The 239,098-nt window shown below is 26.3% G+C and overlaps 13 protein-coding genes across 16 annotated transcripts; 7 read left to right on the top strand and 6 right to left on the bottom strand.

Annotated features, from left to right (window-relative positions):
- Positions 1-1,464: 1,464 nt before the first annotated feature.
- Positions 1,465-4,621, bottom strand: LOC113553327 (rho-associated protein kinase 2-like). The gene is made up of 8 exons (XM_026956611.1): positions 3,938-4,621; positions 3,747-3,873; positions 3,172-3,627; positions 2,783-2,953; positions 2,462-2,676; positions 2,200-2,398; positions 1,907-2,056; positions 1,465-1,639 (listed from the first exon to the last, which is right to left on the bottom strand). Exons 1-8 carry the CDS (start codon positions 4,411-4,413, stop codon positions 1,598-1,600), a joined length of 1,836 nt encoding a protein of 611 aa, XP_026812412.1. The 5' UTR covers positions 4,414-4,621; the 3' UTR covers positions 1,465-1,597.
- LOC113553335 (eukaryotic translation initiation factor 4E type 2) lies at positions 4,615-7,518 on the top strand. Its single transcript, XM_026956623.1, has 5 exons — positions 4,615-4,772; positions 4,834-4,903; positions 6,780-7,022; positions 7,105-7,257; positions 7,321-7,518. Exons 1-5 carry the CDS (start codon positions 4,753-4,755, stop codon positions 7,483-7,485), a joined length of 651 nt encoding a protein of 216 aa, XP_026812424.1. The 5' UTR covers positions 4,615-4,752; the 3' UTR covers positions 7,486-7,518.
- A 316-nt stretch (positions 7,519-7,834) lies between these two features.
- LOC113549218 (motile sperm domain-containing protein 1-like) lies at positions 7,835-9,413 on the bottom strand. The gene is made up of 4 exons (XM_026950413.1): positions 9,107-9,413; positions 8,735-9,049; positions 8,119-8,259; positions 7,835-8,032 (listed from the first exon to the last, which is right to left on the bottom strand). Exons 1-4 carry the CDS (start codon positions 9,234-9,236, stop codon positions 7,998-8,000), a joined length of 621 nt encoding a protein of 206 aa, XP_026806214.1. The 5' UTR covers positions 9,237-9,413; the 3' UTR covers positions 7,835-7,997.
- A 3,894-nt stretch (positions 9,414-13,307) lies between these two features.
- LOC113547819 (ras-related GTP-binding protein A) lies at positions 13,308-14,710 on the top strand. The gene has a single exon (XM_026948336.1). It carries the CDS (start codon positions 13,634-13,636, stop codon positions 14,558-14,560), a length of 927 nt encoding a protein of 308 aa, XP_026804137.1. The 5' UTR covers positions 13,308-13,633; the 3' UTR covers positions 14,561-14,710.
- Positions 14,711-17,006: 2,296 nt separating this feature from the next.
- On the bottom strand, positions 17,007-22,172 carry LOC113548003 (nuA4 complex subunit EAF3 homolog). Its single transcript, XM_026948630.1, has 9 exons — positions 22,019-22,172; positions 20,858-21,059; positions 20,597-20,775; positions 19,264-20,528; positions 19,121-19,194; positions 18,958-19,063; positions 18,136-18,256; positions 17,436-17,520; positions 17,007-17,141 (listed from the first exon to the last, which is right to left on the bottom strand). Exons 1-9 carry the CDS (start codon positions 22,047-22,049, stop codon positions 17,081-17,083), a joined length of 2,124 nt encoding a protein of 707 aa, XP_026804431.1. The 5' UTR covers positions 22,050-22,172; the 3' UTR covers positions 17,007-17,080.
- A 991-nt stretch (positions 22,173-23,163) lies between these two features.
- LOC113560742 lies at positions 23,164-28,890 on the bottom strand. Its single transcript, XM_026966797.1, has 12 exons — positions 28,508-28,890; positions 27,256-27,428; positions 26,332-26,432; positions 26,091-26,231; positions 25,861-26,019; positions 25,671-25,802; positions 25,435-25,501; positions 24,285-24,349; positions 24,103-24,209; positions 23,887-24,007; positions 23,661-23,789; positions 23,164-23,362 (listed from the first exon to the last, which is right to left on the bottom strand). The coding sequence occupies exons 1-12, from the start codon at positions 28,745-28,747 to the stop codon at positions 23,229-23,231; spliced, it is 1,569 nt and encodes a 522-aa protein (XP_026822598.1). The 5' UTR covers positions 28,748-28,890; the 3' UTR covers positions 23,164-23,228.
- Positions 28,891-32,331: 3,441 nt separating this feature from the next.
- LOC113549493 (serine/arginine repetitive matrix protein 2) lies at positions 32,332-37,163 on the top strand. 4 transcript variants are annotated; one of them, XM_026950822.1, is made up of 8 exons: positions 32,332-32,563; positions 33,860-33,931; positions 33,998-34,109; positions 35,178-35,634; positions 35,710-35,867; positions 35,923-36,100; positions 36,167-36,414; positions 36,470-37,162. In XM_026950822.1, the coding sequence occupies exons 2-8, from the start codon at positions 33,868-33,870 to the stop codon at positions 36,684-36,686; spliced, it is 1,434 nt and encodes a 477-aa protein (XP_026806623.1). In that variant the 5' UTR covers positions 32,332-32,563; positions 33,860-33,867; the 3' UTR covers positions 36,687-37,162. The 4 variants fall into 4 exon arrangements, with proteins under 4 accessions (XP_026806623.1, XP_026806625.1, XP_026806621.1 ...); XM_026950824.1 differs by lacking the exon at positions 32,332-32,563 and adding an exon at positions 32,573-32,892 and having other exon boundaries at positions 36,470-37,163; XM_026950820.1 differs by lacking the exon at positions 32,332-32,563 and adding an exon at positions 33,428-33,717 and having other exon boundaries at positions 36,470-37,163.
- A 349-nt stretch (positions 37,164-37,512) lies between these two features.
- LOC113548596 (NADH-cytochrome b5 reductase-like) lies at positions 37,513-39,267 on the bottom strand. Its single transcript, XM_026949555.1, has one exon. The coding sequence runs from the start codon at positions 39,173-39,175 to the stop codon at positions 38,258-38,260; it is 918 nt and encodes a 305-aa protein (XP_026805356.1). The 5' UTR covers positions 39,176-39,267; the 3' UTR covers positions 37,513-38,257.
- Positions 39,268-43,470: 4,203 nt separating this feature from the next.
- On the top strand, positions 43,471-50,526 carry LOC113560629 (protein KBP homolog). Its single transcript, XM_026966620.1, has 7 exons — positions 43,471-43,618; positions 46,172-47,022; positions 47,281-47,402; positions 47,514-47,751; positions 47,853-48,107; positions 48,182-48,332; positions 49,286-50,526. Exons 2-7 carry the CDS (start codon positions 46,220-46,222, stop codon positions 49,430-49,432), a joined length of 1,716 nt encoding a protein of 571 aa, XP_026822421.1. The 5' UTR covers positions 43,471-43,618; positions 46,172-46,219; the 3' UTR covers positions 49,433-50,526.
- Positions 50,527-51,956: 1,430 nt separating this feature from the next.
- On the bottom strand, positions 51,957-53,091 carry LOC113548796 (TM2 domain-containing protein CG10795). Its single transcript, XM_026949866.1, has 3 exons — positions 52,610-53,091; positions 52,443-52,524; positions 51,957-52,373 (listed from the first exon to the last, which is right to left on the bottom strand). Exons 1-3 carry the CDS (start codon positions 52,821-52,823, stop codon positions 52,076-52,078), a joined length of 594 nt encoding a protein of 197 aa, XP_026805667.1. The 5' UTR covers positions 52,824-53,091; the 3' UTR covers positions 51,957-52,075.
- A 231-nt stretch (positions 53,092-53,322) lies between these two features.
- On the top strand, positions 53,323-54,925 carry LOC113548904. The gene is made up of 5 exons (XM_026950004.1): positions 53,323-53,478; positions 53,547-53,769; positions 53,829-53,916; positions 53,991-54,221; positions 54,307-54,925. The coding sequence occupies exons 2-5, from the start codon at positions 53,555-53,557 to the stop codon at positions 54,430-54,432; spliced, it is 660 nt and encodes a 219-aa protein (XP_026805805.1). The 5' UTR covers positions 53,323-53,478; positions 53,547-53,554; the 3' UTR covers positions 54,433-54,925.
- Positions 54,926-67,420: 12,495 nt separating this feature from the next.
- Positions 67,421-233,734, top strand: LOC113550695 (semaphorin-1A). Its single transcript, XM_026952695.1, has 18 exons — positions 67,421-67,625; positions 88,804-89,259; positions 177,995-178,091; positions 188,028-188,073; positions 199,195-199,257; positions 207,836-207,943; positions 208,028-208,115; positions 208,772-208,876; positions 209,044-209,132; positions 215,918-216,059; positions 222,811-223,159; positions 223,278-223,360; positions 224,418-224,640; positions 225,424-225,566; positions 226,778-226,906; positions 227,879-228,098; positions 232,180-232,417; positions 233,591-233,734. Exons 2-18 carry the CDS (start codon positions 89,148-89,150, stop codon positions 233,660-233,662), a joined length of 2,307 nt encoding a protein of 768 aa, XP_026808496.1. The 5' UTR covers positions 67,421-67,625; positions 88,804-89,147; the 3' UTR covers positions 233,663-233,734.
- LOC113556443 (ataxin-8-like) lies at positions 233,693-234,029 on the top strand (the record flags this gene model as incomplete). The annotated part of the gene is made up of 1 exon (XM_026961429.1): positions 233,693-234,029. A coding segment is annotated over one exon (309 nt), but the record flags the coding sequence as incomplete, so codon positions are not given.
- Between the last annotated feature and the right edge of the window lie 5,069 nt (positions 234,030-239,098).

The raw sequence follows: 239,098 nt of genomic DNA, 5'->3' as shown, positions 1-239,098 counted from the left end.
TAAAAAATGCAACTATAATTTTTCAGTCACACACGCTAATTTTCGTCACATCTCTGCAGCTCTGTCTAGTGTCTCTAACCAATATTACCGCATTAATGGTAGGAATTATATTTTGTTATAATCACAGTGTACGTTTTCAGGGTCTGGCAATAATTCAAATTTCAAAACGAACTTTCTTTGCCATTTTCAATGCGCAGATTCGTCAAATTGTTTTGTAGAAAGCACAATACCACGATCTATGGCTTATGGCTACTGTGGGAATATCCATCTATCTAGCTAATAAAATAGACAAAACGTATTAAGCATTTAGATATACTGTTTGCTAAACGGAAAAACGTAATTTCGCTTTGATGCTTCAATTACTGCAATTGAATATTAAATTTAACGTCTTGAGCATGCTTAACAAAATAAATATTTGCCGTTTACCACCACTGTTATTTAAAAATTATCACCCCTAAACTTACATTTTTAAATTTTAATCTATTTATAGTAATTTAAAATTGTAATTTTTTCGATAAGTAATTATAATAAAAATATTTTATGTTCAGTCAAAATTCCCGAAAAGTTGTGATTAAATTTAAAAATAATGAATGTGTTCAGGCACGTATACAAAAAAAAAATAGCAATACAAATTGTACCGCAACATAATAAAATTTTTTAATTGTTACTCGAAATTATTTCGTGTTTGTACGTAGTTAACTATAGGTACAATACTTATTACCTACACAAACATCAAACATATTCAATTAGAGTCAATATGATACTGAGTATTAAGCAGAGGCTAACAAGGCTTCTGCATCAGTCCTTGTTCTTTTGTTTTTTTTTTTTACAATATCTAGGCCTTTATGAATGGAATGAAATTAATTTCTGTGTCCCTACCTAAGAAAAAATAACCAAGGCTTCCTCCACCTTGTCTCTGTATCTAGTAATATGAGGCATAAAACATATTAATTAATAAAAATTACCTTTGAAGTGGATTATGACTAATATTTACTTCTAGAAATAATTCATTGTAATGTATTTTGGTTGTCGGGATATATTATGCAATATTTTATTAAGACTAAAATATTTAAAACTTGATAGTATTTGAAAAATAGTCATGTCTTTTGTTCAAAAAATGATTATTAGTATAAATTGTCTATATTTTTTATTAAATGTTTCATATTTTAAGAAGTTAATACTCTAAATAATAGAATATAAGTAGGTATATTGTATAAATACTCGCATTAAATTTTAAATTTTTACAACAAAATTAATAATACAGAAATATAGAATATACATTTAATTTTTAATGTACTTATAATAAATATAATTATAATATAATTGAACTTATTTTTACTAGTATTGAAAAATAATATTTAAATTTTGATTTTTTGATTGACAATAATAATAATACAAAAAAAAAATTATTATAAAATTTAAAAAAGTTATATAAAGTTACATAATATATCTATAAGCTATTACAATTGTATATATAAATTATATAATTGTATACATTAAAGTAAAGAATTTTTGAAGGAACAATAGGTGTATATACATATAGTTGGACATTTTATGCAGTACTCAAATAAACAATAGTTATAATACAATTAAATTTTTATTTTTGCGCCAAAGGATTTCCTGGATATTTATTTAAAAGCTGAAAAAATATTAAAATAGTTTATTGTTTATGAAATAATAAATATTATATACAGTAGAACCTCGATTAACCGTGCTCACTCTTCCAAAAATTTAAAAATAAGTATGGACTGTAGATGTATAACATATTGTATAAATTTCTAATTATAATTAAATAAAAAATTACATTATTATAAAAAGTTTCGATTAACCGTGGTTTTCATTTATCCGTGTGACCCCCTCCCCGCCATTAACCCGGATAATCGAGGTTCTACTATAGTTCACTTACAATTTCAATGTGTTTTCTTAACTCTGTTGGAGTCACTTGGTGTAATAAATGCTCTTGTTCAAAAAATGAAAAATCATCTTCTAATTTTGAAGATGAATTGCTATTATTATTAGAGTTTTTTTTTTGATATTTAATATCATTATTTAATTTCTGAAATATAAGAATTTAAATTATTTATTGTCCATTACTATTAAGAATATATATTAATACAAATTAAAATATATAAAATAATATGAAATGCATTAGAATTCAAGCAAGTACAATTAGCTATATTAAATTAGGTATTTGCTTACTGAATTTGATTGACTATCAATGTTTACATTTTTTACCACTCCCATTACACTTTTAACTAATTGTCGTTTTTCTTGAACTTCAGCTTCTAAACGTTTTTCTAGTGCGGAAATACATTCTAATTTATCCTTTATAAGTGCTTCAAAATGTTCCAACTCTTCTCTGTGTTTTGAATTTAGTTGTGCCTTTTCTTTTTCATACCTAAATATTAAATAATTTTTTAATTTATTTTTATTTTAAAAACAAATTGGAAGTTTTTCGAACCTTTCTTTATAGTTAATTATTTGGTTATTCATTTGAAGTTTTATCAATTTATTTTCCTCATTAGTAATTTGAACAATTCCATCTAATTTACGTTGATAATCAGATACTTTTTCTGCCAGCATAGCATCTAACTGTTTTTGATAAAAGCTTTTTAAATCATTTTTCACAGTTTTGATTTCTTCTCTTGCTGCATTAAGTTCCTCTGCAGTTTGTGCCTAGATAACAACATTTACAAATTTACAATAATAATAATATTTATTAATGAAAACATTTAAATATTTTTTTATTAAATCTTAATTACTATTAAGATAATCTATATACCTCAGTACTTTTCATTTGATCTACAATGTCTTCAATCCTACGCTTTTGATCTAAAAGCTGATCATATTTTAATGTTTTCTCACATAGTACTTTTTTTTCTTGATTTAATACTAATACTTCTTTCTCTAACTCGCTACACCTATTTATTGATCTATTGCATTTTTCACTTATCTAAAAAAATTAAACATTTGAATTTATAATTAATATTATTTTTAAATTATTACTGTAGAAATTGTTTAGTACATTATTATTTAACATATTGGTTAATAGATACAAAATTTTAAATTTTATTTAATTATATAATTTTATACAACTTATTAGTTATTGTGATTTAACTAGGCAATCTATTTTATGTCACATTAAGCAATTTTTACAGGATTTAAACTCACGCTTTTATTTTTTTCTTGTAATTTAACCAAATCATTTTGAAGTCTTTCATTTTCTTCATTTTTTTTTTCAATAGTTAGTTGTAATTGTTTTGTTTGTTCTTCTACATTTTGGCATTTAATTAATAACTCATTTAATTTTTTTTCAGCATTTTCTGTTCGAGCCTTGTAAGAATTACTTCGAGAAATAGCTTTAGCTGTATCATTCTTATAATGTTCAATTTTTTCCTTCATTGCTTCCAAAATTTCTTTTTTATTCTTGCGTTCAGATTGCAAATCTCTATTAATTTTTTCATTGATTGTACTATATGCTCTAACTTGACTTAAAATCATAGCAGACCGTGCAGCAAGATCATCAAGAAGATTATTTTTTTGGCAATCTACTTCTTTATATTCAACCATTCTTTTTTCATAATTTGTTAACTTTTCTTCTAAATCTATAACTTTTTTTTCTATATTCTATAACATTCAATACATACCAAAAAATTGTATTGTTAAATTATTTATTTTAATATTGTTACATCATTTTGTGTATTTTAAAATGTATAAGTAGAGAAAAAAAATATATATATATTTACTTGTCTACGATAAATTTCTTTTCCAAGTTTCAACCACAAATTTTCTTTTGAAACAGAATCCAATTTTTGGTAATCATTTAAAGCTGTAGTTACACGTGGGGTTACATTTTCCAAGTCGTCACATAAACTTAAAAAAAGAAATATATTAGGTATATAAATATAATAAAAAAAATAACAAATTAATTAAGTACCTCTGTAATTTGTTATCATCTAACCTATCGCAATCAGTTTCTTTAGTTTTAACAGGAGATCTTACATCTTTTTCTTGAAAACTCACATTACGCTGAGCATGACCATTACCTATATTTCTTAATAACTTATTATTGTATTCGTAAGTATTCACCATTTCATGCATCAGGGAATCAATCGAACTATAGTTTATTTTTCTTTCAGCATTTCGTTTAAGAGGTGAGGAAGCACTAAGAGGGCTGGACAGACCATTACTGATGTAGCTAGTTTCCATTTGTTCAATTTCATTAATTTGATGTGATAGAGTATCTAAATTTGTTACTAAATTGTCAATTACGCCTTTGAAACTATTTGAGCTGATCGACAACTCTTCAGTGACCGCGTCTTCAATAGTTTCACTATCTGAAGAGTGGACTTGAAAGAAATCAGACGGTAATGACACTAAGAAGTCAGTATTTTCACTACAAGAGTCGCTCATAATTGATTATTTTGTAGCGATAAGTCTATTGTCATAATTATTTAAAAATAGAACTTTCAAAGTACTGATATTTTGAAATCATTACATACAGATACAATCCTACAATAAAAATTCCATTAATTTACTTTTACTGTTACCGCTTATCATTGAATTTTTTTTTTATTGTTTACATCGCCACAACACACGATAAACTAAAAATCGAGCATTTCCGTGATAACGTGTTCAAACCATTGTGATTTGTGAAATGTGAATTTTGTGAATATTTGAGTTCCATATTATTTTGTAAATATTTGAAATAGTTGAATAAACCTTATTATTATAACATTTAATTAAAATATAATGGCTAGTAAATTTGAAGGGTTAGTATTATGATTAATATATTTGTTTTTAGTTATGAAAATGTAATATATTTAATTTTAGATCGAAAACTGTGAGTGAAGACGAGAACACTACATCCAAAGATATGACGCTTGCCGACAAATTAATTAATGTTAGTATAAATTGTTTATAATTATTTAATAATAGATTCATAATTTAAGTGAAATATTATTGAAACAATTTGAATTATAATTATTTTATTGAAATGATTTTAACACACATTTATACATCTGATTGTGCCAATAACATGTGTATTGAGTATGGTCAAAATATAGTAAATAAGCTTTAGTTAGTTAATTGGTGATACATATAGTTTTATTTATTTTCTTATGTTCAATAATGTAGTTCTTTACAATTCTACTATGTAGTCAGTATATTAAAGTTATTTCTTTTTTAACTTAATTGTGTTTAAGTTTACCGATCAATCAAAATAAAAAGTTAGATTTTCTTTATTTATGTAGGTAATTAATTATTTATGATATTAACATTTTTTACTTGTACTTGAAGTTAAATATATTAACGGTAAAAACACTAACAACTAATTAAGGTTTTTAAATAAATTGATAAGATATATAAAAAGTATATTACTAAAACATTAATTTGTTTTGTATTTAACTGGTCTTAGGTTTTAAATTAACATTTATCATATTTAATATTTTGAATATTGTTAAATAATAAAAAATGTACCCAGTTATAACCTAAAAAATAACTTGGTAAAAAATACTCATTAATGTTGTTGAATAATTGCGGTTGAATCAATTAATTATTTTTTAATTCAATTTTATATAACATTATTATAAATAATTAATAAATATATTTTTATCTTGATTTTTAAAACAATATTTTACTCAATAATTATGATAGTTAAGTATAGTTTCTAATAAATATTTATCTCTGGGTTCTTTAAATATCATGAACAAATATAACTGCATTTAAAGAAAATTATTTTTATTTTTAGTCATTGATTTAGAAAATTATTAGTAGTAAATTTAATAAGGTAAACATTTTAATTTGTGTTTTAGTTATTTATTTGAACTAATATTCTAAATAATTGATAGTATAGCAGGTGATGGAATTGAATATGATTTAAAATTGAATTTAACATAAAATTTTTATTTCTGTTTACTATTTATTAACTTAAGAAAATAACAATTTAAAAATAAGCTATAAATTATTAATTGCTGATAAAATAATATAAATGATAAATTTATGATTTTTTTATCATGAACCACTCATTATTTCAAAAAGTATTAATGTTTTTGAAAATATTTTTTACATAGTTTCAAGTTGTTAAAAAAACAACGTTTTTATTAAAAATTTATATTTTTTATCTTTATAATTTTTTAAGTTTTTTACCTTTTTGAATGATAACATAGTGTTTTAATTTCATATTCCAAAGCAGAATAATTTTCTGAGTATTTTGATACATAAAAATCGAATTTAGGGCGAGTAGTTTATGAATTATACGTATTTAAAGTTTAGACGAGTGGAGTGGTACAGGGTTACCCCTCAAAATGTTTGTCCACTACTCCGCTTGTCTAAACTTTAAATACGTATAATTCATAAACTACTCGCCCTAAATTCGATTTTTGTGTATCAAAATACTCAGAAAATTATTCTGCTTTGGAATATGAAATTAAAACTCTATGTTGTCATTCAAAAAAGTAAAAAACTTTAAAAAATGTAAGGATAAAATATATTTAAAAATATAATTTTTTAATAAAAACAGTCTTTTTAAAAGCTTGAAACTATGTAAAAAAATGTTTTCAAAAACATGAATACTTTTTAAAATAATAAGTGTTTTATGATAAAAGAATCACTCTGTATATAACTAAATTGTAGACTACATAAATTTTTTTTTTAATTAAAAAAATGATATTAATTTATTTAAAAAATGTTAGAATAGGTTTAGTGAAAAATAATATAAAAAAATATAACAATATTAATTTAAATTAATTTTATTTTAATATTTTTTAAATTCTGTTTAGATACCATTGTCAATACCTTCTGGCGATCATAAACTCCAACATCAATATTGGTTTTGGTTTAGTCGTAGATTCCCTGGTAAGCCCGGAAACACTCCTAGCTATGACCAAAATCTTAAATATCTAGCAAGGTTTGGTTCAGTTGAACAATTTTGGACAATATATAGCCATATGGTAAGGCCGTGTGCCTTGCAATCACACAGTGAATTCCATTTATTTAAAGTCGGAATCAAACCAATGTGGGAGGTAAAATATTGTTCACATTCATCTATTCATCAAACTAATGGATAAAACTTAAGGTAATTTTTTACTTGATTTTAATTTTTAGGATGAATCAAATGCCAGAGGTGGAAAATGGGTCTTGCGAATACGTAAAGGCCTAGCATCCAGGTGCTGGGAAAATCTCATTTTAGCAATGTTAGGAGAACAGTTTATGGTGGGTGACGAGATATGCGGAGCTGTTGTTTCATTGAGATTTCAAGTAAGTTAAACATATATATTTTTCAATGATTGTATCTACAATTATTACACTTGTTTTTTATAGGAAGATATAATATCGATTTGGAACAAGACTTCATACGATCAAGGGGCTACCAACAGAATAAGAGATACATTACGTCGAGTATTAAATTTGCCACCCAATACAATTCTAGAATACAAAACACATAATGAAAGTATCAAATCGGTATCTAGTGTTTATAAGATGTAAATTGCACTGAATAAAACTAACATGAATTATTCATAAAAAAATTCTTTATTGAAAAAAAGTTAATTAAATATTAATTATATATATAAAAAAAAAAAAATACAATTTATTATTTACAATATTTTTTTTTTCACAAAACCCAATTATCCAATGTTTGATAAGATATTTAAAAATATCCATAAAAAAATGGTGGCAGTGTTTATCCAAACAAAAATGTATAATAGTCTTAATATATTTATATACCAATTAATGAAAATTGTATGGCATTGAAATTTAAAATTCTTAAAGGTCAGTAATGAGTGATAATTTTTGAAACATAATACAGATCTTAAAACTATAATCAATAATAAAATATTTCAAGAAGTTTAAATGTATAGCAAGAACATAGTAGATTAATCTATTAAATAGCTTAGATTAATGTATAATAACTAATAATGGAAACATACATATTGAGTACAAAATAGTTTCAAACAATTGTTAACAAGCGGATTCTTAAGTAATCATATCCCTGTGCATTATTGATGTTGTAATATTGTTATCGTGGTCATACCTAAAATAATAAACATTATATTAATTGCAACAATGCACTATAATAGGGCTACTTAAATTCTAATTAGTTATAATATACATTCTTACCCAAAACAAAAGCTAACGCTAATTTTAAATTGAAAGAAATACGAAATTTCAGAATGTCTGAATCTTCAGATGACGGTAAGAGTAATCCACAAATACATACACCAGCCATTAATAGAGTTGTAAAATTTGGTCCAGGAGTATCTAAAATATATTTAAAAAGATGAAAAATTTTTTTTAATAATGTAATTTAACCATACTATATTATGATGTAGATATTAAATATTAATTTTATTATTGATGTTCTATATTTACCTTATTAACTAAAAAAAAGAATACTGATTTACAGAAATTTGAAAGGCAGGTATTGAACCCCAAAATAATTTTGAATAATAAATAGCCAATAGGGGACAGAAACCAAAAATAATTTACTTCTATTAATTTTTAAAAGTTAAAAATAAAATAATTTTATTACCTACATTTAAAAAATGATGAGTTGACTTAGAAGTTAAGAAGTCTCTAGCTGTACTGTTATATTTAAAAGTAATCATTTATCATAAAGTTGAAAAATAATATAAATTAAATTATTCATTTCTAAATTCCAATTAAGATTTGAATCATATTATACTAAAATATAAAGGATAATTATAATTTTTAATTTAAATTTAAAACAGCTTACTTGTATTGCAGTTTTGTCTTATTTCAGATTCATTATCAAAGTTATCAGTAGATATATCGCTTCTGAGTAATTGCTTAAAATTTTCAGGTGGTAACTCAAAATTGTCGGAAGACCTTACTAATATTGTTTCAACATCTTTGTGTCCAATGACTTTTTTGGTAGTATAATATTGCATTTGTATTCGGAATTTATCTCTGATATCGCAGAATGCTGGCGCAGGAGCATTGTGCCTGACAACTATATCCACTCGAGAACTGGCACTTATTGAACCTTCTGGTTCCACTACGGTATACTTTTTAGTGCAAGTACAAAAAACTGAACAAACAATATCATAAAAATACTAATAGATATAAAAACGGAGATTGAATTTACCTTTAAATCTGACAGGAAAGTCGTATGGATTAAATAGTGTAATTATTTGTCTGTGGGATGACTTGTCCTCCAAACTGAAAGTTAACGATTGGGGACTAACAAATACAGGGACTTTACATTCGGTCATCATGACTATTTATAACAATAAGCATCTCATATTTTGCATTGTATTGTGATTGTTAAAAAGGTATATATTACGTTCTAGCGTAAATAAACTATTAGTGATGTAATTTCAATGAAATTAATTAAATACGCAACTTTTGTTACTATCTATAGTACCTACAAAGCACAATGCTGAATGTACAAAACTAGAAACATTTGTTATTATTATCACTAATCTCTTATCATTTTATTTTACATAAGTTTTTTGTTACTTTATTATCAAATACATATTATTTATTTGTATTTCATCAACACCAAATGGTAAATATTGTAAACAAGGACACGCGGTTTTATTATTAAACATAAATCAATCATCAATGTACTATTTTAGTATTTTAAAATTTTAATTTTTATATTATTATATTGTGGCATCATCATGCTATGAATTATAATCGGTCATTTTAATTCATAATATTATATTAACCATAGGGACTTGAAACATTTCGCCTTTATGTTCCACTATTATTTATTTTCTAAACAATATACAGTACCTACATAAATTAATTATACAATCTATTTGAGATATTTTGACAGTTCAGTTTTCTGGCTTTTATAGTCTGGATTTGGACTATGGTTGTATAGTACTATAGTAGTTGCCGACTGTATCGTTGGTATAAATAGATAAAAGCTTACAATTAATCTAAATATTTAAAAAAATAACTTTTATTTATTTATATAAAATTTAATAATATAAATAGGTATGGAAAAGTTTTAAATCCCCACGAATAATATTTTCAAATTACAAAAAAATAATTAAATTACTAAAATTATAGACTAGATTCTATAATATTATTTAAACAATTAATTTCATCTAAATTTAAATTTAAAATGTTGGTTAAAAAAATAGTGTTTTTGTTATAAAGTGAAACTTCCAAATGCTCAAACTCCTAAATTGTATCCACTATTCAGAAGGGGAAAAAATAGTATATAATGTAAAATGAAACTATGAAAGCATGACACATGACACATGCAAGTAGGTACATCGTACATAATCTTAGTTTTAAATGTAATTAAAAAGTATGTAGATTTAATTGTATTTAAAAGTATTGATGAATGATGATCATTAATGTCCGTAAATATTTACTTACGTAAATAAATTATTGACCAGATCACCCAATTGATACTTATACTTATAGTGATCAGATGTACTCTTTTTTGACGTGTGTCATAGTGTTTTTAACAATAGTATCAAGTAGATGACATTGTACTCTTTTTTTAAAAAAAATTATTATAGGCTCATACGTGTTGATGTGTTTTTTATAATTTGATTATTAATTTATATTTTATGGTTCGACCTAAAGCATTCTTATTGGTTGGTACTTGGTAGCATGATTTAAGATATTCTAAATCGTAGATATATATTTAAGTTTTACACTTGGTATTTTTACCTTTAAAAAATAATTAATACTTAAGTTTAAGTTTACTTTAAATTCTTCAATATCAAAGTATTTTCATCATAAAGACATACATTAAATGAATTGACATTATAATTTAAAATAATTAGTTTTTACAATTGATAATAGGTAATAATAAAATAAATAGAGTAATCAGATGAAAAAAAAAACAATTTTTATAGAAGTAGATGACTTATGGAAATATAAGTAAAACGGGTAGAATAGTATACGCATTGGACAATTACGACAGAAAAGGAACTAAGTTTTAAAATGTACTTTTTTTAAAATTTTTATATCTGGTCACCATACTTATACTGTACAGCAGAGCAGTACTAAGTTAATTACCTTTTTTATGCTATATCCTATATACGCTCGACGCTCCAAAAGTATTTTAAATATATAATAAAAAATGATTTAATTTTTTTTGTATTATTGCCTATTGATTAAGACTTTAATAATAGAAGTAGGTAGTTATTTGTATAATTATGAAAAAATTAATTTTATCTAAGTATAATAAGATTTATCATTTATCAGTAGAATACTAGAATACATTTTCCACGAATCCACCCCATAGATGATGTACCCAATGGAGTTAGGAGTGTAATATTCTGGTATTCGTAGTATTTTTAATTTGTATTCAGTTTTCAGAGCATTATTTTATTATTGTTATCATTGTACTATCGTAGACAGTAGTATAATTAGTATATTATCGACCAAGTTGTATTCGTGATACTTTACATTCGGAGTAATATCATTTATTTTGTGGTAATATCACGGCTATAGATCTATAGCCATGGGTAATATGTTACACTTCGTGAAAAAAGCGGCACGATTTTTGACGGCACAAATTTAGTTAACATAAATACCGCCAGGCACCGCCACATTACTCGAAGGCCAGTCACATTTACTATTTTAATGCATTGAATATAAACTTTATAATAAAATATGAAATTTAATAATAATTAATAATATTTAATATTATTGTCTAAATTTCATAATTTATATGAAATATGATTATATCATACTAGCAAGTTGAAATAAAGAAAAATGTTATATATAGGCACCAATTCAATAAAATAAATATATAGACTTCCAAACTCCAGTCATAACAAACAGTATTTAAAATAAAAATCATCGTTTAATAAGTAAATTCACTAATTAAAAATTCCAAATAAATGTTTTGTATCAGGCTGTAAATCAGGATATCGTAGTGGAAGTGAATGAAAAATTAAAACATTGTGTCAAGCTCTAAAGGTACAAAGACCACAATAGGCACAAAAAAAATTATATGATTATTTTTAAATTTAAAGTATATAATTACTAAATAGTTCCACAATAATATATTATTAAATGGTAATTTATACTATGATAAATTATTTGTGCATACAATCATTTTAAGTAATTTTTAAAGTACTAATATTATTACTTTAAATATTATAATTTAAATTAAAAATTATTAATAATATTATATTATAGTATTAATTATATAATACTTTTATAACTCTTAGCTTAATTTAAGATAAACACTTAATTGATTCAATTTTTTTGAATTTATTAATTATAGTTATTATAAATAATAAATAACTATTATGTACCTAAATGTTAATTAAATTTTAAACTTTTGTAAAAATATATAATATACTAATTTTTCTTTATTATAATATTCCTATAACATATTTAAGTTTAAGTTCTATGTTTTTAAATTTTATCAACTGATTGGGATATAATTATAATTTTAATTAAATAACACACTTGTTTATGTTGGTAATAAATCTAGTTTATTATTTATACTTGCATAATTTGTAAAAAATACTACCCAAATCAGGACATAATTTATAAGTCACTTAGTTACAACACTCATAATTACATGAATAATAAACATTTATTTTAATATGTTATATACACATGAACATTGTACACAATTAAGACAAATGAAACATTTAAAATTTAAATTAAAAATAAATATATTATAAGTATATAAGTAAAATTAAAAAATACTCAAAGTATAATAATATTTTATACTTAAGGCCAAATGCACTTTGTGTGGAATAAAGGAAATTCAACTAGACAAAAAACAAAAAAAATTATCAGACCAGTCAAAGTTGTAACTACTTATTTAATATTACATGATAACTACTTACTTTTATGTATATTATTTTTTATATTATACATTATTGTAATATTGTAATATTATTTTAGAAATATTTAAATATTTATTAGTTGAGGGAGGTACCTTTCAATATAAGGTATAAGTATTGAATCAAAAGTAAATATAATAAAGTAAGAATATATATAAATTTACTTACTATAAATATATACTATATAAACATGTATAGGCACACGGGTATTTTTCATTTCAAGTACAAAATTTATTTATTTATTCATTAAGATTTAATGCATAATTGCATAGTGGCTATAACGCTATTTTTGAATAATTATTCAAACAACCGGCCTCCGAAGCTTGTGGCACTCTCTGTGGATATTATTTGAACTACAAAATTGCTATCGAAAAATAAGCCACTTTTTTTCTCCTGACCAAGCCGAGTGTTATCACCTTCTCTTCTCTACATCGTGGTTCGAAGTATATTATTGTGGTAGTAGTGGTTGTAGTAGTAGAGTAGTTGTTGCAACCTGTCGTAGTCTGTATATAGTAATATATATATTATATACATGCCAAAAGCTAATAAGCTATCAGTTTGAAAACAGTCGAAACACTGTTTGATTTAGAATTATATCTAGTGTTTTGATTTTCGACTTTCAAGTTATACATTTACGTATATTAATCGTAAAAACTAAGCTATTCGTACAATTATACTTGTCAAACATTTTTTAAACTGCCGGCATTTCGTCCGAATATTGTATACCGTTCTTACGACCCGGGAATCGGTTGAGCTAACGATATCAACGTCTCGGCCAACAAAAACATTGTTGTGTTTCGTGAAAATAGTTAGCAAGCGTCAAAGGCTCTAAAATGAAGAAAAAGGTGTTGTTGATGGGCAAGAGCGGTTCCGGGAAAACAAGCATGAGATCAATAATTTTTGCCAACTACATAGCCAAAGACACTAGTCGCTTGGGTGCGACTATTGATGTTGAACATTCCCATGTTAGATTTCTTGGGAACCTAGTTCTTAACTTATGGGATTGCGGAGGACAAGAAGCATTTATGGAAAACTATTTTGTCAGTCAACGAGAGAACATTTTTCGTAATGTAGAAGTACTCATTTATGTATTTGATGTGGAGAGTCGAGATGAGGAGCTGAAAAGAGATTTAAGGTACTATGAGACTTGCCTTAGTGCAATTTATGAAAATTCCCCGTCTGCTAAGGTATTTTGTCTAATACATAAAATGGACTTACTGCAAGAAGATCAACGAGACAAGATATTTTCAGACCGTGAAAATGAAATAATAAACATGTCCAAACCAGTTGATTGTTCTTGCTTCAAGACATCAATTTGGGATGAAACATTATATAGAGCTTGGTCTTCAATTGTATATAAATTGATACCTAATGTGAAAGAACTTGAGCAAAGTTTGACATTGTTTGCTGATCTAATGGATGGTGATGAAGTATTATTGTTTGAAAGGGCAACTTTCCTTGTTATTTCTCATTGTCAACGAAATCTACAACGTGATATTCATCGATTTGAAAAAGTTTCTAACATCATAAAACAATTTAAACTTAGTTGTAGCAAAGTAGCAGCTCAATTCCAAAGCATGGAAGTAAGAAATTCTAATTTTGCAGCTTTCATTGATGTATTTACTACAAATACATATATTATGGTTATCATGTCTGATCCACATATTCCTTCAGCTGCCACTTTATTAAACATAAAAAATGCTCGTAAACATTTTGAAAAATTAGAACGTTCAAGCCAATCTCAACAGAACAATAAATAGTTTCAATTGAATAAGCATAATTAGAAGACAAAGAAGTCTTAGTTTGACAAGAATATCAATTTGTGAATATTTAGTGTAGTATTTGTGTACTATTGTACACATATAATAAAATTACTATTTGATAAGTTATATTATTATATTTTGTTTGAATCCTGAGAATTATATTAATTTTTATATTTTCTCTCATAGTTATTATTGAATAATTATCATAAATTTATTTTTATTGAAACAGAATAAAATAAAAAAATATTTAAATATATGTAAATTATTTTTTTTTAAGATTTATTAATTTCTAATTTTTATTCAAATTAAAATGTTTACAAGTAAAAATATTTTTGTTTACTAAATGTCTAATTTATTAATTTATTACAAATTCATAATTTTTAGAAAACCCATAATTATATTTAAATTTGTTTTGGTACTTAAGTATAATAATTGTTGTACTTTACATATTATTTTAACTTTCTTTTTCAATTTTACTGAGCAAATTTTGAATTAGTAATTAACATAATATTTAACCAATTCCCTGGTTACAATATTTATATTCCATCTAAATAAAAATAAAAATGATGGAATACAATTTGGATTTAAATTACAATATTGAAGATTATAGAAAAAAAACCTGGTGTTACAGATAGAAAATCATTGCTTTTAATTTATTTAATAAATGTTAATAGATTTTATTATTGATTCAATATTATAATGGTGATAACTGATTATAATAGAATACAATTTTATAAAGTTTTAAAATCTTTACAATACAGATTGTTAAAAACTAGTTATTTGGATTCCAGTCCAAGGATAACCAAATACAATGAAACCTGTACATAACGAACAATTACAGGATCTTCAAAAATTTTTGTTGAATTCAGGCTTTGGTATTTTTTTTAGTCAAACTCACATGTGTATTTATTTAATGAAAATATTAAACTTTATAAAGAAAAATCAATGGTAAATTGGTAAATATTTAATACATATTACTTATAGCTTATAGGTCACGCATAATTAGACATACATTATGTATTTGTATGTAATCTTAATTATACCTAATTAACGTCATTGCTATTAGCAATATATGATTATGGAAGTGCTTGAATACTCGGTGGTAATTTGTCTCTCATTGTTGTGGCTGGCAACGCTATGACTTGTTGTACATAATGTACATAATACGTATGCAATTATATTTGAGTTAGAACTAAAATTGTGGTTCATTGTCAAGGTATCGAGAACCAGGGCTTGGGACTTAAGCATTTGCTTATTTTTAAGGATTGACTTAAAAATTTGAAAGTACTTTTTTTTGCTTATTACGACAATTTTTTAAAAAGATGTTTATTTCCAGTTTTTTAGATTATTTTTGCTTTTATGACCAGTTTTTCTACTTTTTATGGTTTTTTTCAGAAGATCCCTCGCAAAATCTATAAACATTAAGGCAAAATGTCTTAAAAGTGAAGTTTGATTTTATAAAGATTCTAAAAAGATTTATTTATTTATTTTTATTTTTAGTTAAAAACTTTTCCTAATCATTTTGTTTTAATGTTTTTAGTAGTCTGTATTTATATTTTTTTAAACACTGTTACAAATTAAATCTATTACCTATTTATTATATAAAAAGAAAGTTTTTTTTTTTTGATTAAACATTTTACTCAAATTTAAGTTTTTTAAATGCTTATAATGATGTTTATAAGCGCTTATTTTAATGATTTTAAGTGCTTTAAGTTCCGAGCCCTGGATATAACTATCCATTTCCACAATAAAAAGAATCTATTCTAGATAGGTTAAAATACACTGGAATGCCTATTTGTTTGCCAGAATATAATAATTTTGTTTGTTGAAAGAGGTGCCCATAATATATAGATATTCGTTAAATCAGGTTTCTTAGTATTTCCATTTTTATTTTGTACCTGTAATATCATGTTCCAAACTCAAGATAGATCACGCCAATTGTAATTTATCGATGAAATTAATTTTTTTTTTGACATATAGATAGATATATTTTTGGAATGGATACAACTTTTTTCTGACTAATAACCGATTTCATATAATGCTATTTATTGGAATCTATTCTATATCAATTGAATATTCATTGGCCATCATCCTCGGTGATATACAAAACCATATCTGATTACTCAATTTTCTTTGCAGAGAAAAATATCTAGTAACATGCTATTTATTACTAAAACTTTTTTTTTGTACAAGGATTGACAGACATGCTGAATATTTTACCATAATACAGTTTAAATAGGTAAACTATAAATACACAGTATTAAAAAATATAACTATATTTATTTGATATATTATAATTATTATCATAGTGAATACAATTAAAATTAAACAAATTATTGTTATTTGACTGTAAAAAAAAAAAAGGAAATGACTAAAATTATAAATTATTAATATAATTAATTTTAATTATATACATATTTAATGTATATAGTACACAAATTACGTTCTTAATTTATCAACTATTTAATTATTTTGTAATGTAATATTTTTTTCTTTAAATACATCGCAGTCAATTCTTTATTTATTATCAGTATATTCAACGTTTGAGAAATATTGATCAAAATTGATTTCAATAAATCTGAAAAAATAATTATTTATATAACTTAATATTAATATATTAATAAATTATTTTAAAGTATTGTTAAGACCGGACTGGGTCTAATAATAGCCATCAATGTGTAATCTGAATAATATTTGTATAAACTTAAACTATTGGGTATTATTTCTTAAAAATATTGTTTTACCAGAAAATGTCAGGCAAGTAAATATACAAAGTGCTTGGTGACAATATTTTAATATAAAATTTTGATTAACTAAATAGTTCAAATACTAAATTAATTTTTTTTTATTATATTTATAAATTAATACTTACTTCATAAAATCTTCAAACTTTTCAATAACATTAGCTATATCAGTCTCAATATAATTATAGGATGATACAATTTCAGGTAATAAAACTGAAAAACAAAATGCATATAATTACATAATTTAAGTAAAAATATGATATAACTCATCTAATATAGAAATATGAACAGTATAGCAGTAATGACCCTTAGTATATTTTTTTATCATTTTAATTATTTGTAGTGATTATTTTATTATATTTACTACATAAGACAACTTTTATCAAAATACTATTTAGGAAGAATGAAAAATATCCATTCATTATTATAATACTGTACCAGAGTTAAAAATAATGAAGATTGTGATGGTATATTGTATTGAAAGAATTAGTGAAAAACCTAAATTTAAATAGAGTTTATGAAATACATTTCTTTTAAGTGTTTGATGCCTAGAAAAATTCTAAAAAAACAGCAATATAAAACAATAAATTTGCACTTGTTATTATCATTTATTCCAGTTGAAATAGATGTTTATGATATCACAGTAAAGCAGAATATAGAAAAACTACTTATCTAAACACCAAGCAATTAATGATTTTTCAAAAAAAGGTGTATCATAAGTTCACCATCTTTTGTATAGAAAAATGAATTTATGTTGTCTATGCATGGCTATAATATATAAAATTATTTATTATTTTTAAAGTAAAATTATTATGGATTTATACAAACCAAATAATCGTAGTAGATATGTAGGTCCATACACCAAATGCCACATTTTTTGAGGATACAACATTTTACTAAAGTGGTATTCTTCACCAAAATTTGTATTGTCGTCTAAAAATTGTATTGCCTATGACATACACATAAATATAATCATTATTATAAAGTATAAGTATTATCACAACCACAAACAAATTTAATCAATATACTGCGGTTCATTTTGGTTGTGTGTATTGTAAATAATACATTTATTTGAAAGTAATATTGTTTCAAATATTGGCTCCATTCAAAATTTAAAATATTATATAGATTTGCTGCAATAGTTCTACATATTAATTTTGTTAAAACTATATATTTTTAATGTTTTATAGTAAATTATTAGATTGAAATTAGATGTAATTACATAAATATTTTAAAATAATAAATGGAATAACAGGGATAAATTATCTAATATTAAAAAATATATTTAGTTTTGAATAATAAAGAAATTATTTTAATGAACACTCAGAATTTTGGTATGAGCTATAATAAATATAATACATAAATCAGTTATATTCTAAAATAATAAATGTCTTACATTGTTACATTAATTATTTACACTATCTACAAAATATAAACATTTAATCTTTTTGATTTAAAATCAATTTATGTATATAAATATAATATTTGATATCTTGCATCATACTGATACCAAGAAATATTAAAAAACTATATCAACGTTTTTGGACCTTTCCTACAAGAAACATTTTAGTATGTTTTTTTAAAAAAGCACTTCTATGAAGCAATATTATTTGAATTTAAACTATGTATTTATTTGCATTTTTTTATTACCGTATTACGTATGTCCATTTCTTTCTCTGGCGGATACAATAATCGTGAATGTATAAGAACATTGAAATACTGTATTATCGTTGTACCAATATTGAACATTGACTCTCTAAAACAATAATAATGTTTATATTGGAAAAATGTAAATAAATAATTGTATAATTACATAGATTCAGGCAGTGAATTCATAAAATCTTGTACCAAATTTTCGATAGTGATTGTTTTTGAAAATTTTATTACCTAAAAACAAGCAAACAGTTAAACAAAAACAATTCAATTTGTATTCTACTAAATCAATATTAAATTTACTTTATTGTTTTTCACAATCATAAAATGATCAAAAGCAATTCTTCTTTTTATGATATCTGGTATATTGATTACTGGTATTATTTTTATTACTGGAGCTGGAACAGTAAATGTATCGTCTGTCTTTTCAGTATCTACAAGTTTTGAAAAAGCTTCAGTTAACTTCGATAAATAAGCTTTAGTTTCTTCATCATCTTCAGACTCTTCATCTGTTTCAATCTCTTCATCTGTATCAGTTTCTTCAAATTCTTCAGTTTCATCATATGCGTCAAGTTCCTCAGCTTCAAACTCTTCAGCTTCAAGATCTTCTTCTTCAGAACCTTCAATCGATTCAAATTCTTCCATATTTTCAGTTTCAGTTTCTTCAATGTCTTCAGTTCTTTCAACTGTTTCAGATCTTTCAATTTCTTTGATTGTTTCAATTCCTTCAACATCTTTAGATCCTTTACATGGTTCAACAAATTTAGTTTCTTCAAGTTCTTTAGTAGCTTTTTCAACTTCTTCAGGTACTTTAATTTCTTCATCTACTGTTTTAGTAGTTTCAACATCATCATCTTCTACTTCTTCTTCCTCCTCCTCCTCTTCTTCTCTTCCTACTTCTTCTTCTTCTTCTTCGGTATCTTTAACTTCTTTAGTAACTTCAATATCTTCATTTGCTTCATTTTTTTCAGTATCTAAAACTTCTTCGGATTTTTCAATTTCTTCGGTTACTTCATTAATTATTTTAGTTACTCCAACCTTTTTAGGATCGATTTCTTTTTTTGGAGTTTCATCTGTGTTGGGAGTGTCTTCTTTTATAGAAGTGTCATCTATGTTAGGAATGTTTTCATTTTTAGGAGTATCTTCTTTTTTAGGAGTGTATTCTTTCTTAGGAGTGTCGTCTTTCTTAGAAATGTCTTCTTTCTTAGGAGTGTCTTCTTTCTTAGGAGTGTCTTCTTTCTTAGGAGTATCTTCTTTCTTAGGGGTACATTCTTTTTTAAGAGTATCTTCTTTCTTAGGAGTGTCTTCTTTTTTAGGAGTGTGTACTTTTTTAGTCGAGTCTTCTTTTTTAACAACATCTTCTATTGTGGTGTTACTTTCTTTTTTGACATTGTCTTTTTCTTTAGCTACTTCTTTAGTTTCTTTAGTTACTTTGTTAATCACTTTATTTTCTCCAGTTGTTTCAGCTGATTCTGTTACTTCAGTTGTTTCAGTTACTACAGTTGTATCAACTGATTTTGTTGCATCAGTTTCTTCAGTTTTAAGAGTAATAATTTTAGGAGGACGGCCTAGTTAGAAAAAAAAAATTCTGTTAAATGTTCAGAATAAAGTAATTATTTAGTTAAAAATAAATTGCCTCGTTTCTTTGGTTTTGATTCTGTTGGTGATGGAACATTTACTATTTGATTTAATTCAGATGACATTTCTGAATATTTCCGTTTTTTTCCCTTGATTGGAGGCGTTACAACATTCCGTATTGTTTCTTCTTTAACTATAGTGATAGAACGTTTTGCTCCACTTTTTTTTGTATTTGAACTATGTATAAAATATGTAAAAATTGGAATTTTTAATAATAATTAAAATTTTAATATATTATTAGAAATTATTAATTTCTTACTGTATTTCTTTTAATGATGCCATTTTGTTCATATTGGCAGTATTGACAGTCAATACTCGATTGTCGTCTACCCATTCTTCCCATTTACTATTCCAGCCTTTGTAATGAATAAAATATTGTGCTTTACCATCATTTGCCTTCCTTCTTTTTAAACATTTCGCTTCATATAACATTGGTCCGTGATAACATAGTAAACTATCACCTATTAAAAAAATCATTGTTTATTTAATATTTAAGTAATTTATTAACATTTTATTCTTAATTTATTTGAATTCAGTACCTAATGACTATTACATTTACTCTAAATAATAATAACAAGTTTGTATTTAAAAAAAAGTTTAAAAAAAAAGTAAAAAGCATATTAAACTATTATAAATATTTAAAAACTAAAATATATATTACCAAAGAATATCAATTATAGTACTATTATTAACATTATAAACTTGTACCTACAATTCATAAGGATAAATTATATATTATACTCTGTATTATACTGTTATACAATATACAATCAAACAGTTTAAAATTCATGGTTTATGTAAATATACCAATAAACTGAATATTTAAATTACTTGTTAATCAATACTTAATACAAGTACAAATAAATTGTGCTAAAAACATTAGTCAATAATTCTTAAAAATTGAAAAATTGAAATACTAATATAAAACTTGCGTATATTTATAAAATTATACTAGAAGATAAGATACTAACTAAAACCAAATAGTTATTTATAACACTAACCAAAATGAAGTAAATTTAATAATAAGGTACAAAATATAATTTGGCATTAATTGTAGTAAACATATTAATAGGTAATCAAATTAATAGTTGATCATTATTAACTATTTATTCAAAAATACATTTTAAATTAAAATTTGTACTTGTTTAATATACTTCATGACACACTTGGACCTACCCTGTAACATAATATTATAGTGTGTCGCAGCCAAAATATTATAATATGTAACATAAATATAATCACACAAAAAGCAATATTATAAGATAAATAGTTTAAAAACATGTAGTGATTATCTCTTATACTTGAAGAATCAAGCATATTTAATGCTTACGTGCATTGACGGACTATACCGGCCGGATATTTTTTAATAGTCCGCCACCGGTTATGTATAATTTGTAAATACATATTTTCATCCACTTACTTTCTGCAAATCGGTAGTTATCTGCCGCCATTATTTGCTAAACGATTAAGTAACAACTAAATATAATTGTATAAGGTTTTAATAATAAAATGTAAAACAATATAGAAGATGCCGATTCAGAAATATAGATTTCTGTATTGTTTATTTACTTTATATTTATTATCATCGGAATTCAGATCAGCATCATAATATTTATGAATGATAACACTGATAACTGATTATCACGGCTTAAGATATCATTAATCGTGCTAATCAATTGATAGCACGCACGGGCGCAGTGCATCGCACGGATTACAGCTACGACTTTTATTAGGCATTACACGTGGATAATCTTGTTCAAAGATCATGATTTAAGATATCTTAAATCGTGTAAAAGATGTATTTTAGCCGTTTAGTTACAATGGTTACATAATAGTATGTTACTAATTACTATGTTAGGATGTATATAATTGTATGTTTTGCGTTCTCTAGTGTGTTAATATAGTTCGGGTAATTAACAAAATAACCGGTTTATAAACCATCACGGTTTAATACAATATACAAACCATAGTATAAGTATATACTTTATTCTTTCGTTATTTTGTTCTACTTTAAAAATATTTTATACATTGTATATATAGACATATAGTAATAATAATATACTTATAATAATAAGTAATAATATATACTAATTTCATAGACCGAGTGATCGTATGTCTGGCATATGCCAGATATTTTTTATATTTAAACCTCAACCTCTTTTGAAGAGAATTTTATGTGTTTTTTGTTATTTTTACAAAAATAAATTTGATCTAGATCAGTTTTAAATCCGGCGTTTTTTTTTTTTATGAGACACCGTCTATATACATTACAATACAGTAGTATAAATGTAATGAGTTCTATATTTTATAAGTGGTACTACCACACCTACTATGTTACCACGTATGTAGTTGGAAAGAATGGAATGAAATATATACCTACTTAATATTTACAAATTTTATTGATTTATTTGTCTTCTTTAAAACAACACTATAGTGTTTTAAAGCCAAATAATATTTCAGAACAGGAAATTAATATTATAAAAATCTAATACTTAACACAATATTATAGTAAATAATAATAGGTAAGTATGTATAAATATTAAATAAAATAGTGTTTCTTCTTAATTAAAAAAAAAATAATATATGTTCATAAATCACAATATGCGTTTCCAATTTTTGTTAATACACATTTATAAATACATGCCATTAATTAAAAAGTCTGCATCATGAGCGTATGATTGTTTACTTCCTTTTCGATGACGATTACGCATTACTCTTAATCGACAACCAATCACAATTATCATTATACTCGATGCAATAACACCTGAAATAATTGATGGATGTTAGAAAAATATAGATAAGCGATATAACTGATAACTGCAATAATTAATAAATAGGTAATGTACATTCTAGGTTTATCTTTGTATGATTTTGGATTGTGATTTTTTATTATTGATAGGTACCTAGTTATATATGATATAAATAGTTTGTAATTTTAAAGTTTAAATACTTAATTAGTTAAGCTGTTATGAAATTGTCGGTTTTAATTTTTACAGTTTATAATATGCTGAAATGATAAAAGTATTTATACATAATTTTTTTAAATAATATATTGTTGTTACCTAAAACAAGAGAAATGAATGCTCCATTTGGCATTATTGCATAACCATCATCGCTACTTTCAAAATACACTTCACGAACATTAGAGTCATCTGTCAGGGGTTGTACTAATTTTCGATGCAAATGAGAATCTAAAATAGTAAAACCGTATAACTAAGTTAAAACTGTTCACAGTTTGGATTAAGTATAGTTTCATTATCAACATTTTTAAAATAATGTTATATTAACCTGTTGTTGTTGATTGAGTAGAGGTTTCATTGATAATAAGTTTTTGAACTATTGGTTTTTCAGTTATTAACATTTCAGATTTTTTAACTTCTAATTGAATTGGCCTCTGATAATCAGAACCCTAAAATTACCAAAGTTATATTATTTTAATTTGTCAATTATAAAAAAAAGATAGTTAAGGTTTATACATGAATATATTTAATTATTTAAACTCACTAGTTGAGGGATGTTATTTGACTGATCCACGCCAAGCATAACCTTAGGTCTCAGTTCTTCGTAGAAATAATCTGGATTGTTTTGATTTTGATAATTAGTTTTATCACCTATAATATTCAAAATTTTTATTGCCTATTGAAAGCATAATTTTTAATTTTTAATAAAGCCATTAGATAAATTACCTGTGTTAAAATGATGGAATTCATGATTCATCCCTGATTCAATTTTATATACTCTAATCGGCATGCTAAAACAGATTTAAATTATTTAAAATCCTATTTTGAAATTACGTGTAAATGATAAATATATAGCTTCATATTAAATTATTTAAAACGAAAGTTTAATATAAAATATAAAATTGGATAAGCATATAATTAATATATTAACAGTATTGTTAGTAAAATTAAATGCATGAAACAATAAATTATTAGGTATCATACATTTTTTACAATTATTTTTCAACATAACTAATGCAACCTAATACACTAAAATTAATTCAGATAATTATTTCTCTCTATATATAATTGCGTGTACTTTTTCTAAAAGTATGGATGAGCACCAACATCTTTTTTATTATTTTTATCTATTTAAGTTTCTGAGCGAAGCAATGATTGAGCATTGATTTTTCAATGATGTGTGTATGTTTTTGTACCTCCATCGCTATTTTAGGAAATAAAAATAATTCGATTTTTCACTTTAGAGATGGTTTGTGGTAGAAAACTGAATTTAGTTAGTACTTTGGAGGTAGAAAATAAAAAAATTAATAACTAACTGGGAAGAACAAAAAAAAGTTACGGAATAACGGGAATTTGTATGCTTTTTATTTTAATAAATCATTTATCGTTTGCCATTCGGTTAAAAAACTTCAAAAATTAATACAAATTTCCCCATAAGTACTATAAAAATACACTGTCATAACATTATGTCGAAAGTTAAAATTTAGAAATTGCGAAATGTATCAAATTATTTTAAATTCATATAAATGTTATTTTAATATTTAAGATTTTAAAACTTTGTATAAGATTCTTTTTAAATTGTTCTATCTATATTTTGCTTCAATATTAATGTTTGATATTTTGTTGTAATTTCAAAAATTTCCAATGATACTTCATATTTTCAAATCATTGTTTTTAGCAAAAATTAATTCAACCAATTGTATTAATTAATTCATTATATTTATTATAAATTACTTTAATGAGTAATAACATATATAGGTTAACAGATCGTCTCTGTTCAGAATCGTTTTTCTTATGCAATGATATATCATTGAATTTAAATTTAACACATTCATTATAATGGCCATCTAAGTGCTCGCAATTTTTTTAATCTTACTTATTTTGTTGCCGATTATAGTCTGGTAAAATTCCTCCATTAACATGTGTGAATATTCGATTATTCCCTATAAAATTAATTAGAATAAATATTTTATCAAATTAATCAATATTGAATATACAGGGTGTATCAGAACTATTTAACAATTAAAGTAACATTTGTAATGGAAGTTTAATAAATAGTTTTGTTACACCTTATATGTATATATTATGTATATGTATATCAAATTATCAAACCGTAATTTTGGTGAACCATATCTTGACCTGTCCATTTGAGCCCTTCGCCTTCCCTTCCGTACTGAGAAGACGCCAAGTTATTGCCATAAGTAGGTTTATCTACTTTTACATTATTGTAGTTTACATTAGAACCTTGAAGAAAAATAATGTTAATTTTGATGTTGGAAATGCTTATATATTTCTAACTAACTAAATATCGGTTGTTGATTCTTCCATTGGTATTGTTGAATTGGTTGATTTACTTGTTGTCCCGTTATATCCATTGGTTTGTTCGGGATTGGTAATGTTTGTATGTAATTATTTCCTTGTGGCAATCCATAATTTACATCTTTCATGAGTACTTGTTTGCCTGTTTTTGTACAAATAAGTAAATTTTATGTTAAACTTTAAGTATACTTATTATTGATTCAGTAATTTTACTTGGAGTGGTCGGACAAGCCAGTTCAAGAGCTTCATCACTACCATCGCTGCATTGAGGTATTCCATCACAAGCATTGTAAATCGCAATACATTCGCTGGATGTTTTACATTCAAATTGATATCTGCTACACCTGGGTGTTCCTTTAACATAATTAAAAAAAAAAAAAGAATTTTTAAGTCATTGATCTAAAGTATAATTTGCATTTGTTTTTTAATCATATTAAAAAATGACTTATTTTACTTTCAGAATGTTTGTCTTGTGGAATAGTTATTTCTGTTTCTTTATTAATATTTGAGATTGGTATAACAGTTGTCGAAGATGTTGTAAATGAAGTTATTTTCCTAAATAATACAAAACAAAAATTATGTTAGATGTTTTCGGAATTGAGATTTATTATGCAATAGGTCAAAAACTCATGTGTTATAATTTATAAATGAATGCATACATGCATGCATTATGTTATTATAGTTTTTGTCAGTTCTAAAAATAAATTATTTACGACTTACGTTAAGAATACTTACATTGTATAGTCGATGTAAAAATCGGAATAATATTATAATTTATAATAGTCAATTCGTGATAAAAATTCTACGGCGATATAATTTTATTAAAATAAGGTGATAAAGTGTTAAGCACCAAATCAAAAATACAATTAATACAATTGTAAAGATTAATTTTTATTTTCACAGTGCAAGAGTGCAGTACTGCAATTTATCAATGACATACACAGTTATTTTCAAAGGAATGGGGGTTTACATTAAAAAAATATATACAAATTTATACATCAATACATTAAAATATTATATTTGTTAATAAAAATTTATTTTAATCATAGAACAATATCTAATTTAAAAATAGAATTTATATAATATTATAATTTTTTTAACTTTATTCATTTTTAGATATTTTTAGTAATTACATATGATGAAAAAAATACAATGGGAAGGGATAAACACTTCCCCGTGTATACGCTACTGCAGTTTATACATATATGATATATCTACCTATCTACTTATTGGTCATAATAATTGACCAAAATAGAAAATAAAAGATGTTGATAAATGTATACAATTTCATCGGTAGTCAATGAATATGGTGTATCATGATATTTGATAAGAGGCCATAAACACACTATCTTATAACTTCCTTTGTGTTTTTACTTACTTGAGTTGAATGAGTTCATGCTCATGTTCAATTTGCGTAAGCTTAATCTGATTTTCCAATTCTGCTGCATGTCTGGACAACATTAATGCACTGCTATAGTTCTTATGATTGGTGAATTTGCATTTAAAATCATCTGATGGTCCACATTCAAACAGGTAACATGTCCCAGGTGACTAAATAAAATCGAAATTCAAATAATAAATGTAACTATAAAATATTATTTAATCTTTAATGCTAAGAGTGCCCTCTCCTAAATGTACATATTAATATATTAATATCTGCTCGTTTATGGTCATATAGTAAATTTAGTATGATATATTGAATGTTAGATGCAGTCACTTTTGTGTATAGAGTAATAACTAATTATAAAAATAATTTTAAGAAATTAAAAATAATTAATTATAAGTTGATATTTTATTAGAATTGTTCAAAAATTAAGAGTACGATAGCAGATATTAGAAACAATGAGTAATGACGAGTGTTGAGTATATTATGTAATATTGTTATACGTATTATTGTATTAATTAATTAATTTATTCATATATTAAGAACATCATTTAGATTTAGCATTTTAGTATATTATCATCTATTTATAAGATATAAAATATACATAACTAGTAATTAAATACTCGCATTTATTTACTCAACATAGTGTAAAGATTAAAAAAACATCTCAATATTCAAATTTTGTTCACAACTAGTTTAAATGCTTATTTTTTTTTTTGCTTTTTTTTTTTTTAAGCCACGGTATTAACTATTAAAAACTAATTACTTATGTGTAGTACCTAGTACCTACTTATAGATTGAAAAAATTGTTTTATATTTATTTTTTAATTAGGTATAAATTAATGTTATTTCGGATTTTGATCGTAACTGACAGGTCTAAGTTACAATAAGCCCTCTTCCTCCAAAAAATTAAAATTAAATATAAAAATAATGACAAAATCATTTGACTAGTACTGCATTTTTATTAAGAGTAAAAACTTACATTAAAAAAAATACAATTGGCATTTAATTTTATAATAAATCCTACAAAATTGGAGTACTCAATACTCATTCTTTAAATTTGAGACAGTCCTTCTTTACAATGAGGGACGTCTGGTGGGTCACATTAGCACAATAGTCTGGACATTTTGGATTGTGGCCACGAGTCGTGACATTTTATCTTATATGTATTTATATAAGCAATTAGACATTAATTCATAATATTCATTAATAATTTAATAAATGATGAATTATTTTATAGTTTTACTTTTTCTTCAAACACGAATACGTCACATCGGGACGTTCGACAGCACAGTTCTAGACACTCGGCACGGTCGTGCTGTTCCACCGAGTCTATGAACTTTGCGCCCAGCTTTTTCGAGTCTTCCGTCCGGATAATCTTATCGTCATGCACTTCGAACCTGTTCACGCATCCAAACGGATCGACGGTGGCGGCCATCCCTGCGCACACCGCCGCACAAATGAACAGAAAACCGACAGGTGTCATACTATCTCGAATAAATAAAACTCGGCGTACGTCGCACTGTATTTTATTGTACAATATAATTTAATATTATGTTATGTGCGCGCACAACGTGCGTGAGCGTGGATGGTGCACAGCGAATAGCACTGCCGTCACCACCACTACGTTCTCGTATTACTTCTGTTGCCGATAGGTGGCGGATGTCTCGATCGATATACACACCATTTTGTACTCGACCTAATACCTATACTTACACACATAATATACATATTTATATATATACAAATAATAACAACACAATTCTAAATATTAGAAATACAAGTTAATTTTTTTTATCTCATTTTTAAGCAGCTATTTAAATTTTGATTTTTTTGGAAAATTTTGAAAACTAGCAAATCAATATATAATGTATAATTTATAAACACACAAATGGGATGAACATGGTTAAACAACCAACCAGTATTTATTTATTTGTATATTAAAATAAATTCCATTTTTATAATTATATGTACAAATTACAAATACAAATACATATATATAGATTATAGGTAGATATTAATTAGTATAAAAAGTAAAATTAATTATTAAGCACTTATAAAGCTGACATAAATTATTACAGAAACAAGACATGTTATTACCTAATTTTATTTCATCTTGTGTGGCACTATATAGTAAGTAATATACGAGTATTACGAAATTCACCCTCACCCAGCACGATATACGTTATATTTTATAGTAATTGTCAACTCTAATAAATATTTACTATATGGTTATAAACTTATAAGTTATTTGTTATAATCAGTGGTGAATCTAGGATTATTTTATAGGGGGGGGGTGCTAAGGTTATGGTATCGTATTCTGTATATTTCATTCTAAAGTAAAGACCTTTTTCAGTCCTCAAAATGAATATGCTTTAGTATTTTTTTTTTTTTAGAAATGTGAAAAATATATGTTGTGTAGAGCAGTGGTGGCCAACAGGTCAATGGCAACTCCATTTCGCATTTTTTTAAAGTTTTTATTTTTTGAAAATTTATGTATCTTCGTTTAGTTATAATATGTATACACAATACATAGTAATAATGATCACCTCTGGAACTATTTATCTAATAGCCAAGCGGTTTTTAAATTTATAAAACGCACTACAAAGTAGTTTTTAAATATAGATTTATTTAGACTTTAATACGGCTCTTTTTTTCGAAACAAAATAATATTATAATCATACACCATATCGATGACGCGGCGGGTTGTGTAGGCAATTTAGCTACACCTTTATTATCTGTTAATTTTTATAATATCATCACTGTGGGTTCCCAAAATAACTATACGATTTTTACCAAAATCAAACGTAAATATATTTGAAACAACATTAGGAATATTTTTAATTCTTAGTAATTGGGACTTATTTGCCGTATTATATCCATTTTGTCATATTGAATTCTCCTTTTTTCTGTTTAGGTATATTCAATTGTTTCGTATACGTTAAGTCTTAAGTTATGATTTATGAATTATGATATAGAAAAGTCACCTTTTAGACGGTCTATGGAAAAATCGTAAGTCGTTATAGTTTATATTAAGCCATTATTAGTTTTTTCTGATAAAGTTTATGAGTATTTAATAGCTTGAAAGCTAACCATTACTTTTATTATTTATTGTGACAATACAAAAACGATAAATTCTAAGTTTTTAATTTTCGATAAATCACCTCAACATTCATTGGTAATTATGATGCGATTTCCCAACCCATGTCAACCTATTATTTGATGGTACATTTTTGTTATATTATCATCAAAAACGCATATTTATGTACGTATTGTAAAACCTACGATATTTTATATTTCTTTATCCAGTTCAGTTTAACCGGGCCCTTGATTTTTTATTACATCATTAATATGCCTGTTCAGTTTTGCTTGACGCATGGAATACCACACATAATTTTGTAGTTTATCTATCCTTATTTACTCTACATAGATGTAGGGTTTATAAACACAATCGTGTCCTCAGTTTGTCACTACTATCAATAATACCATTGATTACTTTCTCTACATAAGCAAGTTTATAAGAAAATCCTTATACTGATGATTATAATTATTATATTAATTATTTACATATCATTTTTTTGTAGTAAAAATTAGTCCATTTCTCATAAGTAATTCATACTAAAATCATAAAATCTAACAGACACACACACTATACATGAAAGATAACAGCTGTGAATCAGGCTTAATACTAAAAGTTATACTAAATTATAGAGTTATAAAATCATAACTAAAGTACTAGTAGACTTTACCAGTTAAGTTGTTGAGTATATTCTTCCCCTAGGTCTTCCTGTTCCGGTCGCAAATCATAGACAAGGTTCTACAGACCTCAACATTGCCAGTGAAAATAACACGACTAAAGTGACTATACGAGTAGTTGCTCCCACAACTCAGTGCCAAAAACTCAGGGTCCTATATGAATCTCTTATAAGTTTATAAAATTGCCACATTGCCAGTTAAAGGCTGTGAGTCTCCGGAGCAGGGGCGCAATTTCAATGAAAAAACTGAGGAAGCTTCTCTAACTTTTTTTATAATGTTATCTTGAGGATATGGATGACTGTTACTATTAAAAATTAAAATATAAATTAACATGAAACAATTTTCAGGTGCTAATTTCAAAATTGGGGGTGCTATGCACACCCAAGCCTCCCTCAAATTGTGCTTATACTCCAAGGATATTCTGTTGTTAGACAGGTGCACGATGATAGATGGTATACACTATACGTAATATATACTTGATATACTTACCTAAGTTACAATACTGTTTTTTTTTAATTTGCTTAAGTCCGTGTGGGGTGTGGTAAAGTAAATTTGGTATGTTATAGTTTATTTTTAACTTCGATTTTACAGAATTCTTTTTGTGACTGTTAAACTAGTGATACTCGTATGGGGTGGGAAATGTAGAGGGCTTTGTCTCATATTGTTTATTTTAAAAATTGGTTTTCAGGACTTTAGTCCCTTGTAAGACTGAAACTATTACATTCTAAATTAGCGATATGGTTTTGTGGCGACGACGACGATGATGAATAATTTATTATAGTTATAATAATAATAATAATAAAATCACAGCCGCGTTATATTATTAGATCATACATTTTTGGTATTATCGTATTAGTTACCAATGCCTAGTGTAACTCGATCCCGGTGTTTGCAAGCTTCCTTCGACGCCCCGGAGTTGGCGATCTCGGGACTAAGTCGGAAGTGATTAGAAAATGTCCAGAAATTGGTCATCTGCAGAAAAACATCCTTTGCAAAGTCCTAGCCAGTTAAGTACTGTACTGGCTTGTACCCTCATTTGTCTGGTGCTTTTTTTGAATTAAAAAAAAAAAACGCATACCAAAAATGGTAATTGAGTGTCAAGTTGGGTAAGTATAGGTACTAACTACTAATATTATAATAATTATAATATTATAGTGATTCATTAGGTACAATATTAAAATATTAGACTTCAGCAGCTGATTATAGTCGGTAGTGGCAACACTGTAGAGTCTGTTGCACTCGTCTGAGACAGCCTGTAGTGCTATTCTAGGGTCGATGTTTTTATTTTTTTTTTTATTAATTATTGCTGGGTTTGTGTTTTTTTTTTATGTAGCTGCTGCCTATTACTGTTATGTAAATCATTATCGTTTCGAAGACGCTTTTAATGTGAAAAAAGCTCGGTCGGTTATACATCAATCACATTCCAATGGGATTGTGAATGTATTTTTCGAGTTCGATTGGTGTTCTCATCTGTTTGGTGTTGTGTGTGAAAAACTAAATTCGTAATATTAAAAGTAAAAAAGTGACACGTTCGTTGGTTCAATAAGTATGTATTTTGTTGGCAATCTGGAATGGCTGAAATGATTTTTATTTTTAATTTTTTTTCATGATCTACGTTCTAATGTTATTGTAATTAAAATAAAAAAAAATAAAATTACGTACTTGTTAAGAGCGTGCACGTAGAATGTTAAGTCATCCGATCCGTCGAGCTGTTCGCGAGCCGTTTCCGTCCGATTATTGTATAATGATTGCGCGACGCTATTACACTGTGCCTCCGACCGGCGCGTATTGCCGGGGGCCGTTCGTCGAATTAAAATCCGTTTGCCGTTCGGTCGTCGCGAATCTAGTGGATATTTCGCTTGCCGGAGCGTACGGGTAACTTCTCAATAATTCTCATTCGTATTATGTTCGACATGTTCTATGATTTTATATTAAGTTTATTTCAAAACTTAATTGCATATGTAATGCTGCTAGTAGTATATTATATATTTAAGCCTTAGCAAACCGTTTTGCTAATTTGTATCCAACCAATATATCTTAAAATGTATTCATTATCTGTTTGTTTTCTTTTACCTTTCTTGGATAATTATCCTAACTCAATGCTATAAACATAAGTAAATTGAATATTTTTAATTTTATGCAGAAATTTGTGAAATTATCTGTTACCTGTATTTATATAGGTATTCTTATCGCTATAAGATTTATGCCCAATTGTAATTTAGTAGACATTCCTAGTAGCCTATCATTTTCAATAATGTATATAATTAATTTTTAATTATAAATTCACTTGATTATAATAGTGTTTTAAAAAATATTCATACTCATATAATCAATTTATATTTTTCATGTTAAATACCTATTGCATAAATTTATTATTATAACTCATGAAAACATTTTTTTTTACACTTAAGGTTGTGTTGTTAGTATCAAATTAAACTGAAATAGTTTAAATATTGAGTTTATCAAAAGTAGGTACTACATATCATAAATAATGAAATGTAATCTAATTGATATTTTCTACTTATATAATATGTACCTAATAATTTGCTTTTAACCATTAAAAACAATAGTAACTGAGTACTAAACATCCTATTATATCGAAATCCATTGAATTCCTTTCGTTCGGTGTTTTCATTTATGAGTCGCGACTCATCATCTGGGCGTATATGAATCCAAGTAATTCTGACAGCTCGACTAATGGTATGAAGTACGTCAAAAATTGTTCAATTACATATAATCATATTATTTAATGGCCATGTTGTGTTACATATGATAATATATTGATAACATTTACTTATTGTTTTTAATGTTTTATAATATGGTATTATGTAATGTTTTATAGGATTGAACATGTCTAGAAATGAAAGGCATAGAGGTGATAAGAGAGCTTCATCAAGTCGTGCTAGATCTAAAGGTATTTTAAAATTTGTAAGGATTTTGAAATTTAAATACTTTACAATTGTGTTATATCTAACTCTAGAATCACCAAGAAGAGAATTGGAAAATGTTGTTAAGAGAGCTCGGAAAGATAGAGACCAAAGTCAATATTGGATTAACAAAGTCTTAGAAGCTGAAGAAAAAGATCCAAACAGGTATACTAAATCTTTTTATGATGTCTATATTATAAGTTTTAAATTATAATTATTAGATTAATGATGCATTTAAATTTTTATATTTAGTATATAATATAATATTTTACATATTTATATTATAAAGAATAAAGTAAAATTAGTTCAACTGTAAAGAATTATTTTTTTGACAAAATCTAGTTTTATACACATTTAATATTTAAGAATTTTTGATAATTTTACACTTAATATTACAAAAAACTGTCTACTTGAGTTTTTTTTATTTCATTAAGTGCTTTATTTCTAAAAAATCATTTAATTTTAATGATTTCAATGATTTGAAATCTAATTAGGTAATAATTATTAATTAATAATATATTATTTATTTTCATTTGCAACTCTTTAAAATTAATTTTCTTTATCTTAATGTTATATGTATTAGGTAGATATACATCAATAAATTTAATATCCATGTTGATTTCAGGATAATTTTATACAACACTTTTTCTTATTCCTTTAGCAGTTTTAACAAACAAGTTATCAAGAAAATAGAATTTTAATTTTGATTTTAACAAAAAAAATAAAAATCTATAGTAGTATTAAAGTTCATTAATTTTAAAATTGTCAAAGAGATTTTTATCAGTACAACACTATTTATACTCTGTCCAGCAAAAGAACGCGCCGCACTCCGACCAAAATCAGTTTTTCTGCGCATTCCCCAATGATACCCAGCCATAAGCAAACCAGTTTTGATAGCATGGTGACGCGGAGGGTTGCACAGAATCGGCGCGTTCTCTTGCTGGACAGACTAGTATTATATACTCTGCCCTAAAAAAGAATAAACCAGGTTTACATCAGGCGGCATACACTCCCACATAACAGCACAGGTAGAAAGGTAAAAAAGTATGCAGAACTAGTGTATTCTCTTTTAAAATGGAGTATGGTAATCGTGATATTTTTATTATTATAATAGTATTATGAGAGGTATTTTGTTTTTTAAATTAAATACTATATTATTTTATGTTTAATTTAGCTAGCGTTTAATATTATTTATATGCATATAACTTATTTAAGTATACATTTTTGTCATAGATGGAAACATTCTGGTTTTAAAGAAATGTATAGTGATCGAAGATCTAGATCAATCAGTAGGCGTTCATCTAGTAGCTTTTCTTCTAGTTGTTCCCGAACATCTATGCGTAGATCTCCTTCTCATAAGCGACGTAAACCACTTTCACGGTCTCCTGATTTAAGGAGATCACGTCGATCGTTATCACTTAGAAGAGGTTCTCCATTAAATAGACGCCGTTCACCATACCGAACAAGGAAGTCTCCTTTAACTTTACATTCTAGAAGAAGACGTAGGTCTACTTCAGAGTCACCAACAGCCAATGGTTCACGTATCAGGAGGTCTAGATCATTGAGTAGAAGACGTAGATCTCCTTTACTTGGTCGCAACCGTAGAATAGGAATAACATCACCACCTCCCAAAAGAAGAGGGTCTAAAAAACATGGTCTTAAACGTATTCGAACATCATCAGCTGAAGAGGTATATTTTTAATTTTATAAGAAAAGCTATTTTTTTTACTATATAAGACTATATAATTATTAATTAATAATTTAGGTACGTTCATCAAGTGTAAGTTCATGTTCAGATTCTCATTGTTCGGTATGTGAAGCTAGAATACCTGCTACTAGACGTGAACCACCACCAGAACCATTAGCTAGGCCAAAATCTCCAAAAATGTCCAGACCTGTTATTCCCATACATGAACGTTCTAGGTAATTAGTTACTTTTGTATTTTTTTGAGTTATTAATATTTTAATTTAATTTTAGATCAAGATCATTTTCAGTACCAAGGTACACACCTGTAGTAGAAGTAAGTTCTACTACTGGATTACCTAAGGCTGGTCCACTTCCAGAGCCTATAACTACTAAAACTAAACGTATCAAGAAAGTGAAATCGCACAAAAAGAAAAAATCACATAGATCAAAGTCTTCACAAATTGAAACTGTATACATATATTATTTTTATATTAAATTATATTTTATAGTTTTATATAATGTGTTAATCTTTTAGGCTGTTTTACATCAACCAACAATAAAGGTAGAATCAATGTCTGAAGAAGAATCTAGTGTTGGTGGTTCAGATATGCCTATGAGTTCTTCTTCTGGAGGTCAATTAACATTATCTGAACGTTTTAGTAAGATGGCTCAAATGGGTCGTGCCCATGAGTTACCTCAAAGGAGTCTTCGTGTAACAGCTGGTGACGATTTTAGAGTTGAAATCGGTTCACCTCCTCATCCATTTCCTACTCCAGCTTTAGGGTAAATATTAGAAAATCAAATTTAACTGTCAAAATTAATCATGCGTGTTTATTAGGTCATTACCAGAAGGTACATCTATTGAAGATGTTAAAGGTCGTTATGCTTATTATAAAGATCAAGGGTATCTAGGTGATCTTACATTAACTGATTATGTCAAGTGGGAAGAATGGTGGTACAAATACCAAGATTGGTTAGAAGCAGAACGTGCATATGATGCTCATTTGGATAGGTATAGAGACAGACGATATAGAGATGAGCCTCCTATATTCTGACATGAGAAAAACTCCATGCGTGGTCATCAGCAATATATGGAATCTGACGATGATATGTAATGAAATATAGTAATAACAATAATTGAAAATTATTAACAGTTAAACAAAGTTATCAATGAAAACTTGTGATCTGTGCATAGACAAATATATTAATTGTTGAAAAATAATGACTCATGAAATATCACATTTGATACCAACAAACCTATGAATTAAGCAGCTTTCCTTTTGGTGTGCTTATAAGTGTTTTTTACTATAAATATTTACCTAGATCATTAAGTAGGTAATCAAAATTGAGTTATAATAACATATATTAATTTCGTATAATTTTTGACAAAATCACAGCTTTTATGTAGTAGATATAATTTGAGTATTGTTATTACTTATTTGTAAACATGTAAATTACTCATAAAGTGAAATTGTTATGTAAAAGATAATGTGAAAAAAATTTAATGAGTAGAAAATATGTTTATCGTGTATAACAAAATATTTGAGTCACTTACTGATCATTTTAATTATTAAGTAAAACATTATTTATATATTTATATATATATATATATATATATATATATTATATATATTTTCTATATTATATTTTTAATTTTAGTGAAAACTAATACCCAGTTGAATTACTGTTGTTGTTAAATAAAATAATTTCTAATATAATATTTGAGATTTAATTTTTTTTTTTAATTCCCAAAATATAATTTGTTTACATTGATTATTTTGTTTTATTTATTGAAATAAAATATTATATTAATAAAAATGTCATGTTTTAATTTTATCTATTATAAAAAAAGAAAACTATAAATTCGGATGCATAATAATATGGTAAAAATATCAAATTTATATTTGTAATAAAATCAATGATAGTTGATTAGTCAAGATAAATGAACAAAAGCTATGATATTAATGTCAAATATCACCACTACCTATTAATTGTATAATGTCTTGTAGTCAACACTTGAATTACATACATGATAAATCGAGTAAATTTAAATAAATAAGAGTAAACTATCACTTTTATAGAATACATGGATTAGAACATCATGATTGTATTCAGTTTTTATTATTTCACAATTTGTTTTAAAGAAGCATTCAGTAAAATGGTGTTAAATTTAGGTTAACTTTTGGACCTTAGTATAAATATTTTTAGTAAAATGTTGGCTAACTTTTAAACTTGAGAGTATTAAGTAAAGCCTTAATTAGTTTATCTATACTTACTACTGAAATATTTTTATGCTCAAGTTATACTATACTGCACTGTTGTATAGTGAATAACAAATAATATTTTATTAAAATAATTGTGTATTGGGTACAGAAAAATGGTTCACCTACCACTTAGAGTAAATGATTGAACTATAAATTTTTTACTTAAAAGGGGAATGTTGATAAATTATCGTTTTGGTCATCAATGGTAAAAATATGTAAATAAATTATTCATGTTCTTTTAAAAAGTTTTTAAATATTAAATAACAATAGCTAAATTTTAACGATTTGTTTGAACAGATGAGCAATTTTATTGCCAATTTTCAAATTCTTATTTTGCTAGTAGGATACCTGATTATACAATATCAAGATACTTCAAAATTTTTGGTAGTATTATTTAATAATTGAATATTGTCTTGTTTAATATTGTAATTTACTAAGGAGTTGAAGACATATTGATTAAATTCATCATTTCCACAAATGAGCCATAACGTTCTCAAGTCGTGTTGCTTATCGATTATTTTAGCTATACAGTCTTGTGATATTCTTCCTTTTGTTATATTTTCATTGTACCAAAAGGATTTTGAACATTGTGACCAATCGTGTTCCCTCGTCAAATACAAATGTACTGCACAGTTCCAGTAAGCCGCTTGAACGGCCAGCTCCTTGCGCATCAGCACTCCGTCGAGAGTCTTACACGAGTAGTGCAGTCTCAGCAATACCTCACACTTATCATCGTCTAACACCGACCCAATTAGACCCACGAAGGCGGCCACACCGGTACCGCCGGCAAACATAACTATCGAATCGTATCCGTCATACCGTACGCCGCCGAAAGGCCCGCGCACCGTGACGACGTCGTCAACGGTCATTTCCGACAACCGCCCAGTAAACCGTCCACCTGGGTAGGCCTTGACAAGGACGTCAAACGAGCAATCGTCGTCGCCCAGGGCCACTGGTGTGTACGGTCTGCTGAGGCCGTCCGCTAGCCGGATGTGCACGTGCTGTGTGTACGCTATCGGCAGCCGGCCAACGGCCGTCGGTATGGCCGCGAACGTGTACGCGCGTACGTCGTCGGCCAGAGCCACTGTGGAAACGATCCTGTACGGCTTGTGCTTGGTGGCCGACAGCAAATCCCGCCGCAGCCGATCGCCTTCGCCGCCGGCCCGGAGCCGATGTCGCCACCGCGCGCACTCCCGGTCGTACACGTCGAACACGCATTCCGCGCATCCGTTACCGCAGCAGTCCGATTCGGACGGACGTTCCGGCGGCGGGTCGTACATGATGTGGCGTGAAAGGGGACGGGTGGCGAGTTTCAAACAGACGCAGGCAATGAACACGTCACGAGATACGAATGATCTTGAACATGAACTGATTAGATGTTGATCATTGAATTTTTCATGATCGAAAAAAACGAAAATCCAATATCAATATTATCATAATTTTTTTTACTATCTCTTCGCTGTTATCACTGAACACGCTATCAATAATTAAATGAAACCACAGACTATAATATAGTCTGTGATAAAACTACGGATCATTTTTAATAGATCACGATCGTATATTCAGTATTCACTATATTCGTATTTCGTATAATTAGGTTATTATTATTCGTACTTATTAGGTATTAGGAACTCCACACTTCTACAGCCGTGCCTTAGTATTATATTGTTCACATACATGTACCTATGAGTTATGACCTAAAAATAAAACTATAAAAAAAGTAATAGTGACTGCTTCTCACTTGTATTTATATAGTAAATGCAATATTTATTACCTTATAAATTAGAATATTTTAACTTTAAATTAAAAAATGTCTCAAAATCTCTACTAATACGTGTATACATAATCGACAATCGTATATTTTTCGTGATAAATTTACGTTTATGATATGTTGATTAATTGGTTAGTCAAATTTACGTCGAAAATAGGTAAGGATTTGCGTAAATTTTACGTCTGAGATCAGTTAGTCCACATTTTTTTTTACAAATTTATACAATTTGACCATCCACCCTACTACCATCAGTTTTTTTGCTATTTTTTTTTTTATTATTAAAAATTATAAATATTAATTTATTTTTTAAGGTATCTATAAGGTACGATAAAATAGACCATATTTTTAAAAAAAAATATTAACCATTATAAGATTATATAACAATATAACATGTGCCGAGTTGCACACAATAAATCTAATAATCCACCCACCCACCCGCATTATTTTCCTTGAGAACTGTCTCAAAAAATGACTGTAATATATTTACAGTCAAGTCAATACAATTTGTTTTTGGTATGTATTTCTTTTCATTTAGCTACATAAGGTACCGAGTTTATAAATAAAGAAATATTTTCGTTATTGCTTTTTCAAATTAAAACTATAATATTCGACATCATCATTGAAAATTTATCATAATATAAATAATTTTATCTAAAGATATTAAAAAAAATTAAATTAAAGATTTTTTTTGCATATTTTTTAGTTTTAAGGATATATTTCTACAAAATAATGGCACAAATGTATATTTTATAGTGCATATTTTGAGGGTTTATCGAACATATAAACCCGGGCTCTATATTATAATTAATAAATTCAAACGTATTACGTGCTCGTTGTTAAACTGCAGATCGGGAGTTCCCTCATCCTCGCTGATCATAACCGACGACATCGCAATTGCCATTGCTCTTCCACACCCTGACGCCCAACACGTATTACCTATTACCGTATTTTCTATTTATATGTTTTATGGTATAAAATCCTTAGCGAATATTGTTGAATGCATCATGCATCCAGGACCGTCCCGATGATTTGCGGTGCTCGGGACAGAGTAAAATTGTGGGGATTAAAATGTTTAAAATATCACTATTACGCGTCAGTTGCATTCATATACAGAGTGATTTTTAGATATTAAACACTTATTATTTTAAAAAGTGTTAGCTTTTTTCAATTATTTTTTTCAAAATTTTTAGTTTTATGCTTTTCTATAACTATACATACCATTTTAATTTTTTTCACCCTTATATTTAATAGTGAAATCATTATCAACTTTTGAATTTTAAATAGCAACCTATGTATACAATTTCGTAAAATGACATTAAATTGACGTTAAAATTATTATTTTTCATTTAACCGTGAGTTATAACTACTCAAAGTTGGGTGGTTTGAGGTTTTTTGGCGTTTGTTCTACAGATTGATGCTACAAGTACAAACGAGTTTATTAAATATGAGATATGAAACAAGAAATATTATAAAAACTGAAAACCACCCAACCTTGAAAAGCTATATTTTGCTAAAAAATTAATGAAAAATAATAATTTGAAAGTTAAAATTCATAAAAAAATAGGCCTATTAATAAGATACGTTTTAAATATAGGTTGACATTTGAAAATAAAAAGTTGATAGTGGTTTGGTAATTAAATAAAAGGGTGAAAAAAATAAAAATTTCATACAGTTTGAGAAAAGCATGAAACAAAATATTTTGAAAAATAAATGAATAAGTCAATACTTGACAAAATAATAAGTGTTTAATGATAAAAGAACTACCCTGTTTAACTCCCTAAATTTGAAACTCAAATGTGCGCAAATAGTTTTAACAAATATAATACCTTGCACTTACAGCAATATGAATGAGTAAATAAATTAATAACGCAACATGTCATATAATCAAACTTGACAAACTTAATATAATAAATAATAATATTGACAATATTACAATACAATAAATATAAAATATAGTAATAGGTACAATATAAAAATGTATTAAATATTAACTTTTCTACTTTTTAAATCCGCAAATTAATCAATAATATCATCATATTTAATTGGTCAGCAATTTTTTTGACTATAGAGATTATAGTTAAGTTGGTGATATTTTCTTTTACAATTTTACATCAAAAAAATTTTTTTTTTGCTCATCAATTTGACTTTTTATATTGTATCTATGAAAGTGGGGCCTGCCAATTGTGGTGAAAGCTGGGACAAGGGCCCCGCTCGCCTTGCCCTATGGGACGGCCCTGATGTATCGATGATGTATCGATAGATCGCGCATTTATGATACATTGTAGTCTACAATTTTACGTCGACAGTGACACTGTGTTAGTTTAGACTTAACTTTTACTGTACAAAAACGAAAATCTATTTAAAACAGGTAAAAATTTTCATAAAATATATTATTATAAGTGCCGGATTTACCTTTTAAGCCGCCCTAGGCTATTAGAACAATGCCGCCTCAAAATCATACAATCATTTTTTTTAAACCAATATGAGCTTCATATAAGTGTTATTTTAGTGCACAATTAAAAACTTGAAAAATTAGGTACTCGGTAAACTGGAGATTTAATTTTAAAATACAAATACAAAAGTCAAGACACACAGTAAAAACTTTCTTCGTGCCTTTTGTTGGACAAATGTGTCGATTAGATCGTCAAAATTTAGGGTTGTCAATATTTCAGCCTTAATGTTAAGAAGCATCAAACTATTTAATCGTGTTTCTGATGTCACCAACCTTAAACAATTTTTAATACATTTTAAACATGAAAAGCAACGCTCGGCACTGCAATTGAATAATCTGTACGAGATGTCTATGTTCGGAAAACAGATGTCAAATTATGATCACGTATGTGTTGGAGTAATTTTGACAGGGAAACTTTCTCAATACCTTTATTTTTGCAGTATAATTTAAAATGAATCAATTCATTTGCAAATGACGACTCTAAATTATTTGGAAAATAATTTCGTAAAACTTCAGGTTCTTCTCAGAGATCAGTTTCATCTAATAAAAGAGTAAAATAATTTTTGTCTGTTTATAGAGACGAAAAAAGAGAGAAAAATTGCCGCCCCAGGCTACAGCCTAGTTAGCCCAATGGTAAATCCGGCAATGATTATTATAGTTAGTGCTTTATAGTTTTACAAGTATTGAATACGCGCAAATTGCGAAGTGCTTAAGAACTATTATTAAACTATAATATTATTATTTCAAATAATAAATCGTAGATACCAAGGCCGGATTTAGACTTCTGATGCTCGGGGCAAATTTTTTTTTTTGAGATCCCTAGCAGTAAAAAAATTGAAAATACCCAATACCTAAAATGTTAAAGAAAAAAATTAAAATAAATATTTGATAAAATAATTTTTATTATAATAATAATTGATTATTGTACAAAAAGTAGTAAAAATTGCTCGTCTTAGGGGTAAACATGGAGTGAAATTGTTCTGTCTTCATTGACAGTTGTATACAACTAGGTTATAATTCATAAAACATTAGAGTTGACAAAAAGGTTTCTTCGATAGAGATCGTGTGGATGCGTTCTTTGTAAAATAAAACAATAATTAAGTAATATTATTTCAATTGTGTATAATACTATGTTTTGTTTTATTAGTAAGTACCTAATGCGCAACAACTAACTTTAGGTCGGAAGTAATCGGCGTAGATACAACAAAATATAAGTATATATTATGATAACTTATTACTTAAGAATACGATCAGCAAAACAAGTTGGCAACTCTCTTTGCATCGTGATATTGATATATACCTACCTAAGGTTTTCCCGGGAGTCGGGACGACCGAGTACCTATTGATTTTTCATTTACACGCACACAAACACACACGCCCACAATATTATTATACTGAGTTTTCCACGATCGGAACTGACTTCCACTCTGCGTTCCTTTTATCATCATATTCTTTTTAGACTTCGTTTATTTTTCATTCTCAGGCCCTAACACACGTCCGGTAAGTGAAGTATTGTTGTGTATTTGTATTTGTATAATAATGACCGTGTTTCGCATGTACACGAATATTACCTATATAATTATTATATTATAATATTGGCGATTCAAAAATGTACAGTATATCGATATTAATGTATATACATTTTCGAATAGCTACATTAATCATTCTCTGAAATGTGTGTGCGCATAACAATTTGTATAATGATGGTAACTACTAGATTAGTATCGTAACTACAAATTTCCTGAGAGGGGTCAATAATATATATATATATATATTTGTTTCGTACTCTTTGTATTATTGTTGAATATTAATTTTTGGATTTATACTCGATATTGAATGACATTTATCACTTGATAAGATTATTAAGTACGGGTCAAAAACAAGTGAGGAAGGGGACGGTAGACTCCAACTTTGCAGGTTGCGTCATAGTACTCGATTTCGATTGATTTTAGATACCGTTATATTAAGCCGGACTTAGTTAGAACACTTATGGTGTTTAAATCAATTAACAAATCATGGGCTTATGAAGTTATGAATGAAACACATTAAACACAATAATTATATAGATTTATCACTGAAGAAAGTTTTGTTATTAGATACTACAGGGACGGATTGGCAGAATTTTTCGGCCCTGGAAAATTATTTAGACCGGTCCTCTATATTATAATATCTTATATTATACATAAAAACAAAAATTAGGTACTAGTGTTTTTTTTTAAGGTAATAGGAGGCAACTCCCTACCCCATATACAATTTTAAAAATTACAATTTTGTTTACTGACTTTATTTTTATTTTTAATATTTATTAAAATAAAATGTGTATATACATAATATAGCAAAACAATTTAATATGAGTTCTTTATTAAGTAATGCATTTTTTTTTTTAACTCCAAAAAGCTATCCAAAACAAGAGCATCAGGTTTTTTTAAAGATTGTTAAATCTAATTAATTTTTATTTAATTTTTCTTATAATTCTAACATAAATATTTATATTTCAATAAATAAAATGTTGAGAAAAATAACATAAGCAATTTTAATAAACAATGTGTCATATAACCAGCGGTTCTTAACTATAGGGTCGCGACCCAATTTTGGGTCGCCAATAATTTTAAATGGGTCGGCTAAAATTTATACCGCCATTGAACATTATTTATAAAAAGGTCGCATGAAAAATTTGGTAAATATCTTGGATCGCCACTACACAAAGACTAAGGACCGCTGTTATAACATATGTTTTTATACAAGCACGTATAAAGGAGGGGGTTGGGGTTCAAGTGGTTCAACCTAATTTTTTTTTATCAAAAAATGTTTAGACCGGATCGGACCGGACTTAAAAAAAATATCCTTGGACTGGAACGGGCTTTTTATGAGCTTAGGGTGATTTTCGGGCCGGGCTTTAGAAAAAATCTGTAGGACCGGGTTGCGTTGTAAATTTATGGCCCTTGCAGATCTATTACTAGATATAGTATATCTTAGTCCGTGTCAGAAATATAATTATAATATGATAAATTAGTAAATAATAAATAATAATAAATGTAAAAAAAAATTTATGACAATTTATGACAAAATTAAAAACCGTTTGCAGTTATAGCATCCCTCAAGCACACTTGCCCACCGGGAAGTTTTCCGGTATCCAGTGTTGGGAAAGTTTCTTTTTAAATGGATCCAGTTCCGTTCCTTGTTCAGTTCCTAATATATGAACTCGTTCCAGATCCCCGTTTCTTATTCAAAGAAGGAGCTCACTCCAAATTCAGTTCCTCTATAATAGGAACTCATTCCAATTATCGTTCCACTTTTTTAACTTAACCAATCTAGCGGTTTTAGAATATTACCTTTTTATTTTTGATGTCAATAAATGAATGATAAAAATGATAAATGAATCTAAACAGGAACTGAGTACTAAACTATTGAATTAATATATAAAAATATAAAAATGTATAATAATTAATAATATAGATTTAATTTGTCTTTATTTTATCTGATTTTTAAAAACTAAATTAAATAAAAAATTAAGATAAAAAATTTATTTTTTAAAATTTCAAGAACTGTGATTTTTATTCACGTTCCTCAATATAAAGAATTCGTTCAAATTCTTTTTTCATTATTTTTGAAGAAAGCAGTTCCAAACTTCATTCCTACAAAAAGAACTCGTTCTAGGAATCCGTACCTTTTGGAACGAGTTCCTTCCCAACACTACCGTATCCCCATGGGCCAATCCGGCCTTGGGTACCTATAATATTTATGCGGTTTCTTAAACGGCATGATTTTTCTAAGGGGTTATGTGTAGGCAATTTGATGAACAATTATTAATTAAATAAAATAATATTTCAAATTCTTACTTGAGAAATCTGAAGAATATCGTTATTCGGAAAAAGTTAAATATTTTTATACTCATAACGTTGCGATTATGTATACTGATAAAGGACTTGACTATTTAATCATTTAGAATGAATACAAAACCAATTGAAAATTGTTTTTAGTTGTGGACTATAATTATTATGTGTGTCCGCTTATGGAATTGATATTTGATTGAATATTTTTAATTTTTTTTAGAATCTAAAATTACTACAAAGGTCATTAGAGAGTATTTATTGTGACAAAATGGCTCACTCCGACACGTATGGTTACTGTAATACGTCAGATCACTCCGAATTATTGGGTCTTTCAAATTTAACTCTCCAACCATACGAATCTAACCCAAATTTAAAAGAAAACCTAGAAGAAATGTATCACATGCTCGTCCTGCAGGTCAATTCATTAAACGGACCTGATGTAAAAAAATTTAGTTCACGTCTAGCGGCCGTGTGCTATCAGTTAGGACGAATATACTATGACACGGAAGATGATTCAGCAATGGCCGAGTCTATGTTTCTCAAAGCAAAAGACACTGTCGAAGATCACGAATCAGAAGCTGATAACATACTAAGCGTCATAAACTCCCTCAATATGTTGGGTTACATCAAGGAAAAGGATAATGATGATCACGAAGAAGCTTTACAATACTTACTGGAGGCACAGTATGTGTACCAAGAGTACAACGAGCAAAGGTGGGGATCGGCCACAACCGTCAATAAGCTGCTGCCTAATTGCCCAAAAAAACGCGCGTTGATCACGAACAAGAATCCTCTGATAAGTTCAAGACTATTTACGCTATTCTATATCATCGAGGTGTACAAGAACCGTGGCAATATCACCGACGCGCTTATGTGCACACATCTTACACTCAAGCTTCAACTGGAAAACAATCTGTTTCTACAAAGCCCATTAGATTGGGCCCTGTCTTCTGCTCTAATTGCAAATTTGCTTTGTCAACAGAATGCCTACCAACAGGCCAGACATCATTTGGCGGCAGCATCAACGTTCATGGAAAAGATTATACCCAAACAATACATCAATCTATACAAGTATGTATTTCTATAACTACTGAGTATATAAATACCTATGTGCTCAATGGTACCTAATTATAACAATAATAAATTATAATATTATGATTAAGATAATTAGCTATATTAATTATAAAAAGTATACATAGTTAATACTTTAGATGGATATTGGAGAGAAAAGAAAACGTTTAAAATGTATACCTATTTTCATTCGATGAGGTGCTTTGGATGATAATATTAATAATAATACATTTATATATATATAAAAAAATGTTTCAGTTCAGAAACATATAAACAATATTCAGCAGACATTTCGCGTTGTTGGGCCAGATACGGTTTGAGATTACTGAAGAAGTCCAAAACCAGATTGATGAAGCAGAAAACGCATAAACAACCGCCTAGTATGTATAAGCTCGCAGTTTTTAAAGGATAATTATTCATAATATAAGAATAATATTATATATTTATTATGTACTATGTAATAATATATGTTACGTGTTAACTGTTTTCAGTGATCTTTAATAATTTATTGTTCAAGAATTTCAACATGTGGAATGAAGAACGGGTGACACGGTACTACGTGAATAATTACGAGGATGCGCAATTGTTGGCTAATAGCATATTGATAAACCTTAATCGTACGAAAAAGTATTATACATTTGAAAAGTCTGCTAGTTATTATTCAGATCTATGTATGGACACATGCCTCACGTACAAACTATTGTCTTACTTCCAAGACAACCCAGACAAGTATAAAATTATATAAATTATGTTATCTATATCATATATGCATGTCGTTTATACGAATGTGTGCACTGGTTTTATAATATTGCGTTTATATAAATATATAGGATGGGAAAGCTTTTCAAAAAAGGAATTGTGGACTTAGAGTTAACAGTCAATAGACTCAACGAGGAGAATTGTATGAATATTTGCAGACGCATCTGGTATGAATTGGGAACAGTGTATAGCGATATGATGGATATCAAGTATGAGCGACACGTCAAGAATAAACTGGTACTCACAGAATACGCGATTAAAAAGATTAATCTGTACTCGAGCTCGTCTATTAAATATTATTTAAGATTCATCGAATCGTTTTACGTGTATGTATAATTTTTGGTGTTGTTATTTAATATTCAAATTATCGTTTTAACATTTGTTTTTTTTTGTATTTTAGGCAAAGAAAGTTACCAGAACATGTATGTGATCCATATGTGAAACCAGTGTTGTTAGCTCATTTGCATATGGCTAGATGTAATCACAAAAAGATTGTCAATCAAAAGAATGTTAAATTAGAGATTTTGTTTCAGTGTAAACAATACTACCAGGTATAACTAATTCATTACTTATGTCATTTTATTTTTGGGTGTTGTTGATATTACCTACAAGCATTTTCAATTTCCATTTGATTTTATTGTGTTGAATTCTCATTATTTGCCCTCAGCATTCATAGGTACCTAAACCTAATAGTCATTATGTTATGTTTAAAAACCTACTCAAATAAAAAAAAAAAATTTAACAATGTACCATATCATAATCTTAAATCTGAATAATATAAAAATAGTTAAAAAGTGTAACATTAAAAAAATATATATATTTTTATATTTATTTGTAAATATTATGTAAGTATTTACATTTTTAAAAATCAAATTTACAAATTTTTCAATAAAAAAATCTTGCAAAGAACGTCATTGAATTATGGTATAGATAGAATAAATTGCTTCAACATTGTTTTTAAATATTAACATATTTTTGTTAAATTTGCCTCTATGAACTTCATAATAACTAACAAGCAGTGAAAAGTAATGGACCTAGTGGTTAGTTTATAGTTAGGGGAACACCTATAAGCTTGTGTAAACAATTTTATGGCCACAGCAAATTGTTTTTTCAATATTTTATGCACCCTATTCTGACATAACTACAAGTAAAAGATTATTTTTGTTTGAGTTAATACTTATGTATTATAAAAATAAATTAGAAATTGTACATGTGTACAATTACATATGTCTTTCTTGAATTTTTATAATGCATAATGATATTAGAGTATCTTATTATGAAAACCAGAAAGATAATTTTTATTTAATATTACAAAATATACTCTAGGTTTAAATAGTTACCTCTACATTATGTTTAATACCTAGTTAATTTAAATATTTTGATTCAACAATTAGCAATTAAAGAAGCTATTTTTGTATAGTCACCTTTAATTTACAATTCTGGATTTTGGATGGTTTTTTTAATAATATACCAATACCTAACAGTTACCTATGTTTCATTATAGACTGTTGTGGATTACTGCCAGAGAGATCCTAGATTGGAATCAATGATTCCTGTCGAGTTGACTAGTTGTAGAGAATTATTGCTGTCAATTCCATCAAGGGTAGATCAACTACTCAAGACACAAGGCCCAGTAAGATATTACGTTTAATATTCTAAGCCAAATAATGAACTAAGTGACTATAATAATAAGATCTTTATTGTATCTAATATAAAAATGCCATTTCCCTACTCTCAAGCAGTCAATATTATGTAATTTTTTTATTATGTTTTGTTATTTTATATTTAAAAAATTTAAGATTTTATTTGATATAAATCTAAATATTTATTAAATTCTTGCAAAGATTGAGAAATTATTTAACCATTTAAGGAACAATAAATTTAACGCATTATAATAGTATTACTCATTATCAATTTTTACCTTTTTAAAAAATGTATATTGTTTGTTATATTGCTGTTTAATATAGTCTATGGCGTAGCTTTAAAAGTTGGGTTCAAGATTGAAATTTTCAGGAGGTTTCTCTTTATAGGGATTGTCATACTATATGGAGGGTGCTGTGAGAAATTTAAAGGTTTTATAATGATACTTTTGTAATAAGTAGGTACCTATTTATTAATTAGTGTCTTGATGTTTAAAAAAAAAATTACATCTTAACTCTTGTTATATACCTACGTTTAGTTTTGATTTGACTGATTTGAGTGATTAAAGATTTATAAATAAATTATACTGATTAATTTTAATGGTTGTTATTCAGCTATTTTTTATGAGTAATTAATTTTAATTTTAAAAGACTGTTAACATGATATAAAATAAAAACATATATTACAATATACAGGTAGGTATTACCGACTACCATACTACCTTTATTATTACTGCACCCTTCAGGCTCCAATTGCTCAATAGTTACGCCATGTAGACACAGCTCTTATTTACTGTTTTGTATTTATCATGACTTACTACCTTTACATGTGTTATTATATTTATGTTACATCCTTAATAAATTATATAAGCAGGTATTATGCTGTTGAAAAAACTTAGAATGTTTATTTAGGCTAAAATATTTATAAATTAATTGTAATATTTAAATATTAATTTAACTTTTTTTTTATTTGTATCTACGAACAATGCTTAACTTATACCTATCTACCTACTTATATTATTCGTATTTTTAGTAAGTAAAATTATTTGAATAATGTGCCCTAATGTGTGTTAGTAGTTATAATACTAAAATATTTATTATAATATTAACTGAGTTTTAAAATTTAAATTTTATATTATCTTAAGCATTTGGTAATTATAATTGTATGAGTATGACATATGATTCAATGAATTTTTTTTTATAGTTTTAATGTATTACAAAGAATAATTATGTAGACTAGTATTATTAAAGAAATTAAATAATATTTATTAAATCATTAAATAGGTGCATTGTAATTAATATTTTGAGACTATAAGTTAATAGTATTACTCTGTTCTTAAGTTTAAAATACAATATACAGACCTTATAATCCATAATACTTTATTAGGTATTATTAATATTGATTAAATATACCTACTTAATAGTTATATAATTTGATCAATAATATTATATCTTATAATGCATCTTGGCTTGTATGACTATTTTAACTAGTACCTATGTAATTGGACCCTTTGAAATTTGAAACAATACAAAACAATATATACTATTGTCTTTTACTTTATATTGTGATTTGTTGACTATAGTAACTGATAAAATAATACATAATAAATAATTTATTACGACCTAAATATTTACAATTGTATCAAGATGAACCTATAATTTAATTGGAGCATTTAATAAAATATATTTTTAACATCATATTTATCTCGTTTTTTATCAATACACAATTTAGATTTATTGTTATTTTTTATCCAGTCTATTATAAATTATAATATTGACATCAATAAATAGCTAGAGTTTTAAAATATTTTGTCCTTGTGGTACTGATAGTCAGTTAAAAATTATGACAGATCCTAATTATAAATTTTTTTTTGGAAAAAACCTGCAATTTTTTAGTAATAAAACTGGCTTTTATAAATATTTGCAAATTGTGAGAATTGATTGTATACATTTACGGTATTAAATAACTCGTAATGTATTGAAAAAAGTAAGTGATATTATACATTCTTATATTATGGTAACTATTATTTTAATATTTTCTTTATTTTAAAACATGTATGTTAGGGATATGTATAGGCGAAACTAGAAATTGTAAAAAGGTAGACCAAAATATCTTAAAACGTCTCTACTCCCTTATCAAAATATTAGCTATTCAAATTTGTTTATTTTTAAATGTTATAGAAGAATTATCTTATATTTATACAATTAATATCTAGGGCTTTAATTTTTGTATCACTATTTAATTAACTCAGATATAAGCATTTTTTTTTTTAATATTTTAAATATACTGCCAATATATTTAAACTTTATATTGAATTCCAAAATATATACTGATAATTATTAAATATCACAGCCTATTTGCAGTTTGGAAAACCGTGTCACCACAACAAAAATACAGCTTGTAAACTGAATAAAAACATACCGTACAAATTTCTCCAAAAACAAACATAATACATTATATTCTTTATATATTATTATGCTCATAAAAATGTTTTTATTTTAGATTTTATTTTTAAGGTAGTACTTGAAACAAACTAGGTAGCAAACATGATTTATTAAACAAAATAATTAATACATCTTATAACTTTATTGGTAATTATAGTAATAAAACTTAATCTGGATATAGTAGTTTTTATCTTATTTTTTATAACACTTTAAAGTTCATTATGATCAACAAACCAATCATCTTGTGGTTGTCTGTAAGTTTCGTTGTCCATGAGTATAAAGTTAATGCCAGGACCATAATAAGGAATGATATAATGTGATCCATCAGCAGGACGAACAATTTGTGTTGCAATAAGTACTACATCGACCAACTGGCCAATGAACATAAACCCTAGTGTGCATAATTTCAATAAACCAATTGCTGGATAACCTAAATAGAAACGGTCCACGCCAAACATGCCCAAAAAAATGGACAATAACAGTGTTGTGTCATAATGGTAACCATTGCTATAATACAAATTATAAGGTAATTTAGGTTAGATGATTGGTTGAGAATCTCAAATAATATAAACTTACGTCCATTTACATGGGAATTCTTTCCAAAATGTCGAGTTTTTAGTTTCTAAACAGACAATACCGTCACTTGCTTTACACCGAACTTAAAAAAAAAAATTAACAATAGTTTCAAAATTAAGTTTGATGACAACATTAAGCAATATTAAATGAGTTGAGTTATTTAAAACCTTGAGCAACATTGTCTTTAGTACATCCACGCAACTGTTGTGTTTCCGGGTCGATGAATTCATACCCGTCATCGGGGCACATGAATTGGCCCATTCGCAGATGTTTACATTCTGTTTCGTAGATTGCCGTTTTCCCGAGCCCTGTAGATGGCTGTGCAGAATGCACGCAGAATGTCAGTAGGACAATGATCAGAAGTGGGCAAACCAAGTTCATGGCATTCTTGATCGCGTCAGTTTCGGAGAAAATAATACTATATTACTATCAACTATCTATTACTAATAGTGCTTAGTAACTATAATTTTTATATTTAAATAATAAAAATTTACAAATCTTATCACAACTACTCTTATAATAATTTATAGTAAGTAAATGCTAATTAATTTAATATTGTTTTGTTGATTGTTAATCGTTATTCTGTGATACTGAATAGACTTGCAATACTAAAAAAGTAAAAATTAATGTTCAAAACATTAAAAACCAAAATCATAATTTTTTTTAAAAGTTGACGTTTATTCTTAGTTATCTTTATCTAAGACCGTGGTTTTGATTGTGCAATTTGTCCTGATAACATTTTACAATGTGACCAACATCAAAACAACAACTATATTGTATTAGTCTTTCATGAAATTTAATTTTAAACTTACAAATAACTATTATTATTTTCATTTTTCACTTATTTTACAGTTTCACATAATTATTATTACATAGCTACTATTAATTTTGAAATATAACATGAATAAAAAAAAAAAGTTACATTAGTCGGTATAAGTTTTACTATGAGATTCTACTAAATAGTTTCAATTTTCTTTATACTCAAAAATCAATAATTTAACTTGTGTACCCTCCTGCACAGCTGAGCACTGAAAGAGTGTGTGAATCAATCCCTCTGTACTCTGTGTTATTCACATCAATATATTTTGTTCATTGTTTGATTAGAAAACTTCATGATGTTGAGAAAATATTTTAATGGATCACTGTCGAATGATGTGCATGAATCAGTCAGAGATGTTTGGTTGAGAGCATTATTGGATCGTTACAGTGCACCAGATCGTAGATGTCACGGTTTGGATGATTTGAATGACTGTTTGCAACAATTTGAAACTGCCAGAAGCATAGTAAAAAATCCTAATGCAGTAATTTTAGCTATAATATTTCGATAGTAAGTAGGAACATTAAAGTTTCGGTTAAATATATAATATATTTATAAACATTTTTTAGTTTTGAATATGACCCTAAGTTAGCTGACTGCAGTGAGGACAATATAAATCATTTTCGAAGGTTCTCTGAAGAATCAAAACTTAATACGGTAAATGTTTGAATTTTGAATTTATATGTTTATATTTTTGATTTTAAAACATTTTCTATTTTTTTTCTATTTAGGATACAGTTTTGTGTGAAAATGTTATTTCATTATTAAAAGTTGGTGCAATTAATAGTACAGAAGAACATAAAACTGAAGGATGTTATGGAAGTGAGGATAAACATTACTTTTTGGATGTAGACATGGCCATCTTAGGTATGGGACCAGCTGATTATGAAAAATACACAAATCATGTTCGAGAAGAATATGCTTTCCTAGATGAAGAAACTTATAAAGAATTACGTATAAAAGTAAATTGAATTTACATTCTAGTACTGTTGACTGTTGTGCTGGTATACTTTTATTTTATTTGTAAATTTTGTTTTATGTTTACAGGTTCTTGAAAGTTTTTTACAAATTCCTAACATATATGCAACAAAGTTCTACAGAGATAAATATGAATCAGTGGCTAGGAATAATATCCAAAGAGAAATTAATTTCTTAAAATCTGTATCCATGTAAATATTTTATGTGTCTTTAACACAGATTTCTGTACTGTAATTTTAAACATATAAAACATGTTTTAAGTTATGAATATACTAGATGAGCAATCTATAAATACAAGAATATAAAATAATTGAAGTTTGCTCTTCATATTTTTGGGATAGATTTTTAGAAACATTCTCATCAGTAGCTTAGCCTGGATTTTTTTTGGTGGGTGGGGGGGAGGTTGCAGCTCCCTCAGCCTCCCTCATGGCTATGCTACTGATTTCCATAAATATTGCAAACTATTTATGTATATATTGATATACCGATGATATTTATATTGTATCCATGTAAATTTGCTAACCAAAAAAATGGTACAGTAAAATTAATTTGATGACATGAGTTGCTCATCTTGTAAAGTATAGAAGTCTGTGGTATTTTATAGGTTGATTTTATTTTCAAATATAATATATTTTCTTCATAAAATTGAATGTACCAGTCAGGGTGTATGTTTAAATTTATTGTTTTCCCTGAGTATACATATTATAAATGATAGAATTTTAAGTAATTATATTATTATATTAATAAAACAATAATTAGTGATATAGATGTTATTCTATTATAAATATTTTTTTTGTTGAAGAGTCTATTATTGTTAGTATTAAAAGTGTATTTTAAATTTCAAGTATTTAGTATATTTTGGAACTAGTAAATTTTTTAAACAAACTTTTAAGTCATAATTTTGTTCTTGTCTAATTTGTTACGTTTTTAAAATTTATAATTGATGAAATTCTGTCTTAACGTCTTAACATGTATTGGCCTAAAATGCTATTTAGTATTTTCTATTTTGTTTTTAAATTCTATGTATTAAATACTTAAAATTCAGTATTCACTTATTGGTTTGTCCTATTATTTTTTATATTTATCTAACTTATTATATTATTCCATAAAATGAATTATATTGCATTATTTTTCTGTTTGATAAAAGTATTAATTTTAAAACTCATATATTTTAAGAATATTTTTAATCTCATAAAATTAATTTATCATAATTATTGATAATTTTAAACTGATTTATTTATATGAAAAAATAATTTTAAAGGTTTTTATTTTTTAGTGTTCTGAATCTATGCGACTATATTTTATTCTGTTAAAATAATTTTAATAAAAATATTGTCTAATATATCTAAATTATTAAATGAATATTATGAATTATGAGTATGGGTGTGAGTAAATTATATGATATGTGTTAAAATGTATTAATTTAAATTTAAGTACCTACTTACCAAACTTAACACATAAATTTTAATTTATACATTAATAAATATTTATGAGGTTATAATTTTATCAGTAATTAAAATAAAAAATAGCATCAACATAATATTTTGAAGTTTATAAGTTAAATAAAACTATCTAACATTTATAAATTTTACTTTTGATATTTTTAAAAAGGCATTATATTGTAAGGTGAGGTATAAAAAATATATAACGTTTTTTGTTGGAGACCCAATTTTACTAAATTGTTTTCTAAAAGTTATCTGATTAGTGATTACTGATTAGCAATTAAGTACTATTATAGACACATATTTACTGATTCTTCTTATCCTTGTTTTCGTATTGTTTTTTTTTTTTAGACACTAAGAATGATAGCAAAAATAACAAAAATATAATTTAATATATAATAACAAAATTGTCTTAATTTTTAAGCTGCAGTGGAAATATGTATTTAGTTAGTACAATTGTAAACAGTAGAATCAAATTGTCAAGAATAAATAGTATTATTTCTTTTAGCCATATTCTTTAGATATTTAGAACTAAAATGTTTATATATGTATTAGACATTAGTACTTTTATTTGTGTGCTTGAATGTTCCATGCTTAGCAGAATAAATTATAATATTATGTACTAAGCAACCTGACTGTTATTATTATCGTATATAAATCACAAAAGATAATAACAGTACAGTAAACAATTAAAATAAATAAATATAAAAATAAAATACAATATATTTTATGTTTGCACAACAAATTATAATTAGTGTGCCCACTTTAACTAGTATTGAGCTTTCGTTGTTTATTATATTATTTTTTGTATTACACCATGGAACTTCCTCCTTGGGCAATCATTCGTAATATGTTTAATTGTTAATATTAGATGATTTCCACACCTTTCTTGTCATGTTGAGTGTTGTTCATTCCTGTATGAGAAATCATTCAGGGCTGGTCAGTTAAGTATTAAGTCACTAGGTATTCACTATTATCCAACTAGCACAATTCCAGTTTTTATTCACATGGCCTCAAGTTAGTTATAATGTAAAATCTCTGTGGGGTGGCCCGCGCGCTCACCGGATTTGAGCATTTGTGGTTTTGCTTGTGGGGCTACCTGAAGGAAAAGATTTTTAAAACATCGACCTCACGCCTTGGAAGACCTCAAAGAGCGAATTATTGAGGAAATTGGCGCTATACCACTATACCAGTCAAAATGTGTCAAAATGCGGCCAAAAACTACAAAAATCGCATTCATCACCTAACCTGCTGGTGGCCATCATCTTTCTGATGTCATTTTAAAAACTTAATACAAAAAACGGCATGATTTACTGAAGACAATTAAATAAATATAATTTTTGAAAGATGCGTGGTTTTTTTTTTAATAGCCTTTCAAAACTGCACTGTCTGTTTCGCCCCATTCTGTATGATGTTTATTTTACAATGCGTAGGTAGATAGTTAAATTGGTATTGGTTGTCTTAGACAATGTGTATTATACTTTTTATGGATTGTGTTTAGTAGCTAGTAGGTACAATATAATATGTACCATCTAATTTTGTGAATTATAATTTAATATGTTCATATCTAAATCAAGACGAATGGCATAAACATCCATCATGCAACGATTATAACTAAACACACAGGTACGTATACATAGTATAAGATGTATATAAGTGTAGTAACATTATTTATGAACTGTATAAGACTTGTATAAATAGGAAACAACAATATAACTGCAAAATTGAGATTACGTCTCGAGTATGGTCTTTGACATATTATTATATCAATATCACTAGGCACAACAACAATAAATTATACATTATGTCTACGCGTTATTCTAGATAGGTAATTGTTTTTTTGAATACCGAATCGTCGAAGTTAATTGTTTTTAATAGTCCAGAATTATCTGTACTCTATAATGTCTACATAGACATTTGTATTGTGTATTCGTTAAATTAATAGTTACACAAGTTATTCATTTGTTATATAATACTGTGTAGTATATGGTATAAGTAAATATATTTTTTTAACTCGAATAAAGTTAACTGACTTTTATGTGTAGAAAAAATATGTGTTGCGATCCCGGTCTTGGATATCATTTGAATAATGATTACTAGGCATCGAAAGATAATAGTCTTGGAGCTGACTTTATGATAGACAATAAAATAATTATACATAATTTCAAATTTAATTTTTAATAGACTATATAAGTTTATTTATTTTCAATAGTGAAGTCTGGAAGTGTCATATTATAATGAATAAAGATCTGAGAATCCAATCCACAGATAGGAGGTAGGTAAAATGTTCTCAATATGGTTAGTTTTGCTTCACGTATCTTTTTGGTTTGAGGTAATATATCTATTTCAGCGCCTATCGTAGTTCATAAATATGAATAATAATAAACCCGTAATAAGTTGTCCTCAACCATGTTTCTATTTAAATTTTTCTTTCTTTTTTATTAATATTTTAGTTATTGTTATTGACTAATATTTGAAACAATTTGGTTGGTACTCTTATTTGTATTAATAGAGCGGTGAAAACGAATTACCTATTTATTATTAAACACTGGCGCAAGTAGAAGAAGGGCGCAGGAGGGACTCAAGCTCTCTTTAAGTTCAAAATTGTAATCTGACCCTAAAATCCAAACTTCAATTGAATTTTAAATATTTTTAAACTTGTTATTTTACAACCTGGGTCCCATGTAAATAATATAATAACGAAAAAAAATACTGATTATATTTTTAACACAATGAGTAAATATAATGATTAATAAAAACATAATATTCTAATAATAACAACACCGAGATGTAGTAGGTATCTTGACTCTTTGGAGTTTTGCACCTAGTTACCCAAGTTTTGAAGATATTTATGTTTGAACGGAGTCTGGATGCTAGTCTAGATGCTTCTTAGATAAGAATATCTAATGTGTACATATTTAATAAATTGGATGACAAGTCATTTTACTCGAGGAATGTTGAGAAAAATTGGGAAGTAACCAGAGATTGAGTTTCCTTATCGAACTGATTATGTTCGGTTGAATAGATAAAAAGAATTGACCTATAGCCGTAGTGTAGCTAAATTGCCTATCTATAATGCCGCGTAATGTTTATATTGATATATATTTAAAAAAATAATATTTATTACGAGGAAGGTATTATAGAAATATATATAGAATATTGTGAATACAGAATATATTGCATTAAACATACCCAAGTAGCAGTGTATGACATAAGTATTGTGCATTGTATTTTATTATAAATATGTTAGCTTTTGAATCTGACTCTGGTAGAGAATAATAATTCATAGAAATAACTAAGCTTATTGATAGGGTACTATAAGAAAAAAATATTTACTTCTTCTGAGGAGTTATATTGTGAGAACTAATTCACATGTATGGGGTGATAGGGGAGAGAATGCTAATGTCTTCGTGTCTATCCTTAAGTTTAGCATTGCTGATCGATGTTCGATTAAATATAATATGCTCCACCAATAATATAAATATATAATTATGTATTATTTAGTGGACGTTATTTAAACGCCTGAGTGCGTGTCGGGAAACATTTAAAACGTATTCCTTTCGGCTTTAGGTACCCGAAATACAGTGTCCCCCATGTAGTCGATTTAAAATGAAAAAAAATGTACATATACCGTAGTGTATTGATATAAGGGTAGATATATTTCTTTATAGGCATTTTTTTTTATGCAGGAATTTGGCTCTATTTGTTATGCACATTCTTATATTTAATTTGGTTAGCTGATTGAAACTATGTAGGTTCTTCATAAAAATTATATATTTCTATTGTTAGATGTAAATGAATAAAACATGGTTAGTATGAAACAAACATATTTATAGCTATATTTATTGAATTATACATAATATGATATTGATATATAATTAATATGAATTCACAATAATATAATATAGAATAATAGAAATTTTAAATACCTCATTAATAGTACATAATATTATGTAATATATTATTATCTATACATTAAATATATTTATGTATATATATAGGTGAGACGTTTATAGAGTTAACATAATTATTCAAACATACTTTGTTATGAATCCTGATAAAATTCATTAAGTATAGCAAATATTTCCGATAAAAAATATTTCATTTACAATATCAATCATCAACTTGACACCTACCTAATTATCTCTAATATAAAAATTATGGCCTTGAAAAGTTTTTAAAATATATTAATAAAATTTAAAAAAGATGTAAAGTATCAGTTACGTGATCTTATATTTAAAAAATATATAGAATACTAAAAAAATGAATACGCATATATTTTCTTGCTAAATTCTGTACAAGAATTAACCAAATTATTTTACATTTATACTCTATATTAAATTAAAAAATATATATTTAAAATTATATAACTAATTGATAAAAAAAAACTTGTCAGATACTAGATACTTTTGTTAATAGATTTATATTTATAAATTATAGATCATTATAATAGTCGTAGAAAACATTTTCTACTTATTTAAAATAATATTGTTTTCTATAATAATGGATCTATATATATATATTTTTGAAGGTGGTTTCTGATAGGAAATCAAATCTGGTTGTTATTTCAGGGTGTAAGTAAAAAATTCTTAGTACTTTTTTTTTAATTAGAAAAACAAAAACCATTAAGTAAAAACGGGAATTTTTACGCTAAACCAGTTTTTGACAAATTGATATCTTAATTTTATAATAATAATTAAAAAACTAATAACCACAGAAATTTGAAAATTTCACCAAGTGTTTATATAATTATTTTATATCTATGGTAAAATAAAATTATAAAAATATTTCGACACCTTTTTAGTTAATTATAGACATTTAAATTAAAATTTTTTTTTATAACTGACGGTAAAAAAATGTTTGAAAATTTAATATAATATAGAGTTCCTAAAACTGGTTCATATCCTAATTAAAATATATCAAACATTTATAATCAAAATGGTTTTTATAAGTAATTAGAGTTAGATTAAAATTTATCAAAATCTTGAAAATTACAAATTATTTTATACTTATAAATTTATAAAAAAACTGTTTGTTTATAACTACGATTTAAAAATGTAATACATGGTTCTTTAAACGTTTTTCAACTTATATTATATAAAAATATCTACCATAATGTCAAATTAAATTTTTGTGGCCGTTTGAAGCTAAAATTTTAACGACATTGTATATTATCCATAATAACTATATTTCTCCTCATTGAACGATTTTATTTTTGGTCTAATTTAAAAACGAATAACTAACTTGCATTTTTCAGCAAATGTTTATAGTGTTTAATGTTTATGGTATAGTTTTAAAAATATTTTGAATTTTTGATACTTTTAAAAGTTATTTATAGATATGAGAATTTTTCGGTTTTTTTTTAGTTTTTCTTCTATAAAATGTCAATTTAAAAATATTCGATGAGTCAACATTTTTGAAACTACAAGTGTTTTGTAATAAAAATTTATAAAAATCTTCAATTTTTATATCTAAGGTTTAAAAATAAATGTAATATCATATTTCTTGTAATTATTATATACTTACTAAAGCAATAAAATCTAAAAAATATATAAAGGCAATTATTTTTTATAAACATTTTAAGTTCAAATTTGAAAAAAATTACTTATTTAAATTATGAATAACAATGTTAATTATTTTGTTATGAATTAAAAATATTATTCGTGGAAAACGTTTTACATATATTATATAGTATTATTAACTTTAATATTCGCAATAAAATGTTTAATTTATCTCAAGATATTATCTATTAATACTAAATAAACTAATTTTTACTGTTAGGTTAGATTTTAAGTTATATAAGTTGATACAATATGATATAAATATAATATATTATATATTATTAAAATAATTAAACATTAAAAATATAGTAAATGCGATATTTTCGAAAAAAATTTTATCAATAATTAAAAATAAATGACTTAAATAGCTTTATCAAAACAACATATTATAAAATTTACTTAGTAGTTAGTAACATAGGCTTAATGACGACAGACTTTTTTTACACAGAATTGTTTTCGCTTACAATAATATAATAATATCATTGAATTTAACACACCCACAACAGTGACCCATCCCACACCTAGTGTACTGGCTGTAGAGCGGTACCTCATTTGCCTACATTTTTATAATTACAACACAATTTGCTTTTAAAATGTATAGTATTATATAAAATATAAAAATGATATGCAGCTGATTCATGTCGGATAAATAATATTTCATTAGTTATTTCTATCACGTCGGAGTCATCTGCAGCAGTATTCAGTAATGTGTCAGGCGTTAGGTTTCATATACGATGTATCTCGGTTATTGTTATGTGGTGTGTAAATATAGTAAATGCCAAACACACAAAACATATTCGTATTCCGTGTCCGTGTGTTTAAAAAATATTCTGTGCCACAGGTCAGTATAATTTTTGAGTACCTACCTATATTATGTTTTATGTCAAAACGAAAATATTTTAATGTAAAATGTTTATAGATCTTATGTTATGTGTTACATATTTTTAAATTGATATTTATTTTGGTTCTTTATGATTTGGTCATTGGGACGGCAGGTCTGGGAGATATACGTCCGAGATTCTACAATAATAAATTGCCCAAACCGTCTATTATTCCGTTTTTTAAAAATTTAATTTACAAAGTTATTTGTAAAAATGATAAATATGTGTGATATATGAATATATTGTATAATAAAAATTGTTATATTAGTTAACATCATATAAAATATAAATTTAGTATGTATTATTCAATTTATTTACAGAAGTTTAAGTTAGGTACAAGTAAATTATATCCGCTTTAAGATCATCATTTTGGTCACTAGTGAGGTTACTGCAAATAGCCAATAGGTATATATTGTTTTAGTGTTTAAGAGGTTAGATTGACAATTATAGGATTACTGTTGACTATTGCATGTTTTATAGTTTTAAATAACATACATTTTTTTTATATTTATTATTTATAAAACTTCTTCTTAAATACAAGTTAGTAACTAAGATAGCTAACAAGGATGTCTCACCTGGGACTTCACTATAACTTGTTGTATTAATATTATATAGGTACTAAGAAAGGCGTCGTTCAGAGAAGTTTGAATAAAAGGGGCGTGGAGAGAGATGGCGTTGGTAATAATGGACGTTGAATAATAGCAGTTATAATAGCGATGTGTATTATGACATAGTATGTTTGGTGGAATACTGGAATGATCTTAAAATAAATGACGAGTACCTGCTATTTTGCTATTTTGAGAAAGCATATTAATTAAGAGAAATGAATGAAAAATGAACTATAGATCCTTCAGTTGCAACTAACAGCCAATTCAAAAATAAAAAAAGGCCCATACTTAATAACTATTATCCGTATTGTTATATTCTATCTATGTGTATACAGGTGATTGTTTTATTAAACAATGCTCATTATTTTAAAATATGTTAACGTTTTTGAAAAAATGTATAATTTATAGCCAAAATAAAATAACATTTTTTATTGTTCAAAATGACATATATTTTTTGTTTCATATTCTAAAGCAGAATATTTTTCAGAATATTTTGATAAATAGAAATCGAAATTCAGACGAGTAGTTTATGATTTATAAGCAGGGTAGGGATTTTATAGTATTTGCATGTTTTTTATGAAATGATTAAGAAATAGCAGAGTAATAAGCTTAAAATATGTTTTATGTTTCATAGAACTGAAACTGAACATTTTATTTTTGTTCATTTCGGGATTTTTTAGGTTTTAGTTTTTTTTATTTCTAGTTTTTTAGTTTTTTTTTATTTTTACTTGTTTTTTAATTAAATTAGTCATATTTAATGAAATATAATTTCAATAAACGTGTTTTTGACTTTTTTTTCTAATTTTACAAGGAAATAATGTAGATCCAACTAAACAGACGTACTGATATGACGCGAGTATTGGTGTTTATTATTTTGTATTATTTGGTTTTAATTTTAAACTTTTGTTATCTGTTGATTTTGATAAAGTTTTTTGTTATTTACGGCCGCAATATTGTTAAACAAGTGTTAAAAGTGTTGTATACAATATTAATTTTTAATACAAACATACAGTGTACACGTATTATACTATTGTTGTGTAGTTATGTTTTCGGTTGAACATTTTAAAATTCCTTAATTCTTTTGTTGTTTTCATTGTATATTTAGCGATATTTTAGGTTATAATACAGTGCATATTCCTTCAATTTTAAGTGATATAAAATCCCAACCCTGGTTATAAGTATTTAAAGTTTATGTGTGCGATGTGGTGTAATACGGGGATACCCGCAAAATGTTGGTATACTACTCTATTAAACTTTAAATACTTATAACTCATAAACTATTCGTCCTAATTTAGATTTTTATGTATAAAAATATATTATTCTTTTAAAAATTTTTTTGTTATATTTAGACAGGAAATTATTAAAAAAAAATATTTTAAAAAATTTGAATGGATTTTGAAATAATGAGTGTTTTCCGATAAAAGAATCACTTAGTATATTGTCTAAAATTTCAATTTACTACAGATGAACAGATGAATAAAATAATAGGAATTTTGGTTTGTTAGCAACGTTTATGATTTAATACATTTGAGTAAAATGAGTAATGACTAATATGATATTCAACAATAAAATAAAATATTTAATTGCTACAGCCTGCAATAAATATTTAGACAATAGACAGTAACGCGTAGGTAGTAATATAATATTATACGTATAAACATATTACGTAGATCAATCATTATTTAATCCTAATCAAACTATAATGTTAAAACGCATTGGCTATAGATAATTGACTAATTATATCAATACCTATGACGTTTTGTTTACTGAAGTCAACGCCAAACAATTTAGTGATTGGTGGATATTGAATACACCTTCCAATAGACTACTAGATGGTTCTATACCCAGTAGTGTAGGTATAACAACACATTTATTTATTTTCCTAGATATTTTAAAACAACTGAGTATCTATATCAAATGCATTTACAGCATTTTTCTTATTATCTGTTTCCTATTCTATTTCATCCATCGTTTTTATATTATGGATTAAATTATTATACATTTTTTTGTGTGAACGATGTACATAAATAATATACCGGGTTTTAATTAGTTACCAGTAACTGAGGGTTGGGTCACTAACTACCTGTTTATTTTGTTGTTAACTTTCATTAATATTGTCATTGACAAGTTTGAGCACATTTTGTATTTTTGTGTCTAAGCACAGGCGCAACTTCAATTTTTAATTGGCGAGTGGAACCTTAGTTCTCTACATAACCCTTTCATCACATATAATATTGTACTTCAAGTAAAAATTTGTCCATAAGTTGAACTTGATCAATATAATGACGGATCGCATAATGTTTAATAATTAGGTATAGGTAACCTACTTTATTGTTGTTATATGCTATTTAGTATTTACTAAACGAAGACCCTTAAATAATAAACAAACATTAACTGGTAGCTATAAGTCAAACAAATCTATGCATGTAATGTCAGTTGGCACCATATTGTTATCAACATATGATGGTATATTAGTATATATACCTGATATTTATCATCATATAACTCTGAGACCAAATAGTGGATATTTGTACTGTAAACTGTTTGTATAAATATAAAAGGCTATTTATTGAATTCGTAAAAATGTAATTTATGTTTAAAATAAAAAACTACTTCCATACAGAAATTTATTATTTATATAGAATTTATAACTGGGTTTGTATATACTTTTTCGAAGAGGCCTGAGGCTTATTAAAGTTCCTTCGAATTGTGCCTATGGTACTTATGGTACTAGGTGTACGTATCATAGGATGAGTTCATTAAGCAAAATCCGTATCAGTTGTATTATAATTAGGTATCAGTAAATAAATTGTAGTATTGTATGAATAATGGGCTAAATGTTACAGGAATACGAGTGTAACAGAAATAGCTGACAAATGTAATTTACTAACTTTATTTAATAAGTTTTGTTTTAATCCAAATTACATTAAAAAAAAATGATAATAACAATTATTTATTCATTATTCATATAATAATGTAGAATTTAATATTTTTTTAAAATTATTTAGAGTACAATGTAGACGTCATAATTATTAATATGTAATTTATATATTTTTAAAATATACATTTAAATTTAAACTGTTTTGTATATTTGTAGATTCTAAATTGTACTTGTAAATTAATTTATGTAAAACATGATACTTTTAAAAATAAATACTCAAAAAGGCAATTTATTTGTTAAATGGGATAAAGACGTCTTATTCTAGTCCATTAATGTGAATGTGCTTACACACAGCTCTAGAAATTTTAATCCAGTTATGTAGTAATATAGTAGCCGAATAATGAATAATAAAATTTATGCTTGTTTTTAAAGCTTACAGTTATTAATTATTTTATTGGTTGTTTTTATACATTTAATATTTTTTTTTACTACAACAACTTAAAAATGTAGTAAATAGTAATAGATATAATATATCGGCCGATGAATACATAAATGAATAATTATGTTGGTATATTGAAAGTCGAATTATAGTTAATAATTATTATTTTTTTAAATCCTATTTACATGCTATAAAAGCCTATCGCGGAAACAGGTATAAACAGTTTGTTTACATATTATGTTTAGTTTAGTATAATAAATTATCGGATAAATTAACTTACAAGCAAGTAGGTATATTTACTTTATAGTTTTGACTTTGTTATAATTTAACATTATTATATATATCTACTGCAAGATGTAGCCATGTGGGTGTCATATGACATCTGACATTTATGTTCATATTGCGTACAATACCTAACATATTTTCGGACATGCGCTCATTTTATTTCGCATGTCTTTATACTTTATCCAGACACTTAGATGTATTTAGACTATACAACCTATAGATAACACTCAAAAATATACGTCGTTGTAGTCGTATCGTGTTCTCATTTCCATCTGAATAATATATTCACAACACGTTAATTTCTTGAACTGTTGTTTTTTAAAAACATGTTCAAACAAACTGTATACATGTATAAGGGAAGTACAACGACGAGCTCTTGACTTTATTTTCCGCGTACAATAATAATATTCGAGCGTGGCCCGGCCGAACTCGCCTCGTCGCGTGACTAGCAACGCGCTTCCCATAAACGTCAAGAGTAGTATGAGTAGTATGACGATTATGATCACGCAATAATTTGGAAATAATAATGATGTATTATGCTATTATATATATTTTGGTATAATGGTCAGGTCTTTTTCTAAGGACTTTTCCCCATTCCCCAATAAGGTAATGTATATTTAGTCAGTATTCACTATGCAGGATGTCAATGTCTGATACTTTGATGGACAAGGAACGATATAAGTTATTTAATATGTAAAATAAACAAATGTTTATACTTATATTTATTGATTTTATACGTTATTTTGTAGAAGACGTGATCGCGAGAATGTTGGTATGCAGAATAATTCGCGATTAGTTTATTTTATTTCAACCGCAGTACCGCATATATATTTATATTCGTCAAGTCAACCATTGCACTCGATACTGCACTTTTGGTACACATTTCTCGTCGCCAACATCTGGCCTGAATAGCAATGTAATGCGCACGCGATGTGTGTGTGTATTTGATGTCGCGCACGGTTATTTGGTCGCACAGAAAATACCGTGCACGGGTCGGCACTGGGCGGTCGGCTGTGCCGCTAATCAATAATGTTGTGCCAATGATGGACACAGAATGGAACAGATGTGATGTAAATAAACGGCCGGCGTGTTTTGACGAGTTTTTGTGTCTACGGTCGTCGGTCGCGGTCGCCTCTGTCAGCTGCTGCTGCTGCTCCAGTCGTTTGCGTTGTTCGTCCCGTTTACCGTTCGTCCGTCCGTCGTATCGCCTGTGCCGACGCTCCACACCCGTATACTGATTAACGGTATCAACACCAGCGATAATCACAACAATAACAAAAATAACGTTATGGTGAGTGTAGCAGTTAAGTTGTATACCATGACCAGCCGATGTCTCGTTCTGGAACACGCGAGAGCCCGATGGGTTTTGTTGATTCGTTGATAATAATAATATTACAGTCGTCGCCGATTTAGGTGTTAAATAGTATTGTAGACTTGTAGTGTCGTTGTCGTCGTCTTATTGCGTGACAACAATATTATTTTAATGTTAATTGTCGTTGGGGTAATAGGGCAGATAACTTCAACCGTTTACATATTAAATATGTTGTTTTTCGTAATCGTAAAAAGAGCGCAGTTAGCAACAAATCTGTTTAATGTTACGGCACAGCCAAATCTGAAATTTTTTGTTGCATATTTTTGCATATTTAGGTTTATTTTTACTTTCTGAGACATGTAATTAAGGGGATTTTTTGCCTCTTGAGACATATTTCTTTTAATTGTGTTATTTTCGGACGTTTTCATTTGAATTGCGTTTATAAATACTATTTTCAGTTCTTACCATTTGATTACCATTTGAAAGCCTCACGCACTGCTGCAGTGACGGTGTGGCGGGTCGATTGAGTATTTAATGTACATAAGTACTGACTAAGGACTTAGTCGTGACTTATTTAACGTGTTTATTGTTATAGATTTAATTTATTATTATATTTATTAGTACGCCGTCGAAAAAAAAAAAAAACGTTAAAGTGCATAAAATCTCTGGGTTTATAGGTGCTTGCATATTTTATGTTTTTTCGAGGCTACGACAGGTCCTCTGCACTAATTATTGTTGTCTCCGTTGTCTTTGTGGACGGTTTGTTTCGACGGTCGTTACCTATACAATATTATTGTTACCAGAATTGTTACGATCTACGATGTTGTCGTCTTTAGATGGACATGTAAACGACGTAAAAACCAATGTCTAGACCGTATATTTTTTCCATCGTTTGTTTGGTTATCCAAATCCAACTGACATTTATTGTTTCAGTAACATATTATTAACATAACATGTTTACGGGATGTATATTCGACACCCGCCGATCGTCGGTTTGCTGTTTTTTGCAACATCAACAGTCGAGGGGGGTATATTATAATTGGTATTATTGTACCTTCACGCTGTGCACAAATGGCATGCTGAACGACTTTTAAATTTTAGGTGAAACAAAAAAATTAAGGATTCATCTACCCGAAATTTGAATTTTTATGTTCTATGGATTATTTTCTTTTCACATAATATGTATTTTACGCACTCACCCATTTTAGACTCGAGGCAATTGTCACAAAAATACATTCTTCAGTATGTCACTGGTGTATACAGTATTATACGATTAAATATAGGCAATAATTGCGACCGTACGACCAAAACGAATCGACCCCAGTGATCGGTTAATGGGATAATTTTGTTAAACTTCCAATGTAGATTTTTTTACTTTGGATGTTCGATTGGTTACCGTGTACATACCTATCTATATACTGTGTTTCCAGGTCTCTGCGGGCTTTCTGTATGAATTAATATTGGAACAATTTTCGTATTTTACATGGTAAAGGGTATAGTATTTGATTGCATAATATTCTTTGCACAAAGTATATTCATTCTGAAGCATTATGATAATGCATACATTGTATCAATAATGCATTGAAATTTTTATTTAGAATGACAACGTATCTTTATCCGGCATGGAAAGTGGATATCTGGATGTATTCTACAGAGACACCTGTGTATTTTCCTTCCGCTGTGTAGGTAATTTATTCAAAGTTTGCTGTCTACAAAGGGTTTTACTTGTGAACTCTATGAATAAATAATCGCATTTATAAACATTGTTGGTGTGCAACTTCCATCTAGTGCATCAAAAGGGACTAGAAAATTAGGAAGTAATATTTGGTTATTACTTATTTTATTAAAACGCAGACTGAATTATCTTGGTATTTTCAATAAAATATTCAAATAGGTAATTTTATTTATAAATTATGGTTTCGAGTTTAATAATTACGTGATAACTTTATAAACATTCTGTAACACTGAAATATAATATAGTTGGTGGAGAGGTTTTTAAAAACCGGTTTAAAAGACTGTCTTAATACATCATAAAGGGTGAGATACCTCCGCGTGTTTCTATAACGTATACATTATGACATCATGTTATAAAAATGTTTGAATGTTTCTGAACGTCGTAAGACATTATGATCCATAAAAAATTGTATCAAGTTTAAATATTAGTTGTTTAATGTCTGGTTTCCAAAGTTCATTGATTACGTTAGAATGTTTTTTTTTTGTTGTGCTTAACATTTATTTTTAGTTTATGGTTGTTTATAAGTGCTTAAGTAAATACTTTTCGAATATTTCTATTTTTTATTTGTTGCTATTTTATTTTGAAATCTATTCAAATAAAATTATTTTGTATTATTTACAAATTTTGAATTTATAATTGTGAAATTTTGGTATACTTGAAGTGTATTTATTTTTGCATGTTTAATTCACTGAATAATATATAATTATAACTTGTAATATTTTGTGATATGAAATTATGATTAATAACCATTATTAACATTGTTGTTTATACCTACAGAATACATATATTATGTAACAATATAAGATATTGTATTATACAGAAATCAATATTGTGTTATATTTACAATTAGATGGATTTCGAAAGTTTTAAAATGATTAGGTGGTTCATATTAAATAACAGTATAATATAATATTATTTACCTAGTTTATTTGTATAATCAGGAAGGTACAAATGTACAATGTTCAATTATACAATCAGTTGTATTTTTCGTCTTGTAAATTTTTATAATTAACATAAATACATATATATATATTATTATATAATATAAATACAAAAAAAATTAAATTTAAATTTGATTAAACTATTTTTTTATCAAATTTCAATATTATCGCCGAGAAAAATTTAAATTTCTTATTTTGTAGATATGGTACAAGTTTACAATGCATAAGAAAGTACTTAAGTAGATACATTATTTTTTGTTGCTGATAAATTGTGTTTATAAAGTTTAAGAGATATTGTACATAAAATTTTCCTTTTTTGTCGAGCACACTCGCAACATAGGAATTTAGACGTGTATTCTATCAAATTTATTGAATGATCTAATGAAGTAAAAATTATTCTCTAAACGGATTTGAACCTATCATTAAGTGTTCCTCAGATAAACTTTGCCACAATTTATTTATTTTTGGTTTTAATTTCTCCATAAATTAAAATATAACAATTTTTAAATTATATTTTAGATTCTGAATTGAGTGATGAATGTATTTTAATGTTTAGAATTTTTTAGAGATATAATTATCAATTTGATAAATTTGATAATTTTTTTAGTGTCTTTATTGCTTTACTAGATCAATCGGTCATAAGTTCGATGCAATAAACACGTGTCTTAATTTTCCTATTGGTCACGTTTGTGTTTATATAGACGGAAAATCACCATTCCCGTTTTCTTGAAACTACATAGAACAATTTGCTGGTGTGAGCACAGTGAGACGAGTTTTTAAAACTCCAAAGCTTCTGTTTCTTGATTGTAATTTTTATAGGTATACCACCTTTTTTCAGTTTTGAACCGACGATGCCGTGGGAACTGCTTTCGCATTGCTTCCACGGCGCATAGATATACCACCTATATGTAATAATAAAAAATGATAATATTTACTTCTATTAAATAATTTATAAGGCATTTTGGAATAAAAGTAAAGTAATTTATTATTAGATGTGTTGTTTGGTTAATAAGAAAATTTGTTAAATTTAATGATTAAATAAAAATGTTAGTAGTATATTTTATCTTTTAGTTTTTTAAATTACGTAAACATTAATTCAATTTTGAAAGAAAATAAGCCTTTATCAAAATATTTGCCTTTTGTTCACGTACATTTTATTTTTCTCAGACATTTGCATGGCGAATCAATTTATGTTTTTTTATTTTGTTAATAATTATCCAAATATTTTGGTATGAATAATCTTATTTAATATATTTATTAGTTAACTAATTATAGGTTGGTAAATAGTTTATTTTTATTTTTACTAATTAGGACTTAAAAGATATTTTATTTAATATAACTATATAATAATTAATAATTTATGAAATTCGAGCAATAAAGTTAGTAAATATTATTATTTTTTTCTGTTTATTAAGGTTTATAAATTAATATTATCAGCGTAGTGTGAATTTTTTCACATTATTGCTAAATAATAATACTATTATTATTTCAGATTCTCAATAATCGCAGTTGTTATTATCTTGTTGTTTCTGTCTCGTCTAGTCGTGTGTTATAAGTTTTTATATGATTACCCGTTTATACACTTCGCCACAATTTAAAGCCCTTCAGGGACGTTATTAGTTAACATACAATTGGTATACGGTTATTGTAATCAGATTAGAGTTCGTATTACTGGAGTACCAGGAACATCAACATATAATAAAGAGCCTATATGGTATTTTTTTTTTTTTTATAATGTAGGTTGTTTCACGGTTTTTTAAACTTTTTTAAGTGATGGGGTCTTTGGAAACTTTATACTTTATTACCCAACCATCTAGTAAAAGTCTGGAGTCTGGACATTATAAAAAGAACCTTGTAATGTGCAGTTTTCTCAACACATTAATATTTTAATATAGTGTATTGTATTATTTATTTATTTAAAAAAATGTATATTTATGAATATATTTTTAAGATAGAAGTTTCTTGTCACACTATAACTTGTAATTATGAAAATATAGTTTATTCAATAATCATTGTAGTTTTTATCAAAAAATTAACATTGTATGAAAAAATAAAAACAAATATGTATATATATTATGTAGTTGAAACTACGATTTTTATCAATTTAGGTAAATAATATACTTCGTTCATCATTGTACAATTCATTAATGTATTAGGAATTAGGATATATCCAGATATCCTAAACAGTTCAGTAATTTCATCAAAGACATAGTTTATAACATAAAATATAAAGATGAAACGAATAAGTGATTATCGTTTCAAATTTAAACGTTTTAAACTATAGACAGAAGTTAATAAAATGTGTTAACTATTAAGTTTATACGATATGTGTTCTAAATTTCTTAAACTCAATTTAGCTTTTCAATTTTAAATGATTCACTATCTTTATTGCTTTATGTATAAAATGATGTAATTTGCCTAAATTTTCAATGTCAAAGCTAATTTAATTATTTAAATTTAAGTTAATTATTGTTTATTGTTTGATTTAAAATAGGTTTACTGTATTTTAAATATAAATGCAGATAATATGATAATTGACAAAATATAACAGGACTTCTGGTTTTGATTTAACATAATTTAATGCTAATCTTCATTATTATGCGATTTATTTTTAATGGATATAATTATGACGTATATTATCATTGTCTAATGTTTAATCTATATTCGATGATATTATCTACTTAAAGGGCTGTATAGCCCATAAATATTTAGCAATTTAAAGTGGTAAGGTACTAGAGTAATATAGACTTCATTATCCAGTATTTAAGTGAATCTTTGGGAGGAACTAAATATGTAATAAAATATATATTTAAATCATGAACTTATATTTTCTATGGATTATACCTATGTATACGCTTCTAAATTAAAGTATAATAAAACGAATGAGAAAGTTATCGGCATTCGTTGTAATAATTTAATACGATAAAATATGCCTTATATTAGTGTTGAAATAAAAAATAACTTTCAAATAATTCAATTATTCATAAAACCATAAATAATAAATAATTTTTTAGCATTCGTTTAATTATTTATCTGTAGTTCAGTTGTGTTTCAGTATACGCATGTTATGTTTTCATTTCAACGTCTTATGGAGGTTTTATTTGATTAAAAAATATGCGTAAGATTGAAAGTTTGCGAAAAACGGTTTTTGTTGCGTATCCGACTAAATAATTTAACGATATCCATTGTACGCGTTTCCGGAGTAATTTTTATCATGATATTTTTCGTATAATTTAAAATGGTTAAAATAATAATTTTTTTTTATCGGACGCGCACACAGCTAGTGCGGTTACACGTGTGTACGCGCGTAAAAACAGCGTCCGTCGGGTGGCGCGGATAACAAAAGATGACTATGGCGCGATTGGTGGCGGAAGCGGGTTGGGTTAGTGGGTCGGTACACGTGAACTGGGGGTGGAGGGGTGGGGTAGGTTTTACTTTAAGCATGACATTATTATCCCTTGGCCACGGTTTTTTCGATTCGGATGTCGTTTAATATTCGTAAAACATTATTACGAAATGATTATATCGTTTGGAATTAAACGCGACGATAAAACCATGTCCGCGCGGCTTTCGCCCGGACCGACGACGTACGACGGTGGTGCTCTGCCCCGGTGTCCGACGTTATATTATTATTATACAAATTAAAACCGATTACAATACGTCGTTTAAATCGCTATGCGCCGTATACCGATTTATGGGCTTTAATGCGTATTCGTCGCCGCGCCCTAACCGTGATGTGTGTACGGGCGGCGCGGGCGGGCGGGCGGTCATGTCGGCAGCACGTGTCCGACCGAATGACGCATGCGCTCAGTGCGGGCTATTGATCCTCTCGGGCGCGCGCCGTCATCCTCTCCGCCCGTATTGCGGTCAACTCACCGGGGCGGCGGCGGTCACCCCACCCCTCACCCCGCGACAATTCCTGTATCACCCATTTCCGCGTCTCTCGCTCATTCGCTCTCTCGCTCTCTTCATCCGTTTCCTCTGCCGCTGCTGTTCCGTCGTCATCGTCGTTGTCGTCGTCGTCGTCGTGCCCACCGCTGCGGCTGTTCTGTCCGGCCGCCGCTGTTCTCGGCTGTTTGTTTCGGCGACTATTCGCCGCCGCACGTGTCGTCGTCGAATCCGCGCCGTCCAAACATCGCTGCGCCCACGACGACGGTGACGTTGTGTTGAAGACGGTTTGAAATACAAAAAAAAAAAAAAATATAAAAAATATATAGTGTAGATCGGTTATGAAATGCGTCCATGCCGATGACGAGTTGCCAGAATAAAAACTATACTATTTTTATTCAATTTTCTTTTGTAATAACGTAACATTAAACTGGTTAATGAACTGATATAAAAGAAAAAATATATATTTATTGCGTTTATTATGAAATTACTGCCTTATAAGCTATAGTGTCTCTCCGGTACTATATTATTTATTATTATTATATTTAATTATAAACTGTATATTTTATCATTCTTACATTGTTCGATATCTCAACATGAATCCTCGCACAATGTCTATATTGAGAATAATGTGTATACATAAAATATATTAAGAAATCACGATCTTCTGCTCGCTTTAATTATTCTCGTGGTGCTTGTCTATGATTTTCTTAGGTGTGAAGGTGCCTCTTAATATGCACGTGATTTTTTAGTTTTTAACTATACAACATTATAAGGTTTCTCGTTGTTTTTCGTAGCGAATAATTTTACTTATCATTTGTCAGCTTAGAGCTATTTATAGGTCATGCTTATTATTTGTTTTTCAATCGTTTAAACGTATTCAAACAATTATTATAGTTTCATACAGTTATTTTAGCCCTGATGTATCGGTGAGCGATTTTGAATTACAGATGGAATCTTTTTGGTTGAAGTGTTTGTTTTTTGAGATTGATAATAAGTTAAATCTTGGATATGAAGCCAATTTTTGTTGATTTCTTTTTGGATTATAGTAGAGTACATTTTAAAAATCTCGTCATTTTTTATTTTGTTGCTTAGTTCATGGACAAAATTAGTAAACAATAATATTAGTTATTAACGGGATTTGATATTTTTTGTATTAATATTGTAAGAATTTTTTATGTATATGTATATAGTTTGAAATACTTGTATAGCAAATTGCACAAATTAGTTTTTCAAGGATTTCAATAATTTTAGATATCGAGCGAAATGATGAGTATATTGGTATTTTATTTTATTTTTAAATAATGGTTTTAATAATTATATTTTCTGTGGACACGTCTCATAAGACAATAAAATAGCTTCAAAAGTGTTATGTAGCTATTTTATTACGGTAGCCTTTTTTTGATGTTATTTTTAAGAGGTAGTAGTTTTTTTAAATTTTTTTAGTTTTTTCCCCAAAGATTATCTATCAAAAGACGTAAACTGTGAAAAAAGTTTTAGTCATCTCAAAATTTGCGATCTTAATTGAAATCATAATCGTTTTTTTAATTTGATGATTTATCATTACTTTCAAAAATGTAAAGCGATGATAATTATAATACAAGAGACTTGTTATGAGCTTAGTGAAGCGAGACACATGCTCAATACATATGTATTCATCATTGAATCCTGCTTACCCTTTTTAATACATTAATATTTATGCAACTCGTGATGTTCATCTCGTCGATGCGTGTGTAAAATTTACATATTACATATATGTCGAATTTTTAATTTTCACATTATTTTTATTGTTCATCACATTATTTCTACGTGAACTTGTATAGAAGCATGATATATTATAATGTTATTGCACAAGCTTGTTGTGCTTACGTATTGTTTCATTATTATTATTACATCACCCATAAGCGTTTAAACATTTATACATATAAATAGCTAAAGGAAAATTTTAAATTTTGTCATCTCGTTAACAGCCTCTTCTTTTAACAACATATTTTTATAATTCTATAAATAAAAATTTTAAATGTTGCTCTTAGTGATCGCATATCTCACTGTAAAAGTCAAGTTTAAAAAAAAAGCTTTTCTGATCAGTTTTATTAAGAAAATTGTAATGTTTTGTTTGAATATTTTTATAATAATTGCGAAGTGTATATTACAATCTTATTGTAAAATTAAGGAAGTAGATACTTTACTTTGTTTAAAAGAGAATACCGCGCATGTCGACTAACAGTTACAGCTGTTCATTACCATGACTCCCTCCACATACACAAACACACGAGGTCGAAGTTGCCCTAAGAATCTATTTAAACTGTTACAGTTAGGTTAGGTTACCAAACGAAAACTGGATATTCTATTTTGGAATATAGTATTTTGTATATTTTATAGTTTATAGTAAAATTAAATTTAAACATTAGATGATTAAACGTAGATCATGTATAGCATACCTATTATAACACGATTATTAAACAATACAGTGGTTAATTTGAATTATATTATAGCTACATAGATATTTTAATACCAAATGATAAAATAGTTTCAAAATACTGAAGAATCAAAAATCATATTCAATTTAAATTTGGTATTACATTAAATAAAGTATTAACTTTTATCTATTTATTTGCAAACTTATATTTCAAAAAAAATTCAGTTTTTACTGTTAATATTTATTTTTCGAAGGATTGAAATTTATTATATTATAATGTAAGTTCTTCACAGTTTTTGCTAGAACTTTGATTATACACCTTTTATCAAATTACTTATTAATTTTCCAATAGAATTTATACTTTAAAGGTATATAAAAAAATCTCTTTATTTACTTATTTTTTCAAATACTCTCAAAATATGTCTTATAACTGATTTCAAATTTATTATAGTATAATTCATTACTATATGTATCATAACACCCTACCTACGAGTATAAGTAGCTCGCCATAAATTTTTTGCTATCCATTGTGAGTTTTCATTTGTTATAGTCACGTATAGTGGTCATAAGTTTATTTAATCATGTTTATAAATTGTTATTGAAGTTTCATGAAAACATTCTGTTTTATTTCTTTTTGTATATACCTAATATATATAATATATAATTTCAATCGTGTTCAGAATTTCCATTATTTTTTGTAAAATTTAATTAATTTTTACCACTAGTAAATTAATTAAGTAGATAAATAGTTTTTAAGGTAATATAATATCTATATCTATTTTTAAAATTCTTACAATACATTGTATAATTTTTGTGATAGTCGTTACATATTTTTATCAGATTATTTATTATTTATGTTCATACATTTTTGTAGAAAAGCAACTATAATGTCCAATTAATAATTATTATATTCTAATATTTATATGAGCCATATATAATCATGATTACTATATTAAAAATGATCTATAATATAATGTAGTTATGTAATTATCATTTTGATGTTGATCAATGAATAAATTCATCAATTCGTTTAATTTTGCGGATGAGAAATCTCTTGTAAAAGGCGTGTTTATGGATATTTTATCCGGTCTAAAGGGAGAGTCGTTTTCATAATAAGGGACGATGGTAAACACAGGTCATTGTTTCGTCACGACGTGTAAACATTGTAGGTAGGTACGTGTTTTTATTCAACATATGGTCCGGTGAGGTGGGTGGACATTATAATAAGCCCGATCATGGATAATAATGCTCTTTAGTTTGGTCGATTAAATCGTGTTGCACAATTATTTATCAGAAAACGGTTTTATTGGTGGTTTAAAACTAGATATTTATACTTTCCTACTGTAGTTTAAATTAGTATAGCATGTAAATACAAATTGAATACACCAGTATTGTGATACATTTTTCCTTAAGTAATAATCTATTGTATAGCGAATAAATAATGTATACTTTTTATGAATGTTATTTTTAAAAGGAAGTTATTGTGATTTTTTATAGTGTATACAAAACCAACTAGACCAATGAAATATGAAAAATTTAAAATCTCAGTAAATGTATGGATTTAAGTAATTATAAACATGTGTTACTTCGTATAGATATACAGCTTAGAGTACATTTTTAAATGTAATAATATATCTACTAGTACTACATAATTATAATATGTAGTTATGTGCGAAGTGAAACTAACACTCATCACCATGTGTTTGTAAATCCAGACAATATTTTTGCTACTATTTGTAATAAGTAATAACTATACGCTTTTATTATATGGTCAGATAAGAACTAGTCCGAAACTAATATTGGGTGTTTGCATGGCGTGTGTAAACTTGAATGAATAATTGTGTTGGAAGTTAAAAGAGCAAAAGTATTAGTACTGGATAATTAAAAAGTTTTCTTTTTTGTTCAAAACGCTGATAGCAGGTCTGTGCAAGCGGAATGGACGAAATATTTCATAAAACATTTTACACCATCATCCGGCTTTGCGGCGCGTATACTTTCTAACAAAAGTTTTGCAGTTCTAAACCTTGCCTTCCTACTTTTCAGTTGCCTTTATCAGTGAACAGAAAATACCGGCGAGACCTCTGAGCGTAGGCTAATTGGACGTGTTTAACCAAACTGCTATGGCATTATTAATGTGAACTGTGCCAAAGCTATAAAGTACATATGTGCATTACGCACAGAATTGTTGTTGACCAAAGTTTGAGAATCAAAGACACTTTCCCAATGTATTTGAAATTATAGCTATAACTTATAACGAATATTGGAATACGTATAAATTTAAAAATGTCAATATTGAAGTATCGGATAAAGTTTTTAAACTGAGTGATAACTAAATGTTGATAAGAATTGAGAATTTTTATTTTTAGAAGATTCTACTTTTTTACCTATTTTTATTTTTCACTTTAAGAATGTATTTAAAATTAAGATTTGTATAAGCTATTTTAGTAGTTATATAATATATATATATAATTAAATATAATTATTGGTATAATCATGTTTGTTGTGATTTATTGTCTTCATTATTATTATCATAAATAGTGTTAAAATCTAGCCTTTTATTTTATTTATTGTACGTGTCTTTAATGTCAATTTTATATACTACCTTGATCACTCGAATAGTATTTTTTCACAAATTCTTATTTTTGAATTGAGTATGTACAAACTTAAAAGAAGTTAAATTTATATAGGTACATTAACTATAAGTACAATGAAATTTATTTTGAAAAATATCTATGTAAAGCTGCAGTGAAATGAATAATATTCTTGGCAAATTGTGTGATAGGATCTTACATCTTCATTTTTAGTGTTAGTTCATCTAGTTACATTTATAGTAATATAAAGTATCACTAATTATTTGTTATATATACGTGGTAAGTGCTATCTGACAATTTTATTAAAGAAGAAAACAAAAATGTATATTAATTTAAGATTTATTTAATTGTTTTGGTTTTTTTTTACTTAACATTCTAAACTTAACTACTTAATTTGTATTAATTGTTCGGATAGGTGAATTTTTGATTCGGTAATATGCAATTTGTATAGTTGTCAAATAACCTTTAATGACTGTAATAAGAGTTTGATACTAATAGACAAATAAAACGAGATAATAACATTATTGTATGATCATGGATTATATTTTATTCAAAACAATTATCCGCGTTAAATCTAATGAGTCTTTTGTATATCACACGTGGATACAAGACGTATTTAATTGCTTTAACCTGAAACAAGTCATTTTGAGTTTTCAGAATAAGATTAAAATTTTTCAAAGAGACTTGAGAACAAACAATTTTAATTATTTTCCATAGTTAAAAAGAAATAGCAACAAAAATGAAATGTGAAAAGTATATCTTTCAACATAAGAATTTGAAGATCTATTTCAGGACTTTTAAGAAAATTCTTTTTTACAAAATATTTTTTAGTGAACGTTATTGAAAATGTATATATACAAGTATTACAGTAGATAAATAATATAGTAATTAATATTTAAGAACCATTGTAGTTGAAGGATTGAAATACTTCTAATAAAAAGTAAAAAATTCCTAGTATTTTTAATAATAATCGGGAATAACAAAAAAAAAAAAAAAAAAAAATATTAGGAAAAACTAAAATTTTTCTCGCAAAACTAGTTTTTAACAGTATAGATTTTTTTTTGATATTTTAATTTAAAAAAATTAATAACTATAAAGACTTAAATCGCTCACTGAATATTTATATTAATATTTTATAAACACCATGCATTTTTCAAAATATTTAGAACATTTTAGGCACTTATACATTTTTTTTATATTAATTGTAATTAATAATTTTCTAACTTTTTCAAATAGATAAATATTTCTTAAATTAATTCAAAATTTTACGTCTGATACGAGAATTGCAATTTCCTTACCCCTGCAATAAACAATAATTATTACTTATTGGATATACTTAAAAAAAATTGTATTTTCTTTATGAGATAATAATACATAATTTCGTCGATATCGTCTTTGACATTTTGTAGTTCACTCGTAATAAATGTAAGGACTCTTGGGATATTGTCAAGAACACCTCATTAAAAATATATCGTGATTTCTATATTTTACTTGAAATTCTTGGAATCATTAGTGTTTTAGAATTTGATATGAGTATACGTTAAAAATAATAAAAAAATTAAAGTCTAAACTAATAGATATAAAATAAAGTGGGATGTGTGATAACGAACAAAACCGATACTGAACGCCATTTAGAATGGTTAGGATTCGGAAAATATTTGTCCACAGACCATCATTATTATAAAAATGTATTTTTCATTAATATTTTCTCCTAATAAGATAGTATTATTGTGTAAGCAATTGCTACGCATACATTGATTGAAGTAAAAAAAAAAATATATATAAATATATATATTATACCTATTTAATATATTTTCAAATTGTATAGATGATATGTTTGAAGTATAGGTATTATAAATGGCTTTATAAATAAATTTTATTTTGTTGTAATTATAGGGCTGTAAATTTTTTTTAACTTATCGTAAAAGATAGTTTTCTTAATAGAAAATTATTTTTTTACATTTTTTCTTTTTTATTACATATTATACTGTATTTTTAGATATTTTAAATGCATTTTTTAAGGCTTTATAGTAAATTACATTCACAGCTTGAGTTAAATTAAATAATTTAAGCAATGATATTTTGAATAAAACTATTAATAAATATTTCTATGTATTATAAATTGTTATGCTCAATACAAGCCATTTGAATTGTATGATTTTAAGATTTGAATAACAAAATTGACGGGTCTTTAATAACTATATATTTATAGTTAAGGATATAAATGAATAGTTTACCTAGGTTATAAATGTGTGTGTATCCTAATATTTTACTTTTTATCCAATTTTTTTATGATTGGACTTTTTAATCCCTTGCCATTTCTAGTAAACGATCGAACAAGTGTGACATATATTATGTGTATATTATTATATATTATTTTTTTATGTTTTAAATTATAATTTATAATGCGTTGTACATTTTTGCTGTTTGCATATTGACGTGATTAATAATATTTTTCATTTATAAATGTATCCAAATTAAGCATACTTTTAGATAAGTGAATTCGTGGTTCAATGATTCAATTTCTTTTAGTTTTATTTTAAGAGTTTGGCTGATATGTTAAACATATTTTTATACTTCAATAGTTTTGTTTCTTTAACACATGGGTAATTTTTATATAAATTGTAAAAGTAAAATCATATTTTGATTTTATCATCTGTTCATCCAGTTCTATTGATTTTCATTTTCATTTACTGTTGACTATTATTTATTATATTATAAGTTTATGAACTATTTAAAATCTACTTAAATTATATTTAACAAACATTTTGTTTTTAATATAGTTCTATAAATTGTAATTTGTAATTTATTATAATAATACGTATAATATATGTATGTACTTCATTCATCATTGGCAGACCATTTGGTTGTTCATAACTAATGAAATAGGTAGTGTAGTAGAGGCTAAAAGGTTATTGAAGTTATGTTATGAATATATTATGATAAATGGTTTTTTTTAACCAAAGCTATGTTTTATATTTTTAAAGTTGAACAAATATTATCATGTATTAATAATTCAAAAATAAATTAATTTATAATAAATTATCAAGGAAAATAAAATGTATGATTGTATGTTTAATAGTTTGCGAATTTATATCGACATAAAGATTATTTATTGATCATAAATAAAGATTTATATATTTTTTTTTATGTTGTTAACTGATGAGTGATGATTCAGTTATTTTTTTAAAACAATATATTGTCTTTTGAGCTGTGACCTAATTATTATTAAAATAAATTAATATATTGTGTTTGACAGTTGTTATAAACTATAAATTTATTTCTGACTGAAGTATGTATTTATTATTCATAACTTCATGGCTTCATGGCTCGCATTATAGAAGGGTGCGTAGAAGGTAAAAATTGTAGGGGAAGATCACAAATAGAGTATATACAACAAATAATGAAGGACTAAAGGTGTAAATCTTATGAAGAGACAAAGAGATTAGTAAGTAACAGGGAAGAGTAGAGAATTGCTACAAACCAATCTCAGGATTGAATACAAAAGAGAGAACTTCATGGCTAAAACACGGTTTTGCTTATCAGGAGTGATTTCTATTAGTTTTTAAATTATGAATCAATATTTAGTTAAATTTAATGTTAACCTAACCTATAAAATTGTATAACATAAAATAATTTCAGAATAATTTTATAAAACTCATATATTGATCTAGAATGTGTGGCATATACAGAATTATTAATTTATATTATTTAGTATAAATAAAAAAGTTGATATGACAATATACACGTACCGGTGTGCATTCGTCACGCGTTGTTAGGTTAGAAACTATATAAGAAATACTCTATTCTGTCATATTCCCATTGTATTCAGCTTGGGTTATAATTAAAGTAAAATAACTTAGGTTTTATCAAATGAAAAGTAGATTTATAATAAAACTGTTATTCTAGTTTTTCCAATGGTTTAAAAGTTATTTCGTAATTTTAAAGCAAGAGGAAAAAAAATAACAAAAAAACTTTACAAATTAATAAAGTATGTACACAAAGTATTAATTCTCAAGCTTTGGTTTAATATAAAAAGTAAAAGTAAAAATATTAATATGATTATGTTTCTTATGGAGTTGTTTTTACTTAATTTTATTATATAACTCACTAAAATGGATTAAATGTCTGTGTGGTGCTTATTGTGTATCGTTCTCTTAAAAATGTAAAGAAACACTTATTTGGAGTCCATAAAAAGTTTGAAGTAAAAATTAATGGTTATAAGCTTTTAAGTTTAAATAATAATTGAAAGTTTATAATATCTTGACAAAAATCAATTAAAATTATTTATGTTTTTTCTACGTTTATATAACTATATTATATTAAATACCATGATAAATTATAATAATTGGAAATTTCATTGAATAATTTTTATTTGATCTAAAAGTAAAACATACCAATATTATAGTAATCTATATTTTATACTATTAAAAATCAAGTATACGGTCAATATTAATAAAAAATTTGAAATAATCCACGGAGACTTTAAATGATTGTAATGTCTACAGAATACTATGACTTAACTTAATATTCTTAAACATTTAATTAAAATCTGTTGCGTTAGAATTATATGGTTGTACTTTAACTAAAATATATAATAAAGAATACATTTATTCAAAACGGAAGAGTTATTTGACTGGATTTGTTTAGTTAAAAAAAAAAAAGAAAATAATATATGAACATGAGAATATTAAATTTGTAAATGACCAATATTGGGCACTAAACATAAAGTTATTAAAATATTTATTATAATATCGTTGCTAACATTTTTAATATAACCTAATTATTTATTATTTTTTATATGCATATTATTTATTACAATTTTGATTTCGTGATATTTTTAGTTATTAATTTTCTTATGTTTACTGTATTAACAGATTTTATGATGATTTTAACAGCAATCGTGACGATGATGAAGGTATATCCACATTCTAAATATAATGACTGTGTGTTAGTGTTTTTCTGCGCTTGAAAATGTCGAAATCGCACATTAAACTTTAAGAAAAACATTTGGGAACAACGATTTCTGGTTATGGGAGACTACTCTCCAGTCATCGTTACAACTTTAACACCCGTTGTTTGTTATTAAATAAGGATAGGAGGGATTGGAACTGAAGAGAAAAATCGTGGAAAGCAAGTAGTAATTTTTATCCATTACTTTTGACAATAAATGGTTTGTAGGTTTTTCTTTTTCTTTATAACTATAATATACTATATATTCGTAATAAAAAAACATGTCAGAAAGATGGAAGCGTAAACAATATTTTATAGTCAAATATACTAACACCGATAAGACCTTGTAATAAATTCGTTATTATCATATTTTATTTTGAAAATAATTGAAAATAATCTATTATGTATTCTTTGAAAAAATACAATTTAAACATGTAATAATTTTAATATAGTTGTTGTTACGGAACATAAAATATTTTTTGGAACAAAGTTCTTTTTAAATTATAAAAGCTATAGTTAAATAAATAAAGTAAATATTTATGTCCGTAGTTCAAACTACAAAAATAATGATTTATTGCTTTATTTATGGAATACAGATTATGAACAACATTTATCTGAATAGTCTATTTAGCTGTACTCTGTATTAAACACTTAAATTATGGCTATTTTCTGAATAGTTTTTTTGTTCTAAATTTATTTTTTCAAAAACTGGTGTTGTTGGATGGCTGATATCTTAATTTTTAATATTATTTTAACATTTATGGCGTAAAAATACTTTTTCTAATAATTTAAAGGTTTATTAAACTAACTTATATTTTAAGTTTGTTGTATACATTAGTTTTATTAAAATAAATAATTTCACGTGAAGGATAAATGATAATATTTTAAGAAATTACATTTGTTAAATGTATAGATTACTACACTATAACTATTAGGAGTTATTGTTGCTATCTAGTAGTTTAATTTTTTTAGTGGTAAAATGTTATTGTAATAAGGATAAAATACAGTAAATTTCTGTTACAACGAATACCAATACAACCAAAAATCCTGTTATAATGAAAGTCATAAAGACGTCCCCTGCCGAAATTCAGGTCTTATAAAGAGCTTATTCGAATTTTCGTTACAACGAAATTTCCGTTATAACGAAAAAAAATTCGGTCCCCTGGAGTTTCGTTGTAACAGGATTCTACTGTATTAGTTAATTTAATTTATTTGTTTGACATAATATGTGTTTATTTTTTATCAAAGTATTATTGAAACTTGCTTATATGAATTATATTGATAATATTGCAATTGGATGACGAAATATATATTTTTTTAATTTACCTTATAGATTCTGTGATGAGGTCTATATTATTATTCTATTGAATAGGTAATTATCTTTTTTTTATGAATATATTGATTAACCATATGGATATATAATGAATAGTTTATAAAATAAATTGTAAGATAATACATTTTTACAGGGAGAACTAAAGATAATTTATCATACCAATATTATTAACTACTCAAATATTTATTCCTAATTAGAAGTATTAACGTCATTTTTATAACTCGCTGAAAAATATTAAAAAGATTTACCGTAAATTTAAACACTAAAATATGCCTATTTTACAGTATAACAATTAATATTATTTATTTTTCAATAAATTTGATTTTTAATAAAAAATAAATTAAGATCAATCAATGGAAGTTTTCAAATTAAAAAGGTAGTTTATATAATATTAATAATTGATTTTATTTGGTTAATGGAGAATAACACTATTAATATCTTCCAATATATTTTTTAATTTTAACATTTTTTAACAGTCTTAATATATACTTATAAATGTGTTTGTTTTAAAAATGTATAATGTTTAGCAATAAATAAATAGCTATACCAGCTAATATTCATGTATGATTTTATTTAAGTAATGTTGCATTTTTTATTAATTGCCAAGTTGTTTATTTATATGAGTGCTATTGAATAATTATAATTAATAGTGAATTTACTGTATAAAATTAATAATGATAAATTCATGTGTCTTTAAATTGTTAAGTAAATTTTACTTATTGAGTTTTGTTTTCACATTTCGCAGGTCAAGATTTTTTTTTATGAACAATCTACATAAATAACTAATAAATAATAATTCTTTTAATGCAAGTCATATCTTAAAATGTAATTGATTAGGTATATTATATATATTTTTATTTATTTTTACAAAACATGAGTATTTTTATTACATAATAACTGTTATGTACAACGTAATTAAAGTTTTGATAATTGAAATTGTAGACGACTAGCGTCTATACTACTTTTTAAATGAGGTTTTACCCCAGACGACCATACCCTGCAGTATTATGAAAGATTATTAGATTTTTTTAAAGTTTATTACTTGACACATTTTTGTATTCAAACATTTTAAATTATGGAGTAATCTGTTTAATATTTAAATATTTCGATTTTTTTCCTTATTTGAAATACCATATCAAGTATTAAATATTGTATTTTAAATAGAAATTAAATTATTCAAAATGCTATATCTAAATATTTAAAAAAAAAATGTTAATGCACAAATAATTATATATTATTTGTTGATATATATTTAAAAATGAGCATTTAATATTGGGTTAATGTATGCATAATATAACCAAAAAAGTATTTGTGCATTAAAAACTATACAGGAAAAATAAAAAAACAAAATTCTAAAAGTTTTTATTTGCAGTCAATTATTTAATTATCTTGAAGTAAAAATTTTTGCTATATTTTATTAAATTTAATGTGAAGCCACTTTTTAACAATCAATTTTTTTTTAAATTTCAGCTAGTATAATACATTTTCTTATAATTTGTTACATTAATTTGATATACAAATTATAAAGATATGTTTAAAATAAAAATATAATTAATAAAAAGTTTCCAAAATGTTATGACGACTAGACACATACATGAAAATTAAAAAAAAATCGTATCTCGACTTTAATTATAAATAATTAATTGATTAAAATGTTAGTCTAATAGAATGACAATAGCATTATTTTTTTTTCTGAATTAAAAAAAATATTAATTAAAATGGCTTTTGATGTAAATTTCATGTTTACATTTTTTTGTTATTTGTTTAATCCTTTTTTCAAATTTATACCCAATTGTGAAATTTCTTTTTTTCAATTTATATTTTGTACCGAATTTCTAGTTTATAGCGAGACTATTCAAAAGTTCTGGAGCTTTTTACTTTCTTAACATTTTTTTTTTTGAAAAACAAAAATTAAAAAAAAAGACTATTATCAAAACTCCACTCCAATCGAAATCCAAAATGTGTAATAATAGAAAAACGAAAAAGTTTGTCTTTTTTCTGTTTTTTACTTTTTTGTAACAGGTGTTTTACTTCTAAATTTTAGAATTAACTCGTAAATCTAAAATTATGAGTTTACGTCATTGATACATATAAGTTTGTCAAAATGTTCTTTTTAGGTCAAACAGTTGTATAACTTTTTTGAAATCAATAAACATGGGATATACAATTGGATATTTTGAAATAGAAGTATTTCATACAAGTTTTATTTTTATATTAGATAACAATTAATCAATTTATTTTAAGATGTTTCTTCAATTGTTTGTTTTGTTTTTATTTAATATTGCCGTTTATAATAATATCTATAAAGTATAAGTCAATAATCATATAATAAACTTTTAAAATTTAATCAAAACTTTGTTGTGGGCATAAGAAGGAAAAATAAAGTACTTGATGTATTTTACGTGTAAGAAATTATATTGTTTAATTAAACAAGATATTTTTTATAAATTTGACAGGATATTAATTGATTGAATAGGATAAAAAATTTCTTTTGTGTAAACTGTTTATTCATTAAGTTAACTGTGTATACAACTTTACAAGCATTCATAAAATTCTTAAAATTATTTACTGTAAATAAAAATTAAGTGAATAGAGAATAAAGCTGACATTTTTGTATTTTTGCATTATTAATATTGATTTTTTTTGCATAAATATAGTTGAATAATTATTTTATTAATGTACGAATCACATTTATTTTTGTTCACAATTAGGTACTTAAATATATTTGTTAATTGTTGTAAGAACACAAAAACAAAATTATTTTATTTAAAAAAAATCTGTACTACAATAAAATCAATTGATTTAAATTTTTTTAAATGAATTGTTTTGGTGTCCAGTGTTCACACATCTATGTTTTAATTATATGTTATGAATCATTTAATTAATAACCGAAGGCCGGTACCTTGTATTATTATTTTTCTCTATCAACTTGATTATAAGTATATGTAAGACTGTGTTAAATCCTCTTTATCTATCGAAGTATAGAATATATATTTATATATAATAAGCAAATTTACATTGTAAAAATAAATAACAAAACTTTGTCGTATGATAGAAGGAAGCATTCAGTGACTACTTAAAGATACTAACTTAATATTTTATGTTGAATACTGATACGAGGATTACACTCAGTTATGGGTCATCAATATCTTATGGATTTGACAATTTGTGTTTAATTATTTAATTTAGCGATTAAGTTATAGTTAATTATTTAAATGCATTTACTGTACAACATTAGCTAGAATTGAATAATTTATTATTGTACATAACGTTAATACAATACATTTTGCTTTTCAGGTCCATGTGGTTGACAAAAGTGTGGAGCGCCGCCGCTGCCGTCGTCAGATGACCATGCGCCGGTCGGGTCGTTGTCTCGGGTTCGCATTGCGTCAGTGGTGCTGAGTCGAACCGCAGACGACAGTAACGCCGCAACCGTTTAATAACGTGTACGCGCGCTCTCTCGATCAAAATATTTAGTGAACGTCACCACGCCGATTGAATAGAGTATAACCGCTGTTATACCCAAGTGTGGATGACAAATACTCGTTGTCACGTAAAATTCGGCTACAAGGTTTCTAGTTTTTTTTTTAAACGTTTAATAAAAAATTAGTTCGATGTGAATCATTTCCGCGGACTATACAATGAAAGGAGCATTATTTGTCGCTGGTCTACTACTGATCAATGCGCAGTGGTGGGTACCCGCGAACGCAGGATGGCAAGAGAACGTGAGACCAAAAATATCGGCAGTTCGAAGTAAGTTTTATTTTCATTTTTTCCTTTTTGTCTCTCTGGGTTAGGGTTCAATTAACGGTTAATTCATCAGACCCACGAGGGATATGTTGCCCTTTTGGGGAGATGTAATTTCAGAAGGGGTGCTCTGTACTACAGGGGTTCCAATTTATAGTAGACTCGATGCGCAATGGGTGAATCGCACGAATCCTATATTTTTACTGAGGGGTAATATAAGTTTTAACCAGTGATTGATGAAATGACGAATCATTCGAATTTTTAAACCGAGAATATTGTGTAGTACCTACCTATATAAAATAGTCCTATATATTGGTAATATCGATTCGTAAAATGAGAATTATCTTGTTTTCATTGCGAGTATAATATATTGTAAAATATTGAAATATTACTTTGATCAGCTTATTAGATTTATATAAATTAAAAATTATTTATATTATAACTAATTTTTCTTCGATTTTCTTTTAAGTACGAGCATAAAATTATTGATTTTATTTGATTACATTTTATCTATTGAATATGTTACATATTAATAAGTAATGTATACAATACTGTGTTTAATATTGTATTCTATGATTGAAGAATTAATCTTTTTAAAGAAATTATCTTTAATAGATGATTTTAATAATTTGAATCTTTGATAAAATAATAAATTACTGGGTACTACAATCGGTCACTATTCGACGCTGATAATGAACTGTTTTTCAAAGAACATCTGTTCAGTTTAGATTATTTTGGGTCCTATAGTATTGATTATACTTACTGTTTCTACGTTATAAATATTTTTAACATTTTAATGATTCATTATTTTATTATTTCGTATCATCGATTGTAAACTTTTATTATATATGTTTTGTGTTTACATTCAATTATATATTTTTCTACAATCTACAAATTAATTTCCAACGTTTTCATTGTTTGTTTTATTTCTTAAACGTGTATTTTAATATTTTTTAGATTTAGTCTTATTATTTTTGAGTGTAATTTATACACATTTTTTTGATATTTATATATTTAATATGACGTATTTAAATTTATAAAAATGTATTCGTATAATCGTATGGCAGGTGATTTATGTTTTAATTTTAAGAATAATTGGTGATCTATTAGATTTTATAAATATTTCTCATCAGGTATCTATACATTTATTTTTAGTAGTAGTAAAGTTGATAAAGTGAGTTTTAGCTTTTGTATTATTATAGTTAATACATACACTGATTTCATAATATATTATATTATAAAATCAATGATACATATATATGAAATTTACGCCAAATGATGATATAATTATATAATATATTATGACATAGATTATGACTGTATACTGAAACATTGTATACTGTATACTGAATTCTGATAATTGTGTTATCAATGAAATAGAGTCTGAATTACACTGGCCAATGACGAGAAACATTGTAGTTTTTAGTAGCATTTTGTGGTAGATCACTTATATTAAATAGATAAATCACTACCCCTAAGTAGATCACCTGCTACATGGTTTTTTATGAAAACTATATTAATTTAAAGTTATTTGCTTTTATAATAGAATATTATTAAATACAATTTGGTAATTTATTAAAATTAAAATTTTTGTAGGTGTTAATTATAACCTTTGATTTAAATTTATAAGATTTTGAAATATTTGATAAATTATAGGCACCTTCTATTTAAGTTATTTTGAAATCATAAATATAGATTTAAATATATTAATAAAATAATAGTCATATTTATTTTAAATTCTAATTAAAAGAGAATAATAATTATTGGTTTACGTTAAAGGTGTTTTCAGGATGTAAATATATTATGTGATATAATTTTTAGTTGAGTGTGAATAGCATCCAATATGATAGTGATATAATTAGCCAAATTGTCTGAATCATTTTTAGATTTGTTAATAGGTTTAGGTATTTAATACATTTTTTTTTTGAAAATATGTAAAAAAACTTTGTATTCATTTGAATTGATTATTTTTTCATTGTTTAAATATTGTATTTTTTAGGTATGTAAAAAGTTGAATTGATCTAAAATGAATAGTTATTTGATCAAATATTTTAATACTTTTATTAAATACATTTTTTTAAATTATTATGTAATAATTATACCCCGGATTTTTGTTGTACGTTCTAATTAAAACATCGTATGGTTAATGGTTATAGATTCTAAAAATGTCAACCTAATATATATTTATGTATTAATATTAACTTTTTTGCTTCTCCTATAAATTACCAAAACTAAAATTTACTTTTATTATATTTTAGGGATTATTATTATGTCACAGATAAACCCATGTATACCAATTCAGTTGTTTAAATAAGTTTAGGTGACGTGTTTAGGCCTTATTTGAAAAAGTATATTAGGTAAAATATTAGGGATATATATTTTTATGTTTGTATGAATATTATTATTATTTTTTAAATTTTCAAACAATTCACATTTATTACAAATGATGTCGTTTGAATTGGTATAATATAGGTAAATATCTAGCTATCATTAGTTTATTTTTTCTTTTAACTATAAAACAAATAATATAATTTCCATTAGTTATTTCATAGTGTGTTACTTAACTTACTGATGACTGTAATTAAATTAATTATCATAATTATTTAAACCCTTAGGCGGCTATTCAAAATACTCGCTTAGACCCCAAGGGAGAATAAAGGGCTAAGTGGCTATGCAATTCTTACGCCAAAGTTTCCACTTTTAGAGTGCGAGGATAGATCTATTTAATTGCTTGCTGGTTTAGGAACGTAACGTGTGTATAACTAGGTCACTAGTATAATGGTCATCGTTTGTATCTATTTGTCGTGTAATAGTGGCATACTTAGTAATTGGCTTCTGTTATTATTAAGATTTTCAGTTATTAAATTTTGAAATTTTGCAGGAATTAATTAATTTAAGTGAATACTATGGAATTGAAAAAATAAAATTACCTGTTCAATATTATTCATAAAACTTTAAATTTCTTATATATTTATATATAATTTCTAGATTTTCCTCACTATCTAAACAAAATATTGTCGAATATTAAATAATAAAATAATATTCTGTTATTTAATCTAATACTTGAAGTATGTGGTTAAATCTAACCCAAATAACAACAATAATAATAAAAAAAAACACTACAATGAATGAAATTCTAGGATTACTTGTAATTGTCTTTAGGTATTTAAATACTTAGGAATACTAGTATAATATTATTATCCGTTTAAGAGAAAAGCCTATACAAAAAAATCAATGTCACATTACAGAATTATTATTTTTTAATCTGCATGATTATTTACAGATTACAAGAAAAAACTGTTGACCGACAATAACTTTACAATAATTTTTATAAACTTTGGATACGTTAATAAAATAATAAACACAAATAACTTATTTACTAAAAAAAATTAAAAATTAATTTACAAATTTATGAACTTTCAATTAATTCATGGCTGACCAAACTAAATAAGTAAATATAAAGTTTTATTGCAGAGTTTTGACATTTGTATGGAGTTTTTTTTTTAAATTTTATTTCACGTTCATTGTATAATTATTTATACCATTGTTGTTTCTATTTACCCTTAAGTCTCAACCAAGATACGTGTTTAAATTAAATGAAACAAAGTATACTAACAATTATTTATCATGATGCTAAGACCAAAACAAATTGTTGTTCTTTTTTGTTTAGAGAATATTTTATATAAAGAAAATACTCACACGCAATTTTTGAAAACATACATTTCATTGAAAATTATAAATAACTGCTTCTAAAATTTTTTTTTTTTTTTTTGATTGTTGGTGTAAATAATTTAATAATATCTTTGTACGTATGGATCTATGTAATAGTTTAATTGTTTTTAGCTTTTTATAAATAATAATTTTTAGTTTAAAAAAATAAAAAAAGTAATGAAAGACCATAAAAATATCTGATATAACAGGAAAAAACTGACCGGGTTACAAGGATGTCACTAATTACAAAGATAGTTTAGAGAAAAGGGAATAATTAAGCGTTAGAGGTCCTATGTCGTTAGTTCAAAAAAATTTTCCTCGCCTTTTTTTGTTGTAATAAAAATCAAACCAAAAAGGTCCATTTTCCTCCTCTATGTGTGTATATATAAAAAAAAAACACGAAATTAATGTTTCACCGATAATGGTTTAGTATCCCTGTGGCTATGACGGGATTTTCGGTAAGTGAGGGTGAAAATCAATTTTGTTACATGACCTTCACTTATAGTATTTTACATGTAATAGGGGAAGAAATATGTGGGCACATTTTGAAAAGTTGTCGAAATGGCCACTTAGAAGAACACGTTGATGGGTGCGGGTATAGACTAAAGGCTTGGACGACGAGGGCGGAAGGAAGGAAAAAAGCATAAATGAATATTTTTTTTATTCCTACTTAAAGTCTCCTTTGTATTCTGAATAATACTAGTTTGCATTCATTTGCATGTTTTATCGATTGAATTTAAAAACACGTAAAAAGTATTGAACGATATTACAACTATATTTTCGATGTAATTAACTTTTAGATTATTTAATCATTAAAAAAAAAATGTATATTTTTGTTTTCTTAGTTTCACCGAATATAATGTAATCTATAGTAAATAGAAATTTACCAAATTGTGTGTATAAAAATATGTCATTAATTTATGATAATTTTATCATAATTGCATCAAGTATTATAAATTCATTAGAATATCTTTGTATTTCTTTTATAAAATATTAAGATAATAGAATAAATATAATTTTAAAATAAAGTAAAATTGTTTATCCTTACTTAAATGTAACAGTGCCCACAAATAGTTTATAACAGTTTGCTTACAAGTTTTTATTTAATTTGTATGGTAGTTATAATGAATATAAATATATATTTGAGCATATTTTATGATAACTTAAAACCTTTGGAGACCTTTATTTTATTTTTAAATAATCAGAAAAATTTATTAAGTATTTCGACTACTTTTATTTTTTATTATTATAATATTGTATTATCCATAAGTTTACAATATAATATACTATTATACTATTAAATAGACACTTTAGGTACCACTGTTTACTATGGTGCAGCTACATTTAAAGTTATAATTATTAATTATAATGCTATTTTAATACTCAAATAATACCTATTGCTATTTAAAATTTTAGGTATATCACATAAATATAATACATTAATACAAACTATGAATTTCTTTAAAATTCGCATCATTAAAAATGACAAAAACTAATTTTAATTAATATTAAATACATTATACATATATACATAATATGTATTATTATATAATAAATACAAAATAAAATTTATAGTTATTTTCCAATTTTCCAATTTTATAAACTATTAATTACCTATTCATTTCTAATAAAATTTGTAGGTACTTCTTAGTATATATTTGAATTTATTTCGATTGTATTATATTATTTTTTTGAAATAATTGAGTGAAATAAATAATACTGCAAGTTGAATACTACTCTGAACATTTTTTTGATTACGTTACTTTATTATTGCTCTTAAATTAAATTATTATACTTTGGGAGTACAATAGTTTTACGTTAAGGCAAGTAAAGTTAGAAGGTCAGAAGAAGAAAGCCAGACCTTATATTTTGTTCGTACTTTATGGCATATCAGTCTTCTTTTTATGACCCATTCAAAATCGTGATTAACCAGATGCGGGTTTTCAATAATATTTAATATAATTGAAAGGTATTTATATAATAGTCAATAAAAAGCCTAAATAGATAAACAATTAATTGTATTTCATTTTAATTCATGTCTTAGAATTTTTACATAAATTATTGGCATTTAAAAAATATTTTATTAAAAGTTTTTTTATTTTTGTTTCTTAGAAATGTTATCTTCTATAGTTTCACTTTAACACCAGCGTGTTTCAAATTTTCCATTAGAAAAGGAATACTTTTTTTCAATTGAAGCTATGTAAATAAAAGAACTCTTGATTTTAGTAAAGACAATCTATTCAGTTTTGATGAGGTATATAACAATGCACTTTTGTTAATTACTTTCTGGGTTAATTTCTGGCTATTTTGTGTTTTACAATAAAAAAAAAAGAAGTATTATTATATGCCGTATAAACCAAGGAAAAAGTCTCTTATAAAGGTCTTATTGATACTTTGTAAATAAATTAAAATTAGCCGATATTGTGTAAAATAATTTTAATATGTTAAAAATGTCATGAATTAAATAATTTTGAAATTAAATAAAAATATTATATAATATTTTTTTTAAAAATTATAAATAAAATATATTTTTCATAAATTGTGTAATGGCATTTATTGTGTTATCAAAAATTGATTAATAATGTGGTTTGGTCTTGTGTGGCTTTCAAAAAATGAATTTATATTGTTTATTTTTAATGAGATCCTTTTGAAACGTAGGAAATCATTGAAATTTGAGATGATTTGTTTTGAAGTTTGAGGAAAACTTACCTAGTGTATAATATTGCAAAATAAAGAAAAGCTCTAGAGTTTCCAAATAATTTCTTATGTTTCTGTAACAATATTCGATTCAAATTCAGGGGATGTAAGAATTGGAAACAGATACGCAGAAAAGACGCCTATTGTATTTTTTTGTGTATATAACTACTGAATTCTAACAGGGCATGAATAATACAGAAATTAGAAATCGATCTCAAAAACTCTTACTCGGTCATCACTTGCTAATCATTTGTAGTTCATCGAAGAAAATGTTTACACGGCTGCTGTTTTTAACTTTTCCCCTTATTTTTACACAATTGTCAGTTACATCACTTATGTTATAAGTATTTAGTACAGTGTAAATAAAGCTTAAATATAATAAATGCGATGAATTTCTTATTTTTAGTTTAAATTTTACCTGATTAAAGTAAGGTTAGGTTTAATTTAAATTCAATTTTTTGTTACTTGTAAATGAGTTTATATTTGTTATATATTATATAGTAATAACTATCTTTTAATACAAATAATAATAAATATTTATTTAATAATAATTAAAAACTGTTTAAAAACTATTTCTGTTAAAACGTTAAAGTTAAAATGGGTATTTACAGGTACTAGTCATGGTCCATTAGAAATTGTACAAAATTGCCATAATACAAGCTATTTTATGGGTTTAGCGAATTGCTAAAATGTGCTTGGTATAGGTATACAATTATGTAATTGCCGAGTTGTGTGTGCTCTAACCGTTCGACCGCTCGGTAAGGGTTGCCCCGGCTTTGTGGCCTTTGGTATTATTTGTGGGGTAGTAATAATAATTAATTGCCATGATCAAATATTCAAAAATTAATTTTACTGGTTTATACCTACTGAATACGATAGTGAAAATTGTATTTTTTTGTTTTCGTTATAATGAATTCTGAATTGTGTATTTGAGTATAGTTACATTAATTTTATATCAGTGTATTGAAAGAGCATATTACAAATCAATTAAACTATTTTTATGATTTTGATTTTTATTTTTAAAGTTTAAAATTAACACTATTTTAATTCTTGTAATAACTCTTCATATGTTTATAATAATTGCCAATTATGTACTATTTCTTTATTAATTAATAATAAATAATTAATACTAAATTAAATATCGATTATATTTACTAATATTAAGTTAAATACATAATGTTAATTACCTACCTCTTATTTATTGAATAAGATTATGAAGAATAAATTAACTATCAGTTATATAGTAAATGAAATAAAATAAAAAAAAAAACTTTACTTCAATTTAACTATACAAAAAATTACTTTATTGTTTTTGAGTATACTACCTATTTAAAGTTTGTTTTGTAATACTTATCATAATATATCATAGTATTTTACATATTGGTAATATTTGTTAACATAGAGAATAAAGATCTTAGTTAACGGACAACAATTATTTCTCAAGTATTAAAAATTAAAATATAGTATTTAAAATGGTAACCATTTATTATCTATGACATACTCAATTATTTAAGCCAATTGACTTGTGGATGTAAGAAGTTTAATATTACGTATACCGAATATAATCAAACTCCGTTAGGTTTTTACTACTAGTCATAAAAGTGAACAGTTACCTAATAATGTTGTGTAGTGTTAATTAAATATAAAAATATAATTCCAAAGTAATGATGTACGTACCTAATGTTTAAGTTTTGTAAAAAAAAAATTATTTGATATTTGATAATAAAATCTTGAAAAATCCTAATATTGGAATGTTATTTTTTTAATAAAAATTATTGATATGCGAACGCATTTTTGGGGTAAAATATTTCGTTATATTGAAATACTTTGTAACCATAAGCCCATAAAACGTGGGTGTAGTTTAAAGTAATATTTTCGTAGTTTCCAATGAAACAAGTAATATAGCAAATGTAAAGCTGTATATGGCCGACATGGGCTTACATTTCTGCGACCGCGTTCCCCATGGGTGTACTTCCAGCTGAGTAACCCACACACGCGTTAAACCGCAATAGCGGCGCACCGCCCAAAATGACCAAAATATTTGGGCTTAAAGCTGTAAAGCTATTGTCTATTCTGACCAACTTTTCGACCAAACGAGACTGAAGCACATTAAAGAACGTTTAATAGTATCAAAAAGTAATTTATTTCAGTTGAAAAATAAAATTATATATCTGTATCCACGAGGTTTTTATTTTAGTCATTTTTATCATAAATGATAAACTTGACACTCTTAAATCGGTTTGTACTTTTTATGTGTTTAAGTTTTGAAATATCCACAATTATTGTTATCCTTATCATAATTTTCTTGATGTATTGAATTGTCGTCTGACTAAATTCCTTAAGTTATTTTGGTGTAATTTAATAAGTATAAATCACTAGGAGTTTTAGACATTATGCGCACTTATTGTACTGTTATTTTCTATATTCACAATAAAATGTTCAAAATATTCAGACTAATTTTAATCTACAATATTACAAACTTATTTTCATTATTCCGTTGCTCGTCGGTATTAATTTATAAATTATAATTTATTGAATCCAAATTTAATACATCCGTTATAGTGTCACAATGGCGAGGTACACTTTAAACTTACTACATACATCACAGAGTAAGTTCCATGGTTTATTATTTGAGATATTATACTGCGTAAATGCGCATTGTGTATATTAAAGGTTAAAAGTTATTAATACTAATACTAGTATTAACATTTGAATTAGGTACATTTAGGCTAGTATTTTATACATAATATATTATGATCTTAATCAGACCTTATATATTTAATAAATTAGTTTAAATTATTTAATTATTGCGAGTGAAAGAAAACGTATAAAGTCGAGACTACATCATCTTCTTATACATATAATATCATAACGTGTAAAAAGAAAAATTGTAGTTTGAGTGAAAAATACCCTTTATTTTTTGCGCACGTGTTGTTGTGTGTGTCTGTGCACGTGTGTGCGTGAGAATGAGTGAGTACTGTGCGCCTGCGGTGTCTACAAATTAGAACGGCAGTGGCGGCGTAATGGCCTCAGCATACAATCGGCGGCGTCGGGATTCTCTCTTGCTACCCCTTACCCCCTTACCACACTCGTCGACATTGCTTGCACACGAGTGTTGGTGAAAGTTGCCGAAATAAGTATAACCGAAAAAGGGGTGAATGTTTATGTGCTCCGAAGATCAATACAAACCGTCACACAATGTGAATGTGTGTGTAAATATACGGGTCACGGCAATTTAGAAAAATATAAGTAGGACCTATGTTATAGTTAACTATGACAATCGAATAAGGTTTAAACATATTTTCTTTTGAAAAGTTTTTATATTTTTTTTTCTAGTCGTCGTCCCGTCATTGTTGTCAAATTTGTAGAGCGTCGTAGGTTGTAGGTTTTTTTTAAGAAGGATTACGTAATTAATACTTACTTAGAAGGGTTATTATTATGTTTTTTTTAAAGTTAAATAAATTTATATATAATGACATTATAATGTTTTTTAATTAAAATTAAGTTTTTTAACTAATCTAACGCTGCTAACTTTTTGTTATTAATGTATTTATTACAATAATATATTACCTAGTATATCTATACACAATACAACATATTAGCAATGCAAAAAATTAAAATTAAATAATTTAGGTATGACTGATTTAATTTTGGCTATCTAAACCTTGTGTATTTGAATAATATAAACAGTATTTTTTTTTTTATTATATTTTAACTTTTTTTGTTTAACTATAATTTCTAAGCAACTTGAATTTTGTCTAAAATAGAATATAATATATAATATATTTATTTTATTTTGTATATTGCTAAGAAATTAAATTTATATGTACTTATTCATAATGTACATTTTTTATTATATTATTTACACAATGACTATACTTGTTATTTTTTTGTTTAATTGTTTTTTTTTTTTATATACAAATATTTAACACTTGATAAAAATTTCAACAATTTGATTGGTGTTTTATTAGATATCCTTAATTATTTTTTAAATTTATATTTTTGATACTTATTTAATTCTAATTTTAATAATGATGCGGATTTTAAAACCAAAATACAATTAAAGCATTTATGCAATTTTTTTAAACTCAAGCTATAAATGTAATACACGATTTAACAATTTTTACTTTGTGATTTAGCTTTAAACTTATCTTCAATATTTCTATATTTATCAAAAACAAAAATGGTTTTTGCTTGCTTTAAAAGTACTGTTTTTCTGTAAGCAGTACCACTTTGACAACCACTCATAATGATTGGTAACTAAAATCACAATAACTAACAAGCCAAAGAAATATACATTACATACAGATTATTCTAAAATCATCTATGTTTAGGTATGTAATATATGGTATTTTGTATAAGTTGTTGGGTATATTTTATAAAATAACACCAACACAGTAGCACTTAATTACCATAAAAACCACAAATCTTTAATATCAATTCAATATTTTAAAATTTAACGTAAGCAAAATGATAAAACGTAGAAGTAAAACCATTAATAATTCGTTAATAATCCATGTGACAATCCATAAATCACGTACAATAAAAGTTCAATTTTACATTAGGTTTAAAAAGTTTTTCCTTTTTGTCAAACATAGTTGACTCATTTACTATATATTACTAATGTATAGGCTGTATTAATTATAACTAATACAAATTATTGTGTATGTGTAATACTTCTGATAAAGTTTTATATAATATTCAATGAAAAATGGGGCTGAAATTAGAAATTTTTATATTATGCAATTGCGTTTGATTTTAAAACGTGATGTAGGTAATCATATACTAAATGTATATATAAAATATATAAATAAACTACTATATATTATTTTCAGTAGAGGTATTATTATATTTTTTGAAAAACCTTTTTTTAATTTTATGAGTATGTCATTTTAAAAACAGATAATATATATATTTTTTAAATGTTGAATGTCATTCACATTAAATTTTAATGAATACACGGTAATAATTATTTAGTATTAAATTATTATGACCTACTATTTATGTTTTTAAAAGTATACTAACAATAATTAACATTTAAAAAGTTTTTAGATAATATTCAGTAACTTTGAAAAATCATTAGGTACCGATTGATTTTTTTATATTGTTTAAACTTTAATAAACTAACATATATATATATATTTAAAGTATTTAATTGACAACTGTATTAATTTTGATAGATAAATTAGTTTTGTCTCATTTTGTATACGCTGGGTATATAATATACCGTATATTGCAATGATGTTTCGTTAATTACAATTTACAATGATGACTTCATCATTAAAAAAGTGTCATTTTTATTGTATTGCTGTTTTTAAACGTCAGCCTTTAATTAATAACATGCGCTTTGTTTCCTTGGTATTAAATTGTTAATTCAATTGTATACTTCACACGCTCCTTTATTATTTTATTGGTAAATTCATGAATGAGAGTTAGCAACAAATATACAATTTTTAGTTTAGAGTATAGTTTTGTAAAAAAAATAGGTAAGTCGTGTATTGTACACATTTTATTCAAAACTGTATAACTTTTACAGTACATATTTCAATTATTTAATCGGCTAACAGTTCGCTTTTTTTCAGAATCATTTTGCAATGATTTATTTTTATCATTAAATTCAAATTTAACACATAGATACATTACCAATTTATTTATATTCTGTTTATACATATAAAAAACAATTTGATAATATTAAAATTCTGCCTTTTATTCAGATAAGTGAAATGATAATTTCTGTCTATTATATAGCCATTTATCATTGTGGCTTCATCTACGTTTTTAGGTTTTATAGTACCTAAGCTATGTATCATGATATTTTAAATTTTAATATTTGTAAAATGTTTCAGCTTTTGTAAATACATTTTAATGCATTTTAACCGTACATTTTTATTAAAAAAATGTTGGTTAGTTAACTTAAGATTTGGTTGTTACAATAATATGTAATACCTCAGTGATACTTTCTGGTATTCGTGGGGTCGTGGACTAGTCCGAATAGAAAATTAGTACTTTTTTTATTGTATCCAACTAACTCGTGTTCATTTGTTCACTTATTTTAAGAGGTTATATATTTTTGGTTCATTTTTAAGTTCTCATAGTACACACAACAACTAAAAGTAATAAAATCGATGCTTCTTAGTTGACTTTTCTAAAAATGTTTTTTACTAAAAAATAAATAAAAGTTTTCCAATTTTAGTAGCTCCATTGAGTTTTTTTTATTTTGCTGAATTTGCAAGTTTCTGTTGGTATTTTATTTTTTCTACTTTTAAAGTGTTTTTGACTATAGAAAACTTAGAATTTATTTTATACTTAAATATTTATAAAAATAAAAAATATATAAGTAAATATATTTTGTATTTGTTAAGTTTTAATAAATTAAACTTCAAGAAATAAGTAACATTTCAATTTTATTTGTTAAAATTGTTATTCGAGGTAGCCAAAATTGTTTATTTATTAATATTTATTTTCAGAAGAAAAAATAATAAAATATTCAAAGTAAATTAATTTAGTTATCTAACCTAATGTATATAATATAAGTACAAACTATAGTATTATAATTAAAAAAATATTCAAATAAAGATATAAAGTCTAATAAAATTACCAAAATTTGTAAAAGCGTGATTTTCGAATTTGATATAGAACTTATATTGATGAGTTGTAAATAATTGCATCAATCTATAATATTGATTGACTAAATTAAAATTATCTCGCTACGAATTTCATGGTTGTACTTACTTTCAGTAAAAATGAATATTATTTCTTATAGACTGGTAAAGTAATATCAGTATATAACTTCACTTTTAAATTGCTATACATATCTCTCTCGGGATAGTAAACTGTGTTTTTTAACGTCGCCTCTGGGTTTATTAGTCACTACACCGTCTTAGTCAAGTATTAATAGCACGAACAACTCCTTCGTCCTTTCGCCTTCCCTGGTTGAATGACTATGTCAATATATAGCATGAGCCCTAAATCTGGAACCGTTGCATTATAGATACCAGTGAGCATACATTGTATACATCGGGCTTCTGATTCCCCTGGGTTGTAAATATTTCATCGCAGAGGCCGACGGCGGCCGTACTTGTGGACTCGTATGTGTTTTATATGTTACATACATATATGTTTTATATATTTTGTATATACTTGTGTTCATTTGTATGAGTGTGTATGTGTGTGTATACTTTATATTTACGTAGATATAGTGTATGGGCGTACGTATATATAATACATACAGTATATATACATATAAAACTACCCAAAAACCAAAGGAACTTGTCAGTTATTAAACCCGCGAGCTTGATACCATGAATCCACACCCTTTTCGAAACTCACGTAGAAATACCGTTTCCCTAGAGTTGATAATTTCACTGTCTGACAAATCTTTTTTATGTTTATTATATTGCACAAAACAAAATGACCTGGTGTAATTTTGTGAGTAAATATAATATGTTGATGGTCTAAAGGAAAGAAAATGAATTTAACTGATGTTATTACTTGTGTTATATATTTAATTATTGTAGTAAATCAAACAAGAAATGCTATAACCTAATAAAATATAACTCATAAGTATGAGTAGTATACTAATATTATATTTATCTTTACATTGTTCAAGATTGGTGAAATATTATTAATATTTAATGATCATATAGATATTTTGACAATAACCTTTAAGTATTTATTATATTTTAATAAATATATAATTTGCATATTGAGCAATATATATATATATATATATATATTGAAAGAATGTATATGTAAATAGATAAAATAATATGTAGTATATATTTTAAGATTAGATTAGGTGTATGATAAACATTATTTTAAACCTACTAAGGATTACATTATATTAAATAGTGAAAAAAGTTAAATTATTTTATTTTAAATTAAACCTACAAAAAACTTTATCTATTGTTTGTGCATTTGTAAATTAATTAAATTGTATACAAATTAGCACTTCTTGTTTTATTTATTTATTTTTTTTTTTTGGTTAATACATGGTAAGAAAAAACATTTTATGATATTGAATAGTGGACGTTTTTAAGGTGGAAAAATAAAATTAAAGTGTTTTGTTGTAAACCAGAATTGTAATATTATTTTAAAATATAATTGGTTTTTTTTATTTCCATTTTATTCTTAACGAAGTGTTTTTGTGTTTAAAAATAACTAAAACCAGACTAAGCTATCTTATTTGAAAAGTTTATTTAAATGATATGGACCCTTTCTTTTTTATGTAGGATTAATTATATATATTTTTTGGGTAAAATGATTTGAAACACTTGTACCCCACTCCCCAGAGATGTTCTAAGAAATCATTTTATTATTTATATAACAAACAATTATTATATAAAAATGTTTTCACACTTAGCTCAACTTTTTCTCTTTACATTACAAAAAAAATTCTAGGCATGTATTTACGCAAAAAATCATTTTAAAACTTTGTAGCGTTTCTATTTCAACTTACTGTATACCTAATTAGATTGTTAAAAACAAAAATAGGGAGAGGAGTGTAAGCAGTTGAAAATACTTTGTGTTTAAAAAATAAAGTATATTTCTTATTAAAATCGCTTATCTTGGGAGAAAAACCCTTTCATTTAATTTGTAAAAGTGTTCCGACTGATATTTTGAAAAATACTATTTTATTCTTTTGATATATTATATTGTGTGCAATTTTTACTGTTGAGTTTTTATTAAAAATAATGTACTTCGTAAAATAAACTAAAAGTAAATAAAAAAAAATTTTTGTTTGTTAAAAATTCATTGTCTGATGAATTTAAAATTTATTTTTTTAATACAAATAAATAAAAATATTCTAGTATACAAAACTGTGTGTTTTCACTTGAAACAAGTGTAACCTTTTGAATTTTAACAACTATATATTAGACATTGTGTATATTTCTTAAAAAAAGAATACTTTTATGTATAGATTTAAAACTCTTAATATATACAGAGTAAACCAGGAATTATTTATGTAAACGTAAGACATTTTTTACTATTTTTTATCTAAACGTTTAAAAATTATGTTTTAAATTTTTCTATGATTTTATTTGTTTTTATAATTTAAATATCCCTTGTATTATCTTAGATATTGCCTGGTTCATAATAAAATAATCATTCTGTAGCTATATTTAATATCTATTTTATCTATTTAATATGTCATAAGTTATTTGAAAGTATAGTCTATTTTGATTAATCTTATGTTTATTATCTATAGTACCTATATATTCTTTGTAATAGTATATATGACTTTTATACTTATTAGATATTATCTATCTTTTTGACCGTAAATGTAGCATTTTACCTGAAAAATTTACCGAGTTGACTGCGTATAAAAGTACGTTTATTATTATTTGACGAGAAAAATAACTTAATTAACATTAATCTGTATCTGCTATATGTAAATATGATATATTAACACTGTTTAAATAGTTTTTGTTATCACCACTTATACAGTAGTTATAGTTACCTACAATTATTTGATGAATTTTTGTTTTATACTCGAAAGTCCTAAAAAAAAGTGGTAGCTCTTTGATGACACGCTTCAAAAAGGAAAAAAATACGTTATTTTTGAAACAAAATTCTTTTCAGCTGGATTTTTTCTTAAGTCTTGTTTAATCAGCCGTCTTAGCCATTGCGATATACTTATATTTTCTTTTATTTAATATATTGTAGTCTGTAAGATTTTTGTTTATTTAACAGTTAATAATGAGTGCGTTAATTATAAAATTTAGTAATCTAACATTATTCTAAACAATACTATTGAATTCAAACTTGTTGAAACTCCTGAATTATAAAATTTGTTGTATTCATTTTTCACGTATCATTTGTTAAAAGTTATTTTAATTTGTAGGTAAATTAATGTTGTTTTTATTTAATTAAAAAAAACTTTACCAGCAATACAAAATTAAATTTATAAACATTAGAATAAATACATTATGGAGTATATAACTTGGTTAAATCTAATATATTTATTCAATATGCACATTGATGTTAAGAAAATATTTTGAAAAAAATATTATTTTTTGACATTGATCTGACCTTTTTGACGAGAGTTAAAGAAAAAATAAATCTGGGTACAAAAAAAGTAAAAAGCTCTCATGAATTTACTCCACCTGGTGGTGAAAGTAGTAGGGATACACTATTGTCTCTCGAGATCTTCATAACTCACATATTATGACGTCCACATGCTTTACGCGTGTGTTAAAAGTTTTGTCGCCTGGATTTTTGCCTTTTGTTTTCGGTCTCCTTCTTCGGACTACTGTCGCTTTGGGAATTTAATATAGCCGCTGGCCCATATATTTTCGAGTACGCTGGAATTCAACAGCAAGAGTGTCCCACCGAGACATCCGACTTTCCATCCCTGCTCCCCATTGTCCGAACCGGCCAACATTAATCAAACAATGAAGTGACCCGAAATGGGAATTTCTTTCGGTGTCAATGCTATAGAGAAACCCCTTAAAAAAAAACATATCTTTGAGGTCATTTTCTTTTCGCTTCTAGTTATTGGCAACCATTCGACGAGGTGTACTTATGGGAATTATCCAAAGTTGTCATGCACCCTTGTCTTCTTAGCTTTAAAAAAAATGAATGTCAGTGATTGAGTTTGGCAGGAGTATAGGTTAGAATTATTTAAATGACACAAATATTGGATATCTGTGTTAAGATAGTTATATATTATGTTAATATTATATTTTTTAGACAGATGATTTACTTTTTTTTTTACTATTTTAGACATAACACAAAAAATATTTCTGCTGGGGACTTCTTTCTAACATATCTGTTCATATATATTTATTAATTATTATATATTATAATTTATAATAAATAATTATTTTCTACATATTTACTGGTTGCATGTTTAAAAGAATAAATATTAAAATGTCTTACAAATTATGTTTAGATAATTTAAAATTTACCTTAAAAATCAATCTCTTTTAAACCTTCTTAAGTGGATATAATATGATTTAAACGAATTATAATCAAATGTTTATTTAATTCATTGTATAGCATACTTCTTTATTCGTCGTAATATTATGTGCCAATAAAATGTTTGTGAAGGAAAGCTGCTATTGTTAAATGTAGTGGTTTTTAAAATGGTTTTACTTGAATTATTATTATTAATAGTTAAATATAAATATAACCTTACTTAACCCTGATAATGTTTTATGTATTATATACATATATAATATACCATTATATTCACGATATGAATGATAGTACATGATATATACCTATTATAAAAATAGCGTGCTTAGTTCGTATAGTAATGAGAATAATGAATAATGAAATATGTATTTTTTTTTTGAAAAAATATATAATTGAATTGTTATTATATTTTCAAGTCTTCTATACACGAAATAAATGTTAGTGTTACCTAAATGTTAGCTTAAGTTTGTTTTCTAAATTTGATTTTTTTATTGAATTTTTCGCTGTTTAAAATGTGTTGTCAAGTGAAAATAATATGAATTAAAAATATATCACACGCAAATAAGTCTCTAATTTTTTTATGCCTTTGTGAAAAAGTAAGTAAATTAAAAATATAAACCTTGATAGCATATCAAGTCCAATTGTTGTTGTCATATCTGTTAAAATTTTTCTTTAGTATAGCGTTTGCACCATTTTGATTGAGAGATAAAAATGCAAAGGTTATAGTTAGTGTTCGAAGAACGATTTTTCTAGGGAACAAGAGATTTGGACACTTACCTGTTAAAAAAACGAATTAACGCCATATACATTTTAATACATCCCACTGTCTGATTACCTTATGGCTGTGTATTCACTATGATGAAAGGCTCATGCACGGAAACTTAAATGTTTTTATTATCATAAAAATATACTTAATTATCATATTTGTTTAGTTTGTAGTCGAGTAGTTGACTCGACAGTAAGATTTTGTTGCTCGTATAAGAATATTCTTAATATATTGATGAACTAATTAAACGATACTTATTACACGTAAATGGTCATAAAATATAATCTTCAATACATCATCTGTTTATAGAAACGGCAATGTTTATTAAAAATGATTGTAAACTTTACTTCAGAAATTGGTAGGAAAATAATTTTATGAATCTATGATTGGAAAAACTCAAACGTGTTAAAATGTATATTTTGATTGCGCTGAAAGTCGTGTTATTTTAATAATGTTTGTTGAAGTTTTTGGATTGAGGCTAGTTGGTTGTGTATTAAGGTAATCGTCGGTGAATATCATGAAATACGCTGCCAATATATTTTTAATCTTAAAATATAAAACGACAAAATGCTTGTCAGGTTTTCCCTTCCTCTCGCAGTAGTGCACCGTGTCTCTTACTTTTTCTCTCATTTTATTTCTGCTTTTCAATAAGCCAATTGAATGTCGGCATTCACGACAGCTGGATTGTGTTTTCTCACGGTGTGCCTGAACGCACATAAATCGTTTTAAACGTTTGCCGTTCGTTTTTTTTTTTTTTTTGTTTATTGAATGTCATAAAAACAAATTACTGCTTTTGGTTTTTTGATGCAGAGGAAGAAGGGTATTATAACGAGGCTAGATTAGGCATGTCGTTTGCGAGAATATTACAATTGTAAAAGACTATTTCTGATGTTAACATTCGACGTGTGTACCCAATATTTTGAGATATAATATACGTATTCTGTATGTAACTTTTTTTTTTACCGTGGAATTATTTTTATCATGATTTTAGTATTATAAATTATTTTAAAGATTTGAATTTAATAGAGGGATATTCCGTTGAGTTTGAACCAAAATTTTAGTTAGAAACATAATTAAGTAAACAAAAAGCAGTTCAATGTATGACTGATAAATAAAGATACCTATTAATTACGTATGAATACAGCAAATTTTACACTTATAAGTTATAAGTAACCCATCTGGAAATTGAGCTTGTGATCTTAATGCTTATTCGTTAGATGATTTATATTTAGTTTACGAGTAGAATCGATTTTGCTTTTGCATAAATTATTTATTTACAAGGGAGCCAAAAGGAAATTAGAATAGAATTTGAATTTGGTTTATGGAGTAATTGGGTTATCTACCTTAATATTATTAAATAATCTATTGGATTTCGTAATTGTACAATTTCTATTATAATATTTTCTTAAGGCTTAAATTTTAAGATAAATATTTTTTTTTTTTTGATAAATTATATAATGAAAATGTTGCATAGAAGTAGTATGTTGAATTATTACCAACTGAATTATTTCTTTAATTTGGGCCATTTTGATCCTCTACCTCTCAACATTAAATTTAATATTTACAAAATGTATACAGGTATACTTGTACCAACATTTTTGCATAAATGTGCATTATTAGTTATTTTATTTTACTTTATTCATTAGTCAACTTGAATTTTGGTTTAATAAAATAGATGCGTATGGTAATTTTTATTAAAGTCAAAATTAATAATGTTAACAATTAGCTTTTCTTTGTATGACTTTTTAAGTTATTCTTATTAAATGTAATAATATTTTGATAATGTAGTTTTATTTTACAATATTTCACTATGTGTAAACATCTACCCCAAATTTTGAAAAAGTGATTAATACAAAATAATACCTTCACCATAACATTGTGCATAGTTTGATTTGAAAACTTGAGTGCATTTTCTTGAAATGATATACAAATCAACAATTGAATGAAAGAACAGTCCGTACAATTCAAGTGTGTAAGTAAGTTTTAATTCTAATTGAAATATTATTCATTATTCTATGTTATGTCCTATACAATTAAACATCTTCTAATCATTAAGTAGTAGGTATAATAGGTATATGTATTAATCAGTTTATTAATGTATTGGCGTATTTGCTACAATGTGAGCAAGTATAATGTACTGTATTAAACTCATTACTATTAAGTTATTAAGATTAAATATAAATTGAGATAGTTTCTTTTTCCTTGTTTTTTTTTTTTTTGTAAGTAGAAAAGCATCTTCTTTACATTGTTTTTTTATTTTGTACAATATCTATGTTATAATATGTTTTAGTAAAAATTCCCGAGTAAAACGAATTGCTATTTTCCTTTTTACTATGCGGGACCGATAACCGAACGGATTCCTCGCTCGTGTGTGCGTACCTTGCTCCGACATTTCCACGCGTTTCCTCCCTATCTTCTACTACCAACCCCTTTCTGAACTTTTACAATATTAATTTCCACGCACGTTTAAAATTGTATACATATACACCGGGGACGCAGTATAAATAACGTAGCTACAACCCCCTCTTCTCGTCACTCCACTACCTACGATAGTACGTCGTCGTTTTTTGTGCCTCTTTTCTTATGTTTTCAAAAAGCGAATTTAATACCCGGAGGCCTATAACACGCACCCGGGTCACATGTATAAGCGTATTTTCAAAGGATGTGTGCGGTTGTGCGGGGGTGGATGTTTGGCGTGCGATATTTTCGGTTAGTTTTATGACTGTTTTTCCGATCTCCGGTGGGGCACACTAGTCTCTTCGTTTAAACAGCCGTTACACAAGGGCATATAGATAAACAAAAATGACATGACTGGATTGATATGAAAAGTATCTCAAAATGTGTATTTTTATATACGTATATTCAGCCTTAAGGTTGTTTATCGCCAACACTAGGTATCAATGTTCAATACAGTATCTAGATAATATGTTATTTGTGTGCAAGTACCTAGCTGCTTGAAAAAAAATCATAGAGTTAAGTGATTTGACATTAACATTTTGTCGTTCAAATATTGTTGAATTTGATCATTTGTTAACATATTATATAGTCTGTATTAACTTAATATTACTAAAACAATCGCTGAATAAATATGTATTGAATATAATGTTATTTATTTGTATCTCGAAAATTGGTTACTCAATTTATTTATGTTCATTACGGAATATAAAAATAGTTTCAGAATATCTAGTCTTTGTAGTTGTATAGTACTAGCTAGTGTTCCAAGATGGTATATATAATATTATATGCTTGATGTAGCTGCCGTTAGATAAATATTGGAATTTTTACTAAAAAAAAAAAAAGAAGTACTTATTTCCTGTTAAGACCTATACATTTTTAGAACACTTGGCAAACTGATTGACGAAGCAGAGATAATTTGAAAGCGTAAAGAATAGATTAATTTTAATGAGTGAAACAAATAATAATTTTATGTTATGATGTCATGAATAATAATTTAATTAACATACTATGATTAGTAAGTAGCATATACCTAGTAAACTACATAATATAACAATGTTTGGTAGATATAGAATATCAAAATATCAATATCAAATTATTTAAGTTGGAAACATTTATATAATTTTAATTTGTTGTAGTAATTTTAGATTGTTAGATTTAAAAAACTAATTGGATGAGTTTGAAAATGTCTTAAATCAGTTTGCTATATATAATAGAGTCGAATAAAGTCTTCACGACATAAACTCTTGAAAATGATTTGAAAAGTTTTGAATTTTAAAGTTACGTAGGACATACGTTTGGTTAGAAAAATATGTCAATGAAGTAAACGTTTTGTCTAGGGACTGCGTTATTATGTAAATTGTAAGAGTTTTGTGACTTGTGTTATGAGATAAACGGTAAAACCGATTTGGTACAAACAAAACTTCGATTTGTTTACTTTTTTCACTATAAGCAATGTCCTCTCATATTTTACAGTAAATACATATATAGGTATATATGCAGTATATATATTGTATATACTATGATGTATTTAGGATGTATCAGAAAGAACTACATACTTTTGTAATTAATCTAATTTTAATTAATATTTTAATTCTTTTAGTATAATTCTTAATGATATTAAAATTGTTTGTTTTATTTTAAATGTTATTAGAAAAAAATACTTATTTAATACATTTGTCAGTTATTTCTGTTTTAATTTCTTTATAATATATATATATATATTACGGTTAAAAGACAAAATCGGGCAAACCTCAGATATGCCTGTGCAAAAGTCATACGAACCTTAAGAGGTTATGTTAGTTTATGTATGTATATTACATAATTTTAAACATAGATATATATTTAAATGTTTATGCATTTATGTACTAATATTTGTTAATTTCTTTAATTTGACTTTTTTGAGGTAATTAATTACTAAAATTAAATTGAGAATAAGAGTAATTTGTTAGTGAGTATATGTTAAAGTTGTTTTTACACAAATTATTTATTACTAATAAGTTATAATATCTAAATTTTTCAATAATATTTTAATTTATATTTTATAGATTCAGACTGATTTAATTTAAATTATTTTAGTTTCATAGTAAAAGTATAAAAAAAAGGTTATATATTTTATATATTTTTAAGATATACTGAAACTATTATTATTTATAATTTGAGTGCATTTTAAAGTATAATTTTTGTTATTTACTATAAAATAATTAATATAAAAATATTTAATGTATATATATTTGTATTTAACGTTTAAAATACGTACATATAGTAAAATATGTTTATTTAACAAGATATATTTATTAAATGTAATTATTTGATTTTCATTTTTTTTTTTATAAAATTTAAGAGTTTGTCTTGATAATACGAAGTTAGGTTACTAATACCTAAAATATCTGTACTGTACTATAATATTTTTTTAAATATCTAAACTATAATTTATTTGAAATTTAAGATTCTACATTGCTTAACATTCATTCTTTGTATCTTTGTTTTCCAGTAAACATTTGAAGTGTTGGTGAATTATTTCCATTTCTAAGCAGCATAATTATTTTATATCACTAGTTTATATATAAATATATTTTTATTATTTTGTTAAGAACTGTAGCTGAATTTGGATACGGTCCAAAAAACATTTACATGTGTTCCAGGCGTCGCAGCGGGTAATGTAAGTTCGTAATTATTTTGAATCTTGCGCGTCTGAATACGAATGGGATATTATCCTTTTTTTTGTATTTTATTTTTGTGCTTTGCACCTCCCAAATAACCTTACATATAATACAAAAAACACGATTAACTCAACTGAAAAGTTTTTTTTTATGTGCAAAAGAAACAAATCGGAGAGGTACTAAAGAAATAAAAAATGGAAACAACGGTGAGAAAAAGTACAATATCGAAAGAGTTATTAATTATAAAAGTACATTTCTTTTTAGTTTTCGGCTGTTCAGTAGGGATGGGGCAGAGATATAACAGAAAATGAAGCCGTTTGGTGGAATTCATTAATCATACCCGGTGGTATGGCTGGATTACCGGTTTGAAAGAAGAAGGAAACAAAGCATTTTCTGTGTTTTTTCTTTTCATATATTTTCATTTACAGTTTCTTCTTACTTAGATGAGTTAGGGATAAATTTCAAGCTTATAATTAAATATGATATTATTATTTTTTATTAAATCTTGTCTATTTGAAATGCTGATAAAGAGTGATGTGAATAGTTTATAGTGATAATTATGTTTGGAAATATAATGTTTTATTGTAGAATGGGTCGTTGAATAATTAGGTACTTCTATAATGGGATTCTGTTCCATTGTTATAGATGAAATAAATGTAACAACATTGTGTATTTGGAAAACATTTCATTGTAATCCATTAGAGTACCCACATTTAATTATATCGGTTTACAATGACGTGTTTAAAAATATCATCTAAATGAAAGTTAAGAGAGGTCATTATTTGATTTTGAGTGTAATTTCTTGTAAAGTTAAACTACCAAAATTTTCCGAAACAGACAATAAAATATATGGCATAATTATTTTTAACAAATCTATTTTAGTTATTTTGTAGAAACTTTTAATTTAAAAAAATTAGTTTAATCTTACATTTATAATTTTTAATAATAAAACCTAATAGTTTAGTACAATTTAATCATAAGATTATAGACAAATAAGTTTTAGGTGTATCAAAAGAGGTGTTAGTGACATTACTATAATTATTATTATACACGTGTATTCATACGGATGTATTTAAAACTCTTAACAGTCAACCTTCATATTTTTCCGGCTCTTTAATATTTATTTTTAAGTTAATTAGATTATTTACTTTTATACTGTTTAGATAGTATATAATTAAAAATAAATAAAGTTAAATCGGTTTATTTATCGTTTAATTAAATCCTTGATCACTTATAGGTACATCCACAAAACTATAGATTTAGCTATTTGTTAATATTTTATAATAAAAAAAACCAAAGCCTTTCAGTTTTACTTTTCGTTGTCATAAAGAATTATTGTAAATCGGACAGTTTAAATTATGGGTCTTAACAACGGTTCGATACAGGGAAAATGAGAAGAAATTCATTAAATGACCACACGAGTAGTCATAAATAATTTGAAAAGCCTTTTACGATAGGAGGGTTTTCTATGTGTACTGTTAAAAACGATATATTTCTTGCCAAAAATCTGTTCCTCCTCTTTCTTTGACCACATTTTAGTTTGACAACAGACCCAGTTTGATATAAGTAACATATCTCGAGCATATATAAAAACTTTTGGCATGGACATAATTTATTAGATGTCCGAGGGTGGAGTATAACAATGAGGATACGACATCATACCCTCTATTTGGGTCTTGATTGCATTTTTTCCTCGTCTATTATAATATCTATTATAACAAGAAGTTTTTCACTATGTCTATAAGTTTAATGTTTATGTGTGATGTAATTGTGGTAGATTTGTAAATTTTACGCCACTTAGTCGGGTCTTACAAAATGGTCACGCATAGTCTACGCGTGAATGTAATATGTTATAAGGCACATACTCGTGTTTAATAATTAATATAGTATAGTACCAATATCCATATTTTATATACAGCGTAATTTACCAAGTATATATTTAACCGCTTTTATTTTTAAATAATGATTTTTTGAAAATTTAAAGATTTTTTTTGTCTAATATTACACTTATGAGGACGTTATACCTGCATGTGTTGTCTCTATTTTTCAAACGTACATCATAGAAAATTTACATTCAGCAGAACACATTTTGAAATGTTAGCTATAATATTAGAGTTAATTTACCCTTAGACGAAATCTAAAATATTTCATATGCTTTTATTGATATGTATTATGATTAAAAAATGAGTTATGAACATTTAAAAGTGGTATTATTTTAACTTAGTTATTACTTACTTTAAAATCATATAAGATTAATAAAAGCATTTGACATTTTCTAAATAATAATATTCTTAACTTTAAATTTGATAATAGGTAAATTTACTCTAATATTAAATATAACATCCCAAAATGTGTTCTGCTGAACTTAAATTTGCTATGATGTATGTTAATAAGACAGAAACAACATATGCAGATATAACGTAACTATGTTAAATGTATTTCATTAAAAATAGGTGACAGACACATTGCCATTAATATGTTATATATTTGTATATCAAGTTTTAAAAACATTTTTTTTTTTTTTTTAGGATATTAATTATTTATAAATTTTAATATTAGATACATTCAGCTAACTATGTTGTGAAATAATTGGCTTTAAATTTAAATTCAAGTCTTCCAATGCACACTATATTATAAATGAAAAAATATGCAGATTTTAATATTTTTATCGTTATAATTTATAGCATATAAAAAGTTTTACACAAAACATTAAAACAGTATTTTTAATTTATTTATTTAACGGTGAAAACTTTTCGTAACACAGAATTGGAATGATCATATTCTTGTAGTTACGAGTACCTGTAGTATTTTAAAGTTTTTTTTAATGTAACTTATAAAGATTATTTTATAAATGCACGTAGACTTAGATCAATATGTTATCAACGTTATTTGTCAATTATGAAAGCATGTATATAAGTTCAACGCGTGTATTTTTACGATGAGTTTTTGGTTTCAAACATTTGTGATATATATATAATATTGTTGTTTTCGTGACATTTTAATAATCATTATTATTTTCGTATGTATACAAAGTATTTTTTATTTTTCCCTTATCGCGTGGTAAAGTCTTCAAGGGACCTCGGGAATATGTATATACTACCTACACACATTTTACGCAAACTTTCCATCACGAACGTATTTTGAATAATATATATCAAGTTTTCTCTAATTCTACTCGTGTCGCGAATAGTGAAGTTATATCCTTCAGTGTATGGTACTATTGACCTAATTCATTGTATCCATTCCCTTTATTATTCCTTTTTCATTTCCTTTCCTATCATCCGTTGTAAACGTCTTCTAAACTTTTTAATTTTAATTTAATTTTGCAATGGAAAGAGAAACTCGTTCGTGCATTCATACTTGACAAGTCTTATTTGATGCTAGAGAAATATTAACCAAGGGAGAGGAGAGACATATAATTTTTCAATTTCCGTTGTGTCGAAGTTACTTAAATTTTTTTTTTTTTTTTATACAATATCACTTTGTTCACTGAAATGCGAATAAAACATTTATCGAAGAATCTAAAAATATCCATTCTATATTTTAATAACATATAAGTAAACAGTAGACATTATTTCTATACTTTGTATATTTGTTTAAAATAATTTATATTTTATTTTTAAAAATAGTTTGATTCACTGCGTGAATAAACATTTGAAAAAATCTTAAGCTACAGAGATTGATTGATTATTAAATTAATTACCATTAATGTAATAAAAAAAATAATTACGACGCAGAAGATATATTTTCGAACTGAAATTAAACTTTATTTTAACCTCATTATAAATATATGCATTTTTACCATTAATAGACAGTAGTAGTATAGAAACACAGACGATAAAATGGTGGGTTTTTAACTTGTATCCATGAATGCCGTCTTTAAATGTTTATTTTGAATATTCTGTCCGCGTTTGGATATTAAACTATTCAACACATGTGTGTGCCGCTTGAAAAGGATTTGAATAATATCAACATATGAGTGGGGATGGGAAATCTGGCATCATCCGGTTTTAGGACTTGCATTATAATTCATTTTATCCTAATATGTAAACGGTTAATCTTTTGTGTCAGCTAACACTCACGTTCAAATTTTTATATGAAAACGTTATATTTTCTATTTTATAGTGAAATCGTTACATGAGTGCTATGTGTATCCGTGTATGACTGGAGAAAAAAATATTTTTTTGGTACTTTAAGCTCATAATTTGTACACTCAAATAGAGTTTCAAACTTTTTATGGTGAAAATTTGTCATTATGCATTCTATAAAAACATTGAAAACAACGTTGATTTGAGTAAAGTTTATCCTCAGGTTATATTTCAGAAAAAAATATGCATCGAAAAAATTTGTTTTTTATATTAATGTTTGTAAATTCTATGATTATAGATAAACTTGTTAACTGTGACTAACAGTTTTTACCTTAGAATACATTATAACATAAAACTAATATTTTATGAATTTAAAATTTTCGAGCATCATTAATATAATTGATGAAAATGTTTGTTTATTTTAGTAACTTTATAATCATATTTGCAATATTCAAGGCAATTATAAAGAATGAAGTTTATCTTTCATCAGTCTTGCTTTTAATCTAATTTAAGGAAAGAAATATGTATATATATATATTCCGTATATTAGGAATTAAAAGTACACAGAAAAATAAAAGTTTTACTTCTTATGTTTAAATAATTTATCATTTAGTATATAGTAGTTTCACAAGTAGGCATAGTAAATGTTTGCTGGTAAAGAGGACAGTGACAAAGAAAATAAATCTACTAAGTGGTACTAAGTGGACTAGATTTTAAAAGGTTTTTTCGTTAATTTGACTCTAGGATTCAACGAGGTGCAAAAGTGTTTCGTCCACGTTGGTTTACGGTTAATAATTGTAAATCAATAAAAGCATAATATATTTGATTCTTATTAGCATATAATGTAATTGATGTAGGCATTATTTATTGTTTGTTTGTAAATTAATAATTTTTGTTCGTATTTATAGAACTATAAAAGTATATTTATAATAAATTAAAACTTGAGGTTTAATATAGTGATAAAAATATATTAATTTTCGTAATCACACTACCACAGTAACGATACTATTAATATTTCATTGTGATCAATAAAAATAATGATTATTTTACTAAATGATAATTATTTGCTAAGTAGTAAATTTTGTATCAGATAATATTTTATAATATACATTGTTATGAGTAGGACAAATGTTGACTAACATCCTTTCATTTGTATGAGCATATTGAATATATTACAATATATTACAATATGTATTAAATGGTTTGGGTAACAATCATTATATTATTGTATGCGGCATTTGTCATTGAATAAGTTACGGAAGAAAATAGTGTGATAATAAAAAAATCTAGGGATATATTTGATTTTTGATTTTATTTAAACGTGATTTTTTTTACCAGTAATTTTATTATGAAACTTTAAGTAAGGGGATTATTTATTCTATCATAACCATTTTATGTATAATAAATACGACTAACAAATAAAAAAAAGTATAATGGATGAGTTGTATGATATTTTTATTGAATTTATTTTATAGGAAGGGTACCAACTGAGGAGTTATTAGCGTTTACACCTACATTGTTCTTATTTAAACAATCGTGTTCCCAACTTAAGTAATTTTAGTTATTGTTGAATAGGTAGTTAACATTTGAATGTTTAAATGTGTTTACTATCGTCTTACCTTTTTATTTTTATCACCGCTATGATGGTTTTAAGATTCACACATTTCAGTTCCTTAATTTTATTAAAAAAAAATGTTTTTAGCTCCCATACTGATCATAAGAAAACCATTTAAACGATTTTTTTTGCAATTTATGACAATATGAAAAATAATGGTTTTTCTATAATAGTTGTACCTATATTTAATATTATAAAGGTAGCTTAAAAAAGCTGTAAGTTTTATTATATTATAATAAAAAAGTTCAATGAGTAGTATTATTATTGTGTAACATTTAAAATTATTATCATTGTTATGTTTGAGTGTGTGCAACATTGTGAGGTGTCACTGTATTGACTTAAAATACATTTTATGTAAATACATATAATTATGTAATGGTCTAACTGAAATAGTTTTTCCTTAAGCATAAAAAAAATAATATTGAAATATTGTTTCAAGCTTTGCTGGAAGTGTGTGGGGGTATTTAAATAGTTACTTTTATACCCTATAATAAAAACATTATAATCACTATTCTTTGAATAATCGTCAGCTTATCTGTCGTGTTATCTTGTACACTGATAATCTTGAATAAAAGTGATTTATTACTTTTAAATATTAATTTACTGTTTGTTTCTGTTTTAGGTAAGTTTCACGAGTCGAATAAAGAATTATTTTGTCATTGATCCTTGATATTTCGACGAAGAAAAGTTTGGAAAGTATCATTTAAAATAATTTTTGTAGCATCCGAGTGAAATAAATGTTCCCTTTTAATTTCGTATTCTTCCTTTATACTAAAAATAAAAAACATAAACTGTTTTATTTGGAATGAGGCATAAAAATAACATAAATAGAATTAGATTTCGTTACTAATTGTAGCGAAATCGTTTTAAAATTTGATTTTTCTTTAGTCAATAATTAAAAATAAAAATGTAATAATCATTAAATGCTTAATGACGTTTTATTATATTTAATTCTAGTAGTTGATTGTAATTACTAGAATTACTGGTTAGTAGGGAAAATTACTGGTTTTATTTTTTAATTTTAGAATTGACCCTTAGAATAAGTGCATTTTGTTAATAAATTTTTATTTACTCTAGTTATTTTTATCATATCAATATAAAGTATATTAATTTTAAAAAGTAGGTTTTATTTTAAATATTTTTAAAAATATACACCAACTTGGGATTTTGAAATAGACATAGTCGGGATAATATACACGTAATTACAGTTGTTGTATAATATAATTGAGTATACAAAATATAAAATAAAGGTACTATAAAATGTAATCTTCGTTTAATAATCTCATACGTAGGTAGCAAAACCATACTTGTAATAATTTAGTAATTAATTCATAGCATAATTTAGTAGATAATAATATTATGAATTATACAACGAAAAAACTATGAACATTTAAAATAAGAATAATTTATTAACTTAATTCTAAAATCGACGTTTTTATATTACTTATTTATAAAGAAAGATAAAATTACAGTAGTTTTATTATTAATAAAATATATAATATTCTATAAACCTATCATGAAGTATCTTAGACGTATTATTATGATAGATTTAAAGCAATACAATATGGTCGTATAGTCACTTTTTTCATAATTATAAAGAAAAAAATATTTGGTACGTATCAACATTTAATTAAGTCAATCGACTGAACTATTTCACTATCTATATAAATATAAAAGATTTCAAAACTGTTTTTATGTTGTTCGAGATTTGTGTGTGTCACTATATTATAGCGTCGTATATGTAGACAGGCATTAATAATGTTATTTTATAAAATATACATAGACATATATTTTAGATTAGTAAGTAATTAATGTAGATCGAACTGATGAAGTGAGATGTACTGAGGTGGTAAAATATATATCATTTAAGATCGCCGTTCCCTCAGGCACAGAGAACCTGGTTGTTGTTGTATGTACGGCAAAGATGGAACACTCGATAGTACACATGTGTGCTATTATTGTGGCTTAAATATCAAATTATAAATATTATGGTTGTCTGTTTCATAATAAAAGTGTTTCCGACTACTATATTTTGTGTTATACTCTTGTTAATTGCTCGATGTCCTTACTTTTATAAGTTCTTACCAGTGCCGGGATATATATCATATGGTCATAAGTTCTAAAGAAGCGTACGTTAAATAATAAACGTATACCTTTGTATCTCATTATAAGGTGAAAGTGCCGGCTGAATTAAATTTCGGTTATGGTCATTGCCTTAGTTAGAGCGTACAAGGGTAAGACGTTTCAATACGACTAAGTGGCGTCTAACGTAAATTTGAAATTCAAAGTCGGAGACATTTTTCTTTGTTTGACAATTATGTGTTTGTGTGTTTATGTGTTTCGGTTAGTGTAGCTCAGTGTACATATTTTTTTTTTTTGCTAATAAAGGTACTTTAGTAAATTGTTTAAGTATTTTTGATAATTTAAATCTGAAGACAGTTTTTTTTGTGTATTTGTGAGTAAATATATATGCATTCTATTTTAATAAATAAGAGTTGCACAGAGTGCATATACTGTGCAAAAGAACAAATAAATGTGAAGGTTAGATAATACCTTACATTATATTATTTTTAAGACTCGAGATTTTACAAATTTAGTAGGATTTTGGTCAGTAATTCTTCGTTTTAATTTAAATAACTTTATATTTTATAATGAATTTCACATAGTATATTTTAAAAGTAAATTATAAATACAGTGGATTTCGTCTAATGTGGGCATCGGTTAATATGGACATCCACCTAATATGGGCGATATGGGAAAAATGGTCTGGTCCCAATACAAATAATTAATACAACTAATTTTGGTTTTTATGGGCTACCGCTTAATGAGGGCAAACAGGGCTAGTCCCGATGTGCCCATATTAATCGGAATTTACTGTATACCAATCATCCCATACAAAATTAATTGGAAGACTGTTATAATTAATAGTTATTGGCTTGTTATTTACTTAATTTTCCTTTGCCACACAAACATTTTACATTTTATTTAAATAATCCAATTTTTTTTTTTGTTAATTTTACTAGGTAGTTTATTTTTTTTATTTATATTTTTTTTAGAATTTAGCTATAATTTATAAATTGTATTATATTATGTTATGAACGACAAAAATCATATTAGTTTAGATTTATAAATAATATAATAAATTAACAGATAATTATACACATAAAAAAAACAGAATTTATTAATTTGTGCCAATTAAAAGGATTAAAAATACTGGGACTGTAGATAATTTAAGATCAAGATACTACACAAGGATAGTAGACCTAGACAATATCGAAAAAAACTTTAACTGGGGAACAATAAAGCCTTATATAAAAAAAAATCATTTGACAACAAAATAAATATTGAAGAAATACTCATTCATTATAGTTTAAAAGTGATTTAAGCCCAGAGACTTGATAAAAACAAAAAAGAATTTTCAAAAGCTATAATTAATATACTCAAAGAAACAAACAACGACCTAAATACAATCACAAACAACTTATTAGACCAAACAGACCTAATTGTAATACTAGCAGTTTGTTTTACTAAAATCAAGATACTAACCATATATTTTACGAACATTTTGAGCATATCAAAATAATTTTAATTACGTCAAAAGTTTGATTATTAATTTAATTTTTTTTTATAAATTTGGTTCGAAAATATTTAAGTATATATTTGTTTATCTATGTTGGTTCATTAACATAAATGGTTTTTATAATTTTTCATAGAATTTGAAATTGTATTAATATGATGTAATACATGCGAATTAAGTAAGTATTTACTTAATGTTTTGTGTTTGTTAATTTGTTTGATGATATTGTCGTTTTGTTCCCGAAAGTAATTTGCCGATATTAATTATTTTTTCTTTTATGTGGGAGTATAATAATTGGATTGCCAATATACGTTGTTCTTTATATCGTCACCATCAAATGTATATCGGAAAAATCAATCGTTATCCCTTCACCTTAGCTTTCATACAATACACGGAAGTCCGATCACGTACTTGGCGCAGAGCACGCCCTTTAGCCGTTTGCCCCCTCCGACCAATATAGGGTTTTCTTATTTTTCTATGTGGCTTGAAAACCACCAGTTTTACCGATCATGGCAGAGGAAAAATGTATTTGTTCTAGACATCTTATATATAATATGTGCCGTAATGCTAACGTTAGATAGTACGTACTACGGTTATTTCGTTTCCTGGTAATACTTTATCTGATATAGGTATTTTTGTCGTAATAAAATGTTAGAGTTTTTTTTTTTTAAATTAAATTTGTTAAATAAAAGTCAATTTAAAATATTGAATGACAAATAAGTTTTGTAAATTATACAGTGTAGCCAGTGTAGGGAATATCAAAAATAAGTTATATTTTTATTCATAGCTAGTAGTTTTTCATTATAACTTGATAGCTACATTAATTGTTTTAAATGTCGTATAAAAAGATATATCGTAAGTATTATATAATGTACAATATATTAATTAACGAGACCAGTGATTACATGCATCAACTAACGAGCTCGAATATTTGTATATTAATATTTAGTTTTTTGAAATTATCATAATTTTTTTTTTTTTTTATGTTTTTATATTTCTTTGGATTGTATTTTCTTATTGTGAAACAAAGGTATTCATGTGTATATTACATATCATTATATACATCACTACCCTGCAACAAAACTTAATATAATAAATTGGAGACATCAATACGTGTAAAATATATAAATTAAAAATAAATTCATATGTATTTATAAGGCAACATGTTTTAAGATCCTTAATGCAATTTTATATTTTTCAACAATATAGCAATGCACTGTTCTTAGAAAAATGTAATACTATATACTTAGTATACTTTACGATCGATATTTTGGGGCTGAATAAGGATAAAAAAAAATAGAACAATATGCTCTATAAAAACTTCTTATTCTAAAGAAAAAAAAACTAAATAAATATTGAAAACTGAAGTTGCTCGAGTGTTCGGTGAATATGACAAGTTGTGTAATGCATAAAGTAGAGATAAATGTAAACATAATATAAGAGTATTATATAATGTTGAATTTTACAAAATTAATGCTGTACCTTGGGAAAAAAAATGATTGTTCATTGGCATTTATGAAGGTTTTTTTGCATTGAACTATCAATTATTAGGTAATAATATTGCTACTTTTTTTATAAAGATTTAAATTCGATAATAATTATCTGATATCTACTATAACGCGTCTATAATCAGTGAGAAAAATGAACTTCATTGTATGATGCTTATTAATATACATAATTAATATAATGATTCTTTTAAGCTGCCGTATAATTTATTGGTGTACTGCTATGTAATTGAACATAACGACCGTGATGCTTGTTAATATAAATTAATAGATATAAATAACGTTTTCATTTTTATTTATTTTATTAGATCCGTTTTGTTATGCAATGTTAAGAAATTTTGTTATTAAATCTTCAAAAACAATTTTTTCATGTAGAAATGAATAATCATTATTCTACGCTGAAACCACCGCGTGCTGGTGTTCTAATAGGACTATGCCTGCATATTATGTACAATGTACATGTATATTATTTGCTCTAGGTTCATACATTCATGCACGTACGTGGTAGCAAATAAAACTTTAATAATACCGTCCGCGAAAACTTTTTGTAGAAATCACCGTACTGAACCGCTAAACCATCTCTTCCCGCAATTGTTATTTGTCCGGGAGGCTTTAATAATAACGCTCTAGAGAGGGGGTACGTGTGCACGCTCATCCGCGTATCTACAAAACGAATTTGACTTTTAAATGAGCACGAAAACACAACGAGATACTTTTATGTTTCGTTTTTGTTTTTTTCCTACTACTCTTTTTTTTATTATTATTATTTTCCTGGCATTTCATATATAACGTACGTTTGACTGTAAGTGTCAACCAATCAGGAGTGGTATTTTATATTAGCTTTATGACGGTAGTCAACAGAGATGCTTTGGATTGCATCTCCCGGAAGGCTAGTTAATTAAATTTAATTCATTGATATGAATTGAAATAATTATACTAATTTGTGGTATAAATGATATATTTTTAAAAGTATTTAATGATCAAACATTAATATAAGCAATGAGTTTTTAGTCAGAGTGTTAATATACTATATGAAAGTAAGGGCTACTGCATATATTATATAATATCTTAATTTACTAGGTATCATAACAATTTAAAATGTTTAATTTTCTGTTAAACACTTGTACTATGTGTATTATTTATTTTTTACTATGATATTTAATTATTACCATTTAAGCTTATAAACATTTTATTAGAACAATTATCAATACTAGAATTTTTCCGTTTTATTTCTTAAATATATTTGTTGAATCTTTTAATTGTGTCGTTTTAAAGTAAAGTCTTACACTTTTTAACCTTCTTAAATATTTAGCTAAGTATACTATAATATTGGTTTTATGAGAATTGTATTATTTCAATATTATTATGTATGCAAAAGTCGATTAGAAGGTAATATATCATTTTCCGAATTACTTATATGTATATCAAATGAGAAGTAGACAATTGACCGACAACCATAATACCGACAAGACAATTTTACCTTTAATTTTATTCTTATTTTAAAAAATCTGTGCATGATGTATATAATTGACTATGTTAATAATACATTTTTTATGATATTGTATAATAATAATATTGATAATAATTGTTTTATAATAAATAGTAATACCTAGTTAAGTATAATAATAAAATGATTAAAAAAAAAATTGACCCAGAACCATATAAAATATTTTTAAAACAATGGTATCATAGTGTAATTGGTTACACTGGTAGTGCATGTATCTTTTAATTTAAGACCAAATTAATAAATTATAAATTAATATAAAAAGTAATGTCGACTGTCATCTAAATAATAATAGAAGCCATTATTTTTTGAAATTTGTGTGTATGCTTCATGGTTCATATTTTTTAAACCTGCTGAAAGGGTAAAACAGTTACTGTTTTCATCCCTTCCATCCATGAACTGTTTGTTTATGGTTCATATAGGTACTCGTTTCGTTTATTTATATGTAGTAGTATGTATGTTGTGTATAATATATATTATGTACAAGAATTTTATTTGACGGCCCTGTGCTCAGCAATAAGGTTGACAACAGAATTTATGATTTTCATCAGCGTATGTAAACTTTTCAACATTGTCGCATATCAGAAATAGGTTTTCCTTTTTTTTGGTTTTGGATGGCAGGAAAAATAAAAATATATGTATTTTTAGAGGTTTTTATACTATCAGTCGCATATAATTTATCTCTCTAACCGCTAAAAACCTTTAGCTGCCGCAACAGCGGTACCATCATCAATCACTTTATCCGTTGGTAAAGTTTTCCATATGTTTCAACCTCACAAGTACATTGCTTATCTGGAATCCAAACGTCATGACAACTGAAAGGACAGTATTTTTATCCGTGTACTATTTTCGTTTGCTGGTAAACTTATCGGAACCCTTTTCATATATTTTAACTGTTTTGTTAGTCATTTAATTTTGTATTTTATCAATAAACATCCGGTTACTATATTTTAGTTTGTATTTTAATTAATTTTTTTGAAATGCTATCGGCTTGTTTATAATCGTGTTTTCGAAGAATTAATTGCGTATATTCCACCATTGTTTCTTTGTAAGCAAATACCAACATTATCTGTGGTTATGACGAATAGATATATTTTTTGGTGTAGGGTAAAAAGTTTAAAGAACTCCCCAGTGACTACAAAAGTTTTATCGCTTATCTTGCCGAAGACAAATAATAGAAAGACAGCGTTCCGCGGACGTCGTTTCGCAAATTGAATTCAGATGCCATTCTTGTATATAACACGATCATTAGCATGTTAGATAGTGAAAAGATCCCCATTCGAAAAATGTTATACGCTTTTTATTTTTCTTCTAACCACTCAATCCTGTTATATTTCATTAGATAGTCGTTGAATAATGCAGTTGTCAATTTTACAGAGTTGCCAAATGACATATGATGTCATTACTTTTACATGATACAATGGATTCCATATAATTTAATCGATAAAATATAAAATATCGTTTGAAAATATTTTTGAATACCCATGTAAATTTGATTTTTGGTTATAAAATGCAATGGTATCGTATAATATACACATTAATTGTCTTGTAAAGTTAGTATCTTGCTATTTATAATAATTTTTTTTTATTTCGTCTATGAAAGACACCTATATTGTTTCGACTGTTAAACGAACAATTATTTTTCAAGTTACATTTCTACGGATTTTCAATGACAATTCATAAGTATGAATTTTAGTATTATTAGATAATTTATAATAATAATATGTCTATAAAAGTATTTAATTATTTTGTATGTGTTGTTTTTTCGAGGAAAAAAAGTATTTTTATTCATTTCTGATTATAGTAAGTATATTAAAATTAGATTTTTGATATTAGCTGGTAAATTGAAAAAAATGGGTTCTAAAGCTTTGTTATGAAATAGTGATATGTATTTAAAGCTTTTTTGTTTTTTTAACTATTGTAACATCATATTATATAATAGGTATATATATCTAACCCGTGAGCAAATACTTATGAATTATTCAATCCTTACTATGTCCGGATACAATATCCGTTCCTCATTCCGGGATGCATGCCAAAATGTTCCCCTCAAGTGGTTTTTTTTTATCTGATTGTGCACTGTTTATTTAATGATGTTTATTTTGTGAACATTGTGAAGAAAACTAAACCAAACTAGTTTTAGATGTCGATTTATTTATTACACGTTATACGTTTTTTGCAGTTATATTTTAATGGTATAAAGTATAATTTATAATTATTATAGTATAATATGTTATATTATATAATATTATTAATATAATTAATTATAGCAACTAGTGTTTAGATAGTATATTATAAAACTAGAATTTGTTGTAGTCAAAATAAATTATTTATTTTGTTATATCCTATTAAGCATCTAACTTATAAAATACGAGTATGTTGTATATTGTTATAACATTTAATTAGGTACGAAAAATATTGTTAACAATCGTTGGACATTTTTGGTATAGATAAATTACTATGATTTTTTTGTACAATATTTTTCTTTAGGTTTTCCTTTTTCCCCGCTTGTATTTAATATATTTTGTTTATATGTTTGCTATTATTCTTGTTTAAAATTAATGGACAATAATAAAACGAATATGTGATCGAACCTTTTCTATTGTCGAAAATAAACTTGTAATATCAGTCATTCTGTAATATGGTTATTATTTAGGATTTGTTTGTTTTCTATAGCGGAATCCTAAAATTGTTAAAAATACATATATGCTATTTAAATATAATATTTTCAACTCATTACATGTAACAAATAAATAAACAAAAGGATTTTACAAGATATATAAAATAATAGTGTTGAAACAGAATGTTCCGTCATACTTTGATACATTTTAATGAATGAAATTGTATTAAACAATTATAATTATCACAAGATTGAAGATTCCCAAATGAAGATTGTTCTAAACAAAAAAAAAAATTATAAAATAAATGAAATTGGTTTGAATATTTTTATATCAAACAGTAGAAAAAAAATTTACCAAGTATAATAATGAAATGTAAGTAGTATCAAAACCAGCTAATGCCCTAGCGACCGAGGTGTATTTTTAATAAAAATAAATTAAAAAATAAATTGTTAATATTAATAATAACCATGACTTTTTTTCATGTGACGCATAAATACTAATAAATTGGTACTCACATATACATTTATCTTAAATTATAGTTTACTGAAAACATTATGGTATTTTATTTTATTAACACTACAGTTTTTAATATTCTGTGTTTTTATATAAATTTATTGGTACCCTATAATACTCAAAAAGTAATCTATGATTTTTTTTTTTTTTAATGAATTTAAATTCATTACTTTTTGAAATATTTTCATTACGTTTGGTAACTTACAGTATTCTCACAACATATCGTGGCTTATATATTTTTATAAAGTTCTTATGTTAATATTGTATTTCGTTAAATTTTCAGTAAGTGTATCAAATAATACTTAAATTACATTTGTAATCTAATTTTCTAACATTTCGTACTGATTGGTTTTTTTTTTATATTATCTCATGCAAAAAATGCAAATTTCCCTCCTTAAATTAAAACTACCATAGCTTCCCTTTCCTCGTACGTACTACCGCACCTTATTGGCTAATGATAATGTAATTTCTTGTTTACGGCCCCGTGCTTTTCACTACTGCAAAGCACTCTGTTGGACGTCTCTGTATTTGTTTTGTTAATCCTCACACGTTCCTTCTATAAGTTATAGTAGAGAAGCGAGGGCTTCGCGTGTGACTCATTCGATTTGTCGTTAATGACTGCGGCGATGAAAACAACTATTCCTCCGGTTCACGCACCCTATCCGAAATGTAATATTAACAGCACTGTGGCCCATCTCTTGGAGTTGTCGGTGACCAATGATTATAATAATTTTAGATGACTGTACAATTATATTGCATCTAATTCGTTTCCACTTTGTAGTTATATTAATTTATATTAATTAGATATATACGAAGGTATAATATTAAATTTAACATATTTTCAATTATTCAGTAAAAAAATTTAAAAATATTTCACTCAATGACTTACTTTAGGTAAATGCATTGACATTTGTCTTATAATGATCAGTTTGGTATGTGACAATCACTAATAAGTGCTGACGCTGTTGTAAATATATATATTTTTATATTTTTCTTTTAATATTTTGGTCTGTTAATTGGCATAATTGTTATTGTATTTATTATTTTGTATAATATGAGAAAAGGTTGTATGTTTTTCATAACGATATGTGTTTTTTCATTTTAATTTTTTTTGTTTTTTATCACTTTTTGAAGCAGTTAAAATGATTTGATTTTTAACGTGGTTTTTGTGAAAAAATTGGATCTGTTTTGTACTTTACGGGATAAAAAATGTTTAAAAAAAAGAAACTTGTAACGTGAATTTATATGGTTTTATATAAATATAATTAATTAAGATGATACTACTTTAGTAACAAAGATTTATGTTACTTAAATACATTTTTTTTTCAAGGAAGATGGTATGACATGTATAAATTTGATTGTAACGGCTAATAGGGTATGGCGTTTGAGTGTTGGTGATTACAGTGTTTCAATTTATTTCATTGTATTTGTGTCATTAATAACGTGTTACATTAAAAATATATTATATTTTAGTTAATTTTTGTATATTTGAAAAATATGGTATGAAGTACCCATGTATATGATTATCACTGTAACTTTAATGCATAAAAATGTAGTATTTTATTTTTTTTTTTATTAGGTATGGAGCTTTTATTTTAATGAAAATTCATATTTTTTATCTCATAATCTGAATACTTTTAAACATTTTTATCTATGTATATTGAATATTATAGTTTTTTTTATATGTGGGCATTTAAATTGTGTATAAGTTAAGTGCTATGGCAGAAAATAGAAGTTAACTATGAAATTGTTTTGCACTTCTTTACTCAATGTCTCTTCTTCACTTTAATTGCTTATTAATTAAAAAAATATTATTATGATATGCGATTATTCATAATACAATCAATAATTCTTCGGAGTGAGAGATTAAAAATATGTTATCCTTTTTAAAATAAAAACCTAAAAAATCTCTTAAAATAAATTTAGGTTTTTAAATAAATGTACTTCGAATTATACAAGATCATGTTTTCTTCAAAATAACTGAGAAAATTAATGTTGTTTGAATAATGCTTCATGTTTTATATAGGTATATATTTAGGCGTAGTTGTTTATTTTCATTTTGGAAAAATTTAAGATAAGATGTTGTAAAATATAAATATATTTCTAAAAATGTTTTAGCAATCAAGATTTATTCGTTATTTGCTTGTGTTATATATATATATTATATTTTAGACTTTAGAGTTCATATATATATAATGTAATACATATAAATGATTTATATACTAAAAAATGTCACGTGACCTAGTTATTTAAAACTATAAATATACAGTATACGTAGTATATATACATAAATATTTCTATTACATTATTTGTTTTTATTATACATTTTATGTTAAGTTATATTTTAAAAAGTCCTTCTGTTTAAGACAACTAAATATATTGGAAATAATTGGAAAATTTAAAGTATTATTATTAGGAAGATGTTATTATGTATGATTACTGATCCGAATTAAACTGAAAAATAAAATTGGGAGTGATCTTAAAACGGTTATTATTTCACGAAGATGAAAAAAAAGAATGCAATAATTTCCGTGTTCAGATGAGTAAAGAGAAAATCAAGGAAGCTGAATTAATAAAATAAAAATTGAACAGAATGAAATGCTCTCTGGATGGAGGTGTGGGGTATAAGGGTAGAAAAAACGCGAGAAATGATTAAATGTATAAACAAAACGTTGCCGTTGATTTTTTCCTCTATAATAAGTTTGACTCACACATAAAACAATAAAATTGGTCCGAATATTTATTTATAAAACAATCAAAGTTATATGCAAAACTACTCTTTTAACAGTAAACACTCATTATTTTAAAAGTATTTATATTTAAAAAAAAAAAAAAAAATCATATTTTCAGAAATACTAGATAATATGTGTAAATTATAATATTTTATATTTACTTTTATTTTTATTTGGTTCACTATAATGATTTTTGCTGAAATCGCTATTATCCATAATATTATTTTTATTGATCCTATATTCTGAAGTAAAATACTTTTATGAATATGTTGACGTAAAATATATCAATTATAAAAACAATAGTTCAAGTAAGCTAATCTAAGCATTTAAGTTTTAGAACTAGAAAAGTGTCAAAAGGGGTAATTTGGTAAAATTTTTGAAGTACCTCTCTCATTTAAACTTAAAAGACTAATATTAATAACGAAATTACTGTACGATCAATATACAATAAATTTATTTAATAAATAAACATAAAAAAAATTTCTGTTTCAGCTTAGGTATATAACTAAAATATAAGTTACATTTAAAATTTAAGAGTTGACACTGGGTGTGCAAACAAAAATCAATTCTTTTTATAATTGTATGGAGCTTACATAATAATACATAATAATATTTAGAAACTTATAAAATTTTTCGAAAAAAAAAATATTGTTCGTTTTTAAATAGTTACCTACATAAATCAAACAACATAATTTATTTCGGAATAATTATAATATGATTGTTAGAATTATTTCATTAAGTTAAACATTATAGAATATTTATAGACTAGATAATATCGTTAGAACTTTTGATTATAAATATTATGATTTATTCTTACATTACAAATATATTATTGTAATGTTTACTGTTTTATACTCTGATCCTTATAAACATAGAAGCTCTTATTATGGTAATATGATTATTATAATTTATATGCATACTATTATTTTAGTAACGAGTTGTTGTCAAAAAAATAAAATTAGTTCATTTTAAATGTAATATTAATTTTGCATTTGAAAGATAAAAGAGATCAAATAAATGTTATACTGAATAACATGTTGTGCATGTCCATAATATATTATGTATTGGCATTATAAGCCAAATAATAGTGAAGGGAAATTTATTATTTTCAAAATATTTAGATGGGTACATAATATATTATTAATTATACTGGGAAATCTGGTTTTGGCATTCTTATTATGTGCATTGTGTGTTATTAAAGTAAACATGAAATGTTCATGCATATTATTATATTCCAGTTCGAATTAGCTATAATATGTTGAATGAGTTGTGTTTATTTGTAGTATCATTATTTTAGAGACTAGAGAGTAATATATTGGTTTTTCACTGCGTATTTTAGTTAAATTTTTTTTTTAGTAAATATTTTTTAGAATATAGTCAGTATAAAAGCTAAAAAAAATTTATGTATCACCTATTTATATATTAGGAATTTAGCACAGATGGTACTTCAAAGGGTTATTCTTTAACTTCTGTAAGTAGTTTTTCAGAAAATAAAGAAATTTAAGAAAATATAACAGTGAATAAATGTCCATGCGCCCAGTTTCTATGGTTGTCTAAATCTTTACCATTTATTTATTAAATCGAACTTTGTTCAAAATTGTTTTCCAAGTGAAATTGTTTCAGTAGTACGATAAGCATAACTCATCATATCTACAAATAAATTTTAGTTTGATTGGAATAAATCCCAAAATTTACCCATAACGCCTGCAAATTTTTCCTGTACAAAATTCAAATACCAATATTGTGTTTTAACTTAACCTATTTGTAAATGTTTGATTTAGCGTGTCATGAATATTTAGTTTATTTATTATTGGGTTATGCGGTGTATCGTGTGTGTATAAAAATATGAGGATAATCTACGACCCCAACTATTGTATTCAAAGTTAAACGCCAGTATATTATTAAGTATTTTAATAGTTTATTTATGTGTATTATATTATTCATTTTATCAAAGATATCTAAACGCAGTGGTTTATGAACTTATGACGTAGGGGAACATTTTACAGTTCTGTTGTTTGGGGGGGGGGGAGTTGTAAAATTCTAACGAGGAAACGCTGTTCAGCAACCCCAGCTATAGGCACTACTGCTTTCGTCGTCGTCGTCGTCGTCGCCGTCGCCGTTGTTGGTGTATTGATTGTTAGTTTTTGCCTACGACTGGGGTCGGTGGGTGTGGTGTAGTGTATAGCGTAGTACCACTGTGCTTTCGTGTCGGCTAATGCGTATACGATACCCGAAACTGTTCCTCCGTCCTCTGGGACTTTTGAAAAAATTATTCGTCACAGTCGCTATCGGAACCCGACACCGGGCCGACCCTATCTGGTTACCGTGGTATAGGTGAGGTCAGTTTCGGGGCACGTGCGGTCACAACAGTAAGGGTAATCACCGAAGCTATTATTATGCTACTAGCGTTACGTTACAGGTGTGTGTGTGTGTGTGTGTGTGTGTGTGTGGGCGTGGGCATGTGTGTTAATTAGTCTAGCTGTGAGCACAATGCATGTATGCGCGCGCACACGTGCGTGTGTGATTACATGTCAAATGATGACCAATGTGACCGCCACTGACGTCTACCCCCTTTTCACGCTTCCTCGGTACAATGAAGTAAATTGACCGAATAACGACGAATGGCGTTTTATTATTTGAATTTTCACATCTAACTACATGATTATACTACCATAGCTATAAAAGCATTTTTCTCAATCTATTATAGAATCGATTTTATATTTTATAATATGTACAAATGTACAATGGGGGTTATAAAGTAATATAAACTCTTGAAAAAAAAAAGGGATTACCTTCAACAAACAGTATTACATATAACGTAAATATAAGGTCGTGGTTGTATTGTTGAAGGTATGTGCTTCAATCATTTTTTATCCGTTTTTTAATTTATATAAATATAATATATTGTAGTTTATAGGAGACCCATTGCAGGACTATTGAAGTTATTATTTTTATCCTTATTGATTTCGTTGTATTATTATTTTTCTTGTTAATACATTGTCTTATTTTTATAATTTAAATACTGCAAAATATATTTTATTCAAAAATTAAGAACACATTTTATATACCTAGAAACGATCATACCTAATCATGTGTAATAGAGTTAAAATTGATGTTTGAAATTTTGAAATTATGAAATTTATTTTACTCGGTGATATATTTAATTCATAGTTTTATAGTTTTATAATTATATCTGTATTCATAAATATAAGTGAATATGTTAGCATTATTATTATATTCTTTATTTACTTAACTATTTGATTTTGGGTATAAAATCAAATAATAACTATAATAGTTATTATTATAACACTAAATTTGAGCCGGTGTTATAATAATTTTAATTCTGACTTCAAAAAAACATAAATAGCTTTATAGTTGTTTACTGTCATTTATTCCATTTAAAATGATGTGATATCTAATGATTAGTATAATGATATATATGTATAAAAAAATATTCATAGTTTCTATATTCGGTGTTAGATCTAGTGTATTTGTCACATAGGGCTAACATAAGTTTTACTATTTTTATAATATCCTTCTTCCGTCTAGATCTAGTACTAATGATGATATTCAACCTAACTTAACATATTATATTAGTTGAAATTAGACTAATTGCGGATTAATAGTTGCATAAAATAAACATTTGTATTTTGTATAAATATTTAAAAAATTATAATTATTTGAGTAAATTCCCTAATATTGTTACAAAAACTATTTAAAATGTTATTTAAATATTTTTTTTTATATACAATATTACTCAAGTCATGCTTAAATATTTTTGTGAAGTATTTGATATCCATATACATTTAATATACTAAAATTAAATCCACTACAAACAGTATTTTTGCTTGGAAACTATTTTTTTTTAGAAATAATTTTGAAAGTTAAGTACAAAACAATTTTAGAATTTTTTTGTTAACTTGTACTATATACATACGACATATGTACATTATAATATCTATACTGCTATTATTTAGGTCCCAATAACTTCATATTTGAATATATTATTATAATACACATGCAAAATATAGATGTTATTTATTTTATATAATATGATCAATAGATTAAGTGTGATTGATAAAAAAGAAAATGCATGCTGAAATAATAGCAATAAAAAATATTCAAAAATCTTATGAGCAATATTCATATTAGGTGTTTATTTTTAATAATGAACATTTTAATATAATTACATGTTAATAATAATATCTCCAAGTAAAACTAAAATAACATTTATTATGCGAATAAATGTTTTAATATTATCTGTATTTTACATATACACATACATACAGATAATATTATATACTCAAATACATAATACCAATTTATTTTTTGTTTTCAAATTGTTCTCTGCGACCATATTATATTTTGAATTCTTTCTGTTTTCTACCATGACCAAGGAGGAGGTGGATCTTTTCCCTATCGTTGGCACATTTCTGAGAACCACATAAATTACAGTTCATGTCTCCCACCACCAACTGGCACACAAGCTGAGAAATTACGAGATTTAAATACGATCTTGGCCGGCACATTTCGCATCATCATGCGCATAATTTAACGTCAGACGCATATCGTACAAGACAAAATTATATCTCTAACCTTCTCTTCTTCTCCTACAACCGTTTTCTTGTTGCACATTACCACACCCGGTCATCATTCAAACCCCTTTGTGATTCCAGCAGCTTATACAATATACATATAGTAATACATTATTTTATTTTTTTCAACTTTCTTTTGTTCCTTCTATTTCCCATTTGAATGTATGTATTCTCTCCTCGATTCTCTCTTAGACAAATGTATCAAGTCGGCCCGTTCGACTATTCTAAAACATATGCTTACGAAACGTCACTCGTTGTAAACCAATTACATACATTTTAGTTCATAATTAAACAGCCAATATGTACACAAAAAACAAAATCTCATACTAATAATGCAAACTAGAAATTGTTTATGTTTGTAAATAAATTCTTATCATTAAAGTTATACATGTAAAAAAAATTAACACCCGCAAATAATAATTAATAACAGTAAGTACAACTATTAAATATTATACAACCTAGAAACCTCATATTATGCATTTAATTCATTTTCATAGATTTTAGGTAATGTTCTCGTTTATTTATTATGATTAAATAAACTTAATTATTAGGTTCCATATAGTGATATCTTAATAACAAAATACAATTTTTAAAAGTTTATTATTCCATTTATACTATTTGACCAAATATATTTGTCGTATTTTTAGTAGAATTTACAGGAACTTTAGCATCATATACGCATCATTATGATAAATAGGGTTAGGTTAAGTAGTAAAGATCGTATATTTTTGTTTGATATAAGAAATTATACATATAAAATATTAAACATTGAAAAGTATATTATATATTATTATTAATCGCTATGTAAATAAATTTAATTTGAGAAGTCATTTAATTACACCATTTATATTTACACTTTATTTATTTTAATAAAATTTAATATATTAACATATTTGTTCAAAAAACACAGTTGTGGTATTATATTATATGTTTTTTATGATATTCGCTAACCCATTAAAATAATATGTATAGAAATTATATAATAATAAAATTCTAATGAATGTTGTGGTTTTTTTTATTTATTCGCTCACAATATTATAAAATAGGTACAATGATTTAATAAAAATTAGAGCAATGTTTTTTTACATTTTATTATATTTTTTATTTACTACAAGAAATTTGGTTTCATAAAAACTTAACGTTAATTTATTATTGATTTAATATATAAAAATGAAATTTTCAAAATATATTTTAGGTTTAAAATTACTTTTTTAAATTTCCATAATTTTACTTAATCCAAAATTCGCCATTACATTGTTTTATATGTATTTTTTGAAGTTTGAAATAATAATTGATAAGTATTATTAGAGTATCACTGGAATAGTACAGTATTTTTATTTTCGTGTCTCTGTTCATTCCCAAAAGCTTTTAAGTAATAAAGTGAATATACATTAAAATTTAAAATATTTATTTTTATTTATTCGATTTCTAAGTTATTTATTTTTATTAATCGTGTAGGTACTATTATATAATTTAAATTATACTACTGGAAACTATATGCATGGTCATATGATAATTTAGTTACAACTGATACATTTTTTAATGTTTGTATTTTACTATAATCTTTAGATACATTTTATGTATGTGCTTTTATGTATGTACTTTTCATAGAAAGATAAATATAATACATTTATTGTAGTGCTAATAGTCTAGTTTATTTCTTTCTTTCGTCTTTCCACGATCCATTATCTATAAATGGGATATAAATACAAGGCAATTTTTAAAGAGAATTCTGCATCATTTGAGGATTATAATGCCCTGCATTATTTTTTAAATGATGTTCCAGTGGTGATCGACTGAGACCACTATAGATTTTTCATTTCAATTCTACTCCGGTAGTCTTTCCAACTAGGAAAGACCACTCAAAAATCTTCTTCCGACGCTGAGAGCCAAGTGTCAGCTTACAGAAAGCTATTAACCATTATCTCTTTCATAAAACTATCCACTTTGATGTTATTTGAGTTTGAAACAACGGCAGTTATCCGGTCCTGTGTCATTACTATATTTAGATTTCCCGCCGTTATTATTATTTCTTAAGTAATTTGAATTAGTTTAACGGATAATGATTTGATTTTCTTTTTTAAAGACTACTGAAATAAAAATAGCATGACTTTCTAAAATACGAGTTGAATATTATTTACAGACTCATAAAATAAATAACAGTTGGTTGTATCAATCATATTTATCAGATGGATTGAGTAGATAAGTTACCATTTTGAGTCTTATAAGATACAATGTCGAATGTTGATGCATGTCGGCTAAACGTTATGTGATAGTTAAATGGAGTAAACTAAAACAATAGAATAACAATAATACTGACAATCTGGTCTTTTGCTAATTTAGAAAAAGTAATATTTTGTTGTTTGGCCTATCACGTCAGTGACACAGATCTAGCAGACGGAATTTACTATAACAAGGAATCTTATCCTTTATTGCAATATAATTTGAAATTTTTTATTTACGATTATTTGCTTACTGGTTTTAAAAAAAACTTTTTATATATTAATTAAACTTATCTATTTAATTAAACGTATCAACTATATATTTTTTATTCAATTATGATTTAGAATTGTGTGTTAATATTAAATAACACATAGTTATTTTAATTTTTTTATATTTTCGTTTTGTATTGCATTTTTAACGACTTTTACGTGAATAATTTGTTGGCTGTTGGACTACGAGCAGGTTATATAATATAGAGAGTGAAAATAAAATAAAACGATACATAATATGTATACTGTATAGCCGTATTGGGTTGGACGTTACCGTTATTGATTTAAGAGAAAAGTTTAGTGTTGCTGTAGATAGAAGTGCAGGAAATGGTGGGAAGTGGGGAAAAATATGCGAGCGTTAGGTTATCGGCGGATATTAAAATAGTTAGCACGTGAAAAAAAATGTGTCTGAAGGCCCGGAAGTTCCGCGAAGTTGTGTGACTATATGTGGACGTGTAAAATATTGACAATAACGGAGGAGGTCACGCAACTTCCGAGTGATACGATAGCATCGTATCATTTAATATTCACTACTGATTTACATGTATAAAAAGCAAATATCGAATGAGCAAGGAAGAGGAATTATTTATTCTATTGAATTTCACAGGGTCAACAGTATAATATCGCAGGTGCTGACAGGTTCCATCAACGTCGTTGGTTATATAAAATATATTATGTAAAATATCCGAAGATGAATTTTTAGTGCGATGTATACAAATCGTTATTCATGGCACAATTAATTTTTATTTTTTGATGGTCTTTGTTGTTGTACTCGTTTGTTTTATTAATTATTGTTTATAAATACCCGATAGGTTATTTCTTATCGTCATTTTCTATAATAAGTAGCTTTTTTAACACAAGCCACTCGCTTTATAAACAAAATGACGTTGAATCGTATTATTATTATTATCATCACGTATGTATTTTACAATAAGTATACTAAAATGTACATAAATTAATAAGTCATACAACATTTTAAGTATAATAAAAATACTTTGTTTCTTGTTTTTATCTGTGCATTTTGAGGCACCAAATTTAACATTATTTTAGTTTTCAATTAATTTATTATTTTACATTTTGTATTACAAAAAAAAAAAAATAAAAATATATCTCAGCATGTAAGATTTTTCATAATATTCTATTATTTTGTTTTTGGTTTTACTTAAACATTTTCTCTAAGTTAAAATATTATTTAAATATGTTTTGTACTTATCCAAGAGATGGGTGCATTTAAAATAATAACTTGAAATCGCGCGTTTACTTATTGTAGCTTTTAAACTATGTTATTTTTTTACTGATTGTAGACCAGGTATTTAATTTTTTCCTAAAAGTCATGTTTTTTGTTTGGCTAATGTATTGTTATCATTGTGAAATAATTGTGTTTATCTTATATTAACTTTATTTTCACATTTAAAACTGTTATAAATAATGGCATAGGGACAAAATTAAATTGCTGTTTACCGCTGTCTGTTTACTTAGTGTTTTCGATGAAACGGTTTACCTTATCTTCTGCTCGTTTATCCGTTGTGTATGATTATATACGAGTGCAATTCTTATTTTTCTCATATTGTCGACAATAAAATCTTCCCTATTGAATCTATATCTACGTTTTCAGGCTTTCTGGTTGTTTATTTTGTACGTTAGTATCAAGGTGCAAAATTAATTTCATGTTACATTTTTTTTTTATTAATACTAAGTATTAATATAATATTACGAGCCAAAAACGTGCATTAAAACCTATTGTTTGATAAATAATTCCAAAAAAACATGGAATCAAATAATACACTATTTATTTATACATTAAATATATGTAATATGTATTATTATATCATTGTATACAGAACATTATGACACGTAAATTAATATAATTTGAATAGGGCCAATAGTACAGTGTTCAAGCTATTGTTATGTGTCTGTTTTCAGTACAAAGTTCTGGGGCAGTTGGGAGGATTTAGAAGGCGGCTCTGTTTTGTTGAATCCCGTTGGGAAAATTTGCGCGGTTCGGCGGGAGGGATCGATGTAGTTCGATATGAAGGTATATGATTATTTGTGTTAGTTTCTATGTTTATTTTCTGTTCCAGTCATATTTTTTATTTCGACATAATTAATATATGTACACTTAATAGTATGATACACTGGTTGTTCTTTAAAATTATTTAAAATTGTATTTATTTTTTTTCACATACTATATAATATATTACTATATTTTATTATTGTTAAATTTAATATATATATAGGTAATTATTTATTAAAATGTGTTAGTTTATAAGTGATTATGCGATTATAAAATAAAATGTAATATGCATTAGATATTTTTATTATGTACCTATAAATACTTGATATTTAAAAATTAAATGAATTAGATTTTAATTTTATTGTTTTAAAATTTACTTCAATTAATTTGTTGGGTTAATCTGATTAATATCAAATTTAAATATTGGCCTTTTGCACTAACGATAATTGAAATTATATTTTGTTATCTCTCATTTAATAGCTATTGATTTCTTATGCTGTATTCCTTGTTAATTTGGACTCTGCCTGTGACAAATTACTCGGATTTTTAGTAATAATTAATAGCTTGTTCTTTTCTGCTATACACAAGTCACAAATACTGCATGGATCGCCCGACAAGGGTGGTTATGAAGTAATGGAAAAGTTGATCGGCGGATAGGGTGAAAATGCAGTGTTTTTTCTGGCTTTGTTTCTGCCACTGCTTGAAGCACGTGAATCTCCAGTCCATTTCTACTCCTATCCTGCTAGTCCATTGACGTGTGGTATGTGTCAACACGAAAAAGCAATTACCGTAGTAATCTGTCAGTGCAGCCGCGCGAGTAGAACGGAGCGTCACTGTTATTTGGCGTAATTCGAAGTACTCTAATCCTTAATTTCTTCGTTTATTTCGGACGCGTAATGTTTTAGCAAATTATTTGGTAAAAATGTTTATATTCATATCTAAAATTTGAAAATATAATTTAAAGTTCTTTATAAGTTTATCAAATTATATTGTTAAAAAATTCTACCAGAAGTCGAATAAATTTTTTTAAACGTTTGAAGTTCAGATGTTTACAACATTGCATATTCACCTATAAAATAACTATTTTAAATTTTTTTGTATTATTTTATTTTTAAAAATATTTTGATTCTTAAACTATTTATAGCATAATAATTTCTAATTATATATTTATGTACATATATTCATATTATTTCGTAAGTTAAATAGTTTAAATTATATTTACAATTAGTTCACTGTGAATTTTAAACTTATATTAGGTTATATAATTTAATTTCCTTTAAGAAGTTGATGACGTTGATGTTTGATTGGAGGTTAGATTTTAATGCTTATTCTAATATATGTGGTATGTGGTGTTTGTTTCTTGGGTCTTTGAACTTTAAGCATACAGTTAGTATGTGTTTGACTGTGTAATTCATTTCACATGATTCAAATATGCCCCCATATTCTAACCTTTGAGGAGAGGGGTTATTTTGGCCATGAGGTGATTATGTGTTATAAATATGTGCCCTATTCGAAAGCTATCCAATATTTTTTAAATATTATCTTATTTGGCTAAGTAGCTTGTATAATAAGTTTTTATAAAATATTTAATTAGATATTGAACATGCATTATATTTATAATAATTTATTTATTAAAACTATTAAACTATTATTGTATATATTGTACTATCATTTTATTTAATACTCGAGTTATTTATATTAGCTTACGTTTAAAAATATTATTCTTCTATACATTTTTTTCCAATAAGTTAGTTTTTTTTTAATATTTAAAAAGTATTTTTAATTTGTATATGATATATTGGCATTATTAAATAATCCAATCAGTTAAGTTGTTTGTGTGTGTATTTTAACAACTGTCATCGGGGTCATCTAATTGTAATGGAATTCAATTATTATTGATAAGTAATAACTAAAGTTTGGAAGTAATAAGAGATAAAACATTCAAAATATGCACGGAAAACGGTAAAATATGCATAAAAAAATGTTAAATATGCAAAAGAAATTGTTCAAAATGTCGAAAAACCTCTTTTGAAGTCGAAAAAAACATTTTAAAAATACTGTAAATTGTCAATGATTTAAAAATTTATTAACGAATATTAATAAATAGATTAACGACAAGGTAAGTCCATAACTTATCGTCGATAAGATAATATTTCGCATAGTTATGTGATTTAAATTAAATGCACTTTACATCGTTACCGTCAAATTAATATTCGACTGTGATGATGATACCAATGTAAAAATAATATTGACTTTTATACTTAAAATAGTTCTAAATCCAAATGATCATATAATATTATTTGAATTATAAATAATACAACTATGTGTGTATTTTATGTTATATTTTTTATTGCGTAAATGTATGATGTTGTCGTACTTACTCAATTTTTGCCTTCTTGAAATACGAAACGAGAATGCTGTTTTTGACGTTATCCGTTGTTTCATTATATTATGTGAGTGTTGACGAGCTGTATCCACTCAATGTTTTATTTCTGCAGAAAATGATATTCTCGAGTATTTAGACTTTCTAGCTCAGGGGAAGTATTCTCTAGTGTTTTACAAATGTGATATTAACACATGTTCATTGCTCATTAAGCATTTAATGGTGTAAAAAAAAAAAAAAATAATCAAATAAATTTTAATATATACTTACCACCAACTAATAACTATATTTTTAAAAAGTTAATCAACATTAATGTCACGTTAAATAATAAACTTTATTTCTAATATTTTTTTTCTTTGTTTTTCAGGTAAGTTTCATGTTTGTATGTAATTTAGCTCGAGAGGATGTTGTTTCCGTAAAAGGTAAAAGTACTAAAATATTTTAAATTTAAACTGGTAAGTAGCTTAAAATATTTAATTTTTAACTTATTTAATATTAATTTTTAATTTAAATCTCTTTTCAAAAATAATAATCTGGATAAAATAAAAATATGATATTGAGATACGTTTTTTAGGTAGGTACTTTATCGAAGAGTAGGCTCATATTATAACTTATTTCCTATACAGTTTCGTTTTGATTTTTTTTTTTTTTAGATTATATAATTTGACTGTATAAGGAAGTATGATAACTGTTTACTGTTTCGTTGAAAATTGTTACGAATTTTTATTTTGAACCGTTAAAATAAGGGTATAGGTCATCCCTTAAACTATTATATTTTGTATCTTATGACAGCACGATGTATGATTTTTAAAATATTTATTAAAATGTTAATCTTATATTTTGAATATTTCGAATTCTAATATATTTAGTGTAATTTTTATGATTACTCGGATATTGTATAAGCTTTTGATATCTTTCTAAAATTTTAATATTTTTTTTTTACTTAAAAATAAACATTTTTGTAATTGTGTTTGGTGTTTAGATGTTTAGAGGTTAACTAAAATATGTCCTTCTATACTGCAATTTATTTCAATATTTGTTATTTATTACTAACAACGATAGTCGCTTGCCAAGAATAACTCATAATAAACTTATAAACTAATAATAAATATTAAAAAGTCGTAGTTGTTACATTTTAAAAAGGGAAAAAATTGTATGCGTGTATCGTAAAATGTAGTGTTCAGTAACCGTTATTGTCCTTGTGATAGTTATTCATGGTAAATATCAATTAAGAAGTATGTGTGTATGATTATAATTTCTTATCCATTTAAAAAAAATAAAAAAAAAAAAATATATATATATATGTAAAGTATGCGTATTATAGTACTTACTATTTAATCGCATTATTTAGATAATCTATAAACAATTACAATATAGTTTTATCACACTCCTTAGGTTATATTAAGTCGAAATCTAAAGGATTTGCCATTCAAAAGTATTTTGGTGATATTTTGCCTCTATATTTATTCCTTTGGCCATAATACAGTCCATGCGTAAAATGAGACGTCCTAAGTGGTACACAAAACACTGCCTTGTAAACGACAGATAATCGGATTTATACATTATAGAACGTGCAGACTTACGACAGTGTAACGATTTTATACTATTTCTTTGTTTTTCTTCTTTTCATTTGCTTCTTATCTCTTTCAATCTTAAATAATAGTAGATTATACTTTTGATAGCATTATTAACTATTTTGAAAATCTTCTGTGAGTATAAAATTCTTAGTTTATCTATTCGATAGGTTAGGTTTTTACCTTAAACTTTAGTTTTGTAATGGGATATTTTAATTCAACTAGTATATTTTATTATTAATATTTCTAAGCATTACTTTAAAATGTAATATGTTTCATCTTTTAAATTTCTTAGTATTATTTCTTTGGCAGTGTAGTTTTGTTTTAAGTTTTGAAATTGATGATTAATGAATGCTATAAAACTCATTATTGTAACAAGATAATAATTATTATATTTTTCTTGTTTTAAGCATATTAGTTATGCAAACGTGGGTTCAACATTTTGTGTTGTTTTGTTCTAATGAAAAATATTAAAGTTTTATATTTCTGTGAAAGCGTTCTGTATTAACTTAAATTGATTCTTTGTATCACTCCTTTTGTTATAAAATATTTTACATTCAATATTTAATATCAAAACTTATTACTAAGTTGAATAAGTATTATAAATATTGTTTTATATAATATATTGCTAGGTAGGTATATTATGTATTGTAAGTTTTGTGAGTGAATATTTTATAATATTATATCATTTTAATCAACTAACTTCTGGTACACATAATTATTATTACATTATTACACGTAAAATACTAAAATTATTACAAATTGAAAAAAAAATGTGTAACGATTAGTTACGACACAAATTTAATCGGATTATATAAATTTGAATTTGACGATCAGGTATACTTTTAACCTATATTATTTTAGTTTTGTACGTAGGTACTATTTTTTAAATTTAAATATTACTATTGTGTCTATATTATAAATATGTAAACTTACTTTTTTTTGCGTTGTTCCAAAAAAGCACGTTTAATTTATACAGACATCCATGCGTGTGCATCGTACATACTAATAAAAAGTCAGTTATATTTATCTGGAATCTCGGTGTAAGCGGATGTGTGACAAATGATAAACACTTTATAGCATCAGTCAGAACTCACGTCGTAATACCCCGAGCTGAGGGTTTGGTGGATTTCCTATTGTACCGAAACATACTGCGATGCGGGTTTGTTGTGTGAATTAAATGCTATTCGTGGTTGTTGTGTATAAGAAGAGAGAGTGCAGGCGACGAAGCAAGACGAACTAGTCGGCATGAGTTAGGAAGAGAAACGAGCGTAACTCATATTATTATAATAAGATTCCTCCGGGGATAAAGCAACCGACCGACGGAAATCTCATCCGCCGTTTCCATAAATAATTTATTATTTTGGTTATACACGGCGGCGGTGGTGGCCAGAAATATGGCATAACGTTGGCGGTTATAAATCATTTTAAAATGTCGCTGTGAAGCCAAAACGGAAAACCGTTATCAAATATTTGTACAGCAGAGAGAGATAGAGAAAGAGGAGACAGTGCCGTAGTTGTGTATATCGTTACTCGGGTGTGGTTTGGATGAAGGGTGTTGTGATGTGGAGCGAAGGGAAAGAAAGGGATGTTTGCATTGGAGACGTGCCCACAACGATGGATAATATTAGGGGAAATTAAATATTTGGTATGGCCTGTAATCCGATACAATAAGGTAAGGTAGATACTGGCAAAAACTGGAGTTTTGTTCATTGTTTGTGTATATTTTATACTCATTTTTACTTAAACTTAATGCTTGACACCATCTAGATAGTATATTACCATTGTTCGTATCATGTTTATTCTTTTAATGGTATTCGAGTTTGGATTAAAAAAAAAAATTGTTATTAAAAGTATATATTTTTATCATAATAAATTTGTTTTGAGATGTATATTTTAATGTGCTAGATATATTTTGGTTCTTTAAAATATATAATATTTACATATTAGGTGAGTTGAAGTGAACTATCTTGATAACCAAATAATAAAAGTTTGCAAATTGATGACTTTTTTTTAAATTTAAAAAATTTGTTTTACATAAACATTAAGTAAAATAGATAAGAACAATTATGTACAAGCTACTATTCAGTAACAGAACCTTGTTATGATTATTAAAAAAAAAAGAAATTAGTATTATTTCATAGTAATAAAATTTGTACTTGTACATATTTTAAATCTTTTTGTAGCAATTGATATTATATATTTTCCTAGTTATTAAATGTATATCTTCATCCTTTTTTTTGATAGTCCACATTCTAGGATGAAAACTGAATATGGCTTGCTATGGTTAAGATAGATATATTGATACCATTTAATTTATAATTTTGTTTGTACCTTTTTTTAAGATTTGTATAAAAAATCATTGATTAAAAACTGAAACAAATAAAATTCGTTTTTAATAAAGACATCATTTAGAACTATAGATTGGCACCAAGTTTTGGCAGTCGTTTTGTTTATTTTCATTATTTTTTTTTATTTTAAAGACTAAATTTTCGCCAACAACACCCATTTATGATGTCCTCTTCCCTTCTTCTATTAAACGCTATGGATTTGAGCCAGACTTTTTTCTGTGTTGAATTTATCTTCTTAGCAACCTTTATAGTCTTATTGAATAATTAATAAAAAATAAAAATTTATAGGATTGCTCAAAGCACATACAATTTATTCAGTATTTAACTGATTATAATGTTAGTTATACGAGTGTGTAGTAGTTTTTGAAAATCTCAATATAATCAATTTTAATGATGGAAAAAAATTAGCACAGTTTATCGATCAGACAAAATATAAAACAAATTCTTAGATAATTAGATAGAAACTAAATGTGAGATAAAAGACAACTATATTGGTCTGTTTGAAAACAAAGCTAAGCGATTTCACTACGATAAAAAGCCACTGCGAACAACGTCCGGAGAATTGGTGGGCCGACAAATAAATAAAATATAAATAAATCTCGGGGCGACAATAAAGTAATACTGGGATGAGAATAAGAAGAGGGGGAGAAGCGATATCCTCTCCCCCGGGAATATCCGGGCGCCATTAACCCTCTACCCCTCTGTCCATAAGCCAGCTTTCTACGAATTCCTCGCCCTCAGTCAAATTGCCCGGTCCATTCTGCGCAGCTCGTCGCCTAAAAACGTTTTTTTTCTCTCTTTTGCATATACTTTTAAGACGCCATCTTCAGTCCTTCAAAGCGCTTATAGAACTGAAAGTTTTACGAGTTAATGAGTATAGTAGAGTGCTTTGACATTGGACCAAAGTAAAAAAATAATAATAATAATATTAGTGAGTGCGAACTCTGGTCGTGTCAAAATAATAATAATAATAAAACAGTTCGCCTTTGCAATCCTACAATTTTGTTATCCTTATCTTAATTAGTGCACGTAGTATAATATTATAAGTTAATGTAACACATACTTCATTTAAGATTTTGTTGGATACAAGTATAGTTACGTGGAGCGTTTTCAAATTGATATCGCTCGCTGGTTGCTAATAATCTAGATTCTAAACTTTCTAAACATAATGTTGTTTTATGTTTGTATTTTAACTTACGAAACAATTCAGCGTTTTAGCTAAAATAAGTTGAAAAATGTTGTTTTTCACATATCTATCTAATATTTGCATATGAAATAAATGCGTTTCCTGAAAAGCATCATCATAACAATAAAATAGTATATATTATTTATTAAACTGTTTCGTACTCTGGGTTTCACAAAGTATAAATAACCAAATGCTATGTATAATATGTATATTATGTATAAGCATATACGTAAAACATAGTTAAAACTGAATATAATGGAAAATAAAATGCCATCAATATGATTAATTATATTACTTTATAATATATTATTATTCAATTTCATGAATAAAATTGTTATTTGATTATACGGAATGCAGGATCAAATTGTGGTGACATCCGATATGTAGAATATATTTATACCGATTTTGATAAATTTACATCAATATGGAAATTGTTATAATCAAAGGGTATAATGTTTATTCGTAGTAAGTAAATTAATACTGGTGATTAAATTTAAGTTTATTTATAAAGTTAAAAATTACAATCGTATGTATTTCATTTTTTTTTTATGTATAATTTATATTACCCGTGAATGCATGGATAATGTTGATATTGCCCAAAGTTTAACATAGTAAAACATCATCAGGGTATTGTTGTACATAGGTATAATGTCAAGTTTCCCCAGAGATTGGATATTTTCCGTAACTTATATACTTATATTAATGCGATATGGTATAAAACAGGTTTTGATGGTTTAACATTTTGGAAAATGGATATAATTATAATTTTACAGTTATCAGATGATTTTGTTTCTACAAATTTTGACTATAAAAACGGTTTTGTGAAGTTTTAAAAAATATGGTTTGAACAAAAAATCATACAAAAATATTTCTTTTGATATATAACATGTAACATAATATATATGATACATTATTAAATATGGTTATTTGAATCGAAAACTGGCTGGTTAAAAACGTCAGTATCTTATCGTTGACTTTATCGGTTTGACATTGTTATCAATGAATGGGATAAAAAATGTATTGCTTCAATGACTGCTAGCGCTGAAGAAATTTGTTATTACGTTTCTCTGACCAATATCATATTATTCATGAATCTCACATTGCATTCATTGCAACAGTTCGTTTAAGTAGAAATCAGATTGGATATGTAATTAATAGCATTAAGCAAGTACATAAATATTTATATTAAGGCTATACCTACATATTTGTATCACTTTGTTATTTTAGCATATAAACAAATTTTAATTACAATTTTTTTTAGCTTTTTATATGTCAGATTGTAAGATTTTAAGTAACTAAGTTTTTTTTCCGCTGTTTTTTAAGGAAATTTCTTCAACAAAATATATTCTTCATCATAATTTGGAACTAATAATTTCTGAGTTTCAAATTTCCTTTTAATTTTTTTTTATTAATTTTATTTGCTGTTTCTCATCGTTATTTCGGGGATTAAATTTAATATGTATAATATATATATTGTTTGTAATTCGGCGTAAAGTGCTGCAACCACTGATAAGCAATTGTTTTGCATTAGACACTTCCTGTTTTACTTCGGATTACGGTTCTCCCTCTTCCATCAGTTCTTTACTATGCTGTTTACTAAACATTGTAAACTTTTATGACTTCTGAAACGATCTTATTCCCTACCCTTGAAAATAAAATGCCATGCTATTCTAATTTTCTGGGGAGCATAACTTATGGTAAAAAAATGGTTGATTGAAATTATATTATTGTCAACTAATATACGCCACGAAATTCTATTAGACACCAATTGTATATAGTTACTGAAGTTTTAATTTTATGAAATTGTCTATCTACTTATTAATATGTATTAATGATATTGACTTTAATTTTACTAGGTATATAGATATATAATTATAATAAAAACAATACATACCTAATATCAATTATATACATCCTAAATATAAAATGTTGCTTTACATTATTATTATATATATATATATTTATATGTATATAAAATAGTTTTTATAAAATGAGGCCCTTATTTAGACTGTATGATTATACTTTTTTTTTATGAATTAACGAATGTTTACATTTTTTGTTGTCTGCGTGATTGAACTTGTTCGAATTGAAATTAAAAGCTCCTATTATATATCGACATATATTGAATATTATAGCAAGTTGAATTTTAGAATAAATACTAATTCAAATAATTTATTTTATACTGAAATTTTTTTTTTTTTTTTTTATAGAATATCGAATATGTCATAAATTGTTCTTAGGTTCATAATATAATTTCAGATTATTTTAAATTAAAATTTGTTACTTAATTTATTATATGTATAATACATTGTCAAATACAAAACTCAGTTTTTATAAATATACTGATTATAATCGTACACTTAATCGTTTACAAAACATCATTATTGCAATTGTTTTAATATTTATAATCTCAATTAAATTTTATTTTAAGTACATAAAAAGAAAGTCTATATATATATTGTTATTACCTGATTATATTTATAAAACCAATGAAGTCTTTATGTTTACCTATAATTGGTTTCAAGTTCACAGTAATTTTAGTCAAAAAAAAAAAAAAAAAATGGTGTATTAGTTTCTGTCATTCTAACACAAATATCTTATATATTTTTATTTAAAAAAAATATATATATATATTGTTAGTTTTTTGTTTATTTCCAATAATTTCAAGTAAAATGTGATGAACAAAATAGACAATAATTATTGTGTTTGTTATGTTGTGTCTAATATAGCTTAAACTAGATTACTTTGTTATGTGTCTGAAAGTTAATTACATTAATTGCATACGGTTATTAATCTATGTGTGTGTTAGAGAAAGCTAATCAAATTATACAATGGGATACGTATAGGTTGAACCTGGTTGGTGGGTAAATAAAAATCCATAAAAGGTAACATTAGCTAATTCACTCACCGTGGAATTGTTGGTATCTGGTTTTGGAAAACCAATGATTTTAATGTAGTGGTCAGTCAGTAGGTTCAAAAATAAAGTATTATTTTCAACCTGCAATTCAATTGTAATTGTTTTTGTTAAGTTCAATAAATTATATAATATAATAATATATAATATAGTTTTTAATGTATTATTTACAGTGTATTTTTTTTTTTATATAAATGTAAATCATTAAAATTGTATCAATATTTTGTGTCCTTTCTAAATCATCTTTTTTTACACTCATTTTAATCATAATTTAACGGTAAATATTATATGTTCATTGTTCTCAATCATTGAGCTGGATTGAGAACGATGAATAGACCCATGCCCACGATATACAATAAATCCATTACTAAACTAATCGTCTTTTAAAAGGAAGTCTAAAGAGAAATTATTTAAGTTTTAAATATTGAATTGCTGTTGAAATAGAGTTCATCGGCCGGTTAGTAGCCATTTCCACACCCTAGAAACTGATGTTAATGGAGAATTTATAGACATTAAATTCGTCAGATTTAGGGTGGAAGAAAAAAGGAAGGGAAAATGATTTATATTCTAGTAAATACAGTAGTCCGGGTTCGTTCAGAAGCTTTTAGAGAGTTACGTCTCGTCTTTGCTACTGGCTACTGCTATTGGTGAATGAAATCAACCGAGTGTGAACATATTTTAAAAGAACAGCCGTAATTCACTTAAATGGCCTCGTTGTGTTTACTTTTAACATGACGGGGTGTGCGAACTTCACAGCAGTAGGGTTATTGTTATTGGCTACCAGCAATGGTGTCGGTCATCGTTGTCAAGGTTAGTGGTTTTTCATATATATTTCCACTCATGGATTTTATAATAATATGAAAATATCTAATAGAATATTATATAATTGAAAATTTTATTTTCTCTTCTATTATTCACCAATATTTTGTATTTTATTTGTGCACTTTATCCACAAACAAAACATGAATTTAAAAAGTATTGCGATCTACTTCATACCGTATAACAATAAAATATATAAATTATAATTGTTTATTTGAATGTTTTATAAATTTGATAATATTAATTTTTGGTTATTAAACAAAAAAGTAATAAAGACAATATTTTTGAATGTAATACATGTAGTAAGTTGATGACGTTGATGTTATTAAATATGTTATTAATTTACCATTTATCAATAGGTATAAAAATTAAAAATAATTTTAATAATCATAGTAAAAGAAGAATTATATCTTAATTTCAGAAATTATAACTAAAGTACATTGTCAGTACCGTAGAATAAAAAAAATATATTTTAAAAATTATACATTGTATAAACTTGAGGAACAGTATTAAGATTTATATCCATATTTACATAGATATATTTTTTAACTAGAAACTACCGTCAATGTTAAGTATTGAAGTAAATTATCTACTTCAATACGTGATGACAGGCATATAGAATACAACACAATTTTGTAAAATCTAATCCAATCCGATTACTTAATCGAGAAAAAACTATTGGATTATATACGATCTAAAAACCTTGTCGTTATAGTTTTGTGTTAAATTCATAATTTTTATATTTTTTAATTTACAAATTTCTGATTTTTAAACATTTTTAATTTATAGACAACACGCCTATTCTAATGTCAACGAATTTTCATACTTATTTTTTATTTTCCTATTCAGCACTATTTTATATATTTATATAATTTTATGTTATGTATGGTGTTAGTTTTATACAATCACATTCTCGCCTTTAAAATAAACCTTGGTATTCAAATTTTAAAATTTGAAGATTAAAACGTCGAATTGAGATTTTTACTTATATCTTAATTTTATTATTCATTGCATGTTGGTTATCGGAGTTTGTAGACCAATTTAGAGCATAAAGAACTTTGAGATAAGCGTTTGAACTTAGATCGATTGTCTAACGTTTAATTGTTTGTTGCGCTTATATCAGTTGTGCTCAATTTTCTCCGCTTAAGTGCCGGGACACTATGATAAATAATATTGAACGCAAACCTGCAAGCTATGCAATAAAAATAAAACGGTTAAGAGCAATAAAACGTAATAAATATTATGATGATAATACGATACGCAAGACCTTACAGTGGGGAGAGTATATAATGCGGACCACTTTAACTCGTGTCCCGTGTGCACAACGCAGTTTACCTATTTTTCGATGTAACTTAAAATGAGCTGAATTGTATAAAGTTTTTATGAAAACAATAATATTTATTCCACTTAATCATAGTTCATAATACACTAGTACTATTTTTTTTTTATTCTTTTATGTTTACGATCTCTACAAATTATTAACATGCATTTTATCTATGATAAATATTTTATGTATTGGTATTATGTTTTTAATAATTTATCCTTATAATATTGCCGTAGCGAATGAAAATGATACATATTTTTGTTGACATACTTTTTTAATTTAAACATATTTTGTCGTTTAAATTCTCTAACTTTACTCAATCCAACCCTTTTCATCCAATGTCACTGAACACCGTAAACCTCTAAACTGCCTTGATGATACAGGCACCTTTATCAAACTATAATGTATTGGTACCTTCGTAAGCGATGTGGAATTAAACATTGGCTTGACACTTTCAGGCTAAAAATATTACAATTAGCTAGGAGGATCAAATATTAATTTTATATTTTAATTTTAAATAGGGTAAGTTAAATAAAAACGTTTTAAAAACATGATAAAAAGCGATGAGCTCTATTTAGATTATTACCTTATTATTGTTTATTATTTTTTTTATATACATGCTTGTTAGAAATAATTATTATGGTCAATCATTATTTTTTCTTTTAAGTATCTTGGATAATATTAACGATGATCATCTCGTTTTTAATTTTTAATATGTTTACAATAAATTGTTATAGTTTCTATCAATACTAAACGTTCAGTGGTTTGTCTTAGAACACAGTTTTCGAACTTAGATTCATCAAGACATCATGAAGTCAACATTACATCTATTTTAAAGCCTCAGCTGTACTCTATTGTTGTGTGAAACCTATTACATAATTAATTAATTTAATGATAACATGGAAGCTCAGTTATTGTCTTGGTTTAAAACGTATTGAATGAATATTTAATTTGTTTATGATGTTCATTCTTTTTATGTTCTTCAATTATTAGATATAAAGGATTCAACTTCTAGGTCATTAATCTACATAATTTGTTTTCGCGTCAATGTATGATTATTCTTCACTCAGATATTAGTAACATGTTAATATGTTACTGTCTGTTTTCGATGTTTTCGTATTTACTTTATTATAATACGGTCGGTATTATTGTACCTATAATATAATTATAATTATATATTTGAATCTTTAAATTCCTCAAGCTTATTTTTAAACGCAATAAACTTATCAATTCTAAGTAGTTTTTTTTCATTAAATTAAGTATATCTATTCATTTATATTTATATTTAACTTTACTTTGAGTTGAGTATTTTACTTTTTTGGCATGATTTTCATGGGAAAAAATCTTACTACTTTACTACGGTCATTTTCTAGCTTTATCATACTATTACGGTAACAGGAATACCATTTATATAATATTTACGACACATGTTTTTAAAGTAAAAACTAACTTAATGTTACAAATCGGAATGAGTAGCGGAGTAACCAATAAAATTATCAATTACCAATAATAAAAATTGGCGTTGGGGGTAAGAAAACAATGAATGCTTTCGTCAATTTGACATCATCAAACCGATTAAATAATTTTAAAATAGATTTCGTATGTTTATCAAGCAGTAAATTTGATTATTTTATTATTTATCAAAACAATTATATTTTTTTTACTAGAAATGTTTTATAAACGACACATTTTGAACAGGAATTATTAAAGTTTGATTCCATGAAAATTCTTAATTTGGACGACGGAACCATAATTGTATTATAATATACAAATCCTGATCAAACCGGGACCGTTGTCGTTATACCCATTTATTTAACAGTTGCGATTTTGAGTGTTGAAAATTATTTAAAATATTCAAGAAATAAAAATGGCTAATCTATTTTATACATTTTATTATTATTCACCTTTTTAAAAGAATTGTTGGATTAAATTGATATTTAGTATTTGATATGTCTATTGCTTAACTTTATCTGTAATTTTCTTTGGTACTAACGTTATAAAATTTCATGAAATTGTAATGAGACCAGTTGATTTATATACCTATAAATTTACTAATTTAGCATATATTTTTCCAGAACAGGTATACGTATGGTATAGATCTCAATTGAAAAATAATGTTTTGTTTTTATATTTTAGTTTATGAGAGGAGAAAATTATGTGTATATGTGTTTTTTCTGTATGTTATTTACTTTGATATTAGAAAAAAAATACTTTAATTTTCAACTTTGAGTGTGGTTTTTGGCAGCAAATTTAATCTAGTTGGTACCCCAGGGAGTCAAAAGTAAAAAAAAAAATACTTTTTAAAATAACTAAGAGCACAAAAAATTAAACAAAACTAGTTTTCTATAAATATATTTTCTTATTTCCTTCTAATTCAAAAAAGATAATTTTATTTAAAAGGTTTACAAAAAATAATTATATTAGTATATTTTCTAGTCATGAAATAATTTTCAAATAATTTTGGCGGGTTTTGTGTTATTTAAATGTATTTAAGATTTGAAGATTTAAAGGTTTCTTTTCTATTCATTTTTGTTTGCAAGCTTAAAATATAATATAAGAACCCTTTATTATGTGTATATAATACAGCATAGAATTTGTAATTATTTTATTATTTGTACGGTACCTACATTAAATAGAAATTATAAAAATAAAATAATATAAATTAATGAATATTTATTATTATTAATTCTTATAACGAGGTTAATAAAATAGGTTTGAATATTAAGTAAAATTAAGTTGTAAAAACACCAAGTACAATTATATATATTATGATATATTAATTATTTTACATATACTTACCTGTATAATACTACATGACTACTATAATAATCAGTATTAGTTGTTAAATGCAATATACGAGGGACGTCCAGAAAGTAAGGTTACAACATGTGTTAAAAATTGAAAAATGAATATATTTAAATGAAATTTACAAGATAAGTGTCAAAACATTTCATTATTTCTCTAAATTATTGTCATTAAGATTAATACATTTTTAAAGCCTAGGCACCAGTTTTTGTATACCCTCGTCGTATACCTTCCGCTCCACCTCCCGAAGCCAATTTTCGACAGCATCTTGGACCTCCTCGTCATTTGAAAATCGTTGTCTACCCAAAAACTCCTTTAATTTATTGAAAAGTTGATAATCCGATGGTGCCAGGTCCGGGGAGTAGGGTGGATGAGTCACAATATCCCACCCAAATGAAACAAGCAGGTCCTGAGTGAGACGGGCGGTATGCGGTCTAGCGTAGTCATGAAGGAGTGACACACCACGAGTCAGCATTCCTCTCCTTTTGTTCTTGATTTTTTTTTTCAACTTCTTGGGTGTCTCACAGTATGCAGCTGCATTTATGGTGGTTCCTTAAGGCATAAAATCGACCAATAATAACCCTTTCCGGTCCCAAAAAACAGATGCCATGATCTTTCTCTCTGAAAATTGGACTTTGAATTTTTTGGTTGATGGTGAATGGGTATGGCGCCACTGTAGAGATTGCCTTTTTGACTCATGAGTATAGTGACACACCTACGTTTCATCACCAGTCACAATTGAATCAAGAAAAGTTTCACCCTCGCTTTCATACCATTCAAGGAATACAGAGCGTATCTCACATCTACGGTAGGTGGAGTGATTGGAGGATGAACTGTTTGACGCATTTGGCTGCTGTGACGACATTTCGTAACGGACTGAGGCGTTTGATAATTTGTTTTGATCGTTAAAAAATTCTCTACATGACACTGGTGACAACTCTGAAAAACAAAATTCCCTTCGTCCTACACAGCCTTTGTAACCTTATTTTCTGGACGTCCCTCGTATGATGGCCCATCATTGATGGGGTATTATCAATGAGTAATCCTCTTCACTATCTTTACACTTTTAACAATATTATATCATTATAATTACTTATTATACAGATTATTTTGTTTATTGTTTACTAAAAATTGGGAATTTGATTTTTTTTGTAGATACGTAACTCATCGTTGATTAAGTAATTGATAACATATTAAATTAAAATTCAATGATAATCTACTGTAAACGATAAAAATTTCTGAGCTAATACGATTTGATTTAGGTTTGCGGCAATCGGGCTTTTATTTCAATGAATATTTTGGTAGTAATACTGCAGGTTGAACTAATTTTTGCCAAAAACAAATCTCATGCACATATTGTATAATAATTATTATAAGTACACTTATGAGTCAATGCCAGTGTACTGTTGAACAGTTTGAATAGGTTCATGGTATAAATGGCTTAAAATTAATCTAAATATTTTGAAAATGACATTGTGTACAGTAAATAATAATATACGTATAATGAATAGACTTTCGAAAATCTCTATGAATTAAATTTTCATGATTTACGGCAAAATAACTAATTTCATTATTTTTTGTTTAAATATCCAATTGTATTTAAATTTAAAATTAAAATATCTATTAAATTATGAGGAAATGTTGTATTAAATTTTCATATTTAAGTTTGATAAACATCGTTGTAGAACTAATACATTCATTACTCTGCTCAAAGTCTTAATTAAAATATCCATTTATTAAAAAAAGATAATAATTTTGCAAGTCTATATTATAATTAAATACATATAGTTACAATTTAGGACATTATAATGTCACTTGTTTAATAATGTATCATTGCCATATACGTCTTAATTGTATCGGTACGTATAAAAAGGGTATACACATATTTTATATATGTATGTAAACTTTATTGTTAAATCAGTGTTTAGATGGCATAAACCTTTTCAAGTTCATAAAATAGGTCGACTGGTGTACCTATTTAAGTTAAGTTTACATTTTATGGTTTTTACAATAAACGATAAGAAATCATCAATTTAATAGCATTTCTCCCAATATTATCGCAATTTGTAATATTGTCAAAAGCAGTATTTTGTACCTACAAATGTTACTATAATACAATAAAGGTTTATAGTGAAATCTTTTATTTTATATCACTGTTGGTGATATACTGCATTACTTGCGATATCTTAATAAACACTATACTATGTATAGTATCATATAATATATTTGTTTACTGATAAGATTTGCAAATTATCATTGATTTTTTATTTATATATCGACATATACATCATATTCTTCCCTTAAAACTAGTTCATACTAAATTTGTATTTTTTTTTTTTTTGAAATGAAGTGCTCTGAGTTTTAAGTATAAATTAACGGGTAAACTTAATATTGATCGACTATTTATATGCATCTAAGTTGCTTAAATATGATGAAATATATTTTAATTTAAAGATAATTTAATTATTCTTATAATTATTACTTATAGTGGTTTGTTTTTGTTCTGTGCTGCATTTTTTTTACAGCTATTAAATACTTTTTATCATATATCTACTTGTGTTTTCTTTAATCGCGTACACACCATTTTGTAATTAGAATTCGTAACTAAAGTATATTTGAAGAAATAAACATATATACAAATCGTATATATGAACATTGCATGTAACTTTTAAATTTATTTTAAGAAATGTATTCTTCTTTTAAAAGTCGTTGGGACAATTTAAAACATTTTTTGCTCCTGCTAAAAAACATCTACTTTAAACTTTTATGAAAGTTTTGCCGGATGAAATCGTTTTTTGAATATGAGTGGCGTTTGCAGGAGAACTAAGTGAATGGAGTTTGGATAAAACTTTGAACACGTTACGTTAACTTTGTAAATCATTCGTTGGGATGTGGTAGCGGGGTCAAGAATAATATAATCGACTTAAGAACTTTGAACGGTTCACTTCTAGATAGAAATATGTTGCTGATTCCTCATAACGATTATCATGAATTGTGTCTGCAGGGCATGGTGTCTTTATTTCATTTAATACTCTGTAAGCTTATCAGTTATCAGTAAAAATTATTATATTGGATTTTATCATTGGATTCTTTGTCTTTTTACAGATTACTTATTACAGACTATTACAGATTTTCAATCTTTGAATTGATTTGTATTACAAGTGTACAAGTTGATTTTTACTATACGTTAATTTTATGAATTTTAAATGATTGTACCTACTTTCGTATTTTTTATTTTTTATTTTTTAATTAAATTTTGTCTGATTATTAATAAATAGTAATATTTAACAATATTAATGATATATTGTGACTTCAAAAATATCGAAAATGAAAAATATAATTAAATTCACCCATTTATACAAATAAATTATTACTATCGTGTTGACACTCGTTTTGACGGAACGCTTTATGTCATATATATATAATCAAATGTTTTTCACATCAGCTCAATTCTAGTAACCAATAGTAGTTCGTTATTTATTCAATTTATAGCTCTAAAAACCCTGATTTTTGTTGTATTAATATTTTTTTTAACTCTGATCAAATATGTAGTTATCTGATATCGCATCACCCTCATTTGCTACACCCCTGTTAGTACTTACCCCTTTATTAATGTTCTATTATTGTAATAGCTTTTAGTTTTTTTAAAAATATTTTTTTGTATAGATAAAATAGCATAGTATATATTATTTACTAACATATCGTATTATAATATTTTATCACGTGTTGGATAGTTTATAATAACTAATTTTTATTGGTTTTGGAAATACATGTTAAATTTTTATTTTTTCATGTAAATCTATATTTTATTTTATGCGCAATAAAACATAATACAAATATATTAAGATTCTACATAATATTTTTATTCTTATTCATGCGCATTTATATATTATACAGGCGGACTTAGTAGTGAATACAATGTTAATATTTATAATTTGTTTGACATTAATCATGTTTGTTAAGTCCTAAAATCTAATTATATTGTTGTAAAATTGAAATTAGAGATTTAAACGTTGTATTAATAATTATTTGGCTTAATATAGCTCGTCGGATAAGATTATTTTGGTTTTGTATTAAAGTTATTCGATTAAATTATATGTAATCAAATGATGATTATTATTTTTTTAAATTTAATTGCTACCTTTTTCTATATTTTCACTCGTAAACATTAGTATTTTTTAAGTTACTTCCGATCTCGGATATTCAGTTTTATTATTTCCAAGAACAATGTTTATTTTTTTTGCACATTCGCTGTCGCTGACAGTATACGCTGAACTGATATGCTACATACGCGCTGAGAAGCTGTCGGATTTTGAATACTTTTCATAAGCGCGTGAAGCCAACCGTATACAACATCCCCTAGTTCGTTTATAACTGATTTTAATTAATTCACCCTCTCTCCCCCCACGAACGGACGGTCGGACGAACAGACACACACACACACAGACAGACAGACAGACAGACAGACACATCGTCTCCCCGCCGTGTGCATTATTGTATGAATGCATATGAATATTTTGGTGTTTAGACGATGAGTCGGCTCCTCTGTCGTATATAGGATGTGTATATATATATACGCAAACACACGCATACATAGGTACTGAGCCCTTCCGCTCGTGCTTGCTTGCCGGGTGGTCGTCGTATCGTGAGGCGTGTGGGGCTGCGGTGTCAGTGGTGTGGGTAAGGTGGTACGCCGTGATGCGCTCTTGACTTTCGGCAGTTTCCTGACCACACTCCGTCCCTTTTTTGACATTATTAGAACACCAATGGGGATTATGCTAATTCTCGTTGCTTCTGGTTTCGTTCCCCGGAGGACTAGGGCGCGGAAAACGCGTTGATGAATAATGAATAATATGCGTGTGCGTAACGATAATTTTTTTTTTTTTTAATAAAACAAATTTACCCCGGAAAATAAATTGGATGCTAGAATAATTGCATCAGTATAATAAGTATTCATATAAATATAATATGTGTGCGTGGCCAATTGACCGGAATTATCAACTGAAGTGGTCTGGCGATAGTAATCCACATTCGATCGGATATCAAATCGGTTATCAATATATCGGTGTTCGATGCTCTGACATGTGACATGTTTTACTGTCTCATCGTAGACGATACTGTGTACCGTACTATCGTATGATAATATGCTCACGCTATATCGGCTATAATATGTAATATTATTATACCGTGAAGCGAATGGGACCGTCTGAAACGATAACATTCAACTATAATCGCATTTATATTATTTAATGTTGATTCGTGCAAATTTAATGGAGATTATATTTTACAAAAAGAGCGTGCATCTTGGTGTAAATGCGAACACCCATATATTTTCTCCTAACTGCAATTAACAATGATCGTTTTTTTTTTTTTTTAATTTACAAAGAACACTTCTCGATAATGAACTTTGCAATTTGTGTTTCATTGAACTGACAAGTTTAATAAACAGCATACGATTTAAACTATTCGCGTCTTCTATAATAAATTATATCGAACTATAATTAAATTGTATAATATATCTACCATTGAGTAATATTTTTAAAGGTAAATTAGAAAAGATTGTACTTACGGAATTTTTATAAAATTAGTTTTTCTCATACATGCACGATCTCTTCCAAAAATTGGATTTTTCGTTGAAAGTCTGCTTCCAATAATATTATTTATTTAAACATTGTATTTGTTATGTATATAAATATTTTTTTTTCATGTTAACGGATATGTGTGTATTGGTCTAAGCGTATCTCCGACCTATATTGTTTACACAAACGAAATACGGAGCTACCCTTCGTCGGAGCTTCCTCGTGCTGACATGAAAAGCGCTCCGTGTTTGAACTCAATAGGGTTACATTACTTATCACATTAACGTAAATGTATGCGTGAGTGAGATAAACACATACATATTAAATAATATAAAACATTGGTATGGAAATACAAATATCCCATTATATAGTGATGACATTTATACAGCGAAAACTTTGGTATACGGTGGTATAACGTTGTTTGTTATATTGAGACCGAGTATTATAGTGTACGGTGAAATATTTAAATACCTACTATTCCTTTTCTCCATAAATTTAAATGCAACTGCTGTAATTGTATTTTTTAGACATCGTTTAAATTCCATAAATAAGTCAATGCTCTTGGTATATATTATTATTTATAGGAATTTTCTGTATCCATACCGTAAATAAATTATGATTTGAAGGACATATGAATAAATGGAGGAAATAAGACGCATAATAGTTACTTGGCATGGAAGTCTATTTATTTATGTATTAGGTTTTCTTGAACTTCATATATTACTCAAAGGTTTTAAGTATTCATATATATATATATATTGCTCATGGCGTATGAATAATACTTTATAAAAACAAAGGATGAAAACGCCCTGTACGTATTGATTTATTATTTTTTCATTGATATTTTTAGTTTCAGCTGTACTGTCATAAAATATATGTTCTCACATCATTCAATTTTAATTATTATATACCCAGGGCCCTCGGGTTTTAATGTTATGGAAATACTAAACAATTTCACTACGAAAAATACAATCATGACCTAAAAAAAACTCCGAACACTGTACCCTCAAAAGTTATTTTATTTTTAATTTAATGTTTTATTGTTTTAAAAGAATACATATAGATTTTCAAATATCAAAATATAATAATAGTATAATAGTATTATTGTATTTCACTTAGTGGTTTATATTTTCATAATGATTGCCATCAATTTTTCGTTTTGTTAAATACAGAATAAAGTTGGTTGGTACTTTGTATTTTTCGTACATTAAGTAAATTAAATTATCTTGTATAAATAATTTGTCTTTATTACTGTGCAAGGACTTTAATATTTTTATTGCTTAAAGTTGTTCGTACTTGAGTGTATTAAAACGTTTTTATTGGCAATCATATTGTATGTGTACAAATCGTTTCGGGTTTTATTATTGACATAATCCCAAAGAATAATGTATCATTTGGTTGCACGCAATACCGTGGCGCGTGTGTACATCTGCGTACTTGAGGCCTGCGTGTCTCTGGCCCATCGGACCGTGTTCTCGCATAATATAACGTGTGCGGCAGTGCGTGAAGGCTTGTGGTCCCTTCCCTCGTCTTGACTCTCATGGTTTTTACAGTGGTGAGGCGAATGGAGATTTTGGCCCTTGCTGTCGGGAGTTAACAAAATAAATCCCCTATTTTCCCTTTGTTGTTTGTCTATATGTATAGTCAGATTTCATATTTTTGTGATCGTGAATGTTGTGGTCGAAATAAAAAAAAAAATTTATATAACATTAATGGTTCTATGAAAATATTATATATATTAATATATTATATTGTAATATAAAATGTAAAAAAATATATATATATATATATTATAAAAAACATCATCGTTGTATTTGCTGTGTTTTGGACTTGCATGTGCTTCCTTTATCTCGTGGGTAACTTCCGACGGCTCTCAGGATAATGTGTGTTCGCCCAAAAAACGAACCGACCGTGAAATTGGATGGTTTTAAGCTTCTAGTCCACGATGTGTTTCGAGTAATTTCGTAAAAATAATTATACTAGTGACCTAGCTACACAATGATGCGATATTTTATGAAATATATATAATAAAAATGTATAATGTAAACAAACTATAGTATATTCATATATTAAAATATCTTTTTGATTGGAAATCATCGATCAATATTAGATTACAACTTTGTTTATGATATTTCGATTATGTTTTTCAGTTTTTGGTTCTTTAATTGAGATATTAACTTCAAGTTAAGTATTATCATTGTTTAATTAGACGCCTACGAATTGTTTCTATATTATCTGTTGAAAAAAATCTCTGATGGACTTTGGTGATTATTTTCAAATTAGGGTGACGTTAAAAAAATAATAATAATAATAAATGTTTATATATAATATAGTATATAGTATATATACATATATCCCTGTTGAAATAATACTATAGCATTATGTAAATTATTTGTATAATATTTACGAAACGCTTGTATAGATTTAAAACAGATTAAAAGCTTCTGTGGCGTTTCACACGAAATTTAAAAAAAAGTTGTTACTTCATAATATCTCTATACAAATTATATTTATTGATTTATACAAAATATTTTTTCCATGAATTTGTCATTTATTTAATGGAACTTTCTCATTATTAAATTGTTTTATGATGTATTCGTTTATGATAGTTTAATTAATTGTTCATTATTTATTTAACTAATTCACTAATTGTGATCTAATCCTGTATAAATAAATAATGAAAATACACTAGCAGGAATTCAATTATGATTGTTTTTATTAGTTAATTAATATTGTTTTCTTAATATTCATTTTACTTCGAAAGAGGCGAGAGCGAACTGATATTAATGCATTTTAAATAATAATAATAGAACTAATAGGTTTTGAAACTCAATTTGTCCACTGTTAAAATTTTAAGATTTATTGTGACCTTCTATATCAGTATTTATTTTATATATAATAAGTGTAATAATAATGAAATAAATTTTCAGTTTGATAAAATTATGATTACTGTCGTTATTAAAAATTAGCAGTTAATAGCTTATATTACCCATTATGAAATACTAAATTTTATGTTTATACTTTACTTTTAAATATAATGTATAATATACGAATATTTTTAGAAATTAATAATTTTTATTTTCATTACATGAACAATATTTTATTCAAAATTTGAATCTATTTATATGTTTAAAAACTTTATGCTGTTATTTTAGATATATGTTTTTTGAGGAGGGGGGTTAGGGATGGGTGGTTCGTTATTGGAGTGGATTCTGAGTTTGGCTCTTGTTTTTTTATAGTTTTCTTTTTGTAGAGCTAATTAAATAAATTATTAAAATATATTTACAGTATAGCAATTGTGTAAATAATTATTTTCAATGGCCTTTGTTATGTTAAATACATTTCTTATAAATTATAAAATTTCATTACGTATAATTTATGTTTAATAATGATGAAAATGCTTGTAACTAAAGCTAATACGTATTGCGTAATTCAGAATTTCTCAATTATTTTCGTATATTTTAACATAAAATAATTATTATATTATTATAATATTTTCATACAATAAAATGAGATTTTATTTTATTCCATAAAAAAAAAATATATTGTACAATTGGTCGGTGTTTGGTCAAAACTGATAAATTTAAATTTGTTATTTCTATTTGTATGAATATAAATATATATTTATTACTGTTATAAGTGTCGTATAATATTAGATGTAATAACAATAAAAAAAAAATACCATGATAGTCCCTCTACAATATATTAGCTTTCAATAGTACTTCGTCATTGAGTAGGTCATTTTATGATTCATATACTATTCATTGGATGTACTAAATTTGAATTAAAAAACAAATTATTTTATATGAAAAATGATTCTGAGCGGAAAAGACGGTGTATCAGCTTAATCATATTGTATATATTATATATATATATATATATATATATATATATATATATATACATACATTATTAATTGTAATTTTATTTTTTTATTATGTAAAATCGATATTTGAATACATTTTCGCCAAAAAAATATTTGTCATAGTATAGGTAATTATTAACTTAACTTATAAGTCAATATTGATGTACCGTAGAACGATGTAAATAGCTTGATAGTCTAAAAATCTAAAAAATATCACAGTATATATATAATAACCTAATTACATAGTGTCAATTTTATGTATGATTAATGATTTTTAAATTACTACAAACTAACTAAAATTGTTCATGGAAAATTCATTATTTTTCATTTAAATATCCAATTAGGTATACCATAATTTAAATTTCAAATGTTTATAATTGATTTTCAAACTCTAATCAACAAATTTATGTGGCTTCACGCAAAACTTTTTATTCCAGTTAGCCAACTTAAGAGATCCTGTATTTAATTTTCCATACCTTAAGTATTAAAATTAAAATTTTATGAATATTGAACTACAAATTAGTTTTCAAATCTTTGTGATTTCAACAATTTTTTTTTATAATTTTGACTTCAAACGCTCATAAAAAAAAAAAAAAAAAAAAATAATAAAAAAATCGCCTACTACATACGAACTTTTTTGATTAATGTATTTTAATTTCTAAGAGACTAAACTATGAGATACTTGTATTATATATATTTATATATTATCAAGCTCTTTGACTGATAAAATAAAAATTACAACGATAATCAGGAAAATTATTTAACATAAATGATAATAAAATATAAATATTAAAAAAAATATGTTATAGTGTCTAAAATATTCTTATATAGATGTTTTATGAATATGGCGTTTAGTAGTGCTGAATTTATTCGTTTTTAAAGACGATAAAAGAAAACAAAATCGATTTCTTCAAAAACTAGTGTTCCGAAAATATTACCGTTTTCCCATATTTTTTTTATTTTTCTGATTATTTTGTAAAGTGCTGGAGCTTTGTACTTTTTATTCCCTCTAAAAGTACAATATAGATTCAATTTGCTACCCAAAACTGCCCTTAAAACTAAATATTGAATCTTTTAACTGGACCTAAAGGTGACAGCTAGTGCACAAAGAAAAATCCCATACTTACATCAATTTGAAACCTATAATATATCCGTTGATCAGCTCATAATCTAAAAGTAAATGAAATAAAAAAAAAATAGTATAAACAATTAAGACTAATAAAATATTACAAGCATTTTATTTTTGATCAGATTAAATTATTTGTCTTCAGGAAATTGCAGTAAGTACTACTCGTAAATAAAACCATACATAATATATAACGATAGTCATTGAAATTATTTTTATCTCTTTTGTCCTTAACTGCAGTATATGATTCATTTATGCATATTATGCAACGTCAGGGTGAATTCATCAACCGTACAACCATCGTTATCGAATTAATCGTGAATCGTGCTTTAAATTTTAATCAAGTATCCAAACGCAGTTATTGGTTGGTATAACATACGTGTGACACTGGTGAAAAAAAAAGTAATTCTAATCAAACTTTTTTATGTCAGTCACCCGATTATTTTATGAGCATGCATACAAAATCCATTAGCGCACATCGTTTCCGACGAGTTAGAAACTCTTATTTGAACAATAGCAGTCGCCGCATCTCCGGTCCTGCAATGAATATTCATATTACCGCCGCCACCAGTGTATATATTTGTAGGAATGGAATTTCAATAAATATTCTATCCCTTTTTGGACTACCAGTGACGTAATTAATTGAAGTCCAAGAAATTAGAAAAATTATATAACCAAATTTTTACCAGAATAGACACACACACAATAGTGGTGCTAACTTAAACGTAAGTTTTGTAATGTAAATCACACCTTTCCAAAATGCATTGCTTTTTTTCTCTAATTTCTTTGTGTATGAATTATATAATTTCAACTACTCAATAAATTCATGATTCTATCAGCTGTACATATAGTGTTATTATAATACGAGTTAATAGAACAAAATAATCGATAAAGTTTATTTTTAATATTTTCAATAGTAATTTTTTTCAAATTCTTTTTTTTAAATTATTTAAATTTGAAAAATACATGGTTTTCAATATGTCGTAACAAAAGTTCTTAAATTAATTTTTGTTATTTCGACCGCAGCGCTTAACCGAGTATTTTAATTTCGCGTTTGTATATTTTGTCGAATGAAACAACGGTAGTTTAATAAGTAGGTAGGTAAATATATGTATCCTGCATTATACCACATTATACCACTGTTCTACACTTCTACTGTGTAGCCAAATATTTGAGGATCATAACTTTGCAAATTTTAAACAGACGTGTTGTGATAGTGTAATAATAATTGTTGTATGATTGTTTACAAACTTGCCATTTACATACTCTTCGTTATTTCGCATCTCAATTTATAGTGGTTTGTGTCTGTTAATATTGTATATAGTATTATACTGCGTTGTTTACTTTGTTTAATTGCTTGCATTCATTTCGTTCTCCTTACAGTAATGTATAATATTTGTCTGTAACTTGAAACGATGAATTATATAAAATATATCTGGTAATTTATATATTTATATGTATATGTTCATCGAGAATTTCTTAAGTTCACGACGATAATTTATGTTATCATGGCGGGACGGCGGTACACATGCGTAGATACAACGTGTACTGTATGGCATGTTAATTTAATTTTTATCTTCCCCTCCCCGGTGTAACGATGTCGTTATATTAACTAAACTCCATAATTACACGATCCAAAAGGTGATATTATACATTATATACGCGTAGGTACAGTATAATGACCGTGGTGTGTTTCCCTATGAATGCCATCGGCCAAAAAGGGTTATAGGTTATAGGTTCGGTCGTTTTGTTCGCGGGTGCCCCCAAACATTCTATATTTACTAGTTAATCACTGCGATCACAAAACGGTTTGCACTTACGTGTAATATGCCATATTGTGATATTCGTGCATAATAGTATATAACTTGACTTAGACGGTTGTCATGGAGTGTATATCGTTCGCGGAGGACGACGCGAGCAGGGTGTAGGTCAAAACACGCCATCGTTTTGCAGCTGACGCAATGCGTTCCTTCCACGTGCTTAACGGCGGCGGAGGATAATCGAAATTAATCAAAAGTCGCCGTCGCGCCGGTACCGTGCGCGTACCATATTATATGTATATATACGATGTACGCCGCGCCCTGTACAGAACAGTCGTCGACCTCGGCGGGTGGCGGAGGCCGTTGGAAAATCCTTATAAATGGCATCCCAGACGACCGACGATTTCTCTTCATTTTCCACAACTCCCCTCCCCCCGTGTAGTATATATCCTGTCAAAAAAAAAAAAAAGAAAAAAAAAGCGGGTTCTGATTTCAATATTGGGTAAAGACACGCGCGCAAAAATTAGCCCCGTCTACATAGCGCTGTCTTCTTTTCGTTCCAATAAGGCCCCATCGATCCCTCTCAAATTTGTTGAACTCCGACGTTAATATCGAGGGCGTCTCTCTGTCTTTAATATACATATACATCATTAATCACGCCCTACACTGGCTTTACGATTTTACATCGGGAGTAATTGTTAACAAACTGTATGCACTATAATTAGATTTGTATTATAATCTCTTGGTAGTACGATTGAATAACGCCCCGGTCTTAACCCGGTTGTGTACGAGCGCAGGTCCTCCTTCTCGCGATCTTGAAATACCTTATTTTTTTTTTTTTAACTAGTATTATATATTTGTAATATACCTATCAATATGTTACAATATTAACTGTAAATGCATCGTCTTTTACAAATAAATATTTAAAATTATTCACTTTCGGTATACTGTGGTAGGTACATGTAATAAAACAAGAAAAATAAGAATGGCAATTAATTGTTATTACTTTTTAAATTTAATTATTACAAATAATTAAAATCATAATTGTTTAGCTAACAACATCATGCACCGTGTATGTATACTGTATACATGTTTAATTAAATAGAGGTCATGTTTAGATACAACTATACAAACTTTACAATTTTGAGAGCAGTGTGGAATATATTATATGTGTATCCTACTTTTACAATTTTAACGTAATATATTACTGAGAGGTTACAACCACAAGGTATAATTTTGAATAATATTCATGAATTCTGAAAATCGTAAAATGTAATTACTTTGGCGTTACAAATAAAATATACATTTTATTTTTGCTTTAGAAGCGTATAAAGTTAAAATTCAAAGAAAAAAATATTTAAAATCTTTGTTTGGCGTACAAACTATTAAATCGTTCGCGGAATTCAAAGTTGATACATGAATGTATTAAACGTATTTTATTTAAGTCTTCATAAATTGTGAAAAATCATTAGTGTACAGTATACTATAAAATGGCTCTCGATAAATGGCTTGGACATTGATGAGTAATATTTTGTTCCTAAAGTTCTATTCTATGAAGATCAGGGTCCATGATATATGATGTATATTATATATGATGTCCCCTATTTTTTCTTTCTAAGATCCCGAGAACGAAACATTTTGTTATCTATTTCATTGCAGTTGGCTGTCATGCAATTGAAGGGTTGGTTATCGGTTTGTATTGTGTATAATCGTGATGTTAAATAAATCCTTATAATAAATAATATTACGTAATAGAATGCCAATTTAAATGAAATACGAATATGATGCATTCGTTTAATATATTTTAATACGTTTGGGTTGTCAATGTATTATTCGTATTTTATATATGTTAATATATTAGTTTTAAAAATTATCATACCTACTAATTTTATTTTGTTAAAATAATTTTATCTGACATGACAGATCTTTTCGTTAAATATTATTTTTAAAACTAGCACATAATTAAAAAAATAAAAAATACGTGCTTGACCACCGTAAATAGGTGCATTTATTAATTTTCCTAAAGTAAACCTAAATTTAATTACATTTTATAAATACTCTTTTATTTGTAAAACGGTGAATAAATGAAATAATTTGATAATACATTGCATAGTCCTTATTTTACCATTACTTACGTGATTAGTGATTACTAATTATTTTGTAACTGAGAATTAGCTAATGATTAAATGTCATTGGAGAAATGAGGATCAATAATTATTATTGTAGTTAAATTTCGTTGTCTTCCATTTTAGATTATTAATTACTACTTATGCAATATAAAGTGAGTAGTTCGAGAAAGGAAACAATGACAAAGTTATAAATAATACGAGAGCCTCAGAATAGTTCGTCCTATCACTGCAAAATGTATAGCTTATTCAGTTATTCTCTTGCAGTTACTCAATAATTTACTTAAGCTGCATATTATAATATCACATTAATTTTTATGTCATTCTGTTTTATTTTTCTATTACAAAAATGTAGTTTAAGAGACTCTTTCAATCAGATAATAATACATATACCTTTAGCGCTATAGCTTATAGTATAGTATTTTAGTTATGATTATTTCAAACTAATTGTAGTAAACTGCTACAGTGATATATATGAATTATCAAGTGTGTAATTTAATTGATTTAATGTCCGATAGCTATTATTTTTAGTCATGCAAAATGCATATTATCGTACAAGTGTAAAATGTACAAATTAGAATATTCATATGATACAACCATTGCAGGTATTATAAACGTTTAAATGGTTTACCCACCTATGTATTACTGAAATAATGTCATAGAAGGCTCTGGTAACTGGACATTTGTATGAATTATTAAACATTTTTGCTTAAAATCATTTTTTATTTGTATTTTGTTTATTAATTATACTTTTATGTTATTCAGTTGTATGTTAACTTGCATATAATATATTTTTTTTTCAATCGCATGTGGTTATAAAAGATAACACAGTTCTAATCAGATAACTCTTTGTGGTGAGATTGAACGGAACCGGAAGTAACACATTTTTGCGATACAGGTATTTAAACATTTGGTTTTGACACTTAAGACTATAAGGAGTATAAAGACAACACCCTTAGGTTTTGTTTATGTATATAAATTAAGCTTACAGGACTACATTTTTACCCATCAAATTGGCTTATTTTTGGGTTTTTGATCCTCTGTATAACGTATTGAGAGAGTGAATTATTGTGGTTTCAAAGCTGTGTAAGAATAACATATTATAATCTAGAGGGAGAAATTGTGTGCATAAAAATTTCTTGGTTTAATTACTGTGATGAATTAAAATTTTTTCTCTATTAAGCGTTTAATGGTTGATATTATTTTAGTACTAAATATATATTATATTTTAATCTAACCTGACGTATCCTATAATTAATTTGGTAAGATTGATTTTTTAATGCTTAGTTCGTTTAACATTTTACATAATTATTTTATCTTTGATAAATCCTAATTTATATCCTCTTTGTACTATATCGTAAACTTTACTAAAATTATGTTTGCCTACTTTAATTTTATTATATAACTTTTCAGTACCTATATTAACTTCAGTTTTAACACTATACACATTTTCTAGTCATATAAATTGATTATACCTAAAAAAAAAGTATGGTGGTTATAAAGATAAACTCAAATAAATATTTTAAAATTGTATTCGAAATGAATATTAGTAATTCTTATCACGAATCTGCAATGTGCAATAAAAAGAAGTTTTTAATTTTAAACGTTTCTTTCTCTCTCTATTTTTTTTTTTTTTTTTTTTTTTTTATAGTTTGCCCTTTTTATTTATTTTTTTATTACATAGTTCATTTGGTAAATTACGTATGCAAAGAAGATTCTTCTAATTGTAAATCGATATAGTTTTTGTTCACACATTTTTATGTTTAATACATGATTGTATTCCCGTAAACTGGAATTTTCCAAGAAATGTGTTCCCGCGATACTTACAAATATCATATTAACATTCTATATGTTTCGATCACTCCATTCTTACGTTAGTTATTCGTACTTAACATTCTCTCTTTTTTCTCCTTCTTACTGGAGGGTTGACAGCGTTTTTTCTTTTAAATATCTTCTACACATCGATTTCCCTTCATTTTTCCTGTGCGTAACATTCTTGTTGGCTGAAGTTCATTCTTACATATATACAATTGACGATCAATACGTTTAAATAGACTATAGTGGTAACTATATTGAGTTTAAATGCGTAAAAAATAATAAAACTTTTGTTTATCATTCTCAAATATATTTTTTAAACTTCTATTTTGTATTTTTTAAATTTTAAATGCATTTTTATTATACATAACTAACAATTGAGGTTACGCCCTCGCTTTAACCTACTTTTCAAATGTATATACACGTCGAATAATTTTATGTATTAATTAAAAAGGACAGGAGCCGCTGTATTAAACAAAACAATGTATTATAACTATGTGGTATTAAGTATTCAATACAACATTAAATTATATACATGGGTATAAACAATAAACATGTATTATTTTAATTTTAATGAATTTTAATCATTGATTCAATATAAAAAACAAATACTTTAAAAAAAAAAATTAAACACTAAAAACGATGGAGTTATTTTAATTTATTAAAAAATTAAGAAAAACAGTCACGTATTTTTATTTCTCGGTACTCAACCTATATCATGTCAATATGCTCGGTGTCTTCGGAGATCTTGAACCGGATTTCCCATTTTCGTTCAATATAAAACAAGGACGTTATCCGGAAATAATTGCCCGATTGCTTACGTAAAACCACGTGCTCTTTTGCAAATGATGAGCAAGAAAAGTTTTCCATAAATAATGATAAAGCCAACGCCGTTGCAACGGTACGGTGGCAGACATCCATTACTAATTTCTAGTTTCTGCAGCAGATATTTATTAAATAGTGAACATTATTATTCAATCATTGAGAACACGCATAGTATTCAATGACTGCCAATAATTGGAATAAAATAAATATATATTTTATGTTTTTAATTTTTTATACATTTATAAAAATAAATGTGTATTTAATAGCCTAATGTTTTGTTTATATCAGTGTTTTCTATTGTGGTGTTGTACGGTGTTGGTAGAAATTGAGACAGTGGAAGTAGACATGAAAAGGACTAGCCTGGTGTTAGGGAGGATGATATGTACAGGTAATATGTTTTTGTTGACCGTATTGAATTGTAAGACCGTTGTAAAGGATGGCAAGGTAATCAACCAGTGGGCTATGTCAGCTTGTATTTTATACTGCATTGACAGAATTTAAGACGAATTGTGTATGTTGGAGTGGATAAATGTCATTTTAGACGTTGCTACTCTGCAGTATGCTCACAAAATTCGATGACAATGTATTCAGTTTGCTGAAAATATTACCGTTAACATTCGCTCTCTCTTTCTCTTTATAGAGGTATACACACATTTATCGGCGAGTCTAACCGTTATAAAGATACGTAATAGATTAGATGTACCTAATACAGATGTAGACGACGAACAAATAATAAATGCACAACTACAGGACTGTGATTTAATATAGCATTGCGTTAGTTCTTAAAAATAAATTGTAGGATGATTACGTTTTTGAATTCTCGATGCAATTCCATTAGTGCAGGCGCCGGGAAGTAGTGGAAAAGTTGTTTTTGTATACATACATAAATAGTTAGTATTCACGTTTCAACCGAAATACTTGTTTAAATAACTAATGCTCTCAAAGTAATGACCTAGTTACTGCATCGCAGTAATATCTAAATTTGTTTCTTCAAACCTTTAACAAATGATGTGCCCTTTAGAGATCTGTTACAATGCTTAAAATTCGATAAGGAAGTTAGTAAAACCGGAATCGTTACCCGAATGAATGGCTAGTTATGGCTGACATTGGAGAGTTCGGATATAAAAAAATTAATAGCCCTAACCTAAATGAAAACTTTGTTGAGCATAATAAACGAGATGTCATTGTAATGACGTCGGATTTGCTATTTTGTTTTGTGTTGAGTTTAAAATCTGTTTTCGTTATCCTCGACATTGATAAATATAAGGTCATAAAGTAATTCATTGGTAAGTAATAGTCAAGTTATGACAGAAAAACGAAGTAACCGTTCTAATTACATTAAACATTAAAATGTTTAGATAATGATCTTGCTGAATATTAAAACGAGAACATAAAATTTTGTTATTGCATGTGAATTTATTGCGTGTTTTGTTAACATCTTTATAACATAATCATTACTGGAATGGTATAATTAGCGATAATTTAAACGAATTCTGCAAAAGTTGTCTTTATAATATTTAACTGGATAGTCTACTAATCGCCTTGTTATCTATTTGAAAAACATACAATTAAATATTTTTTTTATTCATATAATATTTGTATAACAAGACACATAATATATTTTCTATTCTTATTCTTGCTAAATTTTGTTATATTATCATAATTATTATTATATCATACGCAATTTGAATATTTTTTCTGCTGTTTTCAACAAAGAGATAAATAAAAATTATTATTTTGCCTTTTGTATTTTTTTTTTTTTTTTTGATTAATTAAGTAAGTTATTAGATGTTAGGGTTTTCTTTTTACATAAAATTAATTACTTTAATTCAAATGGCCTAAAAAAAGTTACATTTTTCGTATTTTTTTTCTTTCAAAATTTAACGTGACAGTTGAGCATCTGACTAAATTGATTATACGCTGGTTGAAATATACCTACGTGTTTTGCCGAACGAAAACATCTATTATATCACTATTAGATCAAATGTCATACGTATTCAAGCGCGTGTAATGTTTTTCTCACTGCCGGCGTTGTCTATTTTCAAGAGCTCTTATAAGTGCCTCAACAGTGCCAAGTCATTTACATCCGAAACGTTAACTCTCGAATTTCTATTCCTTGGCATCCGTACAATCGGCACTTCTTTCCCTTTGTATCGTTCTCGTAGCATTTTTTTTTTTTTTTACGTTGCCATATTGCCGGAGAATGACGCTCGCGAGAAAGCAAACTACATTGGCCGAATTTAATCAAAACCAACCCTAGGGGCTGCGTCACATCGACGCTCGGATATATCTAGCGCGCGCCATATATGATTCGGCATCTGCCAAGAGGCAGATGCATGTCGTTTTCCGGACGTCCGGACGGAAGTTTTATCGTTGCCGTTCACTAAAGGACATAAGCGTATATAATACGCTGATATAAAGAGTTGTAGATAAACGTTTGTATTGGTTTTTGAACTTGAAAGTTTTACTAAACATAGTTACTTTGCTGCGACAGAGCAATAGAAATGCCATTGTATTTCACCCCGCTGCCATAAATGTAGTTCAGTTTTCTCGGTAAATTATCATCATCATCATTATCATCATCATCTCTGTCGCGGTGTATTATACTTTCGTAACATAAAAATAAATGTAGACAAATAAGAATGTTCTCTATAAATATTTTTAAACAAGTCGATCATAGTATAGAGGAGCGTGTCGTGAGAATTCATAGATATCAATAACTCAGTATTTTTAGTATAGCATATACATCGTCTATTTATTTTTATTTTATTCAGTATATTTTTGCTTTGATACAATGTATCTCTCTTAGGATTAAAATGTTTTATTTTAGTTTCTTTGTACACTGACTGTATTTTTTTTTACGTTTAAAATATTAATGCAAATAATACCGAATGTTTCTACTACCTCTTAAAAAATACTAACTAAATAATATGTAAAATCAGCTATTTAGAACTCATGGAACGCTCTTTTTATCAAATTAGATACCGCAGAAGAAATGATCATTAAATGCTTGGTATATAACATCATTTAGGAGCTTCGTGTAAACAGAAAAACTATTTATACTTATATATATACTATTGATAATAATACATATTTGTAATATGTTCTATAAAATTAATTGTTTATTGTACCTAACTTATACTAATACGAAACGTAAAATAAAAACGGTTTTGGTCTAGGAATTATTATGATGTCTGTGCTTGTATATCGTGTGTTTACTGACCTTTACTGTATTATATTGCTGTTATCTGGTACTATGGTTGGTAGCGAAGTTGCAATATTTATGAGACAACTTGGCAGACTTAGAACTTAGATTGATTGAACATCGACAAAGTCTATACGCTATAAAAAGGTTTATAGTGGACGAAAAATCGTCACCGGATATACAAGTTGTGAAAAAAGAAAAGAAAAAGAAATGGCTCCGATTTTTCCTTCTTTTTTTTTTCGGTTGGAAAACTTTGAAACGAATGGAGGACAATTGAATGGGTGTCGAAAATCGTCTCACTCTACGCTTGAATAATCAGCTAAGATCCCAGCTTTGTTCATGATTTTTATGTGTGGTTAGACTGTTTGAAAAAATGCAATTTGTAAAAATAATATTACTCGTTAAATGTACGAAACTAAAGCATTTTTCAAACATCATAATAAATTATGCGAAACAGCATATCGTTATAATATACCTAATATAAGCCGACTTATTTACAATATGAATAATGTATACAATATGTATTTAATACTTAAAATGTTGATAATAATGTAGATTATTTCGTTATTCAATTTAAAATGTATAACTTTTTATGCTATGAAAAAAAAATTACTTAAATAATATACTATAGAAGGAATTTTTATTTTTTAAATATATATTTTAATAAATAATATTGTTATTCATTCGAATTTGGAGGAAGCAACAATAGTTTAATTTAAATAATTTATATATTTTTAATTAAAAGTATTATTAAATAATTTTAAATTATACAGTTGGCCGAAAAAGGTTTGTTTAAAATTAATTGAACAGGTTAAAAAAATGCTTGTGAATCATATCATTATGATTTTACTTACTTAAGGAGGAATTAAATTTTGATTTTAAAATTAATTAATTAATTTATTAAATAAATATTATTATTATTTAAATTATGATGCGTTTATATTATATTAAAATTAAAATGATAAATCATAGTATTTTTTTTTTTACAGATCTTGAGGTGATAAATCTTGTAATGTATTTATTGTAATGTTAATAATAAAAATATTTTATATTTTATAACCCTAACGAAACCATAATTATTGTTGCTGAGTCATCGTCAATATACAATATTATGTTATTTTATTGATTTTTCGTTTTGCTGGCATCTGTCAAAATAAATATTCTTTTGTCCTATTCGTGGTACACTCGTATTATGCCAAAATGATGTATTTAACAAATGAACATAAACAGGCGTGCTCGTATTGGCTTCTTAACATCCTCCACGATTACACAAATAGATACATTATTATTATAATAATAACATCGTTTCTATTGGTTGCCAATGGTATATTTCCGACAAGTTTTAAACACGGCGCTTCGGTTATGCAATTTCGTTACTCGATTCCAAAAATCTGTTTTCTTTGCTTATCAAAATTGAATGTGTGACTATAGGTACATTTCTTTCAATCGCCAAGTTTTAGTTTTTATTTAAATTATTTCACAGATCAAGTATGTTATACAAAATAATATAATAATATTTACTTATACCTTTTAAAAATACTAAAATATTAAACATGTCATTACCATGAAATGTTATAAATATTTTAATATTGTCAGCGCGCAGCTCTCTAAATATAAGCTAGTCTAATGTGTATAACAGTTTTAATAATTTTCAATATACTATTATAATATGATAGTTGTGACGGTTTATATTGAAAGTCAAATTGTAAAGAGAATGATAGAGGTAAAGCATCTCGATGACAATGGAATTAGTGGTATTAGTAGTATGATGATGCCCGTGTTGTTGTTATATGCAGTGGTAGTGGTGGTGATGGCGGCAACGTTACGTATATTTCAAATAAGAATATATATTATTTTCGTCTTTGCGTGCGTATTCCAATTTCAAAGCACCGATTTGTCTTGTCGTTATTCGTCGCTGGGCTGGGCCTGTGTACCAATACATGCTTCTGTGACAAAACGTAATTTCGTATTTAATTTGTATTTTTTTTTCTGTGTTCATATTATTTAAAAAACCAAACGCACGAAATCATCGTAGCTATTATTTCAAGTTACGATTTGAAAGTCGACGTAGCATATACAGTTGTCGGTAGATAACGACTGTCTGACGTTGGTATTGCTGCAGGTCATAATAACACTGTCACTATAAAAGCGATCACTGTGATAAAAATTCTGGATTAGTGTTCCATTGGTGCATGACGTGGACGAGTCAATGAGAATTCGAAAATCGCAACAATCATCTCAAACAACTGCGGTTTACTATATATTATTTACGTGCACATTTTCGCTTACTTTCCGTTCTCGTGTTAAACGATAAATAAAGCACATTCCAATATTGCATTGAATAAATGAATTTATATTAGTTATATATATATATATATATATATATGTACATAGTATTGAAATTAACTCCTATAAGTTATATTTTGTAAGAGCTCTTTCGCGTAAAAAAGCCCGAGGAAATACAATTTTGAAAAATTTCTTCAATATAAATAAAATATGTCAAATAATAATAATTATTATTATTATATTTATGACCGAGACATTTCTGATATTATTATTATGTATATTTATGTATATTTCGTTAAATATCTAATGTTATTTATTTTTATTATTTCAGTGTCCGAACACAGTAGGATATTTTCTGGTAACAACACACACACGGATTACTTTAAAACTTTGCTCAGGGATGGTAACAATATTTTGATCGGAGCCAGGTAAATATTTTTGATTAAAATATATAAAATTATTGTCATATGTACTTATAATAATTTAAGTTATTCGTGGATATATATTTAACTATAACATCCAATACCTGGAGTACTTCAATTATTATTATCTTATATTGTGAATCATACATTTATCATATATAATTTTTATTTCGTACATGTTAAATGTTTAGTATTATAATGTTAAATAGTTAAGCAAAAACTGAAATATTATTTTCTTATAAGTTGTCAACAAATTATTTGTGAACTTCGCTTTGAACTAACTTAACAAATATTGATTGAGAACTTAGATATTACTGATTTTACAGTTTTATTAATAGTTACGATCATATTTTTTTGAAATAAATAGTTGTGTAGTTGAAGTTCAAAATATTTTACTTTCAAAATTCAGTCTAATTATAGTAATTTCAAAATGTAGTTATTATACTAAAATAAATAAAAGTAATATTGTAGTAAAAATAATAATGGTGTATACTATACAATTTGTGGTATTATATATTAAATTATTATTACCCCTATAGGTTATATGTATGTACATATTACTAAATATATATATAAGTACAAGAAAGCGCTTTACTTCCTTGTCACAAATATTGTAGATATTTAAATGTTATTTAGTGATAAGAATATTTACTTATTAAAAAAAAAAAAAAAAGAAAAGAAATATTGAACATTCGTGTTTAAAATGAATTCATATTTATAATAAGCAAATGTAATATGTTATATTTACGTGGAGTGTATTCATCGTTTCTTTGAGTACGTACATGTTCTCTATGTTTAAAAACCTTCGAAAAGACTCTTCATTAGAGTAAAGTAAAAAGTGAAAGCGGCCCTCTCCAATTTATTTCAACTTTCATATTTTTGCAGTGAAAACATTCATATAATATTTCGTTGTGAATAGTGTTTTTTTGAATAAGATGCATATTTATTTTCACTACTGATTATTTTATATTTATAAATAATGAAATAAAATAAATGTTCAGTTTTAGAAATAAATTCCAAGCTTTTGTAATAGCATTGAGATGTTAATTGAATCATTAACAGGGGATCATAATTATCGTGTAATGACTGTTGAAATTAATTAACAGCTCCGAATATATTTTTAAATTGTGATACATAATCAAGCAAACATGAATAATTACAAAAATAAATATTTGTTTTAGTGTATCACTGTTAAGATTTAATTTTTAACTTATAAATTATTGATAGTGATATTTTTTTATCTGATGTTTAATATTATAGAATTCAGAGTTCTTAAGTAATATTAAAATCGTTCAAAATATATTAAATATTTATTCTAATTAACTTCATAATTATTTTCGAGCCAAAACGATATTAAAATATTTATTATTTATTATTCGAATGTTTTTTTTAGACTTTTTTTTTGTTTTTGCTTAATTATAATAAATAAGTTTTTTTTCTAATTTTTCCTAAAACTAAGTAACTTTGTTATTTTACTCAAAATACATTATATTTAAAACTATAGCTATATTTATTTAAATTTGCTATAGATTTTATATTTTTTTAAATTATATAATAACAAAAAAAAAAATTAGAATTTATTCACTGAATATTGTTATGTTAAGTGATTATATTATTTATTGGTATGTGAATATTTATCCTAACATAAATTTTTCCAAAATTAAAGTTGGTACCAACTGTACTTAGTATACTTAGATATATTATATCAGATATGTTTTTTTATGTAATAAATGAATTAATTAATATAACTCAACAAAGTAAAAACATATTTTAAGATATTTTTATTAGTATAAATTAATTTGCATGAATATATACCCAGTTGAGTTCAGAAATTTACTTTCATTCTTCTTCGTTCGGATAAAAACATCATGAAAGAATTTAGTTTTAAATTAAAATTATATTTTTAAAATAGTTTAAAATAGTTTTCATACCCTTTTATTTATTGTATAAATAAATATATTAAACGGAAATATTTGAAATATAGTGGACAATATAGTTAGAATAACTGTAAATTAATATCGAGCGAGAATACGAAATACTAATGTACTATTTTACACTTTAAGTATTTCATATTTTCACTCTATAATAATTCACAGTTACTCCAACCACATTGTCCACTATATTTTAAAATATTTCCGCTAAATATACACTGTTTTTTATTTAAATATGATCACATACAATTTTTTTTATTTTTTTTTAAAATTATCCTCTTGTTCTAAAATAGTTTTTAATGAATTAATTCATTTTAATCATGGTTTTAACCATGCAGCATTTCACTTTATTCATAATTTTTAATTAAAGTTTAGTTATATTTTATATGCTAAATATTTTTAAACCTAAAATATTACTAAGCTTTTTTCAATATTTTCTAGTATGAAATCGCAAACAAAGTTTACACTTTATTATTTCTTTAATTAGGATGAAATATGACTATTTTTTATTGGAAAATTGATATTGGCAATCAAATATGTCGATAAAAAGTTTCTTATATTGTTTTATTTCTATGTTAAGCATGATGTATTTTATATTTGTCCAAATGTTAATTTTTATAATACCTTTTCGGTTTACACAATTGAAATTTATTTTGGTAATTTTAGTTTACATTAGAGGCAAGCAGTTTTATATGATTTTTGAATTTTGTTATTGGTAATTTAGTGGTAAAAAGTATTTACTAGAATGATTGTTGTGAATACGTTTGTACGATCAGAATTATTCATGAAATCTCAGTGTTCACACCTAAAAAACTTTTTCCCCCTAATGGCTATACACCTCTTTCCAAAACCCCGTGAATAACGTTTTGGAATTCACAGCATACCCAAATAATCCAAGCAAATAATCGCCGTCACTATATCTGCGTTAAATGTGACAACGTGTTTTGGTCGATTCCCGATCTCGGCTTATATAATATGTTTCATATTATTATTATTATTGCACACTTTCGTCGTCAATGTGGGATCATCGAAATCCCATGCAATCTACAGAATTGGCCGTTCGTATATGATACATGTCCGAAATTTCGGAATCCTGAACACGTACTCGCCGCGGGCAACGAGCACAGTGGAGATCAGTTTCTTCAGTAATTGCCATTCCCTTCTCATACCCTTATCGTATAACTCTCAATATCTGTGGCGACCATTAACTGTCCGTAGAATGCCCCGTGGACGGCGTTGCTAATTGCCTATCCATACGGGCACGTCACAACCGAAAAGGGGGCTTTTAATGCATTTTGAAAAGTCTAGATCAAAAGATTAAGTATAACATTTCGCACAAAAGAAGTCTCAACTGCCGAAAATATAATTTCAGGAATAGAAGAAAGAAAATTTAAAGATATAGTTATAAAATAAAAAAATGAGTTATATTTTTGTTAGGTATCTCAGAAGTCGTATTTATTTTTAATTTAAGATTAACTTACAAACGTGTACACATTTCATCAGCATTAATGAACAATGACGAAACTGTTAATATATTCAAATTTAGAAGGTTGTTTTCTTAATTTTCCTTTGTCCGATTTATTGGTGTTATAATATATTTATATTTAATTTTAATTTTGATTGATATTTATTTTAATGACTTTTTACAACATTTTTATGTTACTGTTTTCATTCCTTATTTTGGTTTTTGTTTTATGTACTAGTTGGATCTTATTATTCTTTTTTGTACATTGAAAATCATTTATCCTGTTGTTCAAGTTTAGCTTAAATTTTCTGTTAATTTCTTACTAAAAAACTCTTAATTTGTTTAATTTAGTATTCTCTGTTTCGTTTGGCTTGTTGATCTTTAGTATTGTTTTATCCGAAGTTATTGTATTAAGTATAGTTTAAGACGTTATTTAATTATTATACTGCGTTTATGTTTTGTAATAATAAATTATTATTTAAGTACCTACGGAGAAAGGTATAATTAAATTTAATAAACTTAAACTCTTTATCTGTATTAAATATGGATGTCTTTATTTTTTATTTATTTATTCTTATTCAGTATAGACATATAAACTTAATTAATATAATAGATAAACATAATTTCATTATAATACTCTTTCATGTTTATTATAAATCCAAACATGTTGTTATAGATTTTTAATGTCTTAAAAATATTATTAAGTATTTATTTATTTATTTATTATTTTTTTTTATAATGCATGGAATCCATATTATGGATCTATATTATAGTATATTCACTGATGTTAAATTCCGGCCTTTTATGTCCATAATATTTTTTTGATGAGTGCCTGGGTGATTTTTCGTCTAATAATCTTATTTTTTATAAATCGAATCATAGCTTTCGTCGAATGCAAGATTAAACAAGTGTTTCTTTATTTTTTTTTTTTTTTTAGGGTCCGACATATATTTTATTTTTGATAATTCATGTTATTAGATTACATTTTTTTATTGCAATTCGGTTATTGTATAATACGGTATAAAATTCCGATTGTATGTCAATCTGAATATTTTATTTTAGTTTTCTTCTCATTTTCATATAAATTATGATGTTTTATAATTAAATATTGACAATAAACTTTTAGAGTATTAATTTTAAATGGACGGGGTGGTACATTGCTGAACTTCTGCATCAGAAGTTATTTTATCTCTGAGTATTATATTATATAATATATCCATCAATCCAAATTTCTCCTTTCTGAAGTTTAAATGTTTAAAATTAAAATTAGTTATAGGGGCATAAACCATAATCTTAAAAACAATATTTTGAAAGTTTACTAGTTCTTAAAAACGACTTTCAAGTTCTTAATAATCAAGTCATCTACTCACATAATCTTAATAATTGTACAAAAGTTTAATTGGGGTGTATATTGAAATGTATTTTTTTTTTTAATTTTTTCTGTGATGGTTCCCAACATTTCTTTAAGTTATGTTAATTTAATTTTATGAATATCTAGTTGAAAGCAAATTTAATAATAATTTAATGTTAAAAACTATCCATAAAATTGTAATATGTATGGTTTTGTATTACTCATTTTGTTTACTTTAATTATACTTTCAAATAGAGTATTTAAGCATTGTTATTTCTATATATATTTGAATCTGCCAATTGTCATGCAAAATAAAAATAAAAATAGTTCCACGTGGTGCTTGGATTTTTCCAAAAATAATTATTAAATTGACTTTACTTAGAACTTACATATTATAATCTTTAAACTCAGTTTTTCTTTTTATTTAAAAAAACAAAACTAAAATTTTGATTCTCAATACTCAATATTTATATTGTTAATTGATAGCTTTAATACACAGTTTTTGAACACTTTTTCTACATGATTTATGACTTCTGGAATATCTAAAACAATGTTATAATAACAATTTACTTGACTAAACAAACGATATTATTTTTTGTTCTCCACACTAAATTGTAAAATGCATTATTTTAACCTAAGCGTTTTGTAGAATTCGAAAACATTGTTTTTTTAATAGCCACTAAATATGTATGTATGTATAATACTGTTTCGCAATAATAAATGTAAATATTATTTCTAATTAATTTGTATTACAAAAGCAAATTTATATTATATAATAGTCAATCTTTCCGTGCAAAATAGATCGTAAGTGATGATCAAGTAATGTAGGAGATTAATTATAAGTATAATCTAAATTACCCTGGGATTGAATAATCATACGTTTGGGTAGGTATGTCAAATATAGCAGCCAATGTTTAAAAAAATATCATTTTTTTTTTTTAAATTAAACATTATTGTTATGATTATTATTAGCTCGACATTTTATTTAATATTATTTTTTCAAAACAAATTCATTTACCTACTAAAGTATACTAAATATACTTTTTTATGATCTTTTTTTAAGTAAATTATTATTTTTTAAATATTGTATCTCAGTTGATATTATTTCATATTTATTTACTCAATGTACTTCCTAAGCTATCATTACTTAATTTAAATTAATATATTATTTTTACCTTAAAAGATCAGAATATTGATAATACATTTAAAAGAAAAAAATACAGCAGCATAACATATAAAAAATAAAACTTATCCTACTGTTTACTTCAATTTTGATTTTTAATCATTACCAAGTTACAGGAACATTATGTATATAAATTATTGTGGTGCATTATCACGCCAAATCCTAATTTTATTATATGGATATACATTCAAAATCTTTATGATTATTATTAATGTTAACTTAATATTTTTTTTAAATATAGACATGAAATGTAATTTCCTATACTTTTAACAATGCGATTATTTGTTTTAAAAACATTATTTAAGTATACATCATAAAATAGATATTACATAAAAAAAAAAATAAAATAATAAAAATGTATTAGCCATGATATTTATTCTAACAATTACATATATTATTTGTGTTTGTTTATATATGAAACTTAATAAGCATTAAATGTAGATTTAAAAAGTATTTAAAAAAAGGATTAAAATTGATATATTTCAGTTTGAAAAGAAGTGAATGGTAAAGGGGAGTTATCGTGTCTCGTTAGGCGAAAAACAAATGAACCCTAAGTCCACTACCTATATGTGTTGCTTTTTGATATTGGTAAAGGATGGAAGAATGGACGTTTGAACAAAAGCACGCCTCGTTAGAGCGACAAATGAACGGCACATAATCATTCGTCGAAAACGGAAAATGTCGTTTGTGAGGCATTTTCTCTTTTGAAAATTTCGGTCAGGTAATAACCAAAGCCACTCGAATATGAAGGAATGGATTGTAGGGTAGGCTGTTATCTCTGAAGAGTGTCAACAGTACTTCAACGACATTGAATTTTCTTACTGACGTAAATTGTCTAGTTATATTACAGGATATTTTGAACCATTCGTAATAGAACAATTCTGCTTTAAAACAAACACAGGATAATAGACGTGTGTAAATGGTTATTGTCGTTATTGATTCATACGATATTATAATAGTCATTCTACTGAACTAAGACGTGATGTGAATGTAATTTAAAAATATCTTAATAATATTGTAATGTAAAATATTGACTACAATGAGATGTTTGTACATTTTTTACTGACTAGCTGTTCAATTGATCATATATGATATGATATGATAGAAATTCATTTGATAAATTCAAATATTATGTTCTGAAAAATAATAATTTTTTTTTTTTTTTGAAATTTGTTTTATATAAATAAATAGTATTATGTTAATTTAAAATATCAATTGCATATTTATGTATTTTTGTGTATTATATAATATATATTATTATTATTTAATATTTTAATTATCAAGAATATTTATATATATATACATAAATATAAAAACACGTATTTTTGTCTACAGCTGAAACAATGATTTTAATTATCACTAAATTGATGTTAGCTCAAATTATTTGTTTTAATAATGTACAGTTTTTGTGTAAACTTTAAATATGTTGGTTTTTATTTCTTAGTCATAATCCACAAAATATGTATATATTCCTCAATATTCCTTTACTAATAATTACAATGTAAAGTTTAAAGAAATTAAAAGTATAGTCGATATTCTTTAAGAATTACTTTATGTGTATATATAAAATATACTCATTAATTTGATTTTTTTGAAACTTAATATTACGAATATTTGTTATCTGTTCATTGTTATACGATCTTACTTTTAAACCCTCATCATATCGAATAGTATTAACTATTTAAAAAATGTATTTTTTCATAATATTTTAAATATAATACAAAACAACTATGCATTTTATTATTTTATAGCTATAATTTGTATGTAAGTATTATACTTTTGAAAGACAACATCTTTTCTTTTATTTCATACGACAGTTTTTCTGATAAATTTGTTAATTAAGTAGGAATAAAGTTTTTATGATCAGTGTGGATTTGCTTAGTTGAATGATAAGGGTAACTTGAAAATGTTGATATGCTATATATACCTATAAAAAATTTAAATACTTATAACTATTAACTAATTTAGGATATTTGTTTAAAATTCAATTTTCATATATATATATATAACTTAATATTAAAATATTCTATTTCGAAATATAAGAAACTTGAAATATAGTCATTTTAAAAGTAATAACTTAAAATATATATTATTTATTTCAATGACATTAATAATTTTCGAGATTGTGCGGGTCTTATGTTAAAATAATCTGCAGTATATTTATATTGATTATTGCTTTTAAAGTTTCAGTTTGATGATAATAACGTCTAGTTGAACACACATATTGTGTAATGATTGGATAAATAATTATGTTACTGGTTTAAATCTGCTGAATATGTTATTTCAAAAACCAATGGTAATTGTAGAAGCTTCAATAATAAAATACTATAAGTCTTAAATACTGTAGGCACCTTATAAAATTATGCAATATACGCATTTATGTACAGAAAGTCCGTTCAAGGATAATCTTCATTGACATTAGACAATTTTTCTCAGTTTTTACGCTCAAATTCAATCAGTCTTTCTGTCATATCGAAGTGGGGATTTCTGCCTTTTCTTGTTACTTTATAATATTAAGAAAATTTGGCGGACTTGCGATACGAAAAAGAATACAAGCGATATTACAGGGTGGTCAGTAATGTTCACGACCGTAGCACATATTTATCTGACAGTAGAATATATAAGGATCCATCCTGTATATAGCCTAATCAATAATGTCTCCCAAAAAGTTACCGTGTCGCCCTGACCCCATGGGGTTTGGGTGACTTTTGCTCATAATTATTACCTTGTGTATAGTATATAGTACATGTATGTGTTTAAGTTGGATATATGTTTTATATATTGTTTTATTTGCTTTGGAGTTTGGTCAAAAGAAGGGGTGTTCGATTGAAAAAGTGAAAATAACAATCTTACGAGCGTTGGGAGGTCCCCAAGCGAAGAAAATCCCTTGCCACCAAACTTGTAGCCAATATTGCTTATACCCTACATCGTGCATACAACATATGCTAGACCTTTGCTGGACCGGCTTCTGATAATTGGATCTCACGGGAAAAAAGCTTCTGGTCGAATATTGTTTTTATACAGATAATATTGAGTGTACTAGACGAAACCAGCTTATTCATGCCCTCAAACCCTTTAATAATTTTACTATAATTAAATGGGTTTCCTGCAATTTCAAAATCATAATTTGTTTTTAATAAATATTAAAATATTAAGTTTAATGTACATAATATATAAATGTATAATTTTTTAACCAACATAGCGTACATTTGCTTTTAATAATATGTATCTTTTGTTATGTATATTTAATACCTTGACCTTTCAAATCACGGAAATTTATTATTAAAAAAAAACTTGATATCTTGTACTATATATACGTACATATTAGTTACAGTTTAATGAGAGTAGTTGAACTATTTAAAATTGTTTTATTTTTAGATAAAAAGTTTTGGGTAGTTTTAGACTTTATTTGTATCTAGCTTCAGTTTAACGATAATGTATGACATTTTTAGTTCTACCAAAATACTAGCATATGTTTTTACAAAATATAACTTAACCCATTATCCAGAATTTATTAGTATAATAAAATTTGTTCATTGAATTCTATTTTTATTAAATGTTTATTGTTACTATTGTTAATAAATTAATGTGAACAATATAATTTTTAAAAGTAAAAATAGGTATTTAAAAAAAAAGTAATATCATCTTTAAAATGAGATGGTACTAAATTGTTTGTTTATAATCAATTTTAATTATATAGTATTTATTTTTAAATTTAAATAAAAGTAGTTTGTGTTAATTTTATATTAATATTTCAAAAAGATAATAATGAATTATTTATAGGTAGGAGTATTATTTTTTAATATAAATTGTAGTTTGGCAAAGGTAGATCGTGCGAAGAGTTTTTATATATTATAAGAGTTATAAAACTTTTCAAAGTAATCACTGTAATATATTATGAAATAATTAGTTATGAAAAATATATACTAATTTTAAATTAATTTCGAAATAATTGGTATATTTTCCATATGTTGTATGTTTATTGTAATCATTTTATTTTTTTTTTCAACAGGAATGCGGTATATAACATAAGCTTGGCTGATCTGTCCGAAAATCAAGTGAGTTTTTTTTATTACCATAATATATTTGAAAAAAAAATATAAGATACTTTTATTAAGCTTTTCAAGATTGTATTTCATCTTCTGATAATAATTAAATATTAAAAATTTAATACCGATTGTGTTTGCAAATGTATATATTGCGTGAACATTATAAAACGAGACGTTTGCGTGTCGTTTTTACGATGTTGATGAATCGTATCATTAAACTAATTTTTATACAATTTCTATATCATATAAAAATATCAACAATAATAATCATTATTTCAAAATTAGGACAGCATTAAATATAATAATAAAAAAACCTATAGATTATAATATTGACACCATACGCGAAGATGAGGTATAAAATATTGTTATTAAAATTAAATGACCAGTTCTTTGATCTTTCAATGTATTGCACAGACATAAGCGAAACAAAAAAAAGGTTTTTGTGATGCTAGATTATACTGTTATATTATAGGTAGGTTATATAACTACATACAATCATAAATAATTTACGATCTGAACAAATTAATATAAAAGCATACTATCATATCTGTGAAGGATAATTTAAAATTTCAATATTTTCAATTAGTTTTATATTAGTTAAGTAAGGACCATATTTTATTTCAAGTCTTTTTATTAATTTTCAGATATGCGTTTAAAAAATTGTGAATAAGTTGAATTATTGTTATAATATATATTATTTTAGTATTTAATATAATTTATTCATTACCATACTTATATGACTTTCGAATTTGTGTAAGTATTCAGTATTTATTAGAACATTTAATTATAAGATACAATGCTTTATTCATGATTTTATTAAGTCCCATTAATATGCTTACTTAAGTTAATTGTTTGGAACATGGGAATAAGAAATAAAAATGAAAAAAAAATACTATTCAAATATTTAGTAATGGCAGATACAAAAGAATACAAAAGAAACGAGTTGTAGTATTAGCTGTTGAAAAAATGAGAATAATAAAATATGGGTAACAAATAAGTAGTTGCATACGGATTTTTGTGCGTTCGGAAATACTCAACTGGCAACATCGTCTTGAGACGCTAACAACTAGGAGAAGGGGGCGTAATATCGATCGCGACGGACTGAAAACATTGTACAGAGCGATTCAAATAACCTAGTGAATCCGGTCTATGTATATACTGCATAAAATATGTTTAAAATACTTTTTAAGTTATTCAATTGACCTCGTGGTTTATATTCATTAGATACCAATATTTTGTAGTTAAAGCTGTTTGGTGTATACCGATTACAAGATCGTCAGCTGAACGTAGGCCATTAATAATTGATAATTTTATACATATTTTTAAATATTAGGTATACATACTGGTTTGGTCTCGTGAAATTATAAAGTTTTTTTTTTTTTTTTTATTATTTTATAACTTTGTCGAATTACTGAAATGCACATGGTTTACATTTTACTCATTTTTTTTTTTTTTTTTATTAATGTTAATAAAAGTATTGTTGTATATATAAAACTATAAAGTTACCTTTGTGTTATGAACCTTTTTGTTTTGTAAAATACCGCGGTATACGTCGGTGGTGGAATTTAATCGTGCGCGTAAAGAGACTGCGCACGCATAAAAACAGTAATAATCATAATAGTCATAACAATAACGGTAATAACACGTTCGCGTACACGCAAAAGACAATTGGTATTAATTCGAGAGAATAATATCATAATAATAATTAATATTATCATAGTAAAGCATTGTATGCTTACACATTTACACACACACACACACGCACATATATATATATATATGTATGTATGAATAGTAGACCTTTGGTCAGGATCTGGAATTAACGAGCTTACGACGAAATTTTTGTTATTGTTATTTATATATATATATTCTGCTGGAGAGGTGGAGTGACATAGAGGAAAATCGGTCACGCGGAAATGTTGGCGGTGGTCGATTATTGGGCAGCAAACGATCTCCGACAATGTCGTTCACTGTTTTTGTCGTCCGATTTTATACAGACCGTCGACGGCCATTTTGTTTTTACGCCGACCTTTTATCAGTGCGGTCCAGCTCTTTAAACCGTTAGCATAGTGTATGCAGTTCCATCGTCGTCCCGGATATTACAAACGATCTCTTTCACTGTGCCAACAATAACAACCGCCACGGTGTCTTGTTCTTATAACTCCGGGTTTTATTGTGCCCAATGCAGTCGATTCGCTCTCGTATCGTCGTGTGATGTAATAATACTAAAAAAAAACGGCAATGATAACTCGACGTTTGGGCAAACTCTAGCGGAATCGATCGTTTCGCATTATTGTCTGTCCCTACGAAAGGCGCCGCTAATGGAAGTTTTCGAAATCGTTTTGTTGTTATACATATTAGGTATAGTCTCACGTTTTGAATATACGCTCGCAATTTGAGACATTATATTTGTGTTTTTATGAACATGTAGGTATGTCAAGAAAATTACCGTCAAAAACTTTTGAGCTTAAGAAGAGAAAGTTTTATCAATCATGGACGGATTTCCTCTCGTGTTTTCATTACGGTATAATATTATTTAACTTTTTTCTCAAGATTTGGGTACAGTTTTTGATTGAAATACAACGTTCGACTTTATAACATGTCATGATAGTAGTTATAAATGTATGAAAACAAATTATAAAACGAAACTTATAACTTAAGTGAAACCATCACCTACATGTCACATTGAATAATCGTTCATTACTATATACGTAGCAAATTATAGTAGTAAAAGGATGTTACTGAGATCTTAAAATCAAATATACTCTTCAACGTTAACATTTCCTTATCAATTTAATGGCGTGTAGCGTAATAGGATAATATATTAAAATGCATACTGTTTACTTAGAGCTTGATTTATATAGTTTGATGTTAGGGGTGCCCAAACAAATACAGGACTTTTCCTGATTTATGCATTGACCATTTATGCATTAATATTTATTATGTATAATGTGTATTGGGTATAAAGTATGTATATTTTATTAAACAAGGTAATTCATCAAGAATGCCTACTTCAATTTTTCATTTAATTATAATCTTATTCATATTATTGATTTTTCGAATTTTTAAATATACTTCAAGACTTTATTTAAAAATCGTTGATATTGTTTATACTACTTAATGATTATCTTGCTAAGGTTTACAATTGTTATTTTAATATAAGAATCTTTCCCCTATTCCATTGTAAAGTATTTGGTAAATAATTTTTCTGAAAATGTTAATTTATAAAGATAAAATTAGAATGAGTAGATTTGATTTATTGGACTTTGTACACTAAGCAAAATAGGAGAAATGAAGGCTATTGCAATTTGAAACTTCTATTGATTTATTTCATAAAATTGGTCCAACTATAATAAATTAATAAATAATAGATTTTATTTATTTTATTTTTTTATAAAACCAACATTAAGGATTACGATTTTTAGTATTAAATTTTAATAACTGGCTGAGAAACTACTTGATCGTATTTTGAGTTAAATAAACCTACTATTGAGTATTTAAAAAAATGTAGTCACAAAATAATTAAAAGTAAAAAAAAATAGGTCTTATTTAAAAAAAAATATATCATTACAGTACACTGCTTAAGTAATATAAAAACAATTTCAAGAAATTTTTTTACTATAATTTAATATTTAAGTATATATAAGTGTTTTATTTAAATCAAAATTTAAATATAAAAGTGGCGGTGAGCATAAATGATGAGTTATTTTATCACTTTGTATGGTTAACACGCAGTACTTATATATTAATTCTAAGTAAAGAAATTATACACAAGTAGTTTAATATTTTAAAGAATATAATAAAACAAAAATTGCAGTTCCATTTTTTTTTTTTTTTTTTTTTTTTTAATATGGTCTACGTTTTATTTGTCACGATTTTTAATCGTTTTTCTGAACCATTTAATAATAAAAATAAGAACTTAATAATTTTGTTTCGGGGGGGGGGGATAGAGGGGTATCATTCGCATTAGCTGTAACCTTGTTAAAACCATGCATAACAATATTATACGTCTATTATTGTTCAGTGCATTTGTTTATTCATTTATATACGGTTCATGGGCATAGATGGTAGTTATATTAGTTATATTGGTACTATATATATATATATATAATAGATGATGGAAATAAGAAAAAATGCCAGGACTAAAAAAAAAGTATTAAGTCTTAATATCTATAACACGATATCTCACGTAGTTTCTGCTTAGAATAAAAAATAAAATTGTATTATGTTTAAATAAATTCCACGTTTATTCCACTCCGATTAAGTTATATTCCTAATATGACGATCTGTTTAAAATAATTATCTTTTATTATACATTAAAATCCAACGGTTTTTCCACGTATGTATTTTGAAAATAACAAAATGCATAACATGTATTATCTATAAATAATTCGCAGATCTAAATATATCGCAGTCAAGTTATAGCATTATTATTATTTTTTTAACTTCGAGACAACCGTAAATAACTTCAGGAATAAAATATGTGATATTTCCATAACATTTATTGTGTCATAATAGAAAACTATTTTTGGTATTTATTATATAAGGTCGTTATTGTTAAACAATTTTATTCGTGTTATGGCGATGCGTGAACGCACGTATTTTGTACGCCCGAATTATATACATAAACATGTGTAATAAATATCGTGTACGACCGTTGTACTGTAATGTCTGTACTGTATATACATACACTAGTGATGTGACCTAGTTGTAAATAATTTTTTCAATATTTTTGTTCTCTGTTTGAATTTTTTTTTTTTGTTCATCGAATTCCAAAATGGCAAAATGTCATTCATTTGTCTCGTCGTTCGCATTAATTTCGTCGTCGGCAGTGTCGGCTGTGGTGGCGCTGACCGTTCACGCGCGTACCAGTTATAGTTGACGGGGGGACGGGGAGCAAATACATATAAAGCGCACGTTTCGCGCATAATTGATGGCCTTTTCGATTCCTCACCACCCCACCATCATCCGCTCACTACAAACTCGTCCAAAAACCGTTTTACCCACTAAATGGACACAGGGCGCAGTGACGACGGCGATGACGACCGGAGGGGAAGAATTGGCGGTTGTGTGTGCACATTTCACATAAATATAATGTCGCTGTAATGTACTTATGGGTGAACGCGCGTGCGCCAGTGGTGTCCGCGTGAATATTGTCAACATGGAATGCAAATGTTTGTGTTCGACCTCTTCGCCCCCAGTGCTGGATGACCAACCAGCCGGCCTGTCGAGAGTTCAAAATCGCCGTGTATATGTGTGTATATGTCATGGTGAGAGAGGGGTTACGCGTAAAATAAATCTAATAATACGCGATCACCGCCATCTCGTATGTATACGGACATTGTCGTTAAAAGTTCAAATTAATCCATTAGACCGTTTTTTTTTTGATTTTTTATTATTATTATTACTATCATCGCACCGTATTGTTTACGCGTCGTTACGGTCGCTCTGTCGGATGGCGGAAAGAGAAAAAAAATCGTTATCAATTAAATATATGTAGGTATATAATGCACAAGGTTTGTATAGGTGCGTGTAATCGATATCGTTTACGGTGTGTCGCGAAGACATTTTTTTTTCCGAACATTAACACAAACAAATAAATTAACGTGTATTAACTAACCGGTGTACATGACTCTTCATCGTTATTGCATTACTATTTACCATATAGTATTACACAGACGATTGTAATCGACCAATTATGCGTATTGACAGAGATTTAGTTAAATGTTTAGTTTTTGATAAAGCTTATACATTTAAATAGTTTTACAAACCCAGTTAAGGGGATTGGAAGCGGTGACTTTCTGTCTTTGTCTAACACACGTGGAACATAGCTATACGCCTGACAAAAATTAAGGTACTTCTAGTTGTTCGATTTAAAATATTTAAAGATGTTTTAATTGGTATATAAGTTTACTTTGCATCGGTCGAAGCACTTTTCCGATTGTTTTATTATTTAAAATAAATATTTTACATTTTATAAATTTGTCAATTTTTATTATTAAATATATTAAAAATATGCTTTGACCAATGCAAAGTAAATTTGTATACCATTTTAATCATCTTTACATATTTTAAATCGAACAACTAGAAGTATCTTAATTTTTGTCAAGCACATATGCTATTTTTCCTATGTTCCATGCGTGTAAGCCAAAAACAGAAAATCACCGCTTCCAATCTCCTTAAATCGTATTCTTCTTTCAATGTTTTAAATGGGTATGTCCTTTCCTGAACATATTTGATATATATTGTACGATAAATAAAAGTCGTATAAATTAAAGTCGATAATAATAATAATAATAATATAATAATTATCTACGTATATAAATGCGATTCCAACGAGTCTTTGCCTCGATAATGCGCGTTGGTGGCGGAGAAACCACCACCGCGAAAAACTTGGGAACTGTTAATATGTAGGGTTGGCGTGTGGAGTGTACGATGACGCGTATATAGTGTGTACGCCATCTGTTTCGCCAAAGTTTTATTCGCACCAAACTCGGTAAAAATCTCAAATTCTTTGCTCTGTCTTTCCCTCTCGCTCTATGAACTTTTGACTCTTTTATATTAATATTCGCATTACGAACAAATGAATTCACCCAGGTCGCCGCGTGGCGGTTGCAATGATAATAAATACGTGTACGTTTTACGCGATATGTCGTTTAGTGCGGTGCGATACTCGAATGCGTGGCTTTTGCTCGTTTCTCGTTTTTTTTCTCTTCTTTATAACACATAAAAGATTATTCTTAAAAAAATCACGTCAATATTAAAAAAAAAAAAAAAAACCGTGGATAAAACCTGGTCTATTTTGTCGATTTTGTTATGATAATAATGTCGTAACCGTCTCTTTAATGGTTGCTGGTGGAGATGCAGTATGGAACGCGCATTTTTCCGGTGCGATAAAGAACATATAGTTCGCGCTATTCGACACACACACACACACACATATATATATATATCTTTCTCCCTTACGGTTTCGATCGTCGTTCCATCTCTCTCGTATTTTCGGAGGAAAAAAAAATATATGTATGCATAATAAATCACTCTCTAATGTCATCCGTTTTGCATACGACACGACTATGAGATCCTCTCCGCCGCACAGGCTCGCCCGCTCACTGTTCCGCGTGAGTATAACATATAAACAACAATAATGTTTCCACACAATCGCTTAGTTGACGGCGTCGGTGGTAGCGGGCGCGAAGAGCGTACTGAAACCAGACGGGGAAAACATTTGGGTATGGAGGTGGCGGTGTTTGAGACGTGGATGTGGTTCGGGGCTGAGTTTTCCCTTCGGCTAATCTCGTAACGTCGGGATAGCTATATATTCGGTACACGCGTTATAAAGAATGGCCCAAGTTCAGATCGGTGGATGCCGCTGCTTTCTCGCTCTCTCTCTCCCCCATGTGCCCGTGATGAAATTGGCCAAGGGGGTTGTTGGAGGCGAAATTTCCAACTTATTTTATTATATTCAAGGTTCGACAGAAATTGGTGCATAATGTATGTGTGGGTGAGTGTATAGTAAAAAGTATCGATAATCATAAAACATACAACGGAGCCTTACTGAGCTTCGTAAACGAGGCCGCAAACAGATGGATATTATAAATTTTTTTTTTTTTTTTTAGTTTTTACTCAACGAATTTTTATTTTGTCATACGTTTGTGAAATTAATTTGTCAGGTATTTTATGTTACATTTATAACCATATATACCGTTATGTGTTACAGTAGATAAATTATTTATACCCACTTGTACGGTGTACGTATATATGTTATTCGAGTATTAATTATATTATGTAATTATAATCACTAAAAGGCGATTAGGCGTATGGCGGCGTATTTATAATCAGCGATTAAACTTGCCGCGGTGTCGTTGTGGCTATGTTGTACTACTAACTAAATTTCGATTGCCGTGAATTCTCAGAAATGTTGTTAGAGAGATTATGAAATGAATAGAAATCGCCATTTTCAATATTGACTCAACTCAATTACCTAACTATAATAGTTATACGCACTTCAAAGTTTAATTCTAAGGACTTTGGTATAACATTATTTTGGAACAAAAATTTAGGATAAGAAACTAGCACTATGTTTGATGTTTATACGCGAAAATTGTTTACTTCAGTTATGTAGTTATAATTAAGTAAAACTTAAACATAAGTATATGTATCTCTACACCTCTATACAGTATACAACATTCGGTTGGATGAAAATTAGCTTTCATTCAGTTATTCGATACTATTTATTTATCTAATATTATGAATTTGTCATGTTTAATCTGATAAAAAAGATATAACAATATTTGTCATTTATGCCTGACTTGAAATATTATAATAGTACCATATGTTAATAGTTTATGTGCCTTGTTTTCATTTAAATTAACATAAACAATTGATTCAATTGAATTGCTGTATTTATTTGTACATAAACAACTTATATGATTTCGATTTTAATATTTAATAATCTATTTAAAAAAATATAACAATAGCTTTGTCATATTGATTGTTATTGCAATTATAATTTGATATACAATTATTTCGCAAATATAGCGATTAGATAATTAGTTTTATAATGTACATCAACATTCGATATATTTAGAGTTAAAATTAAACGTTTAATATAAGTTATCAGGTATCTAATGTGAGATAATAAATTTCCGCTGAAAGCATATTTTTTTTTTAATCATTTTTGGCGTATAATATTATTTTTAAAAAGGAACAAGATATATTTTTTTTTATTAGAATTAGATGCCTGTTATGTTTATTATTAAATTATACAAATTAGCAATTATATTAAAAATTGATTTTCAGTGGTAACCAGTCAATCACAATAAAGATACAATATTAAAAAGTTTATATTTAATATACATGTTATTATTACTATATTAAATTCTTTGATAAATCATTAATTTTGTTACATACTTAACACTTTGTTGATGTATAATTTATCTATTTTAACTCCTTTAACTGTTGTATCTTTGTTCATTGTTCATAATATTTTATGGTTTGTTTTATGCATACAATAATGAAATACAATTACAAACAAATTTGAAATATATATTTTGCAAGAAAATATTTGTTAGTTTAAATATTAGGATGCAAATTAGTTTAATATAGTTTCATTATAATAACAGTTACGATATATATATATATATACATCTAATGCTATCAATTATTGTTTGTTTAAATCGCAGAATATTGCTTAACTGCAAAAATATAACTTTTAAAGATCGTTGCAATAAAATAGTATTGTTTGTATTGTAAATTTTTTTGTTTGAAACATTAATTGTGTAAAAATAAAAAGCTTGTTCTGGTTGGTCCATTAGTATCGCTTCTGACATTTTAAAAAGGTTTATTGAACTTGCATATTTCTGATTGGTTCATTTAGTATGGCCTTTTAACTATTGAATGGATATGCAAAACAATGAGGGATGACAGGTGAACAAAAACAATGGGTGAATTGTACAGCGTGTATACTGTTTTAATTCCTGTACGTTATATATTTATTTTTTATTTTTATACAATTTGCTATTCTTAAAATATTATATAATATGTACATATCTCTAGACTGAATTTTAAGTATCTACAATGATAATTTTTATAAATTTCGACAAAATTGGTTGTGCATATTGCACATACAACTATTATTTTACTTTTTTCAAGAATTTATATTATTCAGTTTTCATATTACAGTGAAACAACATCTTTGTAAATCCGAATAAATAATATCGTATTGATTCGAATTATATACATTTTTAAATTATAAATATGCACCTATGTATAATGTAGTGTTTTTTTTTTACATGTTATTATATTTTAAATATAAAAAGTCATTATTGAAAATGTAAACTTTGCTCTAATTGTATAGGTTATGATAATGCACTCTATATGAATAAAATTCATAATCAAAATTTAGATTTTGAGCGGAAAAAAAAATTTATTAAATTTAAAATTGTGAATTTTTTATGATATTTATTATACTCAATGTTGAATAATGATCCTCAGTAAATTTAAGTTTTTATTATATTTTTAATAATTTGAAATCCATTATAGTAACTTAAAATATTCAATTATGAACTTAATTATTATTTTCTATACCCAATTTAAATTTTAAAATACTTAGACTAATTTTAAATATTTATATTGAAAAAAATGTAGGTAATGCTGTGTTTAATTGTGAATTAATAATGATTTTTTTCCTTGTCTTTATAATATACATTACATTTTTAATTATATTTTGTTGTATACTAATATATTAATTTATTTGTCAATGAAAACTACTAGAACAGAACACGCATCTGTTATTGTAATCAGCATTTGAATTGACTGCATATTCAATTTCCATTGTTTCTTGTTAATTAACCATTAAGGGGATTGCTGAAATCATATGTTTCTCGTGGCGTGTAATATGGTTAATTGGAGAACGCGGATGTCAAGCCAGGGCTGTCCGAAAGTTTCGCACAATCTAATATGATACACCCTTTGCAGATAGGGATTACGTGTTCATTATGCCAAGAAATTTACACGAAGAATTTCTTGGTTTTGACGATAGAGACGGAGGGTAGCATTTACCGGATTTCTATTTCCTTCCGGTTAGCAGAAGCTTCCGGCAAAGTTCACCTCACTAAACCCTCGTCTGTTCCAAACACACACACACACACATAAATATATTGTGTATCGAGCTATGTTGACTTTTAAAATTACTAAACTTTGTAATGGCGATGGTATATATTTTGTCATAAAATGCAGTCGTCATCTTCAATTGTATTATTCTACGTATATTATACATTTAGGTCATAGAGATGGATATTATCTCCTCGTTTTGTATATAATAATATAGTACTCAGTATATCAAAGTATGAAAAAAAAATGTTTTATTTGATATCTTAAGGAATTTTGGAATACCCTATCTCCTAGCATGGCATAAACGATATAATAATGATGCATATTTTGTTGATTCGGTATAGTGCATACTCTATCATGTATGTTTTTATAGCATCTATATTTTAAATTTAAGTTTCTTTGTCATTATATAAGCACATATTTAATACCCATTTGATATGTTCGATTACGGACTAATACGTATATTATCATATTTTATATAATATCGTTTAATACTATTATTATTATTTTTTTTTTCAGAGATTGGAATGGCACTCAACTGATGCTGATTACAAAATGTGCTTAGTCAAAGGAAAAGACGAGGTAAGATGTTAAAATAATAAATTTTTATAAATTTGTATTGTAATATAATGAAGTGCTTAAAAATTGAAATACTTTAAGAATAAATAAATAGCTTTTATATTAATTTAAAAGTTATAAAATAAATATGTATATTTTTACTCGTATGTCTCACTACAGCTTTAATGAGAAATTTTTTAAGCTATATAATTATTTTAATCTGTTTTAATTTATGAAAATAAATAAAATATGATTTAATTAACTAAATTTTAAATAAGTAACGATATGTGCATAACTTATTGTTATAGACAGATCTCATTTTGTGTAAAAAGAGGTGGGGGGAGTCAACATTGCTCTCACTCGGCTGTTTAACAGTTAAACGGTTAATATAATTTATATTATGTTATCTTATTACAATTTACCTATCAAGATTTAATTTTTTTTTTATTTTAAAATAGATATATGTATATAATATTTATTAATAATAGATTTTCTCTTATTTGGCTTAAACAATCATTTTTATACCCAATATTATGAAATTTAAAACCATAATGTTGAACAAAAAATGTGGCTTTTACCATAGTATTAAATTATACAGGACTGGTGTCCTCTGATGAGAGGGTATAAGATACTTGAGATATCAGTTTTTTTGGAAAGTAAAATCAGAAATTGATTTACAAAATGCAATATACGCTAACTTGTTTAAGATAGTTGATTGTTTTGACTTTATTTCCCTTTCAAAGATTTAAATTCTTTTTAAGGTGTCAAAAATATTTTAAATATCTATAATAAATTTTGCTTTATGAATAATATGAGTTTTTTTTTTTTTTTGTACTTCTCATATAGGTATTTTGATATTTCGCCATGTGCATTTTTATAATGTAATTTATAAAATAAACTGTAAAATGTATTTTGTTTGTTTATACAATCATTTTATAATTCAAAATATTAATGTAATTTCTTTAAAATATATTTTTTTCAAATATTTAAAATTTATCATACTACATATTTTAAAACTTATTTATGTTATTATTATTAATATTTTTATAAATTTTGTTCAAGTTCACTTTTAAAACTTTTTGCATTTAGATTCACTTGTATTCATTGCGTACGTAATAGTGGAACATCTAAGGTTTTCAGTATAAAGACACGTCAAAAACTGTTCAACGATTCATCTAGACTTAGTCACAGTTTTTTTTTTTATCCACCCCCATTCGCATTTCTTTGCTTCCTAGCTTTGTTATCATTAAACACGCCCTGTGGCACTGAATATGGTGTCATCTCCGGGTACTGTCGATCAATCAACATACTCAAACTACGCCCCCTATCTGGGTTTCGCTGTACTTCAATGATCATTTTTAAGGCAAGGGCGTAAGATACTTTTAGAGTTTAATAAGACGTGATATTGAGCTTTCGTTGAGACAGGTAGGATTAGTATGGAGCGTGAATGAGATAGTCATCTATCACGAGTGTCTCGAACACGATCATTACCTGTGACTTGGACTAATATTTTCCACAAAATTCATATATAAATATATATATATATATATATTTTTTGAATAATTTTTCAAATAGTAAATTAAAGTTTAATTTAATGCAACCATAATTTTTTTTTCTATAAATGCGAATGTAGTTTTTCCACAAATTAAAATATTGATAATAGGAATAACACGTGGTAATTTATTTTTTTTATCATTATAGAGTATTATTTTACAAAAGAAAAATATTGTATTTTATGTTTTAAAATTTAATTGGTCAATAATGTATCAGTATTTTACTGGATAGGATTTTTTTATGAATATTCCGCATTGTGCTACGTATAAAATAAAAACGTAAATACTATTTAATATAAAATTGAAATATTATGTTTAATGATAGTACCTCAAGGCTACTTTTATTTCATGAAAATATTAATTTTCATGGTATAATTTATTATTGTTATGATTGTTTGTCAATATTTTTATAGGTAACTAATGTAAATATAAATTGTAATAGGTGAATAGGTGGGAGTACCTAGAATTAAATATTAATCACAATATTTTAAGTTTAATGATTTAACTTTTTAAAAAATGCTCATACCCAGTAAAGATCAAACCCCGTCAATTTTAATTCTGTTTTATTTGCTTGATAAATAATAATAAAAATAAAATATAATAAAAATATTATTTTTTAGGATTTGATTAATTTTTATTTGCTTATTCTATGAGCAGTGTATATAATTATTTATCTTTATATTTATTTAAATATTTACCTTTATAAATTGTAATAGGTTATAAATATTTTTATATTTCATAATAATATTTTAATATTTTGATGGTATTGTGAAACACAACGTAAAATTTGACGATTTTAATGAACTAGGTGTATGAACATAAATCTTATTGTATTTACAAAGGTAATATTATTATATACCTAGTAACTTTTACAATCTCGCGTATTGTACTCTGTATAAGTGGTAGTTATCAAATAAAAAATTATTGTTTAGGTAATTTTGGAGCTTCCGTTTTTGAGCATAAATGTTAATTAAATTTATTGTTTCCTAATATTTGCACATATTTTCATAGAAAATAAGTAAATAACATTAATTCTGTTAAATATTCTTTGTTAATTCATTCATTAGTTGGTTATTAATGATGGATACATGAAGGTTATTAATGATGGGTATATGGATGTATTGAGACTGGCTGGTAATTCTAGCACATTTACATGGCTTCTAATTCATTGTATTAACCCTGATAATCTAGAACTAACTGTCTGAGTTTCATTTATAATTTAATTCATTATAAAATCTTAAAGCTTTCAATTTTGATGATAGATTGTTAGCCCTCTAACGTTATTCACTTATAATATTGTGTAGAATTTAGTATTCTAAAAATACATCCAACGTCCAGTGTAATGAAATTAATTCAGTGATATTATATTCTATTATTTCTTTGTGTAAAAACTTAAAATTATACGTATTATTTATATTATTATTTCTAGTATTGTGACTCTTTCCGTTTTCATTAAATATACGATAAATTTATCGAATAATGCTGTTATAATTTGTTTCTAAACTATAGCTTTATACCTACAACAATTATAACAACTAGTAAAGTAAATATTTGTAATCGTATAAATTCAATTTGTAATGCATTTTTATCTTTTACATATTTGTGGTTAATTTTAATTCGGTTATTTTTATCATTTTTTTCAAAAAAACCTATAACGACTATTTGTTTTTGTATATACTAAAATTATTATTAAATATGCTAATTTTATTTTTAAAACTAATTTAATTCGATTCATGTTTATTTATTTAAAAATAACATAGAATCATATTGTAATGGTTTGAAAACTTGATAAAATATTAATTTTTAATTTATGTTTCGTCCTTTAAATTATAAAATATATAATATATAAGTAGTGATTTTATTTTCTATAGTTAATTTAAATATTGTAACTTTGAATAAGATAAGAGTGGTTGTATAAATCATATTAATTATTGTATATGGCGTTTGCTATACAATATAAACATTTAATCCATGTAACTATCAAATAATAAAAAAGAAAATGTTTAACGATTTATATGTTAATTATCTCTTACTATATAATAACGAGGAATAATGAAAACAATAAACCAAAACTGAGACGAAACATTTTCATTTCTGAGTAAAATTGTCTTTGGTAGGTCTGAAAACCCTCGACACATAACGAGGGTTATTTGCATTTGGTTTTTCTGATAATATTGTTTATCGTCTTATCCGACGGTAGACTTTACTATTACTAAAGAAAAGTGTGAAGGGGAAAAAAGCCGATAAGGAAAAAAGTCCTATATTCCCATCTTGTACAAAGAATGAAGGGATTATATTCTTTTTCTACTACACCATTTGCTCTTTCTGTTCTTTAATCATTTTTTCCTTTCCATTTGCTAGAGCAGAAGAAAACGATACACTTGATAAATTACTAACAACTAACAGCAAAATTTTTAATCTTGATTGTTATAATAGTATCACATTTTTTTTTTCATTGCACTAATTTCAGTAACTTTCCTAACCTAACTCATTATACTACTTTGATTACATGTCTGTTAAATCTAAAATTGCATTAATACTTCTATACACTTCAAAAAAATTATCGAATAATAATACATTATTAGTTTTGTCATCTATTATTATTTTTAAAATAAAAAATGTTATTTGTTTGTATTTAAATTAATTATAATATATCATTAATATATCATATACTAATAACATTCAAACATGAATATATTATGTTATATATACTAGTTTGTAATAGAATAACCAATATATACGTTACATACGTTTTTCACAAAATCTGTTTTTAATTTTGTCATTCTAAACTCTATTTCCCACAAACACGTAACAAAAAATAAAATAAAAATAAATACAATGGTATCGTAGCGACAAGGAACAAACCGCCTCGAGGGAGTCATTTTGAGATTTGTTTCATGCACGTTCTCTCATCATTTATTTTTTTTTTTTGCCATTCTGAGCATTTATGACTATGCATATAAAAAGCCAAATAATAATAGTAATAATAATAATCATAAAATCCATAAATAGTGTCCGTATTCATTTTACGAAATTATCACTGACATAAATGTTATGAAATGGTGAGGTAAAATAGAATCTTACTTAATTTACTTCAAATTTTATAATTTTTAATTTTATCTATAAACACGATACACTGATAGACTAAACAGTAAATATAAATTATATATTATTATATACGCGCGTTGTGTATTTTTATATTAATATTGATAATGGTTATAATTCACCTGTACAATTCCAAACTTAATTATTCGTATTACGTATTATGTTCAAACATAGAATTAAAACTTATTTGAAAATAACAAAATTAGAAAAAGTAAGTTGATTACTTTAAAAACATGAAAGAAGAATAATATAAAAGTTCGTTTTTAGAGAATATGAAATTATGAGCGTGGGAAAACTACTTACAAATTATACGTTAAAATTGTTTATTCATATTTTTTTATATTCTTCTTCTTCTTCAATACTATACAACTTCATGATCAACTAAATATTTACTTTCTAGCTGTAACTTTGTTAACAAATGACTGCCTATTTATTCCAATTAAGTTCATTATATAACAAATGTAGTTGTTATTTTGTTTCATAATGTCCGTATCATCTTATACTACAATAGTAACATTATACATAGAATTAATTACTCTATAAATAAGATAGACTATACATGTCATATTGATCATATATTTAATATTTATTTTTAAGTGCATACATTTTTTATGTACGAAAATTAAATTAATTAATTAAAATGTGCAACAATATATTTTATATTTATTATAACGTTAGCTCACACTTCAAAGAGTGATTTTAACGCTTAAATTGCCAGCTAAATGAAACGTTTTAAACTATTTTATGGCAACTCTTCAGTTTTAATTAAAAAAAAAAAAAATCAAAAATCAACCTACATTCATTTTTAGTTCATAACTGTCAAAAGACTCACGCTAGTTCGTGTACCCACGCACGCACACAATATATATACATACTATTCAGATTAAATACAAATACAAATAGTCAATATACTTTATCTGCACAATTTTAAACAAGTTTCACGTGTCAGTGTTTCACTATGCAATTTTGTATTAAATTTTTATAATATTCCTACATGCAGATACAAAACATAAAAAATAAATTAAATTAACTGTAGGTAGATATAATAAATCTAAATAATTTTATATTATAAAGAAGTTGCATGAAGTTTTTAGTGTTGTGGTTACGGAATGTACTTATAAGTTCGCAATTTTTCCTTTATTCGTTCTCAGATGGGTGACCACTCTACTAAAAAGTTGTTTTTGCGACTTATACTACTTGGTAGTACCAAAATTAAATTAGTTATTTCCATACTAAAATCTTCTTTAATAAATAGAAAAAATATTGAATAGAATTTGCATCATTTAGTGTTCCTACAATGTAAGTTAGATAGATTATAGATTACATATACTATGTATTATAATATAACATAGTATGATCATTCTTATCGTAAGAATAATATATTATTAGGATATCAAACTTGTAATCTTATATTAAATATACAGTATTGTACAGACACACACATCCATATACACCGCTTATATGTTTGTATTGTATTCGCATTATTACACAAATATTGCTTTCGGTAAAAGTAATATATTAAACTGAACCCGTGCCGACTGTTGCAATTTTATTTAATGAAAATCGTTTTGTTAAATCAAAAGCGAATGGCCCAATGTTATAGAAAAAATGCTTCACTACCAAGCGAGTAGGTAGCGATACATTGTGTCTTATGGACGAAGCATATCAATATTACAAACTTATTATATCAGTTTCGTTCAAAATTCGATAAAAGAGCAAAAGTTTGTTGCTATCCTGTACCGTTTCCTACGTATATACATAACTTTTCTGCCATACAACCCTGCCACCGCGCTTATCAATTTAATTGTATCTCCGACTTTGGGCGTTAACGATTTTTCTCCCTCTGCTTGGTCCGTTTTCATTAATTTACTTTCTTACGAGCACCAAAGGAATTAAATACTTTTATTCCCTCATTAAGAAAATAATACTTTTTTTAAAGATGGTTTTTATTTGATATAGTATATAACAATGCAGTACTTTTTGTGGTTTGTTTAAATGCCCAGTCGTAATAAACACAAAAGTGTATTTTCCCTTGTATGTAAAAATCATATTTTTTCGTTCATTCGTATTATTTATGTACTTGACGTTTATAAATTATTATTGCATCGCCGATTTCATCGATAGTACACTCAGATGACTAAATATATTAGGTTCAATTTCAAACCGAACATCGTTTAATATTATATAAGTTGTGACGAATCGATGTCAATATCTATTACTATACGGTAATGGACTTGATGTATGTATATATTGGCTTTTTGCTATTAGTTTGTGTTCATATAAACTATATAGTATATAGGGATATTCATTTGTAGTAGAATACTCTTGAAAGTCCTTTGAATTTTAAAATCTGAGTGGATAAATGGCTTTATATGTGCGCACTAATAAGTGTTGTATTGTTCGTTCCGATCTGGAGTACCTATATTATTACACTTGCTGTTTGTAATTCAGAGCCCATCAGCTGATATTATGCAGATAACATCTTGGAAATATATTTCGTAGCGTGGATGCATCTATAACGATTTGCCTCATTTGTTTTCAGGTTCTAAGCTAAAATGTTTGACCGAATTTAACTAAATATTATGTATACTGTGACTAAATAATTTACGTACACGACTCCTATTCAGAAATAATGTTTAATTAATATAATTTTCTAAATTCTACATAAAAATATATTTGGGATTTTAGAATGAAGTATTAAATTGTTATAATCAATCAATAATAATCTATATAACTGCAATTAAAATTTAATATTATTAATTAATATAATTATAGCACGATTTTGTTCAATGAAAACTTTACAAATTCATCAAATATGCCGAAATACAATCCCTTACAGTTTGCGGTACATAATTATGTTATACTTCTTTATTTTACGTAAAGTAATACTGTTGCCTGCCGCTTGGTCTAAGTATTACATTAGCCTTTCATTTCTTTTGATATTGTTATTAATTACTAAAAAATTAAAACTGACATTTTTGTGTGGTCTATTGTCTAAGATAGTGAGGAAGGTGAGGACAAATTACACGAGATAGAAAGTTTTGGGTTAAATGTTCGTAAAACTAGGGTCTCGCTGTCAGAAAATAGCCGAAACGTCATCAATAAATTTCAGCTGCACATAACACCATCAATCACCTTCCTCTAGAAAACCAGACGTGACCAGAAAATCTGCCACTCTCTTCCTCAAAAAAAAAAAAGAAATAAAGAAGGGTTGGTTTAGTAGTGGGGATGGGAAAAATACTGAAGATGAAGGTTAGATACGATTATATAAGAAAATTGTATGAAGAAGTTCTGCTGCAAATGACAGACCACAGAACTCTACTGATGAATCATTACGATTTACGACTTATATCGTTGACTTATCGTTAAAATTAAGAGTAAAAAAAAAATGGTTTTATTTATGCTAAACGTTATTACAATACCGATAAAACATCATCTCGGGTGTAATTATTAATAAAATAAGTAATTAGCTTTAGTGGAATTAATTATTGTCATATTAATATACACAGTTAATGGAATCATTATTAAAAAATGATATCGTTAGTTGCAAATAATACAATTAGTAATATAGGTATACAATTTATAAAAATTACGATTAAATGATAAAATCAATAGCTTTGTGTATATAGTAATTTATTTAGTCTTCTTATAATCTTCAATCGGTAATAAAATATAAATATAAGTATTTGTAAAATATTTTATTAACTTATTCCTGGTTGGACTAAATTATATTAAGTTTAGTACACCTACCGAATTCTATGCTTAGTACTAAATATTTTTTTTTTGAGGAAATATACTTTAAATTTTCTTGAAATTTAACTTGTATACGTCATATAACTAACTAAAATCTCAATAGTTTTGGAAATATAAATAGTGTGTTAACTATTATTTTTTTTTATTATAAATTCACTCGAAAAATGTTCTTAAGGATTGTTTGGTTTTAGGATAACTGTCAGAACTATATCAGAGTGTTGGCGAAAATATCTGCTGGCCGTCTCCTCGTTTGTGGTACAAATTCGTACAAACCTCTTTGCCGGGAATACGTTATTGAGGTAAGAACGTGTATTTTTGAAATATTATAATAATAATAATAATAAAAAAAAAAACATAATATAAACCTTTATCGTTTATTTTAGCCTGGAAAATATATATTGAGCAAAGAGAGTCCTGGCCAAGCAGTATGTCCGTATGACCCGAAACATAACAGTACATACGCATATGTTGGTAAGTATAAAATCAAATGGATATTTAAAAAATCAAATTAACTATTTTTTCTTTTAATTTAAAGAATTAATTGTTGTTTTATAATAAATAATAATGTTATTACTTATTGGTATATACTGTAGGTACATTCTATTCGATACAACAAATAATAATTATTACTATTTTTTTTATTTTAAGTATTGACTTTTTTTTTTTTTAATAAGACAACATAATAATATTGGAGTTTTAATATGAATATACTTACTCATGCAGTTGAACCGTTATTGTTACTACATAAACAAATGTGTGTACAATAAATTATTTTATTTTAGTTAATGTCACTATATAAAGTATTTTTATCAAATGTGTTTCTTAGATCACTTATACGACAAGTAAAATATAATAAATATATGAACAATATACGTAGTATTGAGGTAAAAAATATATAATTATTTAGTGTTGAAAATTAAAACCTCAAACCCTTAAGTCCTGGATTGAACTTCAAGCTTACTGATCAAATATAGTTATGACGTGTTTATATAACCGTTTTTAACTACTTCACAATACCTAGTATAATTGCTTTATTACGATCTATTTTGAAAATATTTTTTTCTGTCTACATAGTAATCAATAATAAAGATTTTTCCAATCTAATGCATATGATTTTTTGTTCTTAGATGGGAATTTATTCTCCGCCACAGTTGCAGATTTTTCCAGCATGGACCCTATTATTTACAAAGAACAGTTACAGACCGAACAGTATGACTCATTGAGTCTGAATGGTAAGAAGTATATTTTACTCTCATTAATATACATACAATAAACATTTGTCCTCCTGTACTAATATATATGTATGTGTATATGTATTAGCCATAGTATTCACGTGTCGAACGAACAAGGACAGTATCTTAATTTCGTACGACACTGACAAATTGTCTTTTTTTTTCAGCTCCACATTTCGTGCATTCCTTTGCCCATGGCGATTTCGTCTACTTCTTCTTCAGAGAAACGGCTGTCGAATATATAAACTGCGGAAAAGTGAGTTATTACTATTTCTCTCTTTTTCCATACATTAGTCTAAATGCATCAAACCTGCAATACGCTGACCCACGAAATGGTGTTTTTTTTTACTCTGTTCGATTTTCATGACAAATTACGGCAAACACACGTGCCAGATGTTTACTGACTTTATATATTGCCTATTTCGATTACTGGACAATAATACGTCTTCAAACGGTTTATAGAATAAAAAAATATAATAAAAAAAAAAAAATAACCGAGATTTTTAAGAAAAAAAGTTCCACGCAAGTATGCATAATTATTTATAGTAGATACATGGGGTCGTTAGATGTGTTTCTAAAGTATAATAATCGTCAGTAAATTATTAAGTTCAACGTTGTACTTTTGCTGTTCTTAAACGGAATAGTTATGAACATCGCCGTAGGGGTTTGCTCAGAGTGGCGTAAAATTGGGATGGAAATTCGGTTTAAACGTCTTCAAACAGTGAGACGACATGTTTTTGTCCGGGGCGTTATACGCATACACGATTTTCCCATAAATTCCGTGCAGGGATTGAATAGTAACTGCATGAATTGGTCTACTGGAGGCTATATTATATATACATTTACCGATTTACCATGGATCCGCGGGCAGAATGCAATCTGATGGTGTACATCAGCTACAGAAATCATTTGAAGTACAAAATGTACGGTACCTATCGTCATTTTTTATTTTGTGCATAGTGCATACGTATACTTCGTACATTGAAATAATGTAATAGTATGAAATAGAACGTTTAATTTTGTGTATGAAAAATAATATTACTAATATGTAACATTAATACTAATATATTGTGATGATTTTATTTATTCACAAGAATATAATATATATGCAATAAGTTATATTTATACATTTATAACCATAACACTTTTAAATGTTAAATTTAAATTATTAATAGTCGTTTTAAAGGGGAAAAATTAAATAAAAAGTTATAAAGTACATTCCGCGTGATTTTTAGGTCACTATTTTGAGTATGCTCAAGTATGTTATTATTTTAAATTTAAAAATTATTAAGGTAATAGATCTGTAAAAAAATAAAAAAAATATGGTAATAAACAAACACCCTATATTAAACAGTGTATTATAAGAAATTAAGAATTATGGCAAAAGTTGTAAACATCAAGAAGATTGAGTATTTTAAAAATTTAAAAAGTAAAAATAATATAACTTCTTTAAAATTATTATTGTTTTTAACCATAGTATTATGTATAAATATAATAAAGTGCCTATGTTATTTTATTTAGGTTAGCCTATTTTCTTAAAGTTTAATTACCTATAACTTATTTTATAAATCGTATCAAAGTAAATGATCTATAATTTAATAATTTAATTCAAATACTATTCGCATGCTATGTGTAATTACAGTTTTAATATTTTTAATATTTTTTTTTTTTTTTTTTTTGCTTCACCCACCCCACTAATGTTGATTAGTTAGTAGATTGATATAATCTACATTCTACATTGAGTACTCTAAATATGTATGCTTTGTATGCTTAAATATAAAAATTAAATAAACAATCTATATGATTTGAAGTTTTGAATATATTTCCATTCAAAAATAGACGAATTCAAGCACAGTAGTTATTTGTTTAATTGTTTGAATTATTTGTATGTATAATATTATACAAATATATTGTGTATATACTAATAATCTAATATAATTATAATAATAAAAATATTATAATATGGTGCATAAAATTCTGTCTTAAAACAAACCTAATTTGATAAAATAATGTACTGTGAATGTAATGTATGTTAAATTTAATAATGTTGATCGGACACAGTTTTAAAGATTTAAAACTGATTGAGCCAAGTCAATTTGCACCGGTTCAATAATTTTGGTTCACAGGCACGTCACGCGTCGGTGCGTGCAATATACCAATTCCAGTGGTTATATCCCAACCGAATAAGCTAATGGCTATTGTACCTGACACAACACTTCAATGTTATGATATGAATGACGATTTAAAAGTGTGTGTGACCTGGTGCACTTTTTATCGAATCTACACGATCTGCTATTTTTATATTTTTAAAGAAAATTTTTTTTTCGTTCTCATAAACTTTACAGACTATGACCAATTTTTATAAAAACAAATTGTATGTAAATGCACTTGCAATATTTATTGTAAGCAATTATTTTTATCGATGCGCTTTCAATTTAAATAAATACATATCATAATTATATAATACTACCTATCTATGTATTATAACACACTGAAACGATGATGCTGAATAACTTCCACCCCATGACTACAAACGTTATTCCATTCCCATACGTATACAGTTCATAAACAATGTAAAGCGTCATTTCTTTTGAAGTCTAACGAGTTTTTTCTCGGTCGAATAAATTTGTTTTCTCCTTAAAAAATATTTGAATTTACGTTTATCATGTTTATCATTACCGAGTAGGTTCGCTCGCATCTGGAATTTTCCTGAACGTTTGTGATTCTTTCTACGTGTGTATTTTAAACTACGAATACGTCAGAATGCTTCACCTACTGTGAATAATCCTAACCGTTAATAAAATAAAATTTTTTCAAACCGCTGACTGCCACCAGTGCGGTATGTATATAAGGGCCGTATGTGGGCATTTTACGTGATATGTGAGAAACTTACATATAACAGCGAATCGTTTGTAGTTGTTAGTCAAAAGGCAACTATTTTGTTCCTTTATATATAAGTACCTGCTGTGGTTTCGTACAGTAATTATAATTTGTATATCAAATTATATTACATCTACAAAATATAAAATCAAACAAAAGTTCAGTGGCTTAAACCTGTACGCGTAGTATTAACTATTTTAAATGTTAATATTTACTAACAACTATTATATTATAAATCTAAGAACATTTATTTTTCGAATATTTATAGTGTGAGCTTATAGCATGTTATTTGTTTTAATTTTGATTGCATGTGTACTTTATAAAATTGACTAACCATGCATCAATGTCCGATAGAATTATAAAACGAGTTAGGTATTTTTGGTATTGAGTACAAAACGTTGTTTTATTAAATTTTAACAATACGTTTTTAATAACGATTTTTATGTATAATTAGTTATAATTAAAAATGAGTAGTTTTTCCTTTTAAATAATAAGAAAAATATAATAAATATTATTTCATCTATTTGGTGATTGTACATTTTCAACTATTTATTTAAAAAACAAATTTAATTTAATAAAGTTCATAATATAATATTCTATAAACATTTATCATTATCATACATAAAAATATCAAATTTTGTACATTTGAACAACGTCTTACATTAATATGGATAATAATCGTTTCAAATAACAAAAATATTATGGTTATTATAAATTATTATAGTTATAAAATAAATGAACATAGAGATACACTTAAACTATTATATTGGTTAATTTCGCTAAGTGAATTTACTTGTTGTGTGGATGCAGTTCTAACTTTTTTTTAGATCCGTTGCATATTCATTTTTTAATTTTAAAATGAAAAAAACAACAAGGTTATAATTGAAAAGCTTCTAAAGTATATAATCTCAAGTACTAAAATAATATTTTAATTTGAGAATTAAATAAAGTATACATTAATAAACATTATGCAAATGTATATTTAAAAAAATATATCATTATTCCAGTCATTGTGTTATTTTTATTTTAATATTTTATTTGAACATAATCTATAATAAATAATAATTAATGAGACGTTTCTTTGCGGTTCATTGTTATCAAATTGCTTTTTTTATTTAGCTGAAGATTGTCTTTACAAATTGAGTCCTTGATTACTGCTAGTGGATAATGAGTTTATCATTTCACCAGGACCTTAAATAGTTTATCATTGAAAAATCAATTAATTGCATTTTTCATAGAAATATAAGTATTTTATATAGAAAAAAAAATGATTTATCATTTAATACTTTTTTTTCTACGTATTGTTATTTGGATAGAAGCAATTAGACATACAATAAGTCAACATTTCTGGTTTATAGTTTTGAATCTTAATTTTTGTAACAATTTTTGACCTTTTCATAAAAATATTCTGAATTTAAAAAATGTGCATATAAACATTTTTACATAGATCTTTGGAAACTAATAAGGATATTATTTAATGAATAATGGTACATTCATTTTAATATAATGTGTAATGTATACGAATATTAATTATGTCTATCATATTAAACATGATTTATATATTTCGTAGTTTCATTAATTGTATTTATTATTTTGTGTTTTATATTTTTGCAATTTTTTACTTACAACGTATTAGGGAAACCAAACAATTTTAAATGTGTCAATTTGATAGATTGAATACTCAAACGCAATAACGAGTTCTTTAACGTAGTTTTAAAGAATTATATTTATAAAAAAAACATTAATAATAATTATATTTATAAATTTAATACCTAGCTTATACGCCAATATCTGAAATAAATAACGAAAATAACTTGACACTTTGAAATCAATTTGAGTTTCAGCATCCAATACTAATTTATAACCTTTATATAAAATTGTATTTTATATAATATTTTAAGCTATAAATCAACTTATATAGTGGTCTACTTATCATCAAAATGTTTTAAAATATATACCATTATATTATACCCCTTGAACTTTTCGAATTTGTATATACATACTTTGTTTCAACCATGTTATTTATTGTAGTTATTTTTTAGTTACTTGAGTAATATAGAAAAAAACCCGATGTATTATAATATTATTTTGCCTTACTTTATTATGTCTTTTTTAATTTAAATGGTTATATAAATATACAATATGTTTTACAACCAAAAAAAAAAAAAAAAAAAATGTCAAATCACGCCATAAACATTTTGTTGCATTTCCAACACTAAAAGTAGATGATTTTTCAATGACATTTTAACTTTGAATATTATCATAATATAGCGTTAGGTTAGGTTTTAAGATTGAACAACCTACGTACATATGTACAAATTGTTCCACTACATATTAAAAATATCAACACTATGATGTTGACGTTATTTTCAGTAAATATTCAAAAACATATATTCTGGCCGTGCAGATAGCCGTAGGTACCTACGTACAATGTATATGATAATGTGTCATAAAAAGATAAAAGTTTTAGATCCAAGAACATCATTTTCTGAAAATGTGTTAGGTCGTTCAAGACTAATGGCGTTAAAATGCAAATTCTTAGAATTACATTTTGGTCTTAAGTGTATGTAGTTTCTAGTTAATATTATGTTGTGTATATATATACATATATATTATACATAAATACATTTAGAAAATATGACGATACGGTTTGTTAAAGAAAGTGGCGAGTAATCATTTATCATATTAAATAAAATAAAATATGCATAAATATAAATTATACTTATATTATAGTTTAAGAACTTAGTATATTGTTTATATATATCTGTAAGTAAGGTTGTGATTTTTTCTTAAAAACTACAATTTTTATTCGAATATTTATTCATAATTACATATTTGAATTTTAGATTCTAAATGAAATGAATTTTTGATTTTTTTAATGAGCACATGAAAAGTTGTCGATACAATGATTCAATTTAAAAAAAAAAAAAAAATAGGAGTAGTTTTGGATATCAAATTATAAATAGTACTTATTTTTATAACTGAGAAATACAAACAAAAGATTAAAGAAAAACGGGAATTTTTGCGCAAATCCTATTTCCGACAAAATTAATTTAGTTTTTTTTAATATATAACTCGAAAACGGATAACCGTATTGTGAAATGTTTACTAAATGTTTATATTATCGTTTAAAAGAAATTTTCAGAAAATATTTTTAGTTTTTTTTTTCTTTTATAAATGCTGATTAACAATTATTTTCTTTAAAATTTAATACAAAATTCTACATAATATATTCATATTCTTATAATTGTTTAAAAATTTTAAAAATGCATAGGCCAATATTTTTTTGTATTTTAAGTTATTATTTTGTAGTTAAAAATATATAAAAAGGTATATTTTTTTCTACAAGTTTTGAAAATTTAGGATTCCTCATAAGTAATTCATATTAGAACTGTAAAATCTAAAAAAAATATTTTCTATAGACATTTTAAGTTCTAACTTTGAAAAAATTACTTATTTAAACGATAAATAACGATATGTAACATATTTTATTTTAATTTAAAAATATTATTCATTAGAACTTAAACTTATGAAATTAACCATACGCAACACAATAACTATAACACAGAAAAATTTTTATCAATTGTGATTTATACTGATAGGCTGTTTCCGCACTGAATCGTTTTTATTATACAATGATGCATGATAAAATTTAAATTTAATACACCTATATGTAGAGACCACTTTGCACTTAATGTACAGCAAAGCGGTACTCACTATCATACATTTTTTACACTTATTCTCGTCTTTATACCGATGTAAATATAATATTGTAGTTATATTTGTTTTAACATATTAGTTTATTTTTTTTAACCACCTTTTCTCCTACATTTATGTGCGTATATCTTTTTCCTTTTTTTTTTTTAATCATGTCCACTTCCATTTTTTTTATTTTTACCTTTTTAATGACAAAATGGCTGCCAACGAGGGAGCACAGAGACAGTCTCTAGGGATTGTTGCTCATTAACTCGACCGCGTAATAAAGTGTATAACAGACGTAATAAATCATTGCTTGTTTTTTGTCATACGTGGTTAGTCTTTTACCTCATAAAATAAGCGAATTTTATTGCCGTCTTAGGTGCAAAATACGTAGTTCTTGACGATTGGTATTGACTTGACGTAGATTATTATTTAGTATTATTATATTTATTTATTTTTCAGAATGTATTTTCTCGGGTAGCGAGAGTATGCAAAAACGATCGCGGTGGACCGCAACAGCTCAAAAACCGGTGGACATCGTATCTGAAGTCTCGTCTCAACTGTTCTGTACCGGGCGAATTTCCATTTTACTTCAACGAAATACGTGAGTATCTCAAACAACGCCGTATAAAAAACTTTACCTTGTTATAATTGAGTTACTGCAGAGGTTTTTTTTGTCGCATTTTTTTCTTCCGTCTGATGGAAAATTATACATTATGGTACAAAGATTATCGATTTATTTATCATATTATATAATATTCACCATGTCCGATTTTCAAGTAATAAATACAGAGTTGATGAAATAAGTTATGGAATTAATAATTTATTAAAAACTGTTCAAAAATATTTTCAGTCATAAATTCCGCAGTTATTTAACAAGGGTGAGCGGAAAATAAAAATGAAAAAGTGTGAAATACATTTTTACTCGCTAATAACGAATAAAAATGAAAGCATCCAAATTATAATAGTACCTTTAATAATATCAAACGCAATACCTTACTATCGTGGCCATTCACAAAAGTACAGTACGTTAAGAGGTGAACATTAATCAAAACTCATAACTGCGTTTATCATATACGTGTATAAAAATATAAGCTCTAACGTTTTCTTTATACTTCTAAGGATAATTCGTTTTATTGGAACGTTTAATTTATAACTTTTGATTAATATGATATGTATATGTAATATACTAATATGTACATAGTATTCAATTCTTAGTATAAATCTGTACAGTTACAGCAAAATGTGTTTTATTGGTTTTTATGACCCAGTAACTTATATCAAATTATGAAATATCGCCATATCGGTACCTTCAATGACTAAATCTAACATGAAAATAATTTATTAGTTATGTTTGGTCTCATTGGTACGATGTTCAAATATGGTTTTATTTGATGTCCAAAATATATTAGTAGGTGGATACCATAAATTTGAAATACATACAATATACATACATGCAGTGTATGGCTTCAATACACCATATTTTATGCAATATGTTAAATGCCTCGTTTACATTTAAATTAAATTATATTTCTTCTAATTTGTTTAAATATATTATATTTTAGTTATTTAAATCATCTAAAATATTTTATTAGACGAATAATAATTATTAAAGTCAATATCTTTTTAATTTTTATTGTGTATATTAACATATGCATGTATGCATATGCTGGTGGATAATATTTTAGTTATTCACTCGCATATAATATATAGGGTGGTATTCAAACTTAGAATGTTTAAATATCACCCTATATACATTCTAACCCCATTATTCTTCTCTGAATAAATGTATTATTAAATGAATAAATGGAGGTCAGCATGCTTGGTGAATCACCCTGCATAATCGTAAAGTATTTTTCGCCTTAAAGGAAATTTGTCTCGTGAACGAAATTGATTATAAATAAAAGTAGAAACAATGCGGTTATGTTTGATATTATCGTACTGTTTATTCCCTAAGGACATAAAAGGAAATAATCGTTTGAGGTGATTTTATTATGAATAAAAAGTCACGTTTTGTGTGCCCAGCGGAAAAGTAAAACAGACGAATAAGTAATTGAACTAAAACTGAAGTTTTCATAGAATAACTTTCTGAACATCATGTTCTTGTTCGTCGCTAAACCATTCCAAAAATAAAATAAAATAAAATAAATAAATAAATAAAAATAAAAACCTCGAGAAAGAAAACGGTCTATTTTTTTCCCTAAACTAATTATTATTTTTCATTTTCCTCAAACCACCAAGGGGGAAAAAAAATCCACCACCACTACCATTATATGAAACGAATAAAATACTTAGGGAGGCAGAAACAGAGAAAGAGATATGGGGTTTCCACCCGCGGAAAAATTATTCGAGCACATTAAAGGTTACCCGCTTACGCATGGTTTTAATTATAAAACCACTTTCGCCTTGCTGAACTTCTTTTGTTCTCACTCTGTCTGTCTTTCTCTCACGTGCGCTGGCTTTATGTGTCTCCCTTTGCACTTCTCCGCTTAAAATATATGTACGGCAGTTAAAACTACAGCATAAGTACAATGACGAATGCATTAATATAAACCTTCAACCATTCGTGTAGATTATTCAGAGTCGAGTCAATAAAATAAATACAAAACACGCACTTATTACTGCTATTTCCAGCACAGGTATTATATTGTTATGTGGAATTATACCTGCTCCAAAATTCAGTGATGACCAACCAATTTTATTAAAAGTACTTCTATAAAACACCAATACAAAATAGATTAATCGTCTATAATTCTCTATTAGCTTTCTATGGTGTATCAGCAATACCAACCATTATCATAAAATGCATGATATTATATTATTACCACCGCATTTTTGCTATTTGTATTAGTTGATATGTAATTGATTTATTTTATGAATTCAATTATTTTGTGATATCTTATGGTGTTTTAGTTCTGTTCGTTCGTTGATTTCAATTATTGCAATTATTTTACTTATTAATATTACAGACAATTGAAGACAAGAAATACTTAAAATAACTAACACAAACAATGTCAAACTAAATGTGGAAAATTAATTAAACTATTAATTTAATTATAAAAGTAACTTTAATAAAACTATATAAAATACAATCATATTTATACATACTTTGTACTGCAAAGAAATATATTTTTTTAAATTTAAACAAAGCTATTTCACATTTTTAAAGTTTTGAAAACGATATTATAACTGCACGTTATTTTTAAATATAAATTAATTTGTTTTATTATTTAAAACAATACACCTACTATTTTACAATATTTACAGTGTTTCTCCGTGTTGTTGTTATATTTATCTAGACAGATATTAATTGCGTGTTATTATTTCTCTGATACTGCCTCTGATATTATATTATAATTATTTTTTTATAATAAAGGATAGTAGAAATTTTAATGGAAAACATTCCACATGAGATTTAACATTTTTTTTCTACATATTTTACGAATACAGCGATAGCCAATATTGGGTGGTAGTTATACTACATAATAACCCCACATTGCCTGTGTGTTTCCATAGACACATTGTGTTTGAATGCTCTACCAGCAAGGAAATTGAATTTGTTCACAGAATATTTCCAAATACCTCCCCAGTCTCCAAGAGCATATATTCTAAAAAAAAATTCTACGCATCAATTTTGTATTGACAGCAGATAAGTTCAAATAATTTGAATTGCGACCGATGAACCGCAACGCGACATTATATAAAACAAAATACGTGCCGAATTATAATCAAGAACGGAAATATCCGACTATCATCGCATATGCCCGAAAATAAAGTTCAATGTGGTTAGAAATTCGAAAATATTGCTTATTACAAGTTAATAAACAGAAAGGACGGGTCAGCTATTTTAATAATTTTAGTATTGCTTAACAATGTTTGAACATTCGCACTTTAAAAAGCTAACCTATATCGAATGTCATTATTCTAGATTCTTTAGGACTTAGGTTATCCATCGAACGTACCTAAAGCATATATTTTTAAATGTATATAACTTGTTTATAACTGATAAAAGTAATATTATAATTTATCGGGCGTGTGTGTGCGTGCGCGAATGTATGGCGATGATATTGAACGGGATCAAAAGGATTTCCAACTACCGATTCCCCGTAATAATAATAATTATAAACGGTCGTTAATATTCAGGCGCATGCATGACGCGTTCAAACGTGTCAATGACCGGACTACTAAAAATGTTTAATTGGCAAATCGAATTTTCATCCGCGCCCAGGATATTACACGGATAGTGTTGCGGATAATTCTCCGTGGAAAATATAATAACATCTTGTTTTCTAGGAATCGCCCTTTGCACCGTAGCTCGATAATATACGCTGCGGTGCGCACGTGTGTGTATACGCCAAAGCTCGATTTTCTTCGGTAATACAATTTCGTATTCCCCTCGAGTCTAGATAGGGGATGGCACCGAACGCACTGTACGCGGCGCATTACGGTACATAATAATATTGTAATCGTGACGCACGTGTACACACTATATATTTTATACTACAAAGCTCTGTTTATTATAATAATATATAATGGAAAAAAAAATCGAACGTATGTACTACGGACCCTTTCTGTACACTGCAGCCACTGCTGCTGCAGCATTCGAACGGTCTCTGTATTTTCTTCCAATTCTAGTTATTATATAAAAATAACTCTATACAAATGCTAATAATACAAGGTGATTCACTAAGCAGGCTAAACATCACCCGTTTCAAACTTAATTTAATATTTGTGCGCTCGTAAACATTTTGATTTTGAAATTCCAGAGCAACTTAATTTATAATAACATTAGTATTAGTTATATAGTTGTAAGTCATCCGTATATAATAGATATATGTGTGTATTTTATACAATGTACAGTTTTGGATTTGATTACAAAATTATGAGATTGTTGTCTTATTCCAACGTTAATTTTGTTATCTTGTGAACATCTCGAAAATCCAGAATCCTTTGTTTCAATTTTCGTATAAGTGCATAATATTTCTTTCAATATTATAAGTGTTTTATTTTAAATCTCCTTCTCTATGAATCACCGCCCAGTAACACCCTTTCATAAGTGGCCAGATATTTATACGAATTCCACATAGTATACGTTTATAAAAAGGTGGTTACAATATTAAATAGACTTTAAACAATTTTTACTTTAGCGCTCGAGTGTGTCGAAACTTGCATGTGATAAATACATTATGTAAAATAGGATACATTCACGAGCTCTCGATCGATATGATTATGTAAAATTATTATACTGTTCACGTGCGGCAAATTGAATTACTTAGTGCATGATTTTAATTTTAATATCTACATGTTTTATATAAAAAGGGTTCGATTTTCTGATCATCTTTGACTGCAAAAGCTATTATTACGACTTATTTAAAAACAGTCGAGTCATTTTAGCCAAATAATTTGAATATCTGAGTAGACATCTGACTAAGGTTGGACAATTCCTAAGATCGTAAATGGACTGAATATCCCGGAAAGAAACTTTCTGGAATAACAAAGAATACCTAAGCATTCACAATACATAATTAATGACTTATTATTAATCACTATAATGGTACAGTTTCCTTACTTAACGATTTGTTCGGATTGTACAGGTTTTTAACCTAACCGTCGCGTTGTCCGATTAAGTTCTATGGGATGGACCAGTTGTCCCAGAATTAAACTTCTACAGTTTATATAAAAATGTTGTCTTTTACTGCACATTTACTATAATTTTTTATAAAAAAATAATATCATTCTAATAAATTATAGAATAAACAAATCGATTATTTTTATTAACTGACGATATTAATTTTCCGGTTTGTTTCCGACAATTTGTTGTCAAATTGATTTTCCGTTCCCTTATAGCAATTTTATATATTATCGTTAATTGGTAATTTATTATTTAGATTACCTATTGTAACATTGTTATAGCTACTGCGTATCATAAAAATGAAATATTATGTAATAAATACTAAGTACCAAATACTCATTCTAGTTTATGTTTTTTTTCAGAAAATCTAACCTACTAATTTTAACATCGTCTTAATAAATAGTAATAGTTAAATTATATCATATTGAAACGATGCAAATTTACTTAATTTTCTGACTTATTTATTTTGTCTTTATAAATAACGTTGCTCTATAATAGCGCTTCTCAACCTGTAGTACGCGTACCATTAGTGGTACGTGGAAAGCCCATAGGTGGTACGCGAAGAAAATCTCCCTCTATAAAAAGAATTGGAATGAATCATTATTAACATTAAATATTATTTGGTTTATTTGGTGGTGTGAAGGTCGTTTTTAATCGTAATAATAAATAATAATAATTGTACATATTTAATTTAATTTCTTTTTGTACATTAATTACTTAATTCTCATAATTTTGTAATTCATAATAAAATAAAATTCTATACATATAACATAAACGTATTTATTATTAATAAGTAAAACAAATGGTCAGGTGGTACGTAAAAATTTTCAAACTGTGTAGGTGGTACGCAAATATAAAAAGGTTGAGAACCGCTGCTCTATAACAATAGGTAAAATAATATTTTAAACTATAATTTAAACTTAAATGTGTAAAGTAGGTATCTATTATTAGAAAAAATAATTTCATAAAAAAATATGAAATTTAATTGATAGTATTCCCGGAAACGGTGCTATCCCGAACCATCAGGAAATTCTCAGAAACTTTTTCATTTCCGGGAATTTTTAGGTGCACCAATTTATACCTGATATCCATTAAAAATGAATAATCGATAGTTTTAAATTATTATAAAATTAATTAAACTATAAGTTTGGTTGAGGATGTTTATTGTATAGTGATGCACTGTAAAACCAAACGAATTGTTTTTAAAATACTTTTGATAAGGTATATCAATTATTTATTTGATAATTGTTCTATTACTTTTTAAAACAAATATATGTAATTTATATATCTAATAAGTCATCAATTTGAACACATTATTACACTGTTATATTAAACATAAATATATCGTTTGTGTTAGGTTATCTATGAAAAATTAAAAATTGAATGATTCATATATCAATCGTATCATGAAAAAATATAACATAATACACTATGAATCTATATGTATGTATTGGATTTGAATCTTATTGATGACTATGTAGCGCCAACATATCCATTCACAAACAAATTATAATCTTATAGTGATGTAGGTATAATCTTTTTTTATTCTCATTCAATTTTTGTTTTTCAATTTTTTCAAATCTGACCTGCAGCATTGTTTAGAAACAGTTTACGTATTATCTACGATACTCGTGGCAGTAACCGTATTATAATAAGTTAAATTTCAATTTTGTGCATAATATTTTCGTGTCTTTGCATTTATTAATTGTTTTTCCCCTCACAGAATCGTCAACGGACTTGGTGCAAGGCGTCTATGGCACCAAACAGCATTTTATGATGTATGGCGTGTTTACGACACCAGTCAATAGTATCACTGGATCGGCGGTTTGCGCATTCTCGCTATCTGACGTGCTTGATTCGTTCGAGGGTGAGTTTAAGGAGCAGACTTACATAAACGGTAACTGGTTACCAGTACCCGGGTCCAAGGTTCCTGACCCCAGACCGGGCCAATGCGCCAACGACTCCCGGACACTCCCTGACCTTACGTTGAACTTCATAAAGAGCCATTCGCTAATGGACGAGGCTGTTCGGTCGTTCTACCAACAGCCAATTATTGTCCGTACGAGCGTCAAGTGAGTATCACCACATTTCGTGGTTTTCGTATTTACTATTTTATATTATATTATATCTAATAACATTATCTAATCGTTATCTTTATTTTCTCTCCATCTCTGTTTTCCGATCACACAGTTATAGGTTCACGGTGATTGCTGTGGACCCGCAAGTAAAAGCTATCGATGGAAAGACCTACGACGTCCTCTTTATTGGAACAGGTAAAATCAAAAATTTAATTATGCAATTGCATACAAATTGTACTTCATCTGTTAAATGTTTAAATAATTGATTCGAGTTACGTGATGTCACGGGGTATATAATAATATTTAGTGGGTGGCGATTAGGATGCACGAAGCACGATGTTTTAATATTTAGAAAAGTTATACGAAGAGCTTGCAAATGTCACTTACACTCTACTGCTCTCCGTTCTACGTACTCTGCTACAATGTTTCAACCGAAAATCCCGATTATATCAATAGTCTTTTGAAAACCCTTTTGGGTGGTATTCACTGATATCTTTCAGTAACGCTTTTACTTCAAACAGGATTATATTATGTGAGCTTTATTACTCCTCTCCTTGTTTTCAATTAGGTCACGATAACTAATCATTATTATAACACTGTTTAATTGTGAATAATATTTTATCATACTCAACACACATCACTGTGCTTGTACAGTGTACACACTGTAAACCTTGTGTATAATAATCCTCTGTTCATTAACGCGTGTTTATACCAAACAAATTTAAATATTTTTAAATTTGGATTAAAACCTAATCTCGCCCCTTTGTTACTCCGCTAACTGTTTAGTATATTTTATAAAACATATGTGTATATATTATATCTATATACGTATATATTAACGACCAGACAATTTGATATCTCACGACTGTATGTTTTTAATATAGATGGTATTACGTGGTAAAACGCACTGGGGTGTTAGTTTCACGCCTTGAAAGCGATTATATAATATAGATATAACATTGCGTTCCGCTTACATTGTAGTTTAATCCGTTTAGTTTTCAATCGTCTTGATTTTCGAGTTCCTGACTCACGGCGCTTTTACTATATTATCAATTATGTCACCGCTATATTTAGTCTAATATAATAATAATATTTGTTATACTGTTATACACTTATACGCGTGATGTATAAAGAAAGTGCGTCATCGCACAGATTTGTCAGATTTTAGATTCAAGTTAAATAATATATTCATGAAATAATCATGATGCGTGGACATATCGGTGGAATCTATAGTAATTTATTTGATTTATAGATAGCGGAAAAGTACTGAAAGCAATAAACGCAGCCAGCGCGGACACCAACGAAAAGGTGAGTCCGGTCGTCATTGAAGAATTATACGAGTTTGGCGGTCCCGGAACCACTACTGCCGTGCGAAATATTAAACTCGAAGAAAAAAGACTGCTGGTCATTACTGATAGACAAGTGGTATCGCTTCCACTAGACAGATGTCAAAATGCACTTATAGTCACATGCGGGTAAATATTTATCATTATATAATGTACGTATAATACATATTAAGGTCAAATTTAATTAAAATGAATAATTATAATTACATGAAATCGCGTGTTTGTCAAATGGATTTAACATTTCTTTATTGCGTTAAAATATATACCTCACAAGAACATATTTTCTATGTCGTAACTTTTACTCGGCTGAAGTTTATTTTTTTATTTTAAAAGTTGGTTAGGTAATCAAAGTTTTGATTATATTTTGTTCGTAATAATGTGTTTGTGTATTTATATAATATACGTATATATGTATATAAATTCTTAAATATTTATTTTATTCAAATTTCAACACTTTACTCCTAAACTGTTTTTCAAACGCAAATAAAAAAGTAATATTTTTATTATTTACTTTGGTAAATAGTTTTGAAAATTACGTAAAAGAAGAAAAAGAAAGATAAAATTCTAAAGAAAATTTTTAATAACTTGTACCATGCTGTCGAGTTGTGATAGTTTTAATTTCTCCAAAATTCTAACAAGAATAATAATGTATTATATTGTATAACATAAAATAAAGAATATTATAATTTATCGGACACTTTTTAGAGAAAAACACAGTAATTTATCTCAAAAACTCGAATTTCTGACAATACCTTACCACTTTAATACACATCTCCTTTTTATATTCGATTGTTATCGCGATCCAGCTGTGCATACGAAATCACATAAAAGTTATAATAAAATATCGTAGATGACAACCCTGCATCCGCAACGACCGATAATATAATGACGTTCCGATTCCGTTGTTTTCAGCGAATGCATTGGTCTCCAAGATCCGTATTGTGCGTTTGACAAAGTCTACAAGAAATGCCGTTCGATGCGCGAAGTACCTTCCACCCGATGGAATGAATTCATCCAGAACATTCAGACCGGATTACACCACGAATGCCCTTCGGGTAAGTACGATTTAATATATTTCAAAACGATGAATATATATGGAATGATTAATATAACGCATAGGGCACTATTAATGTAAACGAGTGTCTTACGTTTAACAAATACCGTAAAATAATATTATATAGGTGTAAACAGCTTGGGTCTACTCCAAGTTAAAAGAACAACGAATATTTGCTCGTAATCAACTTTAATTTAATTCGTGATTTATTTTTGAGAAACAGAAGACTTTGCAATAAGAGCGTTTTTGAGAGAAATTCAAATTTTAAGTAATTCAAAGTTTCGATTTAACTTTTCAACTTACCAAGTGAGAAAAATTTAAAGTTTTCGCCTGCACGCAATATAGGTAAAACCTACAAAAAGGTCATTGTACGCTACACATTTAATTATAAATTAAACCATGATTTTGGGGGGAAAAATTGTTGATTAAGGACACATATAACTGAAAAAAAAGTATTTAATTCTTATAAATTTGGTAATTTTTGTTGCACATCAATAAATCTAATACTGGTGTTGTATAAAATAAAAACACGTGGTTTAACAACTCATAACTTTATACTTTTATAATTTTGTATATCTTTATACAAGTTCTAATATTATTCTATAACAATAATAATTATATAAATTAAAACTCTAACTATGTCATTATTAGTTGCATACAAATTCATCATTGGAAAAGTTTATTAATATTTAATTAAAAAAATGTCTTTTTGCAAATTCACTTGTATCTGGATATATAATATATTATGCTTAAACATTTTAATTTTCTTGAAAGTCAATCACAATGTTTCTCGATTTATATATATATGTTAACATTCAAAATATCTATTATGAAGGATATTGCTTAAAATAATACTAATATTTACCTACTGTACATCTACAAAATATTTGTGTATTTGATATCCTAATTAATGATTTTCTCAATAAATTCTCATTAGGTATTATAAATAGTATATATGAAAAAAAAATCCTTAATTAGAATTTTTTTTAACAATTTAATTATTGAATAGGTATATTCTTATATTTTAAGGATACAGTATTTTTTTTAAATTACAAAATGTATCTTGAATTTAATATTTCGAAGCAAAATATATTCTTAGAGGATTTTAATGTATGTAATATAACATATATAATGTGTATTGAAACATTATATTCATTTTTCTGTAAAAATATTTTATTTTTATAAATTATTTTTTTGTGGCTATTTATTTAGCATCTAACAGTAGAAAAGATTCGAGCATCGGGTTCGCTTCTAATGCCCAAAGTGGCGCTATTGGGAAATCAATCGAAGACGCCGGTGATACGATAAACCTGTCACAAGATGACCAAGCTCCTCCATTTGGTGAGTATTACATAAAAATATTGTGTGCTTATGTATAATTTATATATAATGTAGATATTTATGTATATTGTGTATATATACATTCATACCAAAGATACAGTATGTCCCAAAAGCATAGTATCACCAAATGCTTTTCCGTGATACAAATTAAATTTATTTAAATGTAGTGTTGGTATGCATGAAAAAAAATTCAATTTGCAAAATAAGTTAAACGGTTTTTGGTACACATTTCTGTTTTATTATACAACATACATTCTGGTGTATACATTTTCTGACTAATTTTGAAACAATACTTACGTAGGTTTACACGGATTTCAGTTCATATGCACTCCATAACTCTACCTACTTAAAATTAGCGTTAGTGCATAAATTATGGGGAAATAAATTAGAATGACCATACGTTTAAAACAGGATTATTTTTTTTACAATATTGTAAATTATCGTCCAGACTAAATTCCATCAATTCGCTTCTTTTTATGTTATGCAACTAGATTTTTTTTGTATATTTAAATAGATAAAAGTTATAGTCTGAAAAAGTTTTAATATAGAAAGAATAATACTTGATTGACTACTTAGTTCACTGTTTATATTATCAGTTCCCGATAATAGATTATGTTAAAATATTAAATATTTTTTATGATAATTCGGCTAGTTTTTAGTTAGTGTTTACATATTTATATATTTTTTTTTTTTAATTTTTTTTTGCTGATTGACTATTCTATCGTATACAGTCATTATTTTTTGATAAATGTATGTGTTTTGAAAATATTTGTTGTATAACTAAATTTAGTTTTTAAAAGCATAAAAATTAATATTTATCATTAATAAACGCATATATTTAACGAGATAACATGTTGATAGTATAGTGATACAATTATCAGTGTTAACGAAATTGTCGGAAATGGTTGGACTTTCGGTCAGAATACCCAAGACGATCTCATTATTCATCTCTTATTTTTTTCCTTCTTAAAGGTGCCAACAATGACGATGTAAGAGTAGACGAACGCCAGGATGGCAGTTACACTATGGAAACTGTGTTGACGGCCGTATTTGCCGCCTGTTTGGCTGCGTTACTGACGGGATTCCTGGCTGGTTACGCATGCGCCCGGCGATGCACGAAGAGCGAGGACGACAATTTACCATACCCAGATACCGAATATGAATATTTTGAACAACGGCACAACATGAACGCGTAAGTACCCACCGAAAATATCGTACATGGCATTACAGAGAGATCCATTTATACTAATTTACAAAGTCATTTAAATGGTTTAAATAAAAAGTTCGTTTATAGGTAGTTTATTTAATATAAATCTACATTTATCTAAGTATTATAGTGGTTTATTACTTTTTTAAATACTACTTATATTTTAAATTTCATAATCAAATGAGAAAGACAGAATAGGGGGTAACCCAAAAACGTTATGGTCTGCTATTCCACTAGTTAAACATCAAATTGAATGAATAATGTAACTATTAAAACTATTTATTTAATATAAATTAATATTTTTCATAAATTCTGTAATTCTGATTGAAAATATGTTAGCCTCAATTATAATTTATAAAATATTTCAAACTTCTTGTTTAAAATCAAAAAAATGAATTAAATATTACCCTCTGGTGTTTACCGTGGTGTTAATTTGCGAATGTAATGTTGAAGAATTAGGTAGTTATCAACCAAGTAGGTATATATGACTATGAGTATTATAATCACTGTCCATATTAACTATGATTTCAGTATTTTTTGGATAAAAATTAAATAAATAACGATTATAATTATACTTTTTTGTTGGCTGTCTAAGAAGAATGGTACAATTTTTCTTATATAAATAAACATTTTAAGTTATTGTTATACGTTGATGTTTAATTATGATTAATACGATGATTAATTATTACGATTGTAAATATTCATCAGAATCAATCTAAATCAGTCCGGTGTAAGGTCAATTGACCTATAACCTTAAATATTAATAAAACCAAAACTCCTCTCACTGTTTTTTTAACCAATAAACTAATTTTATGTTCTATTTAATATTTATAATTAATTTATAATATGATATTATAAATTATTTTATTATAATTATAGTATATATAATTCATATTGATATTATATATTTCAACATTCAACTTAATTTCGAAAAGTTATTGACGAAGTTGTTTACTTAATAAATCCTTCAGTTATGTAAAATATAAATCTATTTACATATATATTTTAAATTTATTATATTTGCCTATATCTACAAAATAGAGAAAAAAATGATTTTATAAGTACCTTGTTTATTAATAATTAATTATTAAATTTTTAAAAAGAAAAGACATATGTTATTACTTATTATTATTTTATTATAACAATAATACGTAGAACTTCCGTAAGATTTTGATAGTAATTTAGCAGCTTTGTACTTATTTTATAATTTTGAATTATACTTTATAAAATGGAGAATAAATAAATAAATATTGTTTTAAAGCTTACATTTTCTGCGATAAATCAGTCTTTCTATCAATTCTTTGAGTATTCAAGAGTTCTATTAAAATACCTGGTTAATATAGAAATGTTTAAATAATTATTAATAATACCCTAAAATACCAAAAATATTTCGTGAAAATAAACTCATAGAACGACCAGATTTTTCACATTATCTTTAACGTTTATAGTTGTACTATGTTTTTTTTTTCTAAAAAGTATTTTTTCCAACATGTTTTTATGAAATGTAATAGTAGTATTTTTAATTACCTATTACTCGTATAAGCCTGTATCTATTAGTTAACTTTAGTGGTACTTAAACTAAACTCAATTTTTTTTTCATTTTTGTGATCTTTCCTAATCATATAAACATATAAAATAACTATTTTTTTTACAAATAAATATGATTAGTGAAATTGCTAATTTCCATTAAGTATTTATAAATTATTGTTTTTTTTTTTTTAATTGTCATCATAATTATATAATAGGGTTCATTTAAATAATTTTCCTCTTTGAATACAATAAAAAAAATTATTTATGCATGTTTATCACTGCAAAAATAAGAATTTTCCTTGTACTTTTATATTGTAATTCATATTTATATTTGTTTTTATAAACAATGTAGGTACGAGTATATAATATTATTTTAGTACATACTATTTTTGTTCCAGATTTTATTTAGTGCGTAAGTTGTGTCCAGAATAAAAAGGTCAAAACTAGGTCATACCCTACATACATCCATGTATACCTTTTTTTTGTAACCTAGTCACGTTTCAAAAATCGATAGTAAAAAATCGAATAGTTGAATTCACGATTCGAGTATATAATAAATCCATCTTTTTACATAGCTCTACAGTTACATAAATAAACATAAAAAAATTCTTATTATTATGATCATTTAACTAAATATTTCACAAAACTATCTAGCTATTACATAAAATTTAATGTGTGTTTCTATTAAAGTAGTTACCCATATAATATATTTTTCAACGGATATTAGAAATAATAGTTTATATTCTGTTCATAAACAACGTATTATTATTATGACCGATATGTTGTTCGAGTAATGATTACAATATGAATCTTAAATTATGACTTATATTATAGATACAGTTAAGTAGCAAATAAAATTTGTACAATTGATTTAACATTCGTTGTAAATTATATTGATGTATAAAATAACTAGTATTAAAGTATATATTTTATACTTTACAAATATGTACTGTTTTATTAATATATCAACTACCTAACTAATTATGTTATAGAATTACACAAATAATCTCTCTACTATTACATAATATTATATAATATCAAATTCAAAATATTAATAAAAAAAAAAAAATAATAACCATCGAATTTAGCGAAGTGAATAACATTGATACAAATTATTTAGCCGACATGTGTCCTGAATCGAGCGCAAATGGTGTGCACTATGTAGCTTATTCATTGAAATTGAATTATATTTTAGTGTCTTATATTAAAATGTTAAGATTATAACATTTTTACGTTAATATCTATATTTATTTTGATTCTGTAGGTTTTAATTTTTAGGGCTAATGTTGCATACTTCATCATTTAAGTTCGTATAATTGTATAAACTCAGTAGTTTTTGAATCATATAAAACAAAAATAAGATAACCCACTAGGCTACAATGTTGTATAATATATAAAATCTAACTCCCTACTAAAAAAATTCCTACTAAACTTCATTAAAAAAATAAAAGTAAAAATAAAAAATGAAGCGATAGTTATGCGAAGTAATTATAAACACCCTTCGGGGAAGCTTTTATATGTATTACTGACGGTTCCACTCTTTTGGCAGACTTTGTGGAATATTATACACACACAATAATAGGGTTGCCAAGGGAACCGTATACACATGTATGTATGTAGTATGTATTATGTATGTATATGCAGTATGTACGGGTGTATACTACAAGGGGTTGAGAACCTTATACTGTAATAATAATAATTCGTTTGGATCTGATGTATATATGTATGTGTTTGCATTGTATGCATTGTGTGATATAGGTATATAAATATATATATATATATGTATATATATATCCTGGCGCTGTGATAATAATAGTGTCTGTATACAATACTATACATAAAATATATTACCTATATATATTTATAGTAAGTATATAGACGATTTACCGTACAGACGTGTCAACATATTATATCGTGTCCGATACTGTACGCATTCAAGATAAATAGATGTTTATATAAAATAATAAAAATGACCAAAATATCCAGTTTTGGTTTACTTATGTGTTTATTACTTAAAAACATATACAAATTATTAAGTTTGCAAATGGTTGACCGTTAGGTAATTACTGTTGGTAAAAAGTAAAAATAAAAACAGTATTGTTTAATTAAATTCCCACTACAGCCATTTTTCGTGTTTCCGATTTTTTGTATGTATATCAGATCAGTCGGAACCCAGAGGTCCTAAATATACTCCTAATAAACTATGTGGATATTTTGTACTAATTTATTATCGTTTAAATACCAGCAAACGAGTATATAAGTGGTAGATTTGGGGTTCATCTCATCTAGAAATGTTGACAAAAAAAAAATATATTATTTTCGACGAAGTATTTAACATTAATTTCAAAATCCTTTTACTAATGACGACCCTTTGCCCTCCGGTTTTTCTTCTAATACGTTCCTGGATACCACTTACCTAATAATATTACACTGATGAGTGTTTTTTTTAAGATGCTCATTATGAAAATAATCGAAAAATGTTAATTATTTTTGAAGTAATGAGTATCTATTTTAAAATAATCATGTATCATTTCAGGAGAAGACTCGGTGAGCCCAAATTATTGCCACAAGAGGAGGTTACGTACGCTGAGCCCGTTTTGATACCGCCGAATAAGGTGATACACGGTTCACCAAAAGCCACATTGAGACATGCGCCAATGCCACCGATGGGCTTCACTCAGTTCCAACCGAACGGCGCTCAAGACAGTTACTATTCACAGCAACAGAATATTCGCGATCATTTCGGCACGCTCCGGTCGCAAAGAGAACACAAAGTAAGCAGCACATAATAACGCACAATAAACCTATACAACAATCTGAGTGCTTGATGCGTTAAGCGACATTGTCTACACAGATTGTTTAGAGTGTAAAAAAAACGCGATCGAGTTGGAAAATGCTATATTAACTAACTATAATAAATATTAAATCTTCAATTCAATATTTATAACCATTTCATATATACCATATTTAAAATGAGATCATTATCAAACGACTAATTAGTGCGTAGAGATCGCAAACGGTTTTTTGATTCATCCAAATAAGACTTGGCTGAGACGGTTGACGTCATCCGACTGTCACCGCCCCGTACTGATCTCGTTTTGAATAGCGTACCTACTGTAAAATTATTAATGATGGTAATAATTATTTAAATTGTTTCTTGTGTATATATTGCATGGTTATCTAGTTCATTAACTTTTTAAATACTTTTTATTACATCACGTATATAAACGTTACATATCCACCACATTGACAATTGCTTGGCACTTTTAGTAGTGATGTTTATATAATATAAAAATATAAGACCCGTACAATAAAATCATTTCCCTCGAAATTCTGCGAAAATTTTATGCCAGCGCCATGAAAAATAAATAAAAAAATTATCTACAATGAATGTGGCAAACGAATTATTATAATGTATAAATATTGGTAGGTACTATGTAATATAATATCTGTATCATAGTCCGTGCGTACATAATATAACTGAGAGGTTTTTAAAATAAATATAGGTAATATGATTTTTTTTTCTTTTTCTTCTCTTTGGACAGTTGACGATAATTTGCATTCGACGCATTTGACTGTAACGATAACGTACTATAATAAAATACTGACTTATATATATGTATATTTCTGAAATAAAAATACTGAGCAACATTTGTTTCTCTAAAAAACACAATTTCCATTAAACGCAGGTAATGATGTACATATTTTATAATTTGTCAACGTACCTATTGACAACAAAACAAAATAATGTTTCATATAAGTACGAATACGATACATTGTAAATTTGTGGAACATAAAAATTGAGTATGGGTTATTTTTGATGTCCCTGTACCTTTATCGGCGAACTGAAAGGCGGGGAACTATTGGTTAAACAAAATAATAAACGATATGCATAAATCATAAACCAAAAATAACAATTATTTAATACCGTATTTGTGTGCTTGTAGAATGACGGAAATAATTATCACCACCGGGACGGTTTCGGGACGACGCGCAGCGTGAAAAAAGTGTACCTCTGAGGTGCGTCGGAGGGGAGGGCAAGACCACCGCGTCAACACAACGCGAACGCTAGCAGCTCGTCATCGCCTTCTCCTCCGAGTTCGTCGCCGTCACCGCCGGCATCGCCTTCATTGGCCGCACGCATAACACCGCAGCAACAGCAACAACCGTCGTCGCAGCAGCAGCAACAACAACAACAGCTGCAACTACAGCAGCAGCAACAGCAGCAACAACAACTTCAACAGCAACAAATTCAACAGCAACAACAACTTCAACAGCAGCAACAACTTCAACAGCAACTGCAACAACAACCGCAACCACAGGCTCCGTGCAGTTTCATATACAGAGCGGGCGTGTGATGATTTGTTTGGAATAGTCGGCAGTCGTGTGTCGATTGGTTTACGTATAATTTTTTTTTTTCAAAGACTAAGACGTGTAGTTTTACACACTTTGACGATGACTTTGCTCCGTTTATAGTAATAATAAATTATCATTATTATTCATCTTATATGATTTGACACAATGTATACAGACACACGCCGATCGAACGTTATCGTCGTTTCGTCGGTAGACAGTTTTAGGCGCGTTTATATTATATAATTATATTTATATATAATCATCCACTTTTATGTGTAATAATTATTATACTTATTATTATTATTATGTCATAGACGTCGACATAAGTTTCAATTTCCCAGTCGATTTTTTTTTTTTTTTTTACTTAGAAACGTAAGATATAGATATAACATTTTTTTTCTAGATTTGCTGAAAAAAAAATTAAAAATATGTGATAGTTATTTTAAAAGTCTTTATAAATATATATATATTATATATTCTTTTTTTATTTAGAACATAACTTACACGCTTTAATTACGTAATTTATTTTATAAACATAGTCTATATAATATGTTTATTGTTTTTTCGCCAAATATTAAGACTTTGATTTAATTTAGAAAAGTTACTATTAACTTATACCTATTAAGTCAGGTTGTTTTATTATTATTATTAGATAAATGTCAATTTTTGTCCTGTAAATAATAACCACCAAAGTTTAATCGTCTTAATTTTATTGTTTCGTTTTATTTTTTTACTTTTTTATTTACCAAAACCAAAGCAGACATGTTGTAAATAATTATACTATAAACATACTTATTTTTCTAGTGATTTTACTTTTTTAAAGAATAAATCAACATATATGTCTTAAATATTACTATTTATTATTTTTGAATAGTTATTTTATCATATTTCTGTTATTTAACATATACAATTCTTATAAATATGTATTATTATATTCTGCTTTTTACTTATCATTATTATTATAAAGTTTAAAAATTGTATATAAAAGATTCCATCATTTATAGTTTAAAATTAAACGTTAGATTAAACATAAACTAAAATAGACACCAATTTTAAGATAAACAAAATTAATTTTCCTGTCTTTGTAATATCAAAAGGTTTTATTTAGAATCCTGATTTTTTTGTTTTATTATTAATATTATTATACACATTTTGAAATATTTACAACTCATTTAGTTTTTATTCAAACTATCTGTTTACTTTCAACTAGAGATCACAAGCAAAACAGTTGCTACCTACTTACTCTTGTTAAACATGTTCATTTCGATAAAAACTTAACATAATTTACCCACAAATTAAATACAAATTATTTTAAAATATGAATAGTCCATATACATTTATTTTGCACATTTTTATCACGTTAATACATTTTATGGTCTTCCAACATAGTATAATAATTTGTCAATGCACAATGAGAAATCATTTATTTACTTTCACATTATGTTTAATCTTTAATATATTGCATGTAATGAATTATTCCTAAAAGATTAATTATAAAAGTTTTTATTTTATTAAAATAGTTTAGGTTATAACTGTTGGATTCAAATTTCTATTATATAGTTTAATATTCTCATCATCATCTATAATAAAAGGATAAATAATTTAATCCCATATCGGCTAAATTTGGGGCTACGTTAATTTTTTTTCACAGAAATAAGATGGACAGTACGTCTTTTAGCAATAGAAGATAAACATTGTGAAAGTTCTTGAGTTAATGTGCAAACACAATGAAAATATTCAGAAAATGATAATACCTTAAAAATGTATCACTAAATTAATGAACATTGTCATTCTATCTCCAAAAAAATGGTGACCTATATATTTCTCTAAAGTTCATGTCTTATCATTTTCTATATTATCTACGCTCATAATCAATTATTTTTTGGTTACTAGAATTATAATATTTTAATTGTATTCATGTAACTACTTAAACATATTTCGGAAATATTTAAATATGTAAATATTTTTTGTTTTATTTTTATTACAAAATATGTTTCATATAAAAATATTATGTGTTCAAATTTATAAAGTGATTATATGTTCGTGGGTACTTATATTACATTTCCAAGCCCTATCCGAATTTCGGATGCGAACCACCATCATTTTGAAATGTTGACTTTAAAAATAAATTTATTATAATAATAACATACGTTTGAGCACGTTCCATTTGGTAGTTTTATTAAATTTATCACACCATATTTTCAATAGTATTTTTTGTCTAATAATAATCGATACTCACTTCATAGAATAATAGCTGAAAAGAGAATAATACAATTCTCCATAGCCCTTATTAAGATTATATGATTTAATTTTCAATAATTCACCATGTGAAGACCACATTCATAAACGTATTATTATTGTATAGATTGTATTGTTCAATAATTTAAACATTATTGTCTTTGGCAAAACTATCATTGTAATAGTGCTAGAGGACATTTTTACATTTATTTGTTATTCTAAAAGTAAAGATAAGTAATGTGATCAAATATGTTACTGAGATATTTATTTATTGTATTGTATTGTATTGTATTTTTTTTTTTTTATGTCAAATATAATTATTAATTATTGTAATAATATTATAGTCTGCCACGGGGTTCTACCAGACGTTTTGTATTGTGTGTTACAAGACATGATAGGTGGATTGTAATAGAAAAACTAAATTTTCAATTCGAATTTAGTTTTCCAAATCAAACTAAGTAGGTAGTTGAACAATATAATATGTAAAGTTTAAATATTTGACTGTGCTTAGTTTATTTTTCTATTAAATATATAATATTATTGTCGCATACTGTATAGATGATAATGAATCCATTGTAAATTTTAATAATAATAAAACAACATTCCAAAAATTCTAATAAAATAAAAAAAATAAAAAAAAAGATGATATATTCATTACACGTAGTTGTATAATTTTTTAACTGTTAGTAATTTTATCAATTTATATTTAAAAAAATAAATTATTTGTATTTTATATCTTTTTTCTTTTTTACAATATATTTATTTTATTTACTTAGGAGAGTAGTTTAAAAGTCTTTTATACTTTAGAGCTTGGCACTAACTTGTATGAAAAAGAGCAACTGAGACTGTAGAAGAAGCTCTAAGATATAAACATATTGCATGCTAAATTTTAAAGATTAACGCATATTGTATATTCGTATATGTATCTACGCATAAGTTAGCATGTGAAAGTTCCATTTATTTATATAACTAAACATTATATTTTTTTTGTACAATTTTTTTTCATTTGTAAATGAAATCAAACCAAACGTACTGATTGCATATACCTAATATTAATTACGGTTATTAAAATGGTTAATAGTTTACATATTAAATAAAAACAATTTCTATTAGAAACTACATGTGTTTTTTTTATTTTAGAAAAATGTATATATAAATTTATTATAAGCAATCTGTATGTACAAATTGTAAATCATACAGTATAAAATTCCTTTCCTTCATAATTTTAAAAAAAGTATAGAAATAGGTACTCAATGTTTGTCAAAACTTAATTGTATTGCATAGGTAGGTTAGGCGGAATGGAAATTATTTATAAGTTCATAATGTAAAAGGTTACTTACAAAAGTTAGATCATCTACCAATTTTTGGTTTTAACCATGAGTTAAGTTTAGGTTAGAAAATCTTGTTTCAAAATCATCATGCACAGTGTATTTAAAAAAATATATAGTTAGGTACTTAAAATTAGGACAATACGTAAATTATAAATCAATCGTTCTAGTTTTGTGGTTATAATAATAAAATATTTAAATAATATCAAAGCTAAAAATACTAAATGATGAAGACATTCAGAATTTGTATTTTATGAACTATGGAGATTGGATACTTTTTAGACGTTTCACAAATGTGTTTCTACCAACATTATTTATACGAGAAATCGAAGTTTTCATTGATAATGGCCACCTAATTTGCTGTAGTAAGTTTCTACTATGGATTAGCGACTTGTTGACTGCGTCACTGAGGAAATTGGATGCAGCTTCAATTGATAAACAACTCTAAATAAATAGGGAAACAGTAAAAAACTGCTGTACTTGATTTGATAATAGTCCAGCTAACAAAATAAAACGATCTAGTGAACATTTTAAATAACCATGTGATCGTAATAGGTACCAGGTACTTACTTAACTGAAGCTAATTTTTAATTGAACAATTTCATCATTTAACTCAATAACTATGTTAAGTTTTTATATCTTTTGTTAATATGAAAAAAAAGTTAACTATTCCAACTTATTATATCTTTATCGAATGAAAATATTTTTTACGTGATTTTTTTTTAACAACACATTTATTTTTACATATTTATATATAAATAATGCACACTACAACAATAATAATACTTTATATAAAAAAAAAAAATATTTATAATGACAAACAGTTATTAAAGAATGGAAATATATTAATGAAATAACATTACCTATTTCCCTAATAGTAAGTATAGCCATGTTATGTAAACGATATAGATACATTTAATAAGGTATAATTATTACCATCAGGGTACTGTAAAATGCAGCATTTTAACACAACGCAACAAAATGTTATTCAATTACAAAACGAATTGAAATAACATAGTTTTTTATTCAATTTTTTAATTGGATTTAACTTTTATAAAACTTTTTCGTTATATTTACTAAACGAGTGTTCATTAAATTTGTCTTGTACATCTATAATAATATAATATATCCATAGATGTTACATTTAACCATGGTTTTAATTATCATTATCGTGGATGCAACTTGCAAAGTATAGTTACTTATATTTTAAATTTGTGGAATTAATTGCAAACGTTTAATCAATTGTAACTTTGAAGTAATTTTCAAATAAAAAAAAAAAACATTCTTAGTAATAATTAGTTTTTCATTCTTAGTGATAAAAATCACTGTAAAATATATTTATTATTTCACTTTATTTATGGAAGCTTAGTAAATACCTATTTTTTTAAAAGTTTATAAATTAAATTAAATTATTCGTTAGAGATTTTTAGCCTATTAAGTATACCTTCGGCGCAGAGGTATTAGGTATACGTATCGTATAGCCTCATATTACTTATTTTTGAACTAGAGACCTCTTAAAAATATGTTTATACT

Source organism: Rhopalosiphum maidis, chromosome 1 (assembly GCF_003676215.2).
Source record: "Rhopalosiphum maidis isolate BTI-1 chromosome 1, ASM367621v3, whole genome shotgun sequence".
Classification (NCBI taxonomy): domain Eukaryota; kingdom Metazoa; phylum Arthropoda; class Insecta; order Hemiptera; family Aphididae; genus Rhopalosiphum; species Rhopalosiphum maidis.
This window is presented reverse-complemented; position numbering and strand designations above follow the sequence as displayed.

What these genes read in the sequence shown, in the direction of transcription:
- LOC113553327 (XM_026956611.1), bottom strand. Translation starts at nt 4,413, where the DNA reads ATGAGCGACTCTTGTAGTGAAAATACTGACTTCTTAGTGTCATTACCG. An exon ending in ATCAAATGAAAAGTACTGAG is followed by an intron (nt 2,677 to 2,782) that starts GTATATAGATTA and finishes GTTGTTATCTAG; the next exon opens with GCACAAACTGCAGAGGAACT. An exon ending in TTGATAGTCAATCAAATTCA is followed by an intron (nt 2,057 to 2,199) that starts GTAAGCAAATAC and finishes CTTATATTTCAG; the next exon opens with AAATTAAATAATGATATTAA.
- LOC113553335 (XM_026956623.1), top strand. Translation starts at nt 4,753, where the DNA reads ATGGCTAGTAAATTTGAAGG. An exon ending in ATGGCTAGTAAATTTGAAGG is followed by an intron (nt 4,773 to 4,833) that starts GTTAGTATTATG and finishes ATTTAATTTTAG; the next exon opens with ATCGAAAACTGTGAGTGAAG. An exon ending in GAATCAAACCAATGTGGGAG is followed by an intron (nt 7,023 to 7,104) that starts GTAAAATATTGT and finishes TTTAATTTTTAG; the next exon opens with GATGAATCAAATGCCAGAGG.
- LOC113549218 (XM_026950413.1), bottom strand. Translation starts at nt 9,236, where the DNA reads ATGATGACCGAATGTAAAGTCCCTGTATTTGTTAGTCCCCAATCGTTA. An exon ending in CTTTCCTGTCAGATTTAAAG is followed by an intron (nt 9,050 to 9,106) that starts GTAAATTCAATC and finishes TTGTTTGTTCAG; the next exon opens with TTTTTTGTACTTGCACTAAA. An exon ending in AAGACAAAACTGCAATACAA is followed by an intron (nt 8,260 to 8,734) that starts GTAAGCTGTTTT and finishes AATATATTTTAG; the next exon opens with ATACTCCTGGACCAAATTTT.
- LOC113547819 (XM_026948336.1), top strand. Translation starts at nt 13,634, where the DNA reads ATGAAGAAAAAGGTGTTGTTGATGGGCAAGAGCGGTTCCGGGAAAACA.
- LOC113548003 (XM_026948630.1), bottom strand. Translation starts at nt 22,049, where the DNA reads ATGGCGGCAGATAACTACCGATTTGCAGAAA. An exon ending in TGATTGTGAAAAACAATAAA is followed by an intron (nt 19,195 to 19,263) that starts GTAAATTTAATA and finishes GCTTGTTTTTAG; the next exon opens with GTAATAAAATTTTCAAAAAC. An exon ending in AAGTTTGAAGATTTTATGAA is followed by an intron (nt 17,142 to 17,435) that starts GTAAGTATTAAT and finishes TTATTTTTTCAG; the next exon opens with ATTTATTGAAATCAATTTTG.
- LOC113560742 (XM_026966797.1), bottom strand. Translation starts at nt 28,747, where the DNA reads ATGACACCTGTCGGTTTTCTGTTCATTTGTGCGGCGGTGTGCGCAGGG. An exon ending in GGCTTGTCCGACCACTCCAA is followed by an intron (nt 26,020 to 26,090) that starts GTAAAATTACTG and finishes GTACAAAAACAG; the next exon opens with GCAAACAAGTACTCATGAAA. An exon ending in ATTCATTTCTCTTGTTTTAG is followed by an intron (nt 23,363 to 23,660) that starts GTAACAACAATA and finishes CAATTATTTCAG; the next exon opens with GTGTTATTGCATCGAGTATA.
- LOC113549493 (XM_026950820.1), top strand. Translation starts at nt 33,684, where the DNA reads ATGAATCCAAGTAATTCTGACAGCTCGACTAATG. An exon ending in GAACATCATCAGCTGAAGAG is followed by an intron (nt 35,635 to 35,709) that starts GTATATTTTTAA and finishes TTAATAATTTAG; the next exon opens with GTACGTTCATCAAGTGTAAG. An exon ending in AGTCTTCACAAATTGAAACT is followed by an intron (nt 36,101 to 36,166) that starts GTATACATATAT and finishes TTAATCTTTTAG; the next exon opens with GCTGTTTTACATCAACCAAC.
- LOC113548596 (XM_026949555.1), bottom strand. Translation starts at nt 39,175, where the DNA reads ATGTACGACCCGCCGCCGGAACGTCCGTCCGAATCGGACTGCTGCGGT.
- LOC113560629 (XM_026966620.1), top strand. Translation starts at nt 46,220, where the DNA reads ATGGCTCACTCCGACACGTATGGTTACTGTAATACGTCAGATCACTCC. An exon ending in CAATACATCAATCTATACAA is followed by an intron (nt 47,023 to 47,280) that starts GTATGTATTTCT and finishes AAAATGTTTCAG; the next exon opens with TTCAGAAACATATAAACAAT. An exon ending in AACGCATAAACAACCGCCTA is followed by an intron (nt 47,403 to 47,513) that starts GTATGTATAAGC and finishes AACTGTTTTCAG; the next exon opens with TGATCTTTAATAATTTATTG.
- LOC113548796 (XM_026949866.1), bottom strand. Translation starts at nt 52,823, where the DNA reads ATGAACTTGGTTTGCCCACTTCTGATCATTGTCCTACTGACATTCTGC. An exon ending in TAAAGACAATGTTGCTCAAG is followed by an intron (nt 52,525 to 52,609) that starts GTTTTAAATAAC and finishes TTTTTTTTTAAG; the next exon opens with TTCGGTGTAAAGCAAGTGAC. An exon ending in GAATTCCCATGTAAATGGAC is followed by an intron (nt 52,374 to 52,442) that starts GTAAGTTTATAT and finishes TTTGTATTATAG; the next exon opens with CAATGGTTACCATTATGACA.
- LOC113548904 (XM_026950004.1), top strand. Translation starts at nt 53,555, where the DNA reads ATGATGTTGAGAAAATATTTTAATGGATCACTGTCGAATGATGTGCAT. An exon ending in TTAGCTATAATATTTCGATA is followed by an intron (nt 53,770 to 53,828) that starts GTAAGTAGGAAC and finishes AACATTTTTTAG; the next exon opens with TTTTGAATATGACCCTAAGT. An exon ending in ATAAAGAATTACGTATAAAA is followed by an intron (nt 54,222 to 54,306) that starts GTAAATTGAATT and finishes TTATGTTTACAG; the next exon opens with GTTCTTGAAAGTTTTTTACA.
- LOC113550695 (XM_026952695.1), top strand. Translation starts at nt 89,148, where the DNA reads ATGAAAGGAGCATTATTTGTCGCTGGTCTACTACTGATCAATGCGCAG. An exon ending in CTGATCTGTCCGAAAATCAA is followed by an intron (nt 188,074 to 199,194) that starts GTGAGTTTTTTT and finishes TTTTTTTTTCAG; the next exon opens with AGATTGGAATGGCACTCAAC. An exon ending in AATATATAAACTGCGGAAAA is followed by an intron (nt 209,133 to 215,917) that starts GTGAGTTATTAC and finishes TTTATTTTTCAG; the next exon opens with AATGTATTTTCTCGGGTAGC.